At 38.9% G+C, this 288,358-nt stretch overlaps 2 protein-coding genes and 1 non-coding gene across 3 annotated transcripts; 2 read left to right on the top strand and 1 right to left on the bottom strand.

Moving 5' to 3' along the window:
- Positions 1–62,767: 62,767 nt before the first annotated feature.
- Positions 62,768–195,930, bottom strand: LOC127130389 (uncharacterized). The gene is made up of 2 exons (XM_051059408.1): positions 195,607–195,930; positions 62,768–63,532 (listed from the first exon to the last, which is right to left on the bottom strand). The coding sequence occupies exons 1-2, from the start codon at positions 195,928–195,930 to the stop codon at positions 62,768–62,770; spliced, it is 1,089 nt and encodes a 362-aa protein (XP_050915365.1).
- On the top strand, positions 170,988–171,094 carry LOC127133309 (small nucleolar RNA R71). Its single transcript, XR_007807293.1, has one exon. It is a non-coding gene; the product is annotated as a small nucleolar RNA R71 (small nucleolar RNA).
- Positions 195,931–252,174: 56,244 nt separating the features above from the next.
- On the top strand, positions 252,175–254,867 carry LOC127126240 (myb family transcription factor PHL5). The gene is made up of 6 exons (XM_051055126.1): positions 252,175–252,843; positions 253,033–253,249; positions 253,332–253,448; positions 254,012–254,066; positions 254,186–254,255; positions 254,423–254,867. Exons 1-6 carry the CDS (start codon positions 252,367–252,369, stop codon positions 254,633–254,635), a joined length of 1,149 nt encoding a protein of 382 aa, XP_050911083.1. The 5' UTR covers positions 252,175–252,366; the 3' UTR covers positions 254,636–254,867.
- The last annotated feature ends 33,491 nt before the right edge of the window (positions 254,868–288,358 follow it).

Below are 288,358 nucleotides of genomic sequence, written 5' to 3'. Positions count from 1 at the left end.
AGGAGGTTATATACACACAGAATGTCATGACCAAACTCTGACCGACCCTCAAGTTCCTACCTCTAACATATAAAGTTTGAATCGTCAAACTAACGACGTTAAACAAGCGCTGTATGGGAGGCAACCCATGACTTATTTTCCTTTACTTTTACTCTTTTTAATTTATATTTTTATTTTATATATATGTATATCTATGTGGAGACTAAAAATTATAATATTTGCAGGTGTCCTCTGTTTCTAATCTAAATTTTCAGGAATGGAGAATATCGATACTATGCCAATAATATTTCATGACCCAGTTCAAGAGCAGCGCTACGCCATGCTTTCACAGCGCCCGATGCTGCCTACCAGATATCCCGACTCGAGTTGCATGGAGGCATTAGGCATTGAGACTAGTGTCAAGCACTTGTGCAACCAATTACAGTGGGATGAATATACAGATGTTATGCACGTGACTTACAGGAACCTGACTTTGGAGTTCCTGAGCTCGCTTACCTACGAGCCTTATGTTGGTCACGCTAGTGATGGAGGATACATTAACTTCAGATTGTTTGGGGCAGAATACACCTTCAACCACAAGCGTTTCAGCAACTTGGTTGGTTTCCAGACTGCCTATGATGCTTCGTCCGAGCTCCCCATGAGCTACTTTCTGAGCCGAGACGTCGAGAAGTTTTGGAGCGATATCACGTGCGGAGGAAGTCCTGACCCTTCAACCCAGATCTCAAACAAGATTCACAACCCTGCTTTCCGATACTTCCAGATGATCATTGCCCACACCTTCTTGGGGAAGAGTGACCCTGATACGCATGTGAGTGCTGAAGAGATTTTCTTCATGTATTGTACCACTCAGTCACGCCTGGTAGACTATGGAGCTTTCTTGATCGAGAGCCTATACCTTAATGCTCGCTCTGCTGCGAGCCCCATACATGTTAGAAGCATGGTGACTCACATAGCCTCAGCCCTGGGACTCGATAGGAGACTATCTCACCTGACGCCTTATTGCAGCTACACCTTGATGGATGTTGATTTCTGTCTAGACCGTGGCCTGATGAGGAGATCTTCTTTCCATCCGGATCAATACAGGTTGTTAATTAAGGGTGAGACCATTCACTACTTCACTTTAACTGACCCTCAGGTGACTTGTGTTATTGATCAAGCCAACTGGGCCTACACCATAGAAGGGCAGGGAGAGACAGTAGGTGTGTCGAAGATTGCACCGATCAGAATCAAAGTCCGTAAGAACAATCCTAATCTCCAGACTCCGAGCATGTAGTCCGAATTGGTTAAGCTTCGCATGGAGATAGCCGAGCTTCACCAGGAGCTTGCTGACGTTGCCCTGCAGGTCGAGGTAGCAGTTGCCTCACACGACACCGAGACTAATATGTTGCATGATGAGATCGCCGATCTCCGATGCCAGATCACAGAGCTTCGAGACTACGAAGTCGAGGAGACTCCACTATATCCCGAGCATTAATGCCATCATGGGCCGAGAAATACCGTTTGAATTTCCCTATTTTTTCCGTTACTTATTATTCATGCCTATTTTTATCGTTTCCTATGACATTATGCTTGCTTTATTTTTCCTAAGATCTCTGGACTCGTGAATTATTATTGACTCCTCACACACACACACACACACACACACAACACACACACCCACAACACACACACACACACACACCACACACACACACACACACACCCCACACACACACCACACACACACACATATATAATATATTATATAATATATATATATATATATATATATATATAATAATTATTTGTTTTGTTTTACTTTACTATTTTATTTTGTTTTATCTTATTTTGTTTTGTTTTACTCTATTTTGTTTTATTTTATTTCATTTTATTTTATCAAGCTTAAAATCAAAAACAGAAAAATACAACATTCATGGATACCTATATACACCCCCCCCCCCCCCCCCCCCCCGCATTACAAAAAATGAAGACGAGAGGATTGAGGCCCAAGAAGCAAACAACACAGCGGTCCAAACCAAACCCGAAGACATGGCGGGCGCCATAAGCTCCATGGCGGGCGCCATGACGTAACAGTCAGATTTTCCTTTTCCACTATTTATACCTTCTTCAACCTCTCCAAACCTATTCTCTTCTTCTCCAAACTCCACGAAATTCATAAAAAATTCCAAGCTTCTCATTTTCACTACAAACCAATAATTCTCCAATTTCACTTCTCCAACTCTCCACCAAAAATCCATTAAATTCCATTTTCTCTTTTCTTTTCTATAAATACTTATTTTTCTCTATAACCACCATTAATGGCCGGAATGGAGTTTAACAACATCATTCTTCGTGGAGGAAAGCCCAGTGAGCGACAAAACAAGATTTTGCAAAGATTGCAAACTCGGGAGATCCTTGCTACCAGGTATGTCGAAGAAGACTGTTTGTACACTCTAGGAACCTATCATAGTGTTTTCCACATGCTAGATAATTTAGGATTACACGAAATTTTTGCTAGTAAAGCGCCCACCTACGATAGGCTCACTAGGGAATTTTTAAATTCCCTAAATTACATTGTCCATCCTGGCACTGCTAGCACGGTAGGTACCGTTTATTTTAGAATGTTTAATGTAGAATATGAGTACACTACCGATGCTTTAGCGGGTTTGCTCGAAATGCCTCATGGTGATGGTGCTATTTGTGAGACGCCCATAGATACTGAATGGGCACTCGAGGCATTTAATTTTTGGAACCGATTATCTAATGTGAATGTCACTTTCTTTGAAGGAGTTTTGGCTTCTAATATTCATAACCCGACCATACGTATTTTTAGATACCTTTTGGCATGTACTATATTTAGTCGGGAAAATTCTAACAAAGTAAATGCCCGAGAATTGCTATTTTTACAGGGTTGCCTCACTAGTCGCAGGATCAATCTTGTTCCTTTCATGTTGGCCCATATATCTGCCATCCTTAAGAAAGGAGGAACCATCTCTTTCGGTGGTTTGATTACCTTCATTGCTAGAGCGTTGAATCTACACGCCGAGTTAGCCACCTTAGAACCACTCCCTCACCGCACCATTAACTTAAAGTTTTTGAAAGATATGAAATTATGCAAGGTGCGGCGAGAAGGTGGTTTCTACCTCATGATATATGGTGCAGCTATACCCAGTGTTGTCCTACCTTGCTCTCAGCGTACGGATGTGCGACATGCGAGGAACTGGACATACGATCTTGATGCTCCACCTTTTACCGGTCCTTTTCCACCTAACATTCCTACGGACGATGGGCAAGGGACCGATGATGAGTATGACCGGCGCGACCAGTCACCGGCTCATGATATTCCTGATGCATCACCTGCACACTCCGCACCTTCTTCCTCTAACCCTTTTGCAGGTACCACTCTCGGTCTCTACATTACCGAGGAGATGTGGCGCGAGCACCTGGGTGAGGAAAGGCGTGACACCCTCCTGAACACCATAAACCAACAACTGTCAGATAATATGAGTTTTATGGTAGCTTCCCAGCAGCGTAGTGAGCAAGCACATCGGACTGTCACTGAGTCTTTGCTTGCGATCACTAATGAGCAGCAACGCATGAGACAGTCTAATGAGTGTTACTTCGCTCTCATCGAGGCCACCCAAGGATCTCTCCTAGGTCGCTCTCAGCAGTTGCAGGAAGGACTTAGTACTCGAACCAGACGTCGTCGACCCAGGCATCCTGACCAGGGCGGTGACGGTGATGGTATCGGTGCTCACCCCTAACTCTCTCTCTCTCTTCCAGGTTACTTCTACCCTATCTCATATTGAAACATTAAGGACAATGTTCGGTTTAAGTGTGGGAGGAGATTTTCTCGCATTTCATCTATCCTTTATTTTTTATTGCTTTTTATCGCTTTCCTTTACTTTTAGTATGTTTTGTCTATTTTAGTCGCTTATTTTTCCTTTCAATAAAATAACATGTGTCTGACGAGTCATCTGTGTAAGTGTACCCTTATTTCCCCCATTTCCTTAACCTTACTAAAAAAAATTTAGCTAAGAAACAGTACATCTTAAACATCCTGGCTATAAGACAAGTTTGTAATAGGATGTAAAAGACTTGGGAAAACTTTTTCTAAAAAATCGGTATTGTCTTAACACCTTAGGCTTCATAATTATAAGAGTCGATCCTGATACCCGATATGCTATATCCCCGGTTTTTGTTCCAAATAAGTCCTTAAGTAGTTTATCCTAGCAGTCAGCTCCGACTTAAGCATGCTCTACGTAGGGGACCGATGTAAATAAGTGAATGATCATAAAAATTCCTGCTTTGTTCCCAAATCGCATGAAAATCCGGGCTAGGTGACTCTCACACAGTCATTTAACCCAACAAAATAAAAACATATGCGGAACATGTAAGAGAAAAATAAAAAATAATAATAAGCCTATTTGTTTGTTGGTTCAGAGGTATCTGGTGCTGAACTTGGTAGGGTGGATTATGATCCAATCCCCCACAACTGCAAATTGGGTTGAATAAAGGGGTTACACCAACTTATGTACCGGAGCCCCATGCTTAGAAAAATAAAATAAGCCTATTTGCTTGTTGGTTCAGAGGTATCTGGTGCTGAACTTGGTAGGGTGGATTACGATCCAATCCCCCACAACTGCAAATTAGGTTGAATAAAAGGGTTACACCAACTTATGTACCAGAGCCCCATGCTTAAGATCATAATCACTAACTGGTCACTTTACTATGAGTATGTACGGATAACGGGCTTAATGTGATTGCACTTGAATGAAAAGGACTTTAAGAAAACAAAAAGAAGGCTTAGGTATGGTGGGGTAACGTGGATTGATTTGTATAGGAACGAAGCCTACGACCGCAATTGCGGGAAGTGTCACTACAATACCCTTAGTTCGATTCGTTAGTACCTATCGATACATCCCTTGAACGAACTCGTAAGTCTTTTTTCCTCGAATAAACTCTAGTTGATACCGATTTTCTTGCATAAACTATAAAGAGTTTTGCTTGAGGATAAGCAAAGGTTTAAGTGTGGGAGAATTTGATCACACTGATTTACACCGTGTTTTTGACTCGGATTTCACATGCTTATTAGGACTTTATTATCATTTTGTTTGTATTATGCTCTCTTTTCTCTTGTTCTCAGATATTTAGCACTTTCTGACTCTTTTGGAAGAAACGAAGCAAAAAGACCTAAAATTAGGGTGTTTCGGCGAAATTACACGCATGGCGTTGCACATGGCGGCCGCTATAGGGGAAGCCATAAGTCATCAGCCCTCAACTAGGAGGTAACCGCCACGTTCCCATGATCCACCCCATTTACACACATGGCGGGCGCCATGAAGGGATGGCGGGCGCCACCTTTGTAAATCACGTTCCCACTAAGTCCCACTAAGGAGAAGTTGAAGGGCACCATAGTCTTTACAAACTGCTGAAAATCTCTATAAATAGCTCATTCCATTTCGTTTTCTAATGATCCAACTTGGTTTTACAACACTAAGCATATATTTATCATTTGTAATAGCGATAATCCGTCACATCGGGGGGTTATCGCACCTTTGTGAGATTGAGTTGGGTCACTTCGAGTTGTTGTCGTCTTTAGCTTCAGGAGTCAGAGGTTTATTTTTGTACCAGAATCGAAGCCTCCATTTGGAGCAGGTTCTTATTTATCGCTTTATTTATTTATTTCCCGCATCGCTTTTATTTTTTTTATTTTCCGCACACGTTTTATTTTATTTATTTTCCATACTCGCTTTATTTTATTTATTTTCCGCACTCGCTTTATTTTATTTATTTTCCTCACTCGCTTTATTTTATTTATTTTCCGCACTCGCTTTATTTTATTTACTTTCCGCACTCGCTTTACTTTATTTATTTTACGCACTTTACTCGCTCTCTACGCCTCACATTCTAAAACAAACTTTCCATCGTGATTAACACTGTTATGTTTGTTTGTGTTACCATGTCTGGCTAAATCTTTTAAACGTTAGAATGTAAGGATCGCGGTTAAAGTAATGTTTCATATATTGTAATCTGTAGAAATACTTTAAAGGTTGCTTTGATTTTTAACTTGAGTTTTCTAAAACAAACTTGGTTAGTTTTAATTATTCGAGGAGTGCGAAAGCACCCTGGCTTAGTAACTAGGAATTTTTATCACTTTAAGGAAAAACTATTTTTGAAACCGTTTTCGGACGCGTTGATAGGTTTAAAATCAGGAAACTCCTTGGGTAAACTTTCCAAATCAAAATCACTTTTCAACTAAGTTTACGAGTCTCATTTCTTAAAAATAGGTTTACTACTTTAGCGTTTTGCACATCTTTTATAAGTGACAAATAAAGGCCTTAATTTAAGGGTAAACTCGGTTCTGAATATGCGAAAGCGACAGTTCCTATTAAATGGATTCTTTTCAAGAGTAGAAAATATTGCCACATAAGTAGTTCGATTTAGACAATCGAAACATCACTTAACTGACGTGAATTACATTTAACCTGTCTTTACCTGCATTTATTATTTACCGTTATTTTGCAAACCCAATATCTCTTTTATACCGCCTTAGATAAACACCATAACGATAGTAATCGATAGATTGACGATTGGTCTCTGTGGGATCGATATTATTTTATATTACTTTGACGTTATTCGTGTACTTGCGAATCAATACGATCAGGTACTAGGGAAATATCTCTAAAAACGAGTGAGACTCTTCATATTAATGAAGCAACATCTCTAACAGACAAATGAGATTCTCTGTATCAATCGAAGAAACATCTTATATGATAGAATTAAGATATTCCAACATGGGAAATGATACCCTAGTTGAATCTAAGACTCTTCGAGGATACTAGAGCAGTACCTCTACAAACAGAATGAGACTCTTCAGATAAATGAAGCAGCATCTCAAACAGATAAATGAGTTCTCTGTATCAAATCGAAGCAGCATCTTATAGGATAAAATAAAAATATGAAATGGTAAATGATACCTTAATTGAATCTAAGATTCTCCGAGGATACTAGAGCAGTACCTCTAAAAACGAATAAGACTCTTCAGATAAATGAAGCAGCATCTCAAGTAGATAAACAAGATTCCTCAGATTACTGAAGCAGTATCTCGAACAGATAAATGAGATTCTCTATATCAATAGAAGCAACATATTATATGATAGAATTACAATATTCCAATATGGAAATGATACCTTAATTGAATCTAAGACTCTCCGAGGATACTAGAGCAGTATCTCTAAAAACGAATGAGACTCTTCACATTAATGAAGCAGCATCTCAAACAGATAAACGAGATTCTCTGAATCAATGAAGCAACATCTTATATGATATAATCAAGATATTCCAACAAGGTAATGATACCTTAATTGTATCTAAGACTCTTCGAGGATACTAGAGCAGTATCTCTAAAAACGAACGAGACTCTTCAGATAAATGAAGCAGGATCTCAAATAGATAAACAAGATTCTCTGTATCAAATCGAAGCAACATCTTGTATTATAAAATTAAGATATTCCAACATGGGGAATGATACCTTAATTGAATCTAAGACTCTTCGAAGATACTAGAGCAGTACCTCCAAAAACAGAATGAGACTCTTCACATTAATGAAGCAGCATCTCAAACAGATAAACGAGATTCTCTGAATCAACAAAGCAACATCTTATATGATATAATCAAGATATTCCAATAAGGGAATGATACCTTAATTGTATCTAAGACTCTTCGAGGATACTAGAGAAGTATATCTAAAAACGAATGAAACCCTTCACATTAATGAAGCAACATCTCAAACAGATAAATGAGATTCTCTGTATCAAATCAAAGCAGCATCTTATATGATAAAATTAAGATATTCCAACATGGAGAATGATACCTTAATTAAATCTAAGACTCTTCGAAGATACTAGAGCAGTACCTCTAAAAACAAATGAGACTCTTCATATTAATGAGGCAGTATCTCAAATGCTCATCTGTTGGGGGAAATAGTTCAGAAAAGACTCCTTTTGGAGAAGATTTACTAGGAATGCTCTGCAGGGGAGAAGCTCATAAGAGACTTTTTAGGGTAACCTCTGCCTGGGGAGAAATGATATAAAAGATGATGGGAAAAATCATTATTAACCATAAAATTGAAAAATGACTTGTCGGGAAATAATTCCACGAGCATATGCAGGGTAATAACTTTATTGACTTTACGAGGAAAGTCTGGGATACATATGAATGCCCTTGGATCTTGATTTATGTTATGCTTTTTTTGTATGATGTTCCACTTTGGATGGAAGTACCATGTATGAAACTAGGCATGCGATATATGCAAATATGCAGTTGCTGGGGATATTTAGCTGTGCATATAGGAATACGAATATATTTTTGTATAAGGTTATGCATATGTATGCCGATGATTGATATGATTTTTTCTTGATGAATTTTCCTATTTTGGCAGGAAGATAATGCATGAAGCACATGGTGCATGTGGGAATGCAAACGGATAATTGGCTATGCCCCTCTTTGAGTTGCCTTCCAGCAGACAAAGGTTTTTTGTTTGTCCCGGCGAAGGAGTTTTGCTTTGTTGATGATGCCAACAGTGTGGACTTCCCATTGTCGAGGGGGCCAATGGAAAATAAACTATGATGCCCCTTTGGGTAATTGGAAATATATTTGGGGCGCTGCAAGCTATAGAAGGGTTCAGACTTTTCAACACGCGATACTTTAACTACACCATAATTTATTAATGCTTTTGCCGGAATTGCACTAGAGGCTTGCTGGTGATCGACTACACATGAGTAGATCTCTGAGAGACGTACAACTGATTAGAAGTTGGAATGACCATAGGTGTCTGCGAATGATCTTACACCTTTATGTAATACGAACAAACTTGAAGGCTATGAGTCTCCCCGTTTTAATATCCAAAAGTAATTTTATCATTTCACTCAAATACGTGCTTTATTTTCTCCAAAATTTTTAAGAATGATGTTTATCAAAAATAAAGGTGTTTTGTAAACAAACAGATAAATACAAAATAATTTAGACACAACTTTGATGAGAAAATTTCTCTTTTTATTGATTTGACCCTTGAATGGGTAATTGTACATAAAGATGCAATCCCTTTATGAGGTAATTGTTGTGTATAAAGACAAAACGGAAATAAAAATTGAGTTCCCATTGAGTTTCAACACTGCTATGTGTAACACCTCAAAATTTGCCCTCCTCTCTTGGGACTAGCATTAACATTTTTTGCATATCATTTTAGGTCATTAGGAATTTCATATTGCATAACATGTGGTTACATAGTGCAAGCTATCTTCCCAAGTCTTGATCAGAAGATGAGGAAGTCAGAAGGTGCAAGCTAGGGTTTTGACTGATCATGGGCCATCTGAGGATTGGACTGTGAATTAGGGTTTTATGATCTCCAAGGGTATTGGTCTTCATCTTGTTTGAATTGATGCATCATCATCATCATGATTGGATGTCATCAGAAGATTGAAGCTCATTCCTTGAGATTAGGGTTTTGACCACTGGTCAACCCTAATCAGTTGTATTGGGCCAAGCAGGGCTGGATCAGGAGATGGGGTTTGAGATGGAGATGAGGTTCATTTTGTGATTATATTGTGATTATTGAGGCTAGGGTGTCACCCTTGAGCCATTTCAGTTGGAGATTGGGGCTTAAATTGATCAATGCATTGCCAAATTCATCTATCAGATGAAAAGTCAACTGTGGTCAACTGTACATGATCTGGTGGATTTGGAGGTGGAAACAAGTTAGACACACTTCATTCATGTTGGAACAAGTGTTGAATGACATCTCAAAGCTTAAAAATGAAGAAAATCAAGTCAGGACAAAAACTGCCAAAAATAGCAACTGACTTGTAATAGAAGTTTCCAAAAGTGGAAAGTTTTTGACCTCAAAAACAGAAGTCCAAGGAAGCTTCAAATGAAAAATTGTTCAACATGACAGATGTAGATCTTGTTCTCACCTTTCCAAAAAGTCCAAGAACTTGAAAATCCAATGTACGGTTTGCAAGATATGGCTCAGTGAATTTCAGAAAAGACCGTAATCAGGAGGCCATAACTTCCACATGGTTTGTCCAAATTGCAAGTTCTTTATATGCACAAACTCCATTTGACATGTACTTTGAGGGTGCATCATTGGAATTTCCAAAAATGGCCCAGGCAAAAAGTCACTTTTCAACTGGACAGCTGAATTGGACCAGGGGCAAAATTGTCCAAATGTCAAAATATTGGGAATTTTTGAATGGGACTTTTTCCAACACCTCAGGAATGGCATTTTAAGTGTGTTTGAATATTCATTTCATGGTTAATGCACATGGTTTGAGTTTTGGCATGAAAAATGGAAATGACAAAAATGGACATTTTGCAAATACATGGTGAGTTTGAGAAATACATGACCAATTGCAATGGGAATTGTTTCTACACTTCACATATGGTGTTTTGGACATGTTGAAACCAATTGTGAGCTGGCATGAGCTGTCCTATGGAAATTCCATTTTTGCCCTCACTTGAAATTTCACATTTTCACTAACAATTCCAATTTGGCTAATTACATGATTAAGGAATGATTAAGCTCACATATATAAACCTAAACACATTCTAATCATAACAGAAAAACACATTCTCCAAGATTGGATCTAGAAACTCTTCATTCTCTCCATTTTCATCAAGAACACAACACTTTCAATCTCAAAATTCTTCATCAATTCTCAACCATTTTTCGTGATTCTTTTTGATTTGGACTCCTTGCATCATTACCTTGGACTGTTTTTGGAATTCGAAGGTGGAGAAGGATGGAATCGTGACTGCATTTTCAAGAGCATCCATGGTGAAATGATGATTTCAAGCAATGGAAGCCATGGCAATTGAAGCTAGCATCTCCAATCACCTTCTATATCCCTCTACTATTGCTGTTTTCATGAATTGAGCTCTAAAAGCGCGCGAATTACACTGCCATATCCAGGTTTGAAGGTTTTTCGAATCTCATGTTTCTTTGATTGTTCATATGAGTTTGAAAGTGCTAGTCACGTAGGTCACGAATATGCTTGTGGTTTATGAAATAGTGAACTGAGTAGGGAGAAATCTTGAATTGAAAGTATGAACACAAACCCTAAGTGAGTCGATTCGAGAGATTTAGGAACTTTTAGGATGTAATAGCATGATATTCATGTTCCTCTTGAAGAGACGGTTCGAACGGATATGGCCATGTCCATTTTCGTTAACTTTTGATGTTCATCGTTTTTCTCATTTTCTGGAAATTTCTGAGTTGAAAGTGATGATAGAAAGGCTGTTTGATCCAAAAAGTGGTTTGAAAATTCGAATAGGGAGTTTCCCGCTCCCGCTCAAAATAATTGCAAAAGTGCTATTGGTTTAATTAATTAATTCTAATTAATTCTAAAAATATTTTTAACACCTTTAAAAATCCATAAAAAATAGCTAAAAAATCCAAAAAATATGGAAATTTTTTCTATAGCTTCCTTGTTGAGTGTAGGTTTTTTTTGACCTATTGGTCAAAGTTGTGCTTGGGGAATATTTTATTTGACCTAGCGTTTTCTAATGTATGTCACATTTTGATACATGTTTGTAATTTGATCATGAAATGCTCATAATGTAGAATAAATTCTTGAAAATTTTTGTGGTGGTTCTTGACTCATTGAGGATTATTTATATGTAAATTTCATGAATTTTGGATACCTGGTTAGAGAGCAGCAAATTCTGGAACTTAGGTGTGACAATTTGTGTCACACCTCATTATGTCAACTTGCAGGATTTTTTTGAGTGACCTATACATGTTAGAATTGAATGAAATTTTGCATGATGATTGGTTGGCATGTCGTGATGTTGTATGAATTTTTGTAGAAATTTTCACTGCATTTTCTATTTGATCATGATTTTTCATTTCTGGAGATCATTTGTGCAAGCTCATATGACATAGGTTGGTAGAATGATTGGGAAATGCTCACATTGTATTGTATGGCCATGAAATTTGATATGCACGAACTAGACACATTTTAGGACCTCCTTGTTTTGGTCTCATCCATTTCTTTTTTGTTTTCAATGAGATATGAATTTTTGAAGTGGATGTATGCATTGATGGTATGAATTGAAGCATGAAATGGTGTCTGTTTTTGTTGATTTTCATTGACATGGTTCCATTTGCCCAATTGAGCTCAAATTTGACATGGTAGACCTTGATTGACCCCTGTTTAGGTGTATTTAATTTGAGAATTTTTGGATGTGTTTTGGTATGGATTTGAATGCAATAATTCTGTTTGTATGTTTGGTGCTTCATTTGAACCAATATGGATTGTTTTGTGCATGAATTGAACTTGATGGATGATATAAATATGAGACCAATGATGTTTGCTCTTGTTTGATGTTAATTTGATGTTGGTTAATGAATACCTTGCTGTTTTAATTTTTTTCTTGCTTTGGGACCCTAGGCTTGGCCTAGTGGTCTAGTTGCTAATATTTGCTTGATTTTTCAGGATCAAAAAAGCAATGTACATGGAGAATGATACAAGTTGATTTTAATTGATGTTGTGAATGTTTGTACACTAACATAACATTGTTTTGTAGGTGTTGAAGCTTGGGCTTAAGCCTTGAGCTTGCTTTGTGTTGTATAGTTTGACTGGTTAATTGTTTGTTGTTTACAGTTTGTCTGCTTGAGTACTGACTGAGTTTGATTGTTTCCAGGTACTTTAGTTGCTCAGTTCCTTGTGAACTATTGCTTTGCTTTGCTTTGCATAAGCAATTTGCATTGAGGTAACTTCTTAAAACTTCATGTAGTCTGGAGACCCGGCTGTTACCGGGCCGGGCAAATTGTCTGAAGTCCTCCTTAAGAGGCAATGCTTGTGTATGTTTATTTTTAAGCCAAGCAGGAAAAGCCCTTCAAGTAAGGCAATTGGTGGAAGGTAGGGACAAGCAACCTGTCCCCCACTATTCAGTGAGTCTTCTCCTTGCTCCCATTACATGGTTGTAGCATTGAGATCAAAAGCCCAAGATCTTGTGCAGTGCACATTGTGTCAGAGTCATCGAGTATAGAAGGGTTCCCCTATTCTGGACCCATGCTCATTTGTCAGCTCTCCCTGGTTAGGGATAAGAGCTGTGAGGTCTGATCCTCACTTCATCCTTTCATCTGCTTCACCTTAGCCTCGTAATGGCAAGGTTAAGAGCAAACACAGCCTGTACAGACGATTGCTTAGGCGGTCAAACCTGATTGATTGAGCCCCCTTGTTTGGTTATAGCGTGTGCTCTGTGAATATCTGATTGACATGCTTGTTTGAGATGCCTGTTCTCATTTGATGTATGATATGATTGTATGCTTGTGTGCTAGCTTCTTTCCTGGTTAGGTTAGTTTGCTTATGCAAGTAGGATAGAAAACCGAACTTAGGGTTAACGATGCATGACAACATTAGGCTCGAGTCTCAGCTCCCTAGTTGTGTATCTTTCCCCGGTTTCTGGTTAGCAATTTAGTCCCTTTCAGGGGAACTACATCGCCCTGATCCTCGTGCCAGACGAGGTATGTAGGCAGGTGGTCGTGCGAGACCACTCCGGGCAACCTTTTTCTTTTTGCGTGTGTTTGTTTGTTATCTGATTGTTTGTTTGGGTTCGGATGCTGACATAAGCCCAGGATTGGCTGTCGGGCTCCATGTTTGCCCTTTTGAGTATGTTTTGGTTCGGATGCCGACGTAATTCCATCTAGTGGTTGTCGGGCTCCATGTTTGCCATCTGTTAATTGTTTTGTGTTGTTTGGCGTGCGTAAGCCGAACTACAGTGGCTCTGATTCTTGTTCCAGACAAGATATGTAGGCATAAGGTGCGATACCTTATCGAGCCCGTTTCTCCTAACCCTACCTGCGTTCCCCGTGTGTGTGTGTGATGTTTAGCAACCTATTCTTTATTTTAGAACGTGGATCCCTAGGAGTACCTAGGACGTGAGGGGTGCTAATACCTTCCCCTTGCGTAACCGACTCCCTTACCCTGTCTCTTTGGTCGCGAGACCATTTCCTTTCCAGGTTTCTCTGAGCGTTTCCTTTCCCTATCTTGGGATAAATAACGTTTAGTGGCGGCTCTGTGTGTTTTATTTTTAGGCTCGCCGGTTGATTTTTCGCAGGATGCGACAGCTGGCAACTCTGCTGGGGAATTGCGATGTAGACCTATGCTGGTCCATCGTCCCTAAGCGAGTCCTTCCTAGCGTTCTAGGATTAGTTTAGGTTGCTTGTTTGTGTTATTTATTGCATTTATTATACTAACTAGTGTGTATATACTTGCATTAAATGTTTGCATGCATCATACTATCATGTTGTTGCTGTCCTCTGCAGGTGGTTCTGTTGTGTGGGGTGGGTGTTCTGAGTGGGGCTAAAACCCAGGCCCGAGTATACACCTAGGACTAGTGTGGTCTCACGTTGCCTCTTTCATGTTAAGTCAACATGTGCCTGGCGGCGTGATGTGCCACAAGCCGGACGAGGCTCACTTGATAGTGCTCATCTCTGTGGATATTCCGCTTTGTTTGAGTCACTCCATTTGAGTTGTTGACTCTGGTGACCGATCATTCCCGGATCTTTGGTTTAGACGATTTTAAGGGAGCTACAATGGCACACCCGAAAGGGCAAACCCATTGAGTATCTCCGCCCGATTGTCGAGACCATTATCCGCCTTAGGATGACTTGATTAGAACTTACCTGTGAGGGGAGGGTTGTTCTGTCAGATGTTTGTTCAGATAGCCTTCAGATGGTGACTTTTGATCTGTGATTCAGAGACATAATTATAAGTCGGATTTATGGTCATTTATTGCCGTGACGCCGGAGTGCTGTCCGTGACTTATCAGTGGGGATCCGTTTATTTCGGATTCCCCGGGCCGAGATATTTTATCAGTGGGGATCCGTTTATTTCGGGTTCCCCGGGCCGATTCAGATAAGGGTGATGTGTCTACTCGGATATGGTTTGGTGATGATAGTGATGATGATGTATCTGTCTTCCGTTTATTTCGGAACCCGTGGGTCAGAATTGGGATTGTACATTCCTCAGATGGTTATGATCAGTTCAGAGCCCAGATTCAGTGCAAATGATCAGATGGCTTGGAGGATGGCAACGCATTGCATTCATTCATCAGCATCATTACATTTTGCATTAATTGCATCTAACCCATGTTTACCCATATGCAGGGACACTTTTGATCGAGATTCTGGTTGAGAGATTTTCTGCTCCAATATGAGGACCGGTTTGAAGAACAACATTGCTTACAGTTTCTTTGATCCAGAGATTGGTGTCTTGAAGGATATGGTAGCATTGATTACTCCCGATCATGTGGGGATGTTTAGAGAGTCATACGGCGGTATTCTGAAGACGGTTTTCAGGCTCACTGACTGCGACAGGAGCGCCATCCACACTCTTCTTCAGTTCTATGACCCTGGGTTGAGGTGTTTCGTTTTTCCAGACTATCTGTTGGGACCTCTGATGGAGGATTATGTCAGCATCCTGGGTATTCAGATCCGTGATCAGATTCCTTTTCATGTCACCAGAGCAGAGCCAGATGTCCTTGGAATTTCACGTGCTCTTTATTTGAGTCCGGAAATGGTCAAGGAAGGTTTGAAGGAAAAAGGAAAGCTACCCGGGTTTCATTTGAGTTTCTTGGAGGCCAATGCCAAGGAACATGCTGCTGTGGGTAACTGGAAGACGGTCTGTGCTCTGATTGCTGTGAGCATTTATGGGATTGTGTTGTTTCCTAACCAGAAGAATTTTGTGGACCATAATGCTATCAGATTGTTTATGCAGAGAAACCCTATTCCTACCCTGATTGGAGATGTCTACTACTCAGTGCATAACAGGAATGAGAAGAGGCGGGGTGGTCTGGTTAGATGCTGCTCTCAGTTGCTCTTTAGATGGTTCATGGGGTATTTGCCTTCCCGAGGTGCTTTTGTTCAGATTGACCCTAGTGTCAAGTGGTCCTTCCGATTGATGGGTCTGCGGGCTGATGACATTGCTTGGACTCATAATGGTTTAGCTGGTCAGGACTTCATATGTAGTTGTGGGAGTTTACCTAATGTGCCTTTGGTGGGAGTTCAGGGTTGCATTAATTACAACCCGATGCTTCTCCGGAGACAGATGGGGTTTGCTATAGAGGGTCCTCCTCTCGGGCGAGAGATTCAGGAGTCCTTCTATTTCCCGATTGATGGTAACCAGACCAAGTTGAGGCAGGTATTGGACGAATGGCGAGATATCCAGAGGAGGGGTAAGGTTCCTTATGGCAAAGTCAACTGCCGGTATTTTCCACTATTTGAGGATTGGTTGCGGAAGAGGATTGAGTCTACATTTCTACCGTTCCCTGGAGGTGACTCAGTGTGTCCTAGGATTGAGGGTCCAAGTTCTTCTGTCAGCATGGAGGAGTTCCTTGAGATGAAGAGGGCCAGAGATCAGTTACTTGCAGAGAAAGCGGAGTTGGAGAGAAGTGTTGCTCATTTTCAGGCAGCTAATCAGGAAATCAAAGTGAAGATGGAAGATCAAGACAAGCGACATGCTTTGGAGGCCAAACGCTTCGAGATGGATACAGCCTACTATGGGAAGATCAGCCAAGCTTTAGCATCGTCCAACAGGGAACATGACATCACAAAGGAGAAGCTGTTCAGAGCATCGAAGGTGATTGAAGATGAAAAGAGGAGGCAGATCATTGTCCGGGATCAGAGAGATGACAGAGTCAGGGGTCTCATTGCTGAGTGGGAGGCAAAGCTGCAAGTCAAGGAGTCAGAGAAGCTAAAGATCATTGCAGAGAGAGATCACTATATGGCTGAGAGAGACCACTACTTCAGGCAGATGAAGATTCATCAGAAGGAAGTTGGAAGACTACAGCAGGAGAATACCGAGCTCAGGTTCGCCGCAGAGTTCGCGAGGATGGAAGATGAGATAGGGCCATCTGTGGGACTCTCATCCAGTTAGATCTTTCATTTGTGTTGGATTACCGTCAGGCTTGTTGACGGAATTCACTTGTCTGTATTTCTTTCCAACTTTGGAGGATTGTATTTGACTTTGTCTGGTTGATGTATGACTATGGCACTGTTTGTGCACTTTTTGGTTATGTAATGATGGTTTCTATTCAGTGATTGGTTGTCAAGCTTTATTTGCTTTACCGTATGCACTTACACAAGCACACACATGGTTGGGGGTATTCATGCTAAATCACATATCTCCGATCTGCACGATAAAATCAAACGCTGAATATCAGAATGTTAATGCCGGCTTATTATTTGTCTCGATGATGCCAGGGTCGAGAGACAAAGTGTCCTTCATATGGATAGACACTGCATACATGCATTAATCATAATGACTGTGCTTTATTTTGCAGGTGTTTGTTATTAACGTGCTTGCTTGTGACAGGAATCATTGCTCGCGCTCGAAGGACAGTACCTTTGCACTCAACACGCCCTCACCGATATTACACAAGAAGAAACACTCCCAGACTCATGGAGCTTCCCAGTGCTGATATGCTGGAACTGAAGGAGAAAATGAACGAACTGATCAATATAATGCAAGGTTTTGCCATTGGTCAGAAGGCTCTCGCAGATAAGGTTGAGAAACTCGAGCGGGTTTCTGTTGTGAGCAGTGGGGTCAACCTGGATGGAGTCTCCAACCAGGGGCAGGGATCTCGTGATGGTGGAAAGAGGACAACAGTTGGTCTGGTGAATAATGCTGGTGCTGCTGGTCAACCTGGGCCTAGTCAGAATATGAAAGACAACTTTGTGCCTCCGTTTTATGGGTTTGACGAAGATCAGGAGGAAGATAGAGAGGCTGACCAGTTCTCTATGCGAAATGAGCCTTTTGTGCCTTACGACATGCCTCCTCAGAATAAGGAAATCCAGCTGCTGGCTGAGAAAATCAAAGTGCTGGAGAGCTATGCCACGCCTGGGGTGGTAAACATGTCCAACATGGGATTGGTGGAGGGAATTGTGATCCCTCAGAAATTCAAGGCGCCCGCATTCGACAAATACAATGGCAGTTCTTGCCCGGAAACTCATCTCCAGGCATTTGTCCGCAAAATCTCAGCATACACCGCGGATCAAAAACTGTGGATGTACTTTTTCCAGGACAGCCTGTCTGGAGGCTCCTTGGAATGGTACACCAAGTTGAGATCGTCCGATATCAAAAGCTGGCAAGATTTGGGAGATGCTTTCTTTAAGCAGTACCAGTTTAATGCAGATATGGCTCCGAGTCGTACCCAGCTGCAGGGTATGTCTCAGAAACATAATGAGGGCTTTAAAGAGTATGCGCAAAGGTGGAGAGAGTTGGCTGCTAGAGTTCAACCTCCGTTGGTAGATCGGGAGATGTCTGATTTGTTTATGGGGACCCTGCAGGGGCCATTTGCTGAGAGGATGGTAGGTTGTCCTGTCACCAACTTCTCCGACATTGTGGTGGCGGGGGAAAGGATAGAGAGTTGGTTAAAGCTGGGTAAAATCCAGGGTGGTGCATCTGCGTCTTCTTCAGGAACGAAGAAACCGTTTGGTAATAATGGTGGGCAGAGGAAGAAGGAAGGAGACACCAGTGCGGTGTACACTCAACGTGGACCCAGTAGGGACCGTTACTTCCAGCACACCGCTGCGGTAACAATTCCTGCTGAGTCTCAGTCAGCACAACCGCAACAACAACAGCAACAGCAACAGAGACAACAACCCTTTCAACAGAGACCACAAAGGGCTGGTTATCAAGTCCGGGGCAGAGCGCAGGACAGACAATTCGATAGGCCTCCGGTGACCTATGCCTTTTTGTTCAAAAAGTTGATGGATTTGGGCCTTGTGCAAACTAGAACTCTGGCACCTTTGAGACCTGATCAGAGGCCAGCCAGTTATGATGAGACTGCGAAATGTGAATTCCACTCAGGTGCGCCTGGGCATAATATTGAGAACTGTAAAGCTTTTAAGCACACAGTTCAGGATTTAGTGGATTCCAAGGCTATTAATTTTGCTCCATCTCCCAACGTCAACGCAAATCCCATGCCCGCGCATGGTCAAAGGGGGGTGAATGCAATTTCTGCTGAAAATAGGGTTGGACTGTCTGAGGTTGATCAGCTGAAGACGCCTTTGGCTGAGGTCAAGAGGTAGTTGTTAAGAAATGGGGTTTACCCGGGCTGCGGGTTTGAGTGTGCTGAGTGCACTATTTCTGCAAATGGTTGTGAGCTTCTGAGGAAGCATGTCCAGGGGCTGATGGACGATGGGGAGATTGTGATCGAGAAGTCTGAAGGGAAGAAGGAGGAGGTCTCCACCATAACCATTTTCTATGACCCGGTTGATTTGTCTAACCTGGTGGAGGAGGCTCCAGTTACCATCACGGTACCTGGACCAATTCCTTATGACAAAGATGATGCCGTGCCATGGCATTATGGGGGAGAGGTGTACTGTAACGGGAAGAGATTGGAAGAGCAATCTGCTAATGAAACCACCGTGCTAAAGGTGGATAATGCCGGTCCCAGTGGTTTCACTCGCAGCGGAAGATTGTTTGCTCCCGACGCTTTGAGGAGGGGGGAGGAAGAAAAAGAGAAGAAAGAAAAGGCCGAGGCTTTAGCCAGGGCAAAGGGTAAAGCTGTGGTGAATAACGAAGGTACTCCTGTGATGACACCGACGCCTGCGGGGTCGGATAACAAACTTGATGATGAGGCTGAAGAGTTCCTCAGAATAATCAAGAAGTCAGAGTACAAGCTGGTGGATCATTTGCAGCAAACTCCGTCCAAAATTTCCATTCTTTCACTGTTATTGAGCTCAGAGGGGCATAGGGAAGCCTTGTTGAAGATTTTGAAGAAGGCGTATGTTCCCCAAGAGATCACAATCAATCAGTTGGAGACCGTGGTATCTAATGTTCATGCCAGCCATGGGCTGGGTTTCACGGATATGGACCTGACAGTAGATGGAAGGAATCATAATCGGGCTTTACACATTGCAATGGAGTGCAAAGGAGCCGTGCTTTCGCATGTGCTGGTTGATACCGGCTCCTCTTTGAATGTGTTGCCTAAGAAGGCCTTGGCGAAGCTGAACTGTGATGGGCTGATTTTGACCCCGACTGATCTGATTGTGCGAGCTTTTGATGGGTCAAAGCGGGCCGTATTTGGGGAGGTGGAATTGCCAGTGAAGATTGGCCCAGAAGTGTTTAAGTCGACCTTCTATGTTATGGACATCCAGCCGGCTTACAGTTGCTTGTTGGGTCGCCCTTGGATCCATGCTGCGGGAGCAGTTACATCGACTTTGCACCAGAAGCTGAAATATGTCTGGGGAGGCCAAGTCGTTACTGTTTGCGGAGAGGAGGACATCTTTGTCAGCCACCTGTCTTCGTTTAAGTATGTGGAGATGGATGGAGAAATATGGGAAACGCCTAGCCAGGCATTTGAAACCGTTAAGGTGGAGAATGCTCTGTTCGCTAAGCAGGAGGAAGAGAAACCATCCATCGCTTCGTACAAGCAGGCTGCTGAGGTAGTTAAAAGTGGAGAGGCTCCAGGCTGGGGCAGAATGATGGAAGTCCCTGAGAAGAAGGACCGGTTTGGGGTCGGATATAAGCCGAGCCGAGGCTCTGGGCCGAACAGAGGGGGTCGTACGTCTGTAACTTTCACGAGTGCCGGAATGCTAGATCCAGACCACATCTGCATGATGGGTGAAGATACTGACAGCGACTGTGACATGGACCGGTGGATAACGCCGTGCGAACCAGGGATGGAAATCCACAACTGGAAGGCCGAGGAAATCATCCGGGTCACTCTCCTCGAAGAGTAATATTTTTCTTGTTTTCTTTCTTATTTGCATGCAAACCATGCGTGTTGCCCGACACGTAATGGTCCATTGTAAGGGCCACCTCATGTTAAATTTGCAGAATTTTGCATCATTAATAAAAGGATGTTTTTCAGTTAAAAGCGGTGTTCCCTGTTTTTCATTTATTTTTGCAGTTTAAAAATAAAAACAAAATAAAAATGGCAATGTTTTCATTTTCCTTTTTCAATTTTTCACACCGGTTCTAAAGCAATGCATGAATCAACATTCATGCAGATGCGATTCCTCTCCGGATCTCATTGATAACAATCCTGTTACACCCTCGTATGACTTCGACAATCCGATCTATCTTGCTGAAGAAGAAGACGAAGAAGATTGTGAACTGCCAGGGGAATTAGCCAGGTTGTTAAAACAAGAGGAGAAGGTGATTCAACCGCATGAAGAACAGATAGAGGTTGTAAATCTGGGTACCGACGAGGCTAAGAAGGAAGTGAAAATCGGGGCTGCTTTGGAGGAAAGTGTCAAGAGCAGAATGGTGGCATTGTTGAAAGAATATGTCGACATCTTTGCCTGGTCTTATCAAGATATGCCAGGGTTGGATACCGATATTGTTGTGCACAAGCTACCGTTGAGAACAGATTGTCCTCCAGTGAAGCAGAAGTTGCGCAGAACTCGACCTGATATGGCGATGAAGATTAAGGAAGAAGTGCAGAAGCAGTGGGATGCTGGTTTCCTTGCTGTCACTAATTATCCGCCATGGGTTGCGAACATTGTGCCAGTCCCGAAGAAGGATGGGAAGGTGAGAATGTGTGTGGACTACCGAGATCTGAATAGAGCTAGTCCGAAAGATGATTTTCCACTACCACACATTGACGTGTTGGTAGATAATACTGCTCAATTCTCGGTGTTTTCCTTCATGGATGGCTTTTCTGGCTATAATCAAATCAAAATGTCGCCAGATGATATGGAGAAAACAACGTTCATTACACCGTGGGGTACCTTTTGTTACAAGGTGATGCCATTCGGTCTCAAAAACGCCGGTGCTACTTATCAGAGAGCTATGGTGACTTTGTTTCATGATATGATTCATCATGAAATTGAATGCTATGTTGATGACATGATAGCAAAGTCCCAAACAGAAGAGGGGCATTTGGTAGATCTGGCTAAGTTGTTCGACCGGTTGAGACAGTTCAGACTGAGGTTGAATCCGAACAAGTGCACGTTCGGAGTGCGGTCCGGTAAACTGCTGGGGTTCATTGTAAGTGAGAAAGGAATCGAGGTTGATCCTGCAAAAGTAAAAGCAATAAAAGAAATGCCTGAACCGAGAACAGAGAAGGAGGTTCGTGGTTTCTTAGGTAGATTGAACTACATTTCACGGTTCATATCTCATCTAACGGCCACGTGTGAACCAATCTTTAAATTGTTGAGAAAAGACCAAACGGTCAGGTGGAATGATGATTGCCAAGCGGCATTTGAAAAGATAAAAGGGTATTTGCAGGAGCCTCCGATTCTGATGCCTCCTGTGGAGGGGAGACCGTTAATTCTGTACCTGACAGTCCTCGAGGGGTCTATGGGGTGTGTATTGGGGCAGCATGACGAGTCTGGTCGAAAAGAGCATGCCATATACTACCTTAGCAAAAAGTTTACCGACTGTGAAACAAGATATTCACTGCTCGAGAAAACTTGCTGTGCTTTGGTCTGGGCTGCTCGCCGACTAAGGCAGTACATGCTGGTTCATACCACTTTATTGATTTCCAAGATGGATCCAATCAAGTACATTTTTGAGAAGCCAGCATTGACCGGACGGGTTGCGAGGTGGCAAATGATTTTGACAGAATATGATATACAGTACACCTCTCAGAAAGCGATCAAGGGGAGTGTATTGTCTGATTACCTCGCCCAGCAACCCATTGATGATTATCAACCGATGAAGTTTGAATTCCCTGATGAGGACATCATGTTTCTCAAATCGAAAGATTGCGAGGAACCGATCCCGGAGGAGGGGCCTGACCCTGAATCCGAATGGATTCTGATGTTTGATGGGGCCGTTAACGTGAATGGAAGCGGTGTTGGTGCTGTTTTGGTTACGCCGAAAGGATCCCATATTCCTTTTGCTGCCCGGCTAACATTTGAGTGTACCAACAACGTAGCTGAATATGAAGCTTGCATATTGGGTATTGAGGAGGCTATTGATTTGAGAATCAAGAACCTTGTGATATATGGAGATTCAGCTCTGGTGATAAATCAGGTTAACGGGAAATGGTATACGCATCAATCTCATTTGGTTCCGTATCGAGATTATACGAGGAGATTGTTGACGTTTTTCACCGAGGTGAAGTTGCATCATGTGCCTAGAGAGGAGAATCCTTTGGCAGATGCTTTGGCTACTCTGGCCGCCTTGATTAAGGTGCAGAGGTGGAATCAGTTCCCCCATGTTGAAGTGGGACGTCTGGATAGACCGGCTTATGTGTTTGCTGTTGATACAGCGCCTGATGATGAGAAGCCGTGGTATTACGATATCAAGCGCTATCTAGAGACTCAAGAGTATCCTGAGGGAGCATCTAAGAAAGATAGAAAGACTCTGCGGAGGTTGGCCATGGTATTCTACCTGAATAAGGATGGGGTTTTGTACAAGAGGAATTTTGATTGGGTCTTGCTCAGATGTGTTGATGATGCAGAAGCAAGCCAATTGATGAAAGAGGTTCATGAGGGATCGTTCGGTACCCATGCCAGTGGGAATGCAATGGTGAAGAAGCTGCTGAGAGCAGGTTATTATTGGATGACAATGGAGGCCCAATGTTTTAATTTCGTGCGGAAGTGTCATAAATGCCAGATTTATGCTGATAAGGTGCACGTGCCTCCAAATCCGTTGAGCTTAATGTCGTCTCCATGGCCGTTTGCTATGTGGGGCATTGATATGATTGGAAAGATAGAGCCTACGGCTTCGAATGGGCACAGATTCATATTAGTGGCTATTGATTGCTTCACCAAGTGGGTAGAAGCAGCCTCTTATACGAATGTGACGAAGCAGGTTGTTGCTAGATTTCTCAAGAGAGACATCATTTGCAGATATGGGGTTCCCGAGAGAATCATTACTGATAATGGTTCTAACTTGAATAATAAGATGATGGCAGAGCTGTGTCGGGAATTCAAGATTGAGCATCACAATTCTTCTCCCTATCGTCCAAAGATGAATGGGGCGGTTGAGGCAGCCAACAAGAATATAAAGAAGATTGTGCAGAAAATGGTGGTAACCTACAAGGATTGGCATGAGATGTTGCCGTTCGCATTGCATGGGTATCGAACGTCGGTACGCACATCTACTGGGGCAACTCCGTTCTCGTTGGTATATGGGATGGAGGCTGTACTACCTGTCGAGGTTCAGATTCCCTCTTTGAGAGTCCTGATGGACGTAAAATTGCAAGAGGCTGAATGGGTAAGGACCCGGTACGAAGAGTTGAGCCTGATAGAGGAAAAGAGGCTAGCAGCCATCTGTCATGGGCAGTTGTACCAGCAGAGGATGAAGCGTGCTTTTGACAAGAAGGTGCGACCTCGGGTGTATCACGTAGGTGATATGGTGCTGAAAAGGATCCTTCCTCCTCAAAACGATCGAAGGGGCAAATGGACACCGAATTATGAAGGTCCATTCGTGGTCAAGAAGGTTTTCTCTGGCGGAGCCTTGTTGTTAACGACCATGGATGGTGAGGATTTTCCATCCCCTGTGAATGCGGACGCAGTTAAAAAATACTTCGTATAAATTGACCCGCTGGACGAAAAGAACAAAATAGTCCAGGCAAAAATGGGCATCCCGGCGAACCGAAAAACAGAAAAAGGTTCGGGCAAAAATTAGGGATAAGATGAAAAATATACACCCGGCAAGTCGAAAACCTGAAGAGGCGACTTGGGCAAAAAAGGGTATCCCGGTGGACTGAAAACCTGAAAGGGCGGTCCAGGCAAAAGAGGGATTGAAACGAACAACTGCGTCTAGCATGATCGTTTGCGCTTTGGTTAAAGCATCATGGATAATACCCGGTAGGGATCAATCAGAATCGCTTTGTTCAGAAGGCAGAAAGCACGGAGAGTCTGAGGACATATGGGGTGTAACCGAGTTGGAACTCGATGAGATTACGGGTTTCACATTGCCATTAGGATAGATTTTTCCTTTTGAGCGCAATTACCTCTTTTCAGGAATTGCTTCCTTTTGTATTGCTCATTTGAGCCACGCTTTTCCAATCAATAAAATGCATATTCAGTCAAATAATTTTATTTTTGTTTTCATTACCGCTTTGATTGCAAAAACATCCAGAAATTTTGATAAAGAATTTTTGCATTTTAAGACATACAGGTTCCTTCCAATGCATGTTTATAAGATTGAATGCTGGAAATCTTATTTGGAAGGTTGAGTGACCCAAGTGTTGAAATCTTGACACGCCTGGGGCACGGTTTTATCTGACGATCTGTTTTGCAGGTACTGTTAGATATTCTTCACTCACTTGCAGGTTGTGATGTGGAAGCTTTGTAATAGATCCCCAGAGAGTTCGCTCAGGGATAAACGAATGAAGAATGACGAAGACGTTGAGACGTACGACGATCCTTGATGTTGATCAAGAAGACTCTTCAAAGTCGGAAGACTTGAAAGTGTGTAATTCCCCGCAGAGTCTAATCAGGGATGAGTGAATGGGTAGAGAAGTGGCGAAGAGGCGTTGAGGCGTACGACGACCTTTGGAATTGATCAAGAAGACTCTTCAAAGTCGGAAAATTGAAATTTCTGTATAACTCCCAAGAGTACGTTTCTCGTCGAGCGCGGGGCGATTTGGAATACAAGATGATGGAGCAGAAAAGGTCCAGACGAGTCTGGGGACTCTCAAAAGTGGAAAGCCGATATGAGTATTGGAGGTAGACACCATGGTTCGACGAGTTGACGGGTGTTTTTATACCAAATATTCTCATTTCCCAGCTAAGTCCCCAAGCAGAGTTATAGGACTAGCTCCCCAGTAGATCCAATGTCTGTGACTTCTCCAGCCGAGTCAAGAGGGCTGTCCTCGGCAGGTTTACAACGATGTTTCCTCAGCAGCCAAGCCAGAAGGTTGCTATTCCCCGAGTGGAGCAGGTTTCAATGAAATATATCTCCAACAGTGTTCATCCTACCAGTGGATTGAACAAGTTCCCGTAGCGGACAGATTTTGCATCCCCAGCTGAGATGATTCTACATATGGATTGCATGGGTAATCCCCAGCGGAGTAGTATGCGGTTCCCTAGCAGGGTCAAGATGGTTATCTCCAGCAGGTGATGGTTTAGTGCTTCCCCAGTTGAGCCTGGAGGTTGCTATTCCCCTAGCAGAGTCTCTGTGAGTGTTTCCCCAGCGAAGTCCACGGGTATCTGTGAGGGTTTTCCCGAAGCGGAGTCAGGATTGGTATCCCCAACAAGTCAAAGGTTGGTGTATCCCCACAGAGTGTTGGTGGTGCTTATCCCCAGCAGTTTCTCGAGTGGATTGGGTGCAAAGGAGGTTCTTCCCCAGCAAGGGTTGCCTTATTCCCCGCAGCAGCGTTATTCCCCAGCAGGGTGGAAATCCGAGTGGTGGCGAGTTCTCAGCAGAGTGTCTCGTATTCCCCAGAAGGGTCCCTTGAGGGGGATGTTTTTGTTTTTTATGCATTCATCATGAAAAATAACATGGCATATTGCATAGAAAAATGAATAATCGCGTGGCATTTCCATGTTTATGGAGCATTACGCAGAAAAAATCAATCATGCATCATTGCAAGCATAAGCTAGTCTCAAGCCGTGGTTACCGTTTGAGAAGTGGTTCTTGCCAAACAGTGAAGGTGTTGCTCCGAGGAGTTTAGCCTCATGGTTTGACCAAAGGTATTTCCCCAGTAGTACGATTCTGGGGGAGGTTTCTGTCGTGCGAGACAGATGGTGAAAGTGTTGCTCTGAGGAGTGTGGTACCATGACGTCAGATCAGCAGTGTTCCCCAGTAGTGCGATATTGGAGGAAATGTTTCTGTCGGACAGAGATGGAAATGATATCAGAAGACGTTACGCGATCAGCGCGATTCCGGGGTTCAAATGGAGAAAAGGAGATGTTGCGACATTTTCTGGAGATCGGGGTTCAATCAGAGAAGAGTATATGCTGAGGCATTTTCGGGGGTTCAAATGGAGATTGGAGTTGAAGATTATATCCAGGATGAGGTCCGCAGGATTATCTTCTGTTCATGTGTCACCGTAGACTCAGGCTGAGGCCAATGGAGGTCGTTAAAGGTGTCTTCTGAGGAAGAGTTACACATGTTACCTTCTTTATGAAGGTGTACCCTCTGACATGTCGCCCTCAGAGTGGTTTGGTGTTATTTCCGACGTTGCCAGCGGAATTATCACGAGAGATTGGAGAAAAGGATATGCTGAGGCATTTCCTGGGGTTCAAATGGAGAAAGGATATGCTGAGGCATTTTCCGGGGTTCAAATGGAGAAAGGGAGATGTTGCGACATTTTCTGGAGAATGGGGTTCATTCTGGCGATCGAGAGTTATCGTCAGGCGACTGGGGTTCAAATGGGAGATCGGGGTTCATTATTTTGGCAAAGAAGGAGTGCTGAGGCATTTTCCGGGTTTCAAATGCAGAGATCCGAGGATCGTTTGCGCAGAGAAAATTTCGGGGTTCAAGAAAAGCATAAAAAAGAAGAAAGAATGAGAATCCCGAGTGGATGTGGTGATCAGACCGTGGTTATCCCTGTGTTACCATTTATTTTGGTATCCAGGTCGACGTTTTCCGAAACGGTTTCTTCGCCGATGCTGACAGGCGTCGTTAATTATTATCCCATCAGAGTGCAAATTGTTCGTCTGTTCTTGGTATTCAATCACTCTTCATCCTGATCATCCGAAAGCCGAGGCTATTTCGTATCGACAGGTTCACAGTGGATTGAATAGGGGCAGCTGTAACACCTCAAAATTTGCCCTCCTCTCTTGGGACTAGCATTAACATTTTTTGCATATCATTTTAGGTCATTAGGCATTTCATATTGCATAACATGTGGTTACATAGTGCAAGCTATCTTCCCAAGTCTTGATCAGAAGATGAGGAAGTCAGAAGGTGCAAGCTAGGGTTTTGACTGATCATGGGCCATCTGAGGATTGGACTGTGAATTAGGGTTTTATGATCTCCAAGGGTATTGGTCTTCATCTTGTTTGAATTGATGCATCATCATCATCATGATTGGATGTCATCAGAAGATTGAAGCTCATTCCTTGAGATTAGGGTTTTGACCACTGGTCAACCCTAATCAGTTGTATTGGGCCAAGCAGGGCTGGATCAGGAGATGGGGTTTGAGATGGAGATGAGGTTCATTTTGTGATTATATTGTGATTATTGAGGCTAGGGTGTCACCCTTGAGCCATTTCAGTTGGAGATTGGGGCTTAAATTGATCAATGCATTGCCAAATTCATCTATCAGATGAAAAGTCAACTGTGGTCAACTGTACATGATCTGGTGGATTTGGAGGTGGAAACAAGTTAGACACACTTCATTCATGTTGGAACAAGTGTTGAATGACATCTCAAAGCTTAAAAATGAAGAAAATCAAGTCAGGACAAAAACTGCCAAAAATAGCAACTGACTTGTAATAGAAGTTTCCAAAAGTGGAAAGTTTTTGACCTCAAAAACAGAAGTCCAAGGAAGCTTCAAATGAAAAATTGTTCAACATGACAGATGTAGATCTTGTTCTCACCTTTCCAAAAAGTCCAAGAACTTGAAAATCCAATGTACGGTTTGCAAGATATGGCTCAGTGAATTTCAGAAAAGACCGTAATCAGGAGGCCATAACTTCCACATGGTTTGTCCAAATTGCAAGTTCTTTATATGCACAAACTCCATTTGACATGTACTTTGAGGGTGCATCATTGGAATTTCCCAAAAATGGCCCAGGCAAAAAGTCACTTTTCAACTGGACAGCTGAATTGGACCAGGGGCAAAATTGTCCAAATGTCAAAATATTGGGAATTTTTGAATGGGACTTTTTCCAACACCTCAGGAATGGCATTTTAAGTGTGTTTGAATATTCATTTCATGGTTAATGCACATGGTTTGAGTTTTGGCATGAAAAATGGAAATGACAAAAATGGACATTTTGCAAATACATGGTGAGTTTGAGAAATACATGACCAATTGCAATGGGAATTGTTTCTACACTTCACATATGGTGTTTTGGACATGTTGAAACCAATTGTGAGCTGGCATGAGCTGTCCTATGGAAATTCCATTTTGCCCTCACTTGAAATTTCACATTTTCACTAACAATTCCAATTTGGCTAATTACATGATTAAGGAATGATTAAGCTCACATATATAAACCTAAACACATTCTAATCATAACAGAAAAACACATTCTCCAAGATTGGATCTAGAAACTCTTCATTCTCTCCATTTTCATCAAGAACACAACACTTTCAATCTCAAAATTCTTCATCAATTCTCAACCATTTTTCGTGATTCTTTTTGATTTGGACTCCTTGCATCATTACCTTGGACTGTTTTTGGAATTCGAAGGTGGAGAAGGATGGAATCGTGACTGCATTTTCAAGAGCATCCATGGTGAAATGATGATTTCAAGCAATGGAAGCCATGGCAATTGAAGCTAGCATCTCCAATCACCTTCTATATCCCTCTACTATTGCTGTTTTCATGAATTGAGCTCTAAAAGCGCGCGAATTACACTGCCATATCCAGGTTTGAAGGTTTTTCGAATCTCATGTTTCTTTGATTGTTCATATGCGTTTGAAAGTGCTAGTCACGTAGGTCACGAATATGCTTGTGGTTTATGAAATAGTGAACTGAGTAGGGAGAAATCTTGAATTGAAAGTATGAACACAAACCCTAAGTGAGTCGATTCGAGAGATTTAGGAACTTTTAGGATGTAATAGCATGATATTCATGTTCCTCTTGAAGAGACGGTTCGAACGGATATGGCCATGTCCATTTTCGTTAACTTTTGATGTTCATCGTTTTTCTCATTTTCTGGAAATTTCTGAGTTGAAAGTGATGATAGAAAGGCTGTTTGATCCAAAAAGTGGTTTGAAAATTCGAATAGGGAGTTTCCCGCTCCCGCTCAAAATAATTGCAAAAGTGCTATTGGTTTAATTAATTAATTCTAATTAATTCTAAAAATATTTTTAACACCTTTAAAAATCCATAAAAAATAGCTAAAAAATCCAAAAAATATGGAAATTTTTTCTATAGCTTCCTTGTTGAGTGTAGGTTTTTTTTGACCTATTGGTCAAAGTTGTGCTTGGGGAATATTTTATTTGACCTAGCGTTTTCTAATGTATGTCACATTTTGATACATGTTTGTAATTTGATCATGAAATGCTCATAATGTAGAATAAATTCTTGAAAATTTTTGTGGTGGTTCTTGACTCATTGAGGATTATTTATATGTAAATTTCATGAATTTTGGATACCTGGTTAGAGAGCAGCAAATTCTGGAACTTAGGTGTGACAATTTGTGTCACACCTCATTATGTCAACTTGCAGGATTTTTTTGAGTGACCTATACATGTTAGAATTGAATGAAATTTTGCATGATGATTGGTTGGCATGTCGTGATGTTGTATGAATTTTTGTAGAATTTTTCACTGCATTTTCTATTTGATCATGATTTTTCATTTCTGGAGATCATTTGTGCAAGCTCATATGACATAGGTTGGTAGAATGATTGGGAAATGCTCACATTGTATTGTATGGCCATGAAATTTGATATGCACGAACTAGACACATTTTAGGACCTCCTTGTTTTGGTCTTATCCATTTCTTTTTTGTTTTCAATGAGATATGAATTTTTGAAGTGGATGTATGCATTGATGGTATGAATTGAAGCATGAAATGGTGTCTGTTTTTGTTGATTTTCATTGACATGGTTCCATTTGCCCAATTGAGCTCAAATTTGACATGGTAGACCTTGATTGACCCCTGTTTAGGTGTATTTAATTTGAGAATTTTTGGATGTGTTTTGGTATGGATTTGAATGCAATAATTCTGTTTGTATGTTTGGTGCTTCATTTGAACCAATATGGATTGTTTTGTGCATGAATTGAACTTGATGGATGATATAAATATGAGACCAATGATGTTTGCTCTTGTTTGATGTTAATTTGATGTTGGTTAATGAATACCTTGCTGTTTTAATTTTTTTCTTGCTTTGGGACCCTAGGCTTGGCCTAGTGGTCTAGTTGCTAATATTTGCTTGATTTTTCAGGATCAAAAAAGCAATGTACATGGAGAATGATACAAGTTGATTTTAATTGATGTTGTGAATGTTTGTACACTAACATAACATTGTTTTGTAGGTGTTGAAGCTTGGGCTTAAGCCTTGAGCTTGCTTTGTGTTGTATAGTTTGACTGGTTAATTGTTTGTTGTTTACAGTTTGTCTGCTTGAGTACTGACTGAGTTTGATTGTTTCCAGGTACTTTAGTTGCTCAGTTCCTTGTGAACTATTGCTTTGCTTTGCTTTGCATAAGCAATTTGCATTGAGGTAACTTCTTAAAACTTCATGTAGTCTGGAGACCCGGCTGTTACCGGGCCGGGCAAATTGTCTGAAGTCCTCCTTAAGAGGCAATGCTTGTGTATGTTTATTTTTAAGCCAAGCAGGAAAAGCCCTTCAAGTAAGGCAATTGGTGGAAGGTAGGGACAAGCAACCTGTCCCCCACTATTCAGTGAGTCTTCTCCTTACTCCCATTACATGGTTGTAGCATTGAGATCAAAAGCCCAAGATCTTGTGCAGTGCACATTGTGTCAGAGTCATCGAGTATAGAAGGGTTCCCCTATTCTGGACCCATGCTCATTTGTCAGCTCTCCCTGGTTAGGGATAAGAGCTGTGAGGTCTGATCCTCACTTCATCCTTTCATCTGCTTCACCTTAGCCTCGTAATGGCAAGGTTAAGAGCAAACACAGCCTGTACAGACGATTGCTTAGGCGGTCAAACCTGATTGATTGAGCCCCCTTGTTTGGTTATAGCGTGTGCTCTGTGAATATCTGATTGACATGCTTGTTTGAGATGCCTGTTCTCATTTGATGTATGATATGATTGTATGCTTGTGTGCTAGCTTCTTTCCTGGTTAGGTTAGTTTGCTTATGCAAGTAGGATAGAAAACCGAACTTAGGGTTAACGATGCATGACAACATTAGGCTCGAGTCTCAGCTCCCTAGTTGTGTATCTTTCCCCGGTTTCTGGTTAGCAATTTAGTCCCTTTCAGGGGAACTACATCGCCCTGATCCTCGTGCCAGACGAGGTATGTAGGCAGGTGGTCGTGCGAGACCACTCCGGGCAACCTTTTTCTTTTTGCGTGTGTTTGTTTGTTATCTGATTGTTTGTTTGGGTTCGGATGCTGACATAAGCCCAGGATTGGCTGTCGGGCTCCATGTTTGCCCTTTTGAGTATGTTTTGGTTCGGATGCCGACGTAATTCCATCTAGTGGTTGTCGGGCTCCATGTTTGCCATCTGTTAATTGTTTTGTGTTGTTTGGCGTGCGTAAGCCGAACTACAGTGGCTCTGATTCTTGTTCCAGACAAGATATGTAGGCATAAGGTGCGATACCTTATCGAGCCCGTTTCTCCTAACCCTACCTGCGTTCCCCGTGTGTGTGTGTGATGTTTAGCAACCTATTCTTTATTTTAGAACGTGGATCCCTAGGAGTACCTAGGACGTGAGGGGTGCTAATACCTTCCCCTTGCGTAACCGACTCCCTTACCCTGTCTCTTTGGTCGCGAGACCATTTCCTTTCCAGGTTTCTCTGAGCGTTTCCTTTCCCTATCTTGGGATAAATAACGTTTAGTGGCGGCTCTGTGTGTTTTATTTTTAGGCTCGCCGGTTGATTTTTCGCAGGATGCGACACTATGATCCTGATGTCTGTGATGGTCCGAGTACCTTGCCTTTGAAAAAGTCAGGTAAATTGATTCTTCGCCTTCAGAGGTACGATAAATGCCTGAAAGTGCAGTTCTTTGCCTTGGAATTAATCCCTAATTTTTTCCTGGACCGCCCTTTCAGGTTTTTGATCCATTAGGATACCCATTTTTGCCTGAGCCGCCCTTTCGGGTTTTCAACTCAGCGGGTCAGAAATTTTTATTTGTATCCCTAATTTTTGCCTGGACCACCCTTTCGGATTTTCGATCCACCGGGATAGCCAGTTTTTTTCCTAAATCGCCCTTTCAGGTTTTCGATTTAGCGGCTTTTATTATTCCACTCTTTTAGGCAAAGTACTTTTTAACTGCATCAACATTTGTGGGAAGTGGCAATTCATCATCGTCCATAGTTGCTAGGATTAGAGCGCCTCCGGAAAAGGCACTAACCACCACAAATGGACCTTCATAATTTGGTGGCCATTCTCCACTGGAAATCCTTGTGAATGGGTAAGATTTTCTTAAACACCAAATCCCCCTCTTGAAATACTCTTGGACGGACTTTCTTGTCGAATGTCTTCTTAAGACGCCTTTGATAGAGTTGATCGTGACATAACGTCTTCAAGCGCTTCCCTCAATAAGGTTGAGCTCATCGAACCTTGATTGAACCCATTCCACCTCGTCTAACTTAGCCTCCATCAAGACTCTCATCGAGGGGATCTCCACTTCCATAGAGAGGACTGCTTCCATGCCATATACCAAGGAATAAGGGGTTGCCCCTGTTGAAGTACATACTGATGTATGATAACCGTGCAACATAAAAGGTAGCATCTAATGCCAATCCTTATACGTGACTACCATTTTCTGAATAATTTTCTTGATATTTTTGTTCTCGGCTTCAACGACCCCATTCATCATGGGCCGATATGGTGACGAGTTATGGTGTTCAATTTTGAATGTTGCACGTAACTCCTCCATGGTCTTGTTATTGAGGTTGGACCCGTTATCAATGATGATTTTACTGGGAACCCCGTATCGACATATGATATTATTCTTTAAGAAACGAGCGACTACATGTTTTGTGACATTCGCGTAGAATGCGGCTTCGACCCATTTGGTGAAGTAGTCTATGGCCACCAAGATAAACCTATGTCCATTATATGCTTTGGGTTCTAACATCCCGATCATGTCAATTCCCCACATAGAGAATGGCCAAGGTGATGCTATAATGTTTAGCGGAGTCGGTGGTACATGCACTTTTTCAGCATAGATTTGGCATTTGTAGCATGTTCTAGTGTAATGATAACAGTCTGCTTCCATTGTTAACCAGTAGTAACCGACCCTCAGGATCTTCTTCTCTATTGCATTCCTATTTTCATGTGTGCCAAAGGATCCTTCGTGTATATCCTTCATAAGCTGATTAGCTTCATGTTTGTCTACACATCTCAGTAAGACCATGTCATAATTCCGCTTGTACAACATATCCCCATTCAAGAAGAACTTCGACGCCAACCTCCGTATTATCCTCTTATCAAGGATGGAAGCCTCTTCCGGGTATTCTTGCTTCTCCAGATAATGTTTGATGTCAAAGAACCAAGGTTTGTCATCCAACTCTTTTGTTGTTGTCAGACAATGAGCAGGTTCGTCAAACCGCCTGATTTCAATATTAGGATGATGGTTAGGCCATATTAACTTGTACATGGAAGCCAAGGTTTCCAAAGCATCTGCCATCTGATTATCTTCTTGAGGAATGTGAGAGAAAGCGATTTTGTCAAATTTTGGGAGTAACTTCAGCACGTAATCCCGATACGAAATTAAGTTAGCTTGTCTTGTTTCCTGATCACCTCTGATTTGATGTATCACTAGAGCGAAATCTCTGAATACCTCAAGAGTTTTAATCTTTAACTCAATAGCTTCTTCTAGCCCCAATATGCAGGATTCATGTTCAGCCATGTTGTTCGTGCAGGTGAAGCAAAGCTTTGCGGTGAATGGTAGATGAAAATTCTTGGGAGACATCAACACTGCCCCAATCCCATGACCTATAGCATTTGAAGCACCGTTGAACATGAGAGTTCACTGCTCATCTGGTTCAGGTCCCTCACTAGGTTCAGGGGTTTCAGAGTCCTTGACGAACATGATGTCCTCGTCTGGGAAGTCAAACTTTAAAGGTTGGTAATCCTCTATCGGTTGGTGAGCAAGATGATCTGCTAGTACACTCCCCTTGATGGCCTTTTGTGCAACATATTGAATATCATACTCTGATAACAACATATGCCATTGGGAAATTCTACCGGTAAGAGCTGGTTTCTCAAATATGTACTTGATGGGGTCCATTTTGGATACCAACCAAGTTGTATGAGCCAGCATGTATTGTCTGAGACGCTTAGCGGCCCACGCGAATGCACAACAAGTATTTTCGAGCAATGAATATTTGGTCTTACAATCATTAAACTTCTTGCTCAGATAATAGATGGCATGCTCTTTTTGACCAGTCTCGCCTTGCTGTCCCAACACACATCCCATAGATTTGTCGAGTACTATTAAGTACATGATGAGAGGTCTTCCTTGGGTAGGGGGCATCAAAATCGGTGGTTCTTGTAAGTATTCTTTGATTTTGTCAAAGGTTGTTTGGCAGTCATCATTCCACTTCAATTCCTTATTTTTCCTTAGAAGCTTGAATATTGGTTTACACGTGGCAGTGAGATGGGAGATAAATCTGGCGATGTAATTCAGTCTTCCCAAGAAACCACGAACCCCTTTCTCAGTCTTGGGTGCAGGCATGTTCTGAATGTCCTTGACCTTGTCAGGATCCACTTCAATTCCTTTGTGGCTTATAATAAAGCCCAACAACTTCCTAGGTCGAACCCCAAATGTGCATTTGTTAGGGTTAAGTCTCAACATAAACTTCCTTATTCGAGAAAATAGCTTCTCCGGGTTAGTGATGTGCTCCTCTTCTGTTTGGGATTTGGCAATCATATCGTCAACATACACTTTGATCTCTTTATGAATCATGTCTTGAAAGATGGTCACCATGGCACGCTGATATGTTGCCCCTGCATTTTTCAATCCGAACGACATCACCTTGTAACAAAAGGTACCCCAAGGGGTGCTGAATGTAGTTTTCTCCATGTCCTCGGGATCCATTTTCATTTGGTTATACCCGGAGAAGCCATCCATGAAGGAAAATACGGAGAACTGAGCTATATTATCTACCAATACATCAATGTGAGGTAATGGGAAATCGTCCTTGTGACTAGCTCTATTTAAGTCTCGGTAGTCAATGCACATGTGGAGTTTTCCATCCTTCTTTGGCACTGATACAATGTTGGCAATCCATTGTGGGTATTTAGCGACTTCTAGGAAACCGGCGTCAAACTGCTTTCTCACGTCCTCTCTAATCTTGAGAGCCATATCCGGACGAGTTCTTCTTAGCTTTTGTTTGACAGCATAACATTTTTCTTTGAGCGGGAGCTTATGAATAACAATATCAGTGTCTAGCCCGGGCATATCTTGGTACGACCAAGCAAACACATTGGTGTACTCGTGGAGGAGCTCTATCAGTCTTGCCTTCACCGCATCTTGAAGTGTGGTGCCTATCCTTACTTCCTTCTTGCTTTCCTCCGTTCTGAGATTTATGACTTTGACGTCCTCTTGGTGTGGTTGAATGACCTTCTCTTCTTGTTTGAGTAACCTAGCAAACTCTTCAGGAATTTCACAATCTTCCCCCCCCCCCCCTTCGTCTTCGGCTTGGTAAATTGGACAGTCAAAATCATGTAAGACAATAGCAGTGTCGTTATCAACGGTCTCGGTAGTGTCTCTGCATGTTATGATTTATGCAATTTATTTAGAAAGTGTGTGCATAAGAATTAATGCCATTTTTATTGTAGATAAAAAAATGAAAGGAAAGGAACAAAAATTTGAATGCAAATTGCCATTTTATTAATGATAATCAAATTTCTATAAAATAAGGAGGCCCTAAAACATGCCACTGTGCCTTGGGCAGAACACATGGTTTTGATTAAAACAATAAAATTACTTTTGAAAGAATTCTGGAATTTCCACAGTCTTCCAGTTCTTTAGTTCTTCATCGGGCGCTTCCTGACGTATCCAACTGGACACCACCTCATCGTAAGCTTCTTCGTTAATCATTGCTACTTGATCACCAAAGATATGGCCAGCACTAGTGAATGTCTCCTCAACAGGGGTAATCTATTTTTTGTCATGCTGACTACTTGTTTCAACTGAGGATGGTTCGTATCCCAAACCAAACTTATCCCACTTCTCGCGCACTTCTATCACCTTGCCCCAACCTTGGGCATTCCCATTCTCTATGGAAGCTTTAGCTCCTTTCCACTAGGCCATTGACGACTCTGACTTTGGTGACTCAGATATTTGTTGGACTACCATTACGTTCACCACTTCCAAGGAATGGAATGGTGTCTTAGTTATTTTTCCTTCCACTTCGATATATCTGAAAGAAGTCACGTGGCTAACCAGGATGTCCTCTTCACCTCCAATCACGATCATCTTTCCGTTTGTGATAAATTTTAGCTTTTGGTGTAGGGTAGAAGTTATTGCGCCCGCAGAGTGAATCCAAGGTCTTCCGAGCAAGCAACTATATCCGGGGTGTATGTCCATATCTTGGAATGTAATAGTGAAGATTGTCGGGCCAATCGTAGCAAGTCAACCTCCCCTATTACTTCTCTCCTTGAGCCATCAAAATCCTTCACTATCAGAGTGTTGGGTTTCATGTTTAGTCCTTCCAGCGACAATTTCACCAAAGTGGTCTTTGGGATAACATTCAACGAAGAACCTGTATCCACCAAAACTCTTGATAATCTGGTGTCTATGCATCTCAGGAGATATGTAGAGCTTTGTTGTGATTTTTTCCCTCGGCAGGCAGCTCATCGTCATTAAACCTTAGGAAATTTCCAGTGGTTACACAAGCTATCACATCATCAAATTGTTCCACTGTTATGTCCTTCGTAATATGAGTAACACTTAACACTTTCATTAATGAATCTCTATGTGCCTCTAAGCTGAGTAATAAGGACAACATGGAGATCTTTGAAGGGGTTTGATTCAACTGATCCACTACCTTATAGTCACTCTTCTTAATTATCTTCATAAATTCTTCAGCCTCCTCGCGGGTGACAACAACTTTCAGAGATAAGTGCATCTCTTGTAATTCAAGATTTGGAATATGAATTTGGACATGGGTAGCAACCTCCTTCCCTTTGGCTTTGGCGGACGAATCAACGGTTCTTGGCGCAAACACTCGGCCACTATGTGTCATTTCGGCTGGTCCAACAATCGAGGTAACATTTGGCTCATTGATGACCAAAGGTCTGTCTTTCTACCCCTACTTAAAAGCTCTGGCTGATATATCCAGGGCACTGTTTTTCATCTTGGTATTCGAAAGGTGTCGGAAATTCTATCACCAACGGGGTGATGGGGATTTCCATGTTGACCGCATCATAAGGAATGTCAATCACATCTATTTCTTTTTCTTTCATGTCTTTGATGCGGCGCTCGATCTGCAGTTCACCTTGATCCAACATATGCTGGATAAAACTCTTTAATTCTTCAACCTTTTCTTTATCAACTAGGTCTATTGGGATCATACCACTCTTCAATAATTGTGTACCTATCACAACAATAGGAGTTTGACTTTCTTCAACTCTCTTGATCAGCTCACCCTTATTAATCTCTTCAATGGCACTGACTGACGCACCTCCATGTGTTGGCATGGGATTGGTGTTTACATTCAGGCGTCTTGGAGTGAAGGTGATAACCTTAGCCTCAATTAAGTCTTGCACACAATTCTGGAATGCATAAGAATTTTCCAGAGTATGGCCAGGTTCTCCCATATGAAACTCACAGTGGGCATTAGCATCATACCCGATAGGATATGGGAAAGTGGTTGGCTTTAACTCTCTCAAGGTCAATAGTCCTTCCTTTTGCAGGTACGGAAATATATGGCTATAAGGCATAGGTAAAGGGTCGATTTGCCTTCGTGGGGGCCTTGGTTTGAATTTTCTTTGTGGAACGACATTCTGTTATTGCCATTGTTGTGGGGGTTGTTGCTGATAAACATGTTGTTGTTGCGTTGGTTACTGGTAGGATGTAGGTACCACAACGTCGACTTTGTCATATGAAATCTGTTACTTACCTTTATAATCCCTTGATATAGCATTTGTATCACCTTCCTTTTTCTTCTGGAAACCTCCAGAATACTTTTTCGGGGCATTGGGGGTCACGACAACTCGGATTTTTTCATCCCTCAAGCCCTTCTCTATGCGGTCTTCAATCGTCACTAGGTGAGCAAAGTCTGACGCTGCACTGCTCACCAATCTATCAAAGAAAGGGTCCTTCAGCATATCCACGAATATTCCAGTCATTTCCTTTTCCGACAATGGAGGTTCAACCTGAGCAGCCAACTCTCTCCATTGTTGGGCGTATTCTTTAAACAAATCCTTCTCGTTCATGGCCATCCCTTGTAACTGCATACGATCGGGTGCCATATCAAGATTGTATTTGTATTGACGAAGAAAAGCATCAGCCAAGTCCTTCAAACTTTGTATTCTCCCTTGCTCCAGACTCATGTACCACCTTAGTGATGCCCCACTTAAATTATCCCAAAAATAGTGTATGAGCAGCTTGTCATTCTCAGTATGGGCAGCCATTTTTCTAAAATATATCACCAAATGACTTCTTGGACAAGTTTGGCCTTTGTAATTCTCAAAATCAAGAGTTTTAAATTTAGTCGGATAACCAAATTTGACACCAATTGCATATTCATGGCAGAAGAACCAAAGATGTTGTTCCCATTTATATCTTTGAATTTCTTCTCCAAGGCGCGAAGCCTTTCTGCAGCAGGATCTGGCAAAACCTTAGGTTTTGGTGGATCTGGTACATAAAAAGCATCGTTAGGGTCATATCCTCCCATCTCAGACCCATGTTGAGCAGATGCATCATAAGGCTCCCCATGATATCCATCTACTTTGCTCCCTACATGTATATGAACAAAGCTCTTCTTGGCGTGAGTGAAGCTCTCATCCTGATTGACCAGTCCCGATGTGCCAATATGACTGTCATTTTTCCTCATTCCAGTTTTGCTTCCATAACCCTTTCTCTTTGGGAAATTGCTAGCATCGTCTCTAGTAACCAATCCATCTTCTCTTGGATAGCGGTGATGTATGTCCTCATAGTGGCTAGATTAGTCTCAACTTGCTCCAATGTCATCCTGTAGTTATTGCGTGTTTCGTATCGGTGTTGATTAGTCAGCGTTACTGGATAGAGGGTAAAAAGGTCGTGTAAGTTTTTGAAATGAAATGGGTGATGGGATAGATGCACGCAAATGAGAAAGATGTTTTCTTTTTTTATTTCCAGGGAATTATTCATAATGGTTGTAGTTTTATTAAGCATTCGAAGAAGCATAAATTCAGGAAATAAAAGTGAGGACCATCCTCATTCATTTAATTTTTCAAAGTATGGAATACAAAGGCATAACATCCTGAACCAATATAGCTCAAATACTAAACTTCTGAGAAACCATAAATTGAGTACAAGAAAAAACGGAAAGATCACACAACAGATTTTCGGGTTATAAGTTCCTTCAACTCAAACTTGAACCTCTTCACCATTCCTTCGTACATCATAATAAAGCCGACCACGGCGGGATGTGTGTTGTCTTGGTCCAGTCCTTCCACTACCCCTCTCAATCTCCAAGGCATATCTTGGGCCAGCCAATTACAGAATTCCACCAAATCATTAAGCTTTGCACGGTACCCATCTTTGTCCTTTTGCAAAAAGTTAATAGTTTTCCTGAATGTATCGTAGTCCTCGATAACCTTCTCTCTCTCTCTCTCTTTCAGCCATATTACACTGTCTTGATGGAAGGCTTCAAGTTTGTCCTTCCAATGTTGAGCATATTCTCTGACGTCCTTTGCTTCTTGACATTTCTCAGCCCAAATCCTAAGTGTGACTCGAGAAGCTTCGAGGGCTCTTTCCTTAAGTCGACGCTCTTGCTCCGCTTGGGCTTCAGAATTATGAAGGGGGACAATGAGATCATGTGTCTTGGCCTCTAATGCCTCTCTAACTTCTTTCTTTTCTTTTGTTGCTCGTAGCCACCATTGCTTATTCTTTTGGCATTCTTTCTCAACTTGTTTCAGCTACTCTTTGATAGTTTATAAGCAGAGGTCAGCTTGTTCTATGCCCATTTTCACCTTCTTTCTCTTGTGCTCTTCTTTATCGACCTTTTCCTCAATTGCCTCTAGCTGTGCCTTTTTCCACTCTAGTTCCCACTTCATCTCATTTCTCTCATTTGAGATTTTAGGGAGGCTGATTTGCAACTCTTCATTTTCTCGCCTGAGTCTTGCTATAGTAGCCTTTAGTGCCTCCACATCCTCAATGGAGACATGGATAGGTTCTGGTGGTGGAGGTTGAGTAGGAGGATCGAGGATGAATGGCAACTTGACCTCTTGACTTCTCTTTACGACCCACTGGTAATAGGGCTCTCTATCTCCTATAACACCTTTTCCTTTGTCTTGTCCCCTGAAGTGAACTTTTTCCCAGGCTCGGATAACCCTTCTCAGGATAACGGGGTCTTCCATATCGTGAAACACAAAACCTTCTAACAAATAGTCATCTGGCTTGTATGTGATAGGATAACCCAATTGCCTCACTGCTAGAACTGGATTATAGTTAATGCAACTCTTTGACCCTATCAATGGTACACTCGGAAAGTCTCCACAACTAGTAATTGCATCTCCTAAGTTCAAACCATGAGGGTACCAAAAAATGTCATTTTCTGTGAGTCCTACCAGCTTTTGAGACCACTCATTTCCATCCACCCCCTCAACCATATCAGCATCTTTAAACATATGAGAGATAAACCATTAGTAAAGGAGCAGTATGCAACACAACATCAATCCCCCCTTCTTCTCGAAGCGTAAGTGTAAGGTATGATAAACATCTGCCAGAAGTACGGGTACTGGATCTTCATCTTTAACTCTAACGGCCCAAAACACATTAACAACTCCTACATCCACCAACTTCTCCACATTAGGAAATAACACCAATCCAAAAATGAGTAACGCTATAATAATATCATAGGCTTCCCACTTCTGAGCTTTGGCAAAGATCTAAGCAGTCTTCTCTAAGTATTCTTGAGGAATTCCTTGTACCTTTCCCCAAATCTTGATGTTAGGGGTTAGATCTTCAACCGAAATATCCAATACTTCTGCCAGCTCCTTAGGCTTTGGGATTTGACCCAGTCCCCTATAAGGTCCCTTCTTATGTTTATGAGAGTCCAATATTTTTTCGAATTCCTCCAAAGTTGGAGCCAACTAAAAATCTCTAAAAAGGAAACTTCTAAGTGGTGGATCATAAAACTGGGCTAGTGCGGTAATGGCATCCTTTTATACTGGTACAAACAACAAGTGTAGAATCTTCCCATATTTGAGTGTGAATGTGTCTCGACGGATATTAGTCAACCCATCTCTTAATGCAATGAAGTTTTCCACACATGGTACTTTGGCTTTAATTTGTAATGTTTTTCTCTTTCCTGGCTCCATCTACTCTTGAATGCTTAATCAATTGAAAATTTTGAAATTCTCTGAAAATAAAAAATGTGTATATGATTCTGCTATGCTCATAATGAATGTAATATGATGTTTATGCAATGACAGGGATCCGGGTTTCATATGTATCACATGGTACACCCTATACGGAGGTTATATGTCCTTTACCCCACACACAAATGATGGCTTCTAAGGTTGTCCATTTTCAAGATGAGAACTTAGAGTCATGGATTGTGTTCAGCATTCCATCGCAATAATGGGCTAGCCACATCAAGATTGAAGTTCTGAATCAATATACTCTAGGTGGAATCTTCATATTGTTCGAACAGGGTGTATACCCTTCAGTTCAATACTACACAATCGCCAATCATGAAGATGAACTTCAGTTTAAGGTGAGGTTCCTAGAGTCACGAACCGTCTTCAAAGTTTCCTCGCAATAATGGGCTAGCCATATTGTGATGGAAATTCCGAACATATCTACTCTAGGTGGAGCCTTCGTATTGTCCAACCGAGGTGTATACCCCTCAGTTCAATACTACACAACTTCGGGTTCTAAGTTCTTCTCAAAGCTCGGGTATAAAGCTTATCTCACAACATGCGCCAAACACCATAGATCACCCAATATAATAGCATAATAAGTCACATAACATAAATAATACATCAAGATATAAAGAAGCACATAATGAAGAAAAACAGTATTTTAACATTCGTAGCAATTTGAACTAAATTAGGCTTGACTCTCTCTAGCTTGGATCCAAGTCCCCAGCAGAGTTGTCATCTGTCGCATCTCGAAAAATACGATTCCTCGCGATGGTCGCGGAAAAAATTATGTTCGAATAGAGTCGCCATCGAACTTTATTTATTCCAAAGAAGGAATTGGAAAATATCGATAAAACCTTTAGAAAACAGAATATTGGTCGTCGGAACCATATTCGGGTGAACAGGAGGAATTGGTAAATATCGATAAAACCTTTAGCACCAGGTCGCCTTCTTGGAACTCTCAAGGGCGAACCTTGCATAGACCCATTTCACCTTTTCTAGCTTAGTCTCCATCGAGACTCTCAGCAACGAGATTTCGACTTCAACAGGAAGTACTACTTCCATGCCATAGACTAAAGAGAAAGGGTTTTCCCCTATTGATGTGTGGACTGATGTCTGTCGTGTAGCACAAAAGAAGAATATCATGTCAGTTCTTGTATGTTATCACCATTTCTAGATGATTTTATTAATGTTTTTATTTGCTGCTTCTATGGTGCCATGCATCTTGGGCCGATATGGTAATGAGTTATGATGTTCCATTTTAAAACTTTCGCACAACTCTTTCATCATTTTGTTGTTTAGGTTTGACCCATTGTCAGTGATGATCTTGTTGGGAACCCCATAATGATATACAATGTCTTTCTTAATAAAGTGGGCAACCACTTTCTTTGTTACATTGGCGTAAGATGCAAATTCGACCCATTTGGCGAAGTAGTCTTTGGAAACTAATATGAATCTGTGTCTGTTTGAAGCTTTCAATTCGATGAGTCCGATTGTGTCTATTCCTCACATAGAAAATGGCCATGGCGCTGTCAGGATGTTCAGAGGATTGGGTGGGACATGCACATTATCGGCGTATATCTGGCATTTATGGCATGTTTTGACATAATGAAAATATTCAGTTTCCATAGTCAACCAGTAATAACCTCCCCTTAGTATTTTCTTAGCCATACCATGAACGTTGTCATGGGTACCAAAGGATCCTTCATGGATTTCCTTGATGAGCATGTCTGCTTCGCGTCTATCCACGCATCTAAGCAATACCATGTCACAATTTATTTTGTATAACACATATCCATTTAGGAAGAAATTTCATTACAACCTCCTCACTGAAGCATTTATTGATATTCTTGCTTCTCAAGATAGCACTTCATTTCATAGAACCAGGGTTTGTCATCATATTCTTCTACTGCTTCCAAGAGATATGCATGTTGAATAAAACACCTGATTTTGATTACTAGTTTGTGATTGGGCCAAATCAACTTGTACATCGATGTCAGAGTTGCCAAAGCATCTGCCATTTGATTTTCAGCTCAAGGGATATGCGTAAAGGTGATTTTTTTTAAACTGGGATAGTAGTTCTAATACATGATCCCAATATGGAATTAGATTAGGATGTCTTGTTTCCCAGTCACCTTTTATCTGGTGTATAACCAATGTAGAATCTCCATATACTTCAAGGATTTTAATCCTTAAGTCAATGACTGCTTCTATTCCCATTATGCACGCTTCATATTTAGTGATATTATTGGTGCAATCAAAACACAATTTTGTAGTGAAAGGTAGGTGATAGTTCTTGGGAGAAATCACCATTGCCTCAATACCATGGCCTACAGCATTGGAGGCACTGTCGAGCATAATAGTCCATTTCTCCCTTGGGTCGGGCCCTTCATCATCATTTACGAACATGATATCCTTGTTTAGGAAATCAAATTTCATCGGCTGATAATCTTCCACTGGTCGGTGGGCAAGATGATCTTTCAACACACACTGCCCTTGATGGCTTTTTACGTAACATACTAGATGTCATATTATGACAAAAACATTTTTCAACTGGCGATTCTTCTTGTGAGAGCTGGTTTCTCGAAAATGTACTTGATTGGATCCATCTTGGATATCTTCCATATAGTGTGTGTCATCATATATTATCGGAGGCGTCGAGGATTCCATGCAAGTTCATAACAAGTCTTCTCGAGAATGATTATCTGGTCTCACACTCGTTAAAATTCTTTCTTAAGTAGTAGATGGCATACTCTTTTCTGGTCCCATCATACAACCCATAGATTCATCAAGTACTGTTAAGTACATGATAAGAGGTCTTCCTTGAAGATGGGGTATCAATATCGATGGTTCTTGTAAATATTCTTTTATTTTCTCTAATGTTGTTTGGCAATCGTCATTCCACTTGATAACTTAATCTTTGCATGGTAGTTTGAAAATTGGTTTGCACATGGCTGTGAGATGTGATATGAATTTAGCAATGTAGTTTAATTCCCTAAGAAACCACAAACCTCTTTTTCAATTTTGAGTACAGGCATACTCTGGATGGCTCTGACTTTGTCAGGATCAACCTTGAGTCCTTATTTACTCATGTTAAATCCCAGTAGTTTACCATATTGTGCCTAAAAAATGCACTTGTTGGGGTTAAGCCGCAACCTGAATTTCCTCAATCGAGCAAATAACTTTTGCAGATTGATTATGTGATCATCTTTGGTTTGGGACTTTGCAATGATATCATAGATGTACACCTTGATCTCTTTATGAATCATATCGTTAAAGAGAGTTACCATCACTCATTTATATGTTGCCCCAGCATTCTTCAAGCCAAAAGGCATCACCTTGTAGTAGAAGGTTCCCCAAGAGGTGATAAATGTAGTTTTCTTCATGTCTTCTAGGACCATTTTGATTTGGTTATACCCGAAAAATCCATCGATGAAAGAGAATACCGAGAACTGAGTCGTATTATCCACCAGTACATCAATGTGAGGTAAGGGGAAGTCATATTTTGGGCTTTCTCTATTTAGGTCTCGGTAATCGACACACGTTTAGACTTTTCCATCCTTCTTTGGTGCCGGCACAGTGTTGGCAACCCAGTATGGGCACTTTGCTACAGCCAAGAAGCCTGCATCGAGTTGCTTTCGAACCTTTTATCTTATTTTGAGAGCCATATCAAGTCGAGTTCTTCTGAGCTTCTACTTAACTGGAGGGCATTCTTCTCTAAGAGGTAGCTTGTATACAACGATGTCAGTATCCAACCCTGACATATCATGATATGACTAAGCGAACACGTCTACATACTCATGAAGGAGTCGGATCGGCTTCCCTTTCTCCATATTTGGAAAGGAAGCACCTACCTTGACTTTTTTCTTCTCCTCCTCTGTTCCAAGGTTGAAAACTTCTACAACTTCCTGGTGTGGTTGGATGACCTTTGATTCCTACTTGAGTAGTCTGGACAAATCTCCAGAGAGTTCATAATCTTCATTGCCATCCTCTTTAGCTTGGTTAATTGGACAATCAAATTCATATGGGACCATAGTAATGTTGTTATCATTGGTCTCGGAAGTGATTATGCATGTTTATGATCATGAATTTATTTCAAAAATAAAAGGTTAAAGTGCATAAAACATTTCCATTTTAAAAGAAAATGCGAAAGGAAAAGGAACACAATAGAATACGAAATTTGTTCTTTATTTATGATAACCAATGATTAAAACAATGGGGGACCTACAAAGCGCTCCATTGTGCCTTGGGCAGAGCATAGGGTTTAGCAAAAAAATTGTAAATTACTTTTCAATGGGAAAGACTTCTGGGATTTTCAACAACCTTCCTGATGTCGAGCTCTCCCATAGAATGCCTTGGCGCACCCAATATGGTGTTTCTTCATTGCAGGCTATCTCGAAAACCATGGCCACCTGGCGTCCAAAGACATGACCAACGCTTTTGAAAGTCTCTTGCACTAGAAGGACCTGTCCCTCACCATCCTTCAAATTTTGAGAATCATTCAAACCTAGAATTGGTTGGTATCAACCCAAACCGATCTCTCTTCTTACGAATATCCAGGACTTTCGCCCAAACTTTAGTGTTTTCATCCTGAATAATGGCTTTGGCTCCTTTGCAATAGGCCATTAAATTCTTTTTTTAGGCTCTTCCACTAGTAGTGTTGCTAAAACCCTTACAACTTGCAAATCTTGGAAGGGAGTTTCGATCGTTTCTCCATCGACATCAATGTAGAGAAATAAAGATAGATGGCTTACCAATTTGTCCTTTTCTCCTCCCATGACTATCATCTTGTTACCAATGATGAATTTTAGCTCTTTGTGGAGCATTGAAGCAACTGTCCCAGCAACATGGATCCATAACTTGAAAGGTGATAGAGAAGGTGTGTGTACCAATCCTTATGGGAAGATCTACTTCTCCAATCACAACTCGTTGAGATCCATTTAAAGCTTTTACAATCAGAGTGTTGGGCTTCATCAAAACTCATTCTAGTGTTAGCTTCATTAAGGTAGTTTTTGGCATGAAATTAAATGAGGATCCCGTGTCAACCAACACCCTAGATAATATTGTGTCCAAATACTTCATTGAAATTTGTAAGGCTCTATTGTGAGCTCTCCCTTATGATGGTAACTCATCATCACTAAAGCCTATGAAGCTTCTAGCTATGATGTTAGAAACAAAACCATCAAATTGATTTACTGTGATATCCTTAGTCACGTGTGCAACGCCCAGGACTTTAATCAACAACTCTTCGTGATCTTCCAAGCTTATTAGTAAGAATAATATTGAGATCTTGGAGAAAATGTGGTTTAGTTAGTCCATTACTCGATAATCCCTCTTCTTGATAATCCTTAGGAACTCCTCAGCTTCTTTCTGATAAGTAGCTGCTTTGGGAGAGGATGCCCCTTCTAGAGATTCAGGACTTTGAGCATTGCTAGTAATTTATTTCCCCCCAGCCTTGGCTAAAGGTTCAGTGTTTCTGCTCTGAGTTGAAGCGGGAGCAAATACTCGACCACTACGGGTCATTCCTATTAGAACAGTGATTGTGGTGACACTAGGCTCGTTAATTATCAGCGGTATGCTTTCTTATCCATGCCTATACACCATGGGCTCGTGCCTCCATGGTACAACTTAGGTGCTCTCATAGGGAAAGGGAGCAGGGACTTGAATTCTCAAGGGATTCATTGGTATTTGAACTTCAACCGCTAGATATGGAATCTCTATGGTGGCTACATCTTCTTCATCTTTGGTTAAGCGCCCAACCTAGATAGTTCCTTGATCGATCAGTTATTGGACATAACTTTTCAACTTCTCACAGACTTCTAGATCAGAGATACAATCTTTGCAATTGCCATGGTTTGCTGCGATCAAACCAAGCTTCAGTAAATGTTCTCTTATAACCAACACTACTGTTTGGATTTCCTCCACCATGGTTACCAGCTCTTGGCTGTAAGATTCTTCAAAGACGCTAACAGACGGGCCCGCATGTGTCGGCATGGGGTTATTGTTAATGTTCGGGCCGTTAGGCATAAATGAAATTTCCTTAGAATTAATTAGTTTGTGTACCTTGTACTTGAATGCTTTGCAGGTGTCTACTGTGTACCCTGGTGCGCCCATGTGGAAGTCACACCAGACACTAACATCATAGCCTGGTGGGAATGGATGATAGGTTGGCATCAGCTCCTTTAGTGTTACCAATCCACCTTGTATTAAATATGGAAGAATTTATTTGTATCACATTGGAAATGTGTCAAACAGTCGCTCAGGCTTTCTGGGCTTTTGTTGGTTATATTGATGTTATTTCTGCGGAGCAAATTGTTGATATTGTAGTTGGAGCGGCGCCCATGGTTGTTGTGTTGGTGGCGCTGAGTATGTTGGATATTGGTATCGGTTTTCCGCGATGAGTGCAACATGATAGTATGGTAGCAGAAGATGGTGATAAGCTTTAGTTTTCCTCTTAGCCACTATTATAACATTTGTCTCCCGTTCTTTCTTCTTGTGGAAGACATAAGAGGGCTTGTTAGTCCTGCTTGGGGCGCAAACAAAACCTGGTAGCTAGCCATTCTTCATATTACTTTCAATTCTCTGGCCAATGATGACAAGATTAGAAAATACCAGAGAAATGCTCGTGATCATCTTCTCAAGGTATCTGGTCTCTAGTGTGTCCATAAACATATCCATTAGCTCCCTGTCAAGGAGATGTGGTTGGACCCTGGTGGCAAGCTCTCTCTAGCATTGTGCATACTATTTAAATGATTCATTTCTCCCCTACGACATATCCTGCAACTGGATGCGGTTTGGAGCCATGTCTGAATTGTACTGGTTATGCTTGAGGAAAGCCTTAGCGAGGTTCCTCCAGGATTGGACATGATTACTCTTTATTTTCATATACCATTCCAGGGACTCCCCCATGAGACTGTTCTGGAAGTAGTGGATCTGCAGTTTTCAACTGTCAGCATGTGCAACAATCTTTTGGAAATATGCCCTTACATGAGTCTTCAGACAACTAACTCCTTTATATTTTTTGAATCAGACACCTTAAATTTCTGGGGAATTTCTAGGCATGGCACCAGGCACATATCAACAACGTCAAGTCCAGGAGTGTCATGCACCTCAATGGCTTTGAACTTCTCTTCAAGAGAACGAAGCCTCTCGTCAGCAGAGTTAGGCAACAGTTCAATAATAGGCATTACTTGATGAGCTTCCTGAGTCAGCATGGAATAGGCATATTACGGGTCTTCTTCGTTGTATTAATATCCTTGTCTCACTGAAGCAATAAAGTGTTCTTAAGAAACCAAGTTCACCATCGGGATTCTGACGAGGTGGTGGAGTAGTAACACCCTCAGGAGGGGTGTACCCTTGTGGAAGCCCAAATTCAGAAACAGCCACTTCGGAAATCCGGAGTGAAGAGGAGCCAAGCTACTAAGCAATGTTCCTAGCATCTGCAACCACCTATGGGTTGTCATATTTTCTTGCAAGAGCCAACATGGCTTCCAAAATTTGTCCAACCTTCCCTTTGACAACATTAATTTCCTATTTCATCGTTGCTTGCTTCAATTCAACCTGCTTCATTGTTGGATGGTAGTTACTCCTTGTTTTGTAATGATGTCGGGAAGTCCGAATTGGTTTTGAAGACAATGGATAAAGGGTATGAGTTTCCATTTTGAAAAATGGAATGCATGTAAATGTTGGTTTATACTGATGCATGCAAAAATGTTTTTTTTATGTATTTTTTTACTTTCAGGGGAATCTTTGGATTTCTCAGTTGTTAAGCATTCAGAAGCGTAAGAGAGATAAATAAGATAATACCAAAACAAGGTTTTCATTCATTAATTATAGACAAGTACAATAACCGAGAATACAAGTATAAGATCCCTTAGCCATTATTCACGCCTTCTTAAGTAACTTTATTTCGGCTTGGAAATATTTGATCATGAGCCTACAAAAGACGATGAATTCAAAGGCGGCGTAAGGAGTGTTCTCTAGCGTCATATCCCCAAATTCATTCCTCAACTTCAAAGGAATATATATGATTAAGTCATTATCCAACTCCACTACTTGGACACATTTCCGATACCACGACGTTGATTCTCTGCGGATGTGTTGGATGATGTCTTGGTCTTGTTGTACAAGGCCCTCTAGAAGTTTAACCCTAGGCTCCCATTTCCCCTTAAAACTTCATAAGAATCTTTTAGGTGATGACTATAGGCTTTGAGGTTCTTGAGTTCCTCTTGAGTTTTCCTCAAATTAACATGGAAGTTTCAAGGCATCCTCTCGGCTTCTTCCTGTAGACGAGACTCGTAAGACACGTGGGCTTAGGCTTCCTGGAATAGTTGTGTGAGCTCTTGGATTCTTTCCTCGAATCCTTCCCTCATCTCCTTCTAGATCTCTGGGGTCTTATCCCAAAGACTTCTCCACTCATTCTTCCTCTGTTGAGCCTAACTAAGTTATTGGTTTTGTTGGCTAAGACCAAGTTTTGCCCCTGACAAGCATTCACCAACTCTCTTTCTTTTCCGCTTTTCATCTTCAGTCGTGGTCTCTTTCTCCTTGACTTGTTCTTCCTTCTTCTTGAGGTTGAACTTCAATTCTTTCCTCTCGTAAGAAACCCGTTTAAGACTAGTCTATAATTCTTCCTTTTCTAGCTCAAGTCTAAGGATAGTTTCTCTAAGCTCATTAAATTTCTTAAGAGAAAAATGAGCGGGCTTAGGTGATGCAGGTCGAGTAGGAATATCAATGGAGAAGGCAAGCTTGACTATCTAAACCCTTTCCAAGATTCATTGACGGTATGGCTCCTTGGCTATGCAGTTCTTCTTTCCCAACTTTGTATTGTTAGTGTGAACTTTACCCCAAGCACAGATGATCTTGTGAAGCAAAGCTAGATTACCAACACCCATGTCATATAGCACCGTTTCTTCCAAAGCCTTGTCTCCGAGCTTTCCCAACATCGAGTATCCAAGCTTTCTCAAAGCTAAAGTGGGATTATAGCTTATACAAACCTTGGATCGAATTAGAAACACGTTAGGAAAGCTTCCACAACTGAAGATAATCTCTTACATGTTGAGTCTTCTGTTATACCAAGTGACAGACCCTCTAGTTAGTGACACCAGGTTCTGAGCCCATTCTTCATTGGTCATCCCATTGATCCAGACATCTGCTTTGAAGACATGCGAGGTTAACCACATGTAGAGTAGAGGAAGGCAACATACTATGGCACCACTTCTCTTCTCATGACGGAGGTGAAAAGTGTGAAAGACACAATCTAGGAGTGCAGGAACAGGGTTCTCCTTTTCCTACAATACATCCCAAACTACACTTACAACATTGGAGTCTATGAAATCCTCGTAAGTTGAGAATAATATTAACCCACATATGAGGAGGGATAATATATCCCTAAAAACATTACATTGTTAGGCTGTAGCTAGCTCTTAAGCCTTCCCTTCCAGGTAAACTCTCCAAAATCCGGGGAAGTTCCCTTTCCTCTTCCAGTTGGCCAACATGTTTGGAGCTTGGATCTAAAGGGCCGCAACTATTTCTTCCACCTTGGGAACTTGCCCAATTCTAGTGTAAGGCTTCCTTCCTTTCAAAGATATCTCCAAGACCCTCTCAAATTCTTCCAGGTTGGATTCAACTAAAAATCTTGAAACAAGAAGCTACAAAATGGAGGATTATAGAACTGAGCTAATGCAGTAATGGCCAAAGTCTAAACCTTGGTGGAGAGGAGGTCAAAGATCTTTCCATATCTACCCTCAAAGATAACTCTGAAGCAAGGAGGTAGTTTGTGTGTGAGCTTCTTCATGTTGTCTAGATCAGACATCTTGGCTTTCAATTATAGAGGTTTTCTCTTTTCTTAACTCATACTTTCTTTCAATTGCTAACAACCTTGAACACTATGTTTCCTTGAAAACAAAATTTTGGTATGCTTAAGGAATTTTTTATGATGTTATGCAAACTTGATGAATGCATGATGGTAAGGATCCGAGATAAGATGGGTATCACATAATACCATATATAGGAGGTCTCCTTATAATGGGACAGTTCTAAGTTTTCTACCAATAAACCACTCACATGGTTGGCTTTCAGGTGTTTGGATAGGGTTCCTAGAGTCACCGACCTTAATCGGATCGGTGTCCTGCAATGGGCGAGCTGCTTTATGACGAGATTGACGAAAAATGTCTACTCTAGGAGGTGTCTCCATGTTATCCATTCAAGGTGTGCATCTTGGGGATAACACTACACAACCACCAAAAGCGAACTCGTTCTAAAGAGATCCCTAGAGTCATGGACCTTTTCATGAACCAGTGTTATGCGATGGGAGATCCATCTTACAATGGGATCTATAAAGAGTTCTAATATAGGAAGAACCTTCCTGTTAGCCATTCAAGGTGTGCACCCTAGAGACTAACATTACGCAACTTCCATTATAACCTATGTTTTTCTCTTTTTTTCAAAGCTTGGGTATAGAGCTTTACTTAAAATGACATCCCAAAACCCCACAGATAAACATGTGAGATAAAAAGAAAGCGGAAGAAAACAAAAGAAACAAAGCCAAAATTCATCGCATATCTGACTAAATTAGGCCTGACTCTCTAGCTGAAGCATGAGTCCCCAGTTATCGCGGCGCGAAAAATACCTGAGCGTTCACACGCTCGAGATGATAACAGAGTCGCCACTGAACTTTATTTATTCCAAGAGGAAATAGAAAATATTGATAAAACCCTTAAAAGAAAAAGAAAATGGTCTTCGCAACCAAATTCAGATTCATAGTCGGTTATGCGAGCGGAAGGTATTAACACCCCTCACATCCTTTATACTCAATGGGAACCGTTTAGTTATATTTCCGAGTAGAATGTAAGCTTATATTATTTGTTTTCTTATATTTATTGAAATTTTGAAAAGGAAAAAAGTGAAGGTCACAAAAGATTGTGAGTCTTACTCCTACGTATCCTTAAGTGTGATGAGGAATTCAAAGCTATGTAATTATGGACAAGACAAAAGATGTTTTTGGATTTTTATTATAGTGCTTGACGAGACGTTGAATCTTACTCCTATGTATCCCAAGGTACAATTGGGAACTCAAACCTATGTAGTTCTTGGTAGAAAATGAGTGTTTGTTGGTTGATTTTAGTAAACGAATGTTTAATTTGCATTCTAGCAGTTAAACATTGCTTATATGCTTACAATTGGAGGCTTAAACGCTTGTTTATATCACGATATAATGGATACAACATTGTCCATTTGTGAAAAGGTTTTCGATCGCACGGAGGCGGGAAAAAGATAATTTGATGTGTTGAATTATTTTTAGGAGGATGGCGAACGCTCGATAAGACCAGGATGTGTGCGTCGGGGCCGATTATTCGAGGTTGCAAAGGAGTGTGCACCCCAATGTCCTTTTTCATCCAAGTGTTTATGAAATTTATTTGCGGAAGACAAATATTCGATAGGACCAAGATGTTTTCCTCGGGACCAATTATTCAAGGTTTCAAAGGAATGTGCACCAAAATGTCCTTTTTTCATCCTAATTTGGTTTAAGTGTTTTATAATGGAAAAAGAATATTCGGTAAGACCAAGACGTGTGCCTCGGTGTCGATTATTCAAGGTTTCGAAGGAGTGTGCACCCAAATGTCCTTTTCTTCCGATTTTATTAAGAAAAAGATTTTGATGAAGCTCTTAAGGCTGAAAAGAATTTGATAGCGATTAAGCGTTTTGGTTCAAGTTTGAAAAGGATTTGAATTTTGATTAAAGAAAAGCTTGAGTTTGATTTTTCTAAAAATACTTGATGTTGCTCAATGTTTTCATTTAAAAATATGATTGATTTTATCTTATTAAAATGATTTTATAATTAGCAAAAATATTAAAATAAAAATAATTGGAAAAATAAAAATAATAAAGGAAAATAAAACAAATGGAAAATAAGGTGCACGAAGTAGTATGGGATGTATGAGGTAAAACAACAAGCAGCGTGGGCCAAAGGCCAAACACAATAAAATAATAATAAAACCTAGTGAAGAAAAACAAGGGGGGTAAACAGTAGAAGGGCCCAATGTGTTGGCCCAGTCTGAATGGAAGTTGTCCCAAGCCAAAGGGTCTGAGGGAGTCAAAGAATTGACTCAATCTCACCCCTTGATGAAAGATCAGTGTTGATCTAAAGGCCAGTAAACAAGGTGCATGGTAAATGTGGTGAGGGTACTCACATGGGCCCCCATGGTCAATGGGATAAGTCAGCAGATCCAAGGGCTAGTAAGCACGCCATGTGTGGAGTGGAAAGAAAGGGAATATGATTGAAAATAGAGAGGAGATTCACATGTTTCTCATTTCAATATATATTTTCTCTTTCTTCAACCAGCCTTTCTTTCTCTCTAACAAACAACTCCCATCGCTTTTTTTATAATAAAAAAATTGGATCAAAGGGCTGGAAATATGAAGAACATAGATGAACAGTTTGAGTGTTCATCCTCATATTTTCTAGATTCTCACAAACTCAGCCATTTTGAAAAACCAAAAACATGAACCATATTCTAAAAATCATCCTCATCACAAATCAAGCAGCTAAACATCCAAAACATGAACCCTAAACCCGAATCGGGTTTGCCTGAAATCAACCTTAAACCCCAAATTTCTCATTAATTGTCCAAATTACATATAAAGTACAACAATTAAAGTAACAATAATAAAATAGAAAGGGATTAATTATTATACACTGTCAGTGTAAAAAGATTTACATTGTCGATTCATCACCATCACCCGTTTGCATTACTTTATAGGTTTTTAAAATAAAAGTCAAACTTATTTCAATATCAAACGTATAAGATTAACTGATGGTGTAAAATACTTTTACATTTTCAGTGTATTTCAATTAAATCCAAATAGAAATATGTAAAGAGCATGGAAAAAGAAGAAAAATGGAGAGCAGAGCCTCGTTGGAGTCTGAAACTTCGATGAGTCTACTACCTCAAGTAACTTCTTTGAACTCTTCTCCTTATGCGACTTTATGGTTTCACCTCTACCCCGTCTCTTTCTTCTCTTCTTCTCTCTGTTTGGTTGCAGTGGGTAGTGTAGGTGAAGCTCAAGCTCACTTAAGTTATGATGAAGAACTCGAGGAGCCTTTTGAAAGAGTTTTGTGAGTGAGGGGCTGGAAAGAGTTTAACAGAGATTTCTTAGGATATTTTTGTGTGTGTCATTGAGAGTGAATAAAGGTGTTTATTTATAGGTGAGATTGGTGTGAATTGGTGAGGTTCGTGTAAAGCTTTTGAGGGGGGAAATATGTGAAAATAGAGTGATTTTAGAGAGAATTTTGGTGATTTGTGTGAGAGTGGCAAGCAAGGTATGATGAGTGATGAAAATCGTGACTTAGATGTGAGTTAAGTGTGAGTTGCATGGGATGTATAATGGAATATGGTGATGGCCATGTTGTGTTTCAATTCGCGACCTCTGTAATAGACTTGCAATGCAACTTCACTTTCTTATTTTTCATTTTATTCATGTTTAATTCCTATGCATGAATTATGCAGGGCATGTCATGAATGAAGTATGGCATGGTTGGATGCTTGCAATGGGAAATTCGTGACCTGTACCTATAACAAATCACAATTTCACTTATTTCCTTTTTTTTTAATTTTACTTTTCAATCTATGTATGAGGGATGATGATGTAGATGCAAATTTGTAATGGCAACATAAACCATGTTTTTCACTTGCTTTTCTTTTTTCAATTTTGTATGAGTTATGTGGATGTTGTATAAAAAATAATTCATGTGCTCCAAGTAATTGAGCCATATTCAATAAAACTTTATGTTCATTCTTAAAATTATGGTGATGTAGTGATATTGGTGTATGCTTAGATATGTTATGCAAGTGTATTCATGGTGTCTTATGTAGCCTCCGTTTATTTGAATCATAATTCACTTAGTTTCAATTCAATGTGCATGAGATGATAATATTAAAGTGTTTAACTTGAAAATAGGGCTTTGAAGCACACCTTTTTTATTGATTTTGATATTGATGGTGTGATGATGTAGTGAATGACATGGAGTGACTAATGAATCAAATGATGGTAATTGACTAACTAATACATTTTTATATGATGCATGAGTGGAAAAAAAACATGAACTAAAGAATAACCTCAAAACTTAAAAGTGAAAATGTAGGATGGAAAATAAATAGAATGAAACTAATGAGATTGTTCTATAAAATATGATTTTAAAAATGTCAAAGAATGCAATGCAAAATGGGAAGAAAACGGTCCACTTGCAACTTGGACTCACTTTAACTTACACCTTATTGAAACATTGTAAGCTTATATTATTTGTTTTCTTATATTTATTGAAATTTTGAAAAGGAAAAAAGTAAAGGTCACAAAAGATTGTGAGTCTTACTCCTACGTATCCTTAAGTGTGATGAGGAATTCAAAGCTATGTAATTATGGACAATAATTATGGACAAGACAAAAGATGTTTTTGGATTTTTATTATAGTGCTTGACGAGACGTTGAATCTTACTCCTATGTATCCCAAGGTACAATTGGGAACTCAAACCTATGTAGTTCTTGGTAGAAAATGAGTGTTTGTTGGTTGATTTTAGTAAACGAATGTTTAATTTGCATTCTAGCAGTTAAACATTGCTTATATGCTTACAATTGGAGGCTTAAACGCTTGTTTATATCACGATATAATGGATACAACATTGTCCATTTGTGAAAAGGTTTTCGATCGCACGGAGGCGGGAAAAAGATAATTTGATGTGTTGAATTATTTTTAGGAGGATGGCGAACGCTCGATAAGACCAAGATGTGTGCGTCGGGGCCGATTATTCGAGGTTGCAAAGGAGTGTGCACCCCAATGTCCTTTTTCATCCAAGTGTTTATGAAATTTATTTGCGGAAGACAAAAATTCGATAGGACCAAGATGTTTTCCTCGGGACCAATTATTCAAGGTTTCAAAGGAATGTGCACCCAAATGTCCTTTTTTCATCCTAATTTGGTTTAAGTGTTTTATAATGGAAAAAGAATATTCGGTAAGACCAAGACGTGTGCCTCGGTGTCGATTATTCAAGGTTTCGAAGGAGTGTGCACCCAAATGTCCTTTTCTTCCGATTTTATTAAGAAAAAGATTTTGATGAAGCTCTTAAGGCTGAAAAGAATTTGATAGCGATTAAGCGGTTTGGTTCACATTTGAAAAGGATTTGAATTTTGATTAAAGAAAAGCTTGAGTTTGATTTTTCTAAAAATACTTGATGTTGCTCAATGTTTTCATTTAAAAATATGATTGATTTTATCTTATTAAAATGATTTTATAATTAGCCAAAATATTGAAATAAAAATAATTGGAAAAATAAAAATAATAAAGGAAAATAAAACAAATGGAAAATAAGGTGCACGAAGTAGTATGGGATGTATGAGGTAAAACAACAAGCAGCGTGGGCCAAAGGCCAAACACAATAAAATAATAATAAAACCTAGTGAAGAAAAACAAGGGGGGTAAACAGTAGAAGGGCCCAATGTGTTGGCCCAGTCTGAATGGAAGTTGTCCCAAGCCAAAGGGTCTGAGGGAGTCAAAGAATTGACTCAATCTCACCCCTTGATGAAAGATCAGTGTTGATCTAAAGGCCAGTAAACAAGGTGCATGGTAAATGTGGTGAGGGTACTCACATGGGCCCCCATGGTCAATGGGATAAGTCAGCAGATCCAAGGGCTAGTAAGCACGCCATGTGTGGAGTGGAAAGAAAGGGAATATGATTGAAAATAGAGAGGAGATTCACATGTTTCTCATTTCAATATTTATTTTCTCTTTCTTCAACCAGCCTTTCTTTCTCTCTAACAAACAACTCCCATCGCTTTTTTTATAATAAAAAAATTGGATCAAAGGGCTGGAAATATGAAGAACATAGATGAACAGTTTGAGTGTTCATCCTCATATTTTCTAGATTCTCACAAACTCAGCCATTTTGAAAAACCAAAAACATGAACCATATTCTAAAAATCATCCGCATCACAAATCAAGCAGTTAAACATCCAAAACATGAACCATATTCTAAAAATCATCCGCATCACAAATCAAGCAGCTAAACATCCAAAACATGAACCCTAAACCCGAATCGGGTTTGCCTGAAATCAACCTTAAACCCCAAATTTCTCATTAATTGTCCAAATTACATATAAAGTACAACAATTAAAGTAACAATAATAAAATAGAAAGGGATTAATTATTATACACTGTCAGTGTAAAAAGATTTACACTGTCGATTCATCACCATCACCCGTTTGCATTACTTTATAGGTTTTTAAAATAAAAGTCAAACTTATTTCAATATCAAACGTATAAGATTAACTCACGGTGTAAAATACTTTTACATTTTCAGTGTATTTCAATTAAATCCAAATAGAAATATGTAAAGAGCATGGAAAAAGAAGAAAAATGGATAGCAGAGCCTCGTTGGAGTCTGAAACTTCGATGAGTCTACTACCTCAAGTAACTTCTTTGAACTCTTCTCCTTATGCGACTTTATGGTTTCACCTCTACCCCGTCTCTTTCTTCTCTTCTTCTCTCTGTTTGGTTGCAGTGGGTAGTGTAGGTGAAGCTCAAGCTAACTTAAGTTATGATGAAGAACTCGAGGAGCCTTTTGAAAGAGTTTTGTGAGTGAGGGGCTGGAAAGAGTTTAACAGAGATTTCTTAGGATATTTTTGTGTGTGTCATTGAGAGTGAATAAAGGTGTTTATTTATAGGTGAGATTGGTGTGAATTGGTGAGGTTCGTGTAAAGCTTTTGAGGGGGGAAATATGTGAAAATAGAGTGATTTTAGAGAGAATTTTGGTGATTTGTGTGAGAGTGGCAAGCAAGGTATGATGAGTGATGAAAATCGTGACTTAGATGTGAGTTAAGTGTGAGTTGCATGGGATGTATAATGGAATATGGTGATGGCCATGTTGTGTTTCAATTCGCGACCTCTGTAATAGACTTGCAATGCAACTTCACTTTCTTATTTTTCATTTTATTCATGTTTAATTCCTATGCATGAATTATGCAGGGCATGTCATGAATGAAGTATGGCATGGTTGGATGCTTGCAATGGGAAATTCGTGACCTGTACCTATAACAAATCACAATTTCACTTATTTCCTTTTTTTTAATTTTACTTTTCAATCTATGTATGAGGGATGATGATGTAGATGCAAATTTGTAATGGCAACATAAACCATGTTTTTCACTTGCTTTTCTTTTTTCAATTTTGTATGAGTTATGTGGATGTTGTATAAAAAATAATTCATGTGCTCCAAGTAATTGAGCCATATTCAATAAAACTTTATGTTCATTCTTAAAATTATGGTGATGTAGTGATATTGGTGTATGCTTAGATATGTTATGCAAGTGTATTCATGGTGTCTTATGTAGCCTCCGTTTATTTGAATCATAATTCACTTAGTTTCAATTCAATGTGCATGAGATGATGATATTAAAGTGTTTAACTTGAAAATAGGGCTTTGAAGCACACCTTTTTTATTGATTTTGATATTGGTGGTGTGATGATGTAGTGAATGACATGGAGTGACTAATGAATCAAATGATGGTAATTGACTAACTAATACATTTTTATATGATGCATGAGTGGAAAAAAAACATGAACTAAAGAATAACCTCAAAACTTAAAAGTGAAAATGTAGGATGGAAAATAAATAGAATGAAACTAATGAGATTGTTCTATAAAATATGATTTTAAAAATGTCAAAGAATGCAATGCAAAATGGGAAGAAAACGGTCCACTTGCAACTTGGACTCACTTTAACTTAGACCTTATTGAAACATTGTAAGCTTATATTATTTGTTTTCTTATATTTATTGAAATTTTGAAAAGGAAAAAAGTAAAGGTCACAAAAGATTGTGAGTCTTACTCCTACGTATCCTTAAGTGTGATGAGGAATTCAAAGCTATGTAATTATGGACAAGACAAAAGATGTTTTTGGATTTTTATTATAGTGCTTGACGAGACGTTGAATCTTACTCCTATGTATCCCAAGGTACAATTGGGAACTCAAACCTATGTAGTTCTTGGTAGAAAATGAGTGTTTGTTGGTTGATTTTAGTAAACGAATGTTTAATTTGCATTCTAGCAGTTAAACATTGCTTATATGCTTACAATTGGAGGCTTAAGCGCTTGTTTATATCACGATATAATGGATACAACATTGTCCATTTGTGAAAAGGTTTTCGATCGCACGGAGGCGGGAAAAAGATAATTTGATGTGTTGAATTATTTTTAGGAGGATGGCGAACGCTCGATAAGACCAGGATGTGTGCGTCGGGGCCGATTATTCGAGGTTGCAAAGGAGTGTGCACCCCAATGTCCTTTTTCATCCAAGTGTTTATGAAATTTATTTGCGGAAGACAAAAATTCGATAGGACCAAGATGTTTTCCTCGGGACCAATTATTCAAGGTTTCAAAGGAATGTGCACCCAAATGTCCTTTTTTCATCCTAATTTGGTTTAAGTGTTTTATAATGGAAAAAGAATATATATATGTAGAATTCGATGACATCAAATGTAAATCTAAAGAATTTACATCAAATCTCAACCGTTAAACCGTTAATATGAATAATCAAACGGTAAACGGTTATATTATATGAAATAAAAAAACTGAAAAAAATGCATAACTTTTTTTTTAATATATATATATATATATATATATATATATATATATATATATATATATATATATATATATATATATATATATATATATATATATATATATATATATATATATATATATATATATATATATATATATATATATAAAATTGTAAAAAGTGCACTCTTGTTGTCTCTTGACATTAAAAAAAACTCAACCTAGAATAGAGCAACTTTCCAACCTTCTTTAAGCTGTCACGGCTATGTCTTTGGCATGCACGTCCTTCTCATTTCATATTATATACACTTTAAATTTCATTCACCATTCTTTACTATTATTTAAGCTGTCACGGCTATGTCTTTGGCATGCACGTCCTAGAATAGAGCAACTTTCCAACCTTCTTTAAGCTGTCACGGCTACTATTATTTTAGTGTACAATGTTACGAAGATTCACATATATTTCTACTAGTTGATCTGGTATTAATTAAAATTTGCAAATACGCTTCACAGTTCGCCAATAATTTTTCTGAGATTCCAATATAACTTCAAATTTCGAATCATTAATTTAAATTTCTTATATAGATACTAATATTTTTCTTGTTCAAAAGTAGTAGTTTAACTTTGGAATGAATAAGTGCCACGTGTCACTTCAAGTCGTCCCTTTCAACCAATTAATTTAGCTATAATAGGGAGGTTAAGAGAGAATCTTGTGCATACATGTATCAAACAAAATATAGAATTGTAATCTATCATTTGGCTATTTATTTATGTTTGATTTTCTCAACTAGATAACAGTTACCAATGGCTGTAGAAAGAGTGTAGATTCCAAATAAATATTTATAATATAATGTGTTCCTACCTAGCTAGCTCTAAAAAGAAATGCCAAGAAAGGACGGTATTCATGCCATGATTGAATAAAAATAAGGCAGAAAGATTCCGGTCTATTCAATGACTTTCATTTTTGCCCTCGACCAATCGATTCCAAGTTTAACTATTATTATTATTAGTGATATTTTAATATATATATATATATATATATATATATATATATATATATATATATATATATATATATATATATATATATATATATATATATCAGCTCTTCTAGACTTGTGTGACGTTAGGTGTTATTTCATCAGATTCATTTATCGTTAGAATCCTGCACACTTCGAGAATTATATTAGGGTACCAAAATGTTTCATCCTTTGTTATCATCAAAACTTAGAGATAAAATGAAGAATCAAAATCTTGTTTTAACAATTTCTCCCTTTTTGATGATGGCAAAACTTCAAATTGTTGATGAAACAATGATACTTCATAACAATTAAGGGAAGGTAATTTCAGAGTCAGATATACTATGACTCCCCCTGAGATAAGATCTCCCCCTGAATCTGATACATTAGAAAGTTTAGAGTTTCTTACCAGAACCTCTTACGTTACTTAGCTTGTTTCTCATATGTTTTACTCAGATATTTCCTGCAAGAACTTAGACTGCACAATATATTTAAATGTTTAGAATGTAAGCAGTGCATTAAGAGGTTTAGATATTAATTTCATCAGAAGGCTGCTCAATTATTTCTCCCCCTTTTTGTCAGACTCAAAAAAACATAACCAAAATAGAGCAAGAAAAGAACTTCATTGGATAAAGGAAACAGATACAAAGAAGGAAAACATAGAAGCTAAAACACTTAGAAGAACAAAATAAAATAAAAACCAAAAAATCTAAGGTTCCTAAAGGTTTGGAGGGGGCGACATCCTCTGAAGCAGCTGAGTCAGGAGATTCTAAATACTCGAGTTGACAGAGTCCTATTGATCCAGCCTGGCTCTTAGAATCTGTTGTTCTTTCTGGAGTTCCTCCAGAGTCTTCAGCACCAGAGGAGCAAGATCAGAGTTAACAGATTCCCCTTGAGTAAGAGCAACTTATTTAGCCTTAACATCTTCTTCTACATCAATGTGTGTTGCTTCTTCAGTGTCAGCCTTGGCTTTGGCTTTGGCTTTGGCTTCAGTAGCAGCAGTAGCCTCAACTGAAGCTTTTGCTTTGGCTTCCTTTCTCTCCTGCTCTTCAGCTTCCAGGCGTGCTTTCTCTTCAGCTTCTCTAGCCAGACGAGCCTCTAGCCTCTCCTCAGCCTCTCTGATATAGTCATTTATGACTTGCTCAGAGAGTCCTTTCAACTTGAAGACCTCAGATGTCATCCATCTGAGAAATCCATTCCAGTGATTCCTCACTTCAGAGGGATTATCACTTAGGCTGGATTGTTCAAACAACGTTCTGAGCTTCGCAATTAACGATTCATAAAATAAAGCAACTAACTCTTCCAGGGTAGGAAAGGTTGGTTCGGGTGCAGATGATGGATGAATGGTTTCTGATAAGGTGAGGGTGGTTTCAGTGTGAGGGTCAGAGGTTTGTGTAATAGGGGGTTCAGATGCAGGTTTAGTGGGAAGTTTAGATTGTGATACTGTTTGAGGTTCAGATTGTGGTTCTGTTGGATGTTCAGATGGGGAAGGCATTGAGGTTTGTGATGCAGATGGGGGTTGGTTAGATAGTGTGATGTCTTGGAGTTGGGCCAATGTTAGAGATGGAGGATAAATGGTTTCTGCCTGGTCAGATTCAGAGGACAAGTCATAGTAAGGTGGTGATGAGGTAGTTGAAGAGGGAGGTGAGATGGGTTCATTCAAAAGTAGGGCCTCAAAAACAAGAAGTGTTGTGATAGTGAGATTAAATAGTTGAAAGGGGGTGAGGAAGGGTTAGAGTTGTGAGGTTCAGAGGGAGTTGAAGTGGATGTTATGGGTTCAGAATTTGTGTAGGTAGAGGATGGTTGAGGTAGAGAGGAAGATAGTTGTTTTAAATTAGAATTTAAAGGAGTTTCAGAGAGAACTGACTTACTTGAAGCAGAGGAGTTTAGAGGCACAAGTGGTCTGGTTTCTGACGTTTCTCCCAACTTTAGAGTCTTCTTCTTCGACTTCGTTTCAGAGGGCTCCCTCATCCTCTTCATGAAGTTTGGAAGATGTTCTGGTAGCAAATCCACCAAGAACTCTAAGACGTCCACTCCTTGAGCTGCCAGATCCTGGAGGTAGTAGGAAATGACCTCAGGAGGATCTATCTTGGAGAACAGATAGAGATCATTTGGAATCTTTCTCTAATCCTTCAGAGCTTACCAAGATATATCCAGAGTTGGTCTGGCTAAGACTCTTTCAATGACCTCCATGCTCTTCAGATTCCTGGCACTCAGAGGTTTGCCAACGTCTATAGTCACATCTTCCATCAGATTGTGGGATATCAGATGGTCCACTAACCCGCTTTCAATCAGAACATCAGAGATGAGCCTTCACACAGCAATATAGTTTCTGGGCTTCATGTGATTCCTTGTGTCTCTGACCGAATCCCTTAGGTACTTGAAGAGTAATGCTTGGAGATTCAACTTCAGCCCCTTGTGAAGGCAATATAAGATGCACTTCTGATCGGTGTTGATGTAGTCAGAAGAGTTTGAAGTGAGATGGTGGTGGATGGTACCCAGAATTATCTTCAACCAGACTCTCAGATTCTGGTGAAGTTCCTTGTTCTTGGAGGATCTGCCTTCAGAGCTTTGTTTGAAGATACTAGAAACAATCTCCTGGGACATATATCTTTCCCTAGGGTTTATGTTGTAAATCCTTATGCCCCCAGTTTTCTCCATGTTCAGAAGCTTGGCAATAAATTTTTCGGTGATGACCATTTTCGCACCCATAACATATGAAACTATGCAGTGGACATCGCAGTCTGCGAATCTCCAGAACTCTTTGACGAGGAAGGTATATATGGGACTATAGAGCCTTTGAAAATAATTTTCCCAGCCTTGTTTCTTCAGTTCCTCAGTGAGATCAATTCCATTCAGCTTCATGTTATCAAAATCCACCAGTGACTCACATGGTACCTCCAGCTTTTCAAAGGGTGTGTCTAGGTTTTTATGGGGTGGATGATCAAGGACGTGGGGTTCCTTGTAAACCATTGTTGAAGTTGTAGCAGTTATAGTATAGGTTTGTTGTTGAGCTTCAGCAATTTTCTCATTTGCTTCCATTTATTGGGAGATGTTGTATACCTGTTGTTGTTGAGAATCCATTTTGAGAAGATGAAGTTGTTGTTGAAGGTTGATGAAGATAGAAGAACGTTGAAGAGCTTGAGAGATGTTGAGTACAAGAGGGTTTGTATAGGTTTGTGAGTCAAAAGTGTGAAAATGAGAGTTGTGAAAAATATATATACACATTAGTAGCATGCAAAATGACAATGTTATTAGAGAATAGTAAGCAACACAATTAATTAAAGCAAAATTTTGAGTTTACACGCTAGAGGAGAAGGGGAAAAGTACGAACAAAACCCAACGTCAGATGCTAGAGAGGCCACATGTTGATGTTTCTGACGTCAAGAATACCAAGAGATTTTTGATTCAGAGGGTTTCTAATTCAGAGTACATCTAACTGGTAGAAGTATCAGAACCAGAACCAGATGCCAACGATAGATATTAAGTTGAAGCCTATTTTGACACTTCAGAGGAGAAGCACAAGTTTGGAATCACTATGGGCAATTTGTTGTAAGACCCCAATTTTGACCCTAAGATCCCCCATGTTATCTCATCATATGCATTGGAATTGGGATCACACCTTGGCATCCTGCCTACCCCTTATTCATTAGGGTTTATATTGGGAGAGGTCACCAAGCACTTTAGATTGTATCATATTTTTTTTTCTTTATTCACTAGCTAAAATACCAAAAATATGTCAATGTATAGTTTGTTGCTTTTGTAGGTAGTGTACATGCTCACCTATGCTCTATCAAGTTCATATCTAGGGTTTGAGACCCTCAATGCAAGGAACTCAATCAAGATTTGGTTTGCATTTGCTCTAGACATCATATATGAATTCCCATGATATTCACATGTTATTTTGATCAAGAAATTACCAAGAGTTTGGAGTTGGTTTGCCTTGGAAATCCTAATTCATCTGGGTAGCTTGTGTGACTTCTTCAATAAGTTTATTCAACAATTGATCAAATATTTCAAGGGATACTTCACATTACAACATCTCATGCATATAGGATCCTCCATGAGTCCCAAAGATCAATAGAATGTCAAGCTAGCAAGTTGGTTCATGGTGGTTGACTAGAGAAAGTCAAATGGACAAAAGTGGGGTTCCCTAGACCCTATCTCCTACAATATTTGTCATATGAAAGTTATTCCAAGAGAAACATTACTCTAAATAACAATCCAAACAACTTTCATGTTGAGGTCTAGAGCTAGTTTGGCTTTTAAATTCATTTTTTATGGTGAGAGATTATAGGTCATTTTGTCTAAACCCTAATTTGGAGGTCAACTTCCCAAGACCATAACTTGCTCAATTTTTATGAGATGAAAACCATTTAAATTGAATGATAAAATTCAAGATTTCTACTTTAACTTTTATGGTTGGAGTAAGTGAAAATGCAACTTGAAAATGCATGTTCCAAGAGGAAACATTATAGGTCATTTTGGGTCAATACCATTGAACAAGTGATTTTCCTCAACTTCTAAAATGCATAACTCATTCATGCCAAATCCAAATGAGGTCAACTTTGTGACCAAATTGAAGAGGTTTTAAATAACTAAAACTTTTATGAAGGAAAGTTTCTTATTTGAAGTCCATAGAATATGTTATTCAAGGTGGAAGAAGTGAACATTTGACTTGGGACTTAAATTTTTTTCAAATATGTTTGATTTCCCAAACTTACACCTCAAAATTCATCATGATCCAAGCTTCAAATGAAAAAGTGTTCAACATGAAAGTTATTCCCCTTGATCTCACCTTTCCAAAACATCCAATATCATCCTATTTGGATTAAAATTGAGGGACTTGCGCATGGGTGTAAGTTAAAGCACCAGTTGGATAATTTCAAGTTCCAATTTTGACACACACTTGCATGAGCTTCTAACATGATTTCAGCATGAAGTACATTGAAATTTGGATCAGATGGCATCATCTCATGGGCCTAATGCACGCCCATGCATCCATGAAAGGGAGAATTTGAAAATTTTCCAAATTTGGGAGTGTGCAAATAACATTCACATTGGCTATAAATCAGACCCTTCATGATCATAAATAGGACCCCTCTTGCCCAAGCTTCGACCCCCTTCTTCCCCAAACACCATTGAAAGGATAATCTTGAAGGTTTTGTTGAGAAACTAAGTTCAATTCTCCTTCTATTTTAGGATTGAAACTCCAAGAGTCCAAGCTTTTTAACCATCCAAATCATCTTCTACAAGCTTCTAGAGTCAAGATAAGCCAAATTGGAAGCAAGATCAAGCTAATCTGAAGCTCCTCGAAGGTGAGATTTTAGAAACTTTTCTTCTTCGATTCTCCCTCATTTCTTATCCATTTTGACTGATTATTGGTTTGATGAAGTCATACCAATGTAGGCAACACGATTGAGTTGCTTTGAGGTCAAACCGAAGCAACTCAGTTCATGATCCTCAAAATTCAAATCCCTGTATCTTTTCATATACTTGGAATTTGACAAAATTGAGGCCAGATTCGAGTTCCTGAGCATTTCTTCTTTAAATCCATGTCTTGCTTTTTGATTTTGGTGATGGTTGATGGTGGACCAGTCCGGTGAGGTCCACCGGAGAAGAAGACCGGAGTTCTGGCTCCGGTGATGTGTTGTCATGCATCTCAACCACAGAATCCCTTTAAAACATTTTAGTCTCATGCGTTGCTTTTGAATACCAAGCCTATGCCGCGTTGACTGCACTGTACCATGGAACACGCACTTTCATCCATCTGATCTGCCACCTCAATTAATGAGGGATATCAAATGGCTTTTTTTTTTTAATTTCTGAATATTTCTTTTAATTTCTTTTTTTTAATTCATATTAATTTCATTATTGATCCAAAAAATATGGGACTTTCACCAAAAATTTTCAAATATTTTCCTCATTCATTTTCTGAACTAAAATTATTTTTGGGATTAATATTGGTATTATTCATGATTTAATTGTTTTTGTGCATATTTTTAATTGTTTAAAAATACTTATGACATTTCAAAAATAATGAAATTTTTTCTCCAAGGTCCTTTGACCTTGTTTGACCTATGATAAATCTTTTTGCCATTTATTTGGTGTTTTGAAGAGGTTTTAGGTTTTTGATAAAGCATAATGCATTTTAATTTGATTTTTAATTGTTTAAATTATGTGAAAATTATGTTGAGTCATTTTTTACTGACTTGTGAAGTTTGACTATGTGTTTGGGCCTTGGTCAAGGTTTATTTGACTTTTGTTGGACTAAAATCATTGGATTTAAGGGATTGATAAAATGTACGTTTCATCTTGTCGCAACCTACCTGAGAAAAAAACAACCGGCGAAAAAGGAAAGACAGAAGAGTTGCCACCGTGCGTTATTTATCCCAAAGGAGGGAAAGGAAACGCTCGAAGTAAACCTAGAAAAAGGAAAGGAAAAGACAAGGTCTCGCAACCAAATCTTTGGTTCGGGAGTCGATTATGCGAAGGGAAGGTATTAGCACCCCTACGCATCCGTAGTACTCTACGGGATCTACTTTTGTTATTCTTGTTTAAAGGGTGTGGGTTTATCTAATGTACTATTTACTAAAAAGGGGTTTAAAGAAAATGACTCGCACGGATGTCGCATCCACTACATACGTATCTCATCTGAATATGAGAATCAGAGTCTTTGTAGCTCGGCTGCCTATGGGTTAGGGGGATATGTGTACTCGGTAAGACATCGCGTCTTATGCCTACGTATCTCATCTGGAATGAGAATCAGAGCAAGCCGTAGTTCGGCTAACTACAGGTTAGGTTTTGGGATGAACGACGTTACTACGCAATCTACCAGATGCTCGACCTTTGGAGACTTACTCGCCTGTAGTAGAAGGAGTAAACGTGTTCTTAGGAGAAGAAAAATCAATGAGTTTGTTTGTGGTTTTGGGGATGCTCATGCAAAAGGGGTAATGAGGATAAGACCTCATAGCTCTTAACCCTGGACAGGGTGAGCTCGTGACAAAAGTGGGGGTTCAGAAAGGTGGAACCCTCTCCACTGACTGACCGGACAAAAGATCTGGGGTTTTTGTTCTGAAGCATCGACACGTAGTGTGATCTTAAAGAACGACGCACTGAATAACGGGGGATTGACTATTGATCCCTTTTATCCGTCAATTGCCTCTTCATGGAGGTCTTTAGGCAAAAAGTAGTAAAATGCGGGAAAGATAAAGGGGGTTAAGAGATCTACCACACGGATAAAGATCTGAAGCAACAACAAATAAAGAGATAAGAAACCCATAGATCTCTCAAGCTAGCACCATCAAAGAAAGCGAGTCAGTACAGGTAATTGGGATAAACCTCCAGGTGGTATCCCACAAATAAAGTGAAACACCAGGAAAGCCATCTCTGCAAGAGTCATATGAGCCATCACAAAACAAAACTCAACAAACAGGTTAGAGAAACAAGATAGGGTAATCAAGAGTTGCCCCCAAATCAAAATGTAACCACATGAATCATGCCATTAAAATTCACAAAAAGCTCACAAAAAGCAACCAAGGGTAGGAGGCCTAAACCTCTTGTCAAACACATGCATCAAAAGGGTATCAAATTCACCCATAATACCTCATACATTCAGAGCATTCAAATTAAAAGCATAAAGTAATGAGAATAAGGCAAACCTGACTGGAGAGATTGAATGAAATTGAATTGCCCGGTTGGGTTTGCAAAGCAATTTGAGGGTTTATATGAGATGGAATTGGTTCTTTGCAGATGAGTTCCCTTCAGTCTCTAGAGGTTGCTCTGAACTCTGTTAGCTCTTCTCTCACTATCTTTTTCCAGCCAGGGTAATAGGAATAGAATGACCTTTTGTTTCACTGAAACTCTGAATTTATAACCTGATTTTTATGGACCTGTGGGCTCAAATGAGAGAGGCCCAAGTCCAAAATTTTTCTGTTATATTTTATTTATTTATTTATTTCGTTTTTTTTTAAAACGCGTGCGCTTCGCCTAGCGAAGGATTTGCTCGCCTAGCGAGCATGACAACTCGGAGACAGATTTTGCTTCTTCAAGATTAGCATTTTGAGTGATGAATATGTAGGAGAATAGCCATCCAAGGCGCAGCGGAATTTAAAATTTTCTCCATTTAGTGATCCTTACGAATGGGCATGATCAGTGATAGAATCGTTACCTCTTGTGGCGATTCAAACCTTTGGTGCAGAACTCTGATAATGATCAAAACCTTTGATACAGATCCACGGGGCGATCACGAACGTTGAACGATGACAACGTCTCTACTCAGTCCACACGAACGGATTCCTTCAATCGCAGTGCTAGCTGTTATGAATGAAGGCTTTGAGTGAGAGAAAGAGGGAAACAAAATTCCAAGTCTCTACTTGAATTTTTGTCTGAGTGGATTGGAGTGACAATGCTTCTACCCAAGGGGTTCTATTTATAGAACCACTTGTGTGGGCTTCAAGCTAAAAAGCCCACTTAAGTGTATTTTGGCCCATATCTTATAATAAGCCCAAAATCACTTAAGTATTTGGTACCTTACCATATTTCGTCTCCCACTTAAGTGCGTCGTACCTTACGGTGTTCCTTAGTTACTTTATCTCTCATCAATCCGTCCTTTGTGTGTGACCCTATAGGTTTTCGCGACGTTGGTAATTATATTAAATCACGCATTTAACATAATAAACAGTGAGCGGTATCTAGCAACACATCACTGCTACCCAAGTCACGAAAATGTCATGTGATCTGACAAAACCTCCTGTGATAATAATTATGTGTATAATTACCCCTTTGCCCTTATGTCTATATTGAACACAAGGTATAGACCGTGTCATCCTTGTCCAGTTCAATATTGGGCCCATAGACATTTATCCTGTTACGCAGGATGGGCAAATTCCATCTAGGACACTCATGTCCCTCAACATGCTTTGTGGAGTACCCATCAACTGTCTTTATGGTTATCCAGTTACGGACAACGTTGGATCAGCAATAAAGCACTCGACTCTACATCTAGGATCCATAATGGTTTCAGGTCGAAGAGTGGTATACACTATTATCACCATGAGAATAACTTATGACACTTTGCATAACTTTCTATATAGTATTCTCATAGCGGGTCAATCCAGTATAAATATTACTCCTAATATTCATACCTATGTTTAAGACTTTATAACTCTTTATCCATGATCCATGAGATGTGATCATCAGTCTACAAACATAATAGTCTTAATGCTTTAATGTTATCCCACTTCACACTAAAGCTCGACTACGGATACTTTAAGAATAGTGTCCTTATGTTTAATGTGTTCTCATGATTAAGTCACACTTAATACATTAAACGGACTATCTATTCCAGGGACTTTATTAATCAACCATAATAAAGAAAATGCCTTTAAATAATTCGATACAAGTACCAAAAGTATTGGCCTCTAGGGCTTACACCAATAGAATAGACCCCATTTGAACCTGTTGGAAGTAGCTCAAGTCTTTCCCTTGTGTTGACTGATCACCCGGATAGAACCCACAAAGAGTCTTGAATGCTGTTCAAGCTTCTTGGATCTGATTCTGATTGACATGATGAAATGCAATATGAAATGTTAAATGACCTAAAAATGAATGCATGAATGAGGAGGGAAAATTTTGGGGTGTTACAGCTGCCCCTATTTAATCATCAGCTAACCCGAGCCGGATAAAAGCCAACAGTTTATCAGACAAACAGGGTGAGCTGTGATTGAATACCAAAGACAGCCCAAAAATTTGCGCTCTGAGAACACCACAAAAATGCTGAAATACACCGCGCTGTTTATTTTTCTTCCGATCCTCTGGCTGAATCTGAATCAGTCTTCTGACTTAACTTGGAGTTTCGATCCTCTGGCTGAATCTATACTCAATTTAGTCCTCTGGTTGGATATTAATTTTGATCCTCGGGCTGGATACGGTTTTAATCTTCTGGCTAGATCTTCTTCGATCTTCTGGCTAGATCTTCTTCGATCTTCTAGTTAGATCTTCTTCGATCTTCTAGCTAGATCTTCTTTGTTTCGATTCTCTGGCCGAATCTATTCTCTTCGATTCTCTGGCTGAATCGACTTTGATCTTCTGGCTAGATCTTCTTCGATCTTCTGGCTAGATCTGGCTTGTTTCGATTCTCTGGCTGAATCTATTCTCTTTGATTCTCTGGCTGAATCTATTTTCGGTCTTCGGGCTAAACCTGACTTCGATCTTCTGGCTAGATCTACTTCGTTTCGATTTACTTTGTTTCGATTCTCTGGCTGAATCTATTCTCTTTGATTCTCTGGCTGAATCTATTTCCGGTCTTCGGGCTAGATCTGACTTCGATCTTCTGGCTAGATCTACTTCGTTTTGTTGATAAATTCCCATCATCAGGATCTCACATATGAGGCATGCGCTGGTTGACCCTCTTTCAAAATCTACACCCAACCTTCATGTTAGATATGCAGCTCCGAGAATACTCTACTTTTGGGCTTCGTACATATTCTTCAGGCTAGAACATGTTGTAACGACTCTTCAATTAGACTTTTGTTTTCTAAATTGCGATCCGCAGGCTGGATCCTCTTGTAGGCTGATTTTCTGTTGAGCTGTCAATCTACTCCTCCAGCTGGCTTGCTGGGGAAATAACGCTTGCAGGCGATTCTCTGGCTGAATCTTCAAATTGAACCTCAGGCTGGCTCATTGGAAAACGATTCTCAGGCTGAATCTTCGAAATGACCCTCATGTTGGATCACACGTACACTTGATCCTCTGGCTGAATCTCATGACTTTGGTTGTAAAGCAATTCTTCGGTCTGCTTTGAAGAACCTGTTTATCAGCTTATGTGTATGCTTAATATGCATGCAAATGCAAATGTTATGCATGGTGTAAAAAGAAATCTGCTTGGGGAAGCAAGCTCCGGTAGGGAACGGATCGCTGTATCAATCCTTGAATGCGCTGTGGGGAACGATCTGTCTGCCGGGACCGGGGAGCCACCGAAAATAAATCGACTTTTTTCTGGAAAGTTGACCTTGATGGGGAAGTATCAATTATGGAAATTTTGTTTGGCGAGGCTCTGTAAGGAGAGTCTGTGGGGAAAGCACTTCCTGGGGAAATGTCATAGGAATCAACCTTTGCTGGGGATATGAACTTGCTAATCGTCCTCAGGCGGAGGATCAAAACAAATCTGTTAAAAATAAATCTGCTGGGGAATGAGGTGAACACTGGGAACACCACCCTCTTGTCTGTTGGGTATGCAACTACTCCGCTGTTGCTGGGGATACAAGGTGCAACTCTACTGGGGGGACATGCTCTGCTGAGGAGAGACTTTGTCAACCGCTTGGGGATGAGGATTCATGACTTGGCATCTAGTTCCTGTGACCTGCAAACACACACGTATGTCCCGGGGGAATTGCTCGGTTTGAATTCACCGTCCGGGATTAAGCACATTCAAAGCAATTTTAAGTGTTTTCCTATGCAAATCATCTGCAAAAGCCACCATTATGTTCAGATGCAATATGTTTAATCAAGAATTCAGACATCTTTTGCAAACAAACTGATAAATGAAAAAATAAAGGGGCTATTTAGCCGAATTATTCGACTTTTATTGGTTGAAAAATTTGTGCCAGGAATAGGCGAGTACATCAGGAAGCTGATCCCTGAAATGAGGCGATCGCTATAAATTGAACAAAAGAAACTATCCTAATGGCAATGTGGATACGGGTTCCCCTGAGTTTCGACTATGCTATGGCTCGTATGACCTCAAGACGCTCTACTCATCTTACTTTCTGAAGTGGATGATTAGTCGATCTTTAACCTTCGGAGATTGCCGGCTTGAATGAAACGGTGATATAACACGGATGAATTTAGATCGCAGTCATTCGTTTATTCCCTCTTTTGCGTGGACCGCCCTTTTGGGTTTTCAATCCACCGGAATACCCTTTTTTTCCTGAGCCGCCCTCTCGGGTTTTCGAATCACCGGGTGTACATTTTTTTTTTATATCCCTAATTTTTGCCCGAACCTCTTTTTTTTTGTTCGTCGTGATGCCCTTTTTTGCCTGGACTCTTTTTCTTTTGTCCAGCGGGTCAACTATGTGAAGTATTTTTTAACTGCGTCTGAGTTGACAGGGGATGGGAAGTCTTCGCCATCCATGGTTGTTAGCATCAAAGCTCCGCCAGAGAAAACCCTTTTAACCACGTATGGACCCTTATAGTTCGGTGTCCATTTGCCCCTGTGATATGTGTTGGGAGGAAGAATTCTTTTGAGTACCAATTCACCAACTTGATACTCCCGACATAGGCGGATATATCAAGTCGGGATACATCAATTCTGGGTACGTAGTTCCCACATAGCACCTTAATCATCGAAGACAAGGTAGCCAAAGCATAAGCAAATTGGTTTTCTTCACGAGGAATGTAATGCAGCTTCACCGTCGTAAAGAAAGTCAACAATCTTCTCGTGTAGTCTCTGTAAGGAACCAAATGAGGCTGATGTGTATACCACTTCCCGTTGGTTTGATTGATGACCAAAGCTGAATCCCCGTATACATCCAGGGTTTTAATCCGTAGGTTGATGGCTTCCTCAAGTCCTAGGATACAAGCTTCGTATTCGGCTTCATTGTTGGTGCAGGGAAAGGTTATTCTGGCACAAAATGGCATATGAACCCCCTCCGGTGTGATCAACACTCCACCAACTCCGCGACCATTGACGTTGACCTCCCCATCAAACATCATAATCCATTTGGATTCAGGGTCAGGCCCCTCCTCCGGGAGTGGTTCCTCGCAATCTTTCGATTTGAGAAACATGATGTCCTCATCAGGAAAGTCGAACCTCATAGGTTGGTAATCATCAACCGATTGCTCTGCAAGATAGTCTGACAAGACACTTCCTTTTATGGCTTTTTGTGAAGTGTATTGGATGTCATACTTTGTCAGTATCATTTGCCACCTAGCAACCTTTCCAGTAAGCGCCGACTTTTCAAAAATATACTTGACTGGACCCACCTTTGATATCAATAGAGTCGTGTGAGTCAACATATACTGTCTTAGTCGGCGAGCAGCCCATGCCCAAGCGCAACAAGTTTTCTCGAGCAGTGAGTATCTTTGTTCACAGTCGGTAAACTTTTTGCTAAGGTAGTATATTACATGCTCTTTTCGACCTGACTCGTCATGCTGACCGAGCACACAATCCATTGACCTTTATAACACAGTTAAGTACATGATCAACGGTCTTCCCTCTACTGGAGGCATTAGAATCGGAGGCTCATGCAAATACTCTTTTATTCTTTCAAAGGCTTTCTGACAATCATCATTCCAACTGACCTCTTGCTCTTTTCTCAGCATTTTGAACAATGGCTCGCATGTGGCTGTAAGATTAAATATGAACCTTGAAATGTAGTTCAATCTGCCCAGGAAGCCACGGACCTCTCTTTCTGTCTTCTTCGGTACCAATGTTGACGGTCTCAATCACCTCTTGATAAGGTGTAATAGCTCGGTCCTCCTGTTTCAACAACCTGGCTAACTCCTCAGGCAATTCACTATCTTGCTCAACCCTTTCTTCGGCTTGATAGATAGGATTGTCGAAGTCATACTTGGCCATAGCAGTGTCGTTAGCAGTGAGATCCGGGTGATCTTCTATGCATGATGGAGGATCATGCTTTACCTTAGAACGAGATTTTTTGTTGGGAAGAAAAACGGGAAAGAGACATTGCCATTTTTATCGTAAAAGTAAAAAATAATTGAAAGAAAGATAGCACAAAATTGTTTGCAAAAGCTATCCTTTATTGATGATGAAAATAATTGCGAAATGTGACTAAATGGATGGCTCTACAGATGAGTCATTACACCTTGGGCAAAGTGTAAGACTTTATTATGCATGTAATAAAAGGAAAACAATAAAAATTACTCTTTCAGTAGAGTAACCCGAACGACTTTTTCGGACGACCAATTGTTGAGCTTTTCTCCCGGGACACACGGGCGAATCAAGCTATCTAAGTCACAATCGCTGTCAGCCTTGTCTTCATCTGCAGCATTGACGATGTGGGGAGAAACCAAACCCCCGTTGGAGAAAGTACCGGCTTCATTCTTCTGAGACTCCGGAGTAAACCCTAATCCAAACTTGTCTTCTTTGATGACTGGCTCCACAAATTTGCCTCAGCCTTGGGCATTACCAGCTTTAACCACTTCAACAGCTTGCTTGTATGAAGAGATAAAAGTCCCGACCTTCTCAGACTTAGGTGAAAAGACAGCTTTGGGCGTGACCTCACTGATGTTTACGGCTTCAAAGCCCTGACACGGCATCTCATGCATCTCGCCATCCATCTCTACATACTTAAATGTAGACAGGTGGCTAACAAAAATATCCTCTTCATCACAGACAGTGACGACCTGACCTTCTAGTTCATATTTGAGCTTCTGGTGGAGAGTAGAAGTAACAGCACCGGCGGCATGAATCCAGGGCCGACCTAGTAGACAACTATAGGCAGGCTGGATATCCATCACACAAAGGGCCGACCTAGCAGATAGCTTCAGGATGATGCCATCGCAATCCAACTTCATTAAGGCTTTCTTTGGAAGAACATTCAGAGAAGAGCCTGTATCAACCAAAACATGGGAAAGCACCGCCCCTTTGCATTCCATTGTGATATGCAAAGCTTTGTTGTGACTCCTGCCCTCCGATGTCAGGTCGTAGTCGGTGAAACCTAGCCCATGGCTAGCGTTTACATTTGAAACTACCGACTCCAGCTGGTTAACAGTTATCTCTGGTGGAACATAGGCCATATTCAGTACTTTCAACAAGGCTGCTCTGTGCGCCTCAGAGCACATCAATAGTGAGAGAATGGAGATCTTTGAGGGTGTCTGATTTAGCTGGTCGACTACCTTGTAGTCACTTTTCTTGATAATCCTCATAAACTCATCCACTTCCTTCTCGAACGCGGTCTTAGGAGGAGCTTCCTCAGTAGTAACCTCTTCGGTGGCTATCTGTTTTCCTTTAGCCTTGGCAGTTGCCTCAGCTTCATTATTCGTGCGCAATGTTGATGGTGCAAATAGGCGTCCACTGCGAGTGAAGCCACCAACCCCTCCAACATTGTCTACAACGGAGCTACCAATGTCAATGTCTTCATCGTTAACTTTCCGCCCCTGGAAGTAGATATCAGCCCCATAGTGCCACGGGATAGCACTGTCTTTCTCATACGGAATAGGTCCTGGTACCGTGATGGTGACTGGACTAACCAAAGCCCGTTGAGGGCTGTCAGAGTAAATTGTAATTGGTGCTGGAATTTCGACGTTCACCGTTGCTGGTTCTGTACTTTCTGGGAAATATATTGTTATCGGAGCGGGTCTCTCGGGAACATATATTTCTTCAGGAGTGAAATAAATCGTCACTGTCGACACATCATTCTTCTCTGGACGGGTCTGACCAAACTGAAGACAACCTTCATCTATCAGTTGCTGAATACCTCTTCTCAAACTGTCACATTTGTTATCGGCAGCTTGACAATTTCTGCACTCTTCCCCACAGCCCGGGAAAATCCGTCCTTTCAAGAGTTGGTCTTTAACCACTGATAGCGAAGTCTTCACTTTAGTCACATCAAAAACCAAAGTCAAAGCTTCCCCACTATCAACAACATTAATCCTCTACCCGCCGTGAGCTGGCATCGGGTTTTGGATAACATTAGGCACTGGAGAAAAATTCATAGCCTGGGCATCTCTCAAATCTTGTACCTTTAGCTGGAGAGCCTTGCAATTATCTGTAGTATGGCCAGGTGCGTTGGAGTGAAAAGCACATCTGGCGTTGACATCATAACCTCTAGGAAAATTATTGGGATCGATTGGTGGGGCCAGAGTCCTTAACGTAACCAGATTCAGGTCAATCAGCCTGGGAAGTAATACAGAATAAGGCATGGGGATTGGCTCAATGACCCGGTCCGTCTGCCTTGGACGTTGTTGATAGTGTCTCTGCTGACCCGGATTACCTCCTTGTTGTTGATTGTTGTACCTGGGTTGCTGTTGCGGATGATATTGCGGTTGCTGTTGAGGAGCAGATGTAGGAATAATGACTGCGGCCACTTGATCTTGATAATAATTAGGGCGTCCTCTGCCCCTGCCTCTGTCGGCATACACAACGCTTGTCTCGCCTTCTTTTCTTCGTTGACCGTTACCAACAAACGGTTTCTTGGAAGCACTATTGTCCTGAATTCGGCCCATCTTCAACAGACTCTCGATTCTTTCTCCAGCAATTACTATCTCTGCAAAGCTGATTGACGGGCAAGCAGCCAACCTCTCAATATAATTGCCTTGAAGAGTGTTCATGAACATGTCCGCCATCTCCCTTTCAGACATAGGGGGTTGGACGGACGCAACAATTTGTCTCCAACGCTGAGCATATTCTCTAAAGGTCTCCTTGGCATTCTGAGACATTCCTTGCAACAAGGTCCGATTTGGAGCCATGTCCAAGTTGTATTGATATTGCTTGACAAAAGCCTCTGCCAAGTCTTTCCAGCTCTTGATGGTAGTATGGGACAAATGAGAATACCTTTCACGAGAAGCTCCAATTAGACTGTCTTCAAAGTAGTACATCCACAGCTTTTCATCTTCCGTGTGGGCTCCCAACCTTCCCAAATAAGATTGGAGATGAGTGCGTGGGCAAGAAGCCCCGTTGTATTTCTCAAAAGTAGGGGGTTTGAACTTGTGAGGGATCCTTACTCCCTGAACCAGACCAAGATTTGTGACATCAAAACCTAAGGAATTTTGAGACTCCAAAGATTTGAGCTTCTCAGCAAGCTCATCCATACGGTGAGTGGTCTCATGGGCTTCTTCGTGCAAAGAGAATTGATCATACTGATAATCCTCAGTAACGGGGCGCCCGTTAATCCGAATTCCTTGATTCACATTGTACCTTCCGCCAATGCCATTTCCAACATTCCCCGTGTTGCCAACATTACCCGGGTTTCCATCAGCATTTGCGTTACCCGCGTTACCAGTGTTCACAGGGTTATCACCGTTCCCAGGGTTACCAGGGTTTCCTTCAGCATTTGGTATCTCTACCTCTGGATCGGGCCTCGGTTGCTCAACCAATTCCCTCAGCTTTTCCTGGCCTTCTACCATACCAGTCATCAATGTCATGAACCGATCCATCCTTTCACGCATATCAGCCAGCTCTTTCTGTACCTGGTCCATGGCTAGTTGCGGACGATTTTCCTTGGTCGGGTACCTGTGGACTCGCTTGGGACCAATAATGCCTGAGACAGGGAACAAACATTAGACACTGTGGTGACACCTACAAAACAAACAAGGGTTAGTATGCATGGTATGCGATGCGCTGCTTATTCAATTTTAAGGCACCCCCCTTAAAAAGGGAATACCCCGCAAATGAATAAGCATGAGATGTTGGATGCAAATATGCAGATGATGTTATGCAATGCAAAGGCATGTCAATCAGGATTGCTGGATCCGCTTGAACATCTGTCAGGTTGCACTGTCTGAAGAGAAACCCCACTGAAGAATATAATACAAGATCAAAGCTCTACTCCAGAAAACCGGGTTGGTCGAAGGTTAAGGTTTCCTGAATTTAGCCCGCCCCTCACTAGTAGGTTCTAAGAACAGAAGTTCGTCAACTTCAGGCCTTCAGTCGAGAATAATACGTTTACCACTGAAGGTTTGGAATTATTACGGGATAAAAAGACCTCCGCTGACTCCCCTCGATAGGACATCCTAAAGCAAGTTCCCAGTCTTGGGGTCCTTGGATTGATCGGCGAGAATGCGCCCACCAGAGCTAACATAAACGCGTCTCGGAGGAGAGGCCTCGACTGAGTTCTCGAGAAATGGTCACCAGAGTCGACGATTTCTAAAGGAACATCATGTCGTTATGGAACACCCATAGGACAAAATATATACAAAAGAAACCTCGTCTGGGTGTGGCTCTTCATGAACGACTTAACGTAGCAACACGCCACGCAAGCCTCATGACTGTCCACTCTAAACCCTGTGTGTACACTCAAGCCTGGGTAATGGGATTGTCTCTCATAGAACATCCCTTCCCAACAAACAAACCAACAAAGCCAACAGATACGACAATGATATGTACACAATGCAATAAAGCAGATAAATAACTGTACAAAAGAAATAAACACCCAACAAACAAACAACCTACAAAAGCTAGGAGGGACTCTCTTAGGGAAACACTCTCCCCAGCAGAGTCGTCAGCTGTCGCAACCTACCTGCGAAAAAAACAACCGGCGAAAAAGGAAAGACAGAAGAGTCGCCACCGTGCGTTATTTATCCCAAAGGAGGGAAAGGCAACGCTCGAAGTAAACCTGGAAAAAGGAAAGGAAAAGATAAGGTCTCGCAACCAAATCTTGGGTTCGGGAGTCGATTATGCGAAGGGAAGGTATTAGCACCCCTACGCATCCGTAGTACTCTACGGGATCCACTTTTGTTATTCTTGTTTAAAGGGTGTGGGTTTATCTAATGTACTATTTACTAAAAAGGGGTTTAAAGAAAATGAATCGCACGGATGTCGCATCCACTGCATACGTATCTCATCTGAATATGAGAATCAGAGTCTTCGTAGCTCGGCTTCCTATGGGTTAGGGGGATATGTATGCTCGGTAAGACATCGCGTCTTATGCCTACGTATCTCATTTGGAATGAGAATTAGAGCAAGCCGTAGTTCGGCTAACTACGGGTTAGGTTTTGGGATGAACGATGTTACTACGCAATCTACCGGATGCTCGACCTTTGGAGACTTACTCGCCTGTAGTAGAAGGAGTAAACGTGCTCTTAGGAGAAGAAAAATCAATGAGTTTGTTTGTGGTTTTGGGGATGCTCATGCAAAAGGGGTAATGAGGATAAGACCTCATAGTTCTTAACCCTGGACAGGGTGAGCTCGTGACAAAAGTGGGGGTTCAGAAAGGTGGAACCCTCTCCACTGACTGACCGGACAAAAGATCTGGGGTTTTTGTTCTGAAGCATCGACACGTAGTGTGATCTTAAAGAACGACGCACTAAATAACGGGGTATTGACTATTGATCCCTTTTATCCATCAATTGCCTCTTCATGGAGGTCTTTAGGCAAAAAGTAGTAAAATGCGGGAAAGATAAAGGGGGTTAAGAGATCTACCACACGGATAAAGATCCGAAGCAACAGCAAATAAAGAGATAAGAAACCCAGAGATCTCTCAAGCTAGCACCATCAAAGAAAGCGAGTCAGTACAGGTAATCAGGATAAACCTCCAGGTGGTATCCCACAAATAAAATGGAACACCAGGCAATTCATCTCTACAAGAGTCATATGAGCCCTCACAAAATAAAACTCAACAAATAGGTTAGAGAAACAAGATAGGGTAATCAAGAGTTACCCCCAAATCAAAATGTAACCACATGAATCATGCCATTAAAATTCACAAAAAGCAACCAAGGGTAGGAGGCCTAAACCTCTTGTCAAACACATGAATCAAAAGGGTATCAAATTCACCCATAATACATCATACATTCAGAGCATTCAAATTAAAAGCATAAAGTAATGGGAATAAGGCAAACCTAACTGGAGAGATCGAATGAGATTGAATTGCCCGGTTGGGTTTGCAAAGCAATCTGAGGGTTTATATGAGATGGAATTGGTTCTTTGCAGATGAGTCCCCTTCAGTCTCTGGAGGTTGCTCTGAACTCTGTTAGCTCTTCTCTCACTATCTTTTTCCAGCCAGGGTAATAGGAATAGAATGACCTTTTGTTTCACTGAAACTCTGAATTTATAACCTGATTTTTGTGGACCTGTGGGCTCAAATGAGAGAGGCCCAAGTCCAAAGTTTTTCTGTTATATTTTATTTATTTTTATTTTTTGTTATTTTTTATTATTTTTTTAAAACGCGTGCGCTTCGCCTAGCGAAGGATTTGCTCGCCTAGCGAGCATGACAGCTCGTGGACGTATTTTGCTTCTTCAAGATTAGCGCTTTGAGTGATGAATAGACCCCATTTGAACCTGTTGGAAGTAGCTCAAGTCTTTCCCTTGTGTTGACTGATCACCCGGATAGAACCCACAAAGTGTCTTGAATGCTGTTCAAGCTTCTTGGATCTGATTCTGATTGACATGATGAAATGCAATATGAAATGTTAAATGACCTAAAAATGAATGCATGAATGAGGAGGGCAAATTTTGGGGTGTTAGACATCTCCCAAAATGAATGAATGATTTTAATTTGATAAAATTCCTCCCATGACCAATTTGTATTTGTCTTATCTCCCCTCCCTCTTCATCTTCAATCCCATTCTATCCCATCCCTTTCATTGACCAATGACATCTCAATATCCTAAGGCTAATTGGTTCATCAATAACTTCATGTTAGATGAACCAATACAAGTATGGATGAGATTAGGTCTACCCTTGGATCATTTTGTTTTGTGTGTGGTATGTTTTAGGAGTATGGTCCATTATACCATATCTCTAACATGCATTAACACCAAAATTTCTATTGCCCGGCCTCAGATAGTTGTGACTTCTACATAAGTCCAATTACGATTGCTTAATATTACATTAAATTTTGACCCAAAGGCATAACATTCTAGTAAGTGGGATTGTAAGTCTCCCGCCTTTCATGGTATTGTGTGGAAACTTGGTCTTTTTTCCTTCCTTTGGAAGATGTCTTGGTTCAAGGATCCATGCTTGTGAATATAGGGTTGAGTGTTCTCCAAAGAATGACTGAAACAATTGAAAAGCAAAACTCCACTAATCTCTAATCAACTAACATTTGACTAACCTTTTAATTACAAGTCATTTACTTTATGTCATTTAAATTCAAGTCATTTATCATTTGTCATTTTACATATCATTTAACTTTTTTATATTAATGCCATTTTCACTTTGCTCACTTGAGCCATATATTATGATTGTACATATTTTCCTGTGTATTTTATTTGTGTTTGTGGTCTTAGGACCTTAAAATACTTAATAAACAACAAAAACCACTAAAAAATGTTTGTGTGGGCTGTTGGATTTGATCTGAGCTTTGGACTTAGAATTAGGCAACATTCCCTATGCAAAAGGACTTGACCAATGCCAACATTTTTGAAACCAATTTCTTGTGATTTGAATTTTTCATCTGATGCAAGTATTGAGATCCACTTGAGTTCATCTTCTACATGGCCTTGATGCAAATGATACTTTGAACCTGTGTCTAATGCCTTATTCTGAGCCATTCAATGAGTATGTCATCTGATACATGGAAAGATTATGAAGAAAACTATGAAGTTGCTAGCTTGGATGTGGGTATCTTTATTTGATGTGTTACTCTTCATCTTGCTTGTTTGTTGGTATTTTCTTAGTTCTAAAGTCCAAAGGAAAAGTTGGTTTCTATATGAAATTATTGTCTATTGGATTGCATCTCATTGGTCAGATATTTTCAACCCTTAACTTTTAGATTTTTGCTTAGGATTAGTCTCTTCATATCCTCCCACTTCTTAAATTTCAAATCTCTCCCTCTTTTCAAAAACCTTTTTTGCTTGTGATTTCAAACTTATACTCTTTATTGCAAATTATAAACCTTGGCCTTATGCCATTGCATTTTTACACTCTTTCTTAATCAAACTTGTAAATGAACTTAACCATATTTACTTAAATTTTCAAAAGATAAAAATAACTAACACTAATTCAAAATCTTTTAGGCCTTTTGTGCCTCTTTTAAACTTAAATTTTTGTTAAAAGAAATTCACTCACTTTGAAATTGATACCACAAACTACGAGGTTTTGATCCCTCATTTTTATGTTGGTACGTAGGCACAAGTCTGAAGGTCTTGTCAAACACGAAAATATATTTAATGAATTCTTTTCTCATCCCTAAACTCTATTTATTGCAAACATATTTTATACCAAAACACATATACACATAAAAAAGGGCTCCCTAGGAGTACCTAGGACATTTTGGGTGCTAACACCTTCCCTCTGTGTAACCAACCCCCTTACTTGTAATCTCTGGCATTTTATTAGTTTTGATTTGAAAACTTCTTATCTTGGGGTTTTGTTCGTACTTTTCCATTTTCCTTTGGAAACAATAAAAGCGCGGTGACGACTCTGGTTTTATTGACGTTAAGTTTATCCATAGCTCAATGGTCATGAATTTACCGCTACATCTGCCATGTTTAAATGTTTCAGAATGAAAGAGAATCTATCTTCAGTTAGGGGTTTTGTGAAGATATCAACACATTGGTGGTCTGTATCAATGAACTTTAAAGTTATTACCCCTTTCTGAACCTAGTCTCTGATAAAATGATGTTTAATTCCTATTTGCTTTGCTCTAGAGTGCATGATAAGATTCTTACTTAAACATATGGTAGCAGTATTGTTACAAAAGATAGGAATGTTACTCTCATATATCTGAAGGTCGTCTAGTTGATTTTTCATCCAGAGCATCTGAGTGGTGCATAATGAAGGTGAAATGTATTATGCTTCTGCAGTTGAGAGTGCAATGGTTGATTGTCTTTTACTAGCCCATGAGATGAGGTTTCCTCCCAGAAACTGATAGTTTCCATATGTACTTTTGTGTTCCAATCTGTCTCCAACGTAATCCGCATCACAATACCCAGAAAACCTATACTCTAATGTTTTCTTATACATCAGGCCAAGGTTATGTGTTCCTTTCAGATATCTTAGGATTCTCTTAACAGCAGTTAGGTGAGATTCCCTTGGATCTAACTGGAATTTGGCACAGAGATAAATGTTGAATAATATATCTGAACGATTAGAAGCCAGATATAGAAGAGAACCTATTATACCACGATAGAGTTTCTACCAAACCTTTTGACTTACCTCTTCTTTCTCCAAAATGCAGGCGGGGTGCATAGGAGTCTTTGCTGGTTTTCTTTCTGACATTTCAAACTTCTTCAGGGTGTCTTTTATGTATTTTCTTTGATAAACATAAGTAGCATCTGATGTTTGATTGATTTGTATTCCCAGAAAGAACTTTAGTTCTTGCATCATATTCATTTCGAATTCAGCCTGCATTAGCTCAGAAAATTCTTGACAGACAAAGGGGTTAGCAGAACCAAAAATTATGTCATCAACATATATTTGAAAGATCATGAGATCGTTTCTGATGTTTTTATAGAAGAGTGTAGAATCAAACTTGCCTCTGATAAAATCATTTTCCAGAAGGAAAACACTTAGTCTCTCATACCAAACTCAGGGAGCTTGTTTTAGACCATAAAGAGATTTTTTCAGTTTAAAAATGTATTCTGGACATTTTGAGTTTTCAAAGCCAGTAGGATGATGAACATACACATGTAAGACCCCAATTTTGACCCTAAGATCCCTCATGCAATCTCATCATATGCATTAGCATTGGGATCATACCTTGCCATCCTCCTTACCCCTCTTTCATTGGGTTTGTTTTGGGAAAGATCACCAAGCACCATGTGATTGTATCATACTTGTATATTATCATTTCACTAACCAAAACACCAAAAATATGCCTTTGTATTTGTCTAACTCTTTTGTAGGAAGGGCATGATCTCCATTGATCTATCAAGTTCACATCTAGGGTTTGAGACTCTCATAGCTAAGAGCACAACCAAGGAATGATCCACAATGGCTCTAACCATCATATATGAGTCCCAATTATCTTTGCATGTTATTTTTATCAAGATTTCTTGAAGAGTTTGGAGTTGGTTTGCCTTGGAAACCCTAGTTTGTCTGGGTATCTTGAGTAACTTCTTCAATAAGCTTCCTCATCAATTGATCAAATTTATAAAGGGGAACTTCAAAATTCATCATCTTATGCATATATGATCTACCATGATCCTAAAAAGTCAAGAGAATTACAAGTTAGCAAGTTGGTTGATGGTGGTTGGCCAGATGAATTCATCTGGTCAAAACCGGGTCCCCCTAGACCCTATCTTCTACACTTTTTACCATATAAAAATGATTCCAAGATCAACTTTACTCTAAATGAGATTCCAAACAACTTTAATGTTTAAGTCTAGAGCTAATTTTTCTTGGAAAGTCATATTCTATGTTGAAACATTGTAGGTCATTTTGTCTAAACCCTAATTTGAAAGTCAACTTCCCAAGGCCATAACTTGCTCAATTTTTATGAGATGAAAGATTTCCAAGTTGAACAATCAAATTAAATATGTCTAATTAAACTTTTATGTTTGGAGTGATAGCTAAATCAACTTTTATGAGCATGTGATATGAGGATGCATTATAGGTCATTTTAGACCAATACCATTGAACAAGTGATTTTCCTCAACTTAAAAAATGCATAACTCTCTCATTCTAAATCCAAATGATGTCAAATTGGTGACCATTTTTAAGTCCTTTTAAAGAGATACAACTTTGATGAAGACACTTTTCTAATTTGGAGCTCACATTAAAAGTTTAGTAAGGTGGAACCTCGAGGTATATGGCTTGACACTTAGAAACTTTTTCAACATGTTGAAATTTCCAAACTTCCACCTCAAAATTCACCTTGATCCAAGTTCCAAATTTAAAAGTGTTCAACATAAGAGTTGTTCCTCTTGATCTAAGATTTCCAATGAGTCCTATTTCATTCATTTTGGACAAGGTTTGCTAGGGTTGTACATGGTTTTAACAAGCCTACATCAAGTGGAAAAATCAAAAGTGCAAATGACCATTTCACATTGCCTTGCCATTCAAAATTCATTTCAATCTCATTTCAGATGCATTTGGACCTAATTGGATTGCTTCATGGGCCTGCACACGCCCATGCAAGTATGTGCATGACATTTCCAAATTTGGAAGAAACATGAAGTGTGCAAATAACATTCCCAATTGCTATAAATACAAGTCCTCTGAGCTCATTTAAAAGGATCCTTGCGCGCCATCTTCACCCCCTATCTTCAAACCCTCACAATTCAAAGGAAAACTTGAGAATTTTCATTTTGAAAATTGAGTTTGAATCTAACTGTTTGGAGATTCAAAAACTCCAGGATCCAAAGCTTTATTCCATTTCCAAACCACTTCTGCAAGCTCCCTGAGGGTGATCAAGCAAGGATTGAAGCAAGCAAGATCAAGTTCTGCACAACATTGAAGGTATTTTCCAGAAATTTTCTTCTCTTCAATTTTCACTCAATTCTCATCCTTTCTATGGATCTTTGGTTGTCTGAAGTCCTACCAATGTAGGCAAGAAGATTGAGTTGCTTTGAGGTCAAATAGAAGCAACTCAGTTGACACACCTCAAAATTCAACTCCTCATATATTTCTATATATGTGGAGTTAGTTAAAATTGAGGTCAAATTCGTGCTCTACGCCATTTTTTCTTTCAGATCATGTCCTCTTTTTTCATTTATGTGATGGTGATGACTTAACCAGTCCGGTGAGGCTCGCCTGAGAAGGTGACCAGAGGTTTAACGCCGGTGATGTGCTGGATAGGTTCAGAGCCATTGATCTTGTTCAAAATGTTTTAATCTCACGCGTTGCTTGTAATTACCACTTGTGTTACACGTTAACTAGTGACTACGATGGAAAGCGCGTTGATGGCTACTTGATCTGCCACCTCAATTAATGAGGGAGATCAAGTGTTCGACGTTTTTTCTGAATATTTGAATTTCATTTTATTTGTTTTATTTTCATTAATTCATATTAATTTTAATATTGATCCAAAAAATATGAGAGTTTCACCAAAAACTTTTAAATAAAATCCTCTTTCATATTCTAAACTAAAATTATTTTTTGGATAATTATTAATATTGTTCATGATTTAATTAATTTTATGAATATTTTTAATTATTTAAAAATACTTTTAAGTCTCTAAAAATTCTGAAATTTTTTCTCCAGGGTCCTTTGACCTTATTTGACCTATGATAAATCTCATGGCTATTTCTTTGGTGTTTTGATGAGGTTTTAGGAATTTGACAAACCATATTTAATTTAATGCATTATTTTTAGTATTTTTAAATTGAATAAATGCCAAATAATTGTATTGAGCTATTTTGATTGATTGTATGAGTTTGACTTGTGTTGTTGGGCCTTAGTCAAGGTTGATTTGACTTTACTAGATTAAGATCATTGAATTTAGGTGATTGATGGAATGTACATTCCCCTTCTTTATACATTCATGTCATTGTCCTATGATATCTCAATGTCCAAAGGCTAGTTGATTGAAAATCAACAAGAGTATGGATGCGATTTGGCCTCCTGTTTAGCATATTCTTTTTGTGTGTGGTATGTTTCATGAGCATAGTCCATTATACTATGTCTCTAATATGCATTAACACCAAAATTCTATTGCCCGACCTCAAATAGTTGTGACTTCTACAAAAGTCCAATTACGATTGCTTAACATAACGCTAAATTTTTGACACAAAAGGCATATCATTCTAGTTAGTGAGATTGTAAGTCCCCCCTCTTTCATGGTATTGTGTGGAAACTTGGCCTTTTTTCCTTCCTTTGGAAGATGTATTGGTTCAAGGATCCATGCTTGTGATAAGTGGGTTGACTGTTCTCCAAAGAATGACTTAAAATAAAAAAGCAAAAGCAATACTAACTTCTAACTCATTAACAACTAACATTTACTTTCAAGTTATTTACTTTAATGCACTTTATTTTAAAGCCCTATTCATTTCTCATTATTCATACCATTCTAATTGTTTATGTTAAAGTCAATTTCACTTTGTCCATTTGGACCATATTTTGTGATGTATTTTGCTTGTGTATATTATGTGTGTTTGTGTGGTCTTTGGCCATTAATGTACATAATAAGAACAAAAACCCTAAAAAACATCTTGTGTGGACTGTTGGTTTGATCTGAGACAATTGGACTTAGAATTTAGGCAACACTCCCTATGCAAAGGACTTGGCCAATGCCAACTTTCATGTAAAAGTGATTGTAATCTGAAACTTCATCTGATACATCCTTGAAAGATCCATTTGAGCTCATCTACAACATGATCATTATGAAGTTGTTACTTTGAACCTATGACTTATGGCATTATGGAACTCATCTGCTACATGGGAAAATTTGAAGAAGATCATGGAATGGATAATCTTGGATGTGGATAACTTTATTTGATGCCCTTCTCTTCAAGTTAATATTGGGTGCCTTGTTTGTTGCTTGATTCTAATGTCCAAGGCAATTTGGGTTTCTATATGACATTCTTGTCTATTGGATTGCAGCCCCTTGGTCAGATCTTTTCAACTCTTAACTTTTAAATTTATGCTTAGGATTAGTCTCTTCATCTCCTCCCCATCTCTTTAATTTTAAAATCTCTCCCACCTTTTAAAAACTTCTTTGGTTATACTTGTTTGGCCTTATGTCATTGCATTTAAAACTTCTTTTCTTAAATAAACATGTAAATAAACTTAATTATACTTGACTTAAAATTTTTAAAAGCAAAAAAGAACTAACTCATTCAAACCATTTTCTAGGCCTTTGTGCCTTTCAAACCTAATTTTTGTTAAAAGCAATGCATCCACTTTGAAATTTGTATCATGAACTACGAGGTTTTGATCCCTCATTTTTATGTTGGTACGTAGGCACAAGTCTGAAGGTCTTGTCAAACACAAAAATATAATTAATGAATTCTTTTCTCACCCCCCCCCCCCATTCTATTTTCTTGCAAACATCATTTGTACAAAATACATATGCACACAAAAAAGGCCTCCTTAGGAGTATCTGGGACACTTTAGGTGCTATCACCTTCCCTCTGTGTAACCAACCCCCTTACCTGTAATCTCTGGCATTTTATTAGTTTTGATTTGAAAATTTCTTATTTTTGGGTTTTGTTCGTACTTTTCCCTTGGAAACAATAAAAGCGTGGTGGTGACTCTTGTTATTTGATGTCTTGCTTATCCATAGCTTGATGATCATGAATTTACCGCTACAAAAATTAAGTGGTGACTCTGCTGGGGAGTAGTCTCCAGTGGGTTTAGCATACTTTTTTGTGTGTATATAATTGTATTTTGATGTATGTATATTTATTTGTGTGATATAATCTGCTTGTTGTGCTTGGTGATCTCTGAGCGGTGAGATAAGTTCTAACCTGAACTTGAGTGCAATTAAGATAGGAGGATGGTATAGTCATGTTCGACTTATGTGGAGTAGTCCTTAACAAGTTGGCTTGAGATCCATCTGCTCAGAGGAGACCCTTTTGGATTTGGAAATGTCACACAAGTATTTGTGGTTAGACATTACTATCTCTAATTTGGGGTCCGAGAAGCTGAGGATCGTAGCACATTTAACTCCTCTTGGCCTATTTAGGACGTAGTGTGGAGACTGTTCAAGTGTAGACTTGATAACAATTATGACGCGATACTACACTCAGACGAGTTTCTCTTGAGAATATTATGGGTCGATGAGTCAGTCATCTTAACCTGTAATATCCAATAGATGGAATTAAGACTCTAGGAACTTTTTAGAACATGATTTACAGGGTCTTATCCTTAGTTCACTCCCTTGGGATGGTTCTTACCCAGACTCCATGCTCGTGATTCACAACAAACCCTTGATTCTTGGTTGATCCAATCAAGTCTTGTCAATATCAATGGAACTTGGGTGTTGATAAGGTGAAAGCTATAATCCACCAAAATAGATGATTGATCTTGACAATGACTTGATTCATCCATTGATCTTTGTTTTTGTGCCTTGTGTATGATCCCTTTTTTGTGATTGTTGCATTCATGCATTCATGCGCATCATAACACTAAGAAGTACAGTTTCAGATGTCCCGACTTGAAAAAGTTAAGGAAGCTAGCATCTTTTGTATTAGATCCCTTGGACTTCAAACAACATCATAGGAAGCTTCTATCTATCTTATCTGCTGATATGGTTGAAGGACTTCTAAGTGTCTTGGTTCAGTTCTATGATCCTCTCTACCGTTGCTTCACTTTTCCTGATTATCAACTTGTGCCTATGTTGGAGGAGTATGCCCATCTCTTGGGAATACCTATTTCTAACAAGGTTCCACTTAGTGAATCATAAGAGATTCCCAGATCTCATATTATTGTTGAAGCTCTTCACTTGAAGAAGTCTGAGATAGAGGCTCATTGGGTGAAGAAAGGAGGATTATTTGGGTTTCCATCTGATTTCCTCATCAAGGAAGCTACTGCCTTTTTTTAAGCTGGTAGTGTGGATGCTTTTGAAGCTATATTTGTCTTGCTCATCTATGGATTATCTTTGTTCCCTAACATTGACGGTTTTGTTGATGTTAACGCCATTAGAATTTTCTTGATTGGAAATCATGTGCCTACTTTGTTGGGTGATATGTACTTCTCTTTGCATCTAAGGAATTCTAAGGGTGGTGGAACGATTGTCTGTTGCGCCCCTCTTCTGTACAAGTGGTTTATTTTGCACTTGCCTTAGGCACCTGCTTTTATGGAGAATAAACAATGTCTGCGGTGGTCTCAGAGACTTATGTCTCTCACTGATGATGATATAGTTTGGTATGATCCTTCTTTGAGCAGTTTGGAGATTATTGATAGTTGTGGTGAATTCTCTAATGTGCCTCTCATTGGTACACAAGGAGGACTTAACTACAACCCTGTTTTGGCCCGCCGTCAACTTGGGTTCCCCTTGAGACACAAACCTAATAACATGTTGTTAGAAGGTCTTTTCTCTCAAGAGGGTAAAGATCCCCAACATTTAAAGCAGAAGATTGTGCATGCTTGGCATAATGTGCATAGGAAAGGAAGATCTGAGCTTGGTCCGTGCAATTGTGTAGCTTTGGAAGCTTACACTCTTTGGGTGAAGAAGAGAGCTTTGGAGTTGAAGATGCCTTATCCTTGTGAGAGACCTATGTATATGGTTGTGGTTGAGCCATTAACTCTCCCTAACCAAGATGTAGAGGAGTTGGAAGACGCACACGCCAAGATGAAGCAAGAGAAGGATATGTGGGAAGAGCATTTTCGTGCTTTAAGCCAAAAGCATGAGGAGTTGAAGTTGGAGTCGTCGAACAAGGATGTACTTATTGAGTTACTTGAATACCGAGTGACAAAGAGATAGAGAGAGACAGAGGTTTCATCTTCTATCATGCCTTAGCCTTTAATTGCTTGGAAGAAGATTGTTGATCAGCTTTTCCTCGAAAAGACTCAGATGAAGGCTTCTTTTGAGACCGAGATTCGACGCATTCGAAGGAAGTACGCACCTGCGGCCAGATCTTATGACGTTGTTGTTAGGGATCCTTAGGATGACTAGTCTCCTTTTCTCTTGTATTTTTCATTTGGTTTCTGAAATTGTACTCAGTATAATCCTTCCAATTATATAAATCAAAGAGATTTTTATGGTCATATCAAATTGTTGCAATTATATATATATATATATATATATATATAGTAAGTTCTTTAAAAATAAAAACAATCAAGCATTGCATTTCATGCATCATTCGCATAAGCAGGTTTCTCTTTTGCCAGATGTCTCATTGGTGTTTCTTCTGTGCTTCAGCCAAGCTAACTCATCGGTACAATGCTCGCGTCAATCACTCCAGAATCATGTAACATCTTGAGCAAGAGAATAGAGACCTGAAAGAGGAGATCACCCGCCTGACTGCCATGATGGAGTCAGTTCTAGCCACGTAGATCCAGTCTTCTCCAACACTTGTAGCTCCTCCTCCTCAAAGGACTGTTATTTCAGAGGTGGCTACCTCTACCATGCCTGCTACTACTGCTCATTTCACGCCTGCCATGCCTGCTGGATTCTCATGGGGAATGCCGCCAAACTTCATGCCTGAGGGCTTTGCACCCACATTTGCTTCCATGCCGGCATCTAGCCCGGTCATGGCTGTGCCACAACTGTAGTGCATACCTTGCCTCGTGTGGAAGACACCATTTATCATTCCGAGCCATCTGAGGGCCCAGATGTTTATGAGAAAATGTATGAAATGAAAGATCAATTTCTTGAGTTGCGCAAGGAGTTGAAAACATTGAGGGGAAAGGATATTTTTGGGAAAAGTGCTTCGGAATTATGTCTGGTGCCGAATGTGAAGATTCCGGTGAAGTTCAAAGTGCTTGACTTTGAAAAATACAAAGGGAACACATGTCCGCTTAGTCATTTGGTGATGTATGCCCGTAAGATGTCTACCCAAACAGACAATGATCAGCTGTTAATCCACTACTTCCAAGACAGTCTGACCGGCGCTGCGCTAAGATGGTATATGAGGTTGGATAGTGCGAGCATCCGCACTTTCAACAATTTGGGTGAAGTATTTGTAAAGCAGTACAAGTAAAACATTGATATGGATCCCGACCGAGATCAGTTGAGATCACTATCTCAGAAGGATAGGGAAACATTTAAGGAGTATGCGTAGAGGTAGAATGCTCAGATCAACCCTCTTTTAGAGAAAAAGGAGAGGACCAAGATTTTTCTGAATACCCTTAGCTCATTTTACTATGAGAAGATGATCGCCATTGCCCCCGGTAATTTTACCGAAATGGTAAACATGGAGATAAGGCTAGAAGAAGGTGTCCGAGAAGGACGGTTGTCAAAGGAGGAGGTATCGTCCAGCAAAAGATATGGCAGTTGTTTCAGTAAGAAGAAGGACAATGAAGCCAATGTAATTTCTAGTGGAAGGTGGAGGAGGCCTCAAATAAGAAGAAGTCAACCATCTCATCAACATCATCATCAAGTATCTTCCGTAATCCCCATTTTTTGAGCTAGTCAATCAATACCAGTTCAGCAACAACAACGTCAACAACAACAACCACAACAACGAACAAACACCTACAACAACAACAATACCAACAATCGTCAACAACAAACTTTCAAGAGGAAGAAGGTCTCTTTTGAACCAATTCCTATGACATATGCAGAGCTCTATCCATCACTGGTTCTCAAGACCCTATTACAACCAAGAAATCCACCACAAATTCCTGAACCATTTCCATGGTGGTACAAGCCTGATCTCCGATGTGCTTTTCATCAAGGAGCACCCGGACATGACATTGAGAACTGCTACCCTCTCAAATATGAAGTCCAGAAGCTAGTGAAGAGTGGAATGGTGTCCTTTAAGGACCGTGCACTCAATGTGAAAGCTAACCCACTGCCCGCTCATGGAAATTCATCTATTAACATGGTAGACGGCTGCCCTGGGGAGTTCAAAGTGTTTGATGTATGTTTAATTTGAGCGTACTTGGTGACGATGCATAATGATATTTGCTTGGTTAATGAATGTGAGCATGACCATGATGGTTGTACTATCTGCAGTGTTAATCGAAGAGGTTGTGAGATTGTGAAAAGAGACATCCAGCGGTTGATGGATGAGGGTATGATTCAGATTGTTCAATCTTGACACATAGATAACGATGTCAATGTGATTGTTCCCGTGTTCAAGAATCCCGAGAGAGTGGTAATTTAGTATGATAGAAGCAAAAGTAATAGCATCAACCGAAGATCGGTATCGTTGTTGGTCATACGGTTGGCGGGTCTAATCCCGTACGCATCCGATAAGGTTGTTCCTTATCAGTATAATGCAACTATGGTGAAGGGTGGTCAAGAGGTTCCATTACCTACAACCAATTCTGTCGTGAGCATTGTTGATGTTACTAAAGTGACCCATAATGGTCGAGTGTTTGGGCTGGTGTTCCCAAAAGATGTGGAAGATTCAATAGTCAGGAAGAAAGTGGAAGTGCCTGCAGCAGATCCAGTTAGTGCTTCAAAGCGTCAGTCTGGTGAATCCATCAATTTGAAGACTAATGACGATGATTAGGTACTTCGGTTAATAAAGAAAAGTGAGTTTAATATGGTGGAGCAACTGCTCCAAACCCCCTAAAAAATTTCAGTATTGTCTCTGCTTATGAATTCAGAAGCGCACAGAGAAACACTGCAAAGATTTCTAGAGCAAGCGTTCATGGAACATGATGTTACGGTGGATCAGTTTGATCATATTATGGCTAACATCACTTCATGTAACAATCTCAGCTTCTGTGATGAAGAACTCCCTGAGGAGGGTAGGAATCATAATTTGGCTTTGCATATCTCGATGAATTGCAAAGATGACGCTTTATCCAATGTTCTTGTTGACACCGGATCATCTTTGAATGTGCTGCCAAAGTCAATATTATCAAAGTTGTCATATCAAGGAGAGCCTATGAGGTATGGTGGTGTAATCGTCAAAGCTTTTGACGGTTCACGCAAAACAGTGATAGGTGAAGTGGACCTTCCAGTGAAGATGGGTCCGAGTGACTTCTAAATTACTTTTCAAGTAATGGATATCCACCCGGCCTACAGTTGTCTGTTGGGAATGCCATGGATTCACGAGGCGGTAGCTGTTACCTCCACATTGCATCAGAAACTCAAATTTCTTTAGAACAGAAAATTAGTCATTGTTGGCGGGGAGAAGGCGCTGTTGGTTAGCCACATGTCATCTTTCTCTTATGTTGAAGCTAAGGATGAGGTTGGAACTTTGTTCCAAGCCTTATCTATTGCTGTTGAAAAGAGAATTGGGGCACCTATGTCCTCATTGAAAGATGCAAGGAAGATTGTTGAAGAAGGAATTATTGATCAGTGGGGGCGAGTGGTAGAGGTCTCTGATAACAAGAATATAATCGGTATGGGTTTTCAGCAAGGATCGTCGACTGCTAGATCAGAGGATATGCAACTCAGCTTCCGTAGCGGGGGGTTCATTCATGGAAATTAATAACACTTTGCTGATGTGCTAGAGGATGACGAAGAGGAAGACTGCACCAATTTTGTGACGCATGGAAAGGCTTGCGACAACTGGATTGTTGTTGTATTCCTGTTATTATGCATCGATATAAGTAATTGCTTTTATTTGTTTTAAAAATTCCTTCTCCTATGCCTAAGGGGGAAGTGAACATTGTTGGGCATTTCAAATTTGATCATCAATAAAATTAATTCTATTCATCCACATCTATGATGTTTGTTATTACTTTTGCTTTGTTCTGAAAATGGTAATCACAAAAAAACATAAATAAATAATATAATTGTCCATCTGCATAATATTTGGTCACAAATTCACTTCTCTAAAATCAAAATATCAAATCATTATGCAGGTTGGTTTCTAACCCCAATGAATACAATGATCCTTCTCCTTCTCCAAATTTTGAATTCCCTGTGTTTGCGGCTGAGGAGGAAAGTGATGAAGAAGTGAGTGATGAATTGTCTCGTCTTTTTGAGCATGAAGGAAAAGGTGATCGTTGTTATTCGCAAGTGCACGAATTACGTCAAAGTAATATAAAAGAATATCGATCCCACAGAAACCAATCGTCAATCTATCGATTACTATCGTTACGGTGTTTATCTAAGGCGGTATAAAAGAGATATTGGGTTTGCAAAAAAAACGGTAAATAATAAATGCAGGTAAAGACAAGTTGAATGTATCTCACATTAGTTAAGTGATGTTTCGATTGTCTAAATAGAACTACTTATGAGGCAATATTTTCTACTCTTGAAAAGAATCCATTTAACAGGAACTGCCGCTTTCGCGTATTCAGAACCGAGTTTACCCTTAAGTTAAGGCCTTTTATTGTCACTTATAAAAGGTGTGCAGAATGCTAAAGTAGTAAACTTATTTTTAAGAAATGAGACTCATAAACTTAGTTGAAAAGTGATTTTGATTTGGAAAGTTTACCCAAGGAGTTTCCTGATTTTAAATCTATCAACGCGTCCGAAAACAGTTTCAAAAATAATTTTTCCTTAAAGTGATAAAAATTCCTAGTTAACTAAGCCAGGGTGCTTTCGCACTCCTTGAATAATTAAAACTAACCAAGTTTGTTTTAGAAAACTCAAGTTAAAAGTCAAAACAACCTTTAAAGTATTTCTACAGAGTCAATATGTGAAACATTACTTTAACCGTGATCCTTACATTCTAACCTTTAAAAGATTTAGCCAGACATGGTAACACAAACAAACACAACGGTATTGATCATGATGGAAAGTTTGTTTTAGAATGTGAGGCGTAAAGAGAGAGTAAAGTGCGTAAAATAAATAAAGTAAAGTGAGTGCGGAAAATAAATAAAGTAAAGCGAGTGCGTAAAATAAATAAAGTAGAGCGAGTGCGGAAAATAAATAAAGTAGAGCGAGTGTGGAAAATAAATAAATTAAAGCGAGTGCGGAAAATAAATAAAATAAAGCGAGTGCGGAAAATAAATAAAATAAAAGCGTAGACAGAAAGTAAATAAAATAAAAGCGTAAATAAGAACCTGCTCTAAATGGAGGGCTTTAAATCTGGTACAAGAAAGATAAACCTCTGACTCCTGAAGCTAAAGACGACAACAACTCTAAGTGACCCAACTCAATCTCACTAAGGTGCGATAACCCCCCGATGTGACGAATTACTGCTTTTACAAATGATAAATATAGGCTTAGTGTTGTAAACTAAGTTGGATGATTTGAAAGTGAAATGGAACGAACTATTTATAGAGGATTTTAGCAGCTTGCAAAGACCATGGTGCCCTCCAACTTCTCCTTAGTGGGAACGTGATTTCTAAAGGTGGCGCCCGCCATCCCCTCATGGCATCCACGATGTGTGTAAATGGTAAAGATCATGGGAATGTGGCGGTTACCTCCTAGTTGAGGGCTGATGACTCATGGCTCCTCCTATAGCGGCCGCCATGTGCAACGTCATGTGTGTAATTTTCGCCGAAAAACCCTAATTTGAGGTCTTTTTGCTTCGTTTCGTCCAAAAGAGTCTGAAAGTGCTAAATATCTGAAAAAAAGATAAAAGAGAGTATAATACAAACAAAATGATAATAAAGTCCTAATAAACATGTGAAATCCGAGTCAAAAACACGGTGTAATTCAGTGTGATCAAATTCTCCCACACTTAAACCTTTGTTTGTCCTCAAGCAAAACTATTTATAGTTTATGCAAGAAAAATAGTATCAACTAGAGTTAAATCAAGGCGAAAAGACTTATAAGTTCATTCGAGGAATGTATCGATAGGTACTAACGAATCGAACTAAGGATATTGTAGTGACACTTCCCGCAAATACAGTCGTAGGCTTCGTTCCTATACAAATCAATCCACATTACCCCACCATACCTAAGCCTTCTTTTTGTTTTCTTAATGTCCTTTTCATTTAGGTGCAATCACATTAAGCCTGTTATTCGTACATACTCATAGTAAAATGACCAGTTAGTGATTATGATCTTAAGCATGGATCGGAATCCACCCTACCAAGTTCAGCACCAGATACCTCTGGTACATAAGTTGGTATAACCCCTTTATTCAACCCAATTTGCAGTTGTGGGGGATTGGATCGTAATCCACCCTACCAAGTTCAGCACCAGATACCTCTGAACCAACAAACAAATAGGCTTATTACTATTTTTATTTTTATAAGCATGGGGCTCCGGTACATAAGTTGGTGTTACCCCTTTATTTAACCCAATTTGCAGTTGTGGGGGATTGGATCGTAATCCACCCTACCAAGTTCAGCACCAGATACCTCTGAACCAACCAACAAATAGGCTTATATATATATATATATATATATATATATATATATATATATATATATATATATATATATATATATATATATATATATATATATATATATATATATATATATATATATATATATATATATATATATATATATATATATATATATATTTTCTGCATGTTTCACACATGTCTTTATTTTGCTGGGTTGAATGACCGTGTGAGAGTCACCTAGCCCGGATTTTCATATGACTTGAGAAAAAGCAGGAATTTTTGTGATCATTCACTTATTTTCATCGGTCCCCTACGTAGAGCGTGCTTAAGCCGGAGTTGACTGCAAGGATAAACTACTTAAGGACTTATTTGGAACAAAAATTGGGGCTACAACATTTGGGGTATCAAAATCGACTCTTATAATCATGAAGCCTAAGGTGTTAAGACGATACCGATTTTTAGAAAAAGTTTTCCCAAGTCTTTTACATCCTGTTATAAACCTGTCTTATAGCCTGAATATTCAAGATGTACTGTTTTCTTTGCTCAATTTTTTTTGGTAAGATTAAAGAAATGGGAGAAATACTGATACACTACACAGATGACTCGTCAGACACATGTTATTTTATTGAAAGGGGAAAAGCAAACAACTAAAACATATAAAGCATACTAAAAATAAAAGAAAACGGTAAAAAGCGATACAAGTAAAGAAAAACAATAAAAAGCGATAAAATTAAAGGAAAGATAAAAAGCGATAAAATCTTCTCCCACACTTAAACCGAACATTGTCCTTAATGTTTAGATATGAGATAGGGTAGGAGTAACCTGAGAGAGAGAGAGAGAGAGAGAGAGAGAGAGAGAGAGAGAGAGAGAGAACTAGGGGTGAGCACCGGTACCGTCACCGTCACCGCCCTGGTCAGGATGCTTGGGTCGACGACGTCTGGTTCGAGTACTAAGTCCTTCCTGCAGCTGCTGAGAGCGATCTAGGAGAGATCCTTGGGTGGCCTCGATAAGAGAGAAGTGACGCTCATTAGCCTGTCGCTGGCGTTGTTGCTCGTTAGTGATCGCAAGTAAGGACTCAATGACAGTCTGATGTGCTTGCTCACTACGCTGTTGGGAAGCTACCATAAAACTCATATTATCTATTAGTTGTTGGTTTGTGGTATTCAGGAGGATGTCATGCCTTTCCTCATGAGCCAGGTGCTCGCGCCACATCTCTTCGGTGATGTAGAAACTGAGAGTGGTACCTGCAAAAGGGTTAGAGGAAGAAGGTGAAGTGTGTGCAGGTGATGCAACAGGAATATCATGAGCAGATGACTGGTTGCGCCGGTTATACTCATCATCGGTCCCTTGCCCATCATCCATAGGAACGTTAGGTGGAAAAGGACCGGTAACGGGTGGAGCATCAAGATCGTATGTCCAGTTCCTTGCATGTCGCACATCTATACGCTGAGAGCAAGGTATGACAACACTGGGTACAGCTGCACCATGTATCATTAGGTGAAAACCACCTTCTCGGCGCACCTTGCATAATTTCATATCTTTCAAAAACTTTAAGTTAATGGTGCGGTGAGGGAGTGGTTCCAAGGTGGCTAACTCAGCGTGTAGATTTAACGCTCTATCAATGGAGGTAATCAAACCACCAAAAGAGATGGTTCCTCCCTTTTTAAGGATGGCAGATATATGGGCCAACATGAAAGGAACAGGATTGATCCTGTGATTAGTGAGGCAACCCTATAAAAACAGCAACTCACGAGCATTTACTTTGTTAGAGTTCTCCCGGCCAAATACAGTACATGCCAAAAGGCATCTAAAAATACGTATGGCCAGGTTATGAATATTGGAAGCCAAAATTCCTTCAAAGGAAGTGACATTCACATTAGATAATCTATTCCAAAAAGTAAATGCCTCGAGTGCCCATTCAACATCCAAGGGCGTCTCACAGATAGCACCCTCACCATAAGGCATTCCTAGCAAACCCACTAAAGCATCGGTAGTGTACTCGTATTCTACATTAAATATTCTAAAATAGACGGTACCTACCGTGCTAGTGTTAGATGCCCAAAAGTGCTTATTTGAGCTATCAAATATGGGCATTTTTCACTCCTTTTTGTTGCTAAAGCGTTCGAAACCGCCTTTGTTTTAGATGAATCGCAATACAATGTTAAACGATCTTGGTACCTTTGATTTGTGCGTTATTGTGCAGGAATTAGGCATGAAATAATAGAAAATGAAGGCACAAGAAAATGGCAAGGGACCAAGAAAAAGAAAGCATTCATCAGCATGCTCGCTAGGCGAGCAGACAACGAAGGTGGTAGCGAACACGTCCAGACTTGGTCAAAAGTGCAGCCAGCACTCACTCGCTAGGCGAGCCATTAGCGAGCTCCCAGCGAGCAATTCCAGTAGCAAAACCTCCTAAGCTCGCTAGAGCGAAGGTGGAAGCGTGGGCTTCGCCTAGCGAAGGTTTTGTTCGCCTAGCGAACATGTGAAGTCTGAAGTTAGATATTTCTGGGCGCAGGTGCCTCTGGTGCCTATTTTAGGGGCTCGCTAGGCGAGCCATTCTGCTCGCCTAGCGAGCATGACAGCTCAGACCATAGTACTATAAGTAGCAAGGGCTATTTTTTGGACAACAACTGAGATTTTCCTAGATATTTTCCTGCATTGCTTTTTGGATCATTTTGTGACCTAGAAACCCATTTTATCATTTCTCTTCATCTCTTAACAATCTTTCACAAAAAGAAGGTGGATTCCCATCCAATATCGATTATTCGACTCGGATGTTGATCAACCTTCTTCCGAAACTTGTTGACCAAGCTACCATGAAAATGAGTAGCTAAGTTCTTCATTTTGTCAAGGTTAGATGTAGATAATCATTAGCTTTGTATGTAAATGGGATGATCTTCATTTGTAAACTCTTTAATGATGAATATATGGTGAAAACTTTGTTTTATCGATAACTCTTTGTGTTGGTTTATGATCGAGAGATGTTTACCAACTCTTTACCTAGATTTTCATCCAATCTTGTTTGTTAGCTAGAGATAGTAATGAATGATTTTGTTCACCATAAAGTTGAACCAAAAAGTTGTCATTTTGATAGATTGTGTTAGAGATAAACAATAGATCAAAATGGGAAAACCCACAATGTGTGTTAGAGATAAACACATTGGGAGGACTTTGTGAAATAGTTTATCATCTAAAGGAGTTTATAAGTCTTGTTGATCGAACATATGCATGCAAAGTGATTGTCGAACCCTAACTTTGGCAATATTTCTCAAATATTAAAACCAAATCTTTTACCGCATTTTCTTACACTTTTATGCAAGATACCGTGACTAAAACCAAAAACCATTGTTACCTTAAGCTAAGAATTAAAACAACTGTCGAAAGGCGGCGATATCTCACAATCCCTGTGGAGACGATAACAAAAACCCGACACTTAAAATTACAATCAACAAAATGGCGTCGTTGCCGGGGATTGTGAATTGATATTGCGAGCATCGCAATAGTTGCTTAATTTTTAAATTTTTGACTTGTGCTTGTAATTTGTTTGGTTTAGTGTGCAACTTTCATTTAATGCGAGGGCAGGTTCCTGAGGACGAACTTCTTTTTGATCTTGAGATCGAAAGAACCGCCAGGAGACTGAATAGAAGAACGAGACGAAGGAGGCAACAAGCTAGACAACGACAAGAACAAGGAGAAAGTTCTTCTACAACACATCCACCACGTTTCACACCTATCATGGATCAACCACTACAACCACCGCCCATTTCCACACCATGTGTCAACAGTCCAAGGAATATTGCTCAGTTTGCCAACCACACGGGAAGGCAAGCCGAGATGAAAACGGGAACTCTTAACCTACTATATGGAAGTCCATTCACCGGAATGGACCATGAAGACCCCTTTGCTTTTCTCACCAAATTTTATGAGATAGCATTGGCGGCCGGAGTTGATCAAGCTCAAGAGCTACCGTTGTTCAAAAGATTATTTCCCCACGCTTTGCTCGGCAAAGCAAAAGATTGGTACTTGGATCAAACACTTGCAGTCATGACGGATTGGAAGGTGTTGGAAGAGAAGTTCATTGAAAGATTTTTCTCCCACAACCGTTTCGTGGAATCCAAAACAGCAATCTCCGTGTTTTCACAAGGGACCAACGAATCATTGAATGAGGCGTGGGAAAGATTTAAATCCATGCTTCGGAAGTGAAAAGAGCATGGATTTGATGAATTGACTCAAATCCACATTTTCAAGAATGGCCTCCAACCGAATTGCAAGACTTTATTGGATGCTACCTCGGGTGGTTCTTTGTTGTCTAAAAGTGCCGATGAAGCTACTGATATCATTAATCGAATGGCTCTAAATGACCTCCAAAGTCAAAGTAGAGGCAACTCTTTGAAGAAACCGGGAGTGCTTGAACTTGGGATGAACGATGCTATTCTTGCCCAAAACAAACTCATTTCACAACAAGTCGAACTCTTAACTCAACAAATAAAAGAGTTGAAAGAGCCTTCTAGAGCTAGACAAATAGTTTGTTGTGAGCTTTACAAGGGTGAGCATGACACCGGATTTTGTCCACCTCCCGGGTTCGAAGAAGTGAATTACATGGCGAACCAACGAGACTACCAACCGGGGCAACAACAACAACAACCATATCAACAACATCCTTAAAACCAACAACATACTCAAAATCCACAATAACACTTTCAAGGGAATCAAGGGTTCCAACCAAGGAGTAACTATTACCATAACCAAGGTTATGGGGGTGGTGCTTCTAACCGTCAAAACCCTCCCCAAAATCCTTACCAACCTCAACCGCCGGTCGTTGCTTCAAAGTTAGAAGAGACATTGACTCAATTTATGCAAATGTCAATGGCTAATCAAAAGAGTAACGATGCGGCAATCAAAAATCTCGAGACTCAAGTCGGTCAACTTGCTAAGCAACTAGCAGAACAACAACCCGGACCTTCTTTTTCGGCGAACACGCAAACAAATCCTAAGGAACTTGTAAGGCGATAACGACGAGAAGTGGAAGGGAGTTGATTAGTGAGAGTAAGAAAAGAGATGAGAGTGAAAAAAGAGAGGTTGAGAAAAATGATGAGGAGAAAATAATAGAGCATAGAATTGACGGTGAAGTTGGGGAGTGGAGTGATGAAGAAGTTGAAAAGGATGAAAAGAACGGTGAAGTCGAAAATAAAGAAAGTGTGGAAATTGAGAAAAACGATAGTGATGAAGTGAAGGTGGAGCCAGTGAAAAAGCCTAGATGGAGGAGTTCTAGAGTTGCTAAAGGAAAGGAGGTAGTGAGCGCTACTCCAATCCAAAACCTTCCGTACCCACATGCTCCATCTAAGAGGGAGAATGAACGGCATTACGCCCGGTTCATGGATATTTTCAAACAATTCAAAGTGAACATTCCGTTTGCCGAAGCATTGGAACAAATGCCTAAGTATGCAAAATTCATGAAAGACATACTTACTAAAAAGCGGAGGTACACGGAACCAGAGACAATCTTGCTTGATGCACGATGTAGTGCCATCATTCAAAAAACTCTCCCAAGGAAGGAATTCGATCCGGGACGAGTCACTTTACCGGTAACCATCGAAGACACCTACACGGGTAATGGCTTGATTGACTTGGGATCTAGCATCAATTTAATTCCCCTATCCATTGTCAACAGATTGGGAAATGTTGATATCAAACCTGCTAAGATGACTTTACAACTAGCTGATAAGTCTACCACTGCACCATATGGAGTGACTCAAGACATGTTAGTCAAAGTTGATAAATTCTTCTTCCCGGTTGATTTCATTGTTATTGATATGGAAGAGGACGATGATGCTCCACTTATTCTCGGTCGACCATTCATGAAAACCGCACGCATGATGATTGACGTTGACAACGGTTTGATGAAAGTAAGGGTCCAAAATGAAGAGGTAGCCTTCCATCTTTTTGAAGCCAAAAAGCATCTTAATGAGAAGCATGATTCTTTCCAAATCGATGCCACCAAGGAGAAACTAGTGGAAGTCGCAAACCAGGTTCATGTTTCTAATCCTTTCGAAAGATCTCTTATCGGAGTCTACAAAGTTTCGACCAAAAATAAAGGAAAAGAGATGGAAGCATTGTTGCATGAATTAGAGGCTTGTGGAGAACTTGTCTATCATGAAGAAACAAGGGAAGGCTTGGATATGACAAAGAAAGTGGAGGAGCCAAAACTAGAGCCAAATTTGAAGTATGTGTTCCTGGGTGATAACTGTACCAAACCGGTAATCATTAGCAGCACTTTGTCCATAAAGGAGGAGAATCAATTGATGCGGGTGCTGAGAAAGAAGGATGTTGTCAAACTAGTAGAGGCCGGGATGAATTGTTCTATCGCCGATGGTGAATGGGTGAGCGTTGTGCAAATAGTTCCGAAAAAGGGTGGTATCAGATTTTATCGAAGGTTCATCAAGAACCTCTTGAAGACAACAAAGCCCTTGAGGAAGTTTCTCAACAAAATGGATCCCGGAAGCTCAAACAATAAAGTGGATCGCGGAAGCTGCACAATTCCCTTGGATGCTCCTCAGTGAGCATCGAACCGTCGAGCTTATCCGACATTAAACAAGCGCTTGTTGGGAGGCACCCCAACATTGTAAGTATTACAGTTTTTTTTATTGGTTGGTATTGGTGTTCAACTTGAAGAAACTTGCTGAATTGTGCATTGCATTCTGTTTTGAAAAGCAAAATACTGTCATGCTCGCTAGCTGCTCGCTAGGCGAAGGCAGTAGCGAAGATTCGCTAGCTGCTCGCTAGGCGGCGCAGTAGCGAGCGCTGCGTGACAGAACCAATTTAAGTTTCAGCAGGCCACTATTTTGGGCCCAAATACCATTTTTTTAGTGGTGTAGTCTGAATTAGCACTCACAAACACTCTCTCACTTTTCATCTCACTCAAAGCCTAAACGGTTACATTGCATTGCAAACCTCATTGTGCACTTCAAATTCAATCAATCTCTTTCACTAAGGTTTGCCCTAATTCCATTTCTTTATGTTTTAACTTTGTAAATTTCTGATGTATATGTCATTTAGGGTGAATTTGGGGGAATGGGTACATTAGGTTTTGCATGTGGGTGTAGATTTGCATGTACCTTAGAACCGATGCCTTTTATGATAAATCATTTTGTTCTGAAATAGATACCATGAGACCTTGGGTTTCTCTGAAATTTCAGTGTTAACAAGGCAGAACCCAAAACCCGCAAGATTCGCTAGCACCTCGTTAGGCGAATCAGTGGCGAACATGACAGTAATTGGATATTCTGTTTTGCTTTCTAATCTGTTTTGTGTTTGTGTTGTTTCCTCTCTATGTCTTTGCAGATGGCATCCAGATCAAGCGCGCCTAAAAAGAGAAAGGTCGGGAGCACTTCCCGTACCGTGCCCATACAATTCGACACCGATAAATTCGTCGGGCCTAAGCAAGCAGCTAGATATGTGGCTTTGGAAAAGAGAAAGATTTTGCCGGAGAAAAGGTTCATAATCAACCCAGAAGGCACCTACCGTACATTTGCCGGGTTGATTCATAGTAAGAAGTGGGACCGGTTGATATCTCCGCTTGAACACTATGACATCGAAACAGTGTGTGAGTTCTACGCGAACGCACTGCCTAACGACGACGAGCCATTCACATGGACAACACGAGTGTCTGGCCGTCAGGTTGCATTCGATCAGGATACAATCAACCGTGTTCTAGGTGAACCGCTCCACCTGGGGGCAAACGAGAGAGACGCATACCATCAGGATTTGAGGCTTCACCGAGACACCGACTCCATTTCTGCTGCCCTACTATTTGAAGGGAAATCAGTTGAGTTGAACCCATTTGGGGTTCCGATGAGATACCATAGGGAGGACATGATTCCCATGGCTCAGCTGATACTCATGTTGGTTCTCACAAATATAAAACCCAAGTCTCACACCTCTACCGTGCCGATCCCAGTGGCACATCTGGTTCACTGCATCTTCACGAATATTCAAATTGATGTGGCGAGGGTAATTGCTTTAGAGATGAAGTCCGTGGTCGAGAGCGGGCTAAAGTCGGGGGCATGAGTTAACTACCCCTTGCTTTCCCGTGTCTAATAATGGCTTTGTGCCAACATGCGAAGGTGAAGCTACCCTCCCGGAGTCAAGTAAGGATCCCGCCGGCCATCAATGATAGATATGTGGCCAAGTTTTGCAAGCCTAAGAACTTAAGAAGTGGTGCAGCTGCTGGTAATACCGAGACTTCTGATGGTCCTGGTACTTTTGCTCATGGATCCGATCCTTTCCAGCAGGCTGTCTGCAACTACAATTGGGATTGGATGGCGGCAACTCAGCGCGCCATGGTTGACATGCACGATTCTATGCAGCAGTTGCAGTTGCAGGCACGTGACCCCTCCGGTGATCACTCGATGATGACGCGTGAGCAGTTTCTGCAGAACGCTAGCTGGCCTGTGGACAGGCCTATGTTTGGAGAGGGGGCGGGTGCCGGTACATCTGGTACTGGTGTTTCAGGTGGTGCTGAGGACGATGGTGATGATGATGGACGATCCAGGCAAAAGTTAGTGACATAAAATAGAAAAATTACCCCGATAAATTGATTACCCCACCTTGGGGAAATTTATGCAAAAATAAGGGATTATGGCAAGTAACTGCATCCTGTTGATCTTCAGATTTTGAAGATTTTGTTGAGCATAACGGTCGACGGTGGTTCATCATCCCCAATAGAGGCCAAAAGCACAGTGGACATCAAAAGTTGGTGGAAGGATTAGTGATAATTTGTATTCAATGTAACCCTTTTCCATGTACATTACCATTTTCAACTTTGTAAAAATCTATGGAGTCTTGTCATTTACAGGTTACCATTCCATTAAATAAAGTTGAACTTTTATCCAATTGTTTCTACTCGTGTTTATTTCAGCAAATAGTTTTAAATTTTATTATGATCATTTTTGAAATTAAAATTTTAAATCAAAACTATTTTTCTTAAACATATAAAAGCATGAATTTTAAGCAATCGATTTCATTTAAAAGAAATATCATCAGTGGGTCAAAAACAGTAAGCCCTAAGTGTGAAGCAGCATTGGTCCTCCCCGAGCAGTAGGCGCAATTTCTCTTTCATCCTCAACAGCATTTTAGCATTTCAGCCATTGTTGTCCGCTATTCCCCGGTAGGGTAGCCAACAGAGTTGGTTGATTCAGTCCCCTGCGGAATGTTTATTCCTCAACAGAATTTGTGTTTATTCCCAAGCTGAAAACCGGTTTTCCACAGCAAGTTCTCGTGGTAACGGTAGAACTTTGGTTTCCCTACCAATCGCCATCATAATCACTCTCAGTCAGAGTTTCCTCCTGGTTTTTGAGCAGCTATTTGTGTTTATCCTCTGCATGGTTGTCTCCCATTCGATATGGTGTTGACCTAAAATTCCCTGCAGGTTCGATAACTGTTTTTCTCAACCGATCTCTTCTTTCCCCGACTAAGTTTGAGCCTTTCGGATGTTGATCTCTTCTCTTTTCTCTAGCAAGTCGTCTCCCTCTTTCGTGGATTGACCGAGAATTATATCGATGATTCAAATTGCGACACTTTTGTCTCCTTTGTGTAAGACCCTAATTTTGACCCTAAGATCCCTCATGGCATCATATCATTGCTCAATGCATTTGCCTCAAGGATCATGGCATCTTGGCTCCTTAACCCTTGGGTTGGGACTTGTGTGAGTTGGTTTGAGACCACCAAGCATGCTTGAATTGTATATTATTGCTTTTCTTATTTTGTTTACTAACCAAAAACACAAAAATATGTCACTAACTTTGTTTGTTTTGAAGCTTAAGCAGTCAGGTGATTCAAGGCTCCTAGGAGGCCCCTATCCTCATTGATATGGCCAGATGAAGATGAAAGCAAGCATGAAAATGGTTCACCAAGCTCTCAATCATCATATATGCCTCCCAAGTGTCTCAATTTGTCAATTTTATCAAGATAACCCAAAGGGCTTGAGGATTGTTTCCCAAGGAAACCCTTATTCAACTGTGCATTGACTGTGCCTTGCTCATGAAGCAACCTCAACCTATGATCAAATAAAATCAATGGAAGTTATTTCATTAATAATTTTATGCATATATGAGCCTATATGAGTATCCTCAATCATTCATTCATCAAGATTTGAAGTTTGGACTTGAGAAGTTGATCAATTAATTCATCTGACTATTTTGAAATCCACTAAGACCTAACTTTTGATGTGTTTGTCAAATGAAGATGATCCCAAGAGAAAACATGTTATTAAGAACCATATGAACAACTTTAATGTTCATAAAAAATCCATTTAAAACTTGGAAGTTCATCATTCATTTCAAAACATTATAGGTCATTTTGACTGAAACCCTAAATTTGGGTCAAATTCCCAAGGACATAAGTCCTTCATTTCTTAGGATTTTGAGGTGCGACCAAGTGCATTGGAAATTTCAAGATGTATACTTCAAGTTTTATGTTGGAAAAATTTTCATAATCCTAAAATAAACACATGTGATAATACAAAATATTATAGGTCACTTAGGACCAAAGCCATTGAATCTTGAAAAAGTCCAACTTCAAGTGCCCATATCTTTCTCATTAAAAATCCAAATGATGAAAACTTCAAGTCTAAATTGATTTTCTTGAAACTATCTACAACTTTTATGTTGAAGGGTTTGTCATTAGAGGCTTGCATCATTGAAACAGAGGGGCTTGAAGTTGGTCCATTTTGGCAAAAATTTCAAATACATGTTTTGTACCTTGAACTTCATGGCCAATTTTCAATATTTTCCAAACTCCAAATGGACTTTTGTTCAACATGACATTGGTTCCTTATGTCAAGACATTTCCAACCATTGCCCACATGCTTATGTTTGGATTTTCCAATTGGCATTTTCAAAGAGGTGAAGCTTTATGATCAATTATGCATACCATGTTAAATTTCCATGCACAAGCTAATGCATTGCCATCTCCACGTCCAAACTTGATTCATTTGTGTTCAGCACTCATTTACAATGGATTTTGGGCCTCACATGCGCCTGTACATGCCCATGCATGGAGGACCCAAGTTCATGCACGCACGAGTTTCCCACACCTTGCATTAGTTGTGGCTATAAATAGAAGGCATTGCTTACTTCAAATCTCAACCTGAAGGCGCCTGAAACCCTGCTGGATTGCTTCCCTAACCTCTCACTCAAAGGAATTCTGAAAATTCACTTCACTTTCAAGCTTGAATTTCAACTTCCCTAGTTGATCTTCAGCTTCTAATTCCTTAGCCTTGCTTCATTGTTACTTCAAGATCAAGCTGCACTCGAGGATTCGATTGGATCAAGCTCTTAAAGGTTGCACTTCAAAGGTTTTCACCATAACTATTTTGATTCAAATCTCTCTTATTATTGTGTATTGCTTGGTTTGGTTGGCATCTCTGAAGTCCTCATGTGAGAGGCAATTGATTGGTGGTTTTAATTTTGAGAATTGGTTAAGTTCAGATTGAGTACCTTGTTTTTCAATCTCAGATTTCTTCTTCTATAAGAGTCTTGAGCAAAAACTAAGGTCACAGGGGTGATGTACATCACCCCAGCTTTCGAATGGTATATGGATCACGTGCTATGGTTGAGGTTTGAAAACCTGCAACTGGTGGCCGGATTATGGCTTCTCACCGGAGAAGACGGTGGTTTCCACCACCGTCCCCACGCGTCCAAACCTTGGCCCTTGGATCCATTGCTCCATATCTAATCGTGGTTGTTGATTGTTATGACTTTATTTAATACAATGTGCCACGCTGTTGACTCGTCCACACAATGAGCGTGCGCTTCATAGTCATCTGATCAGCCACGCCAATTAATGAGCGTTGATCAAACGCTTGTGGATTTTTTGCTTTTTCTTTAATTTCTGTTTTAATTTCTTTTATTCCATTTTATTTTAAAAATTCATAACTTCTTTATTTGGAATCACAAAAATATGGGACCAATTGCAAAAAATTTCTCTTAAATTCTAGTTTCTAAAAATGATTTTTAATTATTTTTGTGATTCCATTTAATATTTTTTGTGAATTATTTCTTTTCTGGTTGTTTTTAATTCATTTAAAATACTTTTTGATATTCAAAAATGCCAAAAATATTTTCTTAACATCCTTAGATGATGATGAATCTATGAAAAATATTTTCATCAATTTCTTAATTGAATTGAGATGTATTTGAGATTTTAGTCCAATTATGTTATTTTTCTTAATTTTTAATTGTTTAAAATTAGTTTCTGTTTTCAAAAAATGTTGAGAAAATTTGTCAAACCTTGTTTGACCATGTTAGACTTATGATGATCCAATTGGACTTATCCAAGTTGATTTGAATTGGATTTGATGTTTGACCTTTATTTGTTCATTTTATTTTATGTATTATTTTAATTCCAAAAAATACCAAAAATATTTTTGTTATTTCTTGACTTCTAATCTTCATTTCACTTCTGTTTACCTTTGATTGATGTTGATTCCATTCATGTTTGATCAATGTGTTTTGGTTATGTCTTTTGAATTTCAATTTTGTACATTCCATTTCCATCTTCATTTTCTTCTTTTTCTTTTGACCAATGAGTTAATGATTGGTGGTTAGCCTTGACATATGAGAGGCTTAACCTTCTTTGATCCAAATCAAATTAATCTTGATCAAAGATCAAGTGAATTGCTTTGTGTCCAAGATAGGTTACTTCTTGGTCAAGCAAAAAACCTAGATCCATACAAGGTCATTCTTCTTTTCTTTTGGCATGGCAAGTTATAGGAGCTTGGCTTACTAGTCATGGTCTCTAACTTGTGTTTATTTGCCTATAGTTTTATTGACCTATCTCAGATAGGTGTGACTACTACATTAGTCCACTTACCATTGCTTAACATAGCGCTAAATTTCCTTGTGGCACACTAACACTAACTACTAATTACTAACTTTTAATTCAAGCATTTAATTCTTCCAATTTACTTTAATGCAATTTAATTTCTTGCTCATCTATTCATATTGTCTTTTGCCCTTTTCTCACTTGAGCTCATGTTTATGTTTATGCCATTTGCCTTGTGTATATACTATTGCCTTGTGTTTATTTTGTTTTTGTTTGTGTGAACCAATGCAAAAAGGAGAAAGGACTTAGATTTAGGACCTTACCTATGCTTAATGGAGTTTCAAGAGCAACTAGGCCTCATGCCTTTAGAATGCTAAAATATGTTGAAGAGCAACTAGGCCACATGCCTTTAGAATGCTTAATCTTGAAGATGACTTGAAAGGACCCCTATTCTAAACTCTTTTTGTCCATTTCTTTCTATTGCATTGTGGAACTTTTTGATTTGTGTGTTCTTGTGTGATAGGGATCTTAAACTTGAGCTAATTACAAGGACCATTGTCATGGACATCCAAGATAAGAGAGACAAAGCCAATTGGAAGATTCCTAGGAGTTTGATTGAATATTTGCTTGATTGCTTGAGTTATTTGCTTATTGCTTGCTAAGTCCAAAGGAAAGGAGCAACTTGGATCATCTTTATGATCTCAAGGAAGGAACTCCAAGGGTTTAATTTCTCTTCCCTCATATTTTCATGTTTAGGACCTAGCCCTTCTCTTCTTCTCTCCACTCTAACCCAAGCCAAACTTATTTTGTGCAAACATTGACATTGTTTTCAAAAATTAGAAACCTAGGCATTATGCCTTTAATTTTTCAAACTCTTTTTCATAATACTTATTTTGAATTGAATCTTAAGTCAACTTTGACTTTATTTTGTGAATACTTTTCATTTGTAAATACAACTCACTCAAATTGTTTTTATAGTTCCAATGACCATTTGTGTTAAAGCTTTTCATAAACATTAGCTATTAAGTCTGAGTTATCATAGTGGTTGATATAAACCTCACCTGTATCCTTAGTGATTGGACTATAAGCCTTCCATACTTATTATAGGGTGGATCCCTCACTAGTATGTTGAAGCTCTCCTCACATGGTGGATTTGTGGTTTTTAGGTTGAGTTTTCTCCCTTTGATAACAAAAGACCTTAAGGCTTTTCACCAATCGATTCACCAACTTCTTTTGAGATTTTTACCCCGAACTACGAGGTTTTGATCCTACCTTTTTGAGATGGTACGTAGGCAATGAGTTCATCCATTCAAACACAAAATTGTAAATAATTTGTATATTCTTTTCTCATCTCCCCAATCATGTTTGCACAAATATTTTCACAAACACCAACCTACCATACAACATTTGCATAAAGGGCTCCCTTAGAGTACTAAGGATGTTTTGGGTGCTTAAAACCTTCCCATCGCATAACCAACCCCCTTACCCAGATCTCTGACATTTTTATTAGTTTTTTATTTGATAAAACTTCTCGGTTTTTGTTCGCTTTCTAACCTTTCCTTTGGATAAATAGAAGTGCGGTGGCGACTCGAATTGCATGATTTACTTTTGATTTAGTCAATAAATCTAAAGGTAACGAATACCCCGCTACAGAAAAGTGGCGACTCTGCTGGGGACACGTTGCTTCCTAGTGGGTTTAGCCACTTTTTGCTTTGTTGTATTATATGTTTATATTTACTTGTGACATATTTTTGTGCAAATTTAGGATGACTGTATTGTTTGTAATGTATGAATTGCTTGATATATCAATTGCTTGTGTGCTTGGTGCTCTCTTGTGAGATGAGTTTTATACCCGAACTCGAGTGCACTTATGATAGGAGAATGGCATAGTCTTGTTGACTTATGTGGAGTTATTCCTTAGCAAGTTGACTTGCAAGCCCATTCACTTAGTGAAGGTTATGTTGGGATCAATAATGTCACACAAGTAGTTGTGGTTAGGCATTACTCTTTCCAATATGGACCTTAGAAGCCAAGGACCTTATATTACCTAGCCCATCTTGGCCTATTTTAGGACGTAGCGCGAAGGTCGTTCAAGTGTAAGATTTGATACGATTGTTACGCGATACTACACTCATAAGAGTCTCTCTTGAGAATATTTTTGGAATACGAGTAGTCGTTTATCCGATAATATCCGAAAGATTGGATGGTGACTATGGGAACCTCTTTTAGAACATGATTGTCAGGTTTAACCATAATACACTCCCTTTGGGTGGTTCTTAACCGAGACTCCATGCTCGTGAGTTGCAACAAACCCTTGATTCACGGTTGATCCGTTCTCATATATCCTTAATATCAATGGAACTTGGGTGTTGATAAGGTGTAAACCATAATCCACCAAAATGGATGATTGATGTTAAGGATGACTTGATCCATCCCGTGACCTTTGTGTGGTGTGATTTGCTTGATCCTTGAGTGTGATTGTTGCATCCATGCATTCATGCATTCATACACATCCATATCATCAACAATGAGAAATTTCAAGGAACTTAAGAGGTCTATTTGCAAATTTTCAGACATGGATAAGCAAAGAAGGAATACGAAGAAGTACAGTTTCAAACAACCCGACTTGAAAGAGTTAAGGAGTTTGACATCCTATGTATTAGATCCCTTGGAGTTCAAAGCTCGCCATGGGAAGCTTCTATCTATTCTTGCTACTCAGGTGGATGAAGGTCTGATGAGAGTGTTGGTGCAGTTCTATGATCCCTTGTACCGTTTCTTCACTTTTCCGGATTTCCAGCTTTTGCCTACGCTTGAGGAGTATGCATATCTTGTAGGTATACCTATTCTAGATCAGTTGCCGTTCAGTGGCTTGGAGAGAGTTCCTTCTTCCCAAGAGATTGTTGATCTGTTGCACATAGATGAATCTGTTATTGGTGCTCATATGACTACCAAAGGTGGAATTCAAGGTCTCCCATATGATTTTCTCATTGCCCAAGCTACTTATTTTGGGAAGGCCATGAGTGAGGACGCCTTTGAGGCCATATTTGTACTTCTCATCTATGGGCTAGTGTTATTCCCTAACATCGATAATTTTGTGGATGTGAACGCTATTAGGATTTTGTCTACTCTTAATCTCGTTCCTACTCTGTTGGGTGACACTTATTTCTCTTTGCATATGAGGAATGCAAAGGGTGGTGGTATCATTGTGTGTTGTTTGCCTCTGTTGTACAAGTGGTTTATTTCACACTTGCCACAGACGCTCGCCTTCAAGGAGAACAAAGGATGTCTACGGTGGTCCATGAGACTTATGTCTCTCACTAATGATGATATCTTTTGGTATAACCGTGTATATGATGTGTAGCGGTGTATTCGTCGCTATATGATTTATTGGTTAAACCATAAGCAAAGTATACAATGAATCGAGTCGCCACCGCACTTTTATTTATCCTAAGGGCTGGTTAAAAAGCGAACAAAAACCTAAGAAGTTTTACACGTAGAAAACTAATGAAAAAGATCAGAGAATCTGGGTAAGGGGTAAATTACGCAATGGGAAGGTGTTAGGCACCCATCACGTCCTAGGTACTCCTAGGGAGCCCTCTTCACACTTGTTGTATAGAAAAAAATGTTTATTTGTTTTGACATATTGTGCAAACATGAATGGGAAGATGAGAAAAGAATGTACAAGTTAGTTATTTTTGTGTTCGAACGGATGAACCTGTTGCCTACGTACCTTCCATCAAAGGTAAGGATCAAAACGCCGTAGTTCGGCTAAAAGATTTCCAAAAATTAGTGAGTTCAATTTTAAAACACAAGCATTAAGGCTTTTCATTACCAATGGGAGAAAACTCAACCAACATCAACAATCCACCATGCGAGGACGACTTCAACATACTAGTGAGGGGTTAACCCTATAATAAGTATGGAAGACTTACAATCAACTCACTAAGGATAAGGTAAGGTTTACATCAACCACTATGGTAATTAAAACCTAAGGCTAATGTATGAAAACATATTAACAATGGACAAAGCCAAAACAATTGAATGGGTGAAGTTAATTGACTATGATTATTCACACAAGGATGGTCAAAGTATGGTTAGATTGATTCAAAGAAGTGTTATGAAAAGTGAAGTTTGAAAAATCAAGGACTTAAGGTCCAAGTTTCTAATTTGAAAAGAGGTGAGGATGTTTGCACAACAAGTCAAGGTTTTTTGAAAGTGAAGTGTGAAAAGGTTTAGGACAAAGATGGTATGGATGATGGAATGTAAAACTTCTTATAAATGTTCACCTCTTGAAATCATATAGAAGATGATTCAAGTGTGTCCTTAGGAATGAGGCAACAAAGCGAGTAAAGATAAAGCAAGGTGATACCGGATGCCATCAATGGTCTTATACCAATCTCACAAACAAAAGCGGATGTCGGATACCACTAAATGGGTTTACACCAACCTCCTAAAGTAAAACAAAACTTGGAAGTCAGATGCCAATCTATCTGGACTTAAACCAACCTCCAAAGTATGGTCATAGGAATACAAATGCCACATCACAGGGACTTACAATTGCATCCTCTCATACAACAAACAAGAGCAAAGGAGATATGAGTGACCAATGAGGTCTTACACTCTATCCCTCCATATCATGGGAGCAAAAGCCAATCAACATGGTCTTACAATAGTCCTCAATGGGTAAACTCAACATAGATCACAAGGATATGCAATAATGATCATACAAGAATTAACAATCAATAATGATGAATGCACAATGGCAAGTAAGCATGTACAAATGCGACAATCAATCAAGCAAATAAAGTCATTTAGCACCCACTATAACCAAACAAGGAGGCTCAATCAAAGGGTTTGACTTAAAAAGTCCACTGGAATGGGTGAAAGGCGCTCTTAACCTTGCCATTGAGGGGCTAAGGTGAAGCAGATGAAAGGATATGAGGGGTGTGCCTCATCACTCTTATCTCTGGTCAGAGAGAGTATTGAATATCAGAAGGTGTGGGAGTTCAGAAAGATGGAACTCTCTCCACAAATTAGACTCGATAGATCTTGGGTTTGGATCTCAATGCTACAACCATGTAATGGGAGCAAGGAGAAGACACACAGAATAGTGGGAGATAGGCTACATATCTCTTATATCCACCAATTGCCTCAAAATGAGGACTTTTCCTGCTTAGGAAAAACATAAACAATCACAATCATTGCCTCTTAAGGAGGACTTCAGACAGTTGCCTGGCTAAATAACAAGCCAGGTCTTCCAGACTACATGGAGACAAGAGAGTCTACCTCAATGCAAATGCTATACAAGCAAAGCAATGCAAGTTCTTAAGAGAACTGAGCAACTAAAGGGTACCTGAAATCAATCAAATATAATCAGCATCCCAGCATTAACTCAAAACAACAACATAAGAATCAACAAATAATGTACAATCCAACAATAATGTGCATAGCACAAAGCTCAAGTGAACCAAGCACCCTACAACACAAACAAGTTAGTTCATAATAGTCAAATGAAACAATTCAACTTGCATTAATTCCTTTTAAGCACTTTGCTTCTTAACCTGAAAAGTCAAAGTCAAACTCGGACATGAGTAACAAGACCACTAGGACAAGCCTAGGGTCCAAAGGATGGAAAAATGTTAAAACAGCAAGTGAAACATGATCAAAACCAAGGTTTATCAATTAAAAAGAGAACCTAATTGGCCTCACATCAAAACTACGCACTAATTTCATTTTATGCACAATTTAACTCAAAGTAAGCAAGTGTGAATTATAAATGAGCCAACAGAATTATTTCCATCAAAAAAATATCAAAACAGATCAATAAATTCCACAAAAATTCTATCCTAAACAGGACATATTCAATGAGCTACCTATCAATTTTCATGCCATTTGGACAAGTGGAAGTAGAGAAATTAAATTCAACATGTCATGGCATGCAAAAATCAACCTAAACTAGGTCACAAAATAAGTGTCAACTTCAATCAACTGTAAAACAGTATGAACAAATGGGAAATGAATGAGACGAAAGCCAAATTAAAGCTATACATGTTAGGAAGCACTCCACCAAATTTCATATTCATAGGATAAGGGATGAGTATTTAACAAGACATGTAAGTTTGTCACTCAAGAAACAATCCAAAAATGCAAAACAGCAATCAAAAATCCAAATCAATTAGAAAATGGATCAATTAAATCCACAAAAAATCATGGTGAAACTTAACATATACAAGTCATCTCATGCAAAAAATCAGAGTCATAGGCCTAAGGTAAGCATGGAAAAATAAATCATGAACTCAGCATAGCATAGTGTGACACATATTGTCACACTCAAAAAGATTAAATCCTATCTATCAAACCAGAGATCCAAAAATCACAAATTATACATCAAAATCTCCAGGCATGAGTCAAGAATCATCATATGAATCATCATATCAAAATCCTGTCTTACATATGAAAATAGAACACATGACAAGAATCAATATACCATTCCAAAATTTTACCAGGCACAACATGAACTATTATGCCTAAAAAATTCTAGAGAAAAATTGGGATCTAACAAAAAAAGTCCCAATTAATTTGGACTAAAATTGAATTTTATATGATTTTTGGAAGATTTGTTAATATGTGAAATAATTATTTAAGGAATTAATGTGAATTAATTTAACACGGATGGCAGTTCTATAAATATCCTCAGCTTTGCCAAAACGCAGTAGTATTATTAATGCGGTGGCGCTTTGTGGTTCGCCGGATTTGGAGGGAAACAGGTATTTGAATGCGCGGCCAAGGCAACAGGATCTAACGCGAAAATTTTCCAGAAACGAAGCTGTTCATCGCGTGTTCATGGAGTTCATCAAGTCCAGGCGCGGTTACGAGCATTTCTCAACCAAAATGCATAAGCGATATACCGTTCTCTTCCTCTTCCAACGTAGATTACGGATATGGTCACGATTTTGTCTATAGGTTAACATACATAAAGATCCGATCGAAAGAAATTTTGATGCATAAACTTTGAATCAAGATATCTTGATAATTACTCAATGAAAACACGAGATTCAAACGCCAATACACTCTACAATCAAAGATCTACTGAATCCATATGGCAATTGCAACAATTGGAAGATTCGAAAAACTCACCTTCTTGAAGCACAGTGTGAAATCTTTGCTTGTTTTGATCCAATTCTTGAAAACAGATGAAGGATGATGATTATGAAGGTGATTGGTGAAGAACTCTTAGCTCAAAGATGCACGAATCAATGGATTTTCGCAGCTGCCATGGAAGAACTCAAGACTTGGACAGTGTGAATTTGCTCGGTTTTTGCCTCCAAATCCTTCAACAGAACTTCAACATCACCTACATATGAAGATTCAAACAAGAACTTGCAAGAACAACCGTGAATTATTGAAGAATTGATCAAAAATGCTTATGTGAAAATGGAGAAAAAGTGAGAGAATTTGTGAGTTTTTGGATTGGATCTGAAAATGTGATTATTCCCTGAGAAACAGTTACAATTAAGCTTATATACTTCACACTAATCCAAGCTTTAATCATGATTAGGCAAAATTGTGTGATTAGTGAAAATGAGCTTCTTTTGTAATTTGGCCAATTTACCCTTTTTCTTATGCAGCCAATTTTTCAGTCCAAACTTGGTTCAAGCAAGTTCCAAATACCATTTGTGATGTGTTGGAAAAAGCCCCATGTCAAAATTCCATGTAATTTGAAAGTTGGACCATTTTGCCCTTGGTTTTTAATTAGTACACTTGAAAAATGACCTTTTTATGTGAAGGTTTTTGGCAAAATGTGATGATGGATTATGAAAGTACATGTTAAATGTGGTTTTCTCAAAGAAGAACCATCCAATTTGGCCATTCCATGTGAAAGTTATGCCACTTTGAATTTAGGCATTTTCTGAAAATGATTGGACCATAACTTGCCAACCATAAATGGGAAATGAGTGTTCTTGGACTTTTTGGAAAGGCAAGAACAAGATCTTCAACTTTCATGTTGGACAAATTTTGATTTGAAGCTTGTATGATGAAGTAATTTTGAGGAGAAAAACTTTCCATTTTTGGCAGGTGAAAATTACAGGTCATTTCCATTTTGGGAAACTTTTTGCCTGACTTCAAATTCTTCAATGGTGATCTTTGAAATGCCAAATGAGGCTCCTATGGACATGAATGAGACTTTTCCAACCATCTCACACCTTCCAATTCCTGATTAAATGTACAGTTGACCACAGTTGACTTTTCTAGGGTTTTGGTTGACTGGGTCAAGTTCTGATGAATCCCAAGCCTCTTCCAATTGAGATCTTGATTCCAAATGATATCACAAGTTATATGAACTCTAATGAATGATCATGGTGCCCAAATTCTTCAAGAATGGTCACCATCTAGCTCAATGACTTGCTTTGACTGATTTGACTGATGATTGCTTCAGCTGCAAGCAACATGGTTAGATGACAATATTTTTGTACTTTTGGTTAGTAAACATATGAAAAGCAATGATATACAACTGCAATACATGCTTGGTGATCAAGAACCACACTCACAAAACACCCACCCACTAGGAGGCAAACAAAGGTGCACAATGATCCTTGAGGCAATGATATGATATGCTATGATGCCTTGAGGCCATGAGGGATCTTAGGGCAAAAATTGGGGTCTTACATGATGGTGTGCAGATTATTGACTCTTGTGGTGAATTCTCCAATGTGCCTCTTCTTGGTACATGTGGTGGGATTAACTACAATCTTGTTTTGGCACGTCGTCAGCTTGGGTTCCCCTTAAAGGATAAACCTAATAACATTCTGTTAGAAGGTGTGTTCTTTCAAGAGGGTAAAGATCCCCAAAACATGAAGGGAAGCATGGTCCGCGCTTGGCGCAAGATTCATGGGAAGGGAAGGAAAGAGCTTGGTCCAAAGAATTGTATTGCTTTGGAACCCTACACCTCGTGGGTGAGGGAGAGAGCTTCTGAGTACCGCATGCCCCATGATTACCCGAGACCTACACCTATGGTTATGGTTGGGCCTTCAACCCTCCCTAACCAATGAGTAGAGGAGTTGAGAGATGAAGACTATTCGCGTGCTTGGATCCGTGAGCGAGAGGAGCTACTTCAGCAACTCAGAGATAAGGATGTTTTGATAGAATTTCTGGAGCATCATGTTATCGACGAGCCTGATGATGTGGTTACTTCTCTTCTTCCTCAGTCATTCATGTTGTGGAAGAGGAAGTATGATCGACTCGCCAAAGAGAAGGAAGATATGGAGGCTTCCTATGAGAGAGGTGAAGAGGCTTCGTACAGCTTATCGTCTGGTCTCGAGAGCTTTGGACGATTGTTTCTAGGGTTCCATAGGATGTTCATTTTCCTTCTCTCTTGTATTGTATCTGGTTACCAAGACTGTACTTCTTTGGTGTAAAACTTTTCCAAATATTATTGATATGATTATTCCATTATATGTCTAAATTATTAATATTTCCAAATATTTGCAAATAGATCTCAAAATTTCCTCTGATAAAAATAAAATCATATGCACAAGCATTGCATGCATCATGTGCATAAGCAGGTTTTGTTCAGGGCTTCTTGATCAGTGGTCTAACTCTGTGTTCTTCATTTATTTTGAAGACAAGCTGACACACCGGTACAAAAACAAAGCCAATTCTTCAAAGCTAGTGGATCACCTCGAGCAAGAAAATAGGGAACTTAAGGAGGAAGTGGCAAGATTGACTGCCCTGATGGAGTCATTCTTGGCCGCCCAAAGCCAATCTTCTCCAACACCTTCAACTCCTCCCCAGAGGACGGTCATTTCAGAGGTAGCTTCCTCTACCGTGCCTGTTGCTAGTGCTCATTTTGCTCTGTCTGCTATGCCAGCCAGGTTTCCCTGGGGGATGCCCGCTAATTTTGTTCCAGTGGGTCTCGCCCCTACCTTTGCTTCTCTGCCGGCATCTAGCCTGGTCCTTGTTGTGCCACCTCCAGTTGTGCACACTTTACCGAGAGTTGATGACACCATTTATCACTCTCAGCCGTCTGAAGGCCCAGATGTGTACGAGAAAATGGATGATATGAATGATCAATTCCTTGAGCTGCGCAAGGAACTTAAAACTCTGAGAGGGAAGGACCTCTTCGATAAATCTGCTGCTGAGCAGTGCCTCGTGCCAAATGTCAAGATTCCTATCAAATTCAAAGTGCATGAATTTGAAATGTACAAAGGAAACACTTGCCCGCTCAACCATCTTGTGATGTACGCACGCAAGATGTCAACTCAGACCGACAACGATCAACTCCTCATCCACTATTTCCAGGACAGCCTGTCTGGTGCCGCATTAAGATGGTATATGGGCTTGGATAGTGTGAATATTAGCTCCTTCAACGACCTTGGTGAAGCTTTTGTCAAGCAGTACAAGTACAACGTTGATATGGCTCCCGATAAGGACCAATTGAGGGTTATGTCCCAGAAGGAGAAGGAAACATTCAAGAAGTACGCACAGAGGTGGCGTGAATTGGCTGCACAGATTGTGCCCCCGCTCCAAGAGAAGGAGATGATGAAGATCTTTCTCAAGACTTTAAGCTCTTTCTATTACGAGCGGATGATTGCTAGCGCTCCTTCAGACTTCACCGAGATGGTGAACATGGGGATGCGACTAGAGAAAGGAGTCAGGGAAGGATGCCTGACCAGAGAAGAAGGTTCTTCTACCAAACGTTATGGGGAGTTTTCCAAGAAGAAAGATGGAGAAGCACATGTCGTGTCTTCCCATATTAAACAAAGAAGACCCTCTGTGAAGAGGAAGACTGTGCGCCCGGCCAGTACCCAACACCAGGTGGCTCATATAGCACCTGCCTTCAGGGAAAATCAACATTACCAGCATCAGAACCAGCAACAGCAACATCAGCAATATCAACAGAAACAACATTGTCCACAACAGCAGGCCTACCAACCCCAAAACAACAACAATACCAGTACTAGCTATGATAGGAAGAGGGTCACTTTTGATCCTATTCCAATGACTTATGCATAACTATATCCTTCATTGATCGAAAGGAAGCTGATCACTCCACGTGACCCACATGCTGTACCGACCAACCCTTAGTGGTGGTACAAGCCCGAGCTTCACTGTGTTTATCATTCTGGTGCTCCCGGACATGATGTGGAGAACTGTTACCCTCTCAAAACCAAGGTTCAAGACCTTGTTAGAAGCGGTATTTTGTTTTTTAAGGACATAGGTCCCAATGTAAAGAAGAACCCATTGCCCGAGCATGGGAAGTCTGTTGTTAATATGGTTCAGGGTTGCCCTGGCAAGTACAAGGTCTGATACGTCAGCCATATCAGACAATCTTTGGTCAAGATGCACATACTGTTATGTGGATACAGTCATTACGAGCATGACCATGACAGCTGCCGTGTATGCACTGTCAATGAGAGAGGATGTCGCCAAGTCAAGAAAGACATCCAAGAGATGCTGGATCAGGGTGTGATCGAGATACTTCAGAATCATGATGAGGATGAAGTTAATGTTATATCCCCTATATTCAGAATACCCGAACCTGTTGTTGTCAGATACGATGGTAGCAAGAAGAAGGTTTCTCCCTCTCTTGTTATTAAGCCAGGTGGCCCTGTTCCATACTCTTCAGACAAGGATGTTCCCTATAGATATAATGCGGTTGCATTAGAAGATGGGAAGGAGGTGCCGTTTCCCTCCACCTCTGTCACAAGCATATCTGACGTCAGTGCTTTGACCCACAATGGTCGTGTTTTTTCGGCGCCGCCGAAATCCCATGAAGACGTATTGAAGAGAAGAACTGATGTTGTTGATAATTCTGCCACCCCTGTGGGTAATTCTTCGTATTCCCCGAATCTGACACTTGTTGTTGACAAACCTACCGTTGTTGCTAAAGCTCCTGTCCCTGCTGGCCAGAATGGAATATTGAGAGAGGACTGTGATGAGATGCTGAGGCTCATCAAAAGGAGCGAGTATAATGTCGTCAAACAGTTACTTCAAACTCCATCAAAGATATCTGTGTTGTCTTTGTTGATGAACTCCGAGCCACACCGCGAAGCTTTGTAGAGGGTGTTGGACGTGGCATACGTGGATCACAATGTCACGATAGAACAGTTTGATAGCATTGTTGCAAACATTACTGCTTGTAACAATTTGAGCTTTTGCGATGCTGATCTTCCCGAGGAGGGAAAAGACCACAATTTGGCTCTACACATTTCCATGAACTGCAAGGATGATGCCATGTCTAATGTGCTGGTAGACACAGGATCATCGCTAAATGTGTTGCCAAAATCCACTCTGGAGAAACTTTCATACCAGGGGCCTCCCATGAGGCAGAATGGAGTGGTTGTCAAGGCTTTTGATGGATCCAAGAAAACTGTGATTGGCGAGGTTGAACTCCCAATCAAGATCGGACCTATTGATTTTCAGATCACTTTCCAGGTCATGGATATCCACCCATCATATAGCTGCTTGCTTGGCAGACCATGGATTCACGAGGCAGGCGCCGTGACATCCACCCTACACAAAAAGTTGAAGTTCGTTAAGAACAAGAAGTTGGTGGTGGTAGGGGGAGAGAAGGCTCTCTTGGTAAGCCATATGTCTTCCTTTTCTTATGTAGATGCTGAGGATGAGGTTAGGACTCTGTTCCAAGCCTTATCTATTGCTGAGCCTTCTAAGAAGGGAACTTCTTCATTTGCGTCCTACAATGATGCGAAGTTGGCCATTGAGCATCGCACAACTACTGGTTTAAGACAAATGATTAAGCGGGAAGACAATAAATCCCGGGCTAGTATATGGTACTATTCAGGCATTTTCAAGGAGCATGGGTTGTTTCAGAGTGGAGGTTTCATCCACACGATCGAAGACCAAGAGGCTGCTTCTATAGTGGAAGATGATGCAGAGGAAGATTCTGGTAACTTTGTCATCCCAGGAGGAGTCTGCAATAATTGGGTCGTTGTTGATGTTCCAACAGTCGTCCATAAGTCCACGTGATGCATTCACTTTTGTTTCAAAACCCTTATCCCATGCCAAAGGGAGAGAAGTGATGACATTGTTGGCACATTAATGCAATGATATTCATTCAATAAATTCATGTTAAATGTTTGTTTTTTCCAAATTATTTTCACTTTTTGCTTTTTTGTGTGAAATTGGTGATCACCATAAAACCCTAAAAAAGAGAATAAAATCAACCTTTTCATCTACATAATGATTTGCTTTGTTTGAATTCTAAAATCTCTTCTATATCCAAAATGATTATGGAGGTTGATCAAACCCATTGAACATAATGATCCAACACCATCTCCCAACTTTGAGTTCCCTGTATTTGAGACAGAAGAAGATGATGTTGAAGAGATTCCTGATGAGATCACCCATTTGCTTGAGCACGAAGAGAAGATCATTCAGCCACATCTTGAGAATCTGGAAACAGTCAACTTGGGGTCTGAAGATTGTGTTCGCGAAGTGAAGATTGGGGGCACTCCTGGAAGAGTGTGTGAAGAAGGGGTTGATTGAATTGCTGCGAGAATATGTCGACGTCTTTGTCTGGTCATATGAAGACATGCCTGGTCTAGATACTGATATCGTGCAACATTTCCTGCCTTTGAAGCCTGAGTGTGTGCCTGTGAAGCAGAAGCTCAGAAGAACTCATCCTGATATGGCAGTGAAGATTAAGGAAGAAGTTCAGAAGCAAATTGATGCGGGGTTTCTGGTGACTTCTACATATCCTCAATGGGTGGCCAATATTGTGCCCGTGCCTAAGAAAGACGGAAAAGTCCGAATGTGTGTGAACTATAGAGACTTGAATAAAGCTAGTCCGAAAGATGATTTTCCTTTACCATACATTGATATGTTGGTAGATAATACGGCTAAATTCAATGTCTTCTCATTTATGGACGGATTTTCCGGATATAATCAGATCAAAATGGCACCTGAGGATATGGAGAAGACAACATTCATCACACCTTGGGGAACATTCTGTTATCGAGTGATGCCCTTCGGTTTGAAGAACGCCGGAGCCACGTATCAACGTGCTATGACTACCTTGTTTCATGATTTGATGCACAAGGAGATTGAGGTGTATGTTGATGATATGATTGCAAAGTAGAAAACGGAAGTTGAACATGTAGAACACTTGTTGAAGCTTTTTCAGCGTTTGAGGAAGTACAAACTCCGTCTGAATCCTAAGAAGTGTACATTTGGAGTCCGTTCTGGCAAGTTATTGGGCTTTATTGTCAGTGAAAGTGGTATTGAGGTTGACCCTGCCAAGGTCAAAGCAATACAAGAGATGCCTGCACCCAAAACTGAGAAGCAAGTCCGAGGTTTTCTTGGCCGCTTGAATTATATTTCCAGATTTATATCCCACATGAATGCCACATGTGCGCCAATATTCAAGCTCCTCCGGAAAGATCAGTGTCATGATTGGACCGAGGATTGCCAAAAAGCCTTTGACAATATCAAAGAGTATCTGTCTGAGCCTCCGATTCTGTCTCTGCCTATTGAAGGGAGACCCTTGATTATGTATTTGACCGTGCTTGATGACTCTATGGGTTGTCTATTGGGTCAACAAGATGAATCAGGGAAGAAAGAATATGCCATATACTACTTGAGTAAGAAGTTCACTGATTGTGAGTCTCGGTACTCAACGCTTGAGAAGACATGTTGTGCTTTGGCTTGGGCCTCTAAGCGTTTACGCCAGTATATGTTAAATCATACAACTTGGTTGATATCCAAAATGGATCCAATCAAGTATATCTTTGAGAAGCCCGCTTTAACTAGGAGGATTACCCGTTGGCAGATGCTGTTGTCTGAGTATGACATTGAGTATCGAGCTCAGAAAGCTATTAAAGGTAGTATCTTGGCTGACCACTTGGTACACCAACCAATTGAGGATTATCAGTCTGTTCAGTACGACTTCTCTGACGAGGAGATTCTGTATTTGAAAATGAAAGATTGCGATGAGCCTACGCTCGATGAAGGGCCAGAGTCTGGTTCCCGATGGGGAATGGTGTTTGATGGTGCTGTAAATCAATATGGAAATGGTATTGGGGCAGTGATTATAACTCCTCAGGGCACATATTTTCCTTTTACAGCAAGGCTAACTTTCAAATGCACGAATAATATGGTGGAGTATGAGGCCTGTATTATGGGTTTAGAATAGTGTATTGATCTTAGGATCAAACGTCTTGATGTTTATAGTGATTCGGCCCTTGTTGTTAATCAGATTAAGGGTGAATGGGAAACGAATCAGCCTAGCCTCATCCCATACAGAGATTACGCGAAGAGGATTTCAACGTTCTTTACTGAGTTTGACTTCCATCATATTCCTCGAGATGAGAATCGGATGGCAGATGCTCTTGCTACGCTTGCTTTGATGATTATGGTGAAATTCTGGAATGAAGTTCCCAATATCATTGTGATGCGCTTTGATAGACCAGCTCATGTATTTGCAGTTGAAGAAGTGAAAGATGATAAGCCATAGTATTATGACATCAAATGTTTTCTTCAGAGTTAGATTTACCCGCCTGGGGCATCTGTTAAAGATAAGAAGACTTTGAGGAGATTATCAGGCAGTTTCTACCTCAATGGCGATGTGGTTTATAAGAGAAATTTTGACATGGTTCTGCTCAGATGCGTGGATAGACACGAGGCAGACCTGTTGATGACTGAAGTCCATGAGGGTTTATTTGGTACTCATTCCAATGGACATGCCATGGCAAAGAAGATGTTGAGAGCAGGCTACTATTGGCTGACAATGGAGTCTGACTGCTACAAATATGTGAAGAAATGCCACAAGTGTCAAATTTATGCGGACAAGATTCATATTCCCCCCGACACTTCTGAATGTTATTTCCTCACCATGGCCTTTCTCCATGTGGGGAATTGACATGATTGGCATGATAGGCGTCGAAAGGTCACCGATTTATTCTCGTAGCAATTGATTACTTCACCAAATGGGTTGAAGCGACATCATATGCGAATGTGACTAGGCAGGTGGTTGTGAAGTTTATAAAAAATCAACTCATATACCGTTATGGTGTGCCAGACAAGATCATTACTAATAATGGATCTAACTTGAACAACAAGATGATGAAAGAGTTGTGTAGCGAGTTCAAGATTGTGCATCATAATTCTTCTCCCTATAGACCCAAGATGAACGAGGATGTTGAAGCTGCTAATAAGAGCATCAAGAAGATTATCCAGAAGATGGTTGTTACGTACAAAGATTGGCATGAGATGCTGCCATTTGCCTTACATGGTTATCGTACATCTGTCCGCACTTTAACAGGGGCAACCTCTTTCTCTCTTGTGTATGGCATGGAGGATGTGCTCCCCGTGGAGGTTGAGATCCTATCAATAAGAGTCTTGATGGAAGCCAAGTTGACTGAGGCTGAATGGATTCAGAGTCGTTATGACCAACTGAATTTGATTGAAGAGAAAAGATTAATTGCCATGTGCCATGGTCAGTTATATCAGCAAAGGATGAAGAAAGCCTTTGATAAGAAGGTCAAGCCTCGTGTGTTCCGAGAAGGTGACCTTGTGCTCAAGAAAGTTTTGTCTTTCGCGCCCGATTCCAGGGGCAAGTAGACTCCAAACTATGAAGGTCCATATGTTGTTAAGAGAGCCTTTTCAGGCGATCCTTTGATACTTACAACTATGGATGGGGAGGATTTCACTCGTCCTGTGAATTCAGATGCAGTCAAGAAATACTTCGCCTAAAATAAAAACAGAATAGCTCGCTAAGTTAAAAACCCGAAAGGGCGGCTTAGGCAAAAATGAGTGTCTCGGTGGGTTGAAAACCTGAAAGGGTGATGCAGGAAAAAGTTAGAGACATGAAAAATGAATATATATATATATATATATATATATATATATATATATATATATATATATATATATATATATATATATATATATCCCACTAGATTGAGTACCTCACCTTGGGGAAATATAGGCAAAAATTAGGGATTTGGCAAGTAACTGCATCCTGACAAGACTTTGTTCTACAGCTGTCATCTGTCAAAGATTCTCGCTCAGTCATCGTCAACTGAAGCTTCAGATACATCGGATTCAGAGTTGGTGGAGAAATGGTCATTATGTTTAATGTAGCCATTTTTCCAATATATATCACCAATTTCAAATTTGTAAAGATCCATGGAGTCTTGCCATTCACAGACTACCATTCTATTAAATAAATTAGAGCCTTTATCCAATTCTTGGCACTCTTATTTGTTTCTGCTTAACAAATGTTTGCATGTTTTAATTGATAAATATCATTGTTTTAAACAAATCAAGTTTTTATAAACTGTTTTTAAAATAAAGTGAACATTCACAATGACTGAAAAAGATATATTGGAACATCTTCAGTGCTCTCCCAAGGATAACATGATCTCCAAAAGGGTAAGACATTTATTCATATTCCTGGCAGATATGAGGAAATTTGTTGATTATTGGAATTTCTGTTTGGTGGTTGTTCCCCACGGAGTTTCATATCTTCCCTTTGATAAGCTCCCCAATAGAGTTACTTCTACGATGGATCTTATCCGTGTTGAGCGCCCTGGCAGTAGCTTTGTAGCTTCCCCAGCTAAGACACTACCTGATCCTAGTTTAACGTTGGAGTTTTGAGGAGGATGTGTTGTTTTCCTTCCCCCAGCAAAGTGATTGGTTCCTTCTCCGCAGCAGAGATATTCCTTCCGTGGTTAGAAGTGAATGTTGCTTGATGTGTTCCTGTTTGGTGGTTGTTCCCCACAAGAGTTTCATGTCTTGCCCTGATAAGATCCCTAGTGGAGTTCTTCTATGACTGATCTTGTCCATATGTCTGCGCACTGTTGGTAGATCCCCAGCTTCAGTGGTTGTGACCCTTTGCTTATCCCTAGTGATCCTGCTTGTTCCCCTAGCAGTGGCCTTTGTCCCCGGCAACGACTCTGCTTGGTCCTCAACAGTGATTGGTGTTTACTGGTATTTGTTGTAAGAACAAAACTGGTTCTACAATAGTTTTCCAAGATTTTGATGATAACAAAGAATGAAACCAAAAATGGCACTCTAACGAGAATTTTTCTAAGTATGCAGGACTCTGAACATTCACGTTGGACTCTGAACAGCTATGAAGGACTCTGATCACATATCAGATACAAACGTATGTCAGATACAAAATATTAAAGGATAAGACACCGATGAGAAAGAAGTACGTCCAAGAAGTTCTGACTCTGATCAAAGAAAGACAGCAAAAGAACCAGAAGCTCCAACAAACTACTGGTCTCAGACTCTGATACTTAAGAAGACTAGTACTCTGAGAAGCTCTGATAAAATCAGACGTGATCATATTCTGATAAAATCAGACGTGATCATACTCTGAAGAACAACTCTGGTACATCAAGACTCTGATGAAGATTCACAAGTCCAGAAAGCATAACGGAAATTATTCCTACTATGGAAAGGAAGTATTTTAAGAAAGAATTTAAAAGGGAGACAAAATGGTTATAGCAAGAAACACAGAAGTAATGACATTGAATACTCATCAAATACCAAGATTCTGTCATCACTCCAACGATCCCTCTCACTACTATATAAAGGACAACCTACCTCATTGAGAGACACACCTGCAACGCACAGAAAAGTAATTCATATTCTCTCTCATTTTTCACGAGCTGCTCCTCTTACGTGAAAAACTCTTGTTCTAATACCTTGCCGTAATACTTGCTTACTCCTAGAAGCACCTTACATTACAAATCTATTTTGCTTAAATTGTTTTTGTTCCTTAAGTGACTCTGCGCAGTCTGTATACTTGAGAGGGCTAAGAGATTATTCTCTTAGATGATTGGTTGTGTAATCTTTCAAGATTAGTGGATTAAGTCCTTTTTGAAGGCGAAATCACCTTGGCCGGGTGGACTGGAGTAGCTTTGTTTTCTAAGCGAACCAGTATAAAATTCTTTGTGTTCTTATTCTTTAAAAAGTTTTTATTTCCAAAAAAATTCAAACCCCCCCCCCCTTTCTTATTTTTCTCACCTTCATTTGTTGCTCCCCACCAGTTTGGAATTTCTCCTGTGGGCCTGGTTTTCTCTTTTGAGATATTGTACCAGATGTCTGTCCATTGATCCTTGGACCTGTTTGTGTTAGAAATGTCTATTTGTCAACATTAATTATACATAAACCACACATATACATGCATAATCATAGCATTAAGATATTCATGTTGCATTCTTTTCCATATATCTTTGCTTGTTATCTCCTGCTAGTGGTGAAATATTCTTCCCCAAGCAAATGGTTGTGTCTGATCTCTCCATATAGAGTCAGCCCTATAGGCAGAAAGTGTCTACCCTTTCTTCCATATTCCCCACTGAGTTAGGTCCTCGTGGATGATTATTGTTTCAGTTTCCTCCCAAAAAATGTATTGGGATGGAACCATTCCCCTGAGTTATATCCTCAATGGGTTGAGTCTTGTTTCATTGTGTCTCTCTAGTTTGTTCCTAGATTGACCCCTTTTCTTGTTATTTCCCTTTGCACTTCCCTGTGGTTCAGGTGACCAATTGCTCAGTAAAAAATAGTTGTTCATTCCCCGGCGGATGTTGTGGCCTTCTACCCAGTAACCGGTAGTTGTAAGTCCTATTTTTGTGGTTTACTACCCAGTAACCGATAGTTGTAAACCCCATTTTGTCCCTTTGCAGAGTTAATCCTTGATTTTGTTCATCCTAACCGATGACGGGTACTCTCACCTCTGGTTTTCTACCCAGTAACCGGTAGATGTAATCCCCTCTTTGTTGGTTATCTTTATCCAATATTCGGTATTGATTTTCCTTCAGTTTTGAGTATATCTCCTAGTAACCGGTGATATGTCTCCTGGATCATTTCTCTTGTCAATGTATCCCCAGTGGGTCATCTTTCATTTACCCTTTGTTTGGTAATGATTGTTTCTCCTCTTGATTGGTCATCATTTTGTACCCAGTAGCCGGTATCCTGATGTCCTTTCTTTTCGGTTGATTTATCCTTTATTAACCCAGTAACCGGTTGTGGATAATCTTCCATGCGAGTATGTTATCTACATTATGACGATAATAGATAATATATCTCATCCTCTCTTCAGTCGAAGTCTTTTTTCTTCCCCAGTCGAGTAAGATTCACGTTTCCTTATGGAATCGAATATCCATCTTGTAATCGAGTTTGCTTTTTCAGCCCTCCTTTCGGATGATGAGTGTTTCGGGAAATATTCCCCAATTCACGCCTGGTTGGTCACCTATTATATGCCTAGTAATCGGTATCCCTGGTGTTCCTTCCTTCTGCTCCCTATTATGACTTTTTGTCCCTTGTGGAGTCGGATTTTCCTGAGTTGAAATATACCTTTTAGGTTTTCCTCAGATGTTTTGGACGATTGATATCTCTCACCCTTATACCGGTCTTAGATATTCTTTCTCCCTGAGCTTTTCGTTCTCTCACCCTTATACCGGTGTTCGGATCACATGTCTCTTTGAGTTTATTACCCAGTAACCGGTAATACCTCATTTGTTGTTTCCTCAATTGAGTCCTTTGTGGACATCCTCGTCTGAGTCCGGATTTTTATCTGAAGTATCCTTTGTGGATAGTTTTGCTGTATTGGCATATTCCCCAATACATGCATATTTGCGTCAGCTCGAGTCTTTCCGTTGATTTAGTTTTGCTGATTCCCTTCGTGTCTCCCAACAAGTCTTAAGTCGTGACCTGCTCACGCATTTTACCCTTATTTCTCCCCCAGAGTCTCTGTCTCCCTAATGAGCATGTTACTCTTATGGATTTTTAGTTTCTCCTGATTTCTTTTTCCTTTATGGACATATATCCCCACAAGGTATTTACTTTTGCATACATACATCTGCATCATGAGGTCTCTTAGGGACGAAAATTCTTCTCTTTGTTATTATTTAAGCTCATTCTACCTCGTCGAGGCGAAGATTTTAACCTTCACATCTCCGGCTAGAATGAACTTAAATAGGGGCATCTGTAAGACCCTAATTTTGACCCTAAGATCCCTCATGGCATCATATCATTGCTGAATGCATTTGCCTCAAGGATCATAGCATCTTGGCTCCTTAACCATTGGGTTAGGACTTGTGTGAGTTGGTTTGAGACCATAAAACATGCTTGAATTGTATATTATTTCTTTTCTTATTTTGTTTACTAACCAAAAGCACAAAAATATATCACTAACTTTGTTTGTTTTGAAGCTTAAGCAGTCAGGTGATTCAAGGCTCCTAGGAGGCCCCTATGCTCATTGATATGGCCAGATGAAGATGAAAGCAAGCATGACAATGGTTAACCCAGCTCTCAATCATCATATATGCCTCCCAAGTGTCTCAATTTGTCAATTTGATCAAGATAACCCAAAGGGCTTGAGGGTTGTTTCCCAAGGAAACCCTAATTCAACTGTGCATTGACTGTGCCTTGCTCATGAAGCAACCTCAACCTGTGATTAAATACAATCAAGATAAGTTCTTTCATTCATAATTTTATGCATATATGAGCCTATATGAGTATCCTCAATCATTCATTCATCAAGATTTGAAGTTTGGACTTGAGAAGTTGATCAGTCAATTCATCTGACTATTTTGAAATCCACTGAGAGCTAACTTTTGTTGTGTTTGTCAAATAAAGATGATACCAAGAGAAAAAATGTTCTTAAGAAACGTATGAAAAACTGTCATGTTCATCAAAAATCCATTTGAAACAAGGAAGTTCATCATTCATTTCAAAAAATTATAGGTCATTTTGACTGAAACCCTAATTTTGGGTCAACTTCCTAAGGATATAACTCCTACATTTGTTATGATTTTGAGGTGAGACCAAGTTAATTGGAAATTTCAAGATGTCTATTTCAAATGTTATGTTGGACAAATTTTCATAATCCTAAAAGAAACACATGTGATAATACAAAACATTATAGGTCACTTTGGACCAAAGCCATTGAATCTTGAAAAAGTCCAACTTCAAGTGCCCATAACTTTCTCATTAAAAATCCAAATGATGCAAAATTTAAGTCCAACTTTATTTTATTGAAAATATATACAACTTTGATGTTTAAGGTTTTGTCATTATAGGCTTGCATTATTCAAACAAAAGGGCTTGAAGTTGGTCCATTTTAGCAAAATTTTCAAATACATGTTTTGTACCTTGAACTTCATGGCTAGTTTTCAATATTTTCCAAACTCCAAATGACTTTTGTTCAACATGATATTTGTTCCTTATGTCAAGACCTTTCCAACCATTACCCACATGCTTATGTTTGGATTTTCCAATTGGCATATTCGAAGAGGTGAAGCTTTATGATCAATTATGCATAACATGTTAAATTTCCATGCACAAGCTAATGCATTGCCATATGCACGTCCAAAATTGATTCATTTGTGTTCAGAACTCATTTGCAATGGATTTTGGGCCTCACATGCACCTGTACAGACCCATTCATGGAGGACCCAAGTTCATGCACACACGAGTTTCCCACACCTTGCATCAGTTGTGGCTATAAATAGAAGGCATTTCTCACTTCAAATCTCAACCTGAAGGCGCCTGAAACCCTGCTGGATTGCTTCCCTAACCTCTCACTCAAAGGAATTCTGAAATTTCACTTCACTTTTCAAGCTTGAATTTCAACTTCCCTGGTTGATCTTCAGCTTCTAATTCCTTAGCCTTGCTTCATTGTTACTTCAAGATCAAGCTGCACTCGAGGATTCGATTGGATCAAGCTCTTAAAAGTTGCACTTCAAAGGTTTTTACCATAACTGTTTTGATTCGAATCTCTCTTATTATTGTGAATTGCTTGGTTTGGTTGGCATCTCTGAAGTCCTCATGTGAGAGGCAATTGATTGGTGGTTTTAATTTTGAGAATTGGTTAAGTTCAGATTTAGTACCTTGTTTTTCAATCTCAGATTTCTTCTTCTATAAGAGTCTTAAGCAAAAACTAAGGTCACAGGGGTGATGTACATCACCCCAGCTTTCGAATGGTATATGGATCGCGTGCTATGGTTGAGGTTTGAAAACCTACAACTGGTGGCCGGATTATGGCTTCTCACCGGAGAAGACAGTGGTTTCCACCACCGTCCCCACGCGTCCAAACCTTGGCCCTTGGATCCATTGCTCTAGATCTAATCGTGGTTGTTGATTGTTATGACTTTATTTAATACAATGTGCCACGCTGTTGACTCGTTCACACAATGAGCGCGTGCTTCATAGCCATCTGATCAGCCACATCAATTAATGAGCGATGGTCAGACGCTTGTGGATTTTTTGCTTTTTTTTTAATTTCTGTTTTAATTTCTTTTATTCCATTTTATTTTAAAAATTCATAACTTCTTTATTTGGAATCACAAAAATATGGGACCAATTGCAAAAAAATTCTATTAAATTCTAGTTTCTAAAAATTATTTTTAATTATTTTTGTGATTCCATTTAATATTTTATTTGAATTATTTCTTTTCTGGTTGTTTTAATTCATTTAAAATACTTTTTGATATTCAAAAATACCAAAAATATTTTCTTAACATCCTTGGATGATAATGAATCTATGAAAAATATTCTCATCAAGTTCTTAATTGATTTGGGATTTATTTGAGATTTTAGTCCAATTATGTTATTTTTCTTCATTTTAATTGTTTAAAATTAGTTTATGTTTTCAAAAAATGTTGAGAAAATTTGTCAAACCTTGTTTGACCATGTTAGACTTATGATGATCCAATTGGACTTATCCAAGATGATTTGAATTGGATTTGAAGTTTGACCTTTATTTGTTCATTTTATTTTATGTATTATTTTAATTCCAAAAAATACCAAAAATATTTTTGTTATTTCTTGACTACTAATCTTCATTTCACTTCTGTTTACCATTGATTGATGTTCATTCCATTCATGTTTGATCAATGTGTTTTGGTTATGTCTTTTGAATTTCAATTTTGTACATTCCATTTCCATCTTCATTTTCTTCTTTTTCTTTTGACTAATGAGTTAATGATTGGTGGTTAGCCTTGACATATGAGAGGATTAACCTTATTTGATCCAAATCAAATTCATCTTGATCAAAGATCAAGTGAATTGCTTTGTGTCCAAGATAGGTTGCTTCTTGGTCAAGCAAAAAACCTAGATCCATACAAGGTCATTCTTCTTTTCTTTTGGCATGACAAGTTCTAGGAGCTTGGCTTACTAGTCATGGTTTCTAACTTGTGTTTATTTGCCTATAGTTTTATTGATCGGCCTCAGATATGTGTGACTACTACATTAGTCCACTTACGATTGCTTAACATAGCGCTAAATTGCCTTATGGCACACTAAAACTAACTACTAATTACTAACTTTTAATTCAGGCATTTCATTCTTGCAATTTACTTTAATGCAATTTAATTTCTTGCTCATCTATTCATATTGCCTTTTGCCCTTTGCTCACTTGAGCTCATGTTTATGTTTATGCCATTTGCCTTTTGCTCACTTGAGCACATTATTGTGTATATACTATTGCCTTGTGTTTATTTTGTTTTTGTTTGTATAAACCAATGCAAAAAGGAGAAAGGACTTAGATTTAGGACCTTACCTATGCTTAATGGAGTTTCAAGAGCAATTAGGCCTCATGCCTTTAGAATGCTAAAATATGTTGAAGAGCAACTAGGCCCCATGCCTTTAGAATGCTTAATCTTGAAGATGACTTGAAAGGACCCCTATTCTAAACTCTCTTTGTCCATTTCTTTCTATTGCATTGTGGAACTTTTTGATTTATGTGTTCTTGTGTGATAGGGATCTTAAACTTGAGCTAATTAGAAGGACCATTGTCATGGACATCCAAGATAAGAGAGACAAAACCAATTGGAAGATTCCTAGGAGTTTGATTGAATATTTTCTTGATTGCTTGAGTTATTTGCTTATTGCTTGCTAAGTCCAAAGGAAAGGAGCAACTTGGATCATCTTTATGATCTCAAGGAAGGAACTCCAAGGGTTTTATTTATCTTCCCTCATCTTTGCATGTTTAGGACCTAGCCCTTCTCTTCTTGTCTCCACTCTAACCCAAGCCAAACTTATTTTGTGCAAACATTGACATTGTTCCCAAAAATTAGAAACCTAGGCATTATGCCTTTGATTTTTCAAACTCTTTTTCATAATACTTATTTTGAATTTAATCTTAAGTCAACTTTGACTTTATTTTGCGAATACTTTTCATTTGTAAATACAACTCACTCAAATTGTTTTTATGGTTCCAATGACCATTTGTGTTAAAGTTTTTCATAAACATTAGCTATTAGGTCTGAGTTATCATAGTGGTTGATATAAACCTCACTTGTATCCTTAGTGATTGGACTATAAGCCTTCCATACTTATTATAGGGTGGATCCCTCACTAGTATGTTAGAAGCTCTCCTCACATGGTGGATTTGTGGTTTTTTAGGTTGAGTTTTCTCCCTTTGATAACAAAAGACCTTAAGGCTTTTGACCAATAGATTCACCACTTCTTTTGAGATTTTTACCCCGAACTACGAGGTTTTGATCCTACCTTTTTGAGATGGTACGTAGGCAATAGGTTCATCCATTCAAACACAAAATTGTAAATAATTTGTATATTCTTTTCTCATCTCCCCAATCATGTTTGCACAAATATTTTCACAAATACCAACCTATCATACAACATTTGCAAAAAGGGCTCCCTTAGAGTACTAAGGATGTTTTGGGTGCTTAAAACCTTCCCATTGCATAACCAACCCCCTTACCCAGATCTCTGACATTTTTATTAGTTTTTGATTTGATAAAACTTCTCGGTTTTTGTTCGCTTTCTAACCTTTCCTTTGGATAAATAGAAGTGTGGTGGCGACTCGAATTGTATGATTTACTTTTAATTTAGTCAATAAATCTAAAGGTAACGAATACCCCGCTACACTTTGCAATCGTTTTGTCAGCATGATCATCATATATACATATGCATATACATATACATGTACATGTACATATATACCCACATATTTCATCATCATTTTTTTAGATTCACTAATGAGATTCTTGTTCTCCGTTATGGCGATACTTCATCCCCATACAACTTTGATATTTATCCTCCCTCAATTGTAGAGAGTCAGCCCCTTAAGCAGAAAGACTTTAACCATTCTCCTCTCCCCATCGAGTTATTTCCTCGTGGATGATTATTATTCAAGTGTCCTCCCTAGTTGATTATCTAGATGGAATCATTCCCCTTGAGTTATATCCTCATTGGGTTGAGTCTTGATTGACCGTTTCTTTCTAGATCTTACCTAGATAGATGCTTTGGGTCCCCTAAGAATTTATTACCCAGTAACTGGTAATATTCTTCTTAGTTTGCAGTTTGCTACTTCTTGCCCGATACCCGACAAAAGTACCCCTGTTTTCTCCTCAGTGGGGTCCCCATCAGATTCATTTTTTTATTCCCCAGGAAGTATATCCTTGATATGTTCATCCTAACCGATGACAGATATCTTTCTTCCCTTGTTTGAGCTTATCCTTGATATGCTCATCCTAACTGGTGACAGATATTCTCATCTTTGGTATTCTACCCAGTAAAAAGGTAGGTGTAATCTCTATCTTGTTCCCCATAGAGTTAATCCTTGATATGTTCATCTTAACTGATGGCGGGTTTCCTTCTCTTTGTGGTCTTCTACCCAGTAACCAGTAGTTGTAAATCCTGCTTTTCTATTCCCCTTTGCAGAGTTTATCCTTGATATGTTCATCTTAACCGGTGACGGATATTTCTCTTGTGGTATTCTATCTAGTAGTTGATAGATGTAATTCCTATTTCTTCCTCACAGAGTCTATCCTTGATATGTTCATCTTAACCGGTGACGGATATTTCTCTTGTGGTATTCTATCCAGCATTCAATAGATGTAATTCCTACTTTTTGTTCAGTTGGTTTATCCTTGATATGTTCATCTTGACCGATGACGGATATCCTCCTTAACATCCCCATGCAAGTCTATCCTTGATATGTTCATCCTAACCGATGACGGATTTTATTTCCTTTGAGTCTATCCTTGATATGTTCACTTTAACCGGTGGCGGATATTCTCATCTTTGGTCTTTTGCCCAGTAATTGGTAGTTGTAATCCTATTTCTATAGTTTCTCCCCAGCAAGGCTATTCTTACCCAGTAACAGGTAATGAATATTCCCTCCTAACGGTTCCCAGGGAGTATATCCTTGATATGTTCATCCTAATCGATGACGGATGTCCTCTCTGTCAAATCTTTATTATCTCCTTACCCAGTAACCGGTAGTGGATAATAAATTTTTGCTCCTCCTGTGTTGAAGTCTATTTCTTCCCCAGTTGAGTTGAGTGCGTATTTCCATAGTGAAATCATTTTTCCTGCATGATTCAAGTATGTCAGTTTTATCCTGATCTCCTCGTTTCCCCTGTAGATGTTTTTGTTTCCCCTGGCTGAGTCCTTCCATTTTTTATGGAATTTCTCTAGTCCCCCAACAGTTTTTAAGTCGTAGTCTGGCCTACGCATAACCTCTTTTATCCCCTCAGAGTCTTTGTCTCCCCAAAATTCCTTATGCTCATGCGGACCATCGGTCTCTCTAGTTTCTTTTCCTTTGTGGCAACATTTCCCCACAGAGAATTTGCTTTTAACATTCATATCATATGCATCATGAGGTCTCTTAGGGACCAAAATTTTTTTTTATATGTTGTTATTTAAGCCCATTCTACTGAGTCGACATGAAGATTTTAACCTTCACCTCCTCAGTTAGAATGTTCTTAAATAGGGGCAGTTGTAAGACCCTGATTTTGACCCTAAGATCCCTCATGCAATCTCATCATATGCATTAGCATTGGGATCATACCTTGGCATCCTCCTTACCCCTCTTTCATTGGGTTTGTTTTGGAAAAGATCTCCAAGCACCATGTGATTGTATCATACTTGTATATTATCATTTCACTAACCAAAACACCAAAAATATGTCTTTGTATTTGCCTAACTCTTTTGTAGGAAGGGCATGATCACCATTGATCTATCAAGTTCACATCTCAGGTTTGAGACCCTCATAGCTAAGAGCACAATCAAGGAATGATCCACAATGGCTCTAAGCATCATATATGAGTCCCAATTATCTTTTCATGTTATTTTAATAAAGATTTCTTCAAGAGTTTGGAGTTGGTTTGTCTTGGAAACCCTAGTTTGTCTAGGTATCTTGAGTAACTTCTTCGATAAGCTTCCTCATCAATTGATCAAATTTCTCAAGGGGCACTTAAAAATTCATCATCTTATGCATATATGATCTACCATGAGCCTAAAAAGTCAACAGAATTGCAAGCACTACGCCAAAAACTGGAATAGACAGCGCCCCTTAGAGGGCGCTTTATTACAAAAGCGCACTCTAAAGTGAAGAGAAAAAATAAGGAGCATACTACTGGAATAGACAGCGCACTTTAGAGGGCGCTTTTGTAACAAAGCGCACTCTAAAGTGAAGCGAAAAAATAATGAGGAAATGGAGGGACACCAATAGAGGACGCTTTATTGAAAGCGCCCTCTAAAGGTAACCTTAGAGGGCGCTTTTAAAAAAGCGCTCTCTATGTCCATGTACATTTCCAGTTTAGAAGGCGCTTATGGAAAGCCTTAGAGAGCGCTTTTAGAAGCGCCCTATTAGGCCCCCTTTAGAGGGCGCTTTTGTAACAAAGCGCCCTCGATCTAAAGTGAAGCCAAATAAAAAATAATGAGGAAATGGATGGACACCAATAGAGGGCGCTTGAATGAAAGCGCCCTCTAAGGTTACCCTTAAAGGGCGCTTTTAAAAAAGCGCTCTCTAAGTCCATGTACATTTCCAGTTTAGAAGGCGCTTTTGGAAAGCTTTAGAGAGAGCTTTCAAAAGCGCCCTCTTAGGCCCCCTTTAGAGGGCGCTTTTTTTACAAAAGCGCCCTCTAAGGTCCCCTTTAGTAAACATTAAAATTATAACATATACTGCATGTGTCTTTATTTTCCCTCTCTACAAGCTATTTCATTTACGTAACTGGATTTTCTCTCTACTGCGATTACTCTCGTCCTCCGTTCGTTCTCCCTCCCTCACTGTCGTCGTCGCCGTCGCCTTTTTCTGCTGCTGCGTTCACGTTCACTGAGTTATCTGCGTCCACCGTCACTGTTCACTTTCTTCTCCATCGTTACCGTCACCTTGAAGGTATTTCTCTTCTCCATCGTTACCGTTCACTTTCTTCATGTGTTTGATTAGGGCATTTTCTAAACTTAGTTTTACATTTTGTGCATTATGTTGATTAATGTTGTTTATGGCAAACTGAGTTTTTTATTTCTGATTGAAAACTGATATCATTTGAAGTGTGTTTGAGCTTGTGCTTGGAAGTTTGATGATTATGGATGCAAGTTTGTTCATGTTCCAAACACCATAAGTTTGCATTGGTCTTTTGTATGCAGTAGGTGTGTGTGAGTTTGTATTCAATAATGATAAAAAAAAAGAGTTTAGATTGTTGTAACATGAGAGAAATGGAAGGTATATGAATGTGTTTTTTGTGTAGCTTCACGAATATGGTCATTGTCTTACTTGGGTCTTATTGAATCATTTCTATATTACAGATAAAATGGCTAACCAAGACGATACCCATGACGCGAATGGATCACGTAACAATGTTGAAAAAGAAATCAAACGAGAATTGACTGTTATGAAGTCAATCATTCGAGCAAGAGACAAGGGTGTAAAATTTGAAGTACATTGGAGTGCTGAAGACCAACTAATTGAGCCTAACGGTTCAATGTTGGCAAGTTACATTGGTTTCCTTGTTCGACAACATATTCCGATTACATGTGATAATTGGAGAAGTCCGGAATTGAAGGTTGGCAAATAAAAAATATGGTCCGAGATACAGGTACTTACCATATATTGTTATATGTTTTTTTTGTTGACTATTTGTTGACCATATATTGTTATAATATTACTTATAATAACACACTCCATGTGTATGTTTTTTAGAGATCCTTTCACATCGATGAAAGCCGGCAAAAATATTGTATTCAATTGGCCGGAAAAAGACTCCGAGGATTTCGATCCTTTTTGTCCAACAAATTTCTCAAGGATGAGGAAGGAAAATTTGTTGAAGCAGAACGACCAATGAAGTATGCCGAGATTATTTCAGCCGCTGAATGGAATAACTTTGTCGCCAAACGAAGAAACGAAAAATTCCATGTAATGTCTATTAATTATGGTATTATACAATTGTTAAGTTACTTGGTCCTAATATGCCTTAAACTTTTTTATCCAGGAAGTAAGCGACAAAAATCGGAAAAGGGCATCAAAACCCGCGTATCCGTACAAAAAAGGGCGTACGGGATATGCACGGTTACAACAAAGAATTGTGAGTATATTCAAATGCTATGAGCTTATACATTGTCACAATATGTTATAATTGATGATCTTATAATCTAATTCAATGTGTAGCTAGCCGAGGAGAAAAGTGACGCAACATCTCTTCCGGAGCACGTATTATGGAAGGCTGCTCGGGTTGGGAAGGATGGGGCTGTCGTTGAAGCGGTCCAAAATGTTTATGACGAATGTGTAAGTATATGTAACATTATTTCTTTAATTATATCGAAAATTTTGTTAGACATATAATTCATTTTTAATCTCCTCTAATAATATTTCAGGAGACTTTATCCCAAACCTTACCTTCAACCGAGGTCCAGGATTGCAGGAGCGTACTAAGTCGAGTACTAAATGTTCCTGAGTATTCCGGTCGTGTGAGGGGTAAGGGTTTTGGTGTGACTCCGTCGTCATTTTATAAAAACCAAAAACAAAAAGTCCTACCAACAAAGAGGTGATGGAGACCTTGGCGGAGTTAAGGGCACAAGTACTCCAACTGCAAAACGAGAATGCAAGGTATAGAGAGGAAAGGTGCGCTTCCGAGGCAAAAGATACTAGTGACCGAGCTAGTATCAATTGTCAACCGAAATTTCCCGAGGTAATTATATATGTTATTATGAAATTAAAATAGCACTTTTTTACTTGACACATATACATGTTAACAATAACATTTATTATTGGTTTAGGGCATTTCACCTTGTCAGCTGTATCTATCGTCACCAACTTATCGCATAGTTGGCAAGGGAAAAGTGCACAATACTTCGGGTGAATTACTTCACCATAATCCCCTCCCGGTGGGATATATGAAAGTTTCGGTTGACCTTGTATTAGATACGGACGCCCTTCTACCATTACCTGACGTTGTTTCAGAGACAACGTTGATGCGAGATGCAGTCGGATCCTTTGTTGGTTGGCCGTCAGATCTAATTTTCCCCAATGCCGAGGTATATATGTTCTAAATGATTATGAACACTACGCCAAATAAGGGAAAAGAGGGCGCTTTTTTTGGCCTATAACAGCGCTTTAAAGCGCCCTCTAATCTGGCGCTGGCATAGGTAAAGACAGCGCTTTGTTTTCCTGGATAAAGCGCTGTCTAAAGTGGCCACATTATAGTGCGCTTTCAGAAAAAAGCACCCTCTGGAGTGGTCCATAAAGGGACACCTTAGAGGGCGCTTTCTGGAAAAAGCGCCCTCTAAAGTTGTCAATGTAAAGTGTTTAGAGGGCGCTTTCAGGAAAAAGCACCCTCTAAAGTTGTCAATGTAAAGTGTTTAGAGGGCGCTTTCAGGAAAAAGCGCCCTCTAAAGTTGTCAATGTAAAGTGTTTAGAGGGCGCTTTCAGGAAAAAGCGCCCTCTAAAGTTGTCAATGTAAAGTGTTTAGAGGGCGCTTTCTGGACAAAGCGCCCTCTAAAGTGTTAGTTATTTTAAAAAAAAATTGTTTGAAAAACAGTGGATATTTAATTGGTAACCTGTTCGCATGCTGCAAAAGTGTAAAATTCATATTGATTTCATCCTTTAATCCAATGTTATACACCATTAATCCATTGATATATACAACATGAATCCATTTATATACAACATTAATCCTCCATATATACAACATTAATATATGATTCTTTGATCAACAATATACAACAACATATTCATGATTTAGTAAAATTACAACAACAATATACAATATATATACAACAACAGCATACAACAACAACATTCCATACATATATGTATAACAATATACAACCTAGCTATATGATTCTTTGATCAACAATGAATTGACACAATTCATCCTTGATTTCATCAAAATTTGCTCTTGAGTAAGTTTTGTATTCCTCAAAGTACTACAATTAAGAGAATAAAACATATTCATGATTTAGTAACAAATTAGATGAAATATTCGATAATATTAAAATAAACCCTAAGTTATTATTCCATACCATTTTTGGGATGTCTATACGATTCAACGCAATGATGTCTCTCATAAATCTCAATACAAAAAATCCGCAATCGACCGAATTATTTTGCTGAGGACACTACACAGAAAAACAAACAATATATATATAGTTAATTTCTTACAAACACTATTATAAGCAAAAAAACAAACACTATTATAAGCAAAAATAAGATACTTAATATATACCTGAACTCTGATCCAGGTAATGTCCTTCCTATTGCGGTATTTCTTTTTCAATCTAAATTTTATTATTGCCCTAACAAAATAAAAACGTATATTGAGATCAATCTGACAGACATAATTAAATATACAAATACACACAAATATTTAGGGGAATTTCACTTACGCGTCAACCGTCTTCTTCATATTCGGATATTTACTCCAATCACCCGATAAAGAATCGAGATAATACACTATTAGTCTCGAAAGATCCATAGCAACCAACACCCAGTGACCACTGTAAAACAAAACAAAAATTTAGATGAATGAAAATTTTCTACGTAAAAGATATACATAGATTAGAATGAAATTATTAGAAAGAAAATCTAACCCGTTGCCAGAATTAAACGGTAAAAAATACAAACTGGGTGTAGTATTATCGCCGGCCGCCATGAATCTATCGACTAGATCATTCTTTACGGATGTTGGATTATTCGTTATTAACGTTGCATTGATACGGGAAGCAGCAATAAAATTGAAACGGTTACACAATTCAGTTCCCCACATCAATGTTACATACATATACCTTAAAGGGAAACATAATAAGCATTAGACTACTCATTGAAATGGGTAAATAAATTGTTCAACTAAGTAAATTATAGATTGATCGGAGTACCATATGTATGTATGAATGACAGCGATGCCCAATTCGGTGTGTTCAAAAAGTTGTTGGAAGTCCTCCTTTGCAATTATTTCGAACTGAGCAGCTCCGAAAACACCTTAATCAAAATCTATACTACGAACGGACCCTTGCATAATATCGGACTCCTCCACCATTTTCTCAAGACGCATCATAATTTGAGATTTTGTCCCGGACGTCGTTGGAATATCCTTAGCAGCGCTTTTCAACTCTCGACCGGGAACCTAAAAATTCATATAAAATAAATCATGACTTTTTGTGATGCAACAGAATCGTTGCGTATATAATTCAATGGGTATATATATTTGTACCTCTTTTTGAGATGCAACCGACTCGATGCGTCTTGAAATCCCTTTACCAACTTTATGTGTAGGTCTTGTAGGAGTCTAACATTACCATATAATTGATTAAATATCATAATTGTAGCTGAATTGAAATGTGAATACTAAATATTCATAATCATTTAGAACATATATACCTCGGCATCAGGGAAAATTAGATCTGACGGCCAACCAACAAAGGATCCGACTGCATCTCGCATCAACGTTGTCTCTGAAACAACGTCAGGTAATGGTAGACGGGCGTCCGTATCTAATACGAGGTCAACCAAAACTTTCATAAATCCCACCGGGAGGGGATTATGGTGAAGTAATTCACCCGAAGTATTGTGCACTTTTCCCTTGCCAACCATGCGATAAGTTGGTGACGATAGATACAGCTGACAAGGTGAAATGCCCTAAACCAATAATAAATGTTATTGTTAACTTGTATATGTGTCAAGTAAAAAGTGCTATTTTAATTTCATAATAACATATACAATTACCTCGGGAAATTTCGGTTGATGATTGATACTAGCTCGGTCACTAGTATCTTTTGCCTCGGAAGCGCACCTTTCCTCTCTATACCTTGCATTCTCGTTTTGCAGTTGGAGTACTTGTGCCCTTAACTCCGCCAAGGTCTCCATCACCTCTTTGTTGGTAAGATTTTTTGTTTTTGTTTTTTTTAAAATGACGACGGAGTCACACCAAAACCCTTACCCCTCACACGACCGGAATACTCAGGAACATTTAGTACTCGACTAAGTACGCTCCTGCAATCCTGGACCTCGGTTGAAGGTACGGTTTGGGATAAAGTCTCCTGAAATATTATTAGAGGAGATTAAAATGAATTATATGTCTAACAAAATTTTCGATATAATTAAAGAAATAATGTTACATATACTTACACATTCGTCATAAACATTTTGGACCGCTTCAACGACAGCCCCATCCTTCCCAACCCGAGCAGCCTTCCATAATACGTGCTCCGGAAGAGATGTTGCGTCACTTTTCTCCTCGGCTAGCTACACATTGAATTAGATTATAAGATCATCAATTATAACATATTGTGACAATGTATAAGCTCATAGCATTTGAATATACTCACAATTCTTTGTTGTAACCGTGCATAACCCGTACGCCCTTTTTTGTACGGATACGCGGGTTTTGATGCCCTTTTCCGATTTTTGTCGCTTACTTCCTGGATAAAAAAGTTTAAGGCATATTAGAACCAAGTAACTTAACAATTGTATAATATCATAATTAATAGACATTACATGGAATTTTTTGTTTCTTCGTTTGGCGACAAAGTTATCCCATTCATCGGCTGAAATAATCTCGGCATACTTCATTGGCCGTTCTCCTTCAACAAATTTTCCTTCCTCATCCTTGAGAAATTTGTTGCACAAAAAGGATCGAAATCCTCGGAGTCTTTTTCCGGCCAATTGAATACAATATTTTTGCCGGCTTTCATCGATGTGAAAGGATCTCTAAAAAACATACAAATCGAGTGTGTTATTATAAAGTAATATTATAACAATATATGGTTAACAAATAGTCAACAAAAAAAACATATAACAATATATGGTAAGTACCTGTATCTCCGACCATATTTTTTCCTTACCAACCTTCAAGTCCGGACTTCTCCAATTATCACATGTAATCGGAATATGTTGGCGAACAAGGAAACCAATGTAACTTGCCAACATTGAACCGTTAGGCTCAATTAGTTGGTCTTCAGCACTCCAATGTACTTCAAATTTTACACCCTTGTCTCTTGCACGAATGATTGACTTCATAACAGTCAATCCTCGTTTGATTTCTTTTTCAACATTATTACGTGATTCATTCGCGGCATGGGTATCGTCTTGGTTAGACATTTTATCTGTAATATAGAAATGATTCAATAAGACCCAAGTAAGACAATGATTCAATACGTGAACACATTCATATACCTTCCATTTCTCTCATGTTACAACAATCTAAACTCTTTTTTTTTATCATTATTGAATACAAACTCACACACACCTACTGCATGCAAAAGACTAATGCAAACTTATGGTGTTTGGAACATGAACAAACTTGCATCCATAATCATCAAACTTCCAAGCACAAGCTCAAACACACTTCAAATATATCAGTTTTCAATCAGAAATAAAAAACTCAGTTTGCCCTAAACAACATTAATCAACATAATGCACAAAATGAAAAACTAAGTTTAGAAAATGCCCTAATCAAACACATGAAGAAAGTGAACGGTAACGATGGAGAAGAGAAATACCTTAAAGGTGACGGTAACGATGGAGAAGAAAGTGAACAGTGACGGTGGAAGAGGATAACGCAGTGAACGTGAACGGTGAGGGAGGGAGAACGAACGGCGACGATGACGGTGAGGGAGGGAGAACAAACGGAGGACGAGAGTAATCGCAGTAGAGAGTAATCGCAGTTGAGAGAAAACCCAGTTACGTAAACGAAATAGCTTATAGAGAGGGAAAATAAAGAGACATGCAGTATATGTTATAATTTTAATGTTTACTAAAGGGGACCTTAGAGGGCGCTTTTTTAAAAAAAGCGCCATCTAAAGGGGGCCTAAGAAAGCGCTTCTGAAAGCGCTCTCTAAGGCTTTCCAAAAGCGCCTTCTAATCTGGAAATGTACATGGACTTAGAGAGCGCTTTTTCAAAAGCGCCCTCTAAGGGTAACCTTAGAGGGCGCTTTCACAAAAGCGCCCTCTATTGTTGTCCCTCCATTTTTTTTTTGGCTTCACTTTAGAGGGCGCTTTGTTACAAAAGCTCCCTCTAAAGGGGGCCTAAGAGGGCGCTTCTAAAAGCGCTCTCTAAGGCTTTCCAAAAGCGCCTTATAAACTGGAAATGTACATGGACATAGAGAGCGCTTTTTTAGAAGCGCCCTCTAAGGGTAACCTTAGAGGGCGCTTTCAATAAAGCGTCCTCTATTGGTGTCCCTCCATTTCCTCATTATTTTTTCGCTTCACTTTAGAGTGCGCTTTGTTACAAAAGCGCCCTCTAAAGTGCGCTGTCTATTCTACTAGTATGCTCCTTATTTTTTCTCTTCACTTTAGAGTGCGCTTTTGTAATAAAGCGCCCTCTAAGGGGCGCTGTCTATTCCAGTTTTTGGTGTAGTGGAATATTTAGTATTCACATCTCAATTCAGCTACAATTATGATATTTAATCAATCCTTATTACATGGTAATGTTAGACTCCTACAAGACCCACACATAAAGCTGGTAAAGGGATTTCAAGACGCATCGAGTCGGTTGCATCTCAAAAAGAGGTACAAATATATATACCCATTTAATTATATACGCAACGATTCTGTTGCATCACAAAAAGTCATGATTTATTTTATATGAATTTTTAGGTTCCCGGTCGAAAGTTGAAAAGCGCTGGTAAGGATATTCCAACGACGTCCGGGACAAAATCTCAAATTATGATGCGTCTTGAGAAAATGGTGGAAGAGTCCGATATTATGCACGGGGCCATTCGTAGTATAGATTTTGATGAAGGTGTTTTCGGAATTGCTCATTTCGAAATAATTGCAAAGGAGGACATGCAACAACTTTTTGAACACGACGAATTGGGCATCGCTGTCATTCATACATACATATGGTACTCCGATCAATCTATAATTTACTTAGTTGAACAATTTATTTACACATTTCAATGAGTAGTCTAATGTTTATTATGTTTCTATTTAAGGTATATGTATGTAACATTGATGCGGGGAACTGAATTGTGTAACCGTTTCAATTTTATTGCTGCTTCCCATATCAACGCAACGTTAATAACGAAAAATCCAACATCCGTAAAGAATGATCTAGTCGATAGATTCATGGCGGCCGACGATAATACTACACCCAGTTTGTATTTTTTACCGTTTAATTCTAGCAACGGGTTAGATTTTCTTTCTAATAATTTCATTCTAATCTATGTATATCTTTTACGTAGAAAATTTTCATTCATCTAAATTTTTGTTTTATTTTACAGTGGTCACTGGGTGTTGGTTGCTATGGATCTTTCGAGACTCATAGTGTATTATCTGGATTCGTTATCGGGTGATTGGAGTAAATATCCGAGTATGAAGAAGACGGTTGACGCGTAAGTGAAATTCCCCTAAATATTCGTGTGTATTTGTATATTTAATTATGCCTGTCAGATTGATCTCAATATACGTTTTTGTTCTTGTTAGGGCAATACTAAAATTTAGATCGAAAAAGAATTATCGTAATAGGAAGGACATTACCTGGGTCAGAGTTGAGGTATATATTAAGTATCTTATTTTTGCTTAATTATAATAGTGTTTATTTTTTGCTTATAATAGTGTTTGTAAGAAATTAATATATATATTGTTTGTTTTTCTTTGTAGTGTCCTCAGCAAAATAATTCGGTCGATTGCGGATTTTTTGTATTGAGATTTATGAGAGATATCATTGCGTTGAATCGTATAGACATCCCAAAAATGGTATGGAATAATAACTTAGGGTTTATTTTAATATTATCGGATATTTCATCTAATTTGTTACTAAATCTTGAATATGTTTTATTCTCTTAATTGTAGTACTTTGACGAATACAAATCTTACTCAAGAGCTCATTTGGATGAAATGAAGGATGAATTGTGTCAATTCATTATTGATCAAAGAATCATATAGCTAGGTTGTATATTGTTGTACATATATGTATGGAATGTTGTTGTTGTATGTTGTTGTTGTATATATGTTGTATATTGTTGTTGTACTAGTTTTACTAAATCATGAATATGTTGTTGTATATTGTTGATCAAAGAATCATATATTAATGTTGTATATATGGAGGATTAATGTTGTATATAAATGGATTCATGCTGTATATATCAATGGATTAATGGTGTATAACATTGGATTAAAGGATGAAATCAATATGAATTTTACACTTTTGCAGCATGCGAACAGGTTCCCAATTAAATACCCACTGCTTTTCAAACAATTTTTTTTAAAATAACTAACACTTTAGAGGGCGCTTTCTGCAGGAAGCGCCCTCTAAACACTTTACATTGACAACTTTAGAGGGCGCTTTGTCCAGAAAGCGCCCTCTAAGGTGGTTTTACATTGACAACTTTAGAGGGCGCTTTATCCAGAAAGCGCCCTCTAAGGTGGCTCTCTAAGGTGGCTTTACATGACAACTTTAGAGGGCGCTTTATCCAGAAAGCGCCCTCTAAAGTGGCCCTTTATGGGCCACTTTAGACAACGCTTTTTTATGAAAGCGCACTAGAATGTGGCCCTTAAAGGGCCACTTTAGACAGCGCTTTCTCCAGGAAAACAAAGCGCTGTCTTTACCTATGTCAGCGCCACTTTAGAGGGCTCTTCAAAGCGCTGTTATAGGCCAAAATAAGCGCCCTCTTTTCCCTTATTTGGCGTAGTGAAGTTAGCAAGTTGGTTGATGGTGGTTGGCCAGATGAATTCATCTGATCAAAACTGGGTCCCCCTAGACTCTATCTCCTACAATTTCCACCATATGAAAAGGATTACAAGAGAAACGTTACTCTAAATGACATTCCAAAAAACTTTCATGTTGAAGTCTAGAGCTAAGTTTTCTTGAAAAGTCATATTCTATGTTGAAACGTTATAGGTCATTTTGTCTAAACCCTAATTTGAAAGTCAACTTCCCAAGGCCATAACTTGCGCAATTTTTATGAGATGAAAGATTTCCAAGTTGCAAAATCACATTCAAGATGTCTACTTAGAATTTTATGTTTGGAGTGAGATATAAATAAACTTTTTTAAGCATGTGATATAAGGATACATTATAGGTCATTTTGGACCAATACCATTGAACAAGTGATTTTTCTCAATTTCAAAAATGCATAACTCTCTCATTCTAAATCCAAATGATATCAAATTGGTGACCATTTTGACGATCTTTGAAAGAGCTACAACTTTTATGAAGACATTTTTCTCATTTGGAGCTCACATAAAAAGTTTAGTAAGGTGGAACATTGAGGTATATGGCTTGACACTTAGAAATATTTTCAACATGTTGAAATTTCCAAACTTCCACCTCAAAATTCACGTTGATCTAAGTTCCAAATGGAAAAGTGTTCAATATAAGAGTTGTTCCTCTTGATCTAAGCTTTCCAAATAGTCCTGTTTCATTCATTTTGGACAAGATTTGCTAGGGCTGCGCATGGTTTTAACTGGCCTGTATCAAGTGGAAAAATCAAAAGTGCAAATGACAATTTCACATTGCCTTGCCATTCAAGCTTCACTTCAATCTCATTTCAGATGCATTTGGACCTAATTGGATTGCTTCATGGGCCTGTATACGCCCATGCAAGCATGTGCATGAAATTTCCAAATTTGGAAGAAACTTGAAGTGTGCAAATAACATTCCCAATTGCTATAAATACAAGCCCTCTGAGCTCATTCGAAAGGATCCTTGCGCGCCAGCTTTTCCCCCTCTCTTCAAACCCTCATAATTCAAAGGAAAACCTGAGAATTTTCATTTCGAAAATTGAGTTTGAATCTCACTGTTTGGAGATTCAAAAACTCCAGGATCCAAAGCTTTGTTCCATTTCCAAACCACTTCTGCAAGCTCCCTGAGTGTGATCAAGCAAGGATTGAAGCAAGCAAGATCAAATTCTGCATAATATTGAAGGTATTTTCCAGAAATTTTCTTCTCTTCGATTCTCACTCAATTCTCATCAATTCTCTTGGATCTTTGGTTGTCTGAAGTCCTACCAATGTAGGCAAGAAGATTAAGTTGCTTTGATGTCAAATCGAAGCAACTCAGTTGACACACCTCAAAATTCAACTCCTCATATCTTTCTATATATGTGGAGTTAGTTAAAATTAAGGTCAGATTTATGCTCTACGCCATTTTTTCTTTCAGATTATGTCCTCCTTTTTCATTTATGTGATGGTGATGACTGAACCAGTCCGGTGAGGCTCGCCTGAGAAGGTGACCAGAGGTTTAGCGCCGGTGATGTGCTGGATAGGTTCAGAGCCATTGACCTTGTTCAAAATATTTTAATCTCACGCGTTTCTTGTAATTACGACTTGTGTTACACGTTGGCTAGTGGCTATGGTGGAAAGCACGCTTATGGCTACTTGATCTGCCACCTCAATTAATGAGGGAGATCAAGTGGTCCAAGTTTTTTTTCTGAATATTTGAATTTCATTTTATTTGTTTTATTTTCATTAATTCATATTAATTTTAATATTGATCCAAAATATATGAGTTTCATCAAAAAAATTAAATAAAATTCTCTTTCATATTCTGAATTAAAATTATTTTTTGGGTCATTATTAATATTTTTCATGATTTAATTGATTTTGTGAATATTTTTAATTTTTAAAAAATACTTTTAAGTCTCTGAAAATTCTGAATTTTTTTCTCCAAGGTCATTTGACCTTGTTTGATCTATGATAAATCTCATGGTCATTTCTTTGGTGTTTTGATGAGGTTTTATGAATTTGACAAACCATATTTAATTTAATGCATTATTTTTATTATTTTTAAATTGAATAAATGCCAAATAATTGTATTTAGCCATTTTGATCGATTGTATGAGTTTGACTTGTGTTGTTGGGCCTTGGTCAAGGTAGATTTGACTTTGCTAGATTAAGATCATTGAATTTAGGGGATTGATGGAATGTACATTCCATTTCCCAAAATGAATGAATGATCTTAATTTGGTAAAAGTCCTCCTTTGTCCAATTTGAGTTTTATCCATTTCCCTTCCCTCTTCATCTTATTCCCCTTCTTTATACATTCATGTCATGGTCCTATGATATCTCAATGTCCTGAGGCTAGTTGATTGAAAATCAACATAAGTATGGATGAGATTAGGCCACGTCTTTGGCATATTCTTTTTGTGTGGGGTATGTTTCATGAGCATAGTCCATTATACTATGTCTCTAACATGCATTAACACCAAAATTCTATTGCCCGACCTCAAATAGTTGTGACTTCTACATAAGTCCAATTACGATTGCTTAACATAGCGTTAAATTTTTTACATAAAAGGCATAGCATTCTAGTTAGTGAGATTGTAAGTCTCTCCTCTTTCATGGTATTGTGTGGAAACTTGGCCTTTTTTCCTTCCTTTGGAAGATGTCTTAGTTCAAGGATCCATGCTTGTGATAAGTGGGTTGAGTGTTCTCCAAAGAATGACTTAAAACAAAAAAGCAAAAGCAATACTAACTTCTAACTCATTAACAACTAACATTTACTTTCAAGTTATTTACTTTAATGTACTTTATTTTTAAGTGTTGGTGTAAGCCCTAGAGGCCAATACTTTTGGTACTTGTATCGAATTATTTATTAATAATAAAAGGCTTTTTCTTTATTATGTTTGTTTAATAAAGTCCCTAGAATAGCTAGTCCGTTTAATGTATCGAGTATGACTTAATCATGAGATCACATTAAACATAAGGACACTATTCTTAAAGTATCTGTAGTCGAGATTTATTGTGAAGTGTGATAACATTAAAGCATTAAGACTATTATGTATATAGACTGATGATCACATCTCATGGGTCATGGATAAGGAGTTATCAAGTCTTAAACATAGGTATGAATATTAAGAGTAATATTTATACTAGATTGACCCGCTATGAGAATACTATATAGAATGTTATGCAAAGTGTCATAAGTTATTCTCATGGTGATAATGGTGTATACCACCCTTCGACATGAAACCACTATGGACCCTAGATGTAGAGTCGAGTACCTTATTGCTGATTAAACGTTGTCTGTAATTGGATGACCATAAAGACAGTTGATGGATACTCCACGAAGCATGCTAAGGGACATGAGTGACCTAGATGGAATTTGCCCATTCTGAGTAACAGGATAAATGTCTATGGGCCCAATATTGAACTGGACAAGGATGACACAGTCTGTGCCTTATGTTCAATATAGACATAAGGGCAAAAGGGTAATTATAGACATAATTATTATCACAGAAGGATTTTTCAGATCACATGACATTTTCGTGTCTTGGGTAGCAGTGATGTGTTGCTAGATATCGCTCACTATTTATTATGTTAAATGTGTGATTTAATATAATTGCCAATGTCGCAAAAACCAAAAGGGTCACACACAAAGGACAAATTGATGAGAGATAGAGTAACTAAGGAATACCGTAATGTACGGTGCCCTTAAGTGAGTTATAGAACATCGTAAGGTACGGTGTATTTAAGTAGAATATGAAATATGGTAAGGTACCACACACTTAAGTGATTTTTCCATATTATAAGATATGAGCCATATACACTTGAGTGGGCTTTTTAGCTTGCAGCCCACACAAGTGGTTCTATAAATAGAACCCTTGTGTAGAAGCGTTAGTGCAATTGCAATTTCGTTTCTCTCTCTCTCTCTCTCTCTCTCTCTCTCTCTCTCTCACTCACTCACTCACTCACTCACGCAAAGCCTTCATTCGTAGAAGCTAGCACTGAGATTGAAGGAATCCGTTCGTGTGGACTGAGTAGAGGCGTTGTCATTGTTCAACGTTCGTGATCGCTCCGTAGATCTGCATCAAAGGTTATAATCGCCACAAGAGGTAACGATTCTATCACTGATCATGCCTATTCGTAAGGATCATTAAAGGAGAAATTTTAAATTCCGCTGCGTTTTGGATCGCCCTTCTCCTTGAGTGGTATCAGTGCCACTTACGAAACCATGCATCTGATAGCTATTTATTTTCTGTATTTTCTGTATTAATACGATTAAAAGACAAAATGAATCAAAGAATAAACGAGTAATTAAATTAAGATCGATCAAGTTATATATATGATATAACTAATCCTGATGCAAAATACGGTATATATGATATACTGTTTTTGTTTCATTCATTCAAACACTTAATGGTTGTTTTCCTTTGAGCGATCATTGGTTGTTTGCTTCTTGATCCGAATTAGTATGGTGAAGCAATGACGTGTTGATCAATCATACTGAATCAACAATTGAGATGTGTTTGATGGTCTGAAATTGGTGCATTAGGGTTAATGACGGCACAAGGGTTGTGTTGTCAAAGAGTTATGCATTAAGGTTAATGACGACACAAGGGTTGTGTTGTCAAAGAGTTATGCATTAGGGTTAATGACGGCACAAGGGTTGTGTTGTCAAAGAGTTATGTGATTAGGGTTGTGACTGTGAAAGAGTTATGCTTTAAAGTATCAAGTGTTGATGCGAAAAATGACGTCGATTTCAAATGAATTGTTCATTAAAAATTTCGGCCATGGGCGCTGCCCCTTCAACACCCGTTCCCGCTGACCGGGCAGCGGACCCCCGACTAACTCTGCGTAGTGTGATCGGTCGCCGGAAATTTAATTTGGTTTTAATTAATTAAAAGAATTTAACTTAATAATAATAATAATAATATGTTTATTATTATTGTCTTTTGGTGATCGGTTATGGCCTTAGTTTTCCTTTATTTTGTTTTGGGTTTTAAAATATGACCTGCGTGTCGTGCCTCTCTTTTAATCTCTTAATGTAACTTCTTTTCTCATCTCACTCCCTCGTATGTAAAACGAGTTTTTTTTATGTAATGTAATGTTATGAAGAAAGAGAAGAATTCAATATCAAAGGAGGACAACCTTGAAGATCTTGCTTGGAGAAGCTTAGATCGTTATTAGGTTAACTTAGGTTCTCTCATTGGCTTGGGAGAACAATTGCGCTAGGGGCCATAACTGTTTCATTATGTATGTATGTTGATGCATGTGAATGTATATTGATGCATATGAGAGACGATTTATATGATAAATAAGCCGGTGAGATCAGAATAATTGCAAATTCCCTCAAATTAAATATTAAGTTTATACTTTCCAAGTTTTAGCACTCATCAAGACTAGTATCAAATAATGTAGATTTCGCCTACGCGAGGTGCATGTTCTATATTAGTAAGGTGCGATGGGATAATTGTAATATCCAATTGTTAAAATAATGGGTCAAACTTAACTAAAAAAATTATAATAAGATTATATGTTTTTAGAAGCAAGAGTTGGAAATGATCCATGTGATGGATTGAAATAAGGAGTTATTCACCCAACTAAAATATTCGAGAGTTGTATTAGATACAATTGGAAGGAGTTCCTACCTAAATAACCTAGTTTTGTGTAATCCGCCTACGCGGACTTAAAACAAAGTGAAATATGGATCTCGACCCACTAGAAAATCTTCCAACGGGATTTTCCGAATCAAATGGCGAGGGTCATTTGTTTTGAGTAAAATAGTGGGAGCATATTTAATTAAAGGCCTAATTAAATATGTTATTGATACTTATATTTTCATTATTTTCATGTAGATTACCATGACAACAAACACCTCTAACAACATTTTGCGATCAATCCTTGACAAGGAAAAATTGTCTAGGACAAATTTTCTGGATTGGCACCGAAATCTGAGGATTGTCCTCAAACATGATAGAAAGCTGTACGTCTTGGAGAAACCTGTTCTTGAAGAGGAACCTCCTAGTTCTGCACCTAAGGAAGAAAGAGATGCTTATAAGAAGCATGTCGATGATGCCAATGAAATTGCTTGTCTCATGCTAGCTACCATGAACTCAGAGTTGCAAAAGCAACATGAGAACATGGCAGCGTTCGATATGATCGAACACCTGAAGATGCTTTATCAAGAGCAAGCAAGGCATGAAAGGTTTGAAGTTTCAAAAGCCCTTTTTCAAGGCAAGTTAGCTGAGGGAGCCCCTGTAGGTCCCCATGTGCTCAAGATGATTGGGTATGTGGAAAACCTTGAGAGGTTGGGTTTTCCCCTCGGAAAGGAACTTGCGACTGATTTTATCTTGCAATTGTTGCCAAATAGATTCAGTCAATTTGTCCTAAATTTCAATATGAATGATATGGACAAATCTCTTCCTGAACTGCTAGCCATGTTAAGAACTGTTGAGCACAATCTGAAGTCAAAAGGGAAGTCCATTCTGATGATCGGAAATGGAAAGAGACAGAACAAAAGGCCCACCAAGCAGGGTGATAAAGGGAAAGGCAAGGAAGTTGCCAAACCCAAACCCACTGTTGCTGCTTTGAAGCCTAGTGGAGGCATAGCAAAAGAAGGCACCTATTTCCATTGCGGTAAGACCGGACACTGGAAGAGAAACTGCCCAAAGTACTTGGAAGATAAGAAGAGTGGAGTAGAGACTTCAAATTCAGGTATTTTTGTTATTGAAATTAATTTATCTACTTCTACATCATGGGTATTAGATACTAGATGTGGTTCTCACATTTGTACCAATGTGCAGGGACTAAAAAGGAGAAGAGATTTGGCAAAAGGTAAAGTCGACCTACGAGTTGGCAATGGAGCAGAGGTTGCTGCTTTAGCCGTAGGAACTTATGTATTGACTTTACCTAGTGGTTCAATAATTCAGTTAGAGAACTGTTATTATGTACCTGCAATTAGCAGGAATATTATTTCCATTTCTTGTTTGGACAAGTTTGGTTTTTCATTTATAATAAAGAACAATTGTTGCTCAATTTATTTGAATGATATATTCTATGCTACTGCACAAATGAACAATGGACTATATGTCCTTGATCTTGAAATGCCTATTTATAATATTAATACTAAAAGGATGAAACCTGATGAGTTAAATCCAACTTACCTTTGGCATTGTCGATTAGGCCACATAAATGAGAAACACATTTCCAAACTCCATAAAGATGGACTCTTTGACTCTTTTGATTATGAATCATATGAGACATGCAGATCTTGTTTAATTGGAAAGATGACAAAGTCTCCATTCACAGGAAAAGGTGAAAGAGCTAATGATCTTTTAGCCCTCATACATACTGATGTATGTGGACCACTGAACATACCAGCCAGAGGAGGTCTTCAGTACTTCATCACATTTACTGATGATTTCAGTAGATATGGTTATGTGTATTTAGTGAAACACAAATTAGAGTCCTTTGAAAAGTTCAAGGAATTCAAGAATGAAATACAAAACCAACTAGGTAAGAATATTAAAACTCTTCTATCAGATCAAGGTGGTGATTATTTAAGCCTAGAGTTTGATGACCATCTGAAAGAGCGTGGGATCCTATCCCAACTTGCTCCTCCTGGAACACCCCAATAGAATGTTGTATCTGAGAGAAGAAATCAAACCCTGTTAGACATGGTCCGATCCATGATGAGTCACGTCGATCTTCCAAACTCCTTTTCGGGACATGCACTATTGACAGAAGTTTACACACTTAACCGTGTTCCATCCAAAAAGATTGAGAAGACACCATATGAGATATGGAGTGGTAAGAAACCACATATGTCTTACATGAAGATTTGGGGTTGCGAAGTTTATATGAAACGACAAATTTCAACTAAGCTTGAGCCCAAATCTGACAAATGCTTATTTGTGGGGTATCCTAAAGAAACAAGAGGGTATTACTTCTACAATCCTTCTGAGGGCAAAGTGTTTGTCGCTCGAACTAGAGTTTTCCTAGAAAAGGATTTTATTTGCAAAGGAATCAGTGGGAGGAAAGTAGAGCTGAAGAAATTCAAGAATCACAAGGCATCGATACACCTATGGAGGAATTAGAGCAGGAAACACAAGTAGTTATGGAAGAGCAACCTGCTCAAGTAGAACAAGACCAACGTAGGTCAAGCAGGATACGCCACCAACCTGAGAGATATGGATATCTCATAACTGATCAAGGTGATGTATTACTCATGGATCAAGATGAGCCTGTGACCTACCAAGAGGCCATAACTGGTCCCGAGTCTGAGAAGTGGATAGAAGCCATGAAATCTGAAATGGATTCCATGTACACAAACCAAGTTTAGACCTTGGTAGAGCCTCTTGTAGGAGTTAACCCTATAGGATGCAAGTGGGTCTTCAAAAAGAAGACTGACATGGATGGTAAGGTACATACCTATAAGGCAAGACTGGTTGTAAAAGGATATAAACAAATTCATGGGGTTGACTATGATGAAACCTTTTCACCAGTTGCAATGCTTAAATCTGTTTGGATTTTACTTTCTATCGTTGCATATCATGATTATGAAATATGTTAGATGGATGTCAAAACTGCTTTCCTTAATGGGAATCTTCTTGAGGATGTGTACATGACACAACCTGAAGGATTTGACATACCAGAAGAAGCCCAAAAGATATGTAAGATACAAAGATCAATCTATGGATTGAAGCAAGCTTCCAGAAGCTGGAATCTTCATTTTGATGAAACAGTAAAACAATATGGATTCATCAAGAACGAAGATGAGCCTTGTGTCTACAAGAAGGTTAGTGGGAGCATGATTATTTTCCTGGTATTATATGTAGATGACATATTACTCATTGGAAACGATGTCCCTACCCTACAACAAGTAAAGTCTTGGTTGGGGAAATGCTTTTCTATGAAGGACCTAGGTGAAGCAGCCTATATATTAGGAATTAGAATCTATAGAGATAGATCACAAAAACTGCTTGGCCTAAGTCAGAGTACATACATAGACAAAGTGCTAAGACGCTTTAATATGCATGATTCCAAGAAAGGATTCATACCTATGCAACATGGCTTTTGTCTATCAAAAACACAATCCCCTTCAACTAAGGAAGAAAGGGATCGCATGAATAAGATTCCATATGCATCTGCAATAGGATCTATCATGTATGCCATGTTATGTACTCGACCAGAAGTCTCATATGCTTTAAGTGCAACGAGTAGGTACCAATCTGATCCTGGTGATGCTCATTGGGTAGCTGTCAAGAATATCCTTAAGTATTTGAGAAGGACTAAGGACTCATTCTTGATATATGGAGGTCAGGAAGAGTTGGCTGTAATTGGATACACTGATGCTAGCTTCCAGATAGATAAGGATGACTTTAGATCGCAATTTGGTTATGTGTTTTGCTTAAACGGTGGCGCTGTGAGCTGGAAAAGTTCAAAGCAAGATACAGTTGTTGATTCTACAACTGAGGTCGAGTATATTGTTGCCTCAAGTGCAGCAAAGGAAGCTGTTTGGATCAAAAAGTTCATTAGTGAACTTGGCATAGTTCCTAGCATTGTGGATCCCATTGGTCTCTATTGTGATAACAATGGTGTTATCGCACAAGCTAAGGAGCCTAGATCTCACCAACGATCCAAACATGCAGAGTACCTACACTTGACAATATTACTGACCCACTGACAAAGCCTCTTGCGCAGCAGAAGCATGATGGCCATACTAGATCTATGGGCATTAGGGGAATGTCTGATTGGCTCTAGTGCTAGTGGGAGATTGTTGGTGTAAGCCCTAGAGGCCAATACTTTTGGTACTTGTATCAAATTATTTATTAATAGTAAAAGGATTTTTCTTTATATGTTTGTTTAATAAAATCCCTAGAATAGCTAGTCCGTTTAATGTATCGAGTATGACTTAATCATGAGATCACATTAAACATAAGGATACTATTCTTAAAGTATCCGTAGTCGAGTGACGCGTTGGAAAACTTGGTGTTCGCAAGTGTACGAACGCATCAGAGTAATATAAAAGATTATCGAACCACAGAGACCAAGTGTCAATCTATCGTTATCTGTTGTTATGGTGTTTATCAAAGGCAGTCAAAATAGGTGTTTTTGTAGTGTGCAATGAAAAGTAAAGTATTGAAATAGAATATAATTAATAAAGACATGGTCAAATGTAATTCACATAATTAAATGACAATCTAAGTACTTGCTAATAGAACTACTTATGGGCAATGTTTCCTACTTTGAAAAGAACTAATTTAACAGGAACTGTCGCTTTCGCATATTCAGAACCGAGTTGTACTCCCTAATCAAACCCTCTTATTGTCACTTATAAAAAGGCCCGCATTGCGTTAGAGTAGTAAACCTATTTTTAAGAAATATAGTATCTTGACTAAGTTGAAAAGTATTATAACCTGGATTTCTTAACCAAAAGAGGTTCTCACGAACCAGACTCTAAACTTATAAACGCGTCCAAAAATAGTTTTAAAATCTCTTTTCTTCTTGATGTTAAAAACTCCTAATGAACTAAACAAAGCGCTTTCGCTGTTTTTGAAATAGTTAAAAACAATTAAGTTTAAAAAGACGTTGGACGGCTTTCGATCTTACCCAACGAAATTGAAGTGCGGGAAAACTTAAGTTGAAAGTCAAAATAGCCCTTTAAGTGTTTCTACGAACAATTGTACGGATTATTGGTTCAATTACGATCCTTACATTCTAACCTTTTAGATTTAGTTAGACATGGTAAAATAAAAGTGCATTAAAGTAAATAAAAGTAGTGCGAGTGCGGAAAGCAAATAATTTAACGCGAGTGCGAGAAATAAATAATATAAAGCGAGTGCGGGAAATAAATAATGTAAAAGCGAGTGCGGGAAATAAATAAAGTAAAAGCGAGTGCGGGAAATAAATAAAGTAAAAGCGAGTGCAGGAAATAAATAAAGTAAAGCGAGTGCGGGAAATAAATAAAGTAAAGGCGAGTAATAAACACCTGCTCCAATCGGAGGGCTGAGTAAATTGCAATGCGGAAAAGAAAATGGCGACAGGATTAACTTCCTTCCAAAGTGATCCAAACTCGAGTACAGACTCTATCACAGACTCAATTACACAATTGTGGTAACACTCCAATGCGAAGCGATTACCACTTTATAAAACTGAATATATGCCTAAGTGAAACAAAGTTGCTTCTGATTTCGCCTTGTTCCAACGTTCGGATCTTCGTCTGCTCTAAGTTTGGGTGATTGTAAAACTGAATTCGCATTTCTCTTTATAAGCAAATAAAAAAGGTGGAATTTACTTGGATGCCCTTCAACTTGAAAATAGAGGAAACCGTTTTCCTCTTGTGGCGCCCGCGACAAGGCCATGGCGCCCGCCACAAGCACAAAGTGGGGCGCCTTAGTGGAAGTGGTGGGAAAACATGGGAGTTGATGGAAGTTTGAATTGGACACGTCATGGCTTGGACTGTGGCGCCCGCCATTGGGTAGGCCATAAGAGCAAAATGCTGATTTTTTGGGTTTTTGGCTCTTTTTCGCTCCTTTTCTCGATCGGGGCTCCTATTAAGGTAAAAACCTGAAAACAAAGGAAAACACAGAAATAACACAACAAAATGACAATAAAACAACTAGAATGCATGTGAAATCGGAATCGAAAATACGTAAATTTTAGTGTGATCAAACTCTCCCACACTTAAACCTTTGCTTGTCCTCAAGCAAAACATTATAAAGCTCATGAAAGAAAAATTGGTGTAAACGAGTGCTTCAGGTAGAAATTTTAAGTTCAAGTCGGGATGCAGTGATAGGTACTAACTAAGTGAACTAAGGGTATCATGATGACACTAATCCGCAAATATGGACATAAACTTTATTCCTATATTAACCAACCCATATTATCCCACAATACCTAGGCCTGCCTCTTCATCTCTTTTGTGTCCTTTTCATTCAGGCGCAATCACATTAAGCCCGTTATCCATACATACTTCATAGTAGAGTGGCCTGTTAGTGATTATGATCAGAGCATGGGATTTATGGCACATAAATATGTGTAAATCCTTTTATTGGACCCAACTGTAGTTGTGGGGGATCGGATCGTAATCCGCCCTACCGAGTTCAGTGCCAGATACCTCTGAACCAACTAACAGTGAGTACTGCTTTTCTTTTTCTTTTTGTAGCAATTTTTTTTACAATTCTTTGGTTTAAATGACTTTGTGAGGGTCACCTATACCTGAGTTGCCTTTTTTCTTTCTTTTATTTTTTGTTTTTTTGGATCATTCACTTATTTGCATCGGTCCCCTACATAGAGGATGCGTAGGCCGGAGCTGACTGCTGAGATAAACTACTAAGGACTTATACAGAAATGATGATTAAGGCCATGGTATATGGGGTTTCGGGAATGATTCCTATATTTACGAAGCTTATGGTGCTAAAACAGATACTGATGTTTCTCAAAGTTCTCCCAAGTCACCGCATCCTTACTCAAAACATGTCCTTAAAACCTGAAAACTTCCGAAATGACACTATTTTCTTTTGCAAAATTTTTTGGTGAGGCTAAAGGTATGGGAAGGTAGGATTGTACTAAAGATCTACTGTATTTGGTGACTCGTCAGACTCATGCATTATACTAGAAAGCAAAATAAACAACTGAAAGGGAAATTAAACAACTAAAAGGAAATAAACAGTCTAAAAATAGCAAATAAAACTGAAAATAAAAGGAAAATGATAAATGCTCCTCCCACACTTAAATCGAACATTGTCCCCAATGTTTCGAAATAAGATAAGGGAAGAGTTACCTGGCAACCTATTGCTGACCACTAGTGCCCTCGCCATCCTGAGGTGGACGACGGGAACGGGTACGACGACGGTCTCTCTGATCCATCCTCGCCTGCAGGGCATCCTGAGCGGTCCTCACCTCTCGAAGGTTACCAATAATAGAACCTTGGGTGGCTTCAATTAGTGCCATGTGTCTCTGGTTGTATTGTTGTTGACGGGCTTGTGTATCGGTGATCACTTGTAGAGACTGTAGAACAGTGTCATAGGACCTGTCTGTCCTCCGCTGCGATTCTTGCATGAAGTTCATAGTACCTGTTATTTGTTGCTGGAGGGTAGAGAGTAGGTCGTCACGCCTTTGCTCTCTAGCCAGGTGGTCATGCCACATCTCTTCTGTAATATAGAAGCCAGGAGTGGTACCTACAGAAGAAGAAGATGGTGCGGTGTGTGGTGGTGAAGGATGACGGGGGGGACACATGTGGTAAGGGAGATCTCTCTCCCCGATCATAGTCATCATCGGTGTCTGGTCCCACCTCATCAGGAATGTTAGGAGGAAGAGGACCCAAAACAGGTGGAGCATCTAAATCGTAGGTCCAGTTCCTCTCATTACATATATCTGTACGTCTAGTGCAAGGTAGAATAACATATGGGATGGCTACACCATGAATCATAAGTGTATAACCTCCTTCTCTCCTTGAACGACACAATTTCATGTCTCTCAGAAATTTTAAGTTAATTGTGCGAGGAGGTAAGGGGTCTAGGGTAGCCAACTCATTGTTCAGGTTAAGTGCCCGAGCAATAGACATAATTAATCCACCAAAAGAAATTGGTCCCGCCTTATTATGAGTTAAAATCATATGGGCGAGCATGAACGGAACCGAATTAATTTTCCTATTTGTGAGGCTTCCTTGCAAAAATAGAAGCTCTCTAGCGTTAACCTTATTTGGATTCTCCCGGCCAAAAATAGTGCATGCCAACAGATATCTAAAAACTCTGATGGCCGGGTTATGGATGGTTGAGGCAAGAACTCCTTCAAAAGAGTTAATGGAAGTGTTTGATAGACGCTCCCAAAAGGAAAATACCTCAACAACCCATTCGGAATCCAAAGGGGCCTCACAAATAGCACCCTCCCCATGAGGGATCCCTAACAGACTAGCTAGTTCATCGGTACTGAATTGGTATTCAACAGCAAACACTCTAAATTGAACAGTACCGACTGTGCTAGCAGTGTTAGGGAGGACAACATAAATTAAAGAACTTAAAAATTCAATTGTCAGCCGCTCATAGGTGGGTTCTTTGTTGATAAAGAAATTATGTAAACCTAAGAAGTCTAATAAATGGAAAATGCTATGGTAGATGCCTAAAGTATATAGACAATCTTCGTCAACATACCTCATCGGGAGAAGTTCCCGATTTTGCAACCGTTCAATGATTTTTCTTTGTCTCTCCCCTGGTTTCCCTCCTCGAAGAACGAATCCGTTGAACTCCATTTGAATGCTCTTGAAATGTGGATGAAGAAGATGAAGTGGTTGGTGAAAAGGTTGGATTTTTACAAAATCCGGCGGATGAAATCAAAAATGGAAAGTGGATTAATGATTTGTGTGGAATGATGGTTAGGAAAGTATGAGCTTTTTGTGGGTTCAAGGGCTTTTTTCCAAGGTGAAAAAATGGGTTTTGGAGGTTACAAGTTGCAAAAATGGTGAAGAAAAGAGGTCTGCCCCGACCATTTACAGACGCTGTGGCGGGCGCCACAGGTCCTATGGCGGGCGCCACAAGGAAAAATCTGGCTGGGCCAGATTTTGGTCCTTTGGTTTGGGCTTCGCTTGTCTTTTGGCTTTGAGGGGGTTTGGATAGCATTTGTCTTGTGATTCTCCTAGTTTCCTCGACTTGCATAAATTGTATAAAAGTAAAAACGAAAATAAAAAGTGAAACTGAAACAAAAACAAAAACAGAAATTAAATATAAATATAAATAAATAACTGAAAAAAAATTAAAATGCAAAATAAAATAAATATAAAACATATATAGATAAAGATAGAAATACTAATGTACGGTAGTAGTTTATATAGTATCCAAATGTGATAATGTAAAATGAGTAATGCAAATACGATAAATATATGAAAGAGAAATAAAGTGAAATGGTGAGATCAGGTATTAGGGTGGTCGTCTGCCTGAGTGGATTCACGGAGCACGGCTATCTCCTGCCTGAGCTCGGTGATCTCCTGATATAGACAATCGGCTTCAGTAGCATGGGTGAGATCAGACACTCCAATCTGTAAAGTTAGGTCCGCCACTTTTTGTCTAAGCGCTGCAATCTCTCTACGGCACTCAGCAATCTAGGTGCGTATGTCGGGTGTCTGCAATGAATGATTATTAGAGAGAATAATGATTATAGGAGATGGTGGTGCAGGTGTGTATTCAGCAACTGGGGGCGATCCCAGCTCCTCAACGGTCTCTCCTTGGCCCTCTAGAGCATAACTCCAATTCGCTGGATCATGCACACTAGTGATCATAGGGTCTGGCAATGTGAAGTAATGGATGGCCTCACTGTCAACTAGCAATCGGAACTGACATGGGTGGAAAGAGGCTCTCCTCATCAATCCTCTGGTCAAACAAAAATCGATGTCCATGGTAGTATATCCACAGTAGGTCCGAAGATGCAACAACTTGCGAGACAGACCCAAAGCGACAGTAATCTGTGTGACGATTCCACCAACATGGATGACTCCTTCGGTGGATCTAGTGATACCACTGAGATTATTCAATAAAAAGTTCCCACATGCTACTGGGCGAGACTGGGATGCGCAAAATAATAGGAAGATCTCCTCTTCACTCAGTAGAGTCTTTGCATCCTGTCTTCCCAAGAAGGAATGTGCTAATATCATCTGAAAATATCTGAAGGTTGGGTTATGTATAACATAAGATAATTGTGTAGATGGATCCTGGCTTCCGCCGCCTGATATATCACTCCAAAACTTCTCCACTTCCTTACCCAGGAAATATCCCAAAGGTGTCTCCGGGATAGCATCAGGAGTAGTCTGGAAACCTAATAAGTCGCCGAACTCTTTCTGGCTGAAGGAGTACTCAACTCTAAAAAGCCTGAAAGCAGCATACCCATCTGGTCCAGAATATGGGTCGTAGTCGAATGAACTCAGGAACTCCAAAGTCAGGTTCCTATATGTGTTGCTCAAGTCATCAGCAAATTCGTCCCAGTGGAGCTGGTGGCTAAGGAATCGGATACTAGGCTCGATACCCAGTGCCTCCATACAATGCTGATCAGGGTAACGTGTGGATGCCATAGGGCGCTGGTATAACGCAATGTAGCGCTCCCTCTGAGCATTGTCTCTATAGGCGACATGCATGTCATCAAAACCCTGAAAATACAAACCATTCAAACTTTAGTCTCAATGCAAAATAAGAGAAAATAAAATAAAAATAAAAATAAATGTAAATAAATGCGAAAAAAAAGTAAAATGAAAAGAAAAACCATGGGTTGCCTCCCACACAGCGCTTGTTTAACGTCATTAGCTTGACGGTTAGAATTTATACACCTGTAGTAGTGGTAATTGGTGGATCAATCAGGGTGTAGCTTGAGTAGTATGTTGGAATGTCTCCTCCTTCGTAGAGCTTCAGTCTTTGTCCATTTACAAGGAATGGACTACAGGTATCGTTCTTGATTTCTACGGCTCAGGATCTCAGAATCTTGGATACTTCGAAGGGACCAGTCCATCTTGAACTTAGCTTTCTAGGGAAAAGTCGTAACCTAGTGTTGAAAAGGAGAACAAAATCGCCTACATTGAAGTTTTTCTTTACTATTCTTTTGTCATGATAGGCTTTTGTCCTCTCTTTATATATTTTTGCATTTTCGTAGGCAGATTGCCTAAGCTCTTCTAATTTATGAATGTCCAGGATACGCTTTTCTCCAGCGGCTAAGTAGTCTAAATTCAAAGTTTTAATGGCCCAATAGGCCTTATGCTCTAACTCGAATGGTAAGTGACAAGATTTTCCATAAACTAGTTGGTAAGGAGTAGTTCCTATAGGGGTTTTGAAAGCGGTTCTATAGGCCCATAATGCTTCTTGAAGCTTCTGAGACCAGTCTCTCCTAGAAATAGAAACAGTTTTCTCTAGGATCTGTTTTATTTCCCTATTAGATACTTCTACTTGGCCAATAGTTTGTGGATGATATGGTGTTTCTAGTCTATGCCTAACTCCATATTTTCTTAAAAGTTTGTCAAATATTCTCGATATAAAGTGTGATCCTCCATCGCTTATGACTAAACATGGTGTTCCAAATCTAGGGAATATATAGTTTTTAAATAATTTGATTACTACCCTAGTGTCGTTTGTGGGTGCAGCTATAACTTCAATCCACTTAGACACATAGTCTACAGCTACTAGGATATACCTATTTCCTAAGGATGGTGGAAAAGGTCCCATGAAATCTATACCCCATACGTCAAAGAGTTCTACTTCCTGAATGTTTCTTAAGGGCATTTCATCTCGTCTTGAAATGTTTCCAGTGCGTTGGCATCTATCACATTTGACAATGAAAGGATAGACATTACGCCACATGGTGGGCCAGAATAGGCCAGCTTGAAGAATCTTGGTGTATGTCTTAGAGGTGCTTGCATGTCCACCATAAGGTGCAGAATGACAATGCTCGATAATATTATTTACCTCTTCTTCTGGAACGCAATGGCGAAAAATGCCATCTTTACCCCTTTTGAAAAGGAGCGGTTCGTCCCAATAGAAGTTTCTCACATTGTGGAAGAATTTCTTCTTGCGGTGGTAGTCAAGAACAGGGGGTACTATATCAGCAGGTAGGTAATTAACGAAATCTGCATACCAGGGTACGTTACTTATTGCTAAGGAATTTTGGGGATGCTCATAAGGATCTAGGTTATTGTCTTCAATGGTTTCTACTTTAGCTATCAGTCTATCATAGGCGAAATCATCATTTATGGGTACTAGTTCAGGTTTTAGATGTTCTAGCCTAGAAAGGTGATCGGCCACTACATTTTCGGTGCCTTTTTTATCTCTTATGTCGAAATCAAACTCTTGTAGTAATAGAATCCATCGGAGTAACCTGGGCTTGGCATCTTTTTTACTTAATAGGTAACGAATGGCAGCATGATCGATGTAAACAATAATTTTTGCTCCTACTAGATAAGATCTAAATTTGTCTATAGCGAAAACTACAGCGAGTAATTCCTTTTTGGTTGTTGCGTAATTAAGCTGGGCAGCATCTAGGGTTCTACTGGCATAATAAATGGCATGTAATTTTTTATCTTTTCTTTGTCCTAGAACGGCTCCAACTGCATAATCACTAACATCGCACATTATCTCAAAAGGTTCTGACCAATCAGGCGGTTTCATAATGGGTGCTGAGATTAATGCTTGCTTTAAAAGATTAAATGCGTCATTACATTTTTCATCAAAAATGAATTCAACATCTTTCATTAAAAGTCCGGTTAACGGTTTAGTTATTTTGGAGAAGTCCTTAATAAAACGCCGGTAGAATCCAGCGTGTCCAAGAAAGCTTCGGACTTCTCTGATTGTTTTTGGTGGTTTTAGGTTTTCTATAACTTCTATTTTAGCTTTATCTACCTCTATACCTTTTTCGGAAACTATATGTCCTAAAACTATTCCTTCGATTACCATGAAATGACATTTTTCCTAATTTAGCACGAGGTTCACCTCCACGCATCTCTCCAGGATTTTCTCAAGGTTAGCAAGGCAATTGTGGAAATCGAACCTACAAACCGAGAAATCATCCATAAACACTTCCATGATACCATCTAGGTAATCTGCAAAGATTGACATCATGCAGCGTTGGAAAGTAGCTGGGGCGTTACAGAGGCCGAAAGGCATTCGTCTGTAGGCAAAAGTTCCATAGGGGCATGTAAAGGTAGTTTTTTCTTGATCTTCTGGGTGAATAGGTATTTGGAAGAATCCAGAATATCCATCTAGATAACAGAAGTAAGAGTGTCTGGCTAGACGCTCCAACATCTGGTCAATAAATGGTAAAGGGAAATGGTCCTTCCTAGTTGCTTTATTTAATTTTCTATAATCCATACACATCCGCCATCCTCCTTCTAAACGTTTTGCTACATGTTCGCCTTTATCATTTTGCACGACTGTGATGCCTCCCTTTTTAGGTACTACATGCACAGGGCTCACCCACTTACTATCCGAGATCTGATAGATTATACCTGCCTCAAGTAACTTAAGAACTTCCTTCTTAACAACATCACTCATTATAGGGTTTATTCTTCTCTGATGCTCCCTAGAGGGTTTTGAATCTTCTTCGAGCGAAATCCGATGCATGCATACGGATGGGCTTATACCTTTCAGGTCAGAGATATTATATCATAAGGCTGAGGGATATCTTCGTAAAACGTCTAAAAGTTGGTTCGTCTCCTCTTGGCTCAAGGTAGCACTAACTATAACTGGACGACTCATCTTTTCATCGAGGAACTCATATCTCAGGTTCTTAGGCAGCTCCTTAAGTTCTAAGGTTGGTTTCTTAGGGCATGGTATAGGATCTGGAGTAAGGGATAAACATTCGTAAAGGTTATCATCGATGTAAGGTTCTTTAAAGTCATCATCTTCCTTTATGGGGGTTGATGGTAACTTAATAGTTTCTTTTTGTTCTAATTCTCTAACACATTCATCAATGATATCTAAGGCATAACACGAGTCTCCCATCACAGGTGCCATAAGAAATTTCGAAAGTATAAATTCTATTTTCTCGTCGCCTACCTCAAATGTCAACTTTCCTTTCTTGACATCTATTATGGCTCCTGCAGTTGATAAGAATGGTCTACCTAGAAGAATTGGTATATCATTGTCCTCTTTGATGTCCATGACGACAAAATCAGTAGGGATAAATAGTTGACCTATCCTAACAGGAACATCTTCTAAAATGCCTATCGGATATTTAACAGATCTATCGGCTAACTGAAGTGACATCTTAGTGGGTTATAATTTTCCTAAATTTAATCTCTCACAAACTGCTAGAGGCATTAAACTCACATTATCTCCTAAGTCTAGAAAAGCTTTATCGATGACATGATTACCCAAAAGACAAGGAATGGAGAAATTTCCAAGATCTTTATCTTTCTTTGCTAATTTGTCCTCGGAAATTGCATTACATTCCAAAGGCTTCGGATCGTCAAGTCTACGTTTGTTGGTAAGGATGTCTTTCAGAAACTTTGCATAAGAAGGTATTTGGATGATGGCTTCTGTGAAAGGGATTTCTACATGAAGTTTTTCTATAACTTTAATAAATTTTTGGTACTGTTTATTGATCTGGGTTTGTTTGAGTCTTTTGCGGATATGGTATAGGTGGTTTATATAGCGGGGGAGGTACGTAAATTTCATCTTTAGGTTCTTCTCCTTTATCTCGACCTTCCTGGTTTTCAGATTCCTCTGGTTCCTTTACTTCGTCCGGGGGTTTGGTACATTCCTTAGAAGTTTCGGGTTCACTTAATCTTGGGTTTGGTGGCTCATCATAAGCGTTCCCACTTCGTAGGGTAATGGCATTGGCTTGCCCTCTCGGATTTTGTTGAGGTTGTCCAGGGAATTGTCCTCCAGGTGTAGTCTGAGGGGCTTGGTTTAAAGCTACCTGAGAGATCTGGGTTTCAAGCATCTTGGTATGAGTAACTATTTGGTCAACCTTGGTTCCTAACTGAGTAATCAATTCGTTAACATGAATGTTTTGGTTCATGAACTCCTTGTTTTGTTGGGTTTGAGCAGTGATAAAATTTTCCATAATTTTCTCAAGGCTCGGCTTTGGTGGTACAGGTTGCATAGGTTGATTTGATCTAGGGGCTTGATAACTAGGTCTCGGAGGTGCATTATTTTGAATTGGATTATTGTTTCTATAGGAGAAGTTAGGGTGATTCCTCCTTCCAGGGTTATAGGTATTCGAATATGGGTTCCCTTGGGTGTAGTTCACTTGCTCGGAGTGGGTTTCGTTTAATAGACTGCATTCTGCGGATTGGTGTCCTTGGGTTCCACATATCTCACAATCCGACGAAACTGCGGCTACAGTATTCGGGTTTATGCACATATGCTCGACCTTAAGGGCTAATGCGTCCATTTTAGCTTGCATCATGTCTATAGAGCTTAGTTCATGCACTCCTCCTTGGGCTTCCTTCTTCTCAACTGTCGCTCGTTCGACTCCCCATGATTGATGGTTTTGAGCCATGTCTTCGATGAGGGCACTAGCTTCAGGGTAAGGTTTGTTCATCAGAGCACCGCTTGCGGCAGCGTCGATGGTCATCTTTGTGTTGTAATGAAGTCCATTATAGAAGGTTTGAATGATTAACCAATTTTCTAAGCCATGATGTGGGCATGCTCGTAACAACTCTTTTTATCTCTCCCAAGCTTCGAACAACGATTCTCCTTGGTTTTGGGTAAATCTAGTTATATGGTTTCGAAGAACGGCGGTCTTACTCGGGGGAAAATATCTAGCAAGAAAAACTCTTCTAAGGTTATCCCAAGTGGTAATGGAATTGGGTGGAAGGGAATCTAACCATGATAGAGCTTTATCTCTGAGGGAAAAAGGAAATAATCTTAAACATATTGCCTCAGGAGAAGCTCCATTGGTTTTAAAAGTATATGCTAATTGAAGAAATATTTTTAAATGTTGGTTTGGGTTATCGGTAGCGAGACCCGCGAATTGTCTCTGTTGCACTAGTTGCAACAGGGATGGTTTAAGTTCAAAATTATTGGCTGGGATGATTGGGTTTACTATACTAGAATTAGGTTCTTCGTTAGATGGTTGAGCGAAGTCCTTAAGAGGTCTTTGGTTTTGATTTTCGGCCATAGCTCTCTTAATTCTATGAAAGAATAAACGTGCGCGAGCGTAACGTTCAGGTTCCGCAAGAGGGTTTACTAAACTTAAACTTCCGGTGCTGCGAGTTTTTCGCATCGACCGGCGGGAAATAACCTAAGTCTAAACGATATAACAACAGGAAAATGAAATTTGACGAAATTGGTCCCCGACAACGGCGCCAAAAACATGATGCGTTGGAAAACTTGGTGTTCCCAAGTGTACGAACGCGTCAGAGTAATATAAAAGATTATCGAACCACAGAGACCAAGTGTCAATTGTCGCATCCGCGAAAAACAACCGCTGGAAAAAAACAAACAGAGCCTCCACCGTGCGTTATTTATCCCAAAGGAGGGAAAGGAAACGCTCGAAGTAAACCTGGAAAGGAAATGGTCTCGCAACCGGAGATGCAAGGCATGGGAGTCGGTTACGCAAGGGGAAGGTATTAGCACCCCTCATGTTCGTCGTACTCGACGGGATCCACGCTCAAAAGAAAAGAATAAGGTTGCTGAATAACTGCTCAAAGAATACACACATACTGGAATAAAACACAGATGGAAGAAGAGGGGAGCGGGCTCGCTAGGATATCGCATCCTATGCCTACGTATCTCATCTGGAATGAGAATCAGAGCTACCGTAGTTCGGCTAACGCACGCTGAAACAAACCACATACAAAGACGCTGAGACGTCAAAGCAAACACATAAAAGGAAACAGACTGCCAATCGTTGGTCTTACGTCCGACTCCGAACAAAAGAAACAAACACACGCAGGAAACCGAAATGTCAATCGCTGGACTTACATCAGACTCCAAACACACCAAACAAATGCACACAGGAAACCGAATCCCAATCGCTGGACTTACATCAGACTCCAAACACACACAAAAAAGTTATCAAACAGATAAGCTAATAGGGAGTCTGGAACTCGAGCCTAATAACTGTCAAGCAAACACACACAAGAAAGAAAAGGTTGCTCGGAGAGATCTCACACGATCTCCTGCCTACGTACCTCATCTGGTAGGAGGATCAGGGCGACGTAGTTCCCCTTAACAGGGGAGAAATTTTCTCCTAACCAGAGATCGGGAAAAGACAAACTAATAGGGAGACTGACTCGAGCCTAAAAGTTGTCATGCAATCCACAATAGTCCTAGGTTGAGGTTTCTAACATAACCTAACTCGCACAGGAAGGAAGCTAGCCTAAACAACAAGTAAGCAAACACAAGCACAGGAGAGCAAGCACACACACTATATGCAAACAAGTGGCTCATACAAGGCTGGGCTTTAGTCAAGGGGTCAAATCAACCTCGACAAACAAGCCGGTTCTGTTATGGGTGTTTTGAGCTCTTAACCCTAACATTGAGAGTTAGGGTGAAGCATATGAAAAGGTAATGAGGGTAAGACCTCATAGCTCTTATCCCTGGCCTGGGAGAGCTAGAATCAATGAAGGTGTGGGAGTCCAGAATGGGGGACTCTACTCCACAATGATTGACTCTATATAAAAGATTTTGGGTGTTCATTCAAAATGCATCAGCACGTAGTGCGAGCAAGATGAAAGACTCAACTGAATAGCAGGGGATGGATTGCACATCCCTTCTATCTGCCAATGCCTCTTCACTTAGGAGGTCTTTACATGTACAAGGCACAAAGATAAACAAGCACAAGCATTGCCTCTTAAGGAGGGCTTCAGACAGGTGCCTGCCAACATAACATGACAGGTCTTCCAGACTACATGGAGAATAGGAAGTTACCTAAGTGGTATGCCAACCACAAGCAAAGCAAAGCAAAGCAACTCAAGCAATGAGTTAAAGCTACTAAAGTACTTGTGTAAACAACCAATCAATCAGTATGGTATTCAGACAAACAAACAATGGTTCCAATAGACACAACAAGTCAAGCCAACAAGTAAACAACTCAAATGATTTCATCTCCAAGGAACCTACAACACAAGAAATGTTAGTGGAACACATCATTTTGCATCTCAATTTATGAGATCAACATCATCCATCAAGACTATAAGCTTGAACTTGAAATTCAAAGCTCAAATGTGAGTACAAACCCCTAGGGAAAAGCCTAGGGTCAAAGGTGAATCAAAAAGTCAAAACAGAACTTGATATTCAACATGAAGCAACTACATTCAATCAAGAACATGTCCTAAAAAGGACCAAGTCAAAATCATCAGGCAAAGTCATGTATTGCACAAGATAAGGCAAAAGGTACACAAGGTGATCACAATTGGACATGAAGAATCAAAGTTCCATATTAAATCAGAAATGACTCAAACAATTCTGGAAATTTTTATGTGCACACAACATATCAAACACAATCACCATGCCAAAAATCATAAACAGAGGAGCTCATTTGATCTAGAAATAAAAATGCACAAGTATGACATCAAATTGTGTGACACACATTGTCACACCACACATTCATGTGCCTAAAACAGAAATGAAAAATGAGAAAAATACACAACCAAGCCTCAAAATTTCATCAACATGTTAGGAATCAGTGTACCAAATTTCAAGTCAATTGGCCAATGTATGAGCATTTTACAATAGAATGAATGAAGCATGTCACATTTTGCATCATGATCAAATAACAATTCACCAGTCAAAATCCATAAATGATAAAATCAGGAAAATCACATGATAAAATACTAGACATCTCAATGAACATTTGGCAAAAAATTGCATTCAATTTGGAGCTATTTTCAATTAGTTATGATTTTTTAAAGTTGGAAGAAAATATTTGAATTAATGTGGCATGGCATAGAATAAATGGAGGGAAAAGGTAAATGTGAAGTGAATTTGAAAAAACGCTGCCAGGCAGAATCGAAGTGAGGCGCGCCTGGACCAAAACGGTGTCGTTTTGGAGCGCTACAGTGAATTTGCAGAAACCCTAGCGCTACAGTACCCTTGGCCGTGCACGGTGGGGCTCATGGCGGAAACCACCGTCTTCCTCATGAAGACGGTGGTGAACAGTACCACGTGATTTTTTTTTCCAGAATTGTGAAATAATTATACCAAACGAAACCTCCTTCAACGTAGGTTACATATCAATCAAAATTTCATCAAAACAAGCCATGAATTTAAAGAATCGAGCAAAAACATTATTGGTTTCAAAACTTCAATCAAGCATAACTCATGCAATACACGACCAACTTCACTTCTACAACCACCAGAATGCTCAGCATGATGCAATCTACTTAAACATGGCAACGATTTGAAGAATTAAGAGGTTCAAAATTCTAACCTCTTGAAGAACAGTTCCTGGAATTCGCAGTTTCAAGGCTTGGCAAGCTTCAAATACACTCCTCTATCACTGTTATGAAGCTTTATGAAGGAATTGGAGCTTGTAGTGGCTTAGATCTTGCTCAAATCTGAACTTCCATGTTTGTGTTCTTGAACTTGCACAGCACGATTCTGGTCCAAATTTGATGATCCAATGCTTGATCTATACTAAATCAACACCAGAGAACAAGAATATGGAAGAAAATTGAAGGCTTATGTGGAAGAAATTTGAATTTCAATGGAGAGAGAAATTTGGGGGGAAGAAGATTTTAGATCTAGAAATGGTGAATTCTCCCAAATTCTGTTAGGATTATGTATTTATACTATTCACTAATCATGTTGAGAAACTTAATTAAGCTTGGTTAATTGTGATTAAGTGAAATAGAGTGTGTGACCAAAAATTGGAAAATGGAGGTGTATGGAGCATGCATACGTGAACAGTAACCAATGAGAGCTCAAATTCACTTAAAAACACCTCATGCACACAATGGCAATGGAAATTAGTTCATGAAATGCACCAATTTTAAATTTATCATTTTCCCTCCAAAAAGGTCATGAAAGAACAAATGATCATGTGATGAAATTTCATGCCATGCCATGATAGATTTGGAAATTACAGGTCAAAAGGAGCAATATGAAAAAAAAGCCACTCAATTTGGAGTTATGAGTCAAAAGTTATGCCCTTTTGAAGTTTCAAGCACACTTGGCAATGATTTGATCATATCTCCTCAACCATTCATCACAAACTCATGATCTTAGACTTTTTGGAAATGGGAGAGAAATATATTTAACTTTCATGTTGGACAAAAATTCATTTGAAGCCTCTTTGATGATGTAATATCAAGTTGAATTTGAACCAAAAACTTTCCATTTTTGGAAACTTTCAATTACAGGTCACTTTCCATTTTTGGTAACTTTTGATCTGACCTCAAATTCTTCAAGATATGCATTTGACATGATGAATAAACATTGTTAGAACATGAATGGGATGAAAAAACCCAATTTCCCAGTTCAAAACCCACAGTTGACTTTCTGTTGACTTTTTGGTTGACAAATGACTTAGAAGTGCTCTGATCAGCTTGAGCTTCAATCACTTGAGGGATTGGCTCCAAAATGACACCCTAGCTCTTGTAAGCTTCACACAATAATCATATGCTCCTCATCCAAGCAAATAACCTCATCTCCTTGAAAATACCTGGTTGAAAGAATGGCACTGATTAGGGTTGACCAGAGGTCAAAACCCTAATCCCAAGGAACCTGATCCTGAATTCTGAAACCTTTGATAAGGACATAACCATGATGATGATGATGTACCCTTGCAAACAAGATAATGCTCAACCTCCTTGAGAGATCAAGAAAACCCTAATTGAAGCACATACCTTCAGATGGCTAGTGATCAATTTATGAGACCCTCAGGCTTGAATCTCTTAACCTCTCTATCTTCCGAGAAAGACTTAGGAGGATGACTTGTCTATTCTCACATGATATGCAATATGCAAATGCCTAATGTCCTAAAAAATGAAATGCAATATGCTAAACTAGTCCCAAGAAGAGGAGGGCAAATTTTGAGGTGTTACAGCTGCCCCTATTCAATCCACCATGAACTTGTCGACATGAACAACCTCGACTTTCAGACGATCAGGGTGAAGAGTGATTGAATACCAAGAACAGACGAACAATTTGCACTCTGTAAGACCCCAATTTTGGCCCTAAGATCCCTCATGGCATCATATCATAACATTGCATTGCCTCAAGGATCATTGGACACCTTGCTTCCTTCCTTGTGGGTGGGATATATTCTTTGAGAGTGGTTCTTGATCACCAAGCATTGCTTGCATTTGTATATCATTGCTTTTCTTTTAAATCACTAACCAAAAATGTACAAAAATATGTCATTAACCTTTGTTACTTGCAGCTTAAGCAGTCAACAAGTCAAGGCATCAGGTGAATTCATGGTACAAAGAGCATATGGTATTTTCTTGAGATATGGATCATGTGATCATCATATGGAGCTTATATGAGCTATGGGTTCATTTTGGAGCAAGTTCCCAGGTGGTTAAGGACCCAAATTCATCAGGACATTTTCAGGTCATCTAAGGGCCAATGCAGTCAACTGAAAAGTCAACTATGGGTTTTGAGTGTGGAAGTTGAGTTTCTTCATCCCATTCATGTCCAAATCATGCTTATTCATCATACCAAAGATCAAGGTTGAAGAATTTGAAGTCAAGTCAAAAGTTTCCAAAAATGGAAAGTGACCTATAATTTCAACTTTCCAAAAATGATCAAGCATTAGATTGTGAAATTCGAGCAAGAACCAAGTGTAGCAAGCTCATGAAGATGAAAATGGAAATTCTGTTTTGAGCTAGATCCAACACCTTTCAAGCTTCAATCTCTTCATCAAACATCATTTCAAGCATTGTAGAGTGGATTTGAATACTTCAAAGCTGTGGATCGTGCATTTCAAAGATTTTGCTCTTCAAGAGGTCAATTTTCGAACCTTTTAATTTTGAAATTTATGCACATATTCTTGTAGATCTAGGTTTGCTGATAATTCTGGTGAAAAAATCGTGTGAAATGATGCACTATAACATGAGATATGTGTGATTGAAGTTTGACATGTTGAAATGATTTTGCTCGATTCTCTCTATTCTTGATGATTTGTGCTTAGATGTTAGTTGATCTATGTTCTCCATGGAAAGAGCTTTAAAATGATGTATGATTTGTGATTTTCTGGAAAATTCTGGAAATTGGCTTGAAGTTCATGTTACTGTTCATCTTCTTCTTCGTGAAGAAGATGAAGATCTTCATGTTTGCGTCGGCCTAGCGACGGTCTTGCGTCCAAACTGGTTTTGTTAGGGTTTTGTGTGAAACGACGTCGTTTCAATTAGTTGGCGCGCTCATTTCAAATGTTAACATTGTTCGATTCTGGCGCACAGCATTATTCAAATTGCTTTCATATTATATGCTTTCCCTCCATTTCCATGTGCTATGATTATTTTTGTTTCAAATTTTTTATGCCAACTTTAAAAAATCATAAAAAATTGAAAAATGATCCAAAATATGCCTGGTTTTTTGCTACTTGATCCTTAGGATGTCTAGACTTTAATGATGTTAAATTTTAAAGTTGTGCATGGCTGGATTTTGAATGGTGCTAGAATCTTTGATAATATGTGCTTTTGTGACTTTGCCTTGCTCTTTCTATTGTGAAATTCTTGATTTTAATGCAATGGACATGAAATTTTACATGATGATTCTAGACACATTGATGGATGTTTTAGGCTTGGTTTGGTATTTTTCCCATTTACCATTTCTGTTTTATGCATGTGTTTGCATGGTGTGACAATTTGTGTCACACCTTTGGTTGTTCAACTTGTGCAATTTCATTTCCATGCCAAATGATCTTTGATGCTTCTGATTTTTTGTATGTTGATCATGTTGGATGTGTTGAATGCTCATATATTTTTCCAGAATTATTTGAATCATTTCTGTTTTGATTTGGAATTTTCATTCATGATGTCCAAATATGAGCTTTAAAATTGCCTTTGACTTCTTTTGATCATGAAATGCTTTTGCTTGATGATTTTGATGTGATCCTTTTTAAGACATGTTAATATGTGTTTGAAGTTGCATTGTGTTGAATTTCAGCTCCTGTTTTGAATTTTTTCTTCACCTTTGACCCTAGGCTTTGACCTAGTGGTTTGTACTTACATGTGAGCTTTGAATTTCAGGTTCAAACATCCAAATTCCATGGTTAATGAAGCTTCATCATTTGAATGTTGATAGTTGCTATTGATTGCTAACATTTGCTGTTTTGTAGGTTGATGATAAGTCACTTGAGTTTGCCTCATGGCTTATGTGTTGTACATTGGGATTGTCTGTTTGTTATTGACTGTTGTCTGTTTGTCTGAGTATTGTACTGATTTGTTCAGTTGTTTCCACAGGTACCTAAGTTGCTTTAAGTTCATTTGAACTTTGCTTTGCTTTTGCTTGTGGTTGGCATACCACTTAGGTATAACCCCTAATCTTCATGTAGTCTGGAAGACCTGTTGTTATTGGCAGGCACCTGTCTAAAGCCCTCCTTAAGAGGCCATCTTTTTGTTTGTTTAATTTTGTGCCAAGTAGGTAAAGTCCTCTTAAGAGGCAATTGGCAGATAAAAGGGATGTGTAATCCATCCCCTGCTATTCAGTTGTGTCATTCACTTTGCTCACACTATGTGTTGATGCATTGTGAATAAGAACCCAAGATCTTATAGAGTCCATCATATATGGAGAAGAGTTCCCTCATTCTGAACTCCCACACTTTCTATTGATTAAAGCTATCCCAGGCCAGGGATAAGAGCTATGAGGCATAACCCTCATCTCCATTTCATCTGCTTCACCCTAACTCTCAATGTTAGGGTTAAGAGCTCAAAACACCCCATTCCAGTTGGCTTGTTTCTAAAGCCTAACCATGCTTGAGCCTATTGATTGTGTATAGTGTGTGCTAATTGGTTGCTTGTTGTTTGTTTGCCCATATGTGCATAATTGTTTGTGGGTGCCTTTGTGCATTTGTTTTCATTAATTGTATATCATCCCATGATCATTTGTTCATATTTTGTGACATTTTGCTTTGTCCATTGAGGAGTCAATTGTAAGTCCACTTATTGGCAGTTGTTTCCTATGATCTGGTAGGAGTTAGGACTAAGACCAGTGGTTGGCATCCCATTTCCTTGGAGTCGAGTGTAAGACCATTTATTGGCAACTTGTTTCCTCTTGCTTATTGCATTTGTTATTTGTTTCTTGTGAGGAGTCAATTGTAAGCCCATTTATTGGCAGTTGTTTCCTGTGATCTGGTAGGAGTTGGGACTAAGACCATTGATTGGCATCCTATTTCCTTGGAGTCGAGTGTAAGACCATTTATTGGCAACTTGTTTCCTCTTGCTTTTTGCATTTGTGTTATTTGCTTTGTGAGACTAGTGTAAGTCCATTGATTGGCATCTGGTATCCATTTTTGTTTTGTGAGATTGGTGTAAGTCCATTGATTGGCATCCGGTATCCATTTATGTTGTTTATTTGTTATCACTTGTTGCCTTTTCCAAAGGAATCACTTGGATCATCTACATATGATCTCAAGAGGTGAACATCTAAGAAGTTTTGCATCCCTTAACATCTCACCCATTTTTGTTCTTTAAACCTCCATTTGCATGTTAACTCAAACCAGAAAAATATTGTGCAAACATTTTCATTTCTTTTCAAATTAGAAACCTAGGCCTTAAGCCTTTGATTTTCAAACTTCATTTTCACAATACTTCTTTTGAATTGAATTCTAATCATACTTTGACCATCTTTTTGTGAATAATCTTAATTGACTAATTCCACTCGTTCAATTGTTTTGGGGCCCTTGTCCACTTCTTGATAAGTTTTCATACATTAGCCATAGATCTCAATTATCTTAGTGGTTGATGTGAATCTCACCTTTTGTCCTTAGTGATTGAATTGTAAGACTTCCTTGCTTATTATAGGGCATCGTCCCTCACTAGCAAGTTGAAGCTTTTCTCACATGGTGGACTTGTGGTTGTATAGGTTGAGTTTTCTCCTGTGGATAATGAAAGACCTTAGGGCTTTTGTTTAAAATCAATCCACTTACTTTTTTGGAAATCTTTTAGCCGAACTACGAGGTTTTGATCCTATAAAGGTACGTAGGCAATGGTTATCCATCCAAACACAAAAATAATAAAAATTATACATTCTTCTCTCATCCTCCCAATTAATGTTTGCACAATAAATATTTTCATAAACAATATCTTTTTAACAAGTTGTGAAAAAGGTTCCCTAGGAGTACCTAGGATGCATTGGGTGCCTAACACCTTCCCTTTGCATAATTACCCCCTTACCCAGATCTCTGACCTTTCATTAGTTTTCTATGTGTAAAACTTCTTAGGCTTTTGTTCGCTTTTTAGCCATTCCTTTGGATAAATAAAAGTGCAGTGGCGACTCTATCTTTGTATGCTTTGCTTTTGATTTAGTCAATAAATCATAAAGTGACGAATACACCGCTACAGAAAAGTGGCGACTCTGCTGGGGAGAATCTTCCTAGTGGGTTTGCCAACTTTTCACAATTGTTGTGATATATTGTTTATGACATATTTTTGTACAATTTGGGATTACTGTATTGCTTGTAATGATTGATTTTCTTGATATATCAATTGCTTGCTTGCTTGGTGATCTCTGTGAGATGAGTTCTATACCCGAACTCGAGTGCACCCTATGATAGGAGAATGGCATAGTCTCGTCGACTTGTGTGGAGTTATTCCTTAGCAACATGACTTGCGAGTCCATTCACTTGGTGGAGGTCATGTTGGATTAATGATGTCACACAAGTTATTTGTGGTTAGGCATTATTCTTCCAATATGTGCCGTAGAAGCCAAGGACCTTAGTTTACCAAGCCCATCTTGGCCTATTTTTTAGGACGTAGTGCGGAGGTCGTTCAGATGTAAGATCTGATGCGATTGTTACGCGATACTACACTCATAAGAGTCTCTCTTGAGAATATTTTTGGAATACGAGTATTCGTTCCTCCGATAATATTCGAAAGATGGGATAATGACTATGGGAACCTCTGGTAGAACATGTTCGGCAGGTTTAAACCATAGTACACTCCCTTTGGGTGGTTCTTAACCGAGACTCCATGCTCGTGACTCACAACAAACCCGTGATTCATGGTTGATCCGTTCACCCATCGTTAATATCAATGGAACTTGGATGTCGATAAGGTGAAAACCATAATCCACCAAAATGGATGATTGATATTAAGGATGGCTGAACCGTTCGTATATCGTTAATATCAATGGAACTCGGGTGTTGATAAGGTGAAAACCATAATCCACCAAAATGGATGATTGATATTAAGGATAATACGAGCTATCCCATGACCTTTGTCTGGTGTGCTTTGCTTGATCCTCGAGTGTGATTGTTGCATTCATGCATTCATGCATTCATCCGCATCCATATCATCAGATAAAAAGAAAATTTTCAAGGAACTTAAGGGGTTTATTTGCAAAATTTTCAGATATGGAAAGACAAAAAAGGCATACAAAGAAGTACAGCTTTAGACAGCCCGATCTGAAAGAGTTAAGGAATCTGACATCTTATGTATTAGATCCCTTGGGTTTCAAAGCTCGTTATGGGAAGCTTCTGCCTCTGCTGACTACTCAGGTTGATGAAGGGTTGATGAATACTTTGGCGCAGTTCTATGATCCTCTGTATCACTGCTTCTCTTTTCCAGACTTCCAGCTATTGCCTACCCTTGAGGAGTATGCGCATCTTGTGGGTATTCTGATTTTGGATCAGGTGCCATTCAGTGGCTTGGAGAGTATTCCTACTTCTCGAGAGATAGCTGACATGTTGCACATAGATGAATCCTTGGTTAAAGTTCATATGACAACCAAAGGTGGAATTCAAGGTCTCCCTTCTGAATTCCTCATTACTCAAGCTACCGTTTATGGGAAGGCCATGAGTGAGGATGCCTTTGAAGCCATATTCGTGCTTCTCATCTATGGATTGGTATTATTCCCTAACATCGACAAATTTGTGGATGTGAACGCCATTAGGATCTTCTCGGTTCTTAATCCCGTTCCGACTCTGTTGGGTGATACCTATTTCTCTTTGCACCTGAGGAATGCGAAGGGTAGTGGTACTATTGTGTGTTGTTTGCCTCTGTTGTATAAGTGGTTTATTTCTCACTTACCTCAGACGGTCGCTTTCAAGGAGAACAAGGGATGTCTACGGTGGCCTACGAGGCTTATGTCTCTCACTAATGATGATATCTCTTGGTATGATCGTGCATATGACGGTGTCCAGATTATTGATTCTTGTGGTGAATTCTCCAATGTGCCTCTTCTTGGTACATGTGGTGGGATTAGCTACAACCCTATATTAGCACGACGTCAGCTTGGGTTCCCCCTAAAGGATAAACCTAATAACATTCTGTTAGAAGGTGTGTTCTTTCAGGAGGGTAAAGATCCCCAAGGCTTGAAAGCCAGGATGGTCCGCGCTTGGCGCAAGATTCACAAGAAGGGTAGAAGTGAATTAGGTCCGAAGAACTGCATTACTTTGGAGCCATACACGACTTGGGTAAGGAAGAGAGCATCTGAGTATCTCATGCCTTATGATTATCTGAGACCTACACCGTTGGTTGTGGCTGGGCCTTCAACCCTCCCTAACCAAGGCGTAGAGGAGTTGAGAGAAGAAGACCTTTCACTTGCTTGGATCCGTGAAAGAGAAAAGTTACTTCAGCAAATCAAAGAGAAGGATGCTTTGATCGAGTTCCTCGAGCATCAGGTCATTGATGATCCTGATGATACTTAGACTTCTCTACTTCCTCAGTCTTCTAAGTTCTGGAAAAGGAGGTATGACAGACTCGCCAAGGATAAGGCGGATATGGAAGTAGCATATGAGAGAGAGATTAAGAGGCTTCGTGCAGCTTATCTTCCGGCATCCCGAGCTTCTAGGGATCCATAGGATGTTTATTTTCCTTCTCTCTTGTAATGTAATTGACAATGCTGTACTTTTTTGTTCAAATATATTTGATGACATATTTTCCATATGCAAATAAGTGCTTTAATATTCAAAAATTTGCAAATAATACCCTAAAAGTTCCTTGAAATTAAAAACAAATCATATGCACGAACATTGCATGCATCATTTTGCATAAGCAGGTGTTGTCCTGGTCTTCTTGTCTGTGGCCTAACTCTGTGCTCTTCATTTATTTTGAAGACAAGCTGACTCATCGGTACTACACCAGAGCCAACTCTGCAAGAGTGATGGATCAACTTGAACAAGAGAATCGTGAGCTGAAAGAAGAGGTCGCTAGATTGAGCGCTCTGATGGAGCAATTCTTAGCTGCACAGAATCAACCGTCTCCACCGCCTGCAACTCCTCCCCAGAGGACTGTTATATCTGAAGTGGTTTCCTCGACAGTGCCAGCTGCCAGTGCCCACTTTGTGCCAACAGCCATGCCACCCGGGTTTCCGTGGGGGATGCCTCCTGGTTATATGCCGGATATTCCAGCTCCGACATTTGCTTCCATGCCGGCATCTAGCCCGGTCCTTGCGATGACTCCTCCTGTCGTGCATGCCATTCCTAGGGTAGACGACACCATCTATCATTCTGAGCCGTCTGAGGGCCCAGATGTTAATGAAAAGATGGATGCGATGAATGACCAATTCCTTGAACTCCGCAAGGAATTGAAGACCCTTAGAGGAAAAGATTTGTTCGGCAAGTCTGCTGCTGAATTATGTTTGGTTCCCGGTGTTAAGATACCTGTCAAATTCAAAGTTCCAGACTTTGAGAAGTACAATGGGAACACCTGCCCGCTCAGCCACCTGGTTATGTATGCCAGGAAAATGTCTACTCAAACAGATAATGACCAACTGCTGATTCATTATTTCAAGGATAGCCTGTCCGGTGCTGCACTGCGTTGGTATATGAGTTTGGACAGTGCAAACATCCGTTCCTTCGATGACCTTGGCGAAGCCTTCGTCAAGCAGTATAAATATAACATGGATATGGCTCCCGATCGGGATCAGCTCCGAGCCATGTCCCAGAAGGACAAAAAGACATTTAAAGAGTACGCCCAGAGGTGGCGAGAGCTGGCAGCTCAGATTACTCCTCCGCTGGAAGAGAAGGAAATGACCAAAATCTTTCTGAAGACTCTTAGTTCATTTTACTATGAGCGGATGATCGCTAGTGCTCCCTCTGATTTCACCGAGATGGTGAACATGGGGATGCGATTGGAGGAAGGAGTCTGTGAAGGACGTTTATCCAAGGATGAAGGCTCTTCTAGCAAGCGGTATGGGGCGTTTGCGAAGAAGAAAGATGGGGAGGCACATGCTGTGCAATCCCATGTTAAATCCAGAAGACCCTCTGCCAAGAGGAAGCCTGTGCGTCATGCCAGTAGTCAGCACCAGGTGGCTCATATAGCACCTATCATCCGTGACAATCAGCAATATCATCAGCAACAATCTCAACAGTATCAGCAACAACATCACCCTCAGCAACAGGCTTACCAGCCTTGCAGCAGCAGTAATCAAGCTAATTCGAGTTATGAGAGGAAGAAGATCACTTTCGATCCGATTCCTGTGTCATACGGCGAGCTATATCACTCTTTAATAGAGCGGAAATTGATTACTCCGAGGGATCCTCCGGCTGTACCTGCTAACCCGCAGTGGTGGTACAAGCCCGACCAGCATTGTGTTTATCATTCCGGTGCTCCGGGTCACAATGTGGAAAATTGCTATCCGTTGAAGACTAAGGTTCAAGACCTTATGAGATGCGGCATTCTGAGCTTTGAGGACTCAGGCCCCAATGTTACGAAGAACCCATTGCCCGAGCATGGGAAGTCAGTGAACATGGTCCAGGGTTGCCCTGGTAAATACAAAGTCAAATATGTAAGCCATATTCGACAGTCATTGGTTGAGTTGCATCGTCTACTGTGTGATTACAGTCATATGGAGCACGACCATGACAAATGCCGTATCTGCTATGTCAATCGTCTGGGTTGCCGCCAAGTGCGCAGAGAGCTGCAAGAGCTGTTAGATGATGGTACCATTGAGATTCTTCAGAACAGAAATGTTGATGAAGACAAACCAGAGGTGAATGTGATTTCCCCGGTGTTCAAGATTCCTAAGCCTGTTGTCATTAGATATGATGGTAGCAAGCAAAAGGTCTCTCCTTCTTTGGTGATTAAGCCTGCAGGCCCTGTGCCTTATTCTTCTGATAAAGATGTTCCCTTCCGCTATAATCCTGTTGCCGTGGAAGATGGGAAAGAAGTGTCGTTGCCTTCATCCTCTGTTGTTAATATCGCTGATGTCAGTGGGTTGACCCGTAGTGGTCGTGTGTTTTCAGCGCCGAAGCCTCAGGCTAGGGCTGATGTGGCTGACTCTGTTGAGCGTCCGGTTGGGAATGCTGTTAATTCTCCGAATCCGGCACCTGTTGCTAAACCCTCCTCTGTACAAAAGACTCCTACTTCTTCTGTTGGCCCGAGTGGCACTGTGAATGAAGACTGTGATGAGATGTTGAGGCTCATCAAGAAGAGTGAGTACAACGTTGTAGACCAGCTTCTACAAACGCCGTCCAAGATCTCCGTATTATCTTTGCTTCTGAATTCAGAACCCCATAGGGAGGCTCTACAGAAAGTTTTGGACTTGGCATATGTTGATCATGATGTCACTATCGAACAGTTTGACAGTATCGTTGCAAACATCACTGCTTGCAACACTTTGAGTTTCTGTGACGCTGATCTCCCTGAGGAGGGAAGAGACCACAACATGGCTTTACATATATCCATGAATTGCAAGAGCGACGCCATGTCCAATGTGTTGGTGGACACTGGGTCATCTTTGAATGTATTTCCGAAAACCACTCTTTCGAGATTGTCATATCAAGGTCCTCCCATGAGGCAGAGTGGTGTTGTTGTGAAAGCTTTCGATGGGTCGCGTAAGACCGTGATTAGGGAAGTTGATCTCCCAATCAAGATTGGACCAAGTGATTTCCAGGCTACCTTTCAGGTTATGGATATCCACCCATCTTATAGCTGTCTCCTTAGTAGACCATGGATTCACGAGGCTGGCGCCATGACATCCACGCTACACCAGAAGCTGAAATATGTTAAGAATAAGAAACTGGTTGTGGTAGGGGGAGAAAAGGCTCTCCTAGTTAGCCACTTATCTTCTTTCTCATATATTGATGTTGAGGATGAAGTTAGAACGCCTTTCCAAGCTTTGTCTATTGCTGAGCCGATTGAGAAGAAGTCTCTTTGATTTGCTTCCTATCGTGATGCGAAACTGGCCATTGAATGTGGTGCAGTTGCTGGGTTAGGAAAAATGATTGAGCTTGAAGATAACAAGTCCCGGGCTGGCATTGGCTATTCTTCTGGGGTCTTCAATGAGAAAGGTTTGTTCAAGAGTGGAGGTTTTATCCATGCCGATCAAGCTGAAGAAGTTGCTGCTATTCCGGAAGAGGATGCAGAGGATACCGGCAATTTTGTTATCCTTGACGGGATCTGCCACAATTGGGTCGCTGTGGATGTTCCTACAGTCATTCATAAGTCAGCGTAATATGTTCACTTTGTTAAAAACCCTTCTCCCATGCCAAAAGGAGAAGTGATGACATTGTTGGCATCATTTATACAATGATATTTCATTCAATGAATTCATGTTAAACATTTGTTTTTCCATTTGTTTTCACTTTTTGCTTTTTGCATGAAATCGGTGATCACAAAAAACCCTAAAAACAAGAATAAAAGCAATCTTTTCATCTGCATAATGATTTGCTTGTTTAAATTCTAAAGTTTTTTATTATCCAAAATCATTATGCAGGTTGATTCTAAAACCCATTGAACATAATGATCCTACGCCATCTCCCAATTTTGAATTCCCTGTATTCGGAGCAGAGGAAGATGATGTTGAAGAGATTCCTGATGAGATTACCCGTCTTCTTGAGCACGAAGAGAAGATCATTCAGCCGCACCTTGAGAATCTGGAAACAGTCAACTTGGGGTCTGAAGATTGTGTTTGAATGGTGAAGATTGGGGCACTCCTTGAAGAGTCTGTCAAGAAAGGGTTGATCAGTTTGCTACGAGAATATTCCGATATCTTTGCTTGGTCATATGAAGACATGCCGGGTCTAGATACAGATATTGTGCAACATTTCCTGCCGCTGAAGCCTGAGTGCGTGCCTGTGAAGCAGAAGCTCAGAAAAACTCATCCCGATATGGCAGTGAAGATCAAAGAGGAAGTTCAGAAGCAAATTGATGCGGGGTTTCTGGTGACTTCTACGTATCCTCAATGGGTGGCCAATATTGTGCCTGTGCCTAAGAAAGATGGAAAAGTCCGTATGTGTGTTGATTACAGAGATTTGAATAAAGCTAGTCCGAAAGATGATTTTCCTCTACCACACATTGATATGTTGGTAGACAATACAGCTAAATTCAAAGTCTTCTCGTTTATGGACGGATTTTCCGGTTATAACCAGATTAAGATGGCACCCGAGGATATGGAGAAGACAACATTCATCACACCTTGGGGAACATTCTGTTATCGAGTGATGCCCTTCGGTTTGAAGAACGCCGGAGCCACGTATCAACGAGCTATGACTACCTTGTTTCATGATATGATGCACAAGGAGATAGAGGTCTATGTCGATGATATGATTGCTAAGTCCCGAACGGAAGTTGAACATGTTGAGCATTTGTTGAAGCTTTTTCAGCGTCTGAGGAAGTTTAGGCTTCGTCTGAATCCGAACAAATGTACATTTGGAGTCCGGTCCGGCAAGTTATTGGGTTTTGTTCTCAGCGAGAGAGGTATTGAGGTTGATCCTGCAAAGGTCAAAGCAATACAAGAGATGCCTGCGCCCAAAACTAAAAAGCAAGTCCGAGGTTTTCTTGGCCGCTTGAATTATATTTCCAGATTTATATCCCACATGACTGCCACATGTGCGCCGATATTCAAGCTCCTCCGGAAGGATCAATCTCATGATTGGACCGAGGATTTCCAGAAGGCTTTCGACAATATCAAAGAGTATCTTTCTGAACCTCCGATCTTGTCTCCGCCTGTAGAAGGAATACCTCTGATCATGTATTTCACCGTTCTTGAAGACTCGATGGGTTGTGTACTCGGTCAACAAGACGAATCCGGAAAGAAAGAATCTGCTATCTACTACCTGAGTAAGAAGTTCACTGATTGTGAGTCTCGATACTCAATGCTTGAGAAGACGTGTTGTGCTTTGGCTTGGGTTGCTAAGCGTTTGCGCCAGTACATGATAAATCATACAACTTGGTTGATATCCAGAATGGATCCAATCAAGTATATCTTCGAGAAGCCTGCTTTAACTGGGAGGATTGCCCGTTGGTAGATGTTGTTGTCTGAATATGATATCGAGTATCGAGCTCAGAAAGCTATCAAAGGTAGTATCTTGGCTGACCATTTGGCACACCAGCCGATTGAAGATCATCAGTCTGTTCAGTACGACTTCCTAGACGAGGAGATTCTGTATTTGAAAATGAAAGACTGCGATGAGCCTACACTTGATGAAGGTCCAGAACCTGGTTCCAGATGGACGATGGTGTTTGATGGCGCTGTAAATCAGTACGGAAATGGAATTGGGGCAGTAATCATTACTCCTCAGGGCACACATATTCCGTTTACATCAAGGCTAACTTTCAAATGCACGAATAATATGGCTGAGTACGAAGCCTGTATTATGGGATTAGAAGAGTGCATTGATCTGAGGATCAAGCATCTCGATGTGTATGGTGATTCGGCCCTGGTTGTCAATCAGATCAAGGGAGAGTGGGAGACGAATCAGCCAAGTCTCATCCCGTACAGAGATTATGCGAGGAGGATCTCAACGTTCTTTACTGAAGTTGATTTTCATCATATTCCTCGAGAAGATAATCGGATGGCAGATGCGCTTGCTACGCTTGCTTCTATGATTGTAGTCAAGTATTGGAATGAAGTCCCCAACATCATCGTGATGCGCTTGGGTAAACCAGCTCACGTGTTTGCAGTTGAAGAAATGAATGATGACAAGCCTTGGTATTTTGATATCAAGAATTTCCTCCAGAACCAGGTCTACCCGCCTGGGGCATCTGTGAAAGATAGGAAAACTCCGAGAAGGTTGTCAGGCAGTTTCTACCTCAGTGGTGAAGTGTTTTACAAAAGAAATTTTGACATGGTTTTGCTCAGATGCGTGGATAGACACGAAGCAGACCTGTTAATGACTGAGGTCCATGAGGGTTCATTTGGTACTCATTCCAATGGACATGCCATGGCTAGGAAGATGCTGAGAGCAGGCTACTATTGGCTGACAATGGAGTCTGACTGCTGCAAATACGTGAAGAAATGCCATAAGTGTCAGATTTATGCGGATAAGATTCATATTCCTCCGACACTTCTGAATGTGATTTCATCACCATGGCCTTTCTCTATGTGGGGAATCGACATGATCGGCATGATTGAACCGAAAGCGTCCAATGGACACAAGTTTATTCTCGTAGCAATTGACTACTTCACCAAATGGGTTGAAGCGGCATCATATGCGAATGTGACCAGGCAAGTGGTCGTGAAGTTTATCAAGAATCAGCTTATTTGCCGTTATGGTGTGCCTGATAAGATCATTACTGATAATGGATCTAATCTGAATAATAAGGTGATGGAAGAGTTGTGCGCTGAGTTCAAGATTGCCCACCATAATTCTTCTCCCTACAGACCCAAGATGAACGGGGTTGTTGAAGCTGCTAATAAGAATATCAAGAAGATTATCCAGAAGATGACAGTTACGTACAAAGATTGGCATGAGATGTTGCCATTTGCTTTGCATGGTTATCGTACATCTGTCCGCACTTCAACAGGGGCACCCCTTTTTCTCTTGTTTACGGCATGGAGGTTGTTCTCCCAGTAGAGGTGGAGATCCCATCAATGAGAGTCTTGATGGAAGCCAAGTTGACTGATGATGAATGGATTCAGAGTCGTTATGACCAACTGAATTTGATTGAAGAGAAGCGATTGACTGCCATGTGCCATGGTCAGTTATATCAGCAGAGAATGAAGAAAGCATTTGATAAGAAAGTCAAGCCTCGTGTGTTCCGAGAAGGTGACCTCGTGCTCAAGAAAGTCTTGTCTTTCGCGCCCGATTCCAGGGGCAAGTGGACTCCAAACTATGAAGGTCCATATGTTGTCAAGAGAGCCTTTTCAGGCGGTGCTTTGATGCTCACAACTATGGATGGGGAGGATTTCACTCGTCCTGTGAATTCAGATGCAGTCAAGAAATACTTTGCCTAAAAAGAAAAACAGAATAACTCGCTAAGTTAAAAACCCGAAAGGGCGGCTTAGGCAAAAATGAGCGTCTCGGTGGAAAACCCGAAAGGGCGATCCAGGCAAAAATTAGAGACATGAAAAAAAAGAATATTTGCATCCCGCTAGATTGAGTACCTCAACCTGGGCCAATCTAGGCAAAAATTAGGGATTTGGCAAGTAACTGCATCCTGACAAGACTTTCTGTTCCACAGCCGTCTGTTCGTCAGAGATTCTTGATTCGTCGTCAACTGAAGCTTCGAATACATCGGATTCAAATTGGTAGAGAAATGGTCATTATGTTCAATGTAGCCCTCTTCCAATATATATCACCGATTTCAAAATTGTACAGATCTATGGAGTCCTGCCATTTGCAGGCTACCATTCCATCAAATAAATTTGAGCTTTTATCCAATTATTTGCACTCTTATTTGTTTCAATTCAACAAATATTTTGCATGTTTTAATTGATAAAATGTCATTGTTTTAAACAATAAAAAAATTTCAAAATTGTTTTTAAAACAAAGTGAACATTCACAATGATGAAAGGATACTTAAGAATTTCTCAGTGCTCTCCCAAGGGTGGCATGATTTCCAACAGGGTAAGACATTTGTTCATATTCCTGGCATGGTTGTATCCTCTTTCTCCAGATTGTTGTTGGGGTTGTTCCCCAGGCAGAGCTTCTGTTAAGAATGTTCTGTTCCCAGAGCAGAGTGCTTGTTGGAAACTTCAGTTTTCATCCCCAGCAGCATTCTCTCCCCGGCATGGGTGCTTTCCTTTTGGAAGATTCGGTAATTGGTGGGTTGATACCCTAGTACCTCGTCACTCTCCTCAGTGTAGTCGCCAGCGGAGTTATGGATATGATGTACTTCATCTATGTTATATCTCCTCATCAAAGCGCTTGTTGAGTATGTCACCTCTTTTCCCTTCAGCAGAGCAGTGATTTCCTGTCCTCCTCAACAGTTGTGGTATTTTGTGAAGGTTTGGTATTCGGTGGTTGATCCCCAGTTCTCCTTCTCTGCCTCAGATAAATCCTCAGTAGATTTATGGTATGATGGATTGTATCTGTGATGGTTTTCTCTCCTGCAGAGATTTGGCTGATTTCCTGATGCTTTTGATCCCCAGTAGAGTGGCTTGTGTGCAGAATCTACTTGGGTGATCTGTTTTCCCTCAGTGGATTTATCCCCAATGGAGTTGCTGACAGTATCCCCGATAGAGTTGCTTGTACGACCAGATTCTACTTGTGTGTTCTGTTCTCTTCAGCAGTTGCTGCCTATGTAGTAAACTCCTTTTTCCCAGCTGAGACTGATGATCCCCTGCAGAAATCTCGTGATTTCTCTACTTCCCCAACAAATTTGTCTTTGTGGCAGTTGCTGCCTGTTGTGGACTTCTGTTCCCCAGTTGGGTTGATTGATGATCCATCACTCAGAGATTTTGTGATTTCTTTGATATCTCTGATCTTTTGCTTCCCAACAGATCTTTGCTTTTTAGCATTCAGATCTCCAGCAGATTGGCTTTCTAGTTGGTTTTCTTGGATTTTCCTCTGGAAGTGTAGTACCGGGCGTTTGATTCCTGAACCTGTTTGTGTTAGAAATGTCTGTTTTGTCAGCATTCATCAAACATAAATCACGCATATTCATGCATATTTTCAACATTCAGATATTCATGTTGCATTTTTTGCCATATATCTTTTGTTTGTTGTCTCCTACTGATTGGTGATATAGATCTCTCTAGTATATCTCCCCAAGTAGATGTCGGGTGTTTAATCTCTCAATATAGAGTCAGCCCCATAAGCAGAAAGTGTCTGTCTTTCCTTCTGCAGTTCTCCACTGAGATATATCCTCGTGGATGACGGTTGTTTCCGTTTCCTCCCAACGCATATATTGGGATGGGTTTTCCCTATTGAGTTATATCCTCATTAGGACGAGTCTTGATTCAGTTTGCCTTTTTGGTTTGATCCTGAATTGGCCATTTCTTCAACTGTCTCTTGTGCTTCCCTGTGGAATAAATGAATAAATTGCCCAGTAACCGGCAATGGTTCATTTTATCCCCAGCGGAGTTTGGGCCTTCTACCCCGTATCCGGTAGTTATAAGTCCTATCTTTGCGGTTTTCTACCCAGTAACCGGTAGTTGTAAATCCTATATACCTTTTTCCCTTTTGTGGAATCTGTGGTTGTGAACTTTTTGTTCCTCAGCAAGAGTCGTTGGTTTTCTACCCAGTATTCGGTAGTTATAAATCCTATTTTCTTGCTCTCCAGCAGTTTGTGGTTTTCTACCCAGTAACTAGTAGTTATAAACCCTAATTGTGTTTCCCGTGCGGAGTTGTGATCCTTTCACTCCCCACGTAGAGGCTTTGGTTTTCTACCCCGTATTCGGTAGTTGTAAACCCTATTTTTGTATCCTCATCAGAGTTATGGCCCTCTACCCAGTAACCGGTAGTTGTAGGTCCTATCTCTATTCCCCTAGCAGAGGTAACCTTTGTGTTTCATCCTGGTTGATGGTGGATTTTGCGGACTTCTACCCAGTACTCGGTAGTTGTAAATCCTATGTTGTTGTCGTCTCCCTAGTGGAGTCTGTGCTTCCTTGTGGATAATTGCCGTATGCTAGCAATTTTATCCTCAGCTGAGTCTTTGGTTTTCTACCCAGTAGTCGGTAGTGGTAAACCTCTTGTTTCCTCAGCCAGAATCTTTGGTCTTCTACCCAGTATTCGGTAGTTGTAAATCCTTTGTTCTCCCCTTTGCAGAGTTAAGAAGGTGAGAAAAACAAGAAAGGGGGGTTTGAATTGTTTTGGGAAATAAGCGCTTTTTCAAAATAAAGACCACACAAGGAATTTATACTGGTTCACTTATAACACAAAGCTACTCCATTCCACCCGGCCAAGGTGATTTTGCCTTCAACAAGGACTTAATCCACTAATCTTGAAAGATAGTTTACAACCAACGTCTAAGAGAGTGATCTCTTAGTCCTCTCAAGTATACAGACTGCGCAGAGTCACTTGAGGAAATAAAACAACTTAGATGAAACACAGTTTGTAATCTAGAGTGCTTCTAGGATAAAGCAAATATTACAATGATGATAGTAAATAGAATGTTTCACGTATGAGCAAAAACTCGTGAAAGATTGAGAGAGAGAGAGAGAGAAAGTTTTCGTGTGTACTTGCGCGCCTCTCAATGTTGTTTGCTGTCCTTTTTATAGGAGTGAAAGGACCGTTGAAACTGATGGCATATAATTTGTCTTGAATAGGAATTAATGCCATAATTTCTGTTGTTTCTTGCCAAAACAACTTTGTCTCCCTGAATAACTTCTTTCCAAGAATAGATTCTTTCCATTTAATTTGCAGTAGACGTTACTCTTTCTGATTTAGGAAATCCATTATCAGACTACGTGACTCTGGGAATCTTGGAATCTTGCTATGTTGATTCGGAGCTTCTGATGTTGATCTTTTAGAGTTCTGATGATGTCTTCAGATGACGCTGAGAGCTTCTGGAATTGATATCCCGTTGTTCAGAGTCAGAACTTCTAGAGTGTACTCCTTCTTCAGATGCTTCTGATATTCTGCTGTTTTGCTCAGAGTTGGAACTTCTTGAGCGTGTTTCTGCTTCAGATGCTTCTGATCTTCTGGTAGTTTGTATCTGATATGATTCTGTATCTGATAACGCAATCAGATTCCTTTCTTTTGTTTAGAGTCCTGCACACTTAGAAACTTTTCGTTAGAGTGCCATTTTTGGTTTCATCCTTTGTTATCATCAAAATCTTGGAATCTGTTGTAGAACAATTTTTGTTCTTACAATCTCCCCCTTTTTGATGATGACAAAATAAACTCAAATAGCAGATGAAACATAAAAAATATCAGATCAGATCAGATAGAAGTGGGCTCCCCCTGAGATAGGTTAGGGAGTTCAGAAGTTCTTACCAGAGCTTCCAAGCAATGAAGTTTCTCGATACCTTCTGCAATTTCTTAAGTCCAGTGTTAGATGAATTTATTTTTAAGAAATAATATGTTGTAGAGTGCTTACGGTATTAGGCAATATTTCATCAGAGCTATATTCGATTTCTCCCCCTTTTTGTCAGAATCAAAAAGACTTAAACAAAAATTAAAAAACATTATATTCAGAGAATTGAACAGCAGAGACAATGGCAAGAAAGCAAACAAGCAAACATCAGAACAAGGAAAACAAAGCAACAAACAAAAAAAATCCTAAGTGCCTAAGGGTTGGGAGGAGGAGGCATTCTCTGAAGCAGTTGAGCCAGCATGTTCTGAATGTTGTCGTTGACGGTGTCCTGTTTGTCCATTCTGGCTCTGAGTTCCTTCTGGTCTTTCTGAAGTTCTTCAAGTGTCTTGAGAACCATGGGAATGACAGAAGAGGACTCCCCCTGAGTCAGCGCACTATGTTCTTCAGCAGCTTTGGCTTCAGCTTCTGCAGCTGCCTTTGCTTCAGCTTCAGTAGCAGCAGCAGCAGCATCAGGTAGAGCTTTAGCCTCATCTTCCTTGGCCCTTTGGATTTCTGCTTGTCTATCTCTTTCTTCTTCTTGCCTCCTGGCTTCTTCTTCAGCTTCTCTGGCAAGTCTCTCCTGTAGTCTTGCCTCAGCATCTCTGATGAAGTCGTTTCTGACTTGCTCAGAGATGTGCTTCAGCTTGAAAGCCTAAGAAGTCATCTAGCCAATGACTCTGTTCCAGTGTGTCCTTACAGAGTCAGGATCATCACTGATGCCAGAGTTAGTGGTCAGAGACTTGACCTTTTGTACTAAAGCCCCTACGAACAACATTATGGCTTCCTCAAGGGTAGGCAGGGAATGTTCAGGTTCAAATGTTTGGGGTGGAGAGTTTAGAGGGCTTAAGTTTAGTGTTTGAGGCTCAGGTTCAGGTTCAGGTTCAGGTTCAGGTTCAGGTTCAGGTTCAGGTTCAGCGGAAGTGTTTGGAGGGATAGTTTCAGAGGTGTGAAGGTCAGAGGGTTGGAGTTCAGATGGAATGAGGGTTGGTTGTTCTGTGGATGGTGAAGTTACTTCAGGTGGAGGTTGTGTTGGTTGTTGAGTGTTTTGGTTTAGAGAATAAAGGTGGGCTAGAGTGGAAGAAGCGGGGTCAGAAGGTTCTGGGTCAGAGGAGAGGATAAGGTAAGGAGGTGATTCTGGAGCTGAAGATGAAGAAGTGGTTTGATTAAGTTCTTCAGCTTCGGATAGAGGTAGTGATGTATGGGCAAGATTAAATTTGGGTAAAGGTTGTGAGGTTCTGGTTGTAGAAGGTGGGGTTTCAGAGGAGGTGTAGATAGGTGTTGGGAGAGAAATAGAGGAAACCAAAGGAGGTTCAGAGGGAATAGTAGGGGCAGACATACCAGAAATTTCTTGCAGAGGCGCTGAAGGTCTTGATTCAGATGTTTCTCCTAGCCTTGCTTTCTTCGCTTTTGAAGACTTCTTTTCAGATGGACCTCTTTTGAACTTAACGAAGTCTGATTCTGAATCTAGCATATCGTCTAGTCTGAAGTCAGAGATGTCTACTCCTTCATCCTTCAGACGCTGCATATAGTGGAGGATTGCTTCTCTGGGTTCATTCTTGTAAAACCTTGCAAGACCATGTGGTAGCTTCCTCTGATCTTTTAAAGCGTCCCAGGAGGTGTCCAGCGTAGGTTTGACATGAATCTTCTTCAGAGAACTGGTTGAGAAAGTGAGTGAGAGTGAAGTGTGTGTGGAGTGTGAGAAGAGTGTTTAAATACTCTAAACAAAACGCATGCAAAACGACACACAATTCAGCGTTAGCACAAAAACCAAGTTAGCACGCTTAGAGGGAGAAATGATTAAGGCTCATAAATGAATGTCTAATCCCAACAGTATGCACACTGCTCGAGGAGATCTCAAACGTCTGCCCTTTGAATTTCTTCTGGACAACTGTCTAGAAGTTCCAAGGTTAGACGCTAAGTGCTCCACGTGGTTTGATGTATCTGATCTTCAGGAATACCAAAGGATTGGTTCCTGGAGATTTCTAACTCAGATATCTTCTTAACTTGGTAGAAGTATCAGAGTCAGAGACAGAAGCTCATTTGTTTATGTCAGAGTCTCATTTTACATCTTCAGAGGCACAAATTATTCAGGGCAATTTTGAATGTTCAGATTTTCTAAGATAAAAAGAAATCTATCTTCAGCTAAAGGCTTAGTAAATATATCTGCCCATTGATGATCTGTATCAATGAACTTCAATGTTATTATCCCTTTCTGAACATAGTCTCTGATAAAATGATGTTTTATTTCAATGTGCTTAGCTCTGGAGTGTAGAATGGGATTCTTACTTAGACAAATGGCAGCAGTATTATCACAGAAGATAGGAATGTTACTCTCGAAGATTTGCAGATCTTCTAACTGATTCTTCATCCAGAGCATCTGAGTTGTGCACAGTGATGCTGAGATGTATTCTGCTTCTGCAGTTGATAGAGCGATAGTTGACTGTCTTTTGCTGGCCCAGGATATCAGATTATTTCCTAGGAGCTAGCAGTTTCCAGACGTGCTTTTTCGTTCCAGTCTATCTCCTGCATAATCTGCATCACAGTAACCCGAAAGTCTATACTCTGATGTTTTCTCATACATCAGGCCCAGGTTAGTAGTTCCTTTCAGATATTTGAGAATTCTCTTAACTGCTGTTAAGTGAGTTTCTCTAGGATCTGATTGGAATCTGGCACAGAGACAGACACTAAAGAGAATATCAGGTCGAGTAGCAGTCAGATAGAGAAGAGAGCCTATCATACCTCGATAGAGCTTCTGACAAACCTTTTTGCTTACTTCTTCCTTTTCAAGAATGCATGTTGGATGCATGGGAGTTTTTGCAGAGTTGCAGTCAGCCATGTCAAATTTCTTCAGAACATCTTTAATGTATTTGCTTTGATGAACGTACGTGACTTCTGAAGTTTGGTTAATTTGAATTCCTAAGAAGAACTTTAGTTCTTGCATTAAGCTCATTTCAAATTCTGCTTGCATTAACTCAGAAAATTCTTGACAAACAGAGGCGTTAGCTGAACCAAAAATGATATCATCCACGTATATCTGGCATATCATGAGATCATTGTTAAGGTTCTTACAGAAGAGTGTGGAGTCAACTTTCCCTCTGATAAAATTGTGTTCCAGAAGAAAATTACTTAACCGTTCATACCAAGCTCTGGGAGCTTGTTTAAGTCCATATAAAGATTTTTTAAGTTTAAAGACATGTTCTGGAAATTTTGGATTTTCAAAACCTGGAGGTTGGTTGACATACACTTCTTCTGATATATAACCATTAAGGAATGCGCTCTTGACATCCATTTGATATAATTTGATAGAGTGGTTAATAGCAAAAGATACAAGAAGACGAATAGAATCTAACCTTGCGACTGGAGCAAAGGTTTCATTGTAGTCAATACCTTCTTGTTGACTGTAACCTTGAGCTACCAGTCGAGCTTTGTTTCTGACGACTTCTCCTTTCTCATTCAGCTTGTTTCTGAATACCCATCTGGTTCCAATAACGTGAGTGCCTCTGGGCTTGGGAACAAGATCTTAGACATCATTCTTTGTGAATTGATCTAATTCTTCTTGCATGGCTGAAACCCAGTCCTTATTGAAATTCTAGTTATCAGACTTTGGATGTCACACTGGTTGTTATGACATCCAATTCTGCACAGACAGGGATTATGCAGAACTTAATTATAAGTGCAGTAAATAACACAAGTAATTGTTCACCCAGTTCAGTCCAACATGACCTACATCTGGGGGCTACCAAGCCAGGGAGGAAATCCACTATTAGTAGTATCAATTCAAAGCTAAACTCACCCGTTTACAACTTATCACTTAATCCCTACCCAATGCAATTTCAATCTTAATCTAAGATCAGAGTTCCTACTCACTCCCCCTCAATCACCTCAGTGATATTAAAAACACTTTGAAGTCACACTTCAAAAACAACTCTTGGTTATGCTTCACAGCTTAAACCAAGATACACAGCACTCACGCTTAAAAGCTTTGAGTGACACAACACTTACAACTCAATGAACACCCTATGCCAAAGCAATCATCTATTTGATAATGACTTGGCTTACAAGATACGTCTAACTCTAGACTCACAAAAATACAGCAGTGAAGTAAGATGGACACACTAAATCTTCACGCCTCAAAATCCCTGAAACTGAATGGAGGAATGCCTTCCTTTTTATATTGCAGCACCTGGGCTTTTGCACCTGTATTTTCCTGAATTTTAGGTCACATACGTTCCCTCAAATTCAATATTTAGGTTGCTAACAAATAGGCTATTTGTTAGGTTCATTGAATGTAGCTTGGTTGTTGATTTCCTGAATTTTCTCTAAGCTGTTGACTTCCTAAAGAATAGCCTGAGAAAGCTGTAACAGAAAACTGAACAACCTACAATTTAGCATATGCTGTCAGGCATGAATGTCACGACATTCAGCTTGACATCAAGGTCCATATGCTGAGTCTGTTTTCCCAGAAAACAGACTGTACAAATCTGCTGACCTGTACATGATCAATATGACCATACTACAGTACCAGATTACATTAGTAAATGTCAAAGTGTCCAACTTAACATTTACACAGTTGGCCTTAGGTTAGTTCTGTAATTCTCTTGAAGAACAAACTAACTAATATGCTGAAGTATAGCAGAACACCACTCTGCCCAATCTTCAGTAGCTGCTGTCAATGATGAATGTCACAGCATCCAGTTTGACATTCAATCAGTAGGCCTTATGCCAGGTCTGGTTCTTCCTTGATAACCAGACTGCAAGTGAATACTAAGTTCTAACAGAGCTTCTGTTCCTTAGTATCTGTTGACAGGTATGAATGTCACAGCATTCAATAATCCTGTGTTAGCTAGTCCTGCAGTAACTACAATGTAGTTACATATACATGTCATGACATCAGTCAAGACATTAGTGTTTTACCATACAATGCAGCCAATTAAACACCTACAAACTCCCCCTTTGGCAAATTTTTGGCTAAAACACTTTGATCCCCATAACAGAGTTCATGGCAGCGGAAACACTCACCTAGCAGGAAATAATACTAGCTAAAACACTCAGAGTGGCAGCACACTCACACACATGGAAGTTAAATAAAAACTTCACATAGCAGCACACACATATTCGAAGTTGCACCTAAACTTCAACATCAGCTGCAAGGGGGGGAAGGGAAGTTAAATAAAAACTTCACACACATATCAGCAAACACACAGAGGCATACAACAGTGTGCACACAGAAGTTAACTACACACTTCAACACACAGCAGCTGTAGTAGGGAAAACTTCAATCTGTTATGAAAGGGTACCTGTTTTAATACTAAAGTTTAACAATGTAAACTTCTGTTGTCCTGGGGTATCACTTGTCACTCCCCCTTTTTGTCAAAAATGTTGCCAAAGCAACACTTTAATATACAGACCCACAAAAGAAATATGAATTACACACATAACAGAAAAAAACAGCAACAAAGGGATTAATCCTCTGCCTCATCATCAGCCTCCTCATCAGCCTCCTTTTCAGAGCTGGCCTCTTCCTCCCCCTCAGCCATTTGCCCTTCAGCTCCATCCGTGTCCTCAGCAGTAGACTCCAGCTGCAAGATGAGTTGTTCCAGTGCATTCTTTCTAGCTCCCAGCTCTTTGCAGGTCTCCTTGAGAACTGCAATGACATCAGCTTTGTCTGGTTGGTGGCTAGTTTTGGAAGTCTCTCCCGATGTCACGACTATGTCCGGGACATGCTTGCCCAGGAACAGCTTGTAGCTGAAAGCCAATGGGCTTTCCCTTCTCCTCACAAAGTCATTATCTGTCAGGATGTGTGGAAATTGATTCAGCACAATTCCACATATTAGAGAGGGGAAGGCAATGGGACCCTTTACACTGAAGCTCCCAGCATGCTTCATTGTCTGATCAAATATGTAGGCACCATAGTTCATCTTAGCTTTGGTTCCCACTGCATAGATGAACTTCCCTAATGCCACAGACACAGTTGACTTGTGGTTAGTGGGTACCCAGTTGGCTGATCCAACTTTGTGCAGCATTGCATACTTGACACTTAGTTGACTGGCTACTAGCTTCCCTTTGAGAGGCCATTTTCGGACTTGCTTTGCTGTGATGACTTGACAGATTGTATTGTCAGTCACTTCAAGCTCAGGTTGCTCTTCATCCGCTCTTCCCAGATACTGATTTATTACAGAGGGGGAAAAAGTCACACATTTGCCGCGCACATAGACCTTTCGAAATTCCTTGGATCTCCCATCGGCACACTCCTCTGACAGATTTACAATAAACTCCTTCACCAAGGTCTCATAGCACTTAGGAAGTTGTGACACTGTTCTCATCAGCCCTGCCTCCTTGATGAGATCCACAATCTCTTTACAGTCCATGGCATTCTGTGCCAGTTCTCTTTCCAATGCCAGCCTCTTGTGGTACACATACTTCCACCTGTTAACACTGGAGGCAAAGTGGAAGGACACATTGTCAATGGGAACTTCTGGGACACTGGTTGCCAACCTACTGGAAGAGGGCTTCTTCCTGGACATGGATGTTGTGACATCACATGGGGCATCAGATTCAGATTCCGCCACCACAGCTTTGGTTTTCACCTTCTTAGGCACCTCTTTGCTCCAAGCTTTTGTAGGTCCATAGCTTTTCCTCTTGTGTGTGCTTTCTGACTCTGGTTGCTTGTGAGGGTTTGGTGCACCAACTTCCTTAGAGGGGGACTTCAACTCCACGGCCTTTTTCTCCCTTCTGGTCCTGACTCTCTTGGCTATCCTAGGAACAACTGTAGCCAGAAGATCATTGTCTGAGAGTTCTTCCACGTTAATCGTCTCAGCCCTAGACTTGTCCTCAACATTTTGAGTAACCTTGGCCTTCTCACTTCTCACCTTGCCTGAGGGTTTTTCAACCTTTGATCCCTCATGAGCATTTGGTTGCTCAACATTGTCAGTGACATTTTTGCTCAACACAACAGCTTTCTCTTGACATGCAGCAATGTCAGGAATGATTGTGTTCAAGGGAACAGAAACCCCAGGAACATCTCGATTGCCAGATAGTATCTGAGTGACGATAGTTGCAATGGAGTTATGTACATACCTTGACCCTTCCCTTGTGTGTTCATCAAGAGCGATTTCTGATGAAAACCCAGTGACCGTTTCCTTAGGTCTTCTTGCATGGGACGAAGTTGCTGCGTCCACAACTGGTTCCTCCCGGGTAGGGTGGTGAGACTCGGTGCTGTGAGAATCAGACATGGTGGTGTACGAGGAGGTGTCGGATTGACGAGCCATGCTGAAAATTGGAGAGGGAAGATGAATCGTTTCTTTGGACGAGGGTTTGCACGAGTGGAGAATGAAACGACTGAATGTGAAACGCTTTGTGCAGGAGTAAGGTCTATTAGATTTTGACCACTCAGCGCTCACCAGATGTTTAATAATTTGACTTATTAAACAGTAGCTAACTAACTTCATTAGTTGCTATAACTTTTCAGATGCACACCTTCCCTTTTTGTCCTCACTGTACAATGTCATAACATTCTGTGTGACATTGTACTCTGTCTGCATCAGGTTCCTCCAAACTAGAGGTGACCACCTGCCTCCATAGGCAAGGTACTGAGTTTCTGCAGACGTCAATAACATGCACCTCTGTCTATCCCTCGCTGTCATATCAGTTATATGATGGCCAAAGGTAACCAAGGGCTCATTACTTTTGAGCAGACACTTTCCATAGTATGTCCTTTTATCTAAGGACAGATATGAGGCTCTTCTCATAGTTCCCTTGGAAATGCTCTTCTTCACTCCTTTTACCTGAGGTGCATCAAGTTTTCCATGTCCCACCTTCCCTTCCTGATCTCCCTTGGTCAAAGGACACTTGGGGGGGTTGATAGAGTCTTTAGATTTCCATAGATAGCAATTATCTTTGGATCTATCTCCTCTCATCACTTCTTGATTGCCCCCATTCAACACCACACATCCTCCCTTGGTAAATTCCACCTTATATCCTTGGTCACACAGTTGGCTTATGCTTATGAGGTTCACAGTTAGTCCTTTTACTAACAATACAACACTCAATTTTGGAGCTTCTGGACAGTCCAGCTTCCCAACACCCATGACTTCTCTTTTAGTTCCATCACCTAATGTCACAGACTTGGTGTGAGAGGGATGTAGATTCACCACTAGGTAGTTCATCCCAGTCATATGTCTTGAGCAGCCACTATCAAGGTACCAATCTTGTTTGGTATGTCCTCTTGAAGAAGTGTGAGCAAGGTTAGCAACACACTGTTGATTCTCAGGAGAGAAGTGCATCTTAGATGCCAGCTGCTTAGGATTGACCTGAGGTGTCTGCTTAGCCGCCCATGTTGGTTTTTTAATGGGAGCATTATGAGTAGACACCTTTTTCTTGGGCCTACCTTGAGGGGTCTGGTTTGGGTAACCATGCAGCCTGTAGCAGAATGGTTTTATGTGACCGAATCTACCACAGTAATGACATTTCCATCTCTTGAATTTCTTCTTCTGATGGTTGTTCATTCTGGTTCCTCGATGTTGTGACTTTGAATGAGACATCCCTTTGGACTTCTGAACTTTAGCCTTTGGGCGTTTGCGTTCAGTTGAGGATCTTTTCCCAAAGCCTAGACCAGATGTGTTTCCAGACTTCTGTCCTGTCTTCAGGATTTCTTCCAAGATGTCAGATCCCTTATTCAACATTTTGATGGATTTGGTCATTTGGTCTAGCTTAGAGATTAACAACGAAATCTCACTCTTCAGACCCTCTATGACTTTCAGCTGCTCTAGTTTCTCAGCTTCTAGTTCTTTGATGAGTTTCTTATGCTTTTCTCCTTGGATGCAAACTTCTGCACTTTTAACACATAATTCTTTATATGAAACAGCAAGCTCATCCAATGTGAGTTCATCTCCACTTGAGTTATCCTCTGAGGCACAAACACTAGTCAGAGCATTGATTTGTTTGGCCGATTCTCCTTCAGATTCACTCTCAGAGCCTTCTTCTGACCAGGTGACAGATAACCCTCTCCTTTGCCTCATGAGAAGGGTAGGGCAGTCAGCCTTACTATGACCACATCCTTCACATCCATGGCACTGGATTCCCTTGCCTTGGTTGGCCTTTTCTTTATGAGTTGATCGTTTCTTTATGTCAGATGGGATGTTCGTAACATTAGATTTACCCTGTTGATCAACTTTCTTTATGAGCTTGTTGAACTGTCTCCCAAGCATGGCTAGGGCTTCTGATATACTTTCATCACCTCCAGTATATCCTTCTCCTATAAGGACTATGCTTTTCTTCTTCTCAGCATACTCACCTAAGCCCATTTCAAAGGTTTGGAGAGAACCAATGAGCTCATCTACCTTCATATTGCTGATGTCCTGAGCCTCCTCTATGGCAGTGACCTTCATAGCAAACCTCTTAGGCAAGGACCTGAGAATCTTTCTTACGAGTTTCTCTTCAGTCATTTTCTCACCTAGTCCACCAGAGGTGTTTGCAATTTCAAGAATATTCATGTGAAAGTCATGAATAGTCTCATCCTCTTTCATCCTCAGATTTTCAAACTTGGTTGTCAACATCTGAAGTTTTGACATCTTCACCTTGGAAGTACCTTCATGAGTTACCTTGAGGGTATCCCAAACTTCCTTAGCTAGTTCACAATGGTGCACCAGCCTGAAGATGTTCTTAGTGATTCCATTGAACAGTGCATTCAAGGCTTTGGAATTTCTAAGAGCTAATGCCTCTTGTTCCTTGTCCCAATCTTCTTCAGGAATCTGCACACTGACTCCATCTTCACCTGTCCTCATTGGATGTTCCCATCCTTAGTTGACAGCTCTCCAGACTTTGCTGTCTAGAGACCTTAAGAAGGCTATCATACGAGGCTTCCAGTCATCATAATTAGAGCCATCCAACATGGGTGGTCTATTTGAGTGTCCTAAATCCTTGTCCATGGTACTAGAAAGTAACTTCCCTAGATCTCACCCAGAACTTCACAGGCAGGGTGCCTGCTCTGCTGCCAATTGAAATTCTAGTTATCAGACTTTGGATGTCACACTGGTTGTTATGACATCCAATTCTGCACAGACAGGGATTATGCAGAACTTAATTATAAGTGCAGTAAATAACACAAGTAATTGTTCACCCAGTTCAGTCCAACATGACCTACATCTGGGGGCTACCAAGCCAGGGAGGAAATCCACTATTAGTAGTATCAATTCAAAGCTAAACTCACCCGTTTACAACTTATCACTTAATCCCTACCCAATGCAATTTCAATCTTAATCTAAGATCAGAGTTCCTACTCACTCCCCCTCAATCACCTCAGTGATATTAAAAACACTTTGAAGTCACACTTCAAAAACAACTCTTGGTTATGCTTCACAGCTTAAACCAAGATACACAGCACTCACGCTTAAAAGCTTTGAGTGACACAACACTTACAACTCAATGAACACCCTATGCCAAAGCAATCATCTATTTGATAATGACTTGGCTTACAAGATACGTCTAACTCTAGACTCACAAAAATACAGCAGTGAAGTAAGATGGACACACTAAATCTTCACGCCTCAAAATCCCTGAAACTGAATGGAGGAATGCCTTCCTTTTTATATTGCAGCACCTGGGCTTTTGCACCTGTATTTTCCTGAATTTTAGGTCACATACGTTCCCTCAAATTCAATATTTAGGTTGCTAACAAATAGGCTATTTGTTAGGTTCATTGAATGTAGCTTGGTTGTTGATTTCCTGAATTTTCTCTAAGCTGTTGACTTCCTAAAGAATAGCCTGAGAAAGCTGTAACAGAAAACTGAACAACCTACAATTTAGCATATGCTGTCAGGCATGAATGTCACGACATTCAGCTTGACATCAAGGTCCATATGCTGAGTCTGTTTTCCCAGAAAACAGACTGTACAAATCTGCTGACCTGTACATGATCAATATGACCATACTACAGTACCAGATTACATTAGTAAATGTCAAAGTGTCCAACTTAACATTTACACAGTTGGCCTTAGGTTAGTTCTGTAATTCTCTTGAAGAACAAACTAACTAATATGCTGAAGTATAGCAGAACACCACTCTGCCCAATCTTCAGTAGCTGCTGTCAATGATGAATGTCACAGCATCCAGTTTGACATTCAATCAGTAGGCCTTATGCCAGGTCTGGTTCTTCCTTGATAACCAGACTGCAAGTGAATACTAAGTTCTAACAGAGCTTCTGTTCCTTAGTATCTGTTGACAGGTATGAATGTCACAGCATTCAATAATCCTGTGTTAGCTAGTCCTGCAGTAACTACAATGTAGTTACATATACATGTCATGACATCAGTCAAGACATTAGTGTTTTACCATACAATGCAGCCAATTAAACACCTACACTTATCTTGAAGTGCTTCATCACAGGACGTAGGCTCGATCAGAGACACTAGTCCCAGAGGAGTATCTTCAGAGGTCCTGAAGGTAGATCTGGTTCTGACAGGTTCGTCCTTGTTGCCCAGAATCAAATCTTCAGATACGTTGATACGACTTTTAACTTTCTTTGGGATTATTGGGGAATTAATTTCCTCAGAGTTCTGAGTGGCAGTTGCTTCTGGAGCTTTATCAGATCCTGCAAGAGTGATTTCTAAATCTGAAAAAATTTCAACTAGCTTTGACTTTTCAGGGTCAAGCTTATCGTCAAATCTGACATGAATTGATTCTTCCACAATTTTGGTTTCTGTGTTGTATACTCTGTAGCCTTTAGAGCGTTCTGAGTATCCTAACATAATACCTTTCTGTGTTTTGGAATCAAACTTGTTCAGATGTTCTTTAGTGTTTAAAATAAAGCAAGAACATCCAAAAGGATGAAAGTATGAAATGTTTGGTTTTCTTCCTTTACACAGTTCATAGGGAGTCTTTTCCAGAATAGGTCTTATTGAGATTCTATTCTGAATGTAAGACGCTGTATTTACAGCTTCTGCCCAAAGGTGCTTTGCCACATTAGTTTCATTGATCATAGTTCTGGCCATCTCTTGGAGTGTCCTATTCTTCCTCTCTACAACTCCATTTTGTTGTGGAGTTCTAGGGCAGGAGAAATCATGGGATATTCCATTAGAGTCAAATAATTCCTCAAAGGATTTATTTTCAAATTCCCCACCATGATCACTTCTGACTCCGATAATCTTAGAGTCAAATTCTTTTTGCACTTTGGAGCAGAAACTAGTGAATACAGAGTGAGACTCACTCTTGTGCTTTAGGAATTTCACCCATGTCCAGCGACTGTAATCATCAACAATGACTAGTCCATACTTCTTTCCATTGACTGATGCTGTTTTCACAGGACCAAATAAGTCAATGTGGAGAAGTTCCAGAGGCTTAGAGGTAGTAACAATAGTTTTCTTTTTGAAAGATGTTTTTGAAAATTTTCCTTTCTGACATGCTTCACATAGAGCATCTGAAGAAAACTTCAGTTTAGGTAGGCCTCTGACTAACTCGAGTTTATTTAGCTGAGATAGTTTTCTCATGCTAATGTGGCCCAAGCGTCTATGCCATACCCATTGCTCTTCGTGAACAGACATCAGACATTTAACATTTTGTTCTCTTAAATCAGAAAGATTAATCTTATAAATATTGTTTTTCCTCTTGCCTGTGAATAGGACTGAACCATTATTTTGATTTATGGCTTTAATTGTTTTTTGATTAAAGATCACGTTATAACCGTTATCACTTAATTGACTTATGGATAACAAATTATGCATTAATCCTTCTACGTAAAGAACATCAGATATAGAGGGAAGAGTACCATTACCAATAGTTCCGGAGCCTCTGATCCTTCCTTTCTGATCTCCTCCGAAGCCTACGAATCCAGCGTCTTTAAGTTCCAGGCTTTGGAACATAGACTTTCTTCCCGTCATGTGTCGCGAGCATCCAGAGTCCAGGTACCATGACTGGTGTCTGAACTTTGCTGCATAGGATATCTGCAACATAAACAATCTTATCTTTTGGTACCCAGAGTCTCTTGGGTCCTTTCTGATTAGTTTTCCCAGAGTTTCTTATAACTTTGGGTTTTCTAGCATTTTCAAATTTATGTTCTTGTGTGTGCGTATAGTGATATGAAAACGGAGATTTAAGTTGGTCACCAGTAGAAGTTTTATCTTCCTTAGGATCATACCCAATTCCCTTTTTATTGTTCTGACTGACTCCATAAATCATGGATGCCATGACACTCCTTCCTATCCCATTTTTCAGAAATTCTTGAAAGGCTTCTTCGTATTTATAAATTATTGTATTTGAAGTCTGTGGAGCTTGAGATAACACTTCTTCCAGTTCTAAACGATTTTTATTCGCTGCATCTCTTTGTAATGTTAAGGATCTGATTTCATCCTCTCGTTTTAGAATTGTCATCTCAAGTTTGCCACATTCTTCAAATTTTGCTTCAAGACAGCCTTTTATATTTTTAAACTTTTGTTTTAATTTCTGATATGAGCTAAGAGTTTCTGACAAGCATGATTCTAGATCAGATCGAGAGAGTTCAGAAAATACCTCTTCAAATTCTTCATCTGAGCTGCTCCTGGATGTGGTAGCCATAAATGCCTCATTGGCATGTTCATCAGAGTCAGATTCTGATGAGCCAGATTCGCTATCATCCCAGGTAGCCATTAGTCCTTTCTTTGTCCTGAAGGTATTTTTCTTGAAGCTTTCTTTTCTAGAATTGTCTTTCTTAAGCTTGGGGCATTCATTCCTGTAGTGACCAGTTTCTTTACATTCATAACAAGTAATATCTTTGTTAGTTTTACCTTTTGAGGTTGATTCTGATCGATCCCCTCTGGGTCTTGGTCTTCTGAAGTTGTTATTCCTATTTTTCCAGAGTTGTTTAACTCTTCTGGTCAGGAGGGACAATTCTTCTTCATCATCAGAATCTTCTGGTTCAGAGTCATCAGCATCTTCAGTTTCTGCCTGGAAAGCTTTGGTTCTGTCAGATTTGCGTCTTTCAGATCTGGACTTTAATGCTACAGACTTGTTCTTTTTCTGAGGTTCATCTTCCTCTAGTTCTATCTCATGGCTTCTGAGGGAACTGACAAGTTCTTCAAGACTGATATTGTTCAGATCCTTTGACAGCTTCAGGGCAGTAACCATGGGTCTCCACTTCTTTGGCAAACTTCTGACTATCTTTTTGACGTGGTCTGCAGTTGTGTATCCTTTGTCTAGAACTTTGAGACCTGCAATTAGAGTTTGGAATCTAGAGAACATTACCTCTATGGCTTCGTCATCTTCCATTTTGAAAGCTTCATATTTCTGGATAAGCGCCAGAGCCTTTGTCTCTTTGACCTGAGAGTTTCCTTCATGAGTCACACAAGGAATTTATACTGGTTCGCTTATAACACAAAGCTACTCCAGTCCACCCGGCCAAGGTGATTTTGCCTTCAACAAGGACTTAATCCACTAATCTTGAAAGATAGTTTACAACCAACGTCTAAGAGAGTGATCTCTTAGTCCTCTCAAGTATACAGACTGCGTAGAGTCACTTGAGGAAATAAAACAACTTAGATGAAACAAAGTTTGTAATCTAGAGTGCTTCTAGGATAAAGCAAATATTACAATGATGATAGCAAATAGAATGTTTCACGTATGAGCAAAAACTCGTGAAAGATTGAGAGAGAGAGAGAGAGAAAGTTTCTGTGTGTACTTGCGCGCCTCTCAATGTTGTTTGCTGTCCTTTTTATAGGAGTGAAAGGACCGTTGAAACTGATGGCAGATAATTTGTCTTGAATAGGAATTAATGCCATAATTTCTGTTGTTTCTTGCCAAAACAACTTTGTCTCCCTGAATAACTTCTTTCCAAGAATAGATTCTTTCCATTTAATTTGCAGTAGACGTTACTCTTTCTGATTTAGGAAATCCATTATCAGACTACGTGACTCTGGGAATCTTGGAATCTTGCTATGTTGATTCGGAGCTTCTGATGTTGATCTTAAAGAGTTCTGATGATGTCTTCAGATGACGCTGAGAGCTTCTGGAATTGATATCCCATTGTTCAGAGTCAGAACTTCTAGAGTGTACTCCTTCTTCAGATGCTTCTGATATTCTGCTGTTTTGCTCAGAGTTGGAACTTCTTGAGCGTGTTTCTGCTTCAGATGCTTCTGATCTTCTGGTAATTTGTATCTGATATGATTCTGTATCTGATAACGCAATCAGATTCCTTTCTTTTGTTTAGAGTCCTGCACACTTAGAAACTTTTCGTTAGAGTGCCATTTTTGGTTTCATCCTTTGTTATCATCAAAATCTTGGAATCTGTTGTAGAACAATTTTTGTTCTTACAATCTCCCCCTTTTTGATGATGACAAAATAAACTCAAATAGCAGATGAAACATAAAAAATATCAGATCAGATCAGATAGAAGTGGGCTCCCTCTGAGATAGGTTAGGGAGTTCAGAAGTTCTTACCAGAGCTTCCAAGCAATGAAGTTTCTCGATACCTTCTGCAATTTCTTAAGTCCAGTGTTAGATGAATTTATTTTTAAGAAATAATATGTTGCAGAGTGCTTAAGGTATTAGGCAATATTTCATCAGAGCTATATTCGATTTCTCCCCCTTTTTGTCAGAATCAAAAAGTTTAAACAAAAATTAAAAAACATTATATTCAGATAATTGAACAGCAGAGACAATGGCAAGAAAGCAAACAAGCAAACATCAGAACAAGGAAAACAAAGCAACAAACAAAAAAAATCCTAAGAGCCTAAGGGTTGGGAGGAGGAGGCATTCTCTGAAGCAGTTGAGCCAGCATGTTCTGAATGTTGTCGTTGACGGTGTCCTGTTTGTCCATTCTGGCTTTGAGTTCCTTCTGGTCTTTCTGAAGTTCTTCAAGTGTCTTGAGAACCATGGGAATGACAGAAGAGGACTCCCCCTGAGTCAGCGCACTATGTTCTTCAGCAGCTTTGGCTTCAGCTTCTGCAGCTGCCTTTGCTTCAGCTTCAGCAGCAGTAGCAGCAGCATCAGCTAGAGCTTTAGCCTCAGCTTCCTTGGCCCTTTGGATTTCTGCTTGTCTAGCTCTTTCTTCTTCTTGCCTCCTGGCTTCTTCTTCAGCTTCTCTGGCAAGTCTCTCCTGTAGTCTTGCCTCAACATCTCTGATGAAGTCGTTTCTGACTTGCTCAGAGATGTGCTTCAGCTTGAAAGCCTCAAAAGTCATCCAGCCAATGACTCTGTTCCAGTGTGTCCTTACAGAGTCAGGATCATCACTGATGCCAGAGTTAGTGGTCAGAGACTTGACCTTTTATACTGAAGCCCCTGCGAACAACATTATGGCTTCCTCAAGGGTAGGCAGGGAATGTTCAGGTTCAGATGTTTGGGGTGGAGACTACGTGACTCTGGGAATCTTGGAATCTTGCTATGTTGATTCAGAGCTTCTGATGTTGATCTTTTAGAGTTCTGATGATGTCTTCAGATGACACTGAGAGCTTCTGGAATTGATATCCCATTGTTCAGAGTCAGAACTTCTAGAGTGTACTCCTTCTTCAGATGCTTCTGATATTCTGCTGTTTTGCTCAGAGTTGGAACTTCTTGAGCGTGTTTCTGCTTCAGATGCTTCTGATCTTCTGGTAATTTGTATCTGATATGATTCTGTATCTGATAACGCAATCAGATTCCTTTCTTTTGTTTAGAGTCCTGCACACTTAGAAACTTTTCGTTAGAGTGCCATTTTTGGTTTCATCCTTTGTTATCATCAAAATCTTGGAATCTGTTGTAGAACAATTTTTGTTCTTACAACCTTGTTGTTCATCCTAACCGATGATGGTTACTCTTTGTGGTTATCCTCATCCAGTATTCGATGTTGATATTCCCTTTGTCTGGGTAATTGCTCTGAGTAAGCAATTGTATCCCTAACTTGTTTTGTGGATAATTGCCGTATGCTAGCAATTTTATCCTCAGTGGGTCCTTTCACCGTTTGCCAGTGATTTGTTCCCCGGATCATTGATTTTTTATCAATGCATCCCCGGTGAGTTCTCTTTCATTTACCCTTTTGTTGGTAATGATTGTTGCTCCCTTTGATCGGTCATCATTATATACCTAGTTTTGGTATCCCGATGCCTTTCTTTTCGGTTGATTTATCCTTCATTAACCCAGTAACCGGTTGTGGATAATCTTCCATGCGAGTGTGTTATCCACGTTCTGACGGTAATGGATAATATATCTCATGCACTCTTCAGTCGAAGCCTGTTGTGTTTCCCAGTCGAGTAAGATTCGTGTTTCCCTTTGCGGAATCGAATATTCTTTCTTCCCTTTTTTGAGCGTATCTCCCAGTAACCGGTGATATGTCTCCTGGATAATTGCCGGATGCTTGCAATTTATCCCCTGTGAGTTATCTTTCGTTTACCCTGTTGTTGTTGGTAACGATGGTTTCTCTTTTCGGTTGGTCGCCTATTATATACCCAGTAACCGGTATCCCTGGTGTTCCTTCCATGCGAGTATATTATCTATGTTCTGAAGGTAATAGATAATGTATCTCATGCGAGTATACTATCCACGTTCTGACGGTAATGGATAATATATCTCATGCACTCTTTGGTTGAAGCCTTTTGTCCTTCCCCATTGGAGTAAGATTCGTTTTCCCGTTGTGGATTCGAATGTCCATCCTGTAAGTCGATTTGCTTTTTCAAGCCCTCCTTTCGGATGATGAGTGTTTTGGCATATATACCAATTCACGCCTTTGGTTGGTCACCTATTATATACCCAGTAACCGGTATCCCTGGTGTTCCTTCCTTTCTGCTCCCTATTATGACCTTGGTCCTCTATGGAGTCATATTTTCCTGAGTTGATGTACCTTTTTCAGGTCTTTCTTAGATGTTTGGTTGATTGATATCTTTCACCCTCATATCGGTCTTAGATATTCATTCTTCCTGAGCTTGTTGTTCTTTCACCCAGTAACCGGTGTTTAGATCACATGTCTCTTTGAGCTTGTTACCCAGTAACCGGTAACACCTCATCTTGCAGATTTTCTCCAGGAGAGTCTCTTTGTTAGACATTCCCCAGCGGAGTTTCTGTTGTGATTTTACCCTTTTGTTGTATTGGCGTTTTCCCCAATATATGCAATTTTTCCCCGGCAGAGAGGTTCTGTGTGAATCTTTCCCTAGTCCAAGTCCGGATTTTTATCCGAAGTATCCTTTGTGGATAGTTTGAGTCAGCTTGAGTCTTTCCAATGGTTGTGTTCCCTTTGGAAATTTCTTCTTTTCCCCAGTTTGAGTCCTTTACTCCCCAGTAAGGTCTCCAGTCCAGTCGTGTCCTGCTCACGTTGTGTCTAATTCTTTGTTTCCCCTAATTCTGAGTCGTGTCTTGTTCACGTATTTCTTTTTCTTATCCCCATGAGAGTCCTGTTAGAGTCTCTGTTCCTGGTGAGTGTATTACTCCAGTGGATCGTCTTTTCTTCTTTGTGGACCTATTTCCCACAGAGTTTGTTCGCTTTACATGCATACATCTGCATCATGAGGTCTCTTAGGGACCAAAATTTGTCTCATTACTTTTATTTAAGCCCATTCTACCGCGTCGAAATGAAGATTTTAACCTTCACTTCTCCGGTTAGAATGACCTTAAATAGGGGCATCTGTAAGACCCCAATTTTGGCCCTAAGATCCCTCATGGCATCATATCATAACATTGCATTGCCTCAAGGATCATTGGACACCTTGCTTCCTTCCTTGTGGGTGGGATATATTCTTTGAGAGTGGTTCTTGATCACCAAGCATTGCTTGCATTTGTATATCATTGCTTTTCTTTTAAATCACTAACCAAAAATGTACAAAAATATGTCATTAACCTTTGTTACTTGCAGCTTAAGCAGTCAACAAGTCAAGGCATCAGCTGAATTCATGGTACAAAGAGCATATGGTATTTTCTTGAGATATGGATCATGTGATCAGCATATGGAGCTTATATGAGCTATGGGTTCATTTTGGAGCAAGTTCCCAGGTGGTTAAGGCCCCAAATTCATCAGGACATTTTCAGGTCATCTAAGGGCCAATGCAGTCAACTGAAAAGTCAACTGTGGGTTTTGAGTGTGGAAATTGAGTTTCTTCATCCCATTCATGTCCAAATCATGCTTATTCATCATACCAAATATCAAGGTTGAAGAATTTGAAGTCAAGTCAAAAGTTTCCAAAAATGAAAAGTGACCTATAATTTCAACTTTCCAAAAATGATCAAGCATTAGATTGTGAAATTCTAGCAAGAACCAAGTGTATCAAGCTCATGAAGATGAAAATGGAAATTCTGTTTTGAGCTAGATCCAGCACCTTTCAAGCTTCAATCTCTTCATCAAACATCATTTCAAGCATTGTAGAGTGGATTTAAATACTTCAAAGATGTGGATCGTGCATTTCAAAGATTCTGCTCTTCAAGAGGTCAATTTTCGAACCTTTTAATTTTGCAATTTATGCACATATTCTTGTAGATCTAGGTTTGCTGATAATTCTGGTGAAAAAATCGTGTGAAATGATGCACTATAACATGAGATATGTGTGATTGAAGTTTGACATGTTGAAATGATTTTGCTCGATTCTCTCTATTCTTGATGATTTGTGCTTAGATGTTAGTTGATTTATGTTCTCCATGGAAAAAGCTTTAAAATGATGTATGATTTGTGATTTTCTGGAAAATTCTGGAAATTGGCTTGAAGTTCATGTTACTGTTCATCTTCTTCTTCGTGAAGAAGATGAAGATCTTCATGTTTGTGTCGGCCTAGCGACGGTCTTGCGTCCAAACTGGTTTTGTTAGGGTTTTGTGTGAAACGGCGTCGTTTCAATTAGTTGGCACGCTCATTTCAAATGTTAACATAGTTCGATTCTGGCGCACAGCATTATTCAAATTGCTTTCATATTATATGCTTTCCCTCCATTTCCATGTGCTATGATTATTTTTGTTTCAAATTTTTTATGCCAACTTTAAAAAATCATAACAAATTGAAAAATGATCCAAAAAATGCCTGGTGTTTTGCTACTTGATCCTTAGGATATCTAGAATTTAATGATGTTAAATGTTAAAGTTGTGCATGGCTGGATTTTGAATGGTGCTAGAATCTTTGATCATATGTGCTTTTGTGACTTTGCCTTGCTCTTTCTATTGTGAAATGCTTGATTTTAATCTAATGGACATGAAATTTTACATGATGATTCTAGACACATTGATGGATGTTTTAGGCTTGGTTTGGTATTTTTCCCATTTACCATTTCTGTTTTATGTATGTGTTTGCATGGTGTGACAATTTGTGTCACACCTTTGGTTGTTCAACTTGTGCAATTTCATTTCCATGCCAAATGATCTTTGATGCTTTTGATTTTTTGTATGTTGATCATGTTGGATGTCTTGAATGCTCATAAAGTTTTCCAGAATTATTTGAACCATTTCTGTTTTGATTTGGAATTTTCATTCATGATGTCCAAATATGAGCTTTAAAATTGCCTTTGACTTCTTTTGATCATGAAATGCTTTTTCTTGATGATTTTGATGCGATCCTTTTTAGGACATGTTAATATGTGTTTGAAGTTGCATTGTGTTGAATTTCAGCTCCTGTTTTGAATTTTTTCTTCACCTTTGACCCTAGGCTTTGACCTAGTGGTTTGTACTTACATGTGAGCTTTGAATTTCAGGTTCAAACATCCAAATTCCATGGTTAATGATGCTTCATCATTTGAATGTTGATAGTTGCTATTGATTGCTAACATTTGCTGTTTTGTAGGTTGATGATAAGTCACTTGAGTTTGCCTCATAGCTTATGTGTTGTACATTGGGATTGTCTGTTTGTTATTGACTGTTGTCTGTTTGTCTGAGTATTGTACTGATTTGTTCAGTTGTTTCCACAGGTACCTAAGTTGCTTTAAGTTCATTTGAAATTTGCTTTGATTTTGCTTGTGGTTGGCATACCACTTAGGTATAACCCCTAATCTTCATGTAGTCTGGAAGACCTGCTGTTATTGGCAGGCACCTGTCTGAAGCCCTCCTTAAGAGGCCATGTTTTTGTTTGTTTAATTTTGTGCCAAGCAGGTAAAGTCCTCTTAAGAGGCAATTGGCAGATAAAAGGGATGTGTAATCCATCCCCTGCTATTCAGTTGTGTCATTCACTTTGCTCACACTATGTGTTGATGCATTGTGAATAAGAACCCAAGATCTTATAGAGTCCATCATATGTGGAGAAGAGTTCCCTCATTCTGAACTCCCACACTTTCTATTGATTAAAGCTATCCCAGGCCAGGGATAAGAGCTATGAGGCATAACCCTCATCTCTATTTCATCTGCTTCACCCTAACTCTCAATGTTAGGGTTAAGAGTTCAAAACACCCCATTCCAGTTGGCTTGTTTCTAAAGCCTAACCTTGCTTGAGCCTATTGATTGTGTATAGTGTGTGCTAATTGGTTGCTTGTTGTTTGTTTGCCCATATGTGCATAATTGTTTGTGGGTGCCTTTGTGCATTTGTTTTCATTAATTGTATATCATCCCATGATCATTTGTTCATATTTTGTGACATTTTGCTTTGTCCATTGAGGAGTCAATTGTAAGTCCATTTATTGGCAGTTGTTTCCTATGATCTGGTAGGAGTTGGGACTAAGACCAGTGGTTGGCATCCCATTTCCTTGGAGTCGAGTGTAAGACCATTTATTGGCAACTTGTTTCCTCTTGCTTATTGCATTTTTTATTTGTTTCTTGTGAGGAGTCAATTGTAAGCCCATTTATTGGCAGTTGTTTCCTGTGATCTGGTAGGAGTTGGGACTAAGACCATTGATTGGCATCCTATTTCCTTGGAGTCGAGTGTAAGACCATTTATTGGCAACTTGTTTCCTCTTGCTTTTTGCATTTGTGTTATTTGCTTTGTGAGACTAGTGTAAGTCCATTTATTGGCATCTGGTATCCATTTTTGTTTTGTGAGATTGGTGTAAGTCCATTGATTGGCATCCGGTATCCATTTATGTTGTTTATTTGTTATCACTTGTTGCCTTTTCCAAAGGAATCACTTGGATCATCTACATATGATCTCAAGAGGTGAACATCTAAGAAGTTTTGCATCCCTTAACATCTCACCCATTTTTGTTCTTTAAACCTCCATTTGCATGTTAACTCAAACCAGAAAAATATTATGCAAACATTTTCATTTCTTTTCAAATTAGAAACCTAGGCCTTAAGCCTTTGATTTTCAAACTTCATTTTCACAATACTTCTTTTGAATTGAATTCTAATCATACTTTGACCATCTTTTTGTGAATAATCTTAATTGACTAATTCCATTCATTCAATTGTTTTGTGGCCCTTGTCCACTTCTTGATAAGTTTTCATACATTAGCCATAGATCTCAATTATCTTAGTGGTTGATGTGAATCTCACCTTTTGTCCTTAGTGATTGAATTGTAAGACTTCCTTGCTTATTATAGGGCATGGTCCCTCACTAGCAAGTTGAAGCTTTTCTCACATGGTGGACTTGTGGTTGTATAGGTTGAGTTTTCTCCCGTGGATAATGAAAGACCTTAGGGATTTTGTTTAAAATCAATCCACTTACTTTTTTGGAAATCTTTTAGCCGAACTACGAGGTTTTGATCCTATAAAGGTACGTAGGCAATGGTTATCCATCCAAACACAAAAATAATAAAAATTGTACATTCTTCTCTCATCCTCCCAATCAATGTTTGCACAATAAATATTTTCATAAACAATATCTTTTGCAACAAGTTGTGAAAAAGGTTCCCTAGGAGTACCTAGGATGCATTGGGTGCCTAACACCTTCCCTTTGCATAATTACCCCCTTACCCAGATCTCTGACCTTTCATTAGTTTTCTATGTGTAAAACTTCTTAGGCTTTTGTTCGCTTTTTAGCCATTCCTTTGGATAAATAAAAGTGCGGTGGCGACTCTATCTTTGTATGCTTTGCTTTTGATTTAGTCAATAAATCATAAAGTGACGAATACACCGCTACACACTCCGCTGGGAAAATAATTAACAATGCCTGTCAGAATCAGCAATGAGGCGATCTCAAAAGAAGAATCCGTCTGGTACGGTGAAAGTCGACCTGAGTACCGAAAAGAAATATTGACCTGGATACCAAAATAAATGGTAACACAGGAACCACCATGGCCTGAACGCCGCTCATCAGTCTGAATACTGAGCATCGGAACATGAGAGTATTAATGTCGGTCTGAACACCGAAAGATTGGCCTGAATGCCCGAAAAATTGGCCTGAATACCACTTCGGTCTGAATACCACTTTGGTCTGAATACCGGAAAACGGGCCTGAGCGCCACTTCGGTCTGAAAATCGGAAAGCTTGGCCTGAATGCCATAAGTACTTGATTGTCGGAAACTTCTTCGATCTGAACATCGGAAATTGGCCTGAGTGTCACAAGTGCTTCGACCTGATCGTCGGAAACCTCTTCAATCTGAATATCAGAAACTGCTTCGATCTGAAAATCGGAAACTGGCCTGAGTGCCACAAGTGCGTCGACCTGAACGTCGGAAACTTCTTCGATCTGAACATCGGAAATTGCTTCGATCTGAACATCGGAAACTGGTCTGAATACCCACCTCGGCCTGAACACCGGAAAATCTCATGCCGGTCAGCATCGGCAAAAACAAGGAAAAGTAAAGAATGAGGCGGCACGTAGGCCAACGACTTATGTTGGGAATAATAAGCCATGACCATGCCATCCCTACTTAATCCACTGTGAACGAACCATTTGCGCTCAGCTAGGGATTACTCTCTTTCTTCTTTTTTGCTTTTCTTGAACCCCGAAACTTCTCTTGATTTTTTTTATTATTTCCATCTCTGCCCGACAGAAACTCTTCCTCCAATGTCGCACTACTGGGGAATATTTTTGATCTGACATCATGATGATAAACTCCTCAGAGTAACATCTTCACCATCTGGCGACACCAATCCTCAAACAGTAACCACGGATTGAGACTAGTTTATGCTTGCAATGCTTATGCATGCTTTGTTTCAGCGTAATGCTCCATAATCATGGAAATGCTACGCAATTAGGTATGTAATATGCTATGCTTATCTACATGATGAATGCATAAAAAGTATCCCCCTCAAGGGACTCTTCTAGGGAGCTCGAGGCACTTTGCTGAGGAACTCGATACCACTCCAATCTCCACCCTGCTGGGGAATAGCACTGCGACTGGGGAATAGGCAACCCTCACCAGGGATGACCTCCGCTGAACCCGATCCGCTTGGGGACTTCGCTGGGGAATAAACCACTAACGCACTCTGCGGGGAACACATCAATCTTCGACCTGGGTTGGGGGAAACTAACAAGCTCCGCCGTGCTAGGGGAAACAACTACCAACAGACACCTCTACTGGGGAAATAGCAACCTTCAGGCCTGGCTGCTGAGGAAATACCAGTCTCGAAACTGCTGGGGAGATAACAATCCCGACTCTGTTAGGAAAGACAGAGACCTTGAATCTGCTGGGGAGGTAACAATCCCGACTCTACTTGGGGAAATAAGGAAAGTCTGGCACAGAACACCCGTCGACTCGTCGAACCCTGGTATTCAACATCTAAATCCAGTGTCAGCTTTCCACTTTTGAGAGCTCCCAGACTCGTCTGAACTTTTCTGATTCATCACCTTGTATCTCGCCTTCTTCGCACTCCATGGAGATCGAACTCCCTGGATTCATACAAACTTTCCAGTCCTCAGACTTTGAAGAGTCTTCTTGATTAACCCTCTAGGATCGTCGCACGTCTTTCGTCGTCTTTTCACCATTCTTCTATTTCTCTTGTCCCTGACTGGACTCCACGGGGATCTTTTGTCAAAACTTCTCATCACAACCTGCAAGTGAGTGAAAACATCTAACAGCACCTGCAAAAAAGATTGTTAGATAAAAACGTGCCCCAGGCGTGCCAAGATTTCAACACCTGGGTCACTCAACCTTCCGAATAAGATTTCAAGTTTTCAATCTTGTAAACATGCATTGGAAGGGACCTGTATGTCTTAAAATGCAAAGATTCTTTATCAAAATAAACGAATGTTTTTGCAGTCAAAGTGGTAATGAAAACAAAAACAAAATTATTTGACTGAATATGCATTTTATTGATTGAAGAAGGAGGCTCGTAACTGAGCAATACACAGGAAGCAATTCCTGAAAAGAGGTAATTGCACACAAAAGGAAACATCTATCCTAATGGCAATGTGAACCCGTGATCTCATCGAGTTCCAACTCGGTTACACCCCATATGTCCTCAGACTCTTCGTGCTTTCTGCCTTCTGAACAAGACGATTCCGACTGATCCCTGTCGGATATTATCCACTTGTCGTATTCAAAGCACAAACGATCATGTTGGACGCAGTTGTTCGTTTCAATCCCTATTTTGCCTGGACCGCCCTTTCGGGTTTTCAGTCCACCGGGATACCCTTTTTTGCCCAAGCCGCCCTTGTGGGTTTTCGACTTGCCGGGTGTACAGTTTTTCTTTTTTTATCCCTAATTTTTTCCCGAACCTTTTTATTCCTTTTTTTTCGGTTCTCCGGGATGCCCATTTTTGCTTGGACTATTTTATTCTTTTCATCCAGCGGGTCTCTTATACGAAGTATTTTTTAACTGCGTCCGCATTCATAGAGGATGGAAAGTCCTCGCCATCCATGGTCGTTAACAACAAGGCTCCGCCAGAGAAAACCTTTTTGACCACGAATGGACCTTCATAATTGGGTGTCCACTTGCCCCTACGATCGTTTTGAGGAGGAAGGATCCTTTTCAACACCATATCGCCTACGTGATACACACGAGGTCGCACCTTTCGGTCAAAAGCACGCTTCATTCGCTGCTGGTATAACTGCCCATGACAAATGGCTGCCAGCCTCTTTTCCTCGATCAGGCTCAATTCTTCGTACCGAGTCCTTACCCATTCAGCCTCTTGCAATTTCACGTCCATCAGGACTCTCAACGACGGAATCTGAACCTCAACCGGTAACACGGCTTCCATTCCATACACAAGAGAGAATGGCGTTGCCCCAGTAGATGTACGCACCGAGGTTCGGTACCCATGCAATGCAAACGGCAACATCTCATGCCAATCCTTATAAGTCACGACCATCTTCTGCATAATTTTCTTTATATTCTTATTAGCCGCCTCGACCGCCCCATTCATCTTCGGACGATAAGGAGAAGAATTGTGATGTTCGATCTTGAACTCCCGACACAGTTCTGCCATCATCTTATTGTTGATATTAGAACCATTATCAGTAATGATTCTTTCGGGAACCCCATATCTGCAAATGATGTCTCGTTTTAGAAATCTGGCCACGACCTGCATCGTCATGTTCGCATAAGAGGCTGCTTCCACCCACTTGGTGAAGTAATCAATAGCCACTAATATGAACCGGTGCCCATTCGAAGCCGTAGGCTCAATCTTTCCGATCATATCAATGCCCCACATAGCAAACGGCCACGGAGACGACATTAAGCTCAACGGATTAGGAGGCACGTGCACCTTGTCAGCATAAATCTGGCATTTATGACATTTCCGCACGAAATTGAAACATTGGGCCTCCATTGTCATCCAATAATATCCAGCTCTTAACAGCTTCTTCACCATTGCATTCCCACTGGCATGGGTACCGAACGACCCCTCGTGTACCTCTTTCATCAATTGACTTGCTTCTCTGTCATCAACACATCTGAGCAAAACCCAATCGAAATTCCTCTTATACAAAACCCCATCCTTATTCAAATAGAACACCATGGCCAACCTCCTCAGAGTCTTTCGGTCCTTCTTGGATGCACCCTCAGGATATTCTTGGGTCTCCAGATAGCGCTTGACATCATAATACCACGGCTTTCCATCATCAGGCGCTGCCTCAACAGCAAACACATAAGCCAGTCTATCTAGACGTCCCACCTCAACATTAGGGAACTGATTCCACCACTGCACCTTAATCAAGGCAGCCAGAGTAGCCAAAGCATCTGCTAACGGATTCTCTTCTCTCGGCACATGATGTAATTCCACCTTGGTGAAAAACATCAACAATCTCCTCGTATAGTCCCGGTATGGAATTAAATGAGATTGATGCGTATACCATTTCCCGTTAACCTGATTCACAACCAAAGCTGAATCTCCATATATAACAAGGTTCTTGATCCGCAAATCAATCGCCTCTTCGATCCCTAAGATACAAGCTTCGTATTCAGCCACGTTGTTGGTGCATTCAAACGTTAGCCGGGCAGCAAAAGGAATGTGGGATCCTTTCGGCGTAACCAAAACAGCACCAACTCCGCTACCATTCACGTTAACGGCCCCATCAAACATCAGAATCCATTCGGATTCAGGGTCAGGCCCCTCCTCCGGGATAGGTTCCTCACAATCCTTTGATTTGAGAAACATGATGTCCTCATCAGGGAATTCAAACTTCATCGGTTGATAATCCTCAATGGGTTGCTGGGCGAGGTAATCAGACAATACACTCCCCTTTATCGCCTTCTGAGAGGTATACTGGATATCATATTCGGTCAAAATCATTTGCCACCTCGCAACCCGTCCGGTCAATGCTGGCTTCTCAAAAATGTACTTGATTGGATCCATCTTGGAGATCAATAAAGTGGTATGTACCAGCATATACTGTCTCAGTCGGCGAGCAGCCCATACCAAAGCATAGCAAGTTTTCTCGAGCAGTGAATATCTTGTTTCACAGTCGGTAAAATTTTTGCTAAGGTAGTATATGGCATGCTCTTTTCGACCAGACTCGTCATGCTACCCCAGTACACACCCCATAGACCCCTCGAGGACCGTCAAGTACAGAATTAACGGTCGTCCCTCCACAGGAGGCATCAGAATCGGAGGCTCCTGCAAATATTCTTTTATCTTTTCAAATGCCGCTTGGCAATCGTTATTCCACCTGACCGTTTGATCTTTTCTCAACAACTTGAATATGGGTTCACACGTGGCTGTTAGATGAGATATGAACCGTGAAATTTAGTTCAATCTACCTAAGAAACCACGAATCTCTTTTTCTGTCCTTGGTTCAGGCATTTCTCGTATTGCTTTTACTTTAGCAGGATCAACCTCGATTCCTCTTTCACTCACAATAAACCCCAGCAATTTACCGGACCGCACTCCGAAAGTGCACTTATTCGGATTCAACCTCAGTCTGAATTGTCTCAACCGGTCAAACAACTTGGCCAGATCTACCAGATGCCCCTCCTCTGTTTGGGACTTTGCTATCATGTCATCAACATAGCATTCGATTTCATGATGAATCATATCATGAAACAAAGTCACCATGGCCCTCTAATAGATAGCACCGGCGTTCTTGAGACCGAATGGCATCACCTTATAACAGAAAGTGCCCCACGGTGTAATGAACGTTGTTTTCTCCATATCATCTAGCGACATTTTAATTTGATTATAGCCAGAAAATCCATCCATGAAGGAAAACACCGAGAACTGAGTTGTATTATCTACCAACACATCAATGTGAGGTAACGGGAAATCATCGTTCGGGCTAGCTCTGTTCAAATCCTGAAAGTCCACACACATCCTCACCTTTCCATCCTTTTTCGGGATCGGCACAATATTCGCGACCCAAGGTGGATAACTAGTTACAGCTAAAAAACCAGCATCCAACTGCTTCTGCACCTCTTCTTTAATTTTCATGGCCATCTCAGGTCGAGTTTTGCGCAACTTCTGCTTCACTGGAGGACAATCTGCTCTCAACGGTAGCTTGTGCACCACGATATCGGTATCCAACCCTGGCATATCTTGATAAGACCAGGCGAAGATATCAACATATTCTTTCAACAATGCTACCATTCTGCTCTTAACACTCGCCTCCAAAGCAGCCCCAACTTTCACTTCTTTCCTGACCTCCTCGGTACCCAGATTCACAATCTCAACTTGTTCCTCGTGCGGCTGAATCACCTTCTCCTCTTGTTTCAACAACTTGGCTAATTGCTCCGGCAGTTCACAATCTTCTTTGCCTTCTTCTTCGGCATGATAGATCGGATTGTCGAAGTCATATGAGGGTGTAACAGGATTGTTATCAATGAGATCCGGCGAATGATCGCATTTGCATGAATGTTGATTCATGCATTGCTTTAGAACCGGAGCGAAACAAATTAAAAGGAAAGTGAAAACAAACATTGCCATTTTATTTTTGTTTTTATTAAACTGCAACAATAAATGAAAAACAGGGAACGCCGCTTTTAATACAAAAAAAACATCCTTTTATTTATGATGCAAATTTTGAAAAATGAAACATATGAGGTGACCCTTACAATGAACCATTACGTTTCGGGCAAAACGTATGGCTTTCATGCAGACAGAATTGAAAAACAGGAAATATTACTCTTCACGTAGAGTGACAATGATAATCTTTTCGGCCTTCCAGTTTTGGATCTCCATCCCTGGTACGCACGGTTTTATCCATTGATCAATCTCACAGTCACTGTCGACCTCTTCACCCACCATACAGACGTGATCTGGATCTAACATTCCAGCACTGGTAAACGTGAATGGTTGACGACGTCCCTTGTTCTGCCCAGACGAGCCTAGGCCCGGCTAATAACCAACCCCAAATCTTTCTTTCTTGGCGGCGATATCCATCATCTTTCCCCACCCTGGAGCTTCTCCACTCTTCACCACCTCGGTAGCCTGCTTGTACGAAGAAATGGACGGCTTCTTCTCTTCTTTAACAAAAACAGCATTCTCCACCTTAACGGTTTCAAATGCTTGACTTGGTGTTTCCCATATTTCACCGTCCATTTCAACATACTTGAACGATGATAGGTGGCTGACGAAGATGTCTTCCTCTCCACAAACCGTGACGACCTGCCCGTCCCAGATGTACTTCAGTTTCTGGTGCAAAGTCGAAGTCACTGCCCCAGCAGCGTGTATCCACGGTCGACCCAATAGGCAACTGTATGTAGGCTGAATATCCATGACATGAAACACAGACTTAAACATCTCGGGCCCGATCTTCACAGGGAGCTCCACTTCCCCAAACACAGCCCGCTTCGAACCATCAAAGGCTCTAACTATCAGGTCAGTGGGCCTTAAGATTAACCCTTCATAATCCAGCTTCGCCAGGGCTTTCTTCGGCAACACATTGAGCGATGAGCCGGTATCCACCAACATGTGCGACAGCACGTCTCCTTTGCACTCCATCGCAATGTGTAATGCCCTATTGTGGTTACGCCCGTCTACAGTCAAATTAAGATCAGTGAAACCCAGCCCATGGCTGGCATTGACGTTGGACACCACCGTCTCTAGCTGATTGATCGTGATCTCTTGAGGAACATAGGCTCTCTTCAGTATTTTCAACAAAGCCTCTCTATGCCCATCGGAGCTCAGTAGCAGAGATAAGATTGAGATTTTGGACGGCGTCTGCTGCAGATGGTCAACAAGCTTATACTCTGGCTTTTTGATGATCCTCAGAAATTCTTCGGCTTCATCATCAAGTTCTTTTTCTGACCCACCAGGCGCCGGTGTCACCACAGGAGTACCCTCGCTTACCACCTGCTTCCCTCTTTCCCTGGCTAAAGCCTCGGCCTTATTTTTCTTTTCTTTCTCTCCTCCCCCACTCCTCAAAGCATCAGGTGCAAACAACCTTCCACTGCGAGTGAAACCACTGGGTCCGGCGTTATCCACCTTTGAAACGGTGGTTTCACCTGCAGCCTGATCTTCCTGCCTCTCCCCATTACAATAGACCTCTCCACCATAATGCCACAGCACCGCATCATCGTTGTCATAAGGAATAGGCCCAGGTACCGTGATGGTAACTGGAGCCGCATCTGCCAGTGTGGACAAATCGACGGGGTCAAAGTAAATGGTTATGGTGGAGACATCCTCTTTCCCCAAATCAACTTTTTCAAATTTGAGGCTTCCTTCATCCATCATCCTCTGGACAACCTCCCTCAATGAAACACATCCATTAGTAGCAACGGTGCACGCAGCACAACAGTCATCGCAGCCCGGGAAGACCCCATTCTTCAACAATTGCCTCTTGACCTCGGCCAATAGAGTCTTCAACTGATCTATATCCGTCACCCAGATTCTCCCATCCTCAGAAATTGCATTCACCCCCATTTGACCATGCGCGGGCATGGGATTAGCATTAACGTTTGGAGATGGAGCAAAATTGATTGCCTTAGAATCCACCAGGTCCTGGACAACATGCTTAAAAGCTTTACAATTCTCCACATTGTGTCCAGGGGCACCAGAGTGGAATTCACATTTGGCATTCTCATCAAAACTGGCCGGCCTCTGGTCAGGTCTCAACGGAGCCAGCGTCCTCAGCTGGACCAACCCCAAATCTTTCAACTTCTTCAGCAAGAATGAGTAGGTCACAGGTGGTCTATCAAATTGACGAACATTCATTCGTCCTCTCACCTGATACTCGGCCCTCTGCGATCTCTGTTGAAATGGTTGTCGTTGTTACGACGATTGTTATTGTTGTTGTTGTTGTACGGGTGAATTATCAGCAGGAATTGTTACCGCAGCAGTGTGCTGGTAGTAACGATACCTACCTTGTCCTCTCTGGGTATACACAACACTTGTATCACCCTCCTTCTTGCGTTGGCCATTACCAAAGGCTTTCTTCGATCCAGACGACGAAGCATTACCCTGTATCTTCCCCAGCTTCAACCAGCTTTCTATTCTTTCTTCGGCCACCACTATATCAGCAAAGTTGGTAACCGGGCATCCCACCATCCTTTCTGCAAACGGCCCCTGAAGGGTACCCATGAACAAATCAGACATTTCTCTATCTACCAACGGAGGTTGGACTCGGGCAGCCAGCTCCCTCCACCTCTGTGCATATTCTTTAAACCCCTCATTAGGCTTCTGAGACATACCCTGCAATTGGGTACGGCTAGGATCCATGTCAGCATTAAATTGGTATTGTTTAAAGAACGCATCGCCAAGACCCTGCCAGCTTTTGATATCAGACGACCTCAGCTTGGTGTACCACTCCAAAGATCCCCTAGATAGACTGTCCTGGAAGAAGTACATCCAAAGCTTCTGGTCCATTGTATAGGCAGAAATCTTTCGGACGAAAGCCTGTGAAATTCTAGTTATCAGACTTTGGATGTCACACGGGTAGTTATGACATCCAATTCTGCGCAGACAGGAATTATGCAGAACTTAAAAGTAAGTGCAGTAAATAACACAAGTAATTGTTTACCCAGTTCAGTCCAACATGACCTACATCTGGGGGCTACCAAGCCAGGGAGGAAATCCACTATTAGTAGTATCAATTCAAAGCTAAACTCACCCGTTTACAACTTATCACTTAATCCCTACCCAATGCAATTTCAATCTTACACTAAGATCAGAGTTCCTACTCACTCCCCCTCAATCACCTCAGTGATTACTATCTTTAAACAATATTAAAGACAAGTTGAAGTCACACTTCAAACAACTCTTGATTGTGCTTCATAGCTTTAATCAAGATACACAACACTCACGCTTAAAAGCTTTGAGCGACACAACACTTACAACTCAATGAACACCCTATGCCACAGCAATCATCTACTTGATAATGGCTTGGCTTACAAGTTACGTCTAATACAAGACTCACAAAAATACAGCAGTGAAGTATGATGGACACATAAAATCTTCACGCCTCAAAATCCCCGAAACTGAATGAAGGAACGCCTTCCTTTTTATATTGCAGTACCTGGGCTTTTGCACCTGTATTCTCCTGAATTTAAGGTCACACGAGTTCCCATAAATTCAACATTTAGGTTACTAACAAATAGGCTATTTGTTAGGTTCATTAAATGTAGCTTGGTTGTTGGTTTCCTGGTTTTTCTCTAAGCTGTTGACTTCCTGAAGAATAGCCCAAGAAAAGCTGAAACAGAAAACTGAACAACCTACAATATAGCATATGCTGTCAGGAATGAATGTCACGACATTCAGCTCGACATCAAGGTCCATATGCTGAGTCTGTTTTTCCAGAAAACAGACTGTACAATTTTGCTGACCTGTACATGATCAAAATGACCATACTACAGTACCAGCTTACATTAGTAAATGTTAAAGTGTCCAACTTAACATTTACACATTTGGCCTTAAGTTAGTTCTGTTATTCTCTTGAAGAACAAACTAAGTTACATGCTGAAGTATAGCAGAACATCACTCTGTCTAATGTTCAGTAGCTGCTGTCAGTGATGAATGTCATAACATCCAATTTGACATTCAATCAGTAGGCCTTATGCCAGGTCTGGTCTTTCCTTGATAACCAGACTAGAAATAAATACTAAGTTCTAACAGAACACCAGCTGTTCTACTTCTTAGTATCTGTTGACAGGTATGAATGTCACAGCATCCAGTTTGACATTCAATAACTCCTGTGTTAGCTAATCCTGCAGTAACTACTCAAGTGTGTCATGACATCAGTCAAGACATCAGAGTACAGTAAGATATCCTAACCTACAATGTAGTCACACATACATACTATGTCATGACATCAGTCAAGACATTTGTAACCAGCTAGTGTTTTACCATATAATGCAGCCAATTAAACACCTACAAACTCCCCCTTTGGCAAATTTTTGGCTAAAACACTTTGATCCCCATAACAGAGTTCATAGCAGCGGAATCACACACCTAGCAGGAATTAATACTAGCTAATACACTCAGAGTGGCAGCACACTCACACACATGGAAGTTAAGAAAAAACTTCACACAGCAACACACGCAGAAGTTAAATCTAAACTTCAACACACAGCAACTGCAGGGGAGGGAATCTGTCACGAGAGTCTGTTGTAGAGACCCACTCTGTTTGTCAGGGGTGGTGGTTATTACTCCCCCTTTTTGTCAAAAATGTTGCCAAAGCCAACAACAAGACCAGAGAATAATGACAGAGTTACAGACTTGGTTTTACTTCACAGTTTCAACCAAGTTAGCATCCACTTGATCTTGCTTCACAGCTTTGATCAAGTAATCACCCACTTTTGCTTTACAGTAGGTACCACCATATCAGATGCCATGATTTTGTTTTTGACATCCAGAACCACTCCTGCATGAACAGCATCCTTGAACTCCTGCAGGTACATTGGCCTTCTCACGGAAGGGTGTCTCCTTACCCTCTTGTAGTCACACTTGTTGCAAGTGGCATAGTTGTGATCTGTTGACCAATCAGAGCATAGTACCAATTGTTTAATAGGCAGAGATATTAAACAATACATCCCAAACATCAGTGGTTGCTATAAGGTCTCAGAGAGACATATTCCCAGTTTGCTCCTTAAGTTTTCAAACTGAGTAGCATTCAGAGCCTTTGTAAATATGTCAGCCAGTTGAAGGTCCGTGGCTACATGTACCAAACTGATCACCTTGTCTTCCACCAGATCTCTGATGAAGTGGTGCCTAATGTCAATATGTTTGGTCCTGCTGTGTTGGATGGGATTCTTGGAGATATTGATGGCACTGAGATTATCACAGAACAATGTCATAACATTTTGAGTGACATTGTACTCAGTGAGCATCTGTTTCATCCAAACCAGTTGGGAACAACTGCTTCCAGCAGTTATGTATTCAGCCTCTGCAGTGGACAGAGAAACACAATTCTGCTTCTTGCTGAACCAAGATATGAGATTGTCTCCTAAGAAGAAACATCCACCTGATGTGCTTTTTCTGTCATCAGCATCACAGTACCCAGATATGACAGGTTCAGACCCATGTGAATACAGCATCCCATAGTCACAAGTCCCATTGATGTACTTGAGAATCCTTTTGACTTGATTCAAGTGGCTCACTTTAGGCTCTGCTTGGTATCTAGCACATACTCCAACTGCATAAGAAATGTCAGGTCTACTTGCAGTTAGGTAAAGTAGGCTTCCTATCATGCTTCTATACAAGCATTGATCAACACCAGGCCCTCCATCATCTTTGGTTAACTTCAGATGAGTAGGTGCAGGAGTCCTCTTGTGCCTAGCATTATCCATACCAAACTTCTTAACTATGTTCTTGGCATACTTGCTTTGGGAGAGAAACATAGAGTCCTCCATTTGGTTTACTTGCATTCCAAGGAAATAGGTCAGTTCTCCAACTAGACTCATTTCAAACTCAGATTGCATCTGGTGGACAAATTGTTGAACCATTTGTTCTGACATTCCACCAAAGACTATATCGTCCACATAGATTTGAGCAATCATGATTTTGCCGTCTTCATCCTTCACAAACAAGGTTTTATCTATTCCACCTTTTCTGTATCCATTTGAGGTCAGAAATTCGGTCAACCTTTCATACCATGCTCTAGGTGCTTGTTTCAACCCATACAAGGCTTTCCTCAACTTGTATACATGCTTAGGTTGGTTAGGATCACAGAACCCTTTAGGTTGTTCCACAAAGACTTCTTCATTCAAGTAGCCATTCAAGAATGCACTCTTCACATCCATTTGGAATAGTTTAAACTTCAGGATGCATGCTACCCCTAACAGCAATCTGATGGACTCAAGCCTAGCCACAAGAGCAAATGTCTCATCAAAATCTACCCCTTCAACTTGAGTGTATCCTTGAGCTACTAGTCTTGCCTTATTCCTAGTAATTACTCCTTTCTCATCAGATTTGTTTTTGTAGATCCACTTGGTACCAATGATGTTGGTCCCTTCAGGTCTTGGAACTAGCTCTCATACTTCATTCCTTTTGAACTGCTCAAGTTCCTCTTGCATGGCAATGATCCAGTATTCATCAGTCAGGGCCTCTTTCACATTTTTTGGTTCAACCTTGGATACAAAGCAGGAATTTGAGCTTATTCCCCGTGACCTGGTAGTCACACCACTATTGGGATCCCCTATGATAAGATCCTTAGGGTGGTCTTTCTGAATTCTGATAGATGGCGCTTTGGTGGTTGCATCTACTTCACATTCAGGAGGAGGTTCCTCTACTTCTTCAGACTTGACAGGAATGTCAGTTGAACTGTCAAGGAATGTTTCAACATCCTCTATGACATCGGTTCCTTCCTCTTTATCGTCCACAATAACATTTATGGATTCCATCAGGACATTGGTCCTGTAGTTGAACACTCTGTAGGCTCTGCTGTTAGTTGAGTATCCCAGAAATATACCCTCATCACTTTTCGGATCTAGCTTTCTTCTCTGTTCACGATCTGTGAGAATGTAGCATTTACTTCCAAAGATATGAAAGTACTTCACAGTAGGTTTTCTGCCTTTCCATATTTCATACAGAGTGGAGGAGGTTCCTTTTCTCAAGGTGACTCTGTTGTGAACATAGCACGCGGTATTCATTGCTTCAGCCCAAAAGTGCATGGGGAGCTTCTTTGCATGAATCATTGCTCTGGCAGATTCTTGAATAGTTCTATTTTTTCTTTCAACTATCCCATTCTGCTGGGGAGTTATAGGGGAGGAGAACTCATGACTTATTCCTTCAGACGAGCAAAACTCATCAAACTTGGAGTTCTTGAACTCCGTACCATGATCACTCCTAATTCGGACCACACAACTGTCCTTTTCCCTTTGAAGTCTGATGCACAGGTCTTTGAAGACATCGAATGTATCTGACTTCTCTCTGATGAAGCTTATCCACGTGTATCTGGAATGGTCATCAACCACCACGTAGGCATATCTCTTCCCACCAAGACTTTCAACCTGCATAGGTCCCATTAGGTCCATATGCAACAGTTCCAGAACTCTGGAAGTTGTAGGATGTCCCAGCTTCGGATGTGACATCTTGGTTTGCTTGCCCACTTGGCATTCACCACAGACTCTTCCTTCATCAATAAGCAGCTTTGGGATCCCTCTGACTGCTTCCTTGGATATAATCTTCTTCATTCCCCTTAAGTGGAGATGTCCAAGGCGTCTATGCCACATCTTCACCTCCTGTTCTTCCTTGGTTGAGGAGCATATTGTAGAAAAGTTAGAGACTTTAGGTTCCCACAGATAGCAGTTATCTTTGGACCTGGTTCCTCTCATAACTTCCTGATTGTCACCATTAGCCACAATGCAAAGCTCCTTAGTAAACTGAACATGAAACCCTTGATCACACAGCTGACTTATGCTGATGAGGTTTGCAGTTAGTCCTCTTACTAACAGCACATTATTCAGTTTAGGAACTCCAGAGCAGTCCAGCTTACCCACTCCTTTTATTTTACCTTTGGCACCATCACCAAAGGTCACATAGCTGGTAGTGTGAGGTTGAATATCCACTAGTAGATTTTCCATACCAGTCATATGTCTTGAGCATCCACTGTCAAAGTACCAGTCTTCTCTGGTAGAGGCCCTTAGAGCAGTGTGTGCTATCCTAGCATACCATTGTTGCTTCTTGATGGGAACATAGCGCTTATATGGTTTATGCTTAGGCCTGACATGCATGGCTTGGTTAGGGAAACCATGAATCCAGTAGCAGAAGGCTTTTATATGACCAAGCCTACCACAGTGGTGACACCTCCACTCCTGGTATTTCCTCTTCTGATGATCATTCATCCTAGTTCCTCGATGTTGAGACATTGGCTTTGACTTCCGCTTGAACTTCTGAACTTTTGCCTTTGGGCGTTTGTGTTCAGCTGAGGATCTTTTCCCAAATCCTAGGCCAGATTTGGTTCCAGACTGCTGTCCCACCTTTAGTATCTCTTCCAAGATGTCAGTTCCCTTATTCATCATTCTGATGGATTTGGTCATCTGATTCAGCTTGGAGGTCAGCAGGGCTATCTCACCATTTAGACCCTCTATGACAGACAGTTGCTTCTGTCTCTCATCTTCCAGTTCCTTGATGAGGTTCTTCAGTTTTTCTCCTTGTGCACGCACTTCTGCACTGGTGGTACACAGCTTCTTATAGGCTGCAGCAATTTCATCAAAGGTCAGTTCATCTGCACTTGAGTCATCATCAGAGGCACAAACACTGGTTAGTGCAGTGACATGTTTGGCAGATTCTCCTTCAGATTCACTTTCAGAATCTCCTTCAGACCATGTGATAGTTAGCCCCTTCTGTTTCATCTTGAGATAAGTAGGACATTCAGCTCTGACGTGTCCATACCCTTCACAACCATGACACTGGATTCCCTTTCCTTGGTTGAACTTTTCTTCAGAAGTTGATCTTTTCCTGATGTCAGACGGGATGTTCTTGACATTAGGTCTCCCTCTTTGATCAATCTTCTTCACGAACTTGTTGAACTGTCTCCCAAGCATGGCTAAGGCTTCTGATATACTTTCATCACCTTCAGTATATCCTGCTTCTGACTCCTCTTCAGCATTAGATACAAAAGCTATGCTTTTGTTCTTCTTTTCAGCATTCTCACATAAGCCCACTTCAAAGGTTTGAAGAGAACCAATGAGCTCATCCACCTTCATATTGCAGATGTCTTGTGCCTCCTCTATGGTTGTGACCTTCATAGCAGATCTCTTAGGCAAGGACCTGAGAATCTTTCTTACAAGTTTCTCTTCAGCCATTTTCTCACCTAGTCCACCAGAGGTGTTTGCAATTTCAAGAATATTCATGTGAAAGACATGAATAGTCTCATCCTCTTTCATCCTCAGATTTTCAAACTTGGTGGTCAGCATCTGAAGTTTGGACATCTTCACCTTGGAAGTACCTTCATGAGTTACCTTGAGGGTATCCCAAACTTCCTTAGCTAGTTCACAGTGGTGTACCAGCCTGAAGATGTTCTTACTGATTCCATTGAACAATGCATTCAAGGCCTTGGAATTTCCAAGAGCTAATGCCTCTTGCTCCTTGTCCCACTCTTCTTCAGGAATCTGCACACTGACTCCATCTTCACCTGTCCTCATTGGATGTTCCCATTCTTTGTTGACAGCTCTCCAGACTTTGTTGTCTAGAGACCTTAAGAAGGCTATCATACGAGGCTTCCAGTCATCATAATTAGAGCCATCCAACATGGGTGGTCTGTTTGAGTGTCCTAAATCCTTGTCCATGGTACTAGAAAGTAACTTCCCTAGATCTCACCCAGAAATTCACAGGCAGGGTGCCTGCTCTGATGCCAATTGAAATTCTAGTTATCAGACTTTGGATGTCACACGGGTTGTTATGACATCCAATTCTGCACAGACAGGAATTATGCAGAACTTAAAAGTAAGTGCAGTAAATAACACAAGTAATTGTTTACCCAGTTCAGTCCAACATGACCTACATCTGGGGGCTACCAAGCCAGGGAGGAAATCCACTATTAGTAGTATCAATTCAAAGCTAAACTCACCCGTTTACAACTTATCACTTAATCCCTACCCAATGCAATTTCAATCTTACACTAAGATCAGAGTTCCTACTCACTCCCCCTCAATCACCTCAGTGATTACTATCTTTAAACAATATTAAAGACAAGTTGAAGTCACACTTCAAACAACTCTTGATTGTGCTTCACAGCTTTAATCAAGATACACAGCACTCACGCTTAAAAGCTTTGAGCGACACAACACTTACAACTCAATGAACACCCTATGCCACAGCAATCATCTACTTGATAATGGCTTGGCTTACAAGTTACGTCTAATACAAGACTCACAAAAATACAGTAGTGAAGTATGATGGACACATAAAATCTTCACGCCTCAAAATCCCCGAAACTGAATGAAGGAACGCCTTCCTTTTTATATTGCAGTACCTGGGCTTTTGCACCTGTATTATCCTGAATTTAAGGTCACATGAGTTCCCATAAATTCAACATTTAGGTTACTAATAAATAGGCTATTTGTTAGGTTCATTAAATGTAGCTTGGTTGTTGGTTTCCTGGTTTTTCTCTAAGCTGTTGACTTCCTGAAGAATAGCCCAAGAAAAGCTGAAACAGAAAACTGAACAACCTACAATATAGCATATGCTGTCAGGAATGAATGTCACGACATTCAGCTCGACATCAAGGTCCATATGCTGAGTCTGTTTTTCCAGAAAACAGACTGTACAATTTTGCTGACCTGTACATGATCAAAATGACCATACTACAGTACCAGCTTACATTAGTAAATGTTAAAGTGTCCAACTTAACATTTACACATTTGGCCTTAAGTTAGTTCTGTTATTCTCTTGAAGAACAAACTAAGTTACATGCTGAAGTATAGCAGAACATCACTCTGTCTAATGTTCAGTAGCTGCTGTCAGTGATGACTGTCATAACATCCAATTTGACATTCAGTCAGTAGGCCTTATGCCAGGTCTGGTCTTTCCTTGATAACCAGACTGGAATAAATACTAAGTTCTAACAAAACACCAGTTGTTCTACTTCTTAGTATCTATTGACAGGTATGAATGTCACAGCATCCAGTTTGACATTCAATAACTCCTGTGTTAGCTAATCCTGCAGTAACTACTCAAGTGTGTCATGACATCAGTCAAGACATCAGAGTACAGTTAGATATCCTAACCTACAATGTAGTCACACATACATACTATGTCATGACATCAGTCAAGACATTTGTAACCAGCTAGTGTTTTACCATATAATGCAGCCAATTAAACACCTACAGCCTGGGGATGAGTTTCCGGGCAAGAACTCCCATTATATTTGTCAAACGCAGGCGCGTTAAACTTTTGAGGGATCACAATCCCCTCAACCAGCCCCATGTTCGACATATTAACAACCCCCGGAGTAGCATAACTTTCCAGAGCCCTGATTTTCTCCGCCAGCACCTGAATCTCTTTGTTTGGTGGTTGGACACCCCACTGACCAAACTGTTCATTTAGCATGGAGAACTGATCTGCTTCTTTGTCTTCCTCTCTATCCTCCTCAGCCCCAAAGAAAGGAGGAAACAGACTATCCTTCAGATTGTTGTTCACCGGACCCGGTCCATCGCCTGTAGCAGCACCAAAACCACCACCATTATTGATCACCACCCCAGCAATAGTCTTTTTTCTGAGATCTCCTCCATCTCTTGATCCACCGAGACCATTGTTGGACACCCCCTCCTGATTGTTACCACTGTTGGCAGCCGAAGCCCGCTCGAGCTTTTCCACCTTATCAGCAAGTGCCTTCTGTCCCAATGCCAACCCTTGCATGACGTTTATCAACTCACCCATTTTCTCCTTCAACTCGAGAATATTCGCGTTGGGTAGATCCATCAGCCTGGATGTGTTGCGTCTGGTAGGATATATGTGTGGACGTGCTACGTGCAAGGGAATGATTCTACGTGCGCGAGCAATGATTCCTGAAACAATCAAGCACGTTAGAAACTGACACATGCAAAATAGAAGACAAGTTATTATGATTCATGCATGAATGTAATGTCTATCCATATGAGGAACACTCTGTCTTTCGATCCTGGTTTCATCGAGACAGATAATAATCCGGCAGCAATATTCTGATATCAATCATCTGATTTTGCCATACAGAGCAGAGAATTATGATTTAGCAAAGATATCACCCAACCATGTGTGTGTGATGTGAATGAAGCATGGCAAAGCAAATAAAGCTTGTAGATCAATCACTGAATGACAACGACCACTACATATCAGAAGTGCACTGTAAGTGCAAGAGTCATACATCAAGTCTGATACAAATCAAATTACAATTCTCCAGAATCAGAAAGAAAATACAAACAAGTGAATTCCGTCAACAGGCCTGACGGTAATCCAACACATGATAACAAAAGTCTACACCAAAGGAGGTCCCACAGAAGGCCCTGCATCATCAACCATCCTGGTAAACTTCACGGCGAACCTGAGCTCAGTGTTCTCCTGCTGCAATCTCCCCACCTCCTTCTGATGAATCTTCATCTGACAGAAATAATGATCCCTCTCAGCAAGGTAGTGATCTCTCTCAGCAATAACCTTCACGTTCTCTTCTTCCTTAATCTTCAGCTTTGCTTCCCATTCGGTGATAAGGATTCTAGCTCTAACATCTCTCTGATGCTTCACAAGGATTTGTCTCCTCTTCTCATCTTCGATATCCCTCAAAGCTCTAGCTAGCTTCTCCTTGGTAATGTCATGCTCCTTAGTAGACGACTCCAACGCTTGGCTGATCTTGCGGTAATAAGCGGTGTCTATCTCAAAGCGCTTCACCTCCATGGTATGTCTCTTATCCTGATCTTCTATTCTCCCTTTGATTTCTTGATTAGCCATCTGAATCCTAGCAACACTCATCTCCAATTCAGTCTTCTCTGCTTGTAACTGATCTCTGGCCTTCTTCATCTCAAGGAACTCTTCCATGCTGACAGAAGAACATGGCCCCTCAATCAAAGGACACCAAGGATCGCCTTCGGGAAATGGTAGATGTCTGAGCTCAATCCTCTTCCTGAGCCAATCATCAAATGGAGGAAAAGACCTGCTATTAACCTTACCAAAAGGAACCTTGCCCTTCCTCTGAATGTTACGCCATGCCCCAGACACTTGCCTCAACTGTGACAGATTACCCTCAGCCGGGAAGTAGAAAAACTCCTGAATCTCACACTCGAGAGGAGGAACCTCCACGGCAAACCCCATTTGTCTCCTAAGAAGCGTCGGGTTGTAATTAATGCAACCTTGAACTCCTATAAGAGGAACATTGGGAAAGCTCCCACAACTGTAAATGAAGTTTCGTCCAGCCACACCATTATGAGTCCAAGCTATGTCCTTGGCTCGCAAATCCATCAACTTGGTCGCCCAATTAACCGTAGGATCAAGAGAAACAAAAGCACCTCTGGAAGGTAGATATCCCATGAACCACTTGTGCAACAGTTGAGCACAACATCTGATCAATCCCCCTCGCCTCTTCTCGTTCCGATTATGGACCGAGTAATAAACATCCCCAACCAAGGTAGGAACAAGATTCCTCTCCATAAACACCCGGATGGCATTAATGTCCACAAAGTTCTTCTGATTAGGAAACAGGATAATCCCATAGATGCTCACAGCAATCAAAGCACAAGCGGCCCTCCAATTACCCACAACAGCATGCTCCTTGGCCTTAGCCTCCAAGAAACTCAAATGAAAACCGGGCAACTTTCCCTTCTCCTTCAAACCCCCCTTGGTCACCTCTGGGCTCAAATAAAGAGCACGAGAAATCTCAGCAACATCAAGTTCATCCTTAGTGACATAGAACGGAATCTGGTCCCTGATCGGAAGACCTAGAATGCTGGCATAGTCCTCCATCAAAGGTCCCAACAAGTAATTTGGGAACACAAAGCACCTTAAGCCCGGGTCATAAAACTGGAGAAAAGTGTGGATGGCACTCTTATCTGTATCAGTAAGCCTGAAAACCACCCTCAGAATACCACCATAATCCTCACGGAACATCCCCACATGGTCAGGTGTAATCAATGCTATCATATCCTTCAACACATCAATCTCTGGATTGAAGAAACTGTAGACGACGTCATCTTTCAAGTCAGGCCTCATGTCTGAAACAAAGGTGTCTCTCAACCAGGATCTCAATCAAGAATATCCCCTGCATATGGATAAACATGAGTTAGATGCAGATAAATGCAAAATGTGAATGATGCTGATGTATGAATGCAATGCACTGTGCCATCCTCCAAGTCATCTGAACATCCACTGCACTGAGTTACGGCCTCTGAACTGATCACAACCATCTGAGGTACTGAGTAACCACAAATCCTACTCAGGGTTCCGAAATAAACGGAACAGATATATCACCATCATCACTGGAGAACCACTGCTCTGATAGCAACAAAAATCATTTGTACCGACCCAGGGAATCCTGAAATAAACGGATCCCCACTGATAAATATCACGGACAGAACTCCGGCGTCTCGGAAATAAATCCATAAATCCGACTTATAAATAAGACTCTGATCAATAACTGAACCATTAGTCACCATCAGAACATGCATTTGTAAGAATCAACCCTCCCCTCACAGGTGAATTCTAATCAGGTCATCCTAAGGCGGATAATAGTCTCGACAATCGGACAAGATACTCAACGGGTTTGCCCTTTCGGGTGTGCCGCTACAGCTCTCATAAGATCATATAACCCAAAGATCCAGGAAAGAACGGTCACCGAAGTCAACAGCTCTAAAGAGATAACCCAACCAAAGTGGAATACTCCACCCGGAAGAGCTCACTCAGAAGAACCTCGTCCGGCTTGTGGTATGTCACGTCGCAACAACATGCTGATCCAACATGTGAGGCAACGTGAGACCACACTAATCCTAGGTGTGCACTCGGGCCTGGGTTTTAGCCCCACTCAGAAGACCCACCCCAAATCAGAGGAACCAAACTTGTACAGAATCCATCACAATGATAATATGATGCATGCAAACATATATGCAAATATATACAGAATATAATAATCATAAATGCAATAAATAAAGCAATAAAAGCAACCTAAACTATCCTAGAGAGCGCTAGGAATGACTCGCTTAGGGAAGATGGACCAGCAAGAGGTCAACTTCTCTACGTCCCCAGCAGAGTCGCCAGCTGTCACATCCGCGAAAAACAACCGGCGGAAAAAAAAACAGAGCCGCCACCGTGCGTTATTTATCCCAAAGGAGGGAAAGGAAACGCTCGAAGTAAACCTGGAAAGGAAATGGTCTCGCGACCGGAGATGCAAGGCACGGGAGTCGGTTATGCAATGGGAAGGTATTAGCACCCATCACGTCCGTCGTACTCGACGGGATCCACGCTCAAAAGAAAAGAATAAGGTTGCTGAATAACTGCTCAAAGAATACACACATACTGGAATAAAACACAGATGGAAGAAGAGGGGAACGGGCTCGCTAGGATATCGCATCCTATGCCTACGTATCTCATCTGGAATGAGAATCAGAGCTACCGTAGTTCGGCTAACGCACGCCGAAACAAACCACACACAAACACGTTGAGACGTCAAAGCAAACACATAAAAGGAAACAGACTGCCAATCGCTGGTCTTACGTCCGACTCCGAACAAAAGAAACAAACGCATGCAGGAAACCGAATGTCAATCGCTGGACTTACATCAGACTCCAAACACACCAAACAAACGCACACAGGAAACCGAATGCCAATCGCTGGACTTACATCAGACTCCAAACACACACAAAAAGGTTATCAAACAGACAAGCTAATAGGGAGTCTGGAACTCGAGCCTAATAACTGTCAAGCAAACACACACAAGAAATAAAAGGTTGCCCGGAGAGATCTCGCACGATCTCCTGCCTACGTACCTCATCTGGTAGGAGGATCAGGGCGACGTAGTTCCCCTTAACAGGGGAGAAATTTTCTCCTAACCAGAGACCGGGAAAAGACAAACTAATAGGGAGACTGACTCGAGCCTAAAAGTTGTCATGCAATCCACAATAGTCCTTGGTTGAGGTTTCTAACATAACCTAACTCGCACAGGAAGCAAGCTAGCCTAAACAACAAGTAAGCAAACACAAGCACAGGAGAGCAAGCACACACACTATATGCAAACAAGTGGCTCATACAAGGCTGGGCTTTAGTCAAGGGGTCAAATCAACCTCGACAAACAAGCCGGTTCTGTTATGGGTGTTTTGAGCTCTTAACCCTAACATTGAGAGTTAGGGTGAAGCAGATGAAAAGGTAATGAGGGTAAGACCTCATAGCTCTTATCCCTGGCCTGGGAGAGCTAGAATCAATGAAGGTGTGGGAGTCCAGAATGGGGGACTCTACTCCATAATGACTGACTCTATATAAAAGATTTTGGGTGTTCATTCAAAATGCATCAGCACGTAGTGCGAGCAAGATGAAAGACTCAACTGAATAGCAGGGGATGGATTGCACATCCCTTCTATCTGCCAATGCCTCTTCACTTAGGAGGTCTTTACATGTACAAGGCACAAAGATAAACAAGCACAAGCATTGCCTCTTAAGGAGGGCTTCAGACAGGTGCCTGCCAACATAACATGATAGGTCTTCCAAACTACATGGAGAATAGGAAGTTACCTAAGTGGTATGCCAACCACAAGCAAAGCAAAGCAACTCAAGCAATGAGTTAAAGCTACTAAAGTACCTGTGTAAACAACCAATCAATCAGTATGGTATTCAGACAAACAAACAATGGTTCCAATAGACACAACAAGTCAAGCCAACAAGTAAACAACTCAAATGATTTCATCTCCAAGGAACCTACAACACAACAAATGTTAGTAGAACACATCATTTTTCATCTCAATTTATGAGATCAACATCATCCATCAAGACTAGAAGCTTGAACCTGAAATTCAAAGCTCAAATGTGAGTACAAACCCCTAGGGAAAAGCCTAGGGTCAAAGGTGAATCAAAAAGTCAAAACAGAACTTGATATTCAACATGAAGCAACTACATTCAATCAAGAACATGTCCTAAAAAGGACCAAGTCAAAATCATCAAGCAAAGTCATGTATTGCACAAGATAAGGCAAAAGGTACACAAGGTGATCACAATTGGACATGAAGAATCAAAGTTCCATATTAAATCAGAAATGACTCAAACATGTCTGGAAATTTTTATATGCACACAACATATCAAACACAATCACCATGCCAAAAATCATAAACAGAGGAGCTCATTTGACCTAGAAATGAAAATGCACAAGTATGACATTAAATTGTGTGACACACATTGTCACACCACACATTCATGTGCCTAAAACAGAAATCAAAAATGAGAAAAATACACAACCAAGCCTCAAAAATCCATCAACATGTTAGGAATCAGTGTACCAAATTTCAAGTCAATTGGCCAATGTATGAGCATTTTACAATAGAATGAATGAAGCATGTCACATTTTGCATCATGATCAAATAACAATTCACCAGTCAAAATCCATAAATGATAAAATCAGGAAAATCACATGATAAAATACTAGACATCTCAATGAACATTTGGCAAAAAATTGCATTCAATTTGGAGCTATTTTCAATTAGTTATGATTTTTTAAAGTTGGAAGAAAATATTTGAATTAATGTGGCATGGCATAGAATAAATGGAGGGAAAAGGTAAATGTGAAGTGAATTTGAAAAAACGCTGCCAAGCAGAATCGAAGTGAGGCGCGCCTGGACCAAAACGGTGTCGTTTTGGAGTGCTACAGTGAATTTGCAGAAACCCTAGCGCTACAGTACCCTTGGCCGTGCACGGTGGGGCTCATGGCGGAAACCACCGTCTTCCTCATGAAGACGGTGGTGAACAGTACCACGTGAATTTTTTTTCCAGAATTGTGAAATAATTATACCAAACGAAAGCTCCTTCAACGTAGGTTACAGATCAATCAAAATTTCATCAAAACAAGCCATGAATTTAAAGAATCGAGCAAAAACATTATTGGTTTCAAAACTTCAATCAAGCATAACTCATGCAATACACGACCAACTTCACTTCTACAACCACCAGAATGCTCAGCATGATGCGATCTACTTAAACATGGCAACGATTTGAAGAATTAAGAGGTTCAAAATTCTAACCTCTTGAAGAACAGTTCCTGGAATTCGCAGTTTCAAGGCTTGGCAAGCTTCAAATCCACTCCTCTATCACTGTTATGAAGCTTTATGAAGGAATTGGAGCTTGTAGTGGCCTAGATCTTGCTCAAATCTGAACTTCCATGTTTGTGTTCTTGAACTTGCACATCACGATTCTGGTCCAAATTTGATGATCCAATGCTTGATCTATACTAAATCAACACCAGAGAACAAGAATATGGAAGAAAATTGAAGGATTATGTGGAAGAAATTTGAATTTCAATGGAGAGAGAAATTTGGAGGGAAGAAGATTTTAGATCTAGAAATGGTGAATTCTCCCAAATTCTGTTAGGATTATGTATTTATACTATTCACTAATCATGCTGAGAAACTTAATTAAGCTTGGTTAATTGTGATTAAGTGAAATAGAGTGTGTGACCAAAAATTGGAAAATGGAGGTGTATGGAGCATGCATACGTGAACAGTAACCAATGAGAGCTCAAATTCACTTAAAAACACCTCATGCACACAATGGCAATGGAAATTAGTTCATGAAATGCACCAATTTTGAATTTATCATTTTCCCTCCAAAAAGGTCATGAAAGAACAAATGATCATGTGATGAAATTTCATGCCATGCCATGATAGATTTGGAAATTGCAGGTCATGAGGAGCAATATGCAAAAAGAGCCACTCAATTTGGAGTTATGAGTCAAAAGTTATGCCATTTTGAAGTTTCAAGCACACTTGGAAATGATTTGATCATATCTCCTCAACCATTCATCACAAACTCATGATCTTGGACTTTTTGGAAATGGGAGAGAAAGATCTTAAACTTTCATGTTGGACAAAAATTCATTTGAAGCCTCTTTGATGATGTAAGATCAAGTTGAATTTGAACCAAAAACTTTCCATTTTTGGAAACTTTCAATTACAGGTCACTTTCCATTTTTGGAAACTTTTGATCTGACCTCAAATTCTTCAAGATATGCATTTGACATGATGAATAAACATTGTTGGAACATGAATGGGATGAAAAAACCCAATTTCCCAGTTCAAAACCCACAGTTGACTTTCTGTTGACTTTTTTGTTGACAAATGACTTAGAAGTGCTCTAATCAGCTTGAGCTTCAACCACTTGAGGGATTGGCTCCAAAATGACACCCTAGCTCTTGTAAGCTTCACACAATAATCATATGCTCCTCATCCAAGCAAATAACCTCATCTCCTTGAAAATCCCTGGTTGAAAGAATGACACTGATTAGGGTTGACCAGAGGTCAAAACCCTAATGCCAAGGAACCTGATCCTGAATTCTGAAACCTTTGATAAGGACATAACCATGATGATGATGATGTACCCTTGCAAACAAGATAATGCTCAACCTCCTTGAGAGATCAAGAAAACCCTAATTGAAGCACATACCTTCAGATGGCTAGTGATCAATTTATGAGACCCCCAGGCTTGAATCTCTTAACCTCTCTATCTTCTGAGAAAGACTTAGGAGGATGACTTGTCTATTCTCACATGATATGAAATATGCAAATGCCTAATGTCCTAAAAAATGAAATGCAATATGCTAAACTAGTCCCAAGAAGAGGAGGGCAAATTTTGAGGTGTTACAGCTGCCCCTATTCAATCCACTGTGAACTTGTCGACATGAACAGCCTCGGCTTTCAGACGATCAGGGTGAAGAGTGATTGAATACCAAGAACAGACGAACAATTTGCACTCTGTAAGACCCCAATTTTGGCCCTAAGATCCCTCATGGCATCATATCATAACAAGTCTGAAGGTCTTGTCAAACACAAAAATATAATTAATGAATTCTTTTCTCACCCCCCATTCTATTTGCTTGCAAACATCATTTGTACAAAATACATATGCACACAAAAAAGGGATCCCTAGGAGTACCTAGGATACTTTGGGTGCTAACACCATCCCTCTGTGTAACCAACCCCCTTACCTGTAATCTCTGGCATTTTATTAGTTTTGATTTGGAAACTTCTTATTTTGGGGTTTTGTTCGTAGTTTTCCCTTTTCCCTTGGAAACAATAAAAGCGCGGTGGCGACTCTTGTTATTTGATGTCTTGCTTGTCCATAGCTTGATGATCATCAATTTACTGCTACAACACCTCTTCAGAAATATATCCATTCAGAAACACACTTTTGACATCCATCTAATATAGTTTGATAGAGTAATTTACAGCAAAAGATACAAGTAAACGGATATATTCTAACATGGAGACTGGAGAAAAGGTTTCATTGTAGTCAAAACCTTCTTGTTGACTATAACCTTGTGCCACCAGTCGTGCTTTGTTTCTGACCACTTCACCATTTTCATTCAGTTTTTTTTAGGTACACCCATTTGGTTCCAATCACATGGGTTCCCTTTGGTTTTGGTACAAGATCCCATACACCGTTCTTTACAAATTGATCAAGTTATTCTTTCATTTCCATAATCCATTATTTGTCTTGAAGTGATTCTTCACACGATGTTGGCTCTATTAGAGATACTAGTCCTAGAAGTGTTTCTTCAGAACCCTTGAATGTTGATCTTGTTCTAACAGGTTCGTCTTTGTTTCCCAAAATCAATTCTTCAGATACATTTTGTCTAGTTCTCGATCTTTTCTGATTTAATGTGACTTCAGATTCTTCTAAAGTTCCCTTTTCTGCTTCTTCAGATTCTTTAGCCTTTTCCTCAGAGCCTGCAAGTGTTATTTCTAATTCTGCAAAATTCTTAACTAGCTTTGACTTTTCAGAGTCAAGCTTATCATTGAATCTGACATGTATTGATTCTTCCACAATTAATGTCTCGGTATTGTATACTCTATAGCCTTTAGAGCATTTTGAGTATCCCAACATAATACATTTTTGTGCTTTAGAATCAAACTTGTTCATATTGACTTTAGTATTTAGGATAAAGCAAGAACATCCAAAAGGATGAAAATAGGAAATGTTGGGTTTTCTTCCCTTACACAGTTCATAAGGAGTCTTCTCCAGAATAGGTCTAATGAAGATTCTATTCTGAATATAACATGTTGTATTCACTGCTTCAACCCAGAAGTGCTTAGGTATACTTATTTCATTGATCATGGTTCTGGACATTTCTTGAAGGGTCTTATTCTTCCTTTCTACAACTCCATTTTGTTGTAGAGTTCTAGGAGAAATCATGGGATATTCCATTAGAATCCAAAAGTTCTTTAAAAAATTTGTTTTCAATTTCTCCACCATGATCACTTCTGACTCTAACGATTTTAGAGTTAAATTCATTTTTCACTTTTAAGCAGAAACTAGTAAACACAGAGTGTGACTCATTCTTGTGTTTAAGGAATTTTACCCATGTCCAACGACTATAATCATCAACAATGACAACTCCATACTTCTTACCATTGACTGAGGATGTCTTAACAAGTCCAAACAAGTTAATATGAAAAAGTTCCAGAGGTTTAGAGGTAGAAACAACATTTTTATTTTTGAAAGTTATTTTAGAAAATTTTCCCTTCTGACATGCCTCACAAAGAGCATCTGAAGAATACTCCAGCTTAGGTATGCCTCTGACTAACTCAAGTTTATTTAGCTGAGAAATCCTCCTCATGCTAATGTGGCCCAAGCGTTTATGCCATACCCATTGCTCTTCATTTACAAACATTAAAGATTTTATGTTTTGATCTTTTAGATTTGAAAGTTTAATTTTGTAAATGTTGTTCTTTCTCTTACCAGTGAAAAGAATTATGCCATTTTTCTGATTAATAGCCTTGCACTTTTTTTGATTAAAGATTATATCATAACCGTTATCACTTAATTGACTTATGGATAACAAGTCATGCATTAATCCTTCTACGTGAAGAACATCAAAAATAGAGGGAAGAGATCCATTACCAACCGTTTTAGATCCTCTGATTATTCCTTTATGATTTCCTCCAAAGCCTACGAAGCCAACGTCTTTAAGTTCCAGGCTTTGGAACATATGCTTTCTTCCCGTCATGTGTCGCGAGCATCCAAAGTCCAGGTACCATGATTGGTGTTTTAACTCTGCTGCACAGGATATCTACAACATATACTATTTTATCTTTTGGTACCCAGAATCTTTTGGATCCTTTATGATTAGTTCTCCCAGAGTTCGTGGAAACTTTGGGTTTTCTTGCATTGTTAAAACTTTGTGTTTGTGCATGTGTAATGATATGAAAAAGGACACTTTGGCTTATCCTCTACATAAGTTATTTTCTCATCTTCATCAGAGTCATATCCAATTCCTCTTTTCTTATTGTGACTAACACCATAAATCATAGAAGCCATTTTGCTTCTTTCAAGCCCATTTTTCAGAAATTTCTGAAACGCCTTTTCATATTTGTATATGACGGTGTCAGAAGTTGGTGGAGCTTTGGAAAGAGTTTCTTCAAGTTTTAAACATTTTTTGGTTGAAATTTCATTTTATTTTTCTAAAACAAAAATGTTTCCTTTAAGTTCAGAAACTTTTATTTCAAGCTTATCACATTCTTCAACAGTTTCTTCATGGACCCTTTTTAGGATCTTGAATTTCTGTCGAAGCTTCTGATATGAGCTTAGAGATTCTGATAAACAAGCTTCTAGATCAGAGCAAGAGAGATCATAAAATACATCTTCAGATCCAGATTCTTTTCCAGATGTACTTCCATATGTGGTATCCATGAATGAGATAAATTTTCTTCATCATCAGAATCGTCTTTTTTAGAATCATTATCGTCTTCTTTTTCAGCTTGAAATGCTTTGGTCCTTTATGGCTTGCATCTTTCTGGTATGGACTTCAGAGCCACCAATTTGCTTCCCTATTGGTGATCTTTTCATATTCATTGTAGGATATGGCGTTCAACAGAATCGTTCTGGATTTATGATGATTTTTGAAGTCACGCTTCTGATCATAACCATTTGTAACCATGTCCCATAAGTCAACATCGTAGCCTAGGAAGAAGCTTTCGAATATGTCCTTCCAATAATCAAATTTCTCTCTATCGAAGACTGGAGGTTTGGCATTGTAGTTATCTCTTTCATTGGTGGTAGTCATTATGTTTTTCTCACGATGGATCTCTCTACACTGTTAAGTGTTTAATTTGAGAATCAATAACAGAGTCGGAGCTTTGATACCAATTAAAGGTAGAGAAAAACAAGAAAGGGGGGTTTGAATTGTTTTCACAAACAATACAAACTTTTGGAGTTTCTACACACAAATTAAAGATAAATAACACAAAAGTTATCCTGGTTCGCTTGAAATTCAAAGCTACTCCAGTCCACCCTATCAATTAGTGAATGATTGAATTTTTATGAACATAATTCTTGTAGAATAGCTTCGTCTTCTGGTATGATGATGGTTGGACCTATTTATAGTGCTTGGAGATAATATCGTTGAATGTAGCATTTGATGTTGATATCTTGTCAATAATGGGACTTAATGACATTAAAAATGTTGTCCTTTCCATCGCAGTTTAGGAGAGTATTCAATTTTCTCCATATAAAGATTTATACCATTTTTGGAATACTTCGTTGTTAAGTCTTGATTTGATTTGTTTGGCGTGACTCAGAGTGCGCATAATTCAGATACTTCTCTTAGATCTTGTATTTCTCAGATAGTTGCCTTAAGTGTTTTCTTTAGAAGTTCTTGATTGATCTATAATTTGATGTTCCTCATATGTAATGATCATTAGAGAATTCAGATGTGGGATCCTTCAAATGCAGAATATCAGAGTCTTCAGATGTCAGAGCGAATACTTTTAGCTTTAAGTCAGCTATTCTGGACTTGTGTGATGTTAGATGTTATTTCATCAAATTCATTTATCGTTAGAGCCCTGCACACTTAGCGAATTATATTAGGGTACCAAAATATTTCATCCTTTATTATCATCAAAACTTAGAGATAAATTGCAGAACCAGAACCTTATTCTAACAAAAAGACCCATAAGATTATAGGTACCTAAATCTCAAATTGTCTTTGCTGCAGATATGTTTCAAGGGAAAAGAAAATGAGCAGTCACGGTACCTAGACAATGGCTGCTCACGACATATGACAGGAGAAAAGCTTATGTTCCAAACCCTAGCTCTAAAAGAGGGAGGAACTGTGGTATTTGGAGAAAACTAGAAAGGAAAGATCACTAGTATGGGTACTATTGGTAACTCCTCTATTTCATTTCATAATGTTTGACTTGTAGATGGACTTACACATAACCTACTGAGCATTAGTCAATTTTGTGATAGCGGTTATGAAGTCATGTTTAATAAGAAAAAATGCATAGTCATGAACGAGTCTGACATGTCCATAGTGTTCAAATGGAAGAGAAAGGGAAATGTTTATAAAATCAATATTTCTGAATTGATTGATCATAAGGTACTTTGCCTTCTATATGTGAGTGATGAGAAATGGATTTGGCACAGAAGGTTGGGTCATTATAACTAGAGATTAACCTCTAAACTTAACAAGTTAAAACTTGTTAAAGGATTTCCATGTCTCAATTATCACTCAGATGATCTTTATGGAGCACGCCAAGTAGGAAAAATCAGCAAAACTTCTTTCAAATCTAAAAACTTTGTCTCTACCTCTAGACCCTTATAACCGCTTCACATTGATTTGTTTGGTTATGTTAGTACTACATCAATCAATAGGAAGAAATATGGTCTAGTCAATGTTGATGACTATAGAAGATGGACTTGGGTTAAATTCCTGAGAACCAAGGATGAATCATATGATGTGTTCAACAACTTCTACATATAAGTACAAACTGAAAAAGAATCTAAAATTTTAAAGGTAAGAAGTGATCATCATGGTGAATTTGAAAATAAGCCATTTGAACTATTTTTTTGAAAAAATATGGAATTCTCCATGAGTTCTCTTCTCCTAGAACTCCACAACAAAATGGAGTTGTATAAACAAAGAATATATATGTACAAGAAATGGGCAGATCCATGATCCATGAAAATAACTTACCTAAGTACTTGTGGGCAGAAGCTGTAAACACAACATACTATCTTCAGAATGGAATCTATATTAGACCTATTCTGAACAAGACATCATATAAGTTGTTCAAGGGAAGAAATCCAAGAATCTCTTATTTCCATCAATTTGGATGTACTTGTTACATTTTAAACAACAAAGCCTATCTAAATAAATTTGATGCTAAAGCTCAGAAGGGTATATTTTCGGTATACTCTGAATGCTCTAAAACATATAGAGTGTATAACTCTGAAACCAATGTGCTTGAAGAGTCAATACACATAAAATTTGATGGTAACGAGTCTGACAGTAAAATGCCAGAGCTAGTTCAATTTTTTTTTAGAAATCTGTGTATCCAAAGACACATCAGGAGCTATAGGTCAAGAATTTGGAAGTTCATAAGCAATCAATCCTTCTAGAGATGAATGCTCAGAAGCCATCTGAACTCCAAAATATAATGATCTAGAAATTAATCCTACCTCTGAAGCTCATCCTGACAATGAAGAATCTGAAGAAGCACGAGATGACTTTTCAGATGCATCACAATCCATAGTTAATTCTTGGAAACAAAGATAGCCCTAGAAATACATACTCTACCTTCAGAGAAGAGCATTCAATGATAGGACTACTCTACATGACTGGACCTACTTCTATTGATGAAACAATTTATGATGATTGATGGATTGCGGCTATGCAAGAAGAGTTAAATTAGTTTTAAAGGAATGTTGTCTAGAATCTAGTATCCAAACCTTCACAGAAGAACATTATTGGAATAAAATGGGTATTCAGAAACAAGTTTAATGAGTAAGGAGAAGTGGTAAGAAATAAGTCTAGACTTGTAGCTCAAGGGTATATCCAAGAACAGGATAACCACACCTTGTTCAAAAAGTTCTCCCGTGATGGGAAAGTTGTTGCCCTGATTGTTTATGTTGATGATATTGTCCTTATTGGAGACAATACAGTGGAAATGGAAAGGGAGAAAGAAAAATTGGCAATAGGCTTTGAAATCAAGGACTTGGTATTCATGAGATATTTTCTAGGTACGAAGGTTGTTCGGTCAAAGAACGGTATTGTGAATTCACAACAGAAATACATTATAGACTTATTGAAAGAAACATGAATGAGTGGATGTCGTCCTACAGATACACCTATGGATCCTAATGTTAAACTTTAGGGAGAAGGTAGTGTTTCTGTTGATACTGAGCGATAACAGATATTGATTGGAAAACTGATTTATTTATCACACACCCGACCCGATATTGCTTTCTCAGTTAGTGTAGTTAGTCAGTTTATGCATTCTTCTTTCGTGGAACATCTTAAGGCAGTCTATAGGATACTGATATATTTGAAGGAAATCCTGAAAAATGATTATTTTTTAAGAAGACTAGTGAAAGAAATGTGTCTATCTTCACCGATGTTGATTGGGCAAGTTCTTTCACAGATAGAAGATCAACATCTGGATAATGTACCTGTGTTTGGGATAATCTTATGACATGGAGGAGCAAGAAACAAGGAGTAGTGCGGAAACCGAGTTTAGAGCTATGTCTCAAGGTATTTATGAAGGATTATGGATCCTTAGAGTCCTAGAAGAACATAATATGAAAATTGAGCTTCCATTGAAATTATACTCTGATAGTAAATATGTTATTAACATAGCTCATAATCCAGTTCAACATGACAAAATCAAGCATATTAGGATTGATCGACACTTCATAAAGGAGAAGTTAGATGTTGGAATCATATGTCTACCTTTCATGATTTCGAGTCAGCAAACTACGGATATCCTGACCAAAAATTTGGCAAGACCTATCTCTGAGCATTTGATAGACAAGTTGGATATGGTAGATATCTATGCACCAACTTGAGGGGGTGTTGGAAAATATTTTATTTTCGATTTTATTATTTCCTTCAGTACTCCTTTTATTTTCATTTATTCTCCATTAAGGAGAGAATAAATATAATAAATGTATCTCTATTATATAAACTAACCTAAGGCTGAAGAATAAAATAAAACAAAACAATATTATATATATATATATATATATATATATATATATATATATATATATATATATATATATATATATATATATATATATATATATATATATATATATATATAAAAATATATATATATATATATAAATATATATATATATATATATAATACTTCTGCAATGTTAGCGAAATTTGGTTTATCCCCAGTAAAAAGAATTGGATCACCCATTGAAATGTTAAAATTTTGTGTCTTTTGTCCCATAAATTCAACATGTATCCCCTATAATTTTTTTTTGTTTACCCCAGATTCAGTGTTCAAATTTTATGCTTAGGGAGGGAATAAAAAAAACTATTACATAAGGAATTCAAAAAAAATGATATTATAAAGGATAAAGCGAAGATGTTATATATATATATATATATATATATATATATATATATATATATATATATATATATATATATATATATATATATATATATATATATATATGTGTGTGTGTGTGTGTGTGTCTGTGTGCTGAAGGTCTTATGACCTATAGAATATATTTGAAACTGTTCTAGAATAACACCACATCCATGTAGACTCGTCAGATAATTGAAACATGGTCATCAAATGACATAACGAATTATATGTGGGCATTTGTCACCCTATACGATTATGATTACAAATGAAGGATGAAGGGCAAAAGAAACTCTAATAATACCCGCAGAACCAATGTACACACTCTTGAAAATTTAAAAATATTTTCTCATTTGTCTCTTTCATTGATCGATTTGAGCATTAAAGTGTTTTGCAAATACTATCCTCATCACTCCTATAATTGAGAAAAAATGCTCAAGATCGATGCATCATTGAACATGAACATTTTTATCTTGTCATTACCAAGTCAGTATTGAAATATTTTGATTTGGACAAGATCACAAATCAACAAATAATTTTTTTTTAACTTTATAAGTAAGGATCACATAATTTCTAATATAACAAAAATCATATTAGAAATTAAGAGATTAGTAATAGTACAAAGTTACAGTCTGGAATAACTTTGAACCTCTCTTGAGTGTGACCCCAACCTTAATTGATTGTAAGAATCAAAAACTGTAATTGTGTGCTCTCTATGACTTCTTTCAACCTCTTTGAAACTTAGTTTTTATAGGCCAGCTTGCCTTTGAATAAATTATTCCAAGAAAATAGTACAAATATAGAATAAAATATTTCTCTAAAACCAAATGGAACTAAAGTTTTCCTCTCTTTTTGTTTTTGCCCAAGATTCTTTTTCACTTGGTTCAATTTCACATAATGACAACATTAGAGAAAACTTTGTCTGTTTCTATATACCCTTACTTTGTTAATGTCAATTTGATTATTGTCCATTCTTATCTTTAATTCAAGAATAATTAGTCATTGACCTTGCATTACCACATTTTGACAATTATTTTCATATATTATTCTTGAAGCCTTATATGAATATAAGAGAGAGAATTTTATCCCATTATTATTATCACCATTTCAATCTTCTTCTTTCCTCAATAAGAATCAACTCCCAAAGAGTTCTCTTAACTACCTCATAAACTATTTTCCTAATATCTGAGTTTAGCAAGTTCATGTCAATATTTTGATATGAGAGAGGTTTGGAATATAGGAACATGCAGTCAACAACAAGAAGAAGAAAAATCATCTAATACAAACACTATTATGAGCCGTTTTGAGTCACCAACTTCTGCTTTTTATGCAACAGAAACCTGCATGGGTTTTGCAGAATTTGATAATAATCAATCTTTGAATACTCAAGTACATAAGATCAATGATTTGGAGTACCCTTTATGTCAACATTTAAGGGAAAACAATCAATTTTTGGATTCATCAAACCAATCTGATCCCAACTTTGAACTGTCAAATACTTTGCAAGCATTGGTCAAATCTCAATTGAATGGTAATCAATGTGTTAGATTACCAGAAAACTCCGACAATTTTTCATGCGAGAATTTTCCTAGAATCAGGCCTTTTCCATTTGAACAACAAAAGTTGTATTTCGACGATCTTGCCTCAGTTAACAGAAGCTCATCATTTTGTAACAAAGGAAATCATGACTATATGGTAAGCCCGTTTGAAAAATAAATCTTGTACGGCCTCTTCTATCTCTCTAGCAACACTCAGTCGTTAAATTAATTTAACGACTGAGATCCTGATAGAGAGTAAGAAGAGGATCTGTGTCGCAATGAATGATTTATCTTGTCTCAAATCTTTGAAGATTTCCGATAGTGTTATTATTGCATCTTTTTGTAGGTTGCTCGCGGAGCTTATCACTTATCTGTAGAGCAACTGAATTTCTCTTCTCAACATGAGAAGTTATCTCCAACAATTTCATCAGCAAGTTTCTCAAATTCTCTTGGAAACTCTTCTTCTAATGGAAATGTAGTCTCGAGTAAAACCAGAATTAGGTGGACAAAGGATCTTCATGAGAAGTTTGTCGAGTGTGTGAATCGCCTCGGTGGTGCTGACAGTAAGTATAGCTTATAGAATTTTCAATAGAGCAAAAATGTTGAAAAATAATCTAATAGTCCTCTATTGTTTCCTGATAATAGAGGCAACACCAAAAGCTATACTGAAGATGATGGATTCTGAAGGTTTGACCATATTTCATGTGAAAAGTCATTTGCAGAAATATAGAACTATAAAATTCATGCCAGAGTCAGCTTCAGGTAATTTTTAGTTTGATGAGTTTCTTTTAAATTTTTTTAGTATTTTTTTGTGTTTGGATTTACTGAATTTCATGCCATAAATGATAAGTATGTGTTTTTGTTTTATAGTGTTTGTAAATGGATAGAATATATGTTTCTCCATTTGGCCTTGTTTTTTATTGAGAAGTTCTTGATAAGGCTTAAATTAAGTAAAGCAAATTATTCATAGTGAATAATGTGAGTGGTTAAATAGGATTAAAATATATAAAGTTGCAATGTAGAATAAATGCCTTTATATCCACTACTATGGTGGAAGTTTCAACAAGTATATGCCAAATATTTCTAAATTAGACTCGAAATGGTAGAGATTAATTCTTCGAGTTAAAAAATATTATAATGAGTTGTAAAGCTCTTTTACTTAAAGAATTTAATACAACTATGTGTCCAGAGTTGAATTAAACCTAAATTTTCAGATAAAATTGAAAGAGATCTTTTACCATCTTAAGTTCAATACTCTTCGATTTTGATTTAGATGTGATTGATTAGTGGTTTAAATTTAATTATTCATATGTTTCCTATTTCAGGAAAATCTGACAAAAGAATCCATACAGAGGATCTGCATCATGTTGGTGTTAAAGCGTAATGCTTTTTTTTTTATGCCTAATCTTCTATTGTGTTCTTATAATTGAGTATGACACTGAACCATACTCAATATATATTGATACTTCAACTAAATATACACTATTCTTGATTTGTAGTGGCTTTCAAATTAAGGAAGCACTTCAACTTCAATTAGATGCACAAAGACGTCTTCATGAACAATTAGAGGTATATACTCTTACTGACTTCATAATATTTAACATAAAATATGTGTAGGGTGTTTGATACGTTGGTGTCAAACACCTGACACATATTCTTCAATTAATTTATTTTTTAAAATTATTATCAGTGTCGTGTCGTGTCTATGTTAGTAATTCATAGTTTATTTACTTCAGATTCAAAGAACATTACAATTGCGACTTGAGGAACAAGGCAAACAGCTGAAGAAAATGTTTGATCAGCAGCAAAAGAGCTGTAACAACTTCTTCAATACTCCAGCTACAGTCAATGATGATGGTACAAAAATTAGTCACAAAGATGTTGAAGTTTCTATTTCGGAAGGGGCTGAAAATTCTTTATTCCCTTGTAAAACATCTCTGGATACATAATTTGGTAGTTTTGTATAAATTTGTAGTTTCCCTGAAGCTTACTCCTTGTAAGCAACAGAAAAATCTCACCATGCAATTTTGCTATGGGAATAAAAGTATTGTTGATCCTACAAATATGAACTCAGTGAATTAATTAGTACAGATATATTCTAGTATTGTTGTTGTTGTAATCCGATAGAAACCATAAGCATTGTACAGTTGTATTAAAGTAAACCATAATAGCATTATTGAGGAAAAATATATATTAAATCTGCACTAGTTCAAGTTTTACTAAATAATTATTTGATTCACTATGATTGGATTTATTCCCCACCACCAAAATGTCATTGTGAAAATAATCGTGTAAAATTAACTGGTTGACGGAAAGGTTAATTTAGATTTAATACTTTTTTTGATCTTATATTTTGTGTTTGAAAATCATTTTGGTCTCAGAACATATCATATTAGTCATTTCATTTAAACGTGTATCATTCAATTTTTTGATTGATTTAGCAACTGAAAAACTGGTCACTAAAATTATTTTATAGGTTTTATTTGTTATTTTTCATCTTCTTTGTCAAACCCACAAAGTTCAAAAATTTCAAAACATAAACACTCAACGTGAGAGGCACGCCAACTCCCTGTTCTCCTTAATTAGTTAGAATTTGGGTGAGTTTGCACGCTTATTTTGACAAAGTATGAAGAGATCCAAAATCTCTATTTTTAAAAATGTTAAAATTTTAAGTTTTTGTTTGTGGTTGTTGGTATATCAAGTGTGAGTATAAGTCTCACATTAGATGGAAAAGAGGAAGTTAAACACTTTATAAGTGAGAATACACACAAACCTAGTGCCTTAAGATTTTAGATTAATATGTGGTGTCTCTCTCTCACTTGTGTGGTTACTCCTAAAAACCCGGTGTGATGATCCTCAGACCCCTTTATGACCCAACAATGGTATCAGAGTCTGGTTCGACCGGAGCTCCTAGTATCAAAAGTCTTTCTGCAAGGGTGTTCAGGTGGCGTGTTCCATTAGGTACAACAACGACAGTTCAAGTAGAGATTGGTGAAAAACTTCCATTTGAGGGGGAGAATACCCATAATAATGGATGAACTCACACTTGAGGGGGAGATTGTTGGTATATCAAATGTGCATATGAGTTCCACATTGGATAGACAAACAAATGCTAAACACTTTATAAGTGAGAAGACTCATAAACCAAATGCCTTAAGGTTCTGGGTTAATATATGGTGTCCAACTCATTTTAAAGTGAGTGTTTAAAACCCATTATGATGATCCCCGGACCCCCTCGACTCGGTAACTAGAGCTTCAAACTGATTAGGAGTAACAATAAAACCATGCTCCTTGCGTCTAACTTCTTCATTAAGCATGTTATCTTTAAGGTTTGAATTTTCTTAGTGTCATGACCAACAATCAGCATATCATTAACATATTATAAGAGAATAATATAATCACCATCAGAAAATTTCTTCACAATTATCAACAATGGTTTTACAATAACCATTTATTTTCATGAAAGAATCAAACTTTTTGTACCATTGTCGTGGAGCTTGCTTGAGACCATACAAACTTTTCTTCAATCTACAAACAAGCTCTTTTTTATCTTTGACTTTGAAGCCCCCAGGTTGCTCCATATAGTCTCTTCCTTCAAACCACCATGAAGGAATGCAATTTTCACATCAAGTTGTTCAACCTCTAGATTCAAGCTAGTTGTTAATCCTATCGCAACTCGAATAGATGTCATATTCACCACATGTGAGAAAATTTCTTCTAAGTCAATACATTTTCATTGATTAAAGCCTTTCACAACCAATCTTGCTTTGTATCTTGGTTGAGATTTATTTTCTTCGAGCTTTATCTTGTCTACCCATTTATTCTTGAGTGCTCTTCTATCCTTAGGAAATCTCACTAACTAAAATGTGTGATTCTCATGCAAGGAATTCATCTCTTCTTGCATGACTTTCAACCATTTTTCTTTATCAACATTTTGAATGGCCTCTTGGTAGTATTTTGGCTCTCCACTATCAGTGATCATCACATACTCGTGTGGAAGATATCTTTGAGAAATTTGTCACTCTCTAGTATACCTTCTCAACTCAGGTTCAACCGGTGGCTCAGGTGGAGCCTTTTTAACTTACTCATCGTGATAAGTTTCTTGGTCATTAGTTACATTCTCATCATCTACCTATATATCTCCCCCATTAACAAAATTTCCACTAGGAGATTTAGGCACAACATCAATGCAACTTCTACCATCATATTTTGGATTCTCCGTTTTATCAAAATTTTCAATAGTTTGATCTTCAAGAAATATCACATCACGACTTATAATGATTTTCTTGTCAACTAGATCTCACAACCTATAACCAAACTCTACATGACCATAACCTACAAACACACATTGTTTACATATTTTATCAAACTTGAATCTCTCATATCATGGGATGTGAACAAAGTCCCTACAACCAAACACTCTCAAGTAACCATAAGAGATATCTTTGGATGTCCATACTTTGTTGGGTCATGAGGGGGACTGGGGATCATCACATCAGGATTTTTAGGAGCAATCACACAAGTGAGAGAGGTACCACATATTAACCCAAACCCTTAAGGCATTGGGTTTATAGGTCTTCTCACTTATAAAGTGTTCAACATTCACTTTTCCATCTGATGTGGGACTCATAATCACACTTGATATACCAACAATATCTTCCTCAAATTTGAGTCCATCCATTATTATAAGTATGCCCCCCCCCCCCCTCAAATTGAAGATTTTTCATCCATATCTACTTGCACCGCCGTTTGTAGGGAAGACTTTTGATACAAGGAACCCTAGTTGAACTAGGCCCTGGTACCACTGTTAGGCCATGACAGGTTTCAGGATCATTACAAGGGGTTTTTAACACCCACTTTAAAAAAAAATCGACACCATATATTAACCTAAAACCTTAAGGCATTGAGTTTATGGATCTTCTTGCTTATAAAATGCTTAACATCCACTTTTTTATCCAATGTGGGACTCATACTCAAACTTGATATACCAACAGTGATGTACCCCTTTGTTATGTCGGTGTTGAAAAATCATCAATATTGATATGATTTAACATCGATAAAGCTGGAATTGATGTGCATCTTTGTGATGTTATTTCTGCAGTTAAACTCAAAGTACCAACTTCTAACGAATGAAGTTAGTGTTCAAACAGGTTATTTTCAATAAGTCAATGATAAATGTTAGATATGATTGTATATAAGGAGAATTTGTCGTTTGAGTATAGTTTTTTTTAGTTATATCCCATTTTTAGACAAGACCATTTTTATTTTGCCGTATTGTTAGATTTATGGAACCTTGTTTTGAAAATGGTATTCTTTTAAAAAAAGGAAAAGTATTATACTTTTGATGATGAGAACTTTGTATAATGATGATAATTGATGATGACAAGTCAAACATAAGCGGTTAAGCGGTTAAAGATACAAACTAAAAAATTATAGTTTGTTGGACTTGACTATCTGATGATAACAACCAAATGGAATTTAACTCAAGACTCATCTCAATTAAAACTCAAGCAAGTGTCTATAAGAAGGAATGTATCTGACAGTGTCTTAAAGTGCAAGAAATCCTTGCCTTGATTAGTCCAGGAGAAAACTTTGTAATGCATAAGGCAATTTTCATAAAAGTGTTTGGCTAAACAACAAGCATAAAAAAATTAACTATCTTTTTCTCAAGAAAATATTTCCAAAAATGTCTTGAAGTCGTACTAGATGAGTTGGAAGTTGTCTAAAAAGATCTGGGAAAAATTTTGTGTTTGACAATCGATCTTGCACCCTTATTGATTAGGACAACATCTTAATGATGGGTAACGAATAGATATATTTTCTTTCCATTTTTAACTTGGTAATCGATTGTAATAGAGGCAACGAATCGATTGAAACTTGTTGCGATTGGCAGGTTATAAAATGCTTTTAAAATAATTTCCTTTGTGAGCCAACCTATAGACTACAAATAGAGGTCCCTTCCCTCATTTTAAAACATCCAGAACCGAGTTTCATTTTCATACTTCTCTCTCTCTAAAAATTCTTTTACTTTCTCTCACTAAGATTTTAGTCGATGTGCTTTTAGATAAAGTCCTTTTTTGTAAGAGAGAAGTTGTAATTCTAGAAGGGTAGATCTGTAAGTTCACCAAAGGAGTTTGTTTATACCTTGGTTGAACATTTTATCCTATTAGGGAATGTTTGTTTTGGTTAGAAGCTAAACCCGTAAAAAAGCTTTGGTTTGGGGATTGTGTGATCAAACCCTTGTGTAGGTTCGAAGGGTCGACCTGTGTTAAAAGCTTTCATAGGTTATTGATTAGCCCATGGTAAATCCAAGTTACGGATAAAGCTTAGCCAAATATTAAAAGCTTTCTAAAGTTCAAGCTTAGCCATGTATTAAAATCTCTCACGTTATTGGTTAGCATCTGGTAAAACCAAGGTTTAAGGTTTGAGATTAAATGGTATTAAAATCTCTCATATTATTGGTTAGCCTATGGTAAAACCAAGGTTTAAGGTTCGTGAGCTCAACCCAGTATTAAAATCTGGAAAAGTTTTTTTAGAATATCGAAGACTAAACGCTTTAAGATTCTCATGCAAAGGACACTAACCGCTTCGATTCGCAGTTTGGAAGGAAGACTCACAACTTCACTCTGTCATTTGGAAGGAAGGCTCACTGCTTCACTTAATTGTTTATTGTTTGGTTGGAAGTTAACCTTAAATTTTATATTTCCTTGTAAATTGGATACTCTTAAGATCAATTCTCTAGGAGAATAGTAGGTATTTTTTCCTTGTTTAATTGAACCTCTATAACTCTCCGTGTTCTCTCTTTTCCTTTAACTCTTTAATTTCCGTAATTTATATTCTGCTAATTTATTTTCCACTGCTTAATCTTAAAACATCTTTCAAAAAAAATTGTAACTCTTATTTTGATTCCAAAAGTTTATCAAAACCATGTTTTTCAAGACCATACAAATCACCCCTTCTTGTGTGTGAAATCACGTGTCTAACAAGTGGCATCAAAGTCTAACTCATGTTTAAGGAGTAATCGTCTCTGGAGGAAGATGACTTTCAACAAGATATATTTTCTAAACATACCACCATTTTTCGATAATAGTAGATTTGATATTTGGCAAGCTAGGTTTAGAATTTTTCTTCAAAGTATAAACCAAGAATTATGGGAAACATAATCAATGGTTTATTCATCCTTACTCATCAATTAAATGATAAAGTAGTAGATAAACCTGATTTCCTCTAGACCAAAGAGGAAAAGATAAAGTTTGAGAAAGATTTTAAAATTATAAACTCTATAATAATGTCTCTAGGTGATATTAAATTTTACTATGTTCATCAACTTAATACCGCCAAGGAAATGTGGGATACTCTTGAAATGATATATGGAGTTTCTTCAAGTATCTAACAAGAGGACATGAACACACGAGGTGAATAAGATGAAGATGTCAATCTTAAATGCTTTTCAAAACATAGAAATTTTAGAAGTTATATTGGAACCTTCATCTCTAACCAAAGTCTAAGAGTTAAGGATAGGAAGTTGAATCCAATTTTTAAATCAAAGATATGATCACTCATGAATTTCAGCAAATATGAAGAAATAAAAACCAAAGAATCATAAAATTCGTCATACTCATATCATACAACTCATGTACAATCTTTCTAAAGAACATACTCAGTAGTTAAATGATCTTCGAAAAATTCAACATCAAATGAAGGAACCTCTCGTTCAAGAAACCGTGAAAAATATGAAGTATCTTCAATATTCAAACGAATATAAGGAGGAGATACATCAACCTCGGGGAGAAATATAAAAGAATCTTCTTCCAATGAAGAAGGTGAAGTTTGCTTAAAGGCATCCTACGAGGTAGATAGTGTTCTAGGTACTAAACGATGTTATGAACAATTGTTTAAAATGAGTGATCCATTAGTAGAAGAAAATGATAATCTGAGAGAATGCACCCTAGGTCTTAAAGATTTTGTAAGATACCCTGAAGGAATCAATAACTTATTCCAGGCAGAAATAACTTAGCTTATAAAGTCAAAAGAAATATGTGAGACTTGTGTATCTCTGAAAAGGAAGTCAATGATTTGCATGAAACCCTAGGTATGTTTACCCAAGGTAAAGAAAAGTTTAACTTGATCTTATCAATTAAAAATCCTTCCTTAAACAATAATGGACTAGGATTTAAAAAGGATAAGAAACCTAGTAAAAGTGTATATCACAAGCAAAAGAAGCGTTCAGTTTAGAAATGCACACAATGTAAGAGAGTTAGTCATTTAGAACCTTTGTGTTTTGATAAGTTGAAAAGATCTAAAGGTAACAATCTTAGATCTTCTAGAACTAATTCACTTGGGACCAAGAAGATGTGGGCACCAAAAGTGAAACTATAGTGTTTTTTATGTATGCTTAGCAGCTTGGAGCTTTGACGATTATTAATGGAGTTGTGCAAAGAAAGAGTATACTTTTAAGTATACCATATATGAAGTCTCTGATCCAAGAACATAAGATGATGTCAAATATTAAGTACAATGATCAAAGAAAGTGTTCATAAGAATATCGCAAGGTGTATGATCCTTAGTGATCAGTTGAATGGATATTTTTGTAATAAACTAGTTCATCTTGTTGATTATACCAACTCTCACATCCAACGATGTCTACACCATAATATAATTTGTGTTTCCATTTAAGGGAAGTTTTTATCAAGAGTTCTTGATAAAAGAGGTATACATTATTTTAAGGTTGAAATAATTAGAAAATTATGATTAAACCCTTAAAATAATGAATTTATTTTTTGCTCAGCCCAATAAATTATTTTCTTACCCAAAATATGGGTTGTTTCAAGTGTTTTTTAGAAAAGGGGTGCAAATAAGGTCAGGCAGGGGTACGACACTAAAATTCCAAAACAATATATGCTAAAAGTGGGTCAGTCAATCGATTGGCACTATGGTCTAATCGATTGGATCATGCGAAAAATAAAAAATACAAACGTTAACGATCACCACAACGACTAGTTAGGTGAGCCATTAATGCAACGACTATTCATAATGGCTAGCTTGCATAAATTAACATTACCAATCGATTGGCACACCCTTCAATCAATTGGACAAAAGTTATATAAAGAGGTACATTTATCATTCTTCTCATCTCATCATACCATCATTTGTGCATTGCATCAAAACTTTTCTAGCTCTCTCAAATCATTCATATTCACCTCAAATGGCCTAAAAAAGAAAATGTTCCTCCAAACCTTTATCCTCATACTTTTCCGAAGACTTCTTCTCTCAATCTCAAGATGAAAACTTTAACATGTACTATGATGATAGAGAGTTATACATCTCTCATTATTTGGATGAAGATCTCTTCAAGAAATGCTTCTTCATAAAAGCCTTCAACTTCGCCAGCTTGAAGGAATTCATGTTTGAAAAACCTCAAGAAAGGTACCCGGAATTGGTAAAAATATTTTATGAAAATATTAACTACAAAGATGGTATCATAAACTCCAAAGTCAAGATACCCCCTGCCACTCTCTCCCTAGAAGATTTTGCACGAGATTGCAACCTACCCTTCATTGATCAAGATTATGATCTAATTTTTCTTGAAGGTAATGATTTTAACTTTGACACGTTTGATCACACTAGTATCATTGATCCCTCTTCTGGAATCCCATCATCCTTCACTGCTTGACTCATCATCCCTTATTACATATTGATTCATTACACAATGAATCATTTATTTTTCCCAAGAAAAAGTAACTCTAGCACTCTTGATTACAAATTGATTCATCACAAAATGAATGATGAGCTTTTCCCAAGGAAAAGTAACTATAGCACAATCCAAAAGTAAGATATCTCTGCAATCTAGTTTTTGAAAGGCCAAGTTGAGATAATGTTGGCAGATGCAATACTTCACCACATGCTAGATAGATAAAGGAAAAACAACATATTTCCCTATATTGAAATGATCACAAAAATCTTAACGTACATCATATATGATTTCGGTGAGAAAGAATTAAAATTCATGTACACGAAGATTGGGCTAGCAGTCATAAGCAAATTTTGGGGTTTTAATTGTTTCTTTTCCCAAATTGTTTCATTCAAAAGATTTTTATTCTTACAAAAGCATGAAAATAAAAAAGGTAAGGGATAGACTTCAACGGTTCATTACAACCATTACTCCATAATTTCTATTAAAAAAAATAATTTAAAATTCAGCTTTAAAATATTGACATGTGTACTCTTATTTTTTGTTTTCAAATGCTTCATACTAAATAGCACCAGCTTTAACTTAACTATGTATTTTTGTATTTTATAATAGACTTAAGTTTTTTTCTCCCGGTAAGTTAGCGAGTTTTTGATTTTGGTCACTGTATCTTTTTTTTTGTCTGAGACCCTATATCTCACTTTTGTGTTGACGTCGATCTTTGGGGTTAAAATTATGTTAAAAAAAGCTGACTTGATTAACGACGCACACGTGGATATTTTTCTGTAGTTAATATGTGGAAAACCTAGTGGATGAGACTTGAAAAGGAGGACTAAATCCACAAAGGACACCATTTTGCACCAGGTTTATCTCTTCTTCCCCTCTTCGAATCTTCAAATCGTCTATGCAGATTCAACCATGGCAACATCATTTGTAGGTAATTACTCTAAGTCTCAAATCCCAGTTTGTGGTTGCAATAAAGCAATGAGGAAGTTCATCTCAAATTCAACTGAAATCCCTAAAAGAAAATTCTCTAAATGTTCTAATTCGGGATTAGGTTGCAAGTTATTCATATGAGACAATGAACTTGAGCGCAACACATCAACTAAACACATAAACTCAATCAAATGTAATTGCTCAGACAAAAAAAATGATATAGGGACCAAAATTAAAAACTCGCTAACTTACAGAGATCAAAAGACTATTTCAGTATTTATAACATATCTCTTTTAATTTTATTGACTAATCGCATAACTTTGAAATAATTGTATTAAATCATAGAGAATTAATATATAAAATATTTTAAAATTTTCACTCCAACACTTACATAGCATATAAATTTTAATACAAAATTAATATAATTCATTGTTTTTATAAATAGAACTTGTCTTATTGGAGAAGTGATTAGTAGAGAGTAGCTTAGTGAACAAGTAAGCATTAGTTAGAAAAGTATGAGAGTTAGTTAGGATCTCTAACTAACTTCTCCAATATAACAAACTTTCCACTTGCATGGTTCTTATATATGTTCTCCATGCAAGCTCCATTGATTTTGAAATAATGAACATAGTTCGGTGAATAACTCAATATGAGTTTCATCTCTAATATGGTATCAATCTACTAAGGGACCTTTTCTTCTGCACTATTCAATCATCTTCATCCTTGATTCTCATTTCTCTAACATCTTAATACATTTCACTCATATGTCTGGTGTATCGGCTATCGATTTCAAGATTTAGAGAAGTTATTCAATATTTTCTGAATCGTTCATCAAATTAAGCTTCAGATAAGCTTTCATAGTGGATCAAGAAAGAAATATGGAAGACACATAAAATTTGGTTAGATCTTCATAAGTTTCTGCATCAACAATGGTGCATTCCAGCTCAAGTAACACGATTGCACCGAAGCTCTCAATCAATCTTCAAGAAAACAACTTTCTCTTGTGGAATCATTAGGTAGAAGGTGTGATATTATCACACAAATTGCATAAGGTGGTCATGAATCCATAAATTCCAGTCATGTTCAAAAATGATCGTGACTGAGTGTTCAACATTGTTTTGAAGAATATGAAACGTGGATAGTTCATGATCAAACACTCTTCACATGGTTTCTATCAACAAATTCTGAGGTTGTGCTACCTATAGTTCTCTCTTGCAAGCATGCATATGAGATATTGGACAAAATGAACAAGCAATTTCGAGCTCAAATGAAGGCTATAGTTCATCAATTGCAAGATGAACTGAGAATGATCAAGAAAGGTAACAAGACCATATTTGAGTATGTTCTTCGAATTAGAGTTATTGTTGATTCTTTACTTGCAATTGACGATCCAATTTTTGAAAGAGATCAAATGGATGTGATTCTTTAAGGTTTACCAAAATAATATAATCCATTTATCATGATGATATATGGAAAAGCAGAGCCTACCTATATCTATGAAGTTGAAGCTCTAGTCTATGTGCAAGAGGCTAAAATGGACATGCATCATCAAGAACTCACGACTCCAAGTGCCACAACTAACATAGGAAATGCCTTGAACAACAAATTTTATGTCAAAACTAGAATTGGCAATGGAAATTTGCAACACTAAAAAGTTCATGGTCGTGGTCGTGGTTTCAGAAGAAGGGGTCATGGCAGGAAAATGAATGGCTAAAAAAATAGGCCAACATGTCAACTCTGCAACAGTATGGACATGTTGTCATGGAGTGTTAGGGTGAGTTTGATGATTATTTTTTCGACATGTCATCTTTTCCCAACTTTCTTCACTTGAGTTCTCCAACTTTCTTCAATTCACGCTTCAGCTTTTCCCAACTTACTTCAGTTGAAGGCTGGGTTGTAGAACTCTGAGGCTCGAGTGATTGCTTAAGTGGAGTCTATGAGAGATGTTGTTAACCATCTGTGTATATCCAATGTCATTCTTAACATTGGTTATCATGATCTTAATGCATATGTTGATTTCACAACTACTTCACCTCCTTCTGATGTTGTTTCTACCTTTCCATGATTTCATCTTCTTTTTTTCATGCATAACATATCATATCATATATGGATATTTAGGATATTTTGATTATCTGGTTATTTTGTGACTTTTGACTACTATTTTGGGATATGTATCTTGTGACGAGTTTAGTCATGTATGTTGGCCATTTATGTTATTCACTTTATGTTATCTTATTCTTAATATTTTTGTTAAATTGTGTATTTGCGATAGTTAATTCGTATGCAATTGGTTTGGTGTTTGTTTAGTTCACTAAGTATGACATTCTATTTTTGACTTCTTCTTTATCTTGGATTCAGATTTTTGCGTGTGCTCAAACTCTGTCATTTCTCTCTTTATGATATTTGTCAAAGGGGGAGAAGGTATCAAGATATTATCACTATTCACGTGCATTAAGTGTTGAATGCAGAGGGAGCTTTAGAACTTTTACATCTCAATCAAAGTATTGTACACTATTTCACCATATTCATTTCATCCATCAAATTCCAAATAATGCTTTGAATAAATGATCAACAATAGTCTCTCAAATTGCCAAACATCAAAAACGGGGAGACTGAAAGTGTAGTCACGGTATCGTTTGGTATTGCCTATGTGTTTTAACGTTTTTGTCAATTTGAATATAGTTGTTTTAATCTGTTTGCGTATTTGTAGTTTGTCTCCCATTTATTATTCATGTGCTTGTACGATATTCATATTTAATTTGTATTGTAATCGCTTTGGCTATTGTGATATGTACCACTAAGAACCCTATTTTTTCAATTGAATAGTAATTTTGTTTTGATCCTTGATATTGTTTATTTTTTAGCCTAGAAAGTTGTTACTTTATCATTTCAACAGGCATTTCTTGAATCACAAGTTAGAATTCTTAAATTTGGATTTTCAGTTGCTTGGTTCAAATGAAGTGTAAAACATGATTCGTATCATAGGCTGTGAGAAAATTGGGGATTGTCTCTACACCATTTGATCCCGAATCACAAAATAAACATGATTTGAATCACAACCTCATGTGATCCGAATCAAGTGTAAAAATTGATTCGAATCAACTTTCTTTTTGAAGTCATATTTGGGTGTTGCTCAAATTGATTTAAATTATAATTTCTTCTTTATTCGAAACAAAGCTTCACAAGACCCATTTTCCAATCTTTGATTTAAATAGTTGTTTCTTTGGTGAAAGTAACAAGAGAGTGAAACATATCGGTGAAACCCATAGAGACATAGATGTAATTTTTTCTTCCCTTCTTAGTGTGTATATACCCATCACCATGAATCTTTCTCTTCTTCTCTAGAACAACTTCTTGAGTGTAATGAATGTTAGATTCACCTTTTTTTGTTGCATCTTGTTCTTGTGAAATTTGTTGTTGTTGCTTGTAAATTAGAGAGAGTGAGATGATTAATCTTATGTGTTCATCATGATTGATCAAGCTCATGATAACAATTAAGAACCAGGACCCGTTTACCCAAAAATTTGAGAGAACCTTGTGTGTGTGTGTGTGTGTGTGTGTATGTGTGTGTGTGTGTGTATGCGTGTGTGTGTGTATGTGTGTTCTTCATTCTTATTGATCTAATCCCTTTACTAATACCTTATGCTTTTATATTAGGTTGTGAGATATTCTGGCATTGTTTATCATCTTCATCCTTAGTCTATTCCATTGTTGAGGACCTTCATCTCTAAAGATTGAGCAATTGAAGGAGACTAGTGGTACATTAGGGTATTTAATATTTTTTTGTGAAGTTTGTTGTTTGTAATACGTGCATGTATCATTTCCTAAATGCAATTTGGTTTTCTTTGTTATTGATCAAGAATGGAGTTTTTCAATATACTCAAAAGAAGACTTTTGTGAGATCAAGTATCAACGGTTCGTAAGCTGAAGTTGGAAGTTGTCCTTCTTTGGTTGCGTTGGAGAAAGATTGCTCACAGACAAAGTTGGGAGTTGTCCAATATACGCTCAATTAATGACAATCGCTCAGATAAGAAATCGGTGGAATCAGGGGGATTGCCACACACGAATACTTGGAGCTGACTATTGTGGATAACGAGGTTATTAGATCAAGATCTTGAGGGATATTATTTTTGTTAGCAATTTGAGTGTCTGCATTAACATAAGGAATTATCGTGTGATAGTTTGTTGTAACCAAAATGCTTGTATCAAACTTATCAAATAGTTGAAGATCGTGATTATTTTCTAGTGGTTAATTAACAATATTGAAGAGTGGGGTAGGAAAACAGAGGACGAACACCAAACCACTATATATCTTTGTGCATCTTTTCTAATTCCTATAACTCCTTTATTTTACAAGCATCCATTAATATTTCTATTTCATAAATTTCTTTATTGCATTGCTTGTCTACCACATAAGATAGACTTTGCTTATAGTGATTTTATTTATAAGCTTAGGTATGTGGTGTATCAATCTTATAGAATCATCATGAATCCAATTATGGTTTGATAAAACGTCTATGTGAAAACTTTTTAAATTGCTTTGTTCAAAGCAACTTTAGTTGTCTTGTGATTGACTTGCATTAGAAGTAATCAAGCTCTTAGTAACATCTTGTATTATCTCACTTGGTTTAATTCATTGAGATGCTTTCAAGCTTTCTCGTTTTTGTGTTTTGCTTTCGTGCTTCTTAAAATCTCTGGTTTCATTTATGGGACCTAAAATATTTTTGAAATTATCTTAAGGAAAAATGGTTTACTCAACCCTCCCCCTCCTCCTTTTAGACCCCTTTGTATCCATATTCTCACCCAACACAAAAATGGAAGAATCTATGTGTCCAAGGATGTAATATTCAATGAGGCTGAATTCCCTTATCTAAAATTGCAAAGTCAGTATTCCTTAACTCCTAGCTAAAATCAACCTAATCACTATGCACCTCTTCACATAAACTCTAACTCCCGGGAACCTAGTACCAATCAGTCACATCCAGTATGTTCTAATGAAGTGGTACCTGAGACCCCTAACATAAATGATAACTCACAACATGACTTCTATTTGCCCATTACTCCTAACCAAACAGGTTAAGTAGAATCTAGTAATTCCATTGTTCAAATAAAAACATACATGATGAGTCCACTGTAAATTCTCAAACTCAAAATGTTAATTATGAACTTAACCCTATTTATTACAACTCTGCATCACCTATTCAGGGAGGAGGTACCTTGTGTTCCAAGTCAACACTAGTAAAAACAATTCCACATGTGCAATGTGTGCCTGACACCATTAATTCTCTTTCTCCTTATTTTTACACTCCTCATTCACCTCCTACATTATTAGATAACAACCCTAACATGCTGACAAGGGATAAAGCAGGCAAGTCAAAGCCTAAGGCTTTGATGGTGCATTCAGAGCTCATCATAACCAAACAATCTTTATCACACCCGACTGGTTCAAAGCTATGCAAACAAAGTTTCAATCACTTTTAGAATTTGAAACTTGGACTTTGACCACTCTACCACCTCAAAGGCAAACTATTGGTTGTAAATGGGTATTTAAACTCAAAGAGAATCCACATGGCACTATTAATAAACATAAAGCTCTACTAGTAGCCAAAGGATTTCATCAACAAGATGAACTTTATTTTCATGAGACATTCTCTCCCCTAGTGAAACCTAATACTATCAGGGTTACTCTTATTATGGATGTGACATATATATGTGGGTTATCCAACAAACCGATATCAACAATGTGTTTCTAAATGAAGATCTTTAAGAGGAAGTCTACATGCAACAACCACCTGGCTTTGCAGAAAATGATACTTCTCTTGTATATAATTTAAAGAAAGTAATTTATGGTCTAAAGCAGGCCCCTTGGACATGGTATGACAAATTTCATCAGGCTCTAGTGCAGTTTGGATTTGTTTCTAACAGATGTGATCATTTACTTTTCATCTATCAACATCAAAGCATCACTTTGTATGCCTTAGCTTATGTTGATGACATTTTGGTCACATGAACTTCTTCCAAACTTGTTCCTATGAATTGTATCTAAACTCCATCAACGATTTTCTCTAAAGAAGCTTGACAAACCAAAGTATTTTTTTGGTTTAGAAGTGCGTGAACAAGCTGAAGGTGTTATTATACTCACTCAAACCAAGTACATCTAAGATTTACTTGCTATCGTAAATATGGAAAATGCTAATGGTGTCAACACTCCCATGTTTAGTAACTGCAAACTAAGTAGACATGGTACATATGTCAGGACCGAACCCCGTCTTTATAGGTGAACGGATGAAGCATTGCAATACATGACCTCGTCATGACCATATAACCAACTTCTATAATGTGACAAACTTGTAAACTTTCCACTTTCATGGCTCTTATATATGTTCTCCATGCGAGCTCCATTGGTTCATTAATAATGAACATAGTTCAATGAATATCTCAAGATAAATTTCATCTTTATTATGTCAAGGGTAATATATCTCTTCTAATCTTATGGAGTAATATACCTCTAGTAATTTAAAATTCTACATTTTTACTAGTGCATTTTAACTTCTTTTTTGACACAACAAGTGCATTTTAACTTAATCTTATAGGAAACCAATTGAAAGTGGTATTTATCCTCTCATTCGCTCTTTAAGTGCTGATGATTCTATCTAATCTTATATAGTAATGTACCCTAATTTAAAATTTATTTTCTGAAATAATTGCAGTAACTCTAACCACACCCTAAGATGACAGTTATACAAAGAAAATCTAATCTGTCCCAAAACATAAAATATAATAATAAATAAAAAATTCATATAATAATAGATTGAAAATATAATCGAATCTTGAGGCGTCAGAAATTACTAGAAAAGTTGCATATAATAAACTTTTTACATTAAAAGCAGAATGAAACTTTAACTACAGTTGAGCGCATTCATGTCCGATCTCAGATCCGTGATGCCATTGTTTTTTCTTCACTCACTCATGTTTGTTTGTTACCACTCTTAATTTTTATCCAACATTGTTAATTGGTTCTTTCTCAAGATGGTTGATACACGTGTTTCTTCTTGCTATTTCTTTTATTGGTGGAAGTGGAACAAGGCTTCACTTTCTATTTGTTACTGATTCAAAGAGGAAAGAGACACATTCAGCAGCAACAATTTGCGGAAGACATATTTAGACAACTTTTATGATGTTACCGTAGATAACAGTAGAGCACTCAATGCCCTTCCGAAACTAGGTGTTAAATCACTTTTTAAGGAAAACTAACTACGTTTATGTGGTTTTTGTTTATTTCAATAATACCATATATATTGAGAAAAATAGACTCAGAACCAACAAAGCTCTAAGTCCATCTTGTATTAATGGTAAAGACTATAGGGAGGTCTTTTAGCCACACCCATTCAGGGTTGTTTTAAATTGCAGTTACGCTCATAAACATTGTTGCGTTTATTAACTGGATTGTCTTTGCGAGCGTATAAGACAAGTTATTGTATATGATTTAAAATTTAACATAAATAAATAAAATCTTATAAAATATTTATTACGCTTTAATCTTAATTAAATAAGATCTTTATTTATTTTATTATGGTTAAAATGCGACTATATATATACAGAGATTCTAAAAAATGTTATATGTCTTTGATTCCTAATATTGTAATTGTGATTGTTATGATGACAAATATGGCTGTTCGAGCGTGAATAATGATTGGGAGACGTTTGAAATATATAAGTTAGGAACAATTAAAATTAAGATTTGCATTGCTTCATATTAAGTTTGGGATTTGAGGCTTCAAAACATTAATTTATGATGAAAAGAATTGAACAAACATTGTCGGAATTATCGTGTACACTTTCTGATGAGGCCATATATGTAATTTAAAATCTTGTGGTTTGATGGCATTGCATAAACTATCGCTACCGCTTCAGTAATATTATGGTTGCTTACGACAATTTAAAATCGAGCCCTTCACTATGAGAAATACAACATACTTAATAAGGTCATGGGCAAGATAATTTTCACTTCTTCTGGAATGACTAAAAGAAGTGAAATTATATTCTTCCTATATAAGTTAGAAAACTTTTTTTCTTTCTCCCTGTATTTTACTTTCGAAAGTTTAAAAAAACTCAAAATTTAAAACTTATTGCATTATCTCATTTTTCATCAAATCTTAGTACACATTTACTCAAATATGAGTGTTATTGTTATTTTTCTAGTCTATTGGTAATTGATGAAACTCAATCATTGGACTATTTCTTAGCATTTTTTACAATATTTTAACTAGATTTGTAATTAACATTGCATGAAGTTATAACAGGATTCAAGACAGTTTTGGAAAGTCGCATTCATCTAAAATCACTTTAATTAGAAAGCACACACTACTACGAAAAATACATATAATAATGATTGTGAAATACATATATTGATGATTTCATATCCGTTGTTAGGTAGCGTGTAATTGTATGTATATTAGTTTCCACAACGAACGAGTGTCTGTGATTATAAGTTAGATAGCGTACTACTTATAACAATGGGTAAAGAAAACAACCGTTGTGAAATAATTTATAGGTCCTGGATTTTAATTCCAGCAGCATCATTCTTGCGTTTTATTATTTTGGATAACGCTCTACTTATAACATGGGTTGAATTAAATTAAAAACTGTTGTGATATTATTTGATTTTTATATATATATTTTTCAATGACACGGTTCCATTAGGAACAAAAAAATGTATATTACATCAAAACTAAAATGCCACAAAACAACATGCAATGTACACATCATTACATCAAATAATATTATCTTGTTGTCTCGGTGTCTTGTCTTATGGTGTCTTGACTTTAAACACTTATACTTTTAAATAATAATAGTTATTTGAAAATAACATTATTATAAATTATAACATACAATAAATTATGAATGAAGAATATAAAATACTTGTTAATTTTTTCATATGCCTTCTTGACGATCGTTATGAATAACATGTACATCATCTTTATCAACTTCTTCATATGAAGTTGGCACTTGTGTTGCAGAAGAAGTGGAAAGAATATCAAAACTTTCATCATCATTATGAGGAATGTGTTTTTCCTTTGAGAACAATTGATCATCTCCTCGACAAGTCAGCAGGGTCTGTCACATAAAAAACATGTTTTGCTTGAGTAGCCATGATGAATGGTTTGATGTTATAAGTTGTCTTGCCAAGGTCAACCCGTGTGAATCCTAACTCATCAGTTTTTACACCATTGTTATTGGAAATCCACTTGTATTTAAATAAAGGCACTTTGAAATAACATAGTCAATCTTCAAAATCTCATCAATGACACCATAGAACGCAGTGGTTGGCAAAATAAGATTCTTATCTTTTGAACTAGAGAAATAGATGGATTTAGCCTAAACCATAACCCCACTATTTTGCATTATATTACGATCATCTTATGCTTTTGTATAAAAAGAATAATTAGAAATGTCGTATACTGTACAAGTTATCACAGTAAATTTCAGCATGTACGACAACCATTTAATTGTCTCGGATGCACCATCATCATTATAAATCCTCTTATTAAACCAACTTATGAGTTACTTGTTATGTCATGTCAACAACCACTTGTCATTCATTTGGGATATTTTTTCTTTATAGTTGTTTTGTGAGTAGCTATGTAAGGTTCAATTACACTAAGATTGCTCAATATATAGAAATGTATTTCAAGTACTACATTCCTATCCATTAACTTAAGATTTAAACCTTGAGTACTTATACCTTCAAATTTTTCAGCATGACAAGACTTTGGAATTCTAATAGACTCTGTTTTCGACAAATAGTATGGACAAAAGTCAACAGCTTCTTCTGTGATGTACCTTTCAACGATCGAAGCTTTCGGTCGGTGATGATTCTTCGTATATCCTTTAAATATCTTCATGTATCGCTATATAGGATACATCCACCTTAAATAAACTGGACCACAAAATATGATTTCTCTGACTAGATGAGCAAGTAAGTGAACCGTAATGTCTTACATCGAGTCTAAACCAATATGGAAGATCAAAGAACACCGATCTCTTTTTCTAAATATTTCTATGAATGGGACCGTCTTTATTATTTCCAAAGACAACAGTAAGGTGTTCTTGTCGTTGATAAACTTCATCGTCAGTTAAAGGTTTAAGAGCAATTTCAAGCTCTTACTCTCTATTAAAGCCTTCTGCAATCTACGATAAGGATGATTGGATTTTAGAAAAATTTCGATGACCAAGGTAAACTTTCTTTTTTCCAAACTCATCCTGGTGAAAACAGATATTAGATTCACATATAGTACACGCTTTATATCCTTTAACACTATATCCAGTCAAATTACCATATGCAGGAAAGTCGTTGATTGTATAAAATAACATTGCACGCATCTTAAACTTTTCACCAGAATATGTGTCGCATCCGCGAAAAACAACCGGCGGGCTAAAACAAAAACAGACAGAGCCGCCACCGTGCGTTATTTATCCCAAAAGAGGGAAAGGAAACGCTCGAAGTAAACCTGGGAAAAGCATGGTCTCGCGACCAAAGAGAATGGGATCGGGAGTCGGTTATGCGAAGGGAAGGTATTAGCACCCCTACGCATCCGTCGTACTCGACGGGATCCACGCTCAAAAGATAGGAAAAGGTTGCTAAAACAAACATCACACACACACTGAAGACAACACAGGTGGGAAGAGGGGAGAGGGCTCGCTAGGATATCGCATCCTATGCCTACGTATCTCGTCTGGAACGAGAATCAGAGCTACCGTAGTTCGGCTCACGCACGCCGAAAAAAAACACACGCACAGACGCTGAGACGTTAAGACAAACACACAAACAGGCAAACATGGAACCCGAACGCCAATCGCTGGACTTACATCAGCTTCCGAACCAAACAAACCCACACTGGAAACCAGATGCCACTTGATGGACTTATACCGGACTCCAAGCAAACAACAAAAAGAAACAAGCGACAAGTTACTAAGGAGTCTGGCACTCGAGCCTAGCAACTGTCAAGCAAACACCAAGAAGGGTGAACACACAGACTAACAGGGAGTCGGGAACTCGAGCCTGATAGATGTCAAGCACAACACACTCAAAAAAAGAAAAGGGTGCCCTGAGAGATCTCGTATGACCTCCTGCCTACGTACCTCATCTGGTATGAGGATCAGGGCAACGTAGTTCCCTTGAACAGGGAAAGAAATTCTAACCAGATACAAAGGGAGACACACTACTAGGGAGCTGGACTCGAGCCTAGATGTTATCATGCATGTCATCCCTAAGTTATGGTTTCTATCCTAACTTGCACAGGCAGCAAGCTAATCCTAAACAGGTAAAGCAAAGCATGCAATCATAATCAAAACAAAGCAAACATACACAATTAGCACACACTATATCCAGACAAAGTGGGCTCAAACAAAGGGTTAGACTGCAAAAGCAAACCGACTGTATCAGGTGATGTTAGCTCTTAACCCTAACATTGAGAGTTAGGGTGAAGCCAGATGAAATAGGAAGTGAGGGGTGTGCCTCACAGCTCTTATCCCTGGCCAGGGAGAGCTTCAGACAAAGAAGTGTGGGTTCAGAAAGTGGGAACCCTTCTACACTTATGACACTGACTCAACTGTACAACTGTACAAGGATCTTGGGTTAGGATCCACAAGGCATCAACATGTGATGTGAGCCAAGGGATGACTCAACAGATTAGCAGGAGATGGATTGCACATCTCTTGTGTCTGCCAATTGCCTTAATCAAGGTTTTTTCCTGCTTGGGGACAAAGATAAACAAGCACAGGCATTGCCTCTTAAGGAGGACTTCAGACAGGTGCCTGGCCAAGTAACAGGCCAGGTCTTCCAGATTACATGGAGAAAAGAAATTCTACCTCAATTGGTTTACACAACCAAGCAGCAACACAAGCAAGTTCACAATGAACTATAGCAACTAATGTACCTGAAATCAATCTAACATAATCAGTACTCAGCACAAACAGTCAAACAGACAAGCTAAAAGTCAACAGTTAATTGTACATAAGCAATGCATCAAGCAAAGCATAAGCCAATGCTCAACACAAATGACTAAGAAGCCACCTACAAAACAAACTTAATGTTAATCAACATCAATCAAAACAAGAAACTCAAGCCAAGTGAATTAATTCCTCCAATGCCATATGCCTTTTGTCCTGAAAATACAACTCAAACATGAGAAGCAAACCCTAGGACAAAGCCTAGGGTCAAAAGGAGAGAAATATTTCAAAACAGAACATGAAAATTGGCAAAAATCAAGTTCAATCAATTTAGAAACAAATACAATTGGTCTCATGTTCATATCATCAACCATTATCATTTCATGAGGCAAAGAGTACAAAGCATGCAATTTAGAACCTCATAGGACCAAACAGAAAGATCCAATTCAAATCAACTCACAAACATTTCAATAAATTCCCAAAAAATTCATGGCTAAACAGCACTCATTAAAGGATCATCACACCAAATTTCAGGCCATTTGGACAAAGGGAAGCAAGTCAATTAAATTCATCAATCCAAAGCATACTCAAACAAGCTCATACAAGGCATTAAATCATGCATCAACTTCAAGCAATCATAAAACAGAAACTACACATGATAAATGAACCAAATCAAAGCCATGACACACTTCAAGATGTCTATAATACACATGCCAAATTTCAAGCCCATCCAATAAACCACCAGAATTTCACAAAACATATGAGATCATGACTCACAAAAGGTTCACAATTGGACAAACAGGGGAGAAATTCTCAAACAAATAGGAAATGCATTCAAAAATTCCAGGAAAATTCACAAGACATCCTAACATCCCCAAGCATCATCATGCAAAAACTCAGCTCAATTCAAATTCAATAGGCATGGCAACAAAAATCAGGAAGTTGGACATGAAATGGTGTGACACAAATTGTCACACCTCTAAAGATCATAGCATATCTCACAATCCAGGGATGATAAAATAGCAAACTCAAAGCCAAAATGTTCATTTAAATCTCTAGTTTATGCATGCAAAAATTCAGCTCCATCCAGTTAAGCATCATCATTTCATGATCAAAATACCAAGCAATGTGCAAGAAAGAACACATCTAAACAAACCCTAAGCCATTCCAAAAACCACACATGCACAATTTCCACAAAAATCACCAAAAAATACTAGAGATTACAACGATCATGGTGAAAAAAACTTCAGTCAATTTGGATTAATAGTTTAGGAGATATGAAATTTTGAATGTTGAAGAAAATAAAAAAGATGCATATGGAATGGTATGTACATGAGAAGTATATGAGAAAAAAAATGCTAAAGCAACAAGTGGAATTGTCCCCAAGCGGAATCGAAGTATGTTCCTGTTCAAAAAAAGTAGCGCGCGCTACTGTACAACAAACACCAATCAACCAGGCCAAACACGGAAATGAGGATCAAAGCCAGTTCTGGAAAAGTTTTCAAATGTTCTTGAACACATTCATCGTGTTCATCATCAAATTTCCAGCATGAACAAACTTCCACCAAAATCAACAAAATCTATATCACTAGAAAGGTCTTTCCAAGCACATCATGAATATGTCATCAATTAAACCTAATTCCTCCTAATTTAAGCGAATCGAATCAAAACATAAACATGCATGAAACTTCCAATTCATATAACTCTCTCATTTCTCAACGAAAATTAGTGATTCAACTTGCAGAATACTCTACTAAACAAGATCTACAACATGCATCAATTGATTTCATGAATTGTCCAACTCGAAAACTAACCTTAATTTGATGACAGTTGTGAATTCGTGTGTTGTAAGCCTTGTAATGCCAAAACAGAACTTCTATGGTGCTAGCATTGATGAATGGAACAAGGTTTGTGTATTGATTATGCACGATCTTGATGAAATCTCAACTTGCCATGGATGAACACTCTTGTAACAGTTCCAAATTGAGCTTGAATTCTCCAAGATTTTGCTTCCAACAACTTCAATTATGCATGTAAATGATGAATTGATGAAGATCTTGGCAAGGCTTTTGAAGAAAATTGCAAAAAAAAATGAGAGAAGAAGATGAAGAATTTTGTGATTTTCAGATCTAGATCTGGATTCTGTTATTGCTAATCAGAAAACAGTTACAATTTAGTTTATATATGCATTGTTAAACATGTTAGTAATCCTAATTAGTGCTAATTACAAAGGATTAGTGAAAATCAAGTTTTCATGCTAAATGGCAATTTGGTCAATTCACCCACACATGTGCAATGCAATGTAACAGTGCCAATTTCTGGTTTGAGCAAGTTTTAAAACATGTTTGTAAGCTGATGCAAGTGGAATCATGTGAAAACAAGGCTTATTTCTCAAAAACACCTTTTTCCCTCCAAAATTCAAATATGGTTCACTTGAAAAATGGAATTTTTATGTGATGAGTTTTCATGACAGGTAATGCTTGTTTTGGATAGAGGGGATCAAAAGAATTTTGCTCAAAAAAGTCTCACTCCATTTGGCCTTGTGAATCAAAAGTTATGCAACTTTGAAATTCAACTTTTTTGGACAATGATCAATCCATAACTTGCCAACCACAAATGCGAAATCCATCTTCTTGGACTTTTTGGAAAGGTGAGAGCAAGATCTACAACTTTCATGTTGGACAAAATTTCATTTGAAGCATTTTTGAACATGTAATTTTAAGGAGAAAACCTTTCCATTTTTGGCAATTTTGAATTACAAGTCACTTTCTATTTTTGGAAAGTTTCCATCTGACTTTATTTTCTTCATTCTTGATGTTTGAAATGTCAAATGAAACTTGTTTAGACATGAATAAAGTGTCTCTAACCCTCTCCCACCTCCAAATCCATCAGTTGACCTTTGGTTGACTTCTGTTGACTGATAGATGAATTGGCCATGCACTGATCAACTTGAGCTCCAAACTCCTGATGAAATAGCTCAATGATGAAACCCTAGCTTCCATAAGCTCAATATAACCATATGATGATCCCCATATCCATTGAAGACCTCATCTCCTTACCAAGCCCTGATTGGCACAATGCAGATGATTAGGGTTGACCAGAGGTCAAAACCCTAATCTCAAGGAATATGATCATGAACAATGAATCTCCTGGTGATGACAAAACCATGATGATGATGATGTACCATTTCAACCAAGATGATGATCAACCTCCTTGAGGAATCAAGAAACCCTAATTTGTAGCACAATCCTCAGATGGTTAATGATCAATCCAATGAAACCCTAGCTTGCATCTTAACCCCTTTATCTTCTGATCAAGACCTAGGAGGATGACTTTCTCAATGTAGCCATGATATGCAAACATGCAATGACTAATGACCTAAAAAAATGCAATATGTTAAACTAGTCCCAAGAGAGGAGGGCAAATTTTGAGGTGTTACAATATGCATCACCAATGTCAACACCTTTATCCCACAAAAGTTTTAAATCCTCAATTAATGGACTTAGATAAACATCTATGTCATTTCCAGGTTATCTTGGTCCAAAAATCATCATATTTAACATCATATACATGCGCTTCATGCTCAACCAAGGAGATATGTTGTAAATCATATGAAGAACAGGCCACGAAGAATGGTTAGTACTCAGATTACCAAAGGGGTTCATTCCATCTATGGCAAGCCCAAGCCTAAGGTTTCTTGTCTCAAGGCCCAAATCTGAAATAATGAATCAATTTTCTTTCACTGTAAAGAATCAGCTACATGTGGAATGTTTCCATCATATTTTCTTTCATCTGCATGTCATCTAATATTCTTTGCGTCATTCCCATTAGCAAAAAGTCTCTTTAACCTTGAAATTATTGTAAATTAGTATAATACTTTAGTAGGAGGACGCTTCTTACTAACATTGTCATTATCATCACCATTGTTGTTCTTCAACTTGTAGCGCTATTCACCATATTCTGGATATTAATCCAACTTTTCACACACTTTCCTATATAATATGCAATCATTAGGGCATGCATATATTTTGACATACTTCAAACCCATTGGATACAATATCTTCTTGACCCCATAACAACGATCTGACAAATTGTTATCTTTTGGTAGCATTTGTTTTAACAAATCAAAAAAATTTGTGAAACTTTTATCCGACCATCCACATTTTGCATTCAGATTAAACAATTTTAATAACACAGACAATCGTGTAAAACTGGTGCACCCCTTATATAGAGGTTTATCTTTGTCGCTACATAAAGTATCAGTAATATGGGCTTTCATATAAGACGATTCTCCAATATAACATATCATATCTTATAGTCAATCATCCATATCTTCATCCATTTGTGACGTTGCATTTCGATTATTATCAACTTCTCTATGCCACGTCCATGTTGTATAATTTTGACATATTCCATCACAACATAGGTGATGTAATATTTATTTCTTTGACTGTTTTTTGATATTCCTGCAAACAACGCAAGGACAATAAAAGATACCATTATTTTCGGAAATATTTTTTCGGTGAATTCAAGAATTCATTTCTCATACACTAGACCTAATCTATCAACTTTTATCTAACTACAATCATAAAAAATTCTGAAGTTTATATCAAAAGATTAATGTGAATGGCACACTAATGTTATACACACAACATCCTAATATGATTATATGCATATGCATATCCAAAACCAAAACCAAAACCTAAAGCATATTCATAAAATTTGAATAAAACATGAACATGACAACATGAACAATACACATGACAATGTATGTCAATGCTGAAAGCGTTGATTCATGAAATGCAACAAAATCCAACATCATTTATCTGTTAAAAAAAGAAACCAGTAACCCTAGCAAAGAACATAAACATTCAGAAGCGTCAGAGAGAGGGAATGGTAAATAACCCTAGTAAAGAACATAAACATTCAAAAGCGTTAGAGAGAGAGAGAGAGAGAGAGAGAGAGAAAGAGAATGGTAATCTACCATAATTTGAAGAGGATGACGATTTCGTTTCCATAAATGAATGAAGATGGTGAAGATTCACTATCGTTTTTGTCTCGTTCGCTAGGGCACCCTTGTGTGTTATAAGCAAAATGAAGTACATGTTATGTTTTAATTTTGTGGGAAATAATTTCACAACGGTTGCAAGCTTCAACCATAGTGAAATATGAAACATATAATCACAGTTGAATGAAAGAATCATAGTTGTTATACTTTCAATTTTTAATTAACAATAAATGTGAACAGACATGTGCTTATTTTTATTGAAAAAATTAGAAAAACGTTGATGCTAGGATTCAAAGTTTGTTATCCAAATTCTATGACCACGGTTATTTTTAGGGATCGTGATGAAAAGTTTCTTAATAAAATTATTAAAAAAATATGCGTAAAAAATGTTATATGACTACGATGGTAAACCAGTCGTTATAATATTGTGTCATCAAAAGTATATTTTCTAGTAGTGACAATAGTATTTCTACATGAAGAGGTTACGGTAACAAGAAGAGGAGTGAGGATAGCAAACCAGAGCATGAAGAAAAGATAAAATTTTCTTCCAAAATCTCACTACGATCAGGAAGGATAATGGTCTGATGTTAATCTTACACAAGAAGAAGGAAAGTTTGTTGAGATCGCAACGCGGTTGAACTAAGTTTGCAACACGATACAATGCCCAAAAAACATGTTGCCGCGTGGTATTAATGAAGAATCGTGATGCAATAAATATCGATTATGGCCTGATCACACGCACTAAAACCCTTATTATAAAATGAACACTTGTGCAAATGACAAAGGGTTCAGAACTTTTACATAAAGATGCGGTTGCAGAGTTTTAAGAGAAAATAATTGATGCTTCTACACCATTAGAGCTCAAATATCATCTTTTAATTCATGTATTGTTCCTTACACTTTATTTAGCTATGAATAATTACATTATGAGTAGTTAAGTCTAGGTATTTTAGATGAATTTATCAATAACTTAAACTATGTAATTTGCTTTGTATTGATTTATGTAATTGCTACCTAATATTATTCAATAAAGTTTATTCTTAAACCTTTCCTATATTGACGAATATCAGAATTGATTTTGAGTTGTGAATGATTACTAATTAAAATTTTCACACTCAAACTAGTTTTATTGTTCAGCATATCATATATTTAGACACATGGTATTATTTGATTCTAATAAGAAGAATTAAGTGAGGGAAAATATTTTTCAATTACGAATTCACCTAAGATATGGGGTTGTGATTTAAGAAGAGGGTTACGTGATAAGACATTGGTCATAGGTGGTTTTTAGTTCATGTAATATTAGGAATGCAATTGCAGGAATTAAACATGTTATCAAGCAGTGATAGATAAAGGATTCAAAAAGGTCTAATCATTTTTAATCACTAATTTTTAAAAAATTATTTTCAGATTTTCGTTTACCAAATATATGTTTTCCATACCCTTTAGTTATAGTTACATAAGTTCCAGTAATTAATAATTTTCTAGTAGAGATTGCAACAATTCCCACAAATATGAATCTTACAAATTATATTACTTGACGATGATTGGTACATGATGATACCTAGTTAGAATATATTTTAGCATTAACTTTAAGTCAATTAAGTCTAGTTTTAGTTATTTTTAATTAAATTTAGAAAATATTGGTTTTATTGCAAATCCTACATTGCACGAAGAAATTAGAGAAAAAAAGAGAAGAGAAAAAAGACAGATAAGGCATTTCAAAACGGTTAAATCTATGAGATTGGTTAGTTTCTGAAATTAAAGCAAAACTAACCATGTTCAACTTGCGTGGAGGGTGCGCTCTTCGAGTCCACGCATGATTTGCATTTGTAAGCCACAAGGCGGGTGTATCCATGGACTCCACTGAAGGAGATTGGCGATCCAAAACGCAGCGAAATTTAAATTTTCTCCTTTAGTGATCCTTACGAATGGACATGATTAGTGATAGAAATCGTTACTTTTTGTGGCGATTGAAACCTTTGATGCAGATCTAAGGAGTGATCACAAACGTTGAATGGTGACAACGCCTCTACTCAGTCCACACGAACGGATTCCTTCAATTTCAGTGATATCCGCTATGAATGAAGGCTTTGAGTGAGAGAGAGAGAGAGAGAGAGAGAGAGAGAGAGAAACAAAATTTCATCTAATCAAATGCTTGTCTACAAGGGTTCTATTTATAGAACCACTTGTGTGGGCTGTAAGCTAAAAAACTCACTTAAATGTATGTGACTCATATCTTATGATATACCAAAAATCACTTAGGCGCGTGGTACTTTACCATATTTCGTATTCTACTTAAGTGCACCGTACCTTACGATGTTCTTCAATTCACTTAAGTGTGTCGTACCTTACGGTGTTCCTTATTTACTCTAGCTCTCATCAATCTGTCCTTTTGTGTGTGACCCTATAGGTTTTCGCGACATTGACAATTATATTAAATCACATATTTAACATAATAAACAATGAGCGGTATCTAGCAACATATCACTGCTACCCAAGACACGAAAATGTCATGTGATCTGACAAATCCTTTTGTGATAATACTTGTGTGTACAATTATTTTTTTGCCTTTATCTCTATATTGAACACAAGACATTGACCGTGTCATCCTTGTCCAGTTCAATATTGGGCCCTTAGACATTTATCCCGTTATGCAGGATGGGCAAATTCCATCTAGGTCACTCATGTCCCTCGGCATGCTTCGTGGAGTACTCATCAATTGTCTTTATGGTCATCCAGTTACGGACAATGTTTGGTCAGCAATAAAGCACTCGACTCTACATCTAGGGTCCACAATAGTTTCAGGTCGAAGGGTGGTATACACCGTTATCACCATGAGAATAACTTATGACATTTTGCATAACATTCTATATAGTATTCTCATAACGAGCCAATCCAGTATAAATATTACTCCTAATATTCATACATATGTTTAAGACTTGATAACTCGTTATCCATGATCTATGAGATGTGATCATCAGTCTATATACATAATAGTCTTAATGTTTTAATGTTATCCCACTTTACAACAAAGCTCGACTACAGATACTTTAAGAATAGTGTCCTTATGTTTAATGGGATATCATGATTAAGTCACACTTGATACATTAAACGGACTAGCTATTCTAAGGACTTTATTAAACAAACATAATAAAGAAAAAAGTATTTTATTATTAATAAATAATTTGATACAAGTACCAAAAGTATTGGTATCTAAGGCTTACACAAACATCCACGTTCTAGGTGTGTCGGTGAAACCGTGGGGTGATACTCAATACATTTTTTACGCACAGGACACGTCATTTTCATCTATCGGGTGGTTTTTCTGTAAACTCTACACACGTGACAAGTCTTTTTGGACTCTTATAAAAACTAACTTTCACATATTTTCAAGGGTTTCAAATTTTGATTTAAAGGTAACCTCTGCAGAATTTCAAATGATAAAGATTATTGTTATTTCACCATCGGAGTCTAACTTTTTTCTTGTAACTTATGTATTTTCCGCAAGACTTTTAGATATTAATAATTGCATTACGAATAGTTAAAATTACTTTGATTAAGTCTTTTAAATGAATTTATCTTAAATTGCTTTATCTATGTAATTTAATTTATACTGATTTATACGATTTCTATCTATTGTTATTCAATATATTTTGTTATTGATGCTTTGATTCTTTAATAGGTGTTTTAATTAATTTTAAATTATTAATTATTACTAGTTATAATCAATAGAAGTTGTATTTGCCAAATATATGCTCTACATACCCCTCCTATTATTATTGTTACATAATCCTAAGCAAAATAATAATTCTTGAATATAATTTGAAGCAATTCTTACAAATACAAGCATTATAAATATTATTACTTTACGACATATTTGGTACCCTTAACAAAAATCCATCAAGTTTTTGGCTTTGTTTCCAAGAAAACCTTACACTTTAGAAGAGTCCTTACGAAGAAAAATCTTAGAAGTAGTAGAAAAATTCTATCTATTAAAAATATAGTTTATGGAGTAGTTTAAAATGAGGGAGATGTTGAAAAATAAGAGTGAAGAGAGTAAGAAAGGTTAGGAGAAGAAAAAACAAAGTGGAGAGAAAGTAGTGATTGTGGAAAAAATAAAGAGAAAGAAGTTTCAAGTTATCAATTCATACTTGAAGAAGAAAGATGAAAATATGGGTTATTTAAGAAGTTCATAGAGATAGAGATGTTTACAAAGTTGCATGTCAACATTCTTTTTGCTCGAGACTTGGAACAAATATCAATTTATGTTAAGTTTATGAAGGTTTTTTCGACAAGAAAGAGAAATCGATTTGATTATATTTAAGTTCGAGGTTTCCTCAATTTCTAAAAATAAGAATGGGACGCATAATGAGAATTCTATTACTCTCGTGAATCGGTCTCTAGCCTTTACATAAATATTCATATTTAATTAAGAATCTTCAAATCATATTTGGACTCTCCCACTTCTCACTACTAGAGTGCTTCTATCTCAGTTCCAACACTTTCACTTCCCAAAAATCAATAATGATCCAACTTTTTCTCGTTGGAATATCGATATGCCTTGAGAGGACCGTACCACTTCGAATCTAATAAAGAACTTTAAGTTGCCAAGATCTTTGATGTTGAATTTAGAATCCAAGACAAATTTTAAATTGGTAATTTCATCCATATTATTTCCGATAACAATTAAATCATCATCATGGACTAAGAAAACAATAAAGGAATTAGTATGAGATTTAGTAAATAAGGATTAATTCTATTTATAATTGATGTAGTCTAAGTTAGTAAGAGTAGAAGTGAACTTTTGATTCCGCTGCCTACTAGCTTGTTTTAGACCGTAGATTAATCTATTTAATTTACAAACTAAATATTTGATATAGACTTTTAGTCCATGAGGGATTTTCATGTACACATCCTTCTCTAGATCTCCATGTAAAAAAAGGATATATTGCCATATAATTGGAGGAGATACCAATTATAAGAAGCAACTAAGGAGAGAATGATGTGTATAGTAGTCCTCTTCACTACTAGACTAAAGGTTTCTAAGTAATCATTTTCTTTGGTTTTATTAAATCCCTTATCTACTAAATTTCTTTGGTTTTATTAAATCCCTTATCTACTAAATGAGCTTTATACCTCTCAATAGTCTTATTGGTCTAAAATATTATTTTGAAAATCCACTTGTAGCCAATAAACCTTTTGTTAGGTGGTAAAGGGACTAAATCCTAAGTATTATTAGTAGTAAGAGTTCGTTATTGATAACAAGCTACCACTTAGGATCACTTATGACTTAGGTATAAGGAAGATTCAGGGAGAATTGAGTAAGAGTTTGTTATGGATAACAAGCTATCAATTAGGATCACACATGAAAATTTTGAGCGGAGAACAATGGTTTATAAGAGAGTCAAGTTTTAAGATGGAATAGCTAAAAAGTATATGTGTTACGCCCCATTGTCATGCCTAATAATCAAACAAAGAGTGTTAAGTTTTTTTAATAAAAAAATATTTTGGTTTATGTATATCTTCTTTGTTGAAACTCTAACCTTAATTAAACATTTGTTCAACTCCAAAGATTGACTCATTCGTGAAAGATTTAAATTTGAGACTTGACAAAAGTAGATCATCTATAAAAGCATTTATACATCATTTTATAGCTTCTCTCTCTTCATTCAAGGTATTTTATTCTTCTTATAAATGGTTTGATTATGGATGTCCATAAATGAGTAGATTCCATATTGATTTTCCTTTCATTACGTATGTCTTGTAAATAGAATGCATATTGTATTCAAAATTAACAGTGATAATGAGAATACTACAATACACTCTATCATTCTTCTTTCTCTCTTTTATTATTTTGTTTATTTTCATAACACGTTATCATCACAATACTCTATAAAATTTTATGATTATAAATGGCTCCGAGCTTATATGGTTATAATTTTGGCTCACAAAGCTCCAAGATTTAGAAGGTAGTTTTTTTTATAATATATATTAGTAACTCTACCTATTATGTATTGATCTATTGGTTGATGATTTTCATGCATCCCAGAAGGATGACATGAATAATGTTAAAATATCACAGAAGAATTGCCTAAATAATGTTAAAATATCCTAGAAGGATTGCATGAATATTGTCAAAATATCCCAATGGATTGCTAAAATAATTAGTTTTCTTTATTGATGTGAATATTTGTGACATGGTTTTAAAGATTTTTTTTATCGAGCATCCTAAAAGGATTATGTAAATAATAGTTTGTTCTTAATCACCACAAAGATCATTTGTGATGTATAATTCTTGAAGAGTTAAAAGTTTTAAAATAAGGATTGCTCACATACTATGAATTCTCTTGATCTTTCTTAACGAAAGTCATTTGTATAGTTCTTGCAATTAAAATTCATCTTCTTCATAGTTATACAATGAAGTATCTCTAAAGGATTGCACGGAAAAATATTTATCATTATTCGAAGATCTATGATATTGGATCCTTGAATGATTCCAAAAGGAATCTTGAAGGATTGCTCTTAGAATGATTTTTTTTCTTGCATGGTGCACTATAAATCTAATATAAAAACATCATTGAAGAATTGCCCAATAAATAAATTTTCTCGATCATGGTATGTGAGACATAGTTGCCTAAGAACTAATAATTTACTTTCAAACATCCTTGGAGGATTATAATTATTGACCTTTATCATAGTAAATTGTGGTTGAGTTTTATTAGAACTAAACTATTAGAATGTGATTAAATTTATTAAGATCAATTTGATTTAAGTATAAGTTGGAGAAAACAAAATTATTATGTTTCTTGAATATGCTCCTAAAATAGCAAAATTAAGAATATAATTTTAAGAATATCTTGAAAGATTAATCACAATTGTGATTGAAAAATAACATGAGAAAAATTGTATTTAAGAATGGTTTCGGAGGATAGAAATTATTATTAACCAGTAATAAGTCATTTAACTTAATTTAATGTTTTATTTTGGTCTCTTAACTAAAAAAATGTTACATATTGGTCTCTTAAAAATTATTTTGTTACACAAAAAGATCTTCGTTGTTAAGGTAGGCATTAGTTAATAAGTTGTGTCAATATATGTATTAAAAAAATATTATTTTAGAGAGGTTTTGTCTTCGAGGTTAAAAATCACCACAAAATATTGATTAAGTGTAAAAAAATAACTAACAATTCTTCGGAGGCTATTGTTTTCTTCTGCACTTTCAACACGGTCATTTCTAACTTCCTCATTGTCACTTTGTTTATTTTCTTCTACAAATCTCCATCAAAGCCTGCATATTTTTTCTTTCCACTAAAAAAATTGGCATCCCTAATGAGATCATACTTTATAACCTTTGCAAACCCTGATGCTAGTTCCCTCTCTCCTAATGTATTTAATGTGTTTGTGTTTATAAGCATACACTGAGTTTGGTAAAAAGCACAGATCAATTATACCATCAATCGAAGAATCAGCCTAAGAACATAATACACAGAATCTAATGAATATGGAAAGGGATAATATAGATAGCATAAACTAGAACCATCAACATAACACAACATCATAAACCTAATTGACATACATCATGAAAAGAAATTTAAAAAAGAGCAGCGAAAGACATGTGCCATATCAGTAGTTGGAATCTGAATAAAATTAACACCGCGTAGGAATGCAGTGGTTGCAAAGCCACACATATACACTGCCAAGAGCAACAAAAGTACATCGCCCGATCCAACTAAGACTCAATGGCCTTGTTAAACACTTTCATAAGAGTATCATATTAATCAAAAATCAATCAATTTTCACAACATTAACCAAAGTGTAAACAAATACAAAAATCAATTCAAACACTAAAAACTACCTAACATGTCCTTGTACTGCTCACCATCAGGTAAAATTACACTCTCAATAGAAACATTTGGGTTTCCTTAAAGCCTCAACAACCTTGTCTAAATAAAAATGTGCAACTGTAGTGTTAGTCACGTGGAAGTTTTTGGTTGAACTGTCACTACTAAACATATGGAAAAGTTCGGGTTTATGGAGCAAACCGGGTCAGATATAAATGGGGTAGCTCCAATCTAAAAGGGATGA

This window comes from Lathyrus oleraceus, chromosome 3 (assembly GCF_024323335.1).
Source record: "Lathyrus oleraceus cultivar Zhongwan6 chromosome 3, CAAS_Psat_ZW6_1.0, whole genome shotgun sequence".
NCBI classification, from domain to species: domain Eukaryota; kingdom Viridiplantae; phylum Streptophyta; class Magnoliopsida; order Fabales; family Fabaceae; genus Lathyrus; species Lathyrus oleraceus.
Note: the sequence above shows the minus strand (reverse complement) of the source record. Positions and strands in the feature narration are given on the sequence as shown.

Coding starts and splice junctions, on each gene's coding strand:
- LOC127130389 (XM_051059408.1), bottom strand. CDS start 195,930: ATGTCTGCCCCTACTATTCCCTCTGAACCTCCTTTGGTTTCCTCTATT. Junction 63,533..195,606: donor CAACACAACCTCCACCTGAA/GTAACTTCACCA, acceptor CTTGTTTTTGAG/GCCCTACTTTTGAATGAACC.
- LOC127126240 (XM_051055126.1), top strand. CDS start 252,367: ATGAGAGAGGTTTGGAATATAGGAACATGCAGTCAACAACAAGAAGAA. Junction 252,844..253,032: donor AAGGAAATCATGACTATATG/GTAAGCCCGTTT, acceptor ATCTTTTTGTAG/GTTGCTCGCGGAGCTTATCA. Junction 254,067..254,185: donor CATCATGTTGGTGTTAAAGC/GTAATGCTTTTT, acceptor CTTGATTTGTAG/TGGCTTTCAAATTAAGGAAG.